Source organism: Emydura macquarii, unplaced genomic scaffold (assembly GCF_026122565.2).
Source record: "Emydura macquarii macquarii isolate MOO-44397 ecotype Brisbane River unplaced genomic scaffold, CSIRO-AGI_Emac_v2 contig_1947, whole genome shotgun sequence".
In the NCBI taxonomy this organism is placed as follows: domain Eukaryota; kingdom Metazoa; phylum Chordata; order Testudines; family Chelidae; genus Emydura; species Emydura macquarii.
This window is the reverse complement of record NW_027132084.1, coordinates 1,182,017-1,457,552: the sequence shown is the minus strand read 5'-3', so window position 1 is coordinate 1,457,552 and position 275,536 is coordinate 1,182,017. Positions and strand designations below refer to the sequence as shown.

The following is a 275,536-nucleotide window of genomic DNA, read 5'->3' as shown; positions in this document are numbered from 1 at the left end:
TGGGAGGGCAGGGGTGTGAGGGCTATAAGTCCCCACAAACATACCTTACCCCCCTTTGCTCAGGGGTTAGGCTGATCAGCGATCCACGGTCATTTCCTGAGGACGAGGAGGCTAATGGCAACAGAAGAGCTGGGCTGTTGTGAGGACGTTCCCTGTAGCTCAGACTTGGAGAGGTTGTCACTCTGGCCTGCTCTCCCCTGGAGCTCCCAAAGGCATGGGACTCAAGTCAGCTGCCTGTGGGGCAGTGTTCCTCTGCACCCCGGCTTGCCATGGGGCTCTGGCTTCCTGGCTGCAGTCTCGCCCAAAGAAAAGAGACAATAGCGCAGCTGGGAGAAATGGAAGGTGCAATTCCCCCCCACACGCCAAGCAGAAAAGTAGACCTGCTGCCCCTGGGTTGTGCCACCTGGAACCTGCATTTCATTGAAATCCATTTAGTGACTGGGGCTTTCCAGTGTCAGCAGCTACCGAGGGAGAAGGGACATGAATGTAGCTGGTAAAATAGGGGTTGAATCCTAAAGATAGTTAGGACTGGTCAGCAGAAGGGGGCAGGGAATCAGGGCTCCTGTGCGCTGGTCCAGAATCTTGACACTTAATCCAGGATCTTAAGCCAGTCACTTAACCGTTCTGTGCCTCAGTTTCCCTGTCTGTAAATGGAGACAACCGTCACACCTCCCCCAGGGGAACACTGCAGAGTGCTGAGGTCCTGGGAGAGCTGGCACTGATCTGCACGCTCGCTGAAATCGATGAGAACATTTCTATTGATTTCAGTGGCGGCAGGACGAAGGGCAAATAAAGGCAGCGCGTTTTTGGCTGCCACAAATCTATATGCTGCTGCTGGCTGGCTGTCCGAACAGGCTTTGTGTGACCTGGCCTCATCTCCCATCCCTGCAAGCAGCCAGCCTGCCTGTCTGTGGGTGGTCAGGACAGCGCATGCATAACACTCTGTATGTATCCCGAGGAAACACTCTGTGTGCAAGAGAGCTGTGTTGTGCAGAATGAGCAGTTCCAGTGTGCTGAGATCTCCAGGGTCAGGCAGTGCCAGTGGCCGGGGGGGAGGGAGGTAACGCGTGGCTTGCTCAGAACCAAGGCATTCGAAGTATTCAGACGCTTGGCCAGAAGTAGGAACGTGTACCTAGATGGGCCACCTCACCACAGTGCTTCTTGGTATCTGGGTGTGTTATGGGTCTGCGCTTCAGAGCCCAAAGGTACTTCAAGAATACAGCAATACAGCATTGCAGGAGGTGCACAATAGCTATTCTTATAAATCAGCTGGGATGGTTGAGTGGTTACGGCACAGCAGGGGTACTCAAGGGGCCCTGGGTTTTATTCCTGGCTCTGTCACAGACTTCCTGTGTGTCCTTGGGCAAGTCACTTACTCCTCAATCCCCATCTGCACCCTGGGGATAATACTACTGCTTTTAACTGACTTGTCTACATAGGGCTGGTGTACACTGCAAAAAAAAAAAAACCCACGGCAGCCAGTCTCCGAGCCTGCTTCAGCTGACTCCGGCTCCTGGGGTTCATGCCACATGGCAAGAAATAGCAACGTAGATGTCCCCTCTCGGGCTGGAGCCCAGGCTTTCAAACCCAGCGAGGGGGAAGGGTCTCAGAGCTTGGCTCCAGCCCAAGTGGGAACATCTACACTTCTATTTTAGCCCCATAGCACAAGCCCAGGACAGTTGACCCAGGCTCTGAGTTTGCTGCCGCAGATTTTGTCTTGGGTTCTTCTGCAGTGTAGACGTACCCTTCGAGCCTAAGCTCTTTGAGGCAGGGATGGTCTCTTGCTATAGATCTGTACAGCACTGAGCATGCTGAGCCATTTCTAACACAAATCAGCAGCCCTCCCCCCACCCATTTTGGGGCACCCAAAACTATGATTAACGAGGCGACATTTTCATACCAAGCCCATTTTTTCAGGGGTGGTTCAACTTTCTGGGGAGAAACATTATCTTTTCCGCTGGGTGAGGAAGAACTTATGGACATAAGCTGGGCAAGGATCTCCTGGGTCATCAAGTCCAGCCCCTACTAGCACAGGCTACCCTATCGTATAACCCCATTCGTTAACATATCAAGCTCCGTCTACAAACTAGTTAGGTTGTTCCCCTTCTCCTCCCTTCCCCTCCTCCCCCCCCCCCCCCCCCTCCAACCGGCCTGCTTCTGTGAGGCTGATTCAGAATCTCTCTCCTCTGATGATTAGAAATCTTCTAATTTCCAGTCAACATTTATTCATGGCTGATAGTAGCTGAAAATCAGTACAGAAAATCCCCCATCGTTGTGAAGCGCTATTCCCCTGTCATTGCTGGCAGTTGGAAGGAAGCAATAGTGTCCTGTTAAATCTCCAGCATTAATCTACAAGCCTCTTGAATAAATAGAAATCTGAAAGGTTAAGAAAACCGTCATTTTTTTTCCAAGGGAGGTTAACTTTTTATGAAGAGCAGCCTAGAAAAATGTTCTCTAGCCTCAATGTTAACGTCTTATTTCAGGCCAGCATCGCTGCTAATGCTATGAGCAGATAAACGAAGCAATTCTTTTGGTGTGTATTATTCCATATAGGGACAGATCCTGCCACCTTCGGTCGAGAAGTATAATTCTGTACATTGAAATCAAGGCTGGGGCCTGCTGTGTTTGTGCCAGGGTCCCTAGGAAACAAATCTAACCAGAGTGAACGCCTTTAGCATGCTTAACAGTGTTGAGAATCACCACGTGTTTGTGAGTGCAGAGTCATAGTTGTTGATTTCCTCTTAAGCAAAGTAAGCGGTCATGGGATAAGATGGAAGGTGCTCTCCTGTATCAGTAACTGCTTGAAAGATAGGAAACAAAGGGTAAAAGTAAATGCACATTGGAAAGCATAATCCCAGCTATAGATATAAAATGAGAGGGTCTAAATTAGCTGTTACCACTTAAGAAAGAGATCTTGGAGTCTGGGGATAGTTCTCTAAAAACATCCACTCAGCATTTTTGACAGCCACTGCACACTAACAGAATGCTGGGAATCATTAGGAAAGGGATAGATAATAAGACAGAAAATATCATAATGTCACTATGTAAATCCATGGTAGGCCCACAACTGGAATACTGCATGCAGATATGGATACCCCATCTAAAAAAAAATAGGTTTAAAGTGGAAAAGGTACAGAAAAAGACCACAAAATGATTGTAGGTATGGAACAACTTCCATATGAGGAGAGGTTAATAAGACTGGAACTTTTCAGCTTGGAAAAGAGACGACTGAAATGACAGAGTCTATAAAATCATGACTAGTGTGGAGAAAGTAAATAAGACAGTGTTATTTACTCCGTCTCATAACACAAGAACGAGGGGTCACCAAATGAAGTTAACAGGCAGCAGGTTTAAAACAAATAAAAGAAGTATTGCTTCACACAATGCACAGTCAACCTGTGGACCTCTTTGCCAGAGGATGTTGTGAAGGCCAAGACTATATTATGGTTCAAAAAAGAACTAGAAACATTCCTGGAGGATAGGTCCATCAGTGGCTATTAACCGGGATGGGCAAGGATGCAAAACCATGCTCTGAAGTGTCCCTAGCCTCTGTTTGCCAGAAACTGGGAATAGGTGACAGGGGATGGATCCGTTGATGATTATGTGGTCTGTTCATTCCCTCTGAAGCCCCTGGCACTGGCCACTGTTGGAAGACAGGATCCTGGGCTAGAGGGACCATTGGTCTGACCCAGTGTAGTTGTTCTTATTTATGTTCGGAAAGGGGCCGTGTTTCAGCAGCAATCCTGTCACAGTCTCATGCCAGCTTCACACCAGTGTAACTGCACTCTAGCCCTGCCCTCTCCCATCCACAACACTTCTCTGTGCCGTGGGCGTTGGGAGTGGCAATGGGCTCAGCTGGCATTGGAGTGGCACTCAGTCAGAGCCAAGGTTCCAGCCGATTTTTAATAGCGGAAGCCAGACGGCAAGTGTATTGCATGCTGTCTTCCTGAGAGCCTTCGGGGTGAACTAGCAGTGGCCTCTCATCAGTTCTGTTTTCCCTTCCACGTCTCCGCTGCTCACTGCCATGACTCGGTCTGTGACAATGTTGGTCTCAAATGGGGCCAGAGGGACAGCCTGTGTCAGCCAACAATGCGCTGCAAAAGCTGCCTCCAGGGGGTAAAATACGTCCTCTCTGATGCTCTCTTCAGCCGTAGTCTGTTAACACGGAGCCAGATGACCCTGGTGCGCCCACCAAACGGCAGCAGGGATGGGAGCAAAACGAAGATGCTGTTTTAATTTGGTTTTTTTGAAATGTGGTTTGTACCGTTGCCCCTTTCGCTGAGCTGCACCAGCCGTTCAGTCCTTGTAGCAGGTCAGTTTCCTATTGGAGAGGAAATTGGTGGTACACGGTCAAGGTATTTCCTAGTGTAATGTGTTTGTTTACAACATGTGCCCAAGTCCCGCTTGCCTGGAATAGAAGTGGACACACACCCATGGGAAATCAATTCCATTTAGCAGAAACCTCACTGACAGCATCACTGTCCTGTCACCCAGAAGTAATACGAGGGTATTGAGACAGATAGGGCAAATTTCTGCACTATCCCTGAAAAACCTTGTTGCGTTGTTTCACTATCTTTGGAGTCCATGGTATTACAAATGCAAAGTTTGTGTGTTATTGTGGGATTGTATTAATGTCTCTCCAGGGGAGACATGGCCAGTGTAAACCCTGGGAAGTGTGATGAGCTCAGAAAGACTATACTGAACGAGGAGACGAACAATGGTAAGTGGCACTCTCTAGGGAAAGATGAACACAAATGTATCCCCCTCTAGCTATGCAAAAACCCAGTCTTAGGAGTGGGCCCTTTGTCACCCGTTTCATGAGGACAAAGGCCTGAGGTGTACAACGGAAAGAATGAACTATTCATGGGGGTGCTTGCGCTGAGCAAAAGCAGTTATGAACACGTAACCATGGAAAATCCCCAGGGTGGGATTTGAAGGACTGGCACTTATTAGGGCCATTGTTGGAGGTGGGGTGATTTCTGGTAAGCGTATTAACCGGCTTATAGGGTCATTTAATGTTTGCTCTGTAATGCTTTCCCCTTAAGAATAAATGTGCTTGCTTAGAGAGAGCTGTGTGCTGACTTATCACTGTGGGCAATTACGCCGTGCAAAGCACAGTCACTGGCTGTTCAGGTCATCTGCCTTGCTGGGAATTACATCGTGTGTGCAGGGAATGGTGCAGGCTTGAAACAACCCCAGGTCAGCAGGGCGTGAGAGGCAGGTCTCTGCCCAAGAGAGGGGATGGCTAAGGCGCTGGGATCCTATAGTGAGGATACTTGATGGACCATGGAGGGGAAATACAGATGCAGGAGCCCTGAACTGTGACAGGTATGTCAACCCTCTCATCCAAAACTGCCCAATCAGGACTGCCTGGCTGCGCCTGGTGAAATTCCCCTTCCTTTTGTGCAGCGGTTTGGCCATGCCAGGAACCTCTCAGAGGTCTCACTGCCCATCCAGACGAAGGAGCGTGTTTTAACCCATGCAATCCCCTGAACAGCTGGCAGGGTGCAGCCACTCTGAGGGATAGCGCCCTCTGCATTTCTGTGCAGAGCTTCACGCTCAGTGCTTGCATTCCTGAGGATGCTCACAACTCAGGACATCAGCACCTTTGGCCAGGGCTGTATTTCTGTGCACTGCAATCTTTTACTGAACACAGTGAACTGATGAAAACAACTTCTTTTCCCCTGACCCCTGCTTGCTGTAGAATTAAACTTCTGTGCTCCTTTTATTTCAAAGTGGGAAAATCCTGTCAATCTGCAAACACCCCCAAATGCAACCCTGCTGGTCCTGGCTGCGTTTTCTGCTCCTCTGTGGTAGCGGCCAGCTCCTTTCCTGGGCAGTCCCAGTCACCTGACGATTTCTCCTGGCTAGAGTAAGCTGGCAGAAATATTTCCCTCCTTGGCAAGTCAATAGAGGGTGCTCCTGGGCTGAATCCTGCCAACAGCAACCAAATACACACATCTCTGTGTGTCCCTCGGCTTTTCACATTCACGTTAACTCCGTACCGTTCCCAGTCACTAGTCGCTCATCACACCTGCTGCACGCGTCTGTGGGCCTTAATGGACTATAATAAAGTAACCAATGGAGATGAGCCACTTAAAAGAAATAATAACATTTGCATTTGTTTGAAAGCTGATGTTATGCTTTACGCTGACCAAATGCAGATCTTGGGGCTTTTTTTAGGATCTCAGCCTCGCACGAACATGCACACAACAATTCAGATCGATCGATCTAGTTTTTTATAAGGTTATCCATCACCACGTGGATAGTGTTATCAATAAAGTTATCACAGTAGCAGAGACCTTTACAGATTTTAACACCTGCCCAGAGCTTTGGAATGATTTGTACATTAGCGGTTAGGCGGAGAAGGATGAGCTTGTGGTTAAAGCACTGGCCAGGAATTCCAGAGATCTGGGCTCTGTCTGGTCTCATCTGCAAGCTCTCTTGTGTCTTTGGGCAGGCCGGTCAGCCTTTCTGTGTCTCAGAGCCTTGCCTTCTGCTGGTATCCCTTTCTCCTGCCTTTTGTCTGCTTTGTCTATTTGGATCACAGGCTTCCCAGGGCAAGGACTGCCTCTCCGTGTGTTTACACAAGGCACCGGACAATGGGGCTGCAGTTTCACTTGGGATCTCTAGGCACTCTTGTACTACAAATAATAACAATTAGTACAGTCACTGACTCATTCATGGCCCTGGCTTTCCTTAAAGGGCTTGGACCTTGGCTGAGTTTGGTCTGCTGCGCAAAGAAAAGGGGCCCCGCTGTCACTTCTGACAGCTGGATTCCACCACTGGCTATTTCTGGGGTTAAAACTGTTTAAATCAAATTAATGGCTTTACAAATTCACTTTCCAAACAGAACTCACAGCCTGAAGAATGAACCCAGCACAGCTGAAGTAGTAGACTGGGGCTCAGGTGTGTTTAGACAGGAGTGGGCGCAGCGTAAACTTTCCAGATGTAATACAAGTGTTCTTCCAAAGCCGGGAGGGAGGCAGCGTTTGCCCGGTCTCTACAGCTCCTGCACTGCCGGAGGGTGGCTGTTTACCACTGCCCGGCAAAGGGCAGAACGCAGTAAGAAAAGGAGCGGTGTGATTTCTTTTTTCCTTGGCACCACCTCATTTTGCAGCAGCTGCTGAAGAAAAATTCCCGAGGGTAAAGGCTGCAGTAAAAAGGATTAATGAAGGCTGCTAATGCAGCTAGGATTTTAATACAGCACAGCCAGGATTGTCCCTTAGCCCAAAAAGTCCTGGAAGAGGTTCATACCCCTGATTTTTAGCTGGGACATGGCCCTGATTCGAGTTACAAGAAGGATTTGTAAAGCAGTCCAGATACTTGCGGTTGCTGGGAGAGCAGGCAGGAATCAGCAGGGTGAATCGGGGCAACAGAAGTTTGTGTGATGATGCTTTCAGGAGCCAGAGATAGGAGCAGAATGCCATGGTCTCCAGCACTCTTTGTGTACCAAAGTCCTGATGTACTAAATAACTTCAGCACAGACATTTTTCTGTATGTCTCAGGAATCCTGGGTTATAGGAATCTACAACCACGCGTGCGTGCGTGTGTGCGTGCGTGTGTGTGTGTGAGAGAAAGAGAGAGAGAGACACTCACCTCACCTGTTGGTTCATGATGGGCTGGCTCCTGTCTGACCTTAGGGAAGCCAGCAACCCATCTCCCCAGCTCCTGTTTAATCAGGTATGCCGCTAGTGCACACACTGAGGTCTACGCACAGGATCCAGAAATGCTGACCTCAGTCACAGAGCCATCAAGCTGAGCTCTGAATTGTCCCAAGGGTCCTCCAAGACCATCCCAGAATTCAGAGCTGGGATGTATGATCTCTCTCAGCCCGCACCAGGACTGACTAAAGGCGTGATGGTGCTCTCATTGACACTAGTATAAAGTGGGAGTAACGTCACTGTAGTTAGTGGACTAACACCAGAGGAGAGGAATCAGGTGCTAAGCAATCCCCTGATTGAATGAGGAAGCCCAGCTGAGGAGGAACAGCTGGACTGGGACTATAAAGGCAGGAAATTGGCAGCAGAGGGGGCTGGTGGGAAAGTCTGCAGTCACTCCCTGTGAGAAGGGAGGTGCGTTTGGGCTGGCAAACCTGGGGAGCCAGGAAGGTAGGACAAGGCTCAGGGAAAGGCAGTCATCTCTAAGAGGAAACAAACCTTGATTGCTGGCTACAGAGTCCCTGAGCCAGACTCCAGAACAGAGGGTGGGCTTGGGTTCTCCTGCCAGCCCCTGAGGGAGTGACACTACGAGGCAGTGAAAGGGAAACCTGCCAAAGCCTGTTTGTGGTAAGAGACGTTCCAACCCCAGAAGGGGAAACCATTTGGTAACCTGGCCGGAGGGCCAAGTCACAAACAGGCAGCAGCAGCTTGTGGAGTGTGAGAGGGGCCGCAGACCCAGCAAGAGAGGCAGAGAGACGGCATGTGACCACAGGAAGAGGTGTTGACCTTCTGAGCTATTCCCCCAGTGGACCAAGAGGAGGTGCCATCCCTGCGGTGAGTGGAGCGCCCCGGTCACTAGCACTAACCTAGGTTTTGGGAGACCTGGGTTCAGTTCCTTGCCCTAGTGAAGCTTCACTAGACATTCAGCCTCGCTGTGCCTCAGTCTCCTGGCTGTGAAATGGGAACGTTAGCACATCCCTGTCTCACAAGGGTGTTGTGAGGATAAATGCTACTATGCTGGGGCTTGGGTTGAAGCAGGAAGGTGTCACAGTCACCCTCACTTAGGATAAGTTCAGAAACAATCAAATTCCTTCATGGAACCAGATAACTCAAACAATAGAAGTCACCACCCACAACACAGGCCATGCACGGCTGGTCAGAAACTGCCCTCTCTGTGGGCAGAGGGGTTTCCCCGAGTATTGTCTGATGGAGGGGTGTGTGTGAGAGAGAGTGAGAGTGAGTGAGTGAGTGACACATCGGCCAGAAACATCACAGAAGTAGAAAAGAAGCACCAGATGCAGAAGAACTGGTAGCGTGACCCTGCGGGAAAGTGAAGGGAGTGAGCTTTTTGGGAAAAGGTCTGGCTGGAAAAGTGGCTTGGAATTGCGAACAAAGGAACTCTCCTGCTGTTTGATTCCTGATGTGTTCAGGGAAACAGGACTTGGTACAGCCTTTGTAAATAAACAGGACTGCATCAAAGAAATACCTGACCTCAGCATCAATTTCTCCTCTTGACAAAACCAACCTGAATTTTGGCTGTGCACTTCTCATAAGAAATAACAATACATTCCAGATTGTGATATGCTCAGACACTATGGTAATGGGGCCATATATGTACCTATGTTAGGTATGAGGTAGACGGTGCAATGGGATGATTTTCCTTTGTGATTTCAAAACAAACAGTTCCTTCTTGGTGCCTCAGTAGCTTGCTACACTGTGATTCAAACACCAAAAAATGTTATGAGGCTCAGATAGACATCAGGAACAAAGGCATTTGCATCACAGCAGAAAGGTCAGATAACAGTGAAAGACAATGGGAGTCTGGCACCAGACGAACATGAATGCAGCCCGGGGGGGGCGAACGGAGTGAATTCTCACTGTCTTTAAATGTCTCCCCCTCCAACTCCCCCGATGGAGACGATCAGTCAGTGAGAGCCATCCACGCCCTGGGAAGAAGACGCACGAGTGTCTCAATCCAAGCAAGCTCCAGGTCTCAGGTATGATCAATGCCTCGTGATTCAGAGCATGGATTCCCAGCCTCTTTTGGTCTATGACCTACAAAACTGATGAAGAAATTCTCCTCTGCCCAGCCATCTCACAGTGTGGGGTTTAGGTCACAGGCTGATTTCTCAGCCATTTCGTGGGTGACAGGTCAAATAGAGGTGGGGGGCTGGTGTGGAGCAGGGGGCCGATGGGCTGAGTGATTGGGCTCCTTGCTGTCCTTTGCCCCACCCACTTGCTGCTTGACTCTGAAGCAGGGGGACACGTTATTCCAAGGGACCGCAAAGCCCACCCCATGTGCTGTTTCTCCTGCCCCAGAACTGAACCCACTGTGGCTTAGGGAGGGCGAGGCGCTGCTCTGGGATTTACATCTTTAGGCATCTACACAAGTGCTCTGAGCACCCACAAGTGCCACTGACGTGCTCCGGGGTGGTGAGTGCTCTGCACCGCTAAACGTCCAGTCGCTCAGACTAAATGCAGATGCCAACTCTCAGCACCCAGGTTGTAAGCATGGGCCTTCATCTCCTTGTGTTTGGGTTATAATAATACATCGCCCCGCTCTCTCTCCTCCTGGCTTAGTTCATCAGTGGCTGCAAAGCATTTCTGAGAGCTGGAAAAGAGCCACGAAATCACAGATAACGATGGGGCTTAAATCCAAATGCATTTACTTTGAATCAGGCGTCTGCCAATCACTTGACCCCCCTTCAGAACCTATCAAACCGAACACCGACTAACTGAGACAGATCCACCTCTTATAGGCACAGCCTCGGCTGAAAACGAGGCTGTGTCCAAACGGCGAGGAGTCGGATTAACTAACGTGGCGTTAAAACACACTTTTGCAAGTCCATGTAAACCTGAATCTTCTTGTTTATCATGGTGTCTGCTGGAAAGCGGAATGCCCTACTGTGAACACCGGTTTAATGCTGACCAGATGAACTGATGCTGATTTCAACCCGTCTCTATCTGCATTGCCTGTAAAGCTGCGTCTATGAACATATCTCCTCAACATCGTGTTCTTACATGTCCTCGCTGTCTCTGAAGCCTAGCCCTCTATCGCCCTGCTTCTCCACTGCCTTGCCTAGGCCTTTGGGTACAGTGTGTTACCCAGTCAGAGTAGGTGTGGTTTTAAACCCAGCTTGCATATGTATAAATGACTGCACAAGGTGCAAATCAGGCCTGAGACCTCAATAGGAAATCTAGAGTGTGCAGGACTGATCCCGTAAGCCTTCTGCACGTGGAATTCCCGCTGGCGTTCAGCATTCTGGCTCAGGCCCTGTGCTGATAAGCTGTGGAAATAGCATATATGGCTACACAGATTTAAAGGTTCTCCACACATTTCATCACCCTCGAATGGAACTGGCCATGTTCATTTCTCTCTCTCTCTCTTTTTTCCCCCCAAAGCAATGACCGTAGTTTCCCAGACAGCTGGGGAAAGAAATTCTAAAATGTGCCATACCGTCAAACTCGTGACACGTTTCTGAAGGTTAAATTTATCCACAGCATCTCTTTCAGTGAGAGAATATGTACGTTAACAGCCCATCACACTGCTGCCCAGAAAAGGGTGGGGGAAGGGGTGTGTAAACTGTGGGAAATTTGACTGTGAATTTCTTCTCTTTACTGAGCTGATGTCTGACTCTTAAGTTCACTTCCTTGTTTCTCTGGCTCACATACATTGTAGATACAAATATGTCAAGAGTCTTATACGCTGATTGATGACGGGGGACCCTTTACAATATTCTTCCGAAAGTGCGTTAGGTGCTTTACAGAGCAAGGGGGCAAAATCCTTTCATGGGAGTTTTGCCAGTGACTTCAATGGTGCCAGGGAATAATGTATCTCGGTGATGGCCTATTCAAGCCGGAGGGAGTTGTCACCCTGCCCTAGCCAACTGATGATGTAATGCAAGGTTTGGTTGTCTAGTCTTGCACCATCCCAAGGGGTTCGATGGAAAACCATCAGAGACAACTATAGACAAGGGAAACCACTTGGAAATAAAAAAGGAACATTCCAACAGACAAGGAAAGAGCCTGCCTATGAGTGAATACAAAAGACTGTTTCAGAATAATAACAGGAGGTGAGAAAAGCACTCAGTATCCTTTCACTGAGGAGACATCTGGGGAAACAGGGATGCTCTTATACAAGATTGCATCCTAGCTCCAGCAAAGCCAGCCAGCTCTGCAACAGACTGAACTTCGGGGGGGGGAAACCCTACTTTATTAGCTAGGAAAGGGAACTATCCTTAAGTGTAGACCCAAGTTCAAGTCTGATGATTTTGGCTGGAATTGTAGCCAGTTGTTTCCACCACTCTCTCTTCTTTTTAGTTATCTCTCCATTCTTTCTTAAATAAACCTACTTTGGTTTTATTATAAGTGCTCACAAGTGCTATGTGTTATATAGGAGCAGTGATCTAAAGTAAAACTGGGATCCATGGCTCCTTTGGGGGCAGAGGACCTGAGGTTTCGATGAGTAGCCAGTGTCAGGGGCTGGATATCAGAGGGGAATGATTCAAGGGGACTTGGGAATTGAGGTGTACCTTTTGTTAACCAGCAAGGTGAAGACAGGGCTGGCATAGCCCCAAGGAGAGAGCTGGAGTGGCTGAAAGGCTGGTGGTGTTAGGCAGCTAACACCAGTGAGCACAAGCCAAACCCCCTCACACTCAAGGCAGGGGATAACAAGGAGACTCGCTATCCTGGGTACCCCAAGAGCAGTCACCCGCTCCCATTCAGCTCTGGTAATATCGTACCCCTACCTTGTACAGACGTAAGAGGCACTGAAGGGGCAGGACAGAATGCAGCCAATTACCACGAATATACAAAGAATAAGGACTGATCATTCTTAGGGTTTGTCCTTTGCTACTTCTTTATTGAAACACGGTGCCAGGGTGGCCGCTGGGGGGTTCTTTGCTTCATCCCCAAGACAGGGAGAGCATGGGCAGCAGCAGTGCAGGCTCCCGTCCCCTCCCAGCCAGCATGAATCACTGCTCTGAAAGGGCTCATCCCAGAGAAGATGCAGCGGGCTGGTGGGGAAATGGAAGTGCATTGTTCCCCTCCTTTGCACCTCATCATTCAACTCCTCTTTGTGCCATCTCTTGGGGCTGAGGATGCCAGCACTGCACCTTGTGGCTACGCCGAGATGGAAGCCGCTGTACCTCAAAGAGCCAAGAAGAGCTTCCCTGCTGGACCCTGGGACTCTGAGAACTGCTCCCTGCAGCTCTTTCTCTGCCATGATTCACTGCTCTTCTATATATGGGAAGCTTCCATTTCCTGTACTGGGAAAAGCAAAAGGTTAACGGGCTTTTTTCTATGCTTAACCCTCATGCACGCTCATGCTCGCTCCCACTCATGCACATCTGCACACACTCGAGCAAGGACGCTTGCTTGAATGCACACTCACATGGGCACACTGTGTCACATGTCTCTCGCTCTCTCTGCTCTCATTTCCAAATACACACATTGTCCTACACACACTTGCGCGTAGATACACATGGCCACAAAACACACACTCAGCAACAAACACACCCCGCCCCCGTTAAAATATTTCACAGTATGTCGCAGCAGCAGCTTAAATTTCTTCCTCTTGACTTCATGGTCAATTTCTTCGTTTGTCTCCCTTTATTTCCATGGAAGATGCCTTTGCATGCTGAGAAATGTCTGGTTAACTTTTCCTTTCCTTTCCAGCAGTAGAGAGCGCCCTGCTTCCTTTCTGTGCAGAGGACATTTTGCCTACTGCAATTGAAGGTATTGGAGCACATCACAGCCAGACCCACCTTCTCCCCACACTATTACCGAGGACAAACAGCCATTTCCTGCGTGTGGTGTACTGAAAACTGTGTTAAAATTACAAGCTATCCCTTTAAGTTTTAGGGGGTTTCCTAGTCCTGCTTGCAGGGTAGGGGGCTCTGAGGGTAGCCTGCAATCTGGGTCCTCGGCAATCAGTCTGCAAAAGAGCCAGTCTGCTGCCAAGTGGGCGGAGTCGGGCTTCTTGCTGCCTTAGAGAGCAGCCTGCTTTGTTTCTCTCTGGTTTTGGCGGGTGCATGTTAGTGTTCTAGATTCTAAGAAAGAAGTAATGTTACCTCGCACCCTTCCAGGCAGAGGATTTCTATTTCGTTTCTAACTCTCTGTGTGTAAGCCAGGAACATAATAGTGGGTGACTCCATTTAGCTCTTGTTGATCTCTTTCCACAATCCACTCTGGAAGCAAGAGCTTTCTTCTCTGCAGCTCCTGCTATTAAGAATGGCCTCCCTGCAACTATCCAGCTAACTGACCCCCCATCTGATTTTAAAATCTCACCTGATAATAAATATTTGCTCCTTTGTCTTTAACTCTGACTTTCCCTCGCCCTTGGCTGTTCTGGATTATTCATCTTCTGTAACTGTGGTGTTTAATTTGGATAAGGAAACCTGCTATATACAGTAAAGCTGCAGTGAAGTCAGTTTTTTTTCTATGCTTTGTGTCTCTGAGATTTGTTTTTTCCCCATCTTCTGGCACATAAAACTTGGGGGCTTGGGGCTATTGTTTTGTTTCAAGCTTAGGAAAAAAGTTAAATACAGAAAGGAGAGAAACAGCAGAGTCACCCTCCAACTGGCCCATGCAGGAACTACCTCAGGCCCATGTTTTGTGCTAGAAGACTATGGTATGTAATAACAATGTGTCTTCCCAATAGCACCTTCTGTGCAAGGAGCTCAGTGCTTTACAAATACCAACAAATGAATCCGTTCGAGAGTTGGGAGGTTGATAAAATCCCCATTTTTCAAATGGGGAAACTGAGGCACATTCCAATTACGTGATAAGTCCAAGGTCACTCAGGAAGTCTTGGAGATGGGGAAGGAAACACAGATTTCCTTTTTCTAAGTCCTGTGTCTTAACCACAGGACCATCCTTCCACCCAGGGGGGAAGAGTGTGAATGAGAAGTATCCCCAGTGGCTGATTGAACCCCGAAGGGGAGCAGGGAATTATGAATGAGAGAGAGAACCAGTAGCGCTCTGGCTGGACAGGTTGCAAGGCTCTTGCCAAGGTTTCACCTTCCTTCTCTTGACTCGACGTGTATGGGAAGTATCCCGACAGGTGTCAAGACTTCCCAGCTTGCCCGAAACAATTTACATTACCCAGAATAAAAAAGTAAAACGCAGGGAGAAAGAAGGGTTGGAAAAAGCTGGCCTGGCAAGAGATTCAGGAAGAGGAAACAGGAAAACCGTCCGTTCCAAACACAGCGGCTGGGTGATGAACAACCAACAAAAAACCCCTGCAAGAAAGGAGGTTGACCTGCCATATTCAATTCAGCGCGTGACCTTCCGCCCCAGTTCCCAGCACAGGCACCTTGCACCACACAAAGGGCTTGAGACAGATTGCAAGGGAGATAGATAGTGGGTAGGAAAGGAGAACGTGCCTCTGCAACAAACCCAGCTGTTCCTTCCCCGAAACATCTCTTCTCGGACTGACCGACAAGCCTCGTTCAATGGGGCTGGCGTGTCAGTAACTCATGCTTCGTCTCACCCCTAATGCCTTCTCCTGTCTGTTCTGTGTCTGTGTGACAACCTATGTAAGCAGGAAACAGGATTAGGTGCAGCGTGATAGCCGTGTACGAGTCGGGGAGCTCTGGGCCCAATCCTGGCAGGGGATGAGCACCCTCGCCTTCCATTCAAGTCAACGGAAGTGCTCGGCTCATGGCAGGATCAGGCCGCTGAGGTGCAGTTAATAGACTCAATCGAAAGACGGGAAGATGAAGAACAGGCCAGGCTGACAGCAAAATTGACACTTGCGTTTTTCCGATCCCAGTGAGTGAAATTAGCCAAGATGCAAACACGTCGTTTTTAACCTTTTCTTCTCTGCTCAGCCGGAGAGCCGCCTTTCCCTTTCTGCCTCTCTCATGCCCCGCTGTGACTCTGGTAGGAGGCGTGAGATCTGTTCAAGGCAGAAAAGCCAGGCCCTGTGCATTCTGTCCCCCATTCAGCTTCCCCAGTCCCCTCCGCTCCCCTTGAATGGATCCCCCCTGTCAAGAACTCACCCCCTCTGAGGAGTCCCGGGACGGGAAGGAGGATGCTGATCCACCCTCCCCCGACACACACATTTCTGCATGGGATGGGGCGATATCCATGCATGGACAATCCCCTCTGAGCATGGATCTGGAGGACATGGTTGAGCCCCATGTAAGACCCTGGGGATTTGGTCCATTGCCATTAGCTCTGAAACTTGGGAATGGGCTTTATAGCCCAGTGACTGGTGGTGTATTGAAAGCTGTTAAAATGAGGAGCTATCACTTTACTTCTCAGAGGGTTTCCTGGACCTGCTGCATGCTAAAGGGGCTCTGTAGGGAAGCCTGTGATGGAGGTCATTCAACAGTCAGTCCACAAAGAGCCAGCTGACAGCAAGGGGGGGATTGCCCCACTGCCTTCGGGAGCAGCCTGCTTTGTCTCTCCCTGTTTTTGGTTCTTGTGTGTTAAGATTCGGGAATTTAAGAAATGGAGTAGTGTTACGTTGCAACGTTCCAGAAAGAGTAGTTTATGTGTTGATCTAGCGTCTCTTTGTGTTTGCCATGAACATAACATGACCCAAGCTATTTCATGACGCTCTTCTGCTCTTTATTTTCTAAGTCACCAGTGGGCCTGTCTGACAGTAAGACATAATGCAGATGAGTCTGGGGACCAGAGGATCTTTTGCTCTTCACATTTTAATAGATACATAGTCTCTCTTAACAGTTTTTTCAGATTTTTGAAAGGGACGGTAATCACTTCAAAAATGGTCACACTCCTCTGCGTATAGAAGCTAAAGTTACATAAATTGCCACCTGTGCTCCTTTTTCCACATCCCAAATTATTCCACAAAATATGGGTTAAAATTCAAAAACATCCTGGATTGCTCAGGGGCTTGTTAAAGGGCTAGCCTTTCACCTCCAGGCAACCAGTTCAAATCAAGCCTAGGCTGGTAGAGAATGAAAGCTGTTAGCACATGGCCATTCTGTGGCCTGTGAGATAGAAGTGTGGTAGCCCCAGTCTGGTTCCCAGTGGTCACATGACCAGATCCTCACGGCTGGCAGCATTGTGCGCAGACGCAGCTGGGAGAACAAGCTCTGAATGCGCTGTGGAGATTGAACTCTCTGGCACTGAGGGGCAGGGCAGGATCCAGACGCCATTGTGTTAGAGCACCCGCTATGCTGCCTCTGTAAGGTAAACACATGACAAACATTGTGCTCTGTTAATCCTTCTCTTTTTGCTAGCATTAATTCCCACTGCAGTTTTTAAATTACAAAATAGATTAACAACCAGGAAGAATGAAGGGGAAACCAGTCACTTTGGTTAAATAACCACCACTACCCAGGTCTCCAGTCCCCTTCTGATGTGTCCACTGGAGTGAGTGTTTTAAATGCCTAGTGATTTATGGGCACCTCAATTTTGGGGAGCCCAGCTTGAGATGCTGGAAAGGAGTGGGGGTTGCTCAGCGTTTTTGGAGAATCAGGCCCTGTTCAGGTGTTTCACCCGAAGATGGAGGCCCCCAAATCATCCGGCACATTTGAAAATCTTGGTGAATTGTCTGCTGCTCTCCTCTGAGTCGCTGTTGTTAAGGGAGTGTTCCTATTGCATCTGCGTTCACTCTTAGGCCAGTTCTGTTTGACTGGGCACTTAGTTGTGATTGACCCACATTGCACGTGCGACTGTCACAATGTGTAGCTGTGACCCAGGCACCCCAAGTTGGTAACAGACGGGGGTACACAGTTACGAGTCTGTACCCAGGGACTTGCCTACCCATGCCCAGACGGGCACGTTGCCTCTGTGATCGCCATCTTCACACTATTGCCCTGAAGAGGGCGGTGTGGTGTCCGCAGAAGCTAAGAACTTGCCAGTTGTCAGGGTTATTGCAGGGTGTATATAGGGAAAACATTTGAAGAGTTGTGTAACGTCGAATGGTGTGTTCCAAAGCTGCTGGAGGTGAAACTGGTCAGAGCGGACAGGGTGGTTCTCTGAGCTAACTCAGTCAAGAGTGAGAAGAGTTGACATCTTTCGGCCCGGCCCAGCCGAGTATTGACAGTCTAGACAAGGTGCAGGCGTGGGCTGTAAAAGCCCAAGAGAAAGACCTTAACTAGGGGGACAATGATGGGTGAACTGAAGTTACGGGAACGCCCTGGTTATGAAACGAGACAAAAGGTCTGGAACTGTAAAATAGGAGAAAGAAAGGTACAAGAGGCGCTCCGTTATGAAAGTGACAATGCCAGCGTGCGTGTCTCATTCGGTTCAATCAGTATAAATGCAGAGTACTCCTTTTAGGAAGGAACAATCTGTCGCGCACACACAAAGTGGGAAATGATGGCCTAGGAAGGAGGACTGCGGAAAAGGATCTGGGGATCATAGTGGACCAGAAGCTGAATATGAGTCAACAGTGTCACTGTTGCAAACATCATTCTGGGATATATTAGCAGGAGTGTTGTAAGCAAGACACAGGAGGTGGTTCTTCCACTCTACTCTGCACTGATTAGGCCTCAGCTGGAGTGTTGTGTCCAGTTCTGGGCGCCACATTTCAGGAAAGATGTGGAAAAATTGGAGAAAGTCCAGGGAAGAACAACAAAAACGATTAAAGGTCTAGAAAACATGGCCTGAGAGGGAAGATTGAAATAATTGGATTTGTGTAGTCTGTAGAAGAGAAGACTGAGGGGGGACATAACAGTTTTCAAGTACATAAAAGGTTGTTACAAGGAGGAGGGAGAAAAATTGTTCTCTTTAACCTCTGCGGATAGGACAAGAGGCAATGGTCTTAAATTGCAGCAAGGGTGGTTTAGGCTGGACATTAGGAAAAACTTCCTCACTGTCAGGGTAATTAAGCACTGGACCAAATTGCCTAGGGAGGCTGTGAGATCTCCATCGTTGGAGATTTTTAAAAGCAGGTTAGACAAACACCTGTCAGGGATGGTCTAGATAATGCTTGGCCCCGCCTTCAGTGCAGGGGACTGGAATTGAAGATCTCTCGTGGTCCCTTTCATAGAATCGTAGGACTGGTTCTATGATTCTACACTAGACAAGCGCTGGGCAGACTGACCATTGGGTGAGAAATACCTCGTTAGACAGGGAAGGAACTTGTTAATAAGTATAGGGATCAAATGGTGTTTTATATTTTTCTTTTATCTATAATCATGTTTCCTACCCTTATCCTGGCTTCTATTTGAATCTTTGTCTTAAGCTTTGGCAGATAGACGTCTATTTGGTTTTACTATAGACACGACTATGTGCTGTGTGTTAAGGAGTGTGTTGAACTGAGGTGATGCTAGTGAACTAGGGGCTCTGCTCCCACGGAGGCAGCAAATGTGTGTGTGATGCAGGTATCCAGAGGTCGAAGGACTGGGCACTAGAGCGTAATAAAGTGGGGTGTGCAAACAAATTGGAGGGGCCTGCACACCTGGGCCAGGGCAGAACTCTGGGCGCTAACGATGTCTGTACATTTAGACACAGGTTCTCTGTTCTCCCCCAGGGACTCCCTTAGGGAGCCGAAGGGCCAGGGTGTGCAAATTGCTAGCCTGCAGGGAGGAAGAGTGGGGCCTGGGAAGCCCAGAGTGGGGCGCTTGTGTTGTCAGCAGCAGTAGTTTTGGGCAAGTTCTCCCCAGTGAGCACAGGCAATTCCCAAGCAAGACATTTGGGGGCCGGAGTCATGCCTTTGTGCAACTCAAGTGAAGGCGGGGGAGTCGAGCTGACCCCGGCTTCCTCATTCAGCCACTGTTGGCCATCATATCTTTACACAACTCCATCAGCTCAGTGGAGATTAAGCACTCTCCTGCTTAGCCAGCTGGCCTTGAAGAAGCCAGCCCACCCTCCTGTCACCAACAGGGGATGTTGCCACTTGCTTCAAAGAAAGGTGCCGTAGACAAATAAGGAATAAGCTACCCACAGGGGAAATTTCCTCCTGACCCCAAGTAGCTGATTCATCCCTGAAGCTTGAGGTTTGCATTCCTGGCACATCTCTCCTGTTTTGTTTTGTTTTGTTTTGTCATTGCTGTTGTCTTTTTTTATCCTTCCTATTGTAACCCTGGATGTTCAAAGCCCCCATTTCTACTCCCTGTCCCCTCCATGGTCAATAATGCTCATGCTGATAGTACTATCGATGAGAACATTGCCTTGTTTCAGACAAGAGGGGATGTGACGAGTGAGGTTCAGCTAACCCGGCGTGTGCCAAAGTGGAAATCTCACAGTGAAGCCCAGTTTGATGGCATCCCCAGCTTAATTTAAAGACCAACGCCATCTAAATAAATTGGGATAAAACTGGCCACGCATCCAGACTTTTTTCCCTTCACCAAACTGTGCTGCCAATGCTTTTGAGAGTTGCCCATCGGTAGTCATAAATTATCCCCGCTGACTCTTCAAAGTGTGCTTTTTTTTTTTGCCTCTTGGGGCATGAGAATTCAATCTCTGGGCTCAGGGGACTAGCATCACGACTCTGTTTTAACCAAAATAAACTGCGCTGGCACAAATTCCCAGTTTTCAAGATGGGTCATTTTAAAATAAAGAGATGCTCTTTCCCCCCACCCCTCCTCTGGTCAGCCCGGGTCTTGTTGGGAAAGCACCGAGGCCTGGCACCTACAACGCCATTGTAACCCTAGAGTGTTTTTCTCTTTATTTCCTCAGGAGAGCCATTTATGTAGTCGATGGAGATTTATAGGTTGAAAGCAGCCGAGATTTTTTCCATGGCTTATAAGCGTAAGGATGAAGAGGGCTTGGGAGTTTGAAGTTGTAAAACAGGACTCGGCCCATGTGAGTGAAGAACACTGAGGGCTTTACATCAATATTATTTTTCCATTGGTGGGGGGGTGGGGGCCCTACCAACCCTCACAGCAGGAGGAATCCACTGTTTGGACTTTCAGAAACAACGCCGAAGCCCCAGCGCCCCGGTAATCTCTTGCTGAAAACATAAGTTTCAGTTAAAACTGCATTTACAAGTTGGACTCAGCCAAACACTTTATTCCTGTCAGACACTAAGAAGCCAAGAAAGATCAAAGTGGCTCATTTAAGCCTTTTGGAAACTCACCAAAAGGTTTTTCCCTCCACTGTAAAAAGCCCTGATTACAATAATTGCATTGCAACTCCCCTCTCTGTCCCTCCTGTTAGATGCAGCACGACTCTGCAAAGCTGCTACATTCCCATTGCCCGAGAGTTATGGGAAAAAGCCATCTTGGTCCTCTTAGGAATGCACCTTGTGTCTCTCCCTTGGTGCCGAACTGCCTTCGGAGATGTTGGTGGATGGCACGACCCTGCTGAAGACTAGGCAGCAGACTCTCCTAGACAGAGAACCTGCTAAGGGGGAAAAGTATTAAGGTTGTGCCATGTTCTTGCTTCTTTGTGATGGATGTAAGAGGCTGGAAAAGGTCTTATTCTGCCGGTTTTTTAACCTTTGCCATTCACATCTCGTCTCACCTGACAGATTCGATGTGCTGGTCTGCCCTAAATACAGAAACTCCCCACCATTGCGAACACCCATTGAGCAACACCTGACAATCTCACCTGGTACCCACATCAAGGGGAAAGTGCTGTTTCAGCTCCAATGGGGGCATATAGGGCCTGATCTTCCTCTCTCTGAAGGCAGCAGCCGAGCTCCCATTGTCTTCAACGTGGGCAGCAAGGGGCCTCAAGGATCACACTTCAGAAGTACCAAACCCAGGGGCAGCTGATGAGAAGGGAAAATACAGGACGGCGGATGAAAAAGGAGAGTAATTCAGAGGAAAGCTGTAACTCAGATGCCTAGTGCTCAGAATTCAGATGCAGGGACTTTTTGCTCCTGTGAGATGTCTGCATCCATGGGGCATGTATTCTTGTGGGGTGGGCCGGGGTTACTGGGCTACTTCCCAATGCTTGGAGCCAGCATCAGCATAAATCCAGTTGTGTTTTCTGAGTTCTTTCCTGTTCCTGGACAGGAGAAGCCACCTCTGGTCGGCCTCATCAGTCATTTTAATTTGCAAATGTGAAAGACCTCGACGCTGATGTCACGAGCACCTAAGAAAAATGACTGGAATTGCTCAGTCCAAGCTCGCAAGAGAGGAGCAGCGTTTAGCATGGCCACTCTTGGGCTTAATCTTTCTCAAGTACCTGGAACCCCACCTATTAATCAAAGTGCCTGACGCATACATATTCAGCGGGCTACGTGATGGCTGGAGTCAATGCCACCCCTTAAATATTTCCTGTTTAAAAAGGCCTTGTCGTTGAAGCCATGAGCTTTCCGGGAGGGAGCTCTTCCTCATCTACATGAGAGAGACTGTAGCTGCTTAATGTTTGTACAAGGCTGTTCAGATTAACCCAGGGCATCATGCGGGGAATTTATTCCAACCGGACTCACAGCAACCGATTCAGATTTCTCCTCCAGTGGAAACTGACTCTAAGTTCATATCCCATCAGATCTCACACTTCAGGGCACAAACAGATCACAGGGGGGGGGTCAAAAAATTTCCCCTCCACGGTAAAATAATATCTTTATACTGAAATAGCTCCTTTCCCACAGGATCTTTCAAAAGAGCTTTACCAGCTAGTAAGTAATCATTACTGTGTAGTTTATAATCTTTTGGGGGCCGCAGAGACATTGTCATCATACTTGTCTATAAAGCACCATGCGCATGAGTCGCACTGTACAAATAACAATGAATTAAAGATAATTCGTAACACAAAAATGCAGCCACCTCTAAGGTGGAATGTGGCAGCTGCTTAACAATGCACAGCAACACCACGCAAAAAGAAATGAAGAATAACATTGAGTTGAAGCTGCAGGGGGAATTTAGCAAGGCAGAATGTAATTGGCCAGCCTGGAATTTGTCTGGGGCATTGAGGCTAACACTAGTGAAAGGGGTCCTGAAGCCCATGATCACGGTAAGTGCTCCATTCTCCAGCTAATTTCAAACATCACGCTGCCTGGTAATACCTTGGGGGGACGGTGGCTCAATGGTGATTCAGAGCAAAGACGGGTGGGACTGGATCGCCATCTTCTCTTCCTGCGGTGCCTAGAGCAGAGCCTTCCACAGCTGGGTGCAGTAGGGAAAGCTCACACGCACCCTAAGGCACCCAGCACTTAACCAGACACTAGCAATACAGCAAAACTCCTATACAGAGAGCCGCACCCTCTTCTCCCTTTCTACAGCAGAGCCCCTGGAAACAGAGCTGGACGGTGGCCAGGCAGGGGGACAGGGCTGGAGTGCTCTCGAAATACCCTTCTCTGTAGCAGGTGCAGAGAGGGGCTGGCCCTGAGCTGTACTTTCACGTGCAACAAATTCCCAGCCCGCAATCTCTGTGTTAAAGCCATGACGAAGTCCGGAAGAGCAGCCTGGGCTGGGGGAGTGAGTACAGGGCAGGAGGCAGCAGATCCCTGCACTGTAATCCCAGTGCTGCCCCTCGTATGCTGTGTGACCGTGGACAAGTCAACTCCCCTCCCTCTGCCTTGGTTTCCCCTTTGGTAACACAGAGATCACACTGATTCACGTGCTGTGTGAGGATGAGTTACCTACAGTTTGATTCACCAGTAGCTTCTGTACTTAGAGCTCCCATTAGCAGAGCATCTGAAGCACCTCACTGTCTTTAATGTATTTATCCTCACAACAACCTTGTGAGATAGGGGTGTGGTATTGTCCCCACTTCACAGGTGGGAAACTGAGGCCATAGGGCTGTTTTAGTGCAGTGTAGACTGCCGGGCTCAGGCTGGAGCCCGGGCTCTAGGACCTTGTGAAGTGGGAGTGTATCTAGTGGCTGTGTAGACATACCCAGTGAGGCGAAGTGATTGGCCTAAAGTCACACACACAGTCTGTGGCAGAAAAGGGAATCGGTCCAGGTCTCCTGAGTCCTAAGACAGCAGCCTACCCCCTGGTGCAGTACTCCAGTTTTAGCTGGTGTCACATGACGTGAAGGCTTTTGGACATCAGCATCAAACTGGAATAACAGGGGCCAGGCCAGCTCTTGGCACATGTGTAAGTGCTGAGCGTGATTGCTTAAAATGAGAAAGGAAGCAATCAATCCATTTATGCAACTATCCTTGACCAAATGTGACCTGACTCACCCCCGCTGCCGTGTTGCAACTCGGTAGGTTACTGGCAACTTACCGGCTCCGCTGATATTACTCCCTGCAGGGCTGGCCATGTCAGGCTCACCTTATCCACTTAGCCCTTGCGGGAGCTCGCAGAAGCCCCGAGAAGTCTGAGTTGGTCCCTTTCTTCTCGGCTGCCACTGTTCTGAAGTGGTTCCAGCTGCTTTCGCAGCAGTTCTTCATCAAGTGCTTGGTCGCTCACATTCCAGCCCAAAGACGATGTATTTCGGGGCCGATCAGCGAAAGCAGCCAAGCCCATTTACTTGATCCCTGTAAAATATTATGGCCTGGGTGGGGGGATGGACCACAATGCTGAGATGAAACATCTTGTTTTCAATTCGCATCCAGGCTGGGGCGGGGCCTTGAGAAAGATCCCAGAACGTGGCGGCCGCACAGTCTGAATGCGGAAATTTGTTTAAATCTCCGTACGCTGTGCCGGGCTCACCGGAGCTGACGACGGAGCCTGGGTGTAGCACAGCAGTGCAGCTTCCTGCCCCACCTCTGCACGAGGGATGCGCTTCACCCTTCCGTTTGCAATCCACTTTCCCAGTGGATGGGCTGGGTTGGCCTTGCTGCCCAGCTGTGGTCCCTCCTCCATCACGGACACCCTCTCTTACCCACATCTCCCGACTGCATGGGAGCTTATTCTGTGCCACGTTCCTAGCTCCCCATGGCACTGCTCTAGCTGCCCAGCCCTGCTCCGGGAAGGCCTCCGCCGCTGCTGCTGCTGCTGTTACTACCAGGAGTTAGCAATCTTCAGGGCTGTCATTTCGGCATCCTTTGGAGACACTGGATGCCCACCTGCTGGCTCCCCACCCTGCTCCAGCAGCTGGGAAGGGATGGATAATTCCCGCTCTGCAGGCTCCGAGTGTTTTTTTGACTCATCTCCTCTGCATCGGCATAGCTTTGTGCTGAATGGGCTTAGTTCCATCTTTAACGGCCGTCCCACGGTTTGGGAGCCATGCAGCCCGGTGCTCCAGGACCTAGGTTCCAAGGCCAGATGATCACAAAGGTCCCGTTGGGTCCTGGAGCACCGTGTTACCCCAATCCTCATTAGGGCACCACTCCTAGGCAAGCGCTGTCGGTGTTTCACCCGCTCTGGCTCTCGTACCTGGTAGGACCCGCTGCCTACCATCCCCTCACTCCTTCCACGGTAACCCAGAAACCCTTCCTCTGTCCCTGGAGAACTATGTCCCTCCTGAGCTGGAGGGGAAGGGGCAGCAGCCGATTCTCCCTTCACAGATTCATCACGTGCCCCCGGCTGACCGACTCCTCATTGCTCGGCTGAGTCAGGTAGAATGACGCCACTGGAGTCTACAGCGTGACTGCAGATTTACAGTGGTGTAGGTAACTGACCCCAATCTCTTGTTCTCTGTGTCGTCCCGTGCTCCAGCCCTGACCCGCCTCACCTCCCTTGTGATGCTGTATGAAATACGAGTGACCGTTTATAATATTATTAATACCAGTATGACAAAATTGCAACGAATCTTACAAGATATGCCATGTGAGGTATGTACGGTGCTACGGGGGACACCCCCAGGCAGACTAGCAGCAGCACTGTCCAGCCTGCTGGATGGTCCAGCTATACAATGACCCAGAGAGAGAGGAGCCAGGGGCTTACCCAGTGAGTCAGCAGGATATGTAGGGACATGCCTGTGCACAGGAGACTCCAAGTGCTTTTCCATGCCCTGGTGCTGTGTGGGCTTATGTTTGGGACAAGCCACATGGCAAAAGGTATAAAAGGCAGCTGCAACCTCTCCATTCTATCTCCATTCCTGCTTTTTATCTCTGGATCAACTTCTCTACAACTGATGCTTTGAAACAAAGGACTCACAGCTCCGTCCAAGTGCTGGATGTACACTAGAGGAAGTTTACAAGCCAGCAAACTCACCAGTGCTGCTGTGAACTTAGCATATGGACCTTAAAGTCATATGTATGTGTGTGTGTGTGTGTGTATCTGATTGCTTTGACCATTTAATATCTCTCTTCTTTTTCTTTCTTGTCTTTTATAATACACCTTTAGTTTTAGATACTAAAGAATTGGCTGGTAGTGTTGTATTTTGGGTAAGATCCAAACTAATATTGATCTGAGAAGGTGGCTGGCCCTTTGGGGATCGGAAGAACATTTTGCATAGTGAAATAGAGTTGTAAATAACTTATCACCGTGCTGGACCTATTTGCTGACTGGGAGCCAGAGACTGAAATGCAATAAAGGGGGCTGTGTGGCTTCTTTGGTAGGTTCCTTGATAACCAGTGTGGGGGATCAGGAGCAGAGTTCTGTGACTGGTTGCTGAATCTAACTTCAGTGTGAGCCACCAGTTTTGGGAGAATCTGCTCTCCTTTTCGCAGCTTGCCCTGCACTTGGCATTTTCAGTGTGAGCTCCCATGGGCACATCGGGTCACATCCTTCTCTTCCTCATCTTTGCTCTCCATCTTCCTCACTCTTGTGTATATACAAAACAGGCTGCTGCGATTTCAGCTTCCTTAAAAATCAACCTAAAATAGCCTTGGTAGCTTCTCTGTACAGCAAAGAGCCGAGCAGGCTCATTTTAGCTGAATGCATCATCTGCATTTATTTCCAGCCAGGGCCCTAACCGGACGGAAATCTGCCTTGCCATTAGAGAAGCTCAGGTAACGGCAGGCACTCTGCAGAGCATGCTAAGAAGTGGTTCAATCTAATCAGGATGTCGTGCATCCTTCCTCCCTTCCCGTCCACACACACACAGCTCCCAGACCTGAAGATAAACTTCTTTAGGAGCCCAAATGCCAGCTGCCTGTTTCTTAAGCCAGCTCGGTTGGTGAGGAGAGACACGATCTGATTTCACATCAGTCATTTACAGCGACCATACCAAAGAACCACTCTGCCCCGCTCAGAATGGTGCGTGAATGTTTTCCTGCCAGCTGCATCAGCGATATTGTGGACATCCAACTGTGGGGATTGTGTATGATTTCTGGAACTTCAAGAACCTACAACTGCACCTTTAAGACCTGGAACGTACTGGATGCCAATTTAAGATTGAAAGCAGTTGCAATGGTAATTTGAAGTTAAAGCCCGCATCTAAGAATGATGGGGGGCTGAATGTCGCTTGCAAATAACAATCCCCCTCATTCTGCCAACCCGGTGAGCGGGAAGGTGGCAATGCTCTGAGCCACTCTCGTTAAATTAAAAGACACAACTGACTGCCTGGATTGCAGGAGACATAAAAATGAGCACAGGGGAAATTAGTCTAAATGGGATGCGATTCTTACAGTAATGAAGACCTTGGCTGAACTAGGAAGTGGAGGAGAGCGCCTGGTACGTTCTTACGTTTTTTCCAGCCAGATTTCCAGACCAAAGAGATTGGGAATGACCTTGGGTAAGCCTCGCAACTTCTGGTCGCTTATCAGAACTGCAGTGAACCACCAAATGGTGGGATGTTTGCCCATCACTGATTGATATACTTTTGCCTTTGAGATATGCTATCAGCCAAAGATAATTAATTGCAACATCACACTCCAGTTAGGCAGCAGCTTGTGTAGATATCCGTGTATGTGGAAGCAAAGCAATACAGTGCAGAGGGTTTGGTTGGGTTGGTTGTTTTGTTTTTGTATCCAATATAATTTACAAAACAGTTTGCCCAGTGATCAATAGGAACGAGTCAACAGCAGGTCTGTAATCTCTTCCTGGAATAATAGGTGTCTGTTTCTAGTAAACTCCTACAGAACATGCTAGCCAAGTTACTGAACCACAGAGAAATGGTTTATAGAGTGTAAATTAACAAGCTATAAAAATATCAACAAAGTGGCTATGTGGTAGGCGATTTACTGCCTCCCTGTGAGTTCATAGATCTTTTTTACAGGCTGGGGGTGAAAATCAATGTTGATAGATGCTGAGAATCACTGAGGCGTTCTCAGCATCTTCCCTTCAGAGGGCTCCTTCCCTGTTGTTGGGATTATTAGGGCTTTGGTACAGATTGGCAAAGCATGTCCCATTGATGACCTGCCCCTTTACTGATGAAACAAGGCAGATGGTATGATGTGAATTCCCTCTCCTGCACTTTGGCTTTCCCCGTGCAGTGCATGCAGCATCTCTTTTAATCCAACTAGCTGCTGTAGGTGTTGGTATGGCTCACTGTGCAGAGTTAATAAAGAAAGGTCTTCCAGAGCATATTGACCAGAACCCTGCAGGGGAGGAGAAGGGGTGACTTTTTTATTGGGCATTGACTTTTAGTGGCATAACACCAGGGGCTTAATTCCCAGTTACACCCAGGCCACATCATATTTCAAAACCTTGGAGTGAATGTAAATCACATTTGCACCTACTCTGAGGCTCCTTTATACTCCCAGAGCAGTGAAAAGTGGCTTTAGAGTAACTGGGAATCAGGACCCAGTGGTGGATTTGACACCAGGTGTGCAGCACACTTTCTGTAACAGGTGTTGAAAATGCTTTGACTCTGGCTATGCTAGAAGGGATCCCCCTGCCCCCCCTAATGAGCCGAGGGAAGGTCAGGAGGGACCCATTGTCGACACCCATCGTGAGCAGCATCTTGTTCCCCAAGTGTAGGCGCACCCCAAAAGGTCTAAATTATACAAAGGTTAGTTTGGTTTCTCTGGAGAGCTACAGAATTTGCCCCTTTCCCCACTTTGATCATCAGGGGACCAATATGATGCAGCCATTTACACACCCGTATATCTGCTCAGGTGATGAAGACAATAATCTTCCTAGGATGGAACTGGCCTTTTTCATTGAGACAGGCTGGTTTAGTTGTAGATGGCCAGCTCTTCCTCACAATCACTAGTTTTCGCTTGACGACTCAGGCTGAGTCAGAAAAAGGGCATCGAGCAGTCTGAAGAGTGTGTGGTGGACATGAATACCCAGTTCGTGGGGAAGACAAGAGTGGTGGAAATAGTTTTGGTTCTGCTTTTTAGGTATGGTTTTAGGAGACTGTATTTTACCCAAAGAGACTGTACTGTGCTAGCCAAGGAAAAGCTGTTTCCTCTTATGCAAATACATGGAAAGTCTCATGATGACACCCATAACCAGGTCCCAACATGGCATAATACATTTAATGTCATTAAAGGCTCTGTCTAAGAGCCATGGAAGTCAACGGCAAATCTACCACTCACATCATTGGAGCCGGATTAAGCCTGGAAGATTAACTTCTCCTGTTGCATCATTCACATTGCCAGTTGCTACATTCCCACTCCTCAGCAAAGTGAGATTTACCTCGCCCCGTGCTCTGCCATGAAGCAATGGGTTCTTACCTCTCTCGGTTTGACTGAGTAAAGCCCCACCCACTCCTCTGAGGACTCCACCACTTCCCATAAACCAAGCACATGATTGTCTTTTCAAAGAATGCATCTCCTTCCCGCTGCAAAACCTGGGCGTTCACTCCACCCTGCGAGCTGGCTAGTTCGGTGAATGACAGCAAGATACCTTTTGATGAGTATAACCTCGGAGAAGCCTTGGATCTGGGTTAGTGGAAACATTTGGGAACTTGTTTTCCACTGTTTTAGTACTGTGCCAGGCTATGAGTACTGAGAGTTCTCAGCTTGGATCAAGAAAAGGAGAGAGGGTCGCGGAGACAAAGAAGTTTTGAGCAGAAAGGTCATGGAAGTAAACTAGTGACAAGCTCATGTTTACAAACTGCACTTGGGTTTGTTCCTCTCCAGCCCTTACTCATCTGAAGGGTCCTTGTTTACAGCCCCAGTTCAGGAAAGCACTTTAAATCCCATTAACTTCAAAGGGGTTACTCACATATTTCAGTTAAGCATGTGCTTAAGTGCCTTGTTGAACTGGGGCCCATGTGAGTTGGCCCATTGACTAATGGAGAGTAAGGGCTACTCAGCTGAGTAAGGATTGAAGGGCTGGGCAACTAGCCATTAAATCTGCTTGGTTTTGGTGCAGTACAAATGCCGTGGGATTTTTTTTAACATAGCATTAGTTTCAAGTTCATGTAAGCAAGGATAGTCCCAGGACAACTCATCAGGGCCAATTGCATTACACTTAATTTCCATCCATTATGAGATCTACAATCCATTGTTTACCTTACTGAAGGGTCCAGACTCGGATATTTAACAAACAAATACTTTCAAAAAGTGAAAGAAAAATTCCACGTGAGACAATAAAGAAATAAAGGGATGCGCAGTAATTGCGCCATGCAAGTGGTCTGGTAGTCTGTAGCAAAGCAGTGTTGCCTCCCTCGGAGCCCGACGCCGAGGGGCTGACCTACGCCACCTGGTGGGCAGGCCTGGGTATGGCACAACCCACCTGCTGGGAGCTCGGGGGCGGGACAGGAAGGGGAAGTATAAAAGCCAGACCCTGCAGCTCAGTCAGAGGAAAGCTGCTGGAGGGGAAAGATGTCTCCTGCCAGCTGCTGGAGTAGGAGCCCGGTGAGGAGGCCTGCTGCACCAAGGGCTCCCTGACCTGCTGGAGCCACTCGATCACCCCAACTGTTGGGGTCCTGGGCTGGGACGTGGTGGAGTCGGGAGGGCCCATATTTCCTCTTCCCCCCTTACCATCCCATCCCAGCCTTGAGGTGGTATCCTCACCCTGGTCTGTGAAGCCTTGCTGGTGCTTGACCCCTTTGCCTGCCCTGCCCCACCTGAGGGCTATAGACTGTTTACTGCCCCCCCCCCCGCCCCCCTTACACAAGGGCCTGGGCTCATAGCCTCCTGGAGGTACTGCCTAGTCACAGACCAGCCCCTAACGTGTCGGCTTTGCCTTGCTGTGCACCTAGACTGACGGGAGTCCCCTCCTTGCCCCACCTTTGTTTCCAGGGACTCTCCTTCGTGTGGATTGTGAAGTAGCATGGCCTCCCACCCAGGCTGCCACCAAGGGCCGACCCCAATCAGTTACAGAGACCATCTACTAGTCACCTTGTACGGCTGCGTGGATAGTGTCAAATGCCTTCACAAGCTGATTTGCTCACTGGGAGTCTTGTGGTGACTGTGATTCTTTAGCTACAGGGACCGCAGGTTACTCAAACTCTCTCTCTCTCATAGCATCTGGGCCACAAACAAATCACTTTTCAAATTTTTAACTTCAGGTTAAAGGCACTGAAATAGGAGCTGATCGCCTATTAGGATGATAGGAGAGGAAGGATGGTCTAGTGGTTAGAGCACTGAGTTGGGAGACCTTCCAGATGGGGAAATAGCACTTCTCTACCTCACAGGTGTGTTGTGAGGACAAATACATTAAAGATTTTGACGTGCTCAGATACTACAGTAATAGGGGGCCTTAATAGTATGTTGTTAATCTAGCTAGGTCTAAATGGTCTCACTCTCTCTCTGTCTAGGTCCATCCACCCCCATGGTATCTTAGTGCTTGATGACCCTATAAGCACAACTGCTGGAAAGGAAGATGATGTAAGTGAAAATTCTACTGCAGAGGATGTCGCGTTGGATGCTCAGGAAGAATCAGATGAAGATCACATCCCAGTGCCCTTCCTCAGAGGTGCCGTCACACCCGTGTAAGTGCAGAACTCCTAGGAAACTCACTGTTTGTATCTGATTTCACTGCCCCCGGGTGGTGCATGGCTCCGCTCTCTGATATTGAAGTTTGCTTGCCCATCTGAGGGCAAAGATCTGGGGTGAAGTGAAGATGGGCTGAGGATCTGAGAGGGACATGCTCTGCTCTTGCTCTTTCTTGTTATTTTTTCTTTAAGCTAAAGCCGTACTTGGGTGGAATGAAAGTGCCCCTTTTTTCTGCTTGTGTCTGGCGATCATAACCGAGATGACACTCCTTTCTTGATGGGGAGCTAGTGAGATTTACGACCGGATTCTGGCCTCTGACTCCCTCTGCTTTGTGTCTAGTGCAAGGCAGCTAGAAATCCAGCTTCACCCGCTATCTCGCAATTCCCCTGGCACAAGAAGAATTTCCAGGTAGCATAAAATAAAGCCAGTGTAGCCACATGACATCACTTCAGCTCCCAGCCCTCAGAGCATGGCGGGGTGCTTTGGGGGAAGGAAGGCATATCCCGAGTGCCACTGCAGTCCAGCTATACACAGCTGCCAGAATTGTCCCTTTGGACCGGGGGCAGCTGAACATAAGTCAAAGCAGCCTGATGGCAGGGACCCATCTGCTCCTCAGAACATCCTGGAATCTGGGGTCTGCAAGAATGCTGTGGCATTAGCTTCAAAGAGAGAGGGGGGCCCCAGATATTGTGTCAAGCACAGCTCAGCCGCACCTCAGAGTCTGCACTCTTTGATATCCTCCAGTTGGGAGTTCTCCCAGGACAAGCCTCTGGGCTCTGTAAAGCTGTCAAAGGCCTTCGGGAAGGGCAAGGACTCCTGCTGGGGAGCGGTGAGTTACCAAACATCTTACAGCCATCACACCACTTGGATGTTTTTTCTGATGTAACTGGTCGGACGTTGGAGCCTTAACTCCGCCCTGTGAGCTCAGGCGTTCGTCGGGGGCTCCACTTGCGTTGGAATCCTCTAAACCTTGCCGGAGGTCACAGAGCAGGGTGCTGCGGATCCATGTATAGAAACTTTGCGTAGAACTTAATCCTGTCCTTTGGCGTTAACCTTTTCGTGATGCATTCCATCCCTTTGTGTGCTGCGGCGTAAACCTCAAATATTCCCGTTTATTTTTCACTGCCAAAAATGCTATTACAGCAGCTTTAGATTTCAAAGACAGTTTTATTCCTGTTTTAGAGTGACCTTTGGATGAGTTGTTAGAGTTGGGGAAAAAAATAGATCTTTTTTTCTTTATTCAAGGCTCCTGACATGGAGCCTACGGTGGCTTAACAGCATTTCTAAGAACAAATATAGACCTTTCCAGGGTCTGCATTTCTGTGAGCCTGTCTTGCCGTAATGATGAGAAATCAGTGGTCCATAGCAACGACACCAGGAATTTTAGAAGCTTTATTATTATTGATACGGAGGGAGAGCAGAGATGGTAGTATGGGTCAGGATCTAGGCTGCTGGACTGGGACTCAATTCCTGGCTATGCCACTAACCTGCTGGGTCACCTTAGGGTTTCACTTCTCTGTCTGCCCAAATTCTTTGGGGCGCAGAAACTGTTTCTTACTGTGTGTTTGTGCAGCGCCTAGCACAGTGGGGCCCTGATCTCTTTTTGAGGCCCCTCAGTAGCAATGTAATACTAATAAGAAGACCTATTTATCTTAGGGTTTTGTACTAGTGCGCATCACCATAAGACTGCAGTGCCTTCCGAGCTAATTATAGTAGCATAGCAAAGTCCACGGTGGACTTCATGGAGTCATACGGGGGCCGGATGATGCTAGACACTTGACAGATACAGACCAAACCAGGTATCTGCTCCAGATACAATACAATAAAAGGGCCTTATTCCATGATCACATACTATTGAGCTTAACTGTTACTGTTTCAGTGCAGATACAGCCAGGAGTACGCACTTGTTAATTAAAGGTAGCCAATTGCTTGATTACACCCTTTCTCTGCTATTAAAAGTATTCAGGAGACCAAGCAGCCGCGATGAATCAGTTTCTGATTCAAAAACAAAGGAGCAGACCAAAGGAGACATACCTACCACTTGTCTGGGACGCGATCTCACAGCATTCATCTTACACAGTAGGTCCGCTTTAAAAACATGCATCTAAGACCACTTACGTTTCTAGCACAGTTGTTTACAAGTTGGAGCGTGTCAGGCAGCCGGGCCTGCAGCAGATCCAGGCTTCAGGCACCCTAACGAGCACAGCTAGCAGGCTGCCTGATTGGCCACACAACCGGCTTGATGGGAAGAGTTAGCAGATCTGCTCTTGAGCCCAGCCGCCGCTTCAGTTCAATGGCTTACATGTGGGTGTGATAGTTCCTGTGCTGGTGGCTGTAGCTGTGCTCCTACCTTGCCTCACTCCTGGTGCTGACCCTCGGCTCCAATTCCTGACTTCTGACTCCACCTCTGGCTTCTGACTCTGGTTCTGACCCTGGGCTTTGACTCCTAGCTACTGGTGCCTGCTACGACCAGCCACTGACAGAGAGCACTCTACACGACTCCCAAGATTCAACCCACCACGAGGAACCAGTTTCTTTTCTTGGTTGGTTTTGGTTTTTTTTTTTCTGTCCTGTCCTGTGCCTACCTTATCTTTGCCTTGGACACCACATTCCTGACCCAGTGGGCCGCAAAGGCATCCCCTAACTGTACCAGGCCGTACCATTCATCCATCTCGTCCCTGACAGATCTTTGTAATTGTCTGTACCACGAGCCAGTTTTAACTGTTGCAAAGTGTTGTGGGATAGCATGAATGGACAGCATTCTGGGGAAAGCATAACACAATTCACAGTTATAGAACAGAGCACAGTGACACAGCGTTCCTCTACGATATAAAATAATATATCGTTATGTGGCGTGGTGTATGCATAACATACACTGGCTAACACACACCCCACTCAGTGCAATGGCTGTACCTCCTGCCTGGGGGCATCCCTGCAGCTGGGATACAAACACCGTTGATGATGATAATTTCATGTATTATTTGTACTGTGGTAGTGCCTACGGGCTCCAGTTATGGTGCCAGAGGCCGTACAGTCATGTACCAACAAGACAAACCACGCCCCGAAGAGCTTGCAGTCTTCGTAACTATACCGTTGTAATGTCGTAGGGTCCATTTCACTTTCATCATAGGAGTTTTTAGTACCAGAGTACGTAAGGGCACGTCTACACTGGACACTAAGCCCAGGGTCTGACTCAGGTTTGAGCCCACGCCCCCTTTCCATGCACACACAAAGGAGTCTGACTCAGGTCGGCAAGCACTCAGTACCCAGGCCCTAGGACCCTGCTGAGCGGTGGAGTCGGTGCTCAAGTCCCACTGCGAGTCAGGTTCAAGCCCTGTCATGGACACTGTCCGAACCCCAGACCCAAGTCAGAAGGTCTGCATAGTGCCATGCGGATATGTTAACACGGCGGTGAGACTTGGGTCCAACAATTGCAAACCCAGCTTCACAATGCAGTGTGACTGCTCAGCACGGGCTTGGAAATACCAAGTCCACCGAATCAAGCTCGCATGCCACAGAGCTGGGCTTAGTGTGTAGGGCAGAGACATGCTCTTGGTGTTTGCGGCATCATACCTGAAAAGAAATCTAATGTTATGTTGGGGTATGATGTCATAAAACGTAGTTGAGTCCCTGAAAATGGTTTGTCCCAGCAGAGCAATCCGGACCTATTCACCAGCAGAACCAAGTCATAAATTCACCAATTTGAACAATTCACCCAGCTTTAATCATAATCCTTAGCTCTTGCACGGCACTTCCAGCGCCTGCCTGTAGCTTTCAAAGCTCTCCACAAATATTAATCCACTATACTGAGTGCATGCACCTTGTATGCACAGCTATTGTGTGTACACATACACGTCCTGTGCACACAATGTATGTGCATACCATATTGCAAAGTACACACAGAGTAATACAAACTCTCCTGTACCGCACAAACATATACATTATATGGCCAGCTATTCAGGGGTGGTATCTGCTGCTCCATTGACTTTAAAGGATCTGCTGTATGCCCAGCCCTTTGGAAGATCCAGATTCTTGTCTATTTCTTAAATAGAGACTTAGGATACTAGTTGTAGGTACCCATTTTTTAAAAAACTTGGCCTACATGTGCATGCCCATCTGTACTGCACACACACACGACCTGATTTTTCTACTGACAGGCATAGTCACTCACACTAGTGTGGGCAAATCAGGGCCAAATCAGCATGGGAGCATTTGCCACTCGTAGTAGTGTAGATAGGGAGCAGCTCCTCTGGGTGGAGGAACACCAGTGTAGAACTAGTGTCAGAGTAGAATCAGGCTTTGAATGACCGTACATAAAAGTCTGCAAAGCTCTATATGCAGTGTACATATGTGTCCAATACACGCACACTTTGATGTTACACTTGCCCACACACCATCCCACAGCTGCCTGGCTCTCTCGTAAAGAGAGTTATAAAACTATTCTTCTTACTCCTCTTTCTGGTTCCCCCTCCACCCTAAGATGGCCTGTTACCAAAATGAGCCGGGGATGCTAGAAAAAGGCGGTGACGTCAATGTAAAAGTAAACCAAAGAGGTCTGGTTCCTGTATTACCCTGCAGGGCTCAGCGCTGGAGAGTAACTGCACTGTCATTCGATTCAAGAATCTGGGCGCAGGCTTCAAGACCCGCAGCTGAGCTTTCTCATTCAAGCCGTGTAAGTAAGTACTCTGCTCTGCTCAGCCCTGACCTCGCTGAGCAGACCGTCCGTTTGATGCTCCCTCAGGGAGTTTTATCAGTTGCAGTTTAGAAATGAAGCCTGTTAGGTACTGGCTGTGCAGTGGTTTATACACGTGTCGGAGAGCATTTAACTCATTCAAAAAACCTTACTAACAAGTCTAGTGTGTCCTGAGCTGGTTTGTTACCTGTACAGTAGAGGCAACAGAACACAAGTAGAAACTTAACTACAGTAAGTCTCAGTCGTTGGTTGCTTTCTAGAAAGCAGGGTCATTCTGGAGTTTAATTGTCGAGTATCTGGTTCAAAACTGAAAATGTCATTCTTCAGATTAGAAAGGAAAAACACAGTGTTTTCCAGGCCGTTCAATTATGTCAGAAATGATTCGTATATAGAAATAACCTTGCACAAATGCGTTATCTATATCTCTCTGCTGTGTGTGTGTGTGTGAATACTTACACACAAGCACAGGTGTATATACAAACATGCTGTGGATAGATATGTCTGTTAGTATTTGATATAAAATATCTGTATCTATATAGCTGTATTTGCTAGACGATACCTGTAGATCTTGTGCATGCGTGCGTGTGTGTATATATAAATACAAAACTAGGAGTAATGGGTTTAAATGAAGAAAATGAAAACTGAGTCGGAAATATATCGGGATGAACTTCCTAATGATGGAAGCAGGTAGCATGTGAGAAAGTCTCCCCATGGCAATGATAGAAGTCCCATCACTTGAGACATTCAGAAGCGGAGTGGTGACAGCACTGGGAAATATGCTATCGGGACCAACCCCGATCTAGCTGTGGGATGGGCTGAACGGCGTCCGAGGTTTCTGCCTTGTCTATGATTTGGCTTTTCTGTATCAGTATACACACAATTTACATACAGTATAATTAGTGGGTGGGTGTGTTTAATTGAAAACTGAGTTCTCTTTTGACTTACTTCACACAACAGTGTTAGCAGTGCAAGCCGTCTTTTCTTTAAACATTTCTTAAAGGCAGCCGCCAATTGCTTTTTCTTAGCTACAATCTGGTATCTTCCTGAAGCTATAGCTGCATTCGTAAAGCCACAAAGCATACTGCATCAGAAAGACAGAAGGCAGGATGGCAGTGCGTGTACAAGACGTTTTATCCCTAATTACTGGCAGAGTCCCAGTTGAAAACCCCAGGTGCCAACACCCCTGGTGTCTGGATTTAGATCTAAAGTTTGTGCCTTCAGCTCATCGATAATAAATACACAGCTGTGCAGGACGAGAAGGTGGCCGTGGGGCCACACTTGGCATAAGCGAGTGGAAGATTTGGCAATATACCAGTAAACTTTTTCAGGGAGAATGTTTTAAACTTCTTCTGACAGAAAAGAAACCTCTCAGCCGATGCAGGTGAAAAATCACAACCAGAGCAAGATCCCCATCGTCCCCACCCTCCGTGACCCCCAGAAAGGACACATGGCTGTGTCTTGGCAAACCGTTAACACCCACTACCACCAACTGAGTAGATTCCACAGACTCAACCAGCTTATGCTTCGGTCCATTTCTGCCACGTGACCACCTGCATCTGAGCTGGAAATCCAGGCACTCACGTGGCATAAAATAACCCTTCCATAAGCTCATCATACACATCCTTAGCCATGTTCTAATGGAGTCAAAAGCACCCAGAAAGCCTTTACCTTCGGAGGGGGCAAGCGAAGGCAGAGGGATGAGTCCTCTCATAGCTACCGTCCGCAGCACGCTCTCCTTGTCTTGAGGCTGATTTCCAAGCCAAACTCCACCTGGGTCAGACCAGCGATAATACCCGCGATGTGATTGCAGCCCCCCCATACACCTAAAAAAGGGATGGGGCAACAACGCTGCTCCCCACGGCGCACACTTCAGCACCATTGTTCTCGCAAATCCTATTGCAGTCAACGGAGGGTGTGGGGACAGGTCGGGTGTGCTGATCACCACAGCAGCTACGGTTAACGTTCAGCAGCCGTATCCTCTGTCCAGAGGGAAGAGTAAGCACCGTGGCCCACGTCTGCAGAAGTGCACAGTGATTCTGAGCGCTTCAATTTTTGGGTGCCCGGATTTCCAGAGGGTGGAAAGGCACTCAGCACGTCCTGAAAACCTCAAAGGCAACTCAAGTCGTGTGCCCAAAATCTCCAGGCCCCTTTGACATTTTAGGCCAGCGATTCTGCATTGTATTAGCTCTCTTACAAAGCTGTCAATGATGCACTGTTTCTATGTTGCTTGCTCCATGGAGTATTATGAGGGGTTGTTATAAATGCCCAGGTTTTTTTTTTAACCAGTCACTGCGCAGTTCTCCTTGTGTGTGAACATCCTGTGACATTTCAAGTGTGGATTTTGCAGACCTTTCTTACAAATCTCCATTGCTCCTCAAAAGGCCCCTTTGCAAATATTTTAAAGACCTTCCCTCCCTCCCCCTCCTTCCCTGTTTCTGTATATGTTAGTTTTCCTGGTAAGTTTTAGCTGCAGCTCTTTATCATTTCCAGCAGGACCACTACTAATCAGCCAGTGGTTCAGGGATTCCTGGCCACACAGTAAATCCTATTGGCTATCCTCGTAGGGAGGGGAGGAACTTCTAAGCCAGTTGGTCATAGAGCATGCAGGCAAAAGCTGGATGGGGTCTGACAAGGTCCAGAAATGGAAGAAATTGGGCTGAGGTCAGGGGCCAGAGAGAGAAGAAGAGAGATCATAGGCCAGAAGTGGCTAGGTTTAGCTGGGCAGTGACGTCAATGGACATGGTGTCACCAGACTAGGTGGTGCCACTGAGGTACACAATATCTATTTGTTCCATCTCCTATCTGTGCATCAGTCTCAATGTGATGTTTACTGTGGTCCATGTACCACTAGCGTACGAATGCTGCCAAGATTAATTCTTTTTTATTCGCTGTTTGTTTATTTAGAACTATAAAAGCCTCTTTACGTGCCCACGCCATCAATTAGAAATACGTGATTAAAGGCCTGCTCCTCCCACGTTGGCAGATATTTGGAATGGGGATAATAAAATAAAGCCTAAAGGCTTCAACCCTCAGCCCGCCTCATCCCCCAAAGACGGGGGACAAGGTGGGCTTGGTTAAAAAACCTGCGCTCTGGCAGCACAAAGCAGGAGTGCGTTCCAAAGCCAAATCCTCCTCCCAGAGCATGCCCAAAAAGGAGCTCCCATCCATGTGTGCGTCGATGTTGTTAGCCTCTGTATTGCACACGCTTAGCGGGGCAGAGAACGGGAGTTGAAGTGATACACTGAGTGAACGATCTTGATCGATAAATGTTTTTGCTTGGGGCGTGGTCACCAGGCGTGAAAGGATGCTTTGGTCTGCCGACTTACGTTGCTGAGCGTTGATCTTACGGGCGAATGAAACGTTTTAAGAGTCGCGTGGGTTGTTTGCTGAAAACCTCCATTTTATCCAACAGCAAATAGCAACGGAACCAAACCGGCCTTAAAGTCTAAGGCTGTTTCTCCTGTGTAGTCAATAGTTAGCCAGGCCCTGAACCCACAATGAGTCCTGTGGAGCTGTACCCCCACAGCCCACTGCATTCCCTAGCCCACGAATAAGCATCATTAGAAGGAGCCGCCTAGTAGGGGTTGGTGTGGCTCTGGGAGCCGTGAATGGGGTGTGAGGGCGTTTATATGGCATCTTTCATTCAGAGAGAGCTCAAAGTGCATCACAAAACTAAACTCAAGGCACTACCACGATGCACTAAAGCAGGTAAGCTGCGTGCAGCAGGAGGGGAAATTGTGGCCAAAGATACCAGGGCAAACAGCTTCTCATATGAAAAGTGTGACGGATCTCTAATGGCTATGCACAGGAGACAGGATCTTTGTATTTACAGTGTTCTGTGAAAGAACCCCTCCCCTTCCCCAATTCACTTTGGACTTTCATCTTCCTGGGATTCAGTCCTGCGGCTCTCGGCAACCTACAAAGCCCAGCCCTGCTGTTCTGAGCACTACGGCTGTGCCATCCCCTACACCGGGGAGTCCTTTGCCTCTAGATGGCCTATTTGAATCCAGCTAGGGACAGCGACGCCTGTAAGTTATGATGTGCTGGCAGCGGATTGGTGGCCTAAGAGAATCAAGGAGTTCTCAGTGCAGACCCTGCAGCATGAGAGTTCCCATCACAGCTGGACTCACTGAGCCCTTTGTTCACTATCTCAACAGTGAGGCTAAGACGATCAGGCTTCAGCGGTTCAGCTTTCGCCTCATCCAAAGGGTCCTTCTAGGTCTGGCTAGATTCCTAAAAGCAGACTGCTGGGTGGGGAGGAACTGGTGCTCTCGCTGTCCAGGCTGTACCTGTTCTGTTGATATACAGAGAACATCAGTGTCCCAGAGATGTCAGTCCGGCACTTTCCCTTGTCAGTCGTACTGCATGAACCTGCCACATCACAAGTATCGGAGATAAATCCAGGCTGCTAAGCTTCATTACACAGACTCCGGTGCTCAATCATGCCTGTAAATCACAGCTGTAGTTGGGAGACAAAGTCGCACAGCAGATGTGCTTTGAAAAATGAAGCACCCTGTTTTGCAGGTGTCTGACTCAAGGATCTGAGCTCCTTTTACCAAATATAAAAACAAAGGTCTCATGGCTGCGTACATGTGACAGATACAGCATGGGGGCTCGTGTGAGCTGTAGAAAACATCTTAGATGCTGAGGAAGGTGTCACTACGTTGGTTTATAATACAATACTACTTGGCATCTGCCAGCAGTCTGCACATATAGATGAGAAGTGGTATTAGCTGCATTTTACAGATGAGGAAACTGAGGCACGGAGAGACAAAATGACGAGCTCAAGGTCACACAGTGAGTCAGTGGCAGAGCTGAGAATTAGAACCCATTCCAACTGACTCCTCTACTCCTGTCCCCGAGCCACCAAACCCACTGCCTTCCTGATTTATCACTTACTGCCTTGACACACAGCTGGGCTGGGGGGGGAGGGGGGCCGGGGGGAAAGGAGTTTAAGTGATACACTGAGTGAATGAACCAATTTTCAGGTTTGGAAGATCTGACCTCAAACGCTGGCTTAGGTCACAGGCACATGAGAAGCTGATTGTCCCATCCTATCCTCCATTAATACTTAATTGTCCCTCAGGCCAACCCGATTGCCAGCCTCTCCTCGGAGTGACTCAGGATGGAAATAGTAGGTGTTGCTGGAGTGACCTACGGCTCACTAGCCGAGATGCAAGAGGAAGCTGCACAGTCCCTGGCTACGTCCTGGCTGGTTTTTACTGCTGCTATCAGTCCCTCACTTTCACGAGCACTAAATGTATTCAGAAAATGTCAGCAACTAATGTCCCAGCCCTAAATCCCCTTGCTATGGTTACACGCAGGCAGTTCACCTAAGAATAGGCATGATCATTTTAAAAGCATGGATTTATTAAATACACTTGGGATGGTTTAGTCACTGGTCCTTGCCCAAGAGAGCTTAACAGTAGATCATGATATACAATAGTGGGAATGATCTATAACTGGCTGTGATGAGATGGCAATTTTAAAACATGTAGCCTGCCATTTATTTGTCCTGGAAAATGAAAGGAGACAAGGAGAAGCACCATCTATTTTAACAATCCTTGAATGATCGGAAAGATTTTTGTAAAAGAGTAACCACATTTGTCCGAAGAAGCAACTTGTGAATCTGAGGGCATGGTGTACGTTGCATTACGGTAAAAGGAGTGAATTGCAGCTGCGACATTGCTTAGGTAAAAAGGGAGCAATCCATGCTGGGACCTGTGATTTCTGCAGGCTGTACAGCTGGAATACTGATGAAAGGGGACACACTTGGCTTTATAGGCACAAAATATTTGGGCCCTGGGCCAGACTTGACCTGGAAACTGAAAAGATCCATTTCTTTGTCTTTCCTGCTTATACTGTCTCAAATTTTACTGCAGTGGAAGCCATCACATCACTGTAAAGAGAACGTGCACCAAAAGCTGAAGTCATGCCATGGGATAATTCAGTGCTGCTTCCTTTCGGTTTCAGACAGAAATATAAACCCTATTCATGATTAAGTCATATCAAGTTTGGATGCTTCAAATATATGTGTGTATATGTATATGATGGAGGTGTGCGTGTGTGAGTACAGACAGGAAATAGGTATGCTAAAACTGCTGTATCTTCAAAGCAAGTGCAAATTGTAAACTGGTCCCTCCTACAGCCATCTGGCTGACTCGGTTTTGTAACCAGTTTGTTGGTCTAGTGGTTCCTAGGACCACTCGGCCTCCAGTTAAAGCCAACAGCCACCAATGGAATCCAACAGAGGAAGGCCAGCTGATTATTCTAATGAAGGGGACTAGTATTTCCGCTAGGGATGTCCAACATGATAGTGTTCCAGACTTAGATGAGCAAGGAACAGGATCTGGTTTGGGTTGACCAACGAAGATCTACTGTCTCAGTGCAAACAAGAAGACATGGCCACTATAATTATGAAAAGACGCTGGCGATGGATAGGTCATGTGCTACGAAGAGAGGACGGATCCATTATCAAAATTGCACTCCACTGGAAACCAGACGGGAAGAGAAAGAGAGGAAGACCAAAGACAACCTGGCGCCGAACGGTAGAACAAGAATTAAAAGACCACCACCACACCTGGGGAACAATAGGCGCTCTGGCCCGCGACCGGCAGAAGTGGAAGGACTTTGTTGCTGCCCTATGCGCCACTGGCGTCATGGGCAGTAAGTAAGTAAGTAACGTGTCCTGAGCCCTGGCAGAGGCCAAGATGAAGTAACAAAACGTAATGTAACAAAGGGTAATAAACAAATGTAACAATGTAATGAGATAAAGCTTCAGAAGTGAATCAAGATTTTACAACACTGGCAGTTTGTACGTAAGTCCCAGCCAAGGAACTCGTCTCATGTCTATAAATGAGGGTTGGTTGAGGGGCCTGAGTCTTCTAAGGGGATGAATTATGCATGACCTTATGATTTAGTTCTGGCCCTCCCACAAATATTGCCTTTAGCTGCCTGCTCTGCAGTGAGTTCAAGGCCTCCTTGGCACTCTGCAGTCTGGAGTTACTCTCTACTGCTGCATCCATGAGGGGAAAAAAATTCCCTTGGACTTTTGGTTAACTACAGTTACCTTTGAGATAGCAGAATGCAGCAGGGTCACTCCATCCAGCCAATCCCTAGGAAACAGGAAAGACAAAGCTGGAATAATAATAATAATAATTAATTAACTAATAATGTGTTATTTTAGAGAGAAATCTTTCTGAAGAAGTAACAATTTAAGGTGCAATTGATTTCAGATGTCTGGAAATTCAGGGGGCAGTCACATTTAAGGAAAGCAAGATACTGTCATCTTATAAACAAAAACCATCAAGCTTATTATCAGGGCCTTTGAATTCTGCAGCACTGTTTTTTAGATTTTAAAGGAAACTGTATATTTTGAAGTTTTTAACAGATTTATTTTTTAATTCCAATTTTTTGATAAAGTGCCCTTAAATCTATTTCCTAATTCCACACCTCCCCCCAGAAACCCTTTAAAAATAGTGTTTCTGTACCTCTGATGTTTATAAGGGTTTTTTCAGCCAGGGGAAACTGAGGCACTAGTCCTGCAATAAGCTAGGTGCAGAGGTCCACTCACCCAGAGCTCACTGTAGGATCAGGGCCTGGCTGACTGAAGAAACCAATTACTACACAGGAATCAAACTATCCTGGAGAACTGTCAGTGCAAAGGAAACAAACCAGACAATTAATAGAGAGGGAGAAAAATCAATTATTTTACTAACTTCTTTCATTTACTGCGATCTTACAAATCACTTGTGGAGATGGCAGCCAAAGACTTTTAGAGAGAAGTATTGATTTTTGAAGATGACAGTGGCCCTGTATTTTATTTACCTGGTTACAGGCTTTTCCCCTAGTATTTATTGTCATTGTTCACTCCAATCATACCTAAAGACCCACTGAGACTGGAATCCCGCTGTCCTTTGCCCACCCCCAGGAAGAGACAGTCCCTGCCATGAAGATCTTACAGTCTAAATAGACAAGACAAAGGGTTTGGAAAAGGAAGCATTCGCATCCCTGTTTTATAGATAAGGAGCTATCTGATTTACAGAAGGCCCCCCAGGCATTTTGAAGCAGAGCCAGGAACTTGAAACCGCCCCTCATCGGAGGGCTAACTCAGTGATTTAACCACAAAGCCATTCATCCACTCTCAGAGCCTGACTTCAGTGGGGACTTCTCACATCCATAAACGTTTTGCTGACTCAGGACCTCAGGCTGCTGTCCTGTGACTGACTGTACAGTCACACACACGAGCTGCACGATCAGGACCTAGGGACGTATTTGATTACCTCACAAGTGTTTGTGAGTTTATATTGACAACACCCCATCACGCCAAGGAAGCGTCCACCACATGACCCAGTCCTATGGCAGGTGCAATCCAGCTCTGCACTGGGCATTTGAAAGTGCTGGAGCTCTTTTTTTCCTCCTTTTTCTTTCAGTCCATCCAACCACAGAGACAGTGAATGCGTCCTGTGGAAATCTAAGCCACACTCAAATCTCCTGGAGCCAGTTCTGCATGGCTAGTTTAATGCTGCCTACCACAGTTAAACAGAGATGGGCCCAAACCAAGCCCCTAGATCCAAACAGCCCTGCTCTTATGGAAGGTGTCTGAAATCCAAACCCTGCTCCTGGCTGAGGTTTGTAGTTCAAGCCTATCTCTGCATTTGCACCACAGCCCCATCCTGTAAACATCTTTGCTTCAGGCAGGACATTTGTCCCTGGAGCCAAGGGCAGGAGGTCAGGGCTAGTCCTTCGGTGACTGGTCCCCAGTGACGCAGGAGGCCCCTTCAGCTCAGTTGCACCCTTGTGTGGGTGCTCAGGAGGTATAGGGAACAAATGGGGTCAGGAAGGCCGGGCTTTGCATCCCAGGTCACAGGATTCAGCTGAATCCCAGGCTGTGTTTCTGCTTACATTAACCTAGTTGATTTTCTTGCTATTCACTGGAAGGAAGGGCCTTGCTGACCGAGACTGCGTTTTCCTGCAGAGTCATTTCAGCAGTCTCCAGTGCCCGCAGCTCATCTGCAGACCCCACAATTCGCCAGGTTTTCCCACTCTCCCAGTAGACTGTGCGCGCACAGCTCCAGCCACTTCTCCTTCCCACTGACTCCAGCTGAGCTCATTACCCTGCCGTGAGCTGACCTGCCAAAGAGCTGGGAGCTGGGCAGCAGCTGAATTCACGAGTGCATCTGTTATGCAAGAGTGATTGGTTCCCCCACATCCTCCTGTTCCAAATACAAATGTCCCTCTGCGTATCAGTGACAAACAAACCCAGCAGGAAATCCTTTGCTGGGAATGAAAGAAAGACCCATGTGATACTGCAACACTGGATGTAGCATTCTTGGCATTTAGCGTCTTAAACGTTAAAAAAGAAACAGCTTCTGGGTAGAGCAACGGTGTAGAGCTATAACATGGAGTGGTGTCTGAGGAGGGACCTGTGTTGAGTCCTGCACCGGGGCAGTGCACGCCCATCAGAGCAGGGGAGATGCACTCTCACTGAGATGGCCTGGCCAGAGCTCCCTTTGGAGCTCCCAGAAAGTGGTCAATCAGGAATGTGTTAGACTAAGAATAGAATCCTGATTGTCTGCGTCACTCAAAGCTGGAATGGACAGACTGTGCTGTAGGGAAGAATCCCAAATTGGTCCCCAAGTATGGTTTAAAAGGGCTTTTAGGTCTGTTCCGTCTTCAGCTTCTGTGACGCGTCAGCCAGAAGTCGTGGTGTCCTTGGGAGAGAACTAAAGAGGTGGCTGGAGAACAGGAAGGTCATTGCAACAAAAAGTCAGCTTTAATTCTATGGGGATAACAAGCACCTGTTCCCTCATGGTCCATTCAAAACCTTGCTAATCTGAGCTCTTAGAATGTGAGGAAATACCAGAGCCCGTTCATGCAGGCAGGGGTGCAGCTTTCATAGGAGAAGGAAAGAAAGAAAGTAAGTAAAGAGGTTGCTCACTGTGTAGGAGCCTTGGCTATCACCGATTTGGGAACTATTCATCTCCTCCTCCTCCTCATCAAATAAAATGACTACTTCCTGCGGGCGGCCTTCTGAAGAAGCTGAGTCTTTGGAAAGCCTGACCCCTTGCTCTCCGACTGTCTTTGGATACGCCTCCGGTGCGCACCTGGGGCACAGCCACTAACTCACTGGGCCCCTCGCAGCCATTTTGGGATGCCCCATGCAATGGAGGGTGAAGGTCTTTGGTTAAAGCCGGCTGGTGCTGCAAGAGGGTTGCCTGGAATGACCTGTGATTTTGTGATACTCTTTGCAGTGCTGGAGGGTCCCGCGAGCGGCAGCATGCTGCTCTCTGCTTGTGAACGTTTTACTGGATAATAGCGGCTGAGCGCTGAGCACCCTGTAGCTGGATTTTCAAGGGAGGCCGGATAACACGATGGCTCGCAATAACCTTTCTAGTTCATGCTGAGAGAAGGGCAGTCAAATCTTTTGCTTCTTAAAAAGGCTAGGCTGGTGGTGAGCTGAGTCCTGCTTCATTTTAATGTTATCTCCTCCTCCATCTTCCCCACAACCCCCGTTTGTCTGCTCCATTTTGTTATAGACCCGGGTGGCGAGCTTGCGGGGACAGAATCTGTCTTTTCCCGGTGTTTTCGTACAGCACCTAGCACAATGGAACCCTGATCCGGGACTGGGGATCCTTAGGCAACACTGCAATACAAATAACAATGGTTGATGATAATGCTGCAGAGCAGGGGGTCGGGAAGGAACGTTTTCTCAGTGTACAGCAAGGCCGCCTGGATTATTGCGTAGGAGAAGGAGGCGAGAGTTTCCGTCTTCTGAACTGTCCGGTATCAGGCACCGACTGGAGGCAAGATGCTCATTGGTCTGATCTGGGATGGCAAATCCAAAGAGGCAAATACCATCATTGGCAAGGAGCCTGAAGCAGATATTTAATATCTGGTTTGACAAAGCCCTGGCTGGGATGATTTAGTTGGGGTCGGTCCTGCTTTGAGCAGGGGGTTGGACTAGATACTTCCTGAGGTCCCTTCCATCCCTCATCTTCTATGATCAGGATCCAGAATCTGAACACCCCAAATCTGAGGATGTTTGGCTCTGGCCTGTAGGTCCAGCCCAGGATAGAGCTACGGGACACGTGTAAAATCTGGGTCTGACTTTGGAATGGGAACCTGTCCCCACCCCGAGAGCTGGTGGGACTGGCTCCAGGGTTTTAATCTTGAGTCAGCGCCAAGCAGAGGTGAGCGCGAGCCTGCCACAATCGTGTGTGATCTAGCCAAAGAGCCGCTTCCGGTGGTGGCCACCTCAGCACAGCAACCTCTGGATGCTCCGTCGCGGTTCAGCTTGTAGAGCAACATAGCGAGCAGGCCAAATTCTCACCTCGAGTATACAGCCCTGCAAGTCCATTGGTATCCGTGGGACTGTAGAGGTGGCACTAAGGGCAGAGTTCGATTTAGCAAGTCCTGCCTCTGTTGGAGCCACCGTCACTGATTGGTTATGTCTGTTCTGACAGCTGGTCACCAGCTGCCGTATAAGCCATTGTACTTTCTGTTGCCCTTTAGGTTTATGGCCGTCATTCAAATCAAGCGCAGGAGTCTGGGAAGCAGAGTTTGATTTCCTGTTAGGCGGTGGCAGTGGTGGACTGAAATTAAGTTGGGTTCACTCCTACTTCAGGGGCCCCAAAATATCCCATGCAGCATCTCCCTTCCAGGCTCACCGCACCGGTAAACCTGGATGTGCCAGTCCTCCCCAGGATGGACTCTACTGGCCATTGAAACCGCCCCATGGAATTGCAGATGTGCCTGTCCGAACAATGAATTTTAGCCTTTTCACTCAGCTGCTCTCATTCTGGGTTACGTCATCCCTACTGTGATGCTCCTGGAAACAGAGGTGCAGGAGGGGTAAATCTGGCTCTTCTCCACTCTTGCGTTAGGCTCCCCCTCAGACAACTGGGCTCAGTTCCCCAGGAGCATGAACCTCTAAACAAGGTGCAGGAGAGCCAGCCTGAATGCGATGAGAACCATTCAGAATCCTCACCCAGGACACGAACAGGGCCAGTGTCAGAGCCAGGATTGCTGCCTGCCAGTCCCCTCCGATACCCATCACAACAAAATAAATGTGAGCAGCTCCCTCAGAGTCGGGGAACCTGAGCTTCATGCATCAGCTTGACTCATGTCCCCCTGCTCTTTGCTGGAGGTCGGTATGTTAGGCTAACTGTGCTGGGACCAGAGGGTATATTCTATAGGAAATCAGCCGGTCACCTGATGGACTCTCGCCCCTTCCCGATTGCACTCAGTCCCTAGGATTAGAACTGCAGCCAGTGTTTTGTTCAGTGCCCTTTTGAAAATGTTCCCACACTCCTGTCCAAGGATCGTTCTCCAATCAGAGAGCCCTTCTCCGCTGCTGCTGCTGCTGCTACTGCTGGAGTGTGCGGAAATAAATACATTTCCTTCGTCAACACTGATGTAAACATGATGGGACCAAAACACTTGACAAAACATTTCCATTATCGCTGCAGGTTCCTCCTCCATGTTTCACAAGGAAGGAAATTCTTATAAGTTGTAGGCAATGGAAGAAAATGACCCTGGTTTTTTTTTTTTCCCCCATTTGATGAATTTGAACAAAGAGCAATACTTTGCAGTTTTCATCTGCAGATCTCAGAGCACTTTGCAAAGGCAGGAAAATATCATTATTCCCATGTTCCAGATGGCACTGGTCAGGGTGGAGCAGCATTACAGTGACTTGTCCACAGTCCTCCAGCAAATCAGCGTCAGGGTTCACAACAATAACTAAAGCCATTCCTCCCAATTCTCTGTCCTGTTCCAGACTCACTGCACTGCACTACCACCCCTGTTGCTCAAGAAAACCAAGGGCATGCTATATATAAGGATCAGTGATCGAGGAACTGCAATCTAGTGGTGGTTCCATGCAGACAGGCACTCCTGTTTTCCTGTGCAGGTTTGTGAAATTAGGCTGGGAACCTGCTGAGAAATAGGTTCCCTTGTGTGTTTTTTTGGTACTTTCAGTCCTCGGTTGGACGATGAGAACAATCCTTTCCCATTTGGCACTCCACTTTCTTCCTGGGGTGGGGAAGAGCTGTGAGGCCCATAGTGAAGCACGATGGGGATGTGGGAAAATGTTAAGTGAACATTAGGGAAACTTAGAAAAGGGCTGGACTGGTACTAAAATGAGTGAAGGCTCAATGTGTTTGGGAGGGGGGGATCTCGCTTTTTGCATGTCACTAATAGAGAAGTTGCTTCTATACTCACCAGTGACATCCCCACTGTTTGGTTACAGCCAATTATTATTGCCAGGAAAACCCCACTGACTATTTCAGTTTAAACCACAAGCCTAATTCTACCACTGCCGGAGAGCCTTTCACCAGTGCCAAGGTTTCTCTTGATATAAACTCCTTCCTGAATCCTAAAAACCCCACGAAGCCCAGATCCAACTGTGCCAAAAGCCCAGGAAATGTTCAGATCCAGGATTTTCGTTTGGCTTACTATAGAAAAGGGAGACAGAGCCACAAATCTGTGATCCAGATCCAAACACCTCCTAAGTTCGGGGGGGAGAGGGGGTTGATCTAGGGATTTGGTCAGGGGCCATCTTTAATGACAATACAATCTTTCATTATGTGATCATGCAGTGCAGTGCTGAGCACTGGGACATTTTATACTGCTAATAAAATATAATGTTAAAGAAGTTCACTAATTGTATACTCCTATTCCAGTGAGAGTGTGTAATTAAGATAATGACACTTTTCATCTGCTGATCTCATAGCCCTTTATTATACAAAGATAAGCAGCATTATCCCTATTTTACAGATGGGGAAACTGAGGCACAAAGCAGCTAAGTGACTCTAGAACCCAGGTCTTCTGCCTTCCAGGCCAGTGCCCTATCCTGATTACCACACCATCTCCAATATGTTGATTTAGCTTTAAACAGTACCTTTTCCCACCTAAGACATTTGAATACACTATATTGTACTATATATACATCATTGAATTTGCATCTGAGCATGAGGAATTCCAGCCCACAAGCCTGGGTTTTTTTGTTTGTTTTTGTTTTTTGAGAAAATGATAAATGACTGAAAATAGGGCTCTAACGCCCTGATTCTGCCTTGAGTTGTACCCGTGCCGCTCTGCAGTCAGTGGGAGCTGTGCCTGGGCCAGCCTCTGGCTCATAGACCAGATAGGCCATTTCCACTTTAACTGAAGCGTCTGTCTAGGCCTGCAGAGATGCATGGGAAGCCTGCCTCCTGACACATCATGGTCTGCACAATCGCGTGGACAACTTGAAACTTTGCAACGTTGCCACTGTGAACGCAACTCTAAATTCAGCAAAGAGGGAGTGTATGTGACAGCGGTGGACGCACAGAGCTCTCTTTATACCACGTGGTAGGGAACGGGAGCACAGCTCCTGTGTGGCATACAAAGTCAGCATGGGGACAAAGCAGGGAGCCACCCAGTCACTGAGTGGGTGAATAGACCATCAATATCAATAGAACCCCCTGGGAGAAAACTCTCTCGTTATCCCTGATCATGACTTTGGAATAGCAGAGATCCCTCAAAGAATCCCTCCCAGGTTTAACTTGAGATTTATTCTCTAAAGTAAGAGTATGTGTGGAAGGTTACATTCCCATTACTGCCTGTACAGAGGAGACTGAAGTATTTGCTTTGTTTCCATGGGTTCACCCTTTCTCTATTGTACTCTTCATTCTATTGCATGCCAGTATGGAAGATGGAGCCCTGCTAGGGCAGATGGTGGGGGAGCGTGATGTGAGTTCTTGCATCAGTCCATCGATTAGCTGAGAAGAGATGCCCTTGCAACACTGCTTGCTTTCAAAGTCATTGGGATTTCGCAGAATGCAAGTGACATGTGTGTCCAGAAGGAAGGTTGTGCTACAGGTCAGGAGGAGAACACAAGCTGGACTGGAAGGCACCCACAGTCAGGGAGAATGTTCCACAAATAGCGGGAGAGAACCTGTCCCTGATTATGGGGAAAACCAAAAATAGAAAATTAAAAAATAACATAGAACCACAGAAAATTCAGCCTGAGGCTTCCTGGGAAAGATCCAAGGATGAAAACATTCCAGAAAATAGGGTCAACCTTCTCTTATATACACTGCTCCAATGAGACATTGATGTGCTGAGTTTACCATCTATTTATGGTCCTGGTCTATTGACTCAAAGTTCAATCTCCCTTGAACGGTCCTGTGACATGCTGATTGGCTGCGTCCCAGCTTTCCCCTGTTTGTTTTATTGTGTGTTTACACTTATCCACATGGTGTTAAAATATTGCGTGCAGCTATTTATACTAAAATTCGGCAGCCAGTGCATAAAATGGCTTCATAATTAATCATATTTGCCACCACATTTACCCTTACTATACGGTGTTAATTTTCATGACAGAGTCAGTTCCTTCCTCTGCAATGGTGGAGGAAATCTCCAATAGGGGATGAAATCCTGTTCTGTAGGTATGGTATTAGAGGGGGCGCCATACACACTCCCTGCTGCTGAGCTTAATCTCCCTACCGCAACCTGCACTCCAGCATAACAAGGGGAGCAAGGGGGGCAGCTGCAAGCTATGTACATGCTCCCTCCTTTGTCAACATTCCCTAGCTTTGTGCAGAGGATGTATTATAGCTAAAGGCTCCAGAGATAATCCCGGCAATTACAGGATGGGAAGCCTAACTTCAGTACCAGGCAAACTGGCTGAAACTATAGTAAAAAACAGAATTATCGGACACATAGATGAACACGATTTGTTGGAGAAAAGTCAACAAGGTTTTTGTAAAGGGAAATCATGCCTCACCAATCTACTAGAATTCTTTGAGGGGGTCAACAAGCATGTGGACAAGGGTGATCCATTACATAAAGTGTACTTAGATTTCAGAAAGCCTTTGACAAGGTCCCTCACCAAAGACTCTTAAGCAAAGTAAGCGGTCATGGGATAAGAGGGGAAGGTTCTCTCCTGGATCAGTAACTGGTTGAAAGATAGGAAACAAAGGGTAAATAAATGGTCAGTTTTCAGAATGGACAAAGATTAATAGTGGTGTCTCCCAGGGGTCTTTACTGGGACCAGTACTGTTCAACATATTCATAAATGATCTGGAAAAAGGGGTCAACAGTGAGGTGGCAATATTTGCAGATGATAAAAATCTACTCAAGATAGTTAAGTCCAAAGCAGACTGCAAAGAGTTACAAAAGGATCTTACAAAAGTGGGTGACTGGGCAACAAAATGGCAGATGAAATTCAATGTTGATAAATGCAAAGTGATGCACATTGGAAAACATAATCCCAACTATACATACAAAATGAGGGGCTCTAAGTTAGCTTGGAGTCATTGTGGACAGTTCTCTGAGAATATCCACTGAATGTGCAGTGGATGTCAAAAAAGCTAACAGAATGTTAGGAATCATTAGGAAAGGGATAGATAATAAGACAGAAAATGTCATTGCCTTTTTATAAATCCATAGTACTCCCACATCTTGACTACTGCATGTAGATCTGGGCGCCCCATCTCAGAAAACATATATTGGAATTAGAAAAGGTAGCGAAAAGGCAACTAAAATGATGATTTCCAGAGGGGTAGCCGTGTTAGTCTGTATACAGCAAAAACAATGAGAGTTCTGTAGCACTTTAAAGAAATTAACAAATTTAATTTCTACAGGCATAAACTTTCGTGGGCTGTAACCCACTTCATCAGATGTAAGGAATAGAAATCACATAGGCATATATATATATATATATATATATATATATATATAAGGGAAGTAACAACAATGGGGGAGGTGGATGAAAGCAAGGTCCATTCAGTAGAGTGCTTGAGGCCTATTCACAACCATTGATTAGGACGTGAGAATGTGTGATCAGAGGCAATTACTTCTTGTAATGAGAGAACCATTCCAAGTCCCGATTCAGATCCAGTTTGATTGTGTCAAGTTTGCAGATGATTTCAAGCTCAGTAGTTTCTCTTTGAAGTCTGTTTTTGAAGTTTTTTTGTAAGAGTATAGCAACTTTCAGGTCAGCGACAGAGTGCCCTGGGAGATTGAAGTGTTCTCCGACTAGTTTATGGATGTTATTATTTTTAATGTCTGATTTGTGTCCATTTATTCTTTTGCATAGTGATAGTCCAGTTTGGCCAATGTACATGGCAGAGGGGCATTGCTGGCACATGATGGCATATATCACATTAGTAGATGTGCAGGTGAATGAGCCCCTTATGGTGTGACTGATGTGGTTAGGACCAGTGATGCTGTCACTAGAGTCGATGTGTGGGTAGAACTGGCAACGGGGTTTGTTGCAGGGATAGGTTCCTGGACTGGCCTTCTCGTAGGGTGTATGGTTACTGGTGAGTATTTGCTTCAGGTTGGGGGGCTGTCTGACGAAGTGGGTTACAGCCCACGAAAGCTTATGCCTGCAGAAATTAAATTTGTTAGTCTTTAAAGTGCTACAGAACTCTCATTTTTTTAAAAATGATTATGGGTATGGAACAGCTTCAGTATAAGGCGAGATTGATAAAACTGGGTCTTTTAAGTTTGGAAAAGAGATGACTGATGGGGGATATGGTAGAGATCTATAAAATCATGACTGGTGTGGAGAAAGTAAATAAGGCAGTGTTATTTACTCCTTTTCATAACACAAGAATTAGGGGTCACCAAATGAAATTAATAGGCAACAGGTTTAAAATGAACAAAATGAAGTATTTCTTCACACAACACACTGTCAACCTGTGGAATTCCTTGCCAGAGGATGTTGTGAAGGCCAAGACTATAACAGGGTTAAAAAAAAGAACTAGATAAGTTGCTGGAGGATAGGTCCATCAGTGGCTATTCACCGGGATGGGCAAGGACGCAAAACCATGCTCTGAAGTGTCCCTAGCCTCTGTTTGCCAGAAACTGGGAATAGGTGACAGGGGATGGATCCGTTGATGATTATGTGGTCTGTTCATTCCCTCTGAAGCCCCTGGCATTGGCCACTGTCAGAAGAACAGGATACTGGGCTAGATGGACCATTGGTCTGATCCAGTATGGCCATTCTTATATTCTTATGCGGTAGTGGCCATGAAGTGACCCCAGACACCCTCTGCAGCCATTGCTGTGGGAGTCTTGTCTTGCACTGGCCCTGTTTCAGGAAGAAGCTCTTAGTTACTATGAGCAATAAAATATGTTGGATGGTTTGTTTTGGTGAGTTCTCTATGGAAAAGGCACCCTCTTGTCCACTTCATTCAGTGTCAGAGAAGACATTATTTATTGCCCCGTCCATTGAGAACTGGGTTCGCTTATTTAGCCAGTTCTGACCAATGCTCAGAACGGATAATAATAATCCTTCTACCAAATCACTGCTACTGGAACTAATTCTGGGATAAAACTTCTAACTGCTTTGCAGCCAGTCTTCAATAGGTCCCAATATACTGATTCGCCTTTCAGTGTTTGACTCACAGCTGGTTAGCTAAGAGTATGGAATCATGATAAACCTACTCTTTGATGTAATGCCTCTCTTTCAAATATCTCAACTGACTTAATGAACAGTAATTAAATTCGTCATGCAGAAGTGTAAACTGAGGTGCAGAGATGTTAAGCAGCTTGTCTAAATTCATACATTTGGGAACGGAACCCAGGAGTCCTGGCTTTCTACTGGTCCAGATAACTGTCTAAACGTCTGTCAGAATCATCATTCCAATGAGTCGGACTTTGCAAATCGAAGGCTTTGATTTAGGTTTCTTCTTTCCAAGCCGTGGCAAGCAAGTTATCAGGTCGAGCTACATCAGTGGCAGGGCTTTCAGGGTGCTAGCAGATGACAGAGATTAGTTCAGAAATTATTCATTGTTTGTAAGGTGGTAGCACCCAAAATCTGCAAGACACAGCAGTCCCTGTCTAGGCAACTTGCTCTGTCATTGCTTCCCTAATATGTCCTCCTCCTACCATGCCCAGCCCATGGAAGAGATTCAGGCTCCGTACGAGAGTTAGGGAGGAATAAAGCAGTCTGTCAGATTACTGACGGTGACAAAAGAGGGTCTGCAGGGGTGACACAGCATCTCACCTATCCTCTGAATTCACTGGTGGAGGAGGAAGATCTTGATAAAAGCAATGAGACTAGGCAAAGTCCATTTAAAACTTGACTTACACCCTGAAACAAACAAAATGTCTCCATCTAATCCTGGTTTGTACCAAGCAGAGGAAGGTACATTTTGCCTCTGTCATGCAGGGGTGGCTCACGGGCTTCCAGTGTCTTTTGAGCCAGCCAGCGCTTATCTCCCCATGGAGGTAGGAAAGCTGACCCATGGATGCAGAGATTTGTTGAGCAGAGATGCTTAGACGTTAGTGCCATGGGGGAAGGTCTCAAGTCCTCTCTGACATTTCTAACACTTCATACATTTCAGACAGACCTGGGCGAGGAGCCAGATGCTTGCGAAGAACTTCTGAAGACCAGAAGTGGAATTTTTTTGTTAGTATATTTTTTCCTCTTGGTTCCAATGCTATATTTAGGGAGCAGAGAGAGAGAGATTAAGCATTTCTTCAGCTTCTGTAGTCACTCCAGTTGCTCTGCTCCTCATAACCGATGTGTCCTTTTGGGATAATGTTCAGTTCCACCGGCGAATTTTCTTAACCAGGGCACCCGTAAGGGTGGAAGAGGAAATCAGGTCAGAGGTAAGTCTGCCGGCCACTGCTGAGGCAGCACATAATAATTATTGCTCTCATGAACAATGGGCAGTTACTAGCCAGGGTGAATGACTGTAGTATCAGTTAGGGTTTGGAGTGAGTGTATCGACACTGCTTGGTCCTCCCTAGGGACTGAACTCAGCTGTTCAGTGCTATGAGTTTGAGAGTCCAATAGCAGGAAGCTGTAGCAAACTCATGTCATCCATGAGGGGCACATGTAATGCATCCTAAACCGTGGGATGTTTATGTTCTCCTGGTCTTGATTTTCCCATTGCAGTAACTCTGGTTTCAGTAGAGTCACTCATCTCCTGTGAAGGGGGAATGCGTGCTGGCTGGGCTCAGTTCCTGACTGTTTTGTGTGACTTTGTGCACATCCCTTGAACTTCTCTGTAGTTGAGTGTTTTTTAATGATATAACCATATTTACCTATTTCACAGAGTTTTACATAATTCACGGTGAGAATTATTTAAGGTTTACCAATTGTTTTGCACTGCTCATGTGAAAGGCATTACATCGCCAGTAACATCTGTGACTTCTTTGGGTCTATATTTTGTTGTTAAAGTTGTCTTATACAGATTACAAAGTAGGAAGGCCATGATACTCTGTGTACTGTCTCTTCACATGTGTCACAAGAAGCTAGGTTGGCCGATGGCTAGGGAATGCGGCAGGTCTAAACTCTACAGTGCAGTGGGAAGTGAGAGAATCTTTAAGAAAAATTCTGTAGTCCTGCTTTTAATAAAGTTCCTACGTCACTATTAGCAGAAACACTTTAGCATTGTCACATGACATGCCTTTTTGATATGGCTGCTACTAGTGGGAAGTTTTGGGTAAAGTACTCAATCAGTTGCTCATTTCAAACCTTTTCCTTAGCTAAGATTAAACTTCCAAAGCCCTTACAGTGGTTTGGAACTGCAATGAGCATTGCACGTGTCTAGTGCTAAAATCCTAAGAAACAAGAAATTCGTCAAAAAGGGTTGAGACTCAGACATTTGAGAATTCAACCAAGCAAAAGTTTATTTCCCATGGAACCTTTACTATCTATCTACCGAGAGATAAATAGGCAGACAGTTCAGTCCAGCAGAAAGGGCAGTTGTTTGGGAGTCATGAAATATGCAGTCTCTTCCCAGTTGTGCTACTAGCCTGTGGTGTGAGCTTGGGAAAGTCACCTCACTGCTCTGTGCCTCAGTTTCCCCATCAGTAGCAAGAGAATAATGGCAGTTGTATCCTTTTATAAAGCCCCTGGAAATCAAGCTGTTCTCTCTACTGGAAATGACTAAAATACAGGGAACATATGTGGAGCAGTCATAAGTTGGATGACATGCTGATGGAGTGATTCTCATAGACCTGCCTTTCTTTGTCACGCAATCCTGGGCGATGTAGTTAAGGACCTAAACATAGCTCACTTTTGAAAGGCTCTGCCATTCATATCCCCAGCCAGTTCTGGGGGAAATTAAAGAGCAGAGCTTCAACTCAATAGACAAATGGCTCAGAGGTCTTTCAAATAAAAGAACCTTCTCTTTCCAAAAGGCACTGAACAGATTTTTTCAATTAAACCTTTTGTGACATCTTTTGCCACTTATGGGGCTTACTACATAATACAAATAGCTATATATTAATTCTCACTACAGGAATATATTTCTATCCCACACGCTGGTCATAATATTCCTTATTTCAGGGCTCTGTAGTTTGTTCTGATTGTACATGGATCCCAGAATACTAGGCGCCTTGGAAATACCTGTGCTAAAGAGATGAAGGACAGCATGAAATAAGACGCATTTCTCTTATATGTTTGCCCTGTAGCCTGCTCACTAATCCATCTCTACCAGGCGTACTTTTAGCATTCAAAAATCTCTGAGCTTCTTTCTGAAAGTTGCCCCGTTTGTAAATAAAAAAGAACTTGTTACAAAAATGCCTGTCTTCTTCACAGACATGGACTTTCCTCCCAGTTACACTGATCCCCGAACTGGGACTGACAGATCTGAGTCCAGTATTGATGAGGTCTGAATTCCCACACAAAATCAGATCTAGAGACAAATGTTGTGTCCACTGGAGATATGTCGTTCCAATGCTTCCCAGTGACAGCTGGCATTTGTTTCTACCTCTGGCAGATTGTGAGATATTGGATCATCAAAATCATTAATGGGAGAGCTTAACAGATCATTTGTAAAGATGTGAAAATGTATTGCTTCATTTTTGTCATTCCCAGGCCAGTCTCTGGTAACTAAGGCTTTACAGGAAAAAGGCTATGCAAAATACCATGACATCAACAAGATGTTTGAAAAGACTAAACATTTCAGGAGTAACTTTTCTCTAAAATGTGGCAGAAACAAGTCAGTGGTGGCATGAAGACTTTACTGGCACTTATACAGGTGACCCGTATAATGTAAACATTTCTGAGTCATGATAAGAATAACCTTGTAATAATACCAACCATTGTGTGTGTATATTTAGTGATAGGCAAGTGAGATATTTCTATATATATAGGGGTGCTTCTTCTCTCACTTCTACTGGTGTAAATCAGGAGTAACTGCTGAAGTCAGCGGAGTTACACCACTGCAAAATATACCATCAGGGTTACCAACACCTTGGGAATGGATGTTGTTTGTAACTCTGATGTGCTGGTGACTCTGATATGGTTTTTTCAAAAGTTTACCCCTGAACATTGACTTAATACAGCTTTGACACATTACTATGCAGAAGAAAAATGCTGCTTTCCCTTTATTTGTTCAGTAGTTTACATTTAACACAGCACTGTGCTGTATTTGCTCCGCCCTCCCCCCCGTTGCTACCTGATTGCATTCTTCCGGTTCCAAATGAGGCGTGTGGTTAACCAGGCAGTTCGTACCGCTGATGTTCATAACTCTGAAGTTGTACTGTAGTAAAATATAAGCCCTTAAATATTTCCTAGTATGTGAATTTGAATTTTCACGAGCTTCATTTCATATTTTCCATGCTTGACCTATGAAAGGGCCAGAGGAGTGCAGCCCTTTCCAGGTTTTAATTCGATAGTCTCCAGAGTGTCTCGCATTGCTGATGTATCACTCAGCATTAACCATAGCATCGGATTCTAGCCTGCATTCAGAGAGAAGGCATCTGTGCCAAACTGAATGCCCTGATTGCACTTTAAAAATAATAATTCTGAAAAAGAATTGAATTCACCTTCTTGTAATTGACAAAAATCCTTAAGGTCTTTGGCATGACACTAATAGGATATTAGCATATATAATCGTTGGAGCATAGGTACAGTTTTCTGAGGGGACGATCCTGCAATCTAATCTGTGCAGGGAGACCCCTGCGCCCATGTGGATCACATGACAGGATTCTGGCCCTACACTGCAAGCTGTTAGAAGCAGGGACTGTGTCTACCTGCATGCATGTGTAATCCACTGCTCAGTGTGTTGGAGGACCCACATTGCGCTGATCTACAGAGGATGTGAGTTGTTAACTCCACAAGCTGTAGAAACTTGGCTCTTTAGCTCATGTTGTAGTAACTTATGCCTTTCAGCTCTGCAGGTCTGCCGTTCAATCCCCAATGGTATGTCAGCTGAGATACTGGCTATCACACATGGTTTGCACCTAGCACTGTGGGGGTACCACCACACTATAAATAATAATTCAAGATCTGTGAGTACTTCCATTCTTACCCCTTTTTCAGTCACTTTCCAACTTCCGACCCTTTCACCGATCAGAACGAAACTCTCAGGGTCTGGCTTCTTCCTGAAGGTTATTTAAGTTTGAGTAAAATACTTCCCTGTTTAAAAAAAAAACAACCTTGCAACTTTTTTGAACAGCTCAGTGCCAAAGTAACTAGGATGCTTGGCAACTGGATAAAGTTGAATTTGGCATGGAAATAGCCTTAACTGAAAAGAAATTCACTGAGTGTTCTGGTAAAAAAAAAAAAAAATTGGGTTTGATTTGATTAAGTTATGAGGGCTTGAAAATTCCCCTCTGTGCAGAAGTAGTAGTCAGGGTCTGATTGTTTTAAAAGAATTGAAACAATTTTTTTTTCAACCAGCATTCTAGGTGACAAAACACCTCTGGCTACAGTTAATGTGATGTGCGTACCCTTAACTGCAACGTCCTTGCTTTTCAGGGGTTTGTTCTGCACGCTTACGCTCTTGTAAGACAGCATTTTCTATTAGAGATGTTAATAAACTGAGTATGTGTGAAAAATGCTGAATTGACACTCCTGAATACTGAAATTCTCTAGCCACAGAACGGACGCTAGGCTTGATAAAGGCAACTTTCCCCCATTCTGCCCCAGCCAGAGTGCTTCATCTTTGATCTGATGGGGGCCATTCTAGGGGTAATTATGGTCAGTCAGGGACAGATTTTAAAAGAGATTTTAGGCACCTAAAGATGCAGCCTGGCAAGATTTTTTGGAAGCATCTGGGTGCCAAACCTCCCTTGGTTTCAATAGGAGTTAAGCAATTTTGTAAATCCCACTGTCTATCTGCATCTCTAGGTGCCTAAGTGAGAGTTCTGTGGCACCTTAAAGACGAACACATTTATTTGGGCCTGAGCTTTCGTGGGCAGAAACCCACTTCGGCTGAGGAATGATTCATGCCTGTGACGAAGCAGGTTTTGCATCTGACAAAGTGGGTTTCTGCCCGTGAAAGCTTATGCCCAAATACATTTGTTCGTCTTTAAGATGCCGTAGACCTTTTGTTGTTTTGCTGAAAACAGACTAAAATGGCTACCCCTCTGGAACTCACCTAGGTGCCTAAATACCTTTGGCCACTCTGGTGCATTCAGACCTTAGTTTCTGCTGAGAATGCCAATGAGGGTGCCAATTAGTGATGGTTCTTTTAAGATGGGGTCACTAGTTCCCTAGAGAAACCAGCACATTCCACAAAGCCTGTGATTAGATGGTAAGGAGCTCCCCCCTTTCTTCCCCCCCAACTTGTTTAGCTAATTTCCTTTCTTTGTAACACTTGAGTGCTGCCTGAGGCCGGGATATTCTGCTGGCAGTATGTAGCATAATCATCCCCTCCAAGCTGCCTGAGATACATATGGCATAAAAGCTGCTGCTCCCAGGGCAAAGCCATCCTCTGTGCAAAAAATACCATATTTGGCCACTTTGAGCCATAGTTGAGCAAGAACTTGCCAGCACACGCGGCTCAGGCAATTTAAATCGAAAGAGAGCGGGTTTAACCCTTCGTTTATAAATAAAATGATAAATCACCAGAGGAAATTTAAACACGGGGAGGCTGAAAAACTAAACACACTCTGAAGCCATTCCCAGAAAGCTGGGTAACATTGTAAGGCAGGCAGTGGGCGGGGGTGGAAATTCGCCCAGCGGTTCGAATTCAGGACTGTAAAATGGGGAAAAGCCAAAGCATGGACTTTGACTGTTTATTTGAATTGCACTCTGGCTTGTTTGTTAATGTTCTTTTCAGTCTTGGCTTTTGCACCGTATGGCCCTCTTCTTCCCTCCCTCTGTGCCGCCCTGCTGACATCCTGTCTGGATGTGCTGCTAAATAACCCTTTACCAGTGCAGGTGCTGCTACAAGGGTTAATTCCCCCTATCTCCTGTCTTCTGCATCCTACTTCGCATCAGAGACCCTGATCTAAAGGCCAAGGTAGTCAGTGAAAAGATTGCCCTGGACTTTGCTAGGCGTTGGATCGGGCCCCTGAAGTGGAGGCTGAAGTTGGCGTTTGCTTCTGAAACAAAACTAAAAATGCAACGAATTAAAACCTGGTGGTCGACTCTGCCCTGCTGGGAGCAGCCCAACAGTCCCTGTGCTGAGCGATCCATGAGAAATAAGCAAACATAGTGCCAAGAATCAAGACAACTGGGAAAGAGATTTTAGGGTCCGGTCCAGCAAAGCATCCATCCGTTTCCTATCTGGCACAAATCCTGATGGAATCAGCCCACGTCATGGGGCAATGAAAAAGAATTGCAAAAAGAGTCACTCCTCTGTCACTGAATGAGGAACTTTATCCGAATAAGAAAAACAATATCAACCCTCACCCTTCTTTTTCTCCCTTTCTCAACCCCTCTCTCGCTGAGCTGCCTGCTACAGATTTAAAGAAACAGTACTCAGAGCCTCACAATCTGAAGTGCTGAATCTGGCCTTTGATAATGAGCTATGATGTAGTGGTGTAGATAACTGAACAGTTAGGCAGCTGTCAGATGTTAGATGATTATTAGGTCTGCACAAATGGATAGGAATTTTTGGGAGAAGAAGCTTTTTCATGATGTTTTGGTGCTTCCCCTATGTTGTCACCATCATACACAAATTAAAAGAATGGGATAAAAAGAGAAATAGACCTGAGCAGCAAAGTTCTGACACAGCTCCAAGCCTTCCCAACGTTTCAGGGGGGATTGTGTCAGAGAGGTAATATGGGCCAGTGAACCGGATGCCGGATTTGGAATAAGGAGACATTGGGAAATCTTGGTTCTGCCACTGACTTTCTCTTTAACCTTCAGCAAGTCACTTTAGGCCAGATTTTTAAAGGTATTTAAAAGGCAATGCCTAACTGATTTAGGCGCTTAAGTCTCATTTTCAAAAGGGATGTAGGCACTTAGGAGCCAAAACCATTGGCAATCAAGGGAATTTAGTCTCCTAGGTGCTAAGTCACTTGTGAAACATTAGACTTCGGCTCCTAAATCATGTTTCTGATTCTGTCTGGGCAGCGAGATAAACATGCTTGTTGTATAATTTAGAAAAGAATAAACCTTTTTGCACTGGGGAACTGTAGCTTGGGTCCAAATCTGAACCACCTCAAAGTCCCTGGAGTTTCAGATCCAATAGCCTACGTGATGCTCATCTCTCGTTAATACTGTTATTCACTGAGTGGCAACAGTGTGCTTGGCGGAGTTCAAAATATAAAAAGACATGGACTCTGCCACAAGGAGATCAGCACCTAAATCAGACACAAACAAAATAATTTGGATCTATGTAATTCATTGGCTGCCCCACTGGAGTTCAGTGCAGGGTTGAGTGCTTTGGTCAGCGTTGAAAAACTGAAGCCGTTCTGGCTTCCATGCCTGCTAGAAATGCCCTGAGAAATGCAGCTGAATAAACTAACTGTGCAAGAGTCAGGACGTGTTTGTACTTATCCACAAGCATCTTTAGGGTCACAGGTGCACATTGGCCAGCGTTTGTACAGGTTTCAGGTTGCTATCACCTAACTATAAATGTGGTTGATGGCTACCATGAACTAAACACATGGGCCCAAGCCCTATAATTTTGACCTGCACCTGGATTTTGAATAGTTCAGTGTCTGGTGTTCAGATGTTTTGGGAGGGAAATGGGTGGGGCAGTTGTTTGGTTAAATGGAAAGATAGAACAAATGGCCATTTGATTTTAAATATTCCCCCAAATTCAAGGATATTTGGAGCCAGTATTTTAATCTGGATCCACCTCCAAATAGTAGATGACAGGCAAGGAAAAAATCTGATCACATGACCAAGGGCTGCTAACAATTCAGAGTTGGTTGTCCAGATTCCCAGACTCTGCTCTCACTGCCTGAAGTAAATTACAGTGAAATAGTTTGGGAGCTGTGATTGTCTAAAAGTGTCTCTCTCTCCAGCATTCTGCTCTCTCTGATTTGGAACACTGTCAGTGTTCCTCATTTTTATTCTCGTTTGTATTGTATCTCAGTGTTTCTCAACCCTTTAAGTAGCAAGTACCCCCTAACTTCTGAAAATTTTAATAAGTACCCCAACACGCAATTTTCCACTCTGAGAAATACACAAATACTGCTGGACGACTGTATTTCTCGTAAAGCAGGAGAGTTCTGAGTTCTGCAGTGCTGTGTGGCTGTGGCAGATCACAAAACCCCCTGCAGTTTCTCCCCTCCTTCCTCCTCCCTTTCCTCCATATCGGAGCAAAGGTCAACGCCAGTCAATCACTATGGCCTGATGGCAGGGTCAGGTGGTGTTCTCCTCACACAGGCGGGAACTTGTGAGGTCTGAGCAGGCACTAGCAGCCCACCAGAGTGGATAGCAGCGCTCCCCATGGCCATCGCTAGGGGGGTGTGGGCCTGGGGCAAATCACACTGTGTGGGCCCCGCTTAAGATTTTTATACTGGTGAAATCTGGGGCTGTCATAGTTCTCAATTTCACAGTTCAGCTAGAGCCGTGAAATCGACAAGTAAGCCACAGGGCAGAGCCCGGCTCCAGGACTGGGCAAGCTGCTGGGCTCTCCGCTTGGCTTTCTGGGCACTGGGCTTTGAACCGGGGAGGGGAGCTGCCACCTGGGCAAATTGCAGGTGGCTGCCACCTGCTCCGAGCTGGGGTGGAGGAGGCTTCCGCGCACGCTGGGACCCGGGGATGTGGGCAGGCGGCAGGCAGCTGCTGCCCATCTTCAAGCCAGGGCACGGGAGGCTGTCTCTCGGCTCAGAGCCGGGGCGCGGGTGGCAGCCATCCAGCTGTGAGCCCAGCTCAGAGGCTGCTGGAGGCTGTCGCCAGGCTCCTACCTGGAGCTGGGATGGGGTGAGACGCGAGCAGCTGCCACCCAAGCCTGGCGTTTCAAGAAGCCAGCGGCTGCTGCCCAGCTGCCCAGGACTGGGGCGGCTGCCATCTACCTCCCAGCCTGGAGGTGGGACCGGGTGGGAAGCCGGTGACTGCCGCTTACCTCCCCCAGGGGCCAGCAGCTGCTGCCTGCCTCCCAGCTGGGACCGGGCAGGAAGCGGGTGGCTCCCACCTGGCTTATCCAGAAGTTGGCGTCTGCCGCCCGCCTCCCTTCACTGGGTTTTTTGCCGTGTGCCCCCTGCCTGTGTCTTGCGTACCCCCAGGGGTACGCGTACCACAGGTTGAGAAACTATGTTGTATCTGACTCTTACTTGGGACCTGGACCAACACCAGTGGAGTGTTTCTTTGACATTCATGGTCTTTGGATAAAGCCTTTGTTCTCATATGTTTAGTTGTGTCCTTACTTTAATATGAATAAAAATGCCATTGCCACCACCAGTCTGAGCTTGTGAATTGGAAGTGAGACTGTGTCCTCCTGTATTTCCCACTCAAATGGAAACTCTGCTATGTACGCTGGGCAGAACTGCATTTTTATATATATATATATCATTTCAACAGATAATATATAGATGTTCATTTGTAAGCATTGGTTTTTTAAAGATTTTTATTGATTTAAATTTTTACAGAGGCAGGAAACTACGGGGGCAGGGGGGCAGACCAGGGAGCAAACTCTTGGATGTCCTTAGCGGGGCGGGGGGCAGAGAAAGGGAATTCTGTTTCATGGAGCATTTTGATAGTTCAGAGTTGGATTTGTTGAGATTTGGAACAAAAAAGCCAACGATTTTGAAATTCTCCATGACAGACAATGGAGCCTGGGGGACTGCCCCCGAACTGTGAACCTTGAGACCCCTGGAATGCCCAGCTCCAGGGCCATGCACCTGGTGGGCTATCTTAGATCCACAGACCCTGGAACCCCTGGCTCAGAGGCCATCTGCTCGGTGGGCTACCCCAGAGCCAAAACCCTGTGAGCCCTGGGACCATCCACCTGCTGCGCTGACCCAGATCTGCAGACCCTGGAAGCTTTGCGCTGCCCAGCTCAGGGGCCATCCACCTGGTAGGCTGACCCAGAGCCATAGACCCTGGGATCCCTGATTCCACTGCCATCTGTGGCTATAGAGTAACCCACCAGGCAGACGCTGGAAGAAGCTCTGGAATTCTAGGCTGTCCCAGAACCACAATCCAGGAAGTTTGGGAGCCAGTTCTCCCAGGACTTCCAGCTTCCCAGCTCCCGATCAGACCAGCTGTGAGCTCTGCTCTATGGCAGCCCACCAGGTGAGCTGCAGAAAAGCAACGAACTGGGGAACCAAGGTTCCCAGCTCCCCACCAACCCACCAGATAGGCTGCCAAAAAGCCAGGAGCCTGGGATCCCCTCTGCAAAGCATTTCCATTGCAGCTAATCAGCATTCCCAGATGGATACTCGTTCCGCTGGCGAATTTCCAACCCGCGCTGCCTGTCAGGTTGCATTTTGCAGGGCTAACTATTAATAGGAGCTTCTTGAGGGCAAAGCGACGCTCATCCTGTTTCCATGCATGTCTCAGGAGCAGCAGAGCAGTTGAGCACACGTAGAGTCCCTTCAAATGCTCCTACACCCACTTAGAAGAGCACCGCCCTTCCTAGAAACCTTCCTATGCTTTCTGCAGGCTACCCAGGACGTTTCCCCTTCTCCAACAGGAACCCCAGGGGTATTTAGTGCTCTGTGAATTCTGGAAAATGTGTTTACAGCTAAGTTTCTTGTATTACTAAGTTTACTCTTTGATCTCGTATGCTTTCAGCTCACATGCCAGAGCTTCCAGTATTATCCTCTGCTGATTCAGGCTGGTGCTCGGGGGGGTTTTAACCGCCAGGTCCCAACAGGCTGGTCTGAGGTATTCCAGATGTTTTTCAAGCCATTTATTTCCATCGGCCAAGTCTCCGTGTGCATAGTTTTTATGTCAATATGTTTAAACTAGTGGGTAAGTCGGGAATGATTTGCAAATTAAACCGTTGGGCCCTGGCAGCAGCAGCAGCTCGGTTTGAAATCGCCAGGCTGATGCTGCGAAGTCGGCAGGGCTCTAGAAGCTGCTCCGCAGCCTGCTGGGTCATGGCTGGGACATGGAGCCGTTCCTTGCTTTTAGGGCGAAGATAACGGCCTGCGAACGATCGGACGGTAACTCTGGCACCCAGATCCGCTATCGCCCCACCTGAGGCACAGATCAGAGCGCTAGCAGACATATGCCGAGTGACCGCTCCCAGCCCAGCTCCCACGGCATTACTGGTGTGGCTGACGTCAGCTTGGCCCACTGCCCTCGCTTGTGGCTGGCAGCTCACCTCTATTGCTCTGCTCAGGCCCTTCTCCTCCTACCACCAGCAAAGCTCACTTCTCTGCTCCTGCTCAACCCTGAGATGACCCGACCCCAGGACAGGACAGAGCTTTACGCAGACACAGTGACCCTGCCCCCATGGCTCTGTGCTGTGGAACCATCACTGCTCCGTGGCCTCAAACTCCCCCACCACCACCACCACCACCATTTGGAGTGGTGATGGAAGGAAGTGAGGCAGGGGCAGCGGCAGTGATCTGGGGTCCTTTCTCATGGCTGGCTGGGCTGGGCATGCTGCACTTTTCTCCTCCTGCCACACACAATCCTCCCTGGGGGCAGTGTTGGCAGAGCCCCTGCTACTTCCAGGTGTAGTGAGCGGCCCACTGAGATCCATGGAAGAGTTCACACCTCTCCGAGCAACAGTCACAGGCTCTTTGTACACTCAGGAAGATGTTGCTATCACTTCCAGGTGTAGTTAAAACCCCATTGAAATTCACAGGACAGTTTACACCTTTCAGAGCAAGTGTTGCAGGCTCTTTGCACACTCAGGCAGATGCTGCTGTCTTGGTTATGCCCACGTCATGTTTTCAATCTTTTCTTCACAACCTTGAGGGCTAGAAGCTTACACCAGGCCTGGCGTGACCCAGACTGCCCCAAGGCCCACCTGCTGTGCTTGGCTGGTACTTTTAATGACTCGTTATTATTTCTTTATGTATCTGTATAGTAATAGTGCTAGGTGCCCCTGTCATTGACCACATTGTCTTAGTCTCTGGACAAAGACAGAACAAACGGACTCCCTGCTCAAAAGAACTTATGCAATCCAAGCATGAGACAAGAGACATGAGGTGGATACAGACAGACGGATAGTGGGAGCACAAGGAAACCATCAGACGCTACCGCTCAGCTTGACAGGCGGTGCTGTCAGCACACCAGCTGCCTAATTCTTGCCCAGATAGCATTGCTACACATCCCAAGCTTCTGAGCAATAGGTTTTTCCCCAGCCTGCTAGGTGAAGGTTTTTAACTGAGAATGAATAGTTTGGAGAGCAGCTTTCCACCATGTTCAGCTCGTCTCTGTGCCCTGTGGCATCAATCACACCACCCGGCTGCAAGGAACGCACTCAGCCTGTTCTGCTCTGCCAACCACTTACCCTCTGTTCACCCTTCCAGCAATAAGTGAAGCAATCGATCTGTGTCTTTTCTGCTTAAAACCTGAACAGGTGTGTGCGTGCCGAGAGGTGTGTCTGCACTTGGAGCAGGGGGTGTGATTGCACTAGCTCTCAGGCTGCTAGAAACAGAACGTAGCCACAGCGGCACGAGTAGCAGGAGGGGCTCGTTGCCCCGAGTACATGCCTAGGGTCTTTGACAGGCACGTATTTGGGTTGGCCAGCTATACCCCCCAGATCCGAGTGTAGACATGCCCAAAGTTAGTTTTGCATATTGCTGTATCTCTTGTCCAGCCTCAGATTTTTCCCTTCCTGATGTTTGTTATCCCATCTTGTTGGGTCGTATCTAAAAGATGGAGTGTAAATTCTTCAGGGCCGGGGCTGCGTCTTGCAGTGCCTTCTCTGAAGCCCCTGCCACGCTTTTAGCTACTATAAAAGGATAGTGGTAACAGAAACTGGTTTTCCCCTGGAAGTTGCCGGTAACGTGCTCACTCAGCATGACCCTGCTGAGCTTGTGAGAAGGCATGTGATCACAGACCGAAAGGGTCTGGCTGCAGGCCACTGGGGAAATTCAGTTATTCATAGATTCCCAAGCCAGAAGGGACCATTGCAATCATCCAGTCTGACCTCCTGTATGGCACAGGCTACAGGATTTCCCCCAAATCGTTCCTAGAAACACACCCAGTTCCTAGAAACACACCCAGAAACAAAAAGTTCCTAGAAACTCGATTTTAAAATGGCCAGTGATGGAGAATTCACCAGAACCCTTGGTAAATGCCTTCAAACTGCCTCGTAATGAGACTACAGTGTTTTGTGCTGTGAACCCCGGAACACGCCTGTAAATGTCTCTTTGCTGTTGCTTCCTTCCTCCAGGTCCCCAGAGCACCGAGGATGCACGCCTCCTCCACCCAAGTACTGGCCCTTAACCCTGTCAACGCCACTAGTCCACCCAACTCTAGCAGCCCAGATGAGGACAACTTGCTCTACAAGTTCATCCATATGGATCAAGAACTGTACCAAGACTTTTACAGCCTGTGGATAGCCCTGATGGTGGTCAACGCCATCATTTTCCTGGTGGGCGTTGTGCTGAACAGCTTAGCTCTCTACGTGTTCTGCTTCCGCACCAAGACGAAAACCACCTCTGTCATCTACACCATTAACCTGATCGTTACTGACCTACTGGTGGGCTTCTCCTTGCCCACCCGAATCATCATGTACTACACCGCAGGGGACTGTCTGAAATGCTCCTTTGTTCACATCTTTGGCTACTTCGTCAACATGTACTGCAGCATTCTCTTCTTGACATGCATCTGCATCGACCGGTACCTGGCCATCGTGCAGGTGGAAGCTTCACGCAAGTGGAGAAACCCCAGCTGTGCCAAGGGCATCTGTGTCTTCATCTGGGTCTTTGCAACTGTGGTGACCTTCTCCATCCTGACCATGGCGATAACCTTCGCTCCCTGCTGCCTCGCCAAGATCTTTGCCCTGATGGTCTGCGAGTATTTCTTCCCGCTCATCATCATCACCTTCTTCACCACAAGGATCATGTGTGCACTCTCCAAGCCCAGCCTCATGCACCAGAGCCGGGAGAGGCGAATGAGGGCCGTTCAGCTCCTCATCACCGTCCTCATCATCTTCATGATCTGCTTCACCCCTTTCCATGTGCGCCAGGTGGCCATTTCCATCAACCCAGACGTGCCCCGTGACATCAGCTTAATTGTCTACCACGTGACCGTGACTCTGAGTAGCCTCAACAGCTGCATGGACCCCATCGTCTACTGCTTTGTCACCAACAACTTCCAGTCAACCATGAAAAATATCTTCAGGAAGTCAGAGCCTGAGCAAACAAGTGGGGACATCATTAGCATGAACAAGAGTTCCAAGTGCTCAGGAACAAATGCAATTATTGCCTTCTCAAACACAATAGCCAGCCCTTTGAGCTTACCTTCACCAAACAATACACAGATCTAACCAGCCCCTAGAGGGGCAGGCTACAGTGAGTCAGTGAGGAATATGGCTAGGCTGTCTGGTACTATCGCCCTTGACCTCTTGTTTTCTAATATGAACTTTGGAACGACTGTGTCAGAATTAATTCCTCAAACACGTTATGCTCTGTCTGGAAAGAGGGACTCTCAGTGCCGTTAGTACCAATACAAAAGAAAGTCCATTCACTACAGGAATGCTCTGCTTGCATTTTAATACAGATGTTTTACTAGCAGCAATCCATTACTGGTGTGGTCTTCCTTCACTGTGTCACACTGTAATGTGACACTAAGCTACCAAGCTGTAGGAAGGCTTAGAAGGTCATAAACACTCTTCTTGTCTGTGAAAGCCTCCCAGCCTTGGATTGTGCTTAAGAATATTGTGGAGTAACAGGGATGCTGCTTAGCTTCCAACATTGCTAGAGACAGCAAAGATTTAAGACACTGAGCAGGCTTGTTGGTTTCAGGTGACTGAACTGAAGCGGGACAAAACAAATCTAGCCCACTCGTCCCTAGCAGCTATTCAGATGTTTCTGAAACACATCTGAACTTCCTCAGAGAAGACACTTGAAAGCAAAACAGTATTTCTCCCCCACCCCCGATATTCCAGCGATAGGGAGAGGATTTGTATGACTTTATATAATATATAAACATACAAGGATTTTTATTGTTTGGTTGTTTTTAATGTGTTCAGCTTATTTCATTGGATCACCAGTTTTCTTATTTTTCAGACAGGTGTGGAAAGAAGTTGTCCAAATGTATGTGATTTCTTGGAAACTCTGGTTTCCCCACATTTGCTCCCTCTTTCAGCAAATCAGTGATGAAAAGCAGAACTGAAATGTGAAGATGTGTCAGCCTTGTTTGAGTTTACTTTATGATGCAGCACTAAATAAGGGTTTGCTGTACCAATGGTCCAACTAATCTGTATCCTGCTTTTCCTTTAAGGCTTCAGAGGAAAGGGGGGGAAAAAACCCATAACAAACCCCACAACCCCATAAACCATCTAGGTTGAACTCCATCTCAGGGCAGAGCCCTAGGCATGATTTAAAACCTATGCTTAGGATTTAAATAATGTTGAGGACCCTCTGCACGGGGATGAACTTCACCTCTTTAGAATTCTGTCATGCTGATCCTGGGAAGGGACAAATTCCTTCCTGATCTCCTGCAGCAATCAATTGACACCCGGGAGCAGGCAGGTAGGTTTACACCCTTCTTGGAGCATGAATGACCTTTTCCATTGTGCAATATCATCAAACGAGTCGACGCGTTGTAAAAATCCCTCCGCAATGTTTCACTTACAACATTAGCCCAAATGACCGTCCTGATTTCACAGTGCTATTATCAACACTTGGAAGCCGGATGGCTGCCGTCTAGTTTGTATTCTGTATTGCAACATTAAAAAAGCATAAGCATGAAAAAATATCCCACAGAAACAGCAAGACCTGCAGCATGGAGGAAAACGACCCTTGCTGTGATTGTCCTCCTAGTGGAAATGCCACTTGAAATATTTTCTGCTGGTTCCAGCTGGCTAACTGGGTTTGAAGAACAGAGCAATGGATCTATTGGTTACTGGGACCAATGGTCCTCCAATTTAAACCAGTGGAAACCAATTGAGACCAGTTAAAGGATTCCAGTGGAATCTACTGGCATTTCCACTGACAAGCTCTGAGCCCAAGAGCCAGAAAAGGTGAGATGTGTGTCAAAATTTACAAATTAGGGTGAAATCCTGCTCTTGCTACAGGGAGCCCAGCGAAGGAACGGGGCAGTTGAGTGGTGCATGGAGCTGGCAAACTTTGTGCTGCTTTATGCATCCCCTGGGGAGAAGTCAGGGATTTCCCACTCCTGCCCATCACTCCAATAGCCTCCCCCACCTTCTACCCTCTCCAGCCCCGTGTCACACTGTGTGCTCCCCACACACTCCTCCCCTCACCCAGCTGCCACTGCCACCTCCTCCCGGGGCGCAGCAGAGCATGGCAGGGAAGCTGCCTCGCTGCAGGAAACCTACACCACAGCAATCCCTACAGCTGCAAGGAGGAACTGCAACTTTCCGCCGGGGGGATGAATGCCGGAGCTCTCTGCTGGGTTGGATGAAGGTGTGCGCTGGCTGCCAGATGCGTGCATGCCCTACTAGAGGTGTGATATTTGGCAGCCCTGGGGGCTGTCCATTCAATTGTTCCAGAGCACTCCTGCTGGCATGGGACAGGGCGGGCACAGAGCTGTGCACACTGCCACTCCTGTCCAAAGGACCATTGTGTCAACCTGTGCTAACACACACTGCAATCTACAGACCCCGGGCTAGGCAGCTGCGGAAACCTAACCACGCCCCCAAACTGGCAGACTACACCCCATTGGGGAGTGGAAAACCACCAGCCAGGCCCCACCCTTAAAAGGTTCTTCAGCATTAGGTGGGGCCTCCTCCCCCGCTGTTACACTGATGCTCTAGGGATGCAGGACCACCTACACCAACTCCACAATGCACGTGCACAACACAGATCTTGCTCTTCGGCATCTAATCCTCTGCTTGAACAAGATGCCCACGTGCAAACAGAAAATGGTGCCCGAGGAAAGCATGCACATGAAAAGTGGGTAATTGTGCACGTTCAGCTCTCATACGCAAACAGTGCCCATGCAAGCGGTGGCTTGGACTGAGGTAAACACCTCTTTTGTACATGCAAAATGTGTGTATTTCTTCTGTCAGGCTGGCCTGGACTTTATTTCCTGCATCATGGTTTGGCCTCTTCCAACATTCCTTCCAGTGCACATATTTTGCAGACGTCTATGTTTGAAAATGTAGGGCTGGCTCCTTCAAGCCTTCTGCACGCAATTCTTCTGGTGAAGTCGCTGGGAGCTATGCACGTGGACAGCTTACTGGGTCAGGATCTAAGCCCGCAAGGTACAAATAATATTAGTCGGAATGTCGGGAAATTCCGCATAACCAAGCCTTGAATTTTAAAGCATAAGAAATTCTCTAAAGGTCATTAAAAGCTCAACAGAAAGAGCGTTGTGAAAAGGCCATGCATTTCAGTGTGGCTGTAGTGTCCATTTTTCTTTGGTTCCTGGGTTGTTGTTTTTTTTGAATGTCTCTAGAATCTCTTAAAGCCAAATACTGTCGGTGAAATCTCCTCCTCCTCTGGTTGTTGATGGCTAACAAAGAGGATCTCTGCAAAATGTCATGTGTATTTATATCTGATGTAAACAATTTCTATTGCAAGAAGCTCTGTGTTAAGTGTAACGGTAGCCGCTAGTCAGTGGGTGTTGACTTCTGCCGTGTGGCAGAGGTGTATAGCCTTCTGTAACCTCGACATATGTCAGGTGACGCAGGTCAGGAAATAAAGTTGTCTTTTACAACCATGCCTGTGCGTGCCAGCTTTATTGCATGAAGGACATTCGCAATTTCAAAGTGGAGTTGTCCTTATTGCTGTAGTAATAATGGGGGAGCACTGGGCATGGACCAGGACGCCACATTTATAGATACATGTTTCGATTTGGGGAGCTGCAGATTTACAGCATTTAGGAATGAGCAGAGTTTAACTTGATTGCAAACACACTCGAACTGACAGAGTTAAAATGCTTCAGTTGAATGCCAGCGGGACACCCCCGGCATGAGAACCCTTGACTCCAAACACCAGTTCCCCCAACACACCACTTTCCTTTCAGATGTTTAACAAGCTCCATGTGTGCGTTTAAATCCTGCCCATTCAAAGAGGAAATGGAACAATGGTCCATTCCCTGTAGTCAAAGCATATTTCTTCCTTCCTGTTTATTTCTTTGGCCTCTACCGTCCCTCAGATGTGTGAGGAGTTTATGCACATAAGTCCCATTAGCACATAAAGGCAGATCTGGGTCTGATTTTCAGATGGGATGGACTTCAATGGGAATGGGGGGCACTCATATATACCCTCTCTACTGGAGCATGCACTAATATATTATTAGTAGCATCATTTGCATATTATGGTAGTGCCCCGAGGCTTCGCTCAGGATCACTTCGCTGGGCTCTGTACAGAGAGGTGGACACAGTCCTGGGCATGATGAGCTCACAATCAAAGATGAGAAGGGTGCTCAGTTGCACTACTAAATATTGACCTGCCCATCATATGCTAGCCGGTTTCTTTAGGCTTTCCTTTAGGTGTCATGGCAGCAATGAATCTGGAGAAGGCATTTGAAGGAGGGGAGAGGAGTGGCTTCAGATAGTCCACTCCATTTATAAGGGGAGATGGGGAAGGAAGCACAGAGGAGGCAGACTAATGGAGGATGGAGACTGGCCTCGCTGGGAGAGCAGAGGGGAGAGTTTCAGTGCAATAAGAGATGAGGGCAGACAATGAGAGTGGGGCAGAGCTGTGAGGGCCATGACGGAGACGACAAGACATCTGCAGTGGAAAGGGGCAATGTAGCAAAAGGAGCAGTGACTGGGGAAGGAGGAAAGGTGTCAGGGAAGAACTCATCAGGGAGCAGCTCGTTTCCCCCATTTGTGGGTGTGGGCCCTGAAACCAGAGCTCTAGGAGAAGAGTAGGTGACATAGACCGAGAAGACTCGTTCTAGAGCGGAAAAACCCAGGAAGCAGATCATGGGAAGTCTGCCTGGGCTGCTCTGGGGAGGGAAAGGCAAGGCTGACACTCAGTGCATGATGGGAAGAGGCTGGGCCTTTTAAATGCAGACTCCACACCCTCTCAGGCATTTGACTGATAATGCCCGTGGAAAGCAGAGCCACTGTGAGAGCACGTAGGGGCGTGGAGAGACCCAACGACAGAGACAACCTTTGGACTTAAACTGCTGCTTTGATGAGGACCTTGTTGACGGGGCATCCTGATGTGCGGTGGGGCTCCAGAGGAAGAATTAAAAGTGGGGTGCAGTAGGGTGGGGCGAATGTAACGAGGCTCAGAAAGATGGGTGTGGAAGATGACCTTAGCAGCTGCATTTGGTATGGGCAGAGAGGGCATCAGGCAGGCTGGAGAGGAAGAGGTTGCAATAACCAAGATGTGTAAGGAATGCGTGTGCGTTCAACACCACATACAATTACTAGATAAGTAAGACCAATTCCTATGGAGCCAGGGTGAGGACCCCGCTCTTGCAGTTCCAGTTATAAAGACCCAGCCATGCCAACTCTTGGGATTTTATCAAGACTCTGAGGCTGTTTGGTGCTTTTCAGTAAATCCCCAGCTCCTAAAGTTACTTAAATATGGGAGAATCGCAGCTTTTTGGAAGTTTTTTTTTAAATGTACGTTGTAACTCTGGTGGTTGCAGAGAAAAGCTTCAAAATATGACCCCAGTGTGAACTAAAGGCTCACGCTGTGTCTACACTTCAACCGCTACAGCTGTGCCACGGTAGCACTCCAGTGTAGACACTCACTACAGTGATCGGAGGGGTTCTCCTTCGGTGTAGTTAAGCACCTCCCTAACAAGGGGTAGCTAATTCTTCCGTCAACCTAGTGCTGTCTACACCAGGGTTAGGGTCTACACCTCAGCACTGTAGCTGAATTGACCTAACTTTTTAGTGTAGACCTGGCCTCAGAAACCAGAAGGCGAATAAAAAGCATCCATAGCGTATTCTGGTTTTTTTTAATCCGATGATTTTGGGAGGCCTGACTTGTAGTTTTTCAGTGTTTGGAGTTAATAACACTGCAGAGCTTTACCACATGAACCCCAGGAGAGCATCCATAGCTGCTAGTACTAATAGATCATAAGAATGAGCAGACCAATGTTCCATTTAGCCCAGTTGCCTGTCTTTGACAGTGCTGGTACCAGATGCTTCAGAGGGAGTGAACAGAACAGGACACTTTGTTGACTGATCCTCCCCTTGTTTTCTAGTCCCATCTTCTAGTAGTAAGAAGTTTAGGGACATCCATAGCATGGGGTTGCATCTCTGACCATCTTGGCTAACCCCATTGATGGACCTCTCCTACATAAACTTATCTAGCTCTTTTTTTAACCAGTTTATACTTTTGGCCTTCACAACATCCCCTGGCAACAAGTTCCACAGGTTGACTGTGCATTGTACTTCCTCATATTTACTTTAAACCTGCTGTTTATTAATTTCCTTGGGAGACGCCTGGTTCATGTGTTATGTGAAGGGGTAAATAACACTTCCCTATTCACTTTCTCTACAGCATTCATGATTTTATAGACATTCATCATATCCCCTGTTAGTCATCTCTTCTCTAAACTGAACAGTCCCAGCCTTTTTAATCTCTCCTTTTATGGAAACTGTTCCATATCCCTGATCACTTTTGTTGCCCTCCTCTGAGCTTTTCCCAGTTCCAAAATATCTTTTCTTTTCTTTTTTTTTTTGAGATGGGGTGACCAGAACTGCACTCAATATTCAATGTGTGGGCAAGGAGTCCTGCCTCTGCTCAAGCCCACAAACAGCGCAGAGACATTTTGCTGGTCAAACAGTGCAGTTTATTTACAATGTTCGTTTCCACCACTAATACACTACATAGCCTCATCCCTACAGTCCTAGGGTGCCCTCAGCTCCTGAGGGAAGCACAGTCTCTTGCTTTTGGCATCCCTCATTTCCTACGTCCTTCCCGGGCCTTTTGTATCATCTGCCTAACGGTCTAATTAGCCTCTTAGTTCTGCTCAGCTCATCAGTTCGGCAGACCTTTTCTGAACGAGGCCTGCTCTGGAGTAATAAATTGGAGTTGCAGTGATCAGAATGCTGGCTCTGCACACCATTGATTTACATAGTGGCATTATGGTATTTTCTCTCATTTATTATCTATCCCTTTCCTAATGGTTCCCCACATTCTGTTAGCTTTTTTGACTGTCACTGCACATTAAGTGGACGTTTCCAGAGGACTCTCCAAAATAACTCCAAGATCTCTTTCTTGAATAATAACAGCTAATTTAGACCCCAGCATTTCGTATGTGTAGTTGAGATTGTTCTCCAATGTGCATTACTTTGCATTTATCAACATTGAATTCATCTGCCATTTTGTTGCCCAGTATAGCTGGGAGGTGTGGCTTCCCTCAGAGATTGACAGCGAGGGAGGGCCAACCACCCCCTGGTGGGCGAAACCCGGAAGTCCACCCTCTACCAGACTGGAAGCAGAGAGGTGGGACAGGAAGGGGAAGTATAACGGGCGGGCCCTCTAGCTCAATTGCGGGAGAGCAGCTGGAGGAGATGGACACCTCCCCCTGGTGCTAGGACCTGAGCATGACCGCTAACCTGCAGAGCAGGAGTCAGGGCTTCCTACTGACTGGAGCTCCAAGGACATTCCAGAGCTACCCGGGCCCTGCAAGCCAGAGGAACTATCTGACCCCTGCAACCTGGAGGAGCTGCCTGAAGGCCTGCTGGGGCTGCCCCTCGTGTTCTACCCTGAGAAGGTGGACTACGACCTGGACCACAGGTACACGGGCACAGGGGTGGAGGAAGTAGCCCAGGAACAGCCGACCTCAGTCCGGCCTGGGATGACTGCCCCTCGGCCTGTGAAGTCTCAATAGGCTATAGTCAGCTTACTTTGCCTGCCCTGCTCTGCCTGAGGGCCAGGGCCATAGACTGCTCACTCACCCCACCTCAGGGTTGAGGCCCAGGGCTTTGGGATTGCCTAGCTAGGTGGAGGAGGCCTATGAACCACTAATTTTCCCCTCTAGCCAAAGCCTTCCCGCAGGACGTAGCAGCCGAGAGGTGTGGCCTCCCTCAGAGATTGATAGTGAGGGAGGGCCACCACCCCCTGCCCACGCCTGTGATCACCTACACGTGGTGGGGAATGCAGGCGCACCTCGCCCCTTGACGAAGAGGGGGCTGCCCGCGGGTTCGACCCACCCTCAGCTAGTCACAGTGGATCTCAATAAGCTGATGCAGTGGTGGGCCGAAACCTACCAACAACAACCCCACTTCAGCAGCCGCAACAACTGCTACAGACCCTGGGGACACAACAGCAGCAGCTGATCCGGGAACTGGGGGCGCAACAGCAGGAACAACATAGACAGTGCGTCCAGCAGCTGACCGCCCTGCTGCCCAGTCCCAGCGGCCCAGCCGCCAGTGGGCCATGGTCCCAGTTGGCCCCCCAGTGCCGCTTCGCCTCACCAAACTGGGGCCTGAAGACGACCCAGAAGTGTTTCTGATCACCTTCGAACGCGTCAACTTGGCCATGGGCTGGGCCCCAGCGCAGTGGACCACCTTACTGGCCCCCTACTTAATGGGGACTCCCCAGGCAGCCTATCGCACCCTCCCCAACAAGGAGGCCAGCAATTATAGGGCCGTGAAGGTGGCCATCCTAGAAGCCCTGGACCTTAGTCCTGAAACCTTCTGGCGTTGGTTTCGGGGAAGGCGTACCCCCCCGGCACAGTGCCCAGGCATTGAAGGATGCTTGACAGTGCTGCTACAGCCCGAACAATGCTCCGCCATGGACCTAGCCCACCAGATCGTCACCGAACAGTTCCTACATATCCTGCCACCTTGGGGGAGGACCTGGGTCATGCGCCACTACCCCGCCATGCTGAGTGAAGCCATATGCCTCATGGAAGACTTCTTAGCAGCCAAGACCCCAACGTCACTGGGGACCCCTATGGCGATCCGGAATCCTCCAGGCCCCACCGATGGAGTCCCGCCAAGCCTGGCCCGCCCGCCAGGAGCATCCACCACCGGCCTCCTGCCCCACTGACCCCAACAGCCCATGAAGCACCCCTGGGCATGGTTGAGAGAGGAGACAAGCACCGCAGGATTCCTCAGACCATCCCACGAAACCAGAGCCCAGGCTGCCCCTCCTGAGGTTGGGCCCTGTTTCGCCTATGGTCAGCTCAGCCACCTGCAATGGCAATGCCCAGCCATGGACTGCTCATTTGGCCTGGTGTGTACAGGAGAAGGGTGAGCCCGGCAGCACCTGACCACCAAAGTGGCGATCTCTGCGGGGCTGTCCGACCAGCAAGTGGAGGCATTAGTGAACTCTGAATGCGGGCAGGTGCTGGTACACTGGGAGCTTGTACCAATGGGTGGATGGATCCTAGGATGGGTCCACCTCCAATGCTCCATGGGGACATCAGGACATACCCCACCTGTCCTGTCCCGTTGACAATTGAGGGGGTGACCCGGGTGATATCCATGGACCTAGCCATTAGTCTGCCCTACCCTGCTATCCTCATCTGGGATTGGCCAGAGTTCCCACAAGTCCTGTAGGCCATCACTGAGAGCTCCCAACACAGGCAGTCCTTATGGAGCTCACCGGCAGCTCACCCTCCACACAGGAGGACCAGGCAGCCACCGAGGACACCGCACCTGGCCACTCTGATGGAGACGGCCTTCCCCCAGGTATACCAGGGGACTTTTGCCAAGACCAACGGGAAAACCCCACTCTGAGTCGGCCTTACGAGCAGCCCGCCTTCATGGATGGGGTGGCAACTGGCCCACGGGGATCAATCAATGGCCACGCTTCAAACTCAGGAATGACTGCTTGTACCACATCGAACAGAACCCCCAGACAAGGGAACCCTGGTCTCAGTTGGTGGTACTCCAAGCCCATCAATGAGCTGTTCTGAAACTGGCCCATGACATTCTGTCTGCCGGACACCTGGGGCTGGAGAAGACCCTGGCCTGGGTCCTGACTCATTTTAACTGGCCAGGGGTGCAGCAGGAGGTGAAGGATTGCACGTCTTGCCCGGAGTGCCAACTGACGGCTCCCCCTGGAGTGCCAAGAGCCCCCCTGAACCCTCTGGACCCTCTCCCGGTGGTCAGGATGCCCTTTGAGAGGATTGCAATGGACCTGGTGGCCCCCCTCGCCAAGAGCACGGCTGGATTCAGATACATTCTGGTGCTAATGGACTTCGGTCTCAGCTTCATTGTCCGAAGGAACGCCTCGACTGTGGGACTGGGCACGGTCCTCTCTCAGAATCTCGATGGGGAAGAACAACCAGTCCTTTACATCAGCCATAAACTATTCCCGAGGGAACAGAATTACTCAGTGATCGAGAAAGAGGCGCTGGCCGTCAAATGGGCAGTGGAGGCCCCTCGCTATTACTGCCTCGGTGGCCCCTTTGTAGTGGTAACTGGCCACGCACCCCTAAAGTGGCTCCAGCAAATGAAGGACACCAGTGCCTGGCTGATGTACTGGTACCTGACTTTACAACCTTTTGCCTTTACTGTGCAGCATTGGGCAGGTTGGGAGCACGCAAACACGGACGTGCTGTCATGGATGGGGGAAAGGGACTTGACTAGCCCCAGAGAAAGGGAGCTGTGCTTGAGGGGGTTGGGGGTGTAGTTGGGAGATGTGGCCTCCCTCAGAGATTTACAGTGAGGGAGGGCCAACCACCCCCTAGTGGGCAAAACCCGGAAGTCCAGCCCTCTTACCCTCCCCCACCCACCAGACCGGAAGCAGAGAGGTGGGACAGGAAGGGGAAGTATAAAGGGCGGGCCTTCCAGCTCAGTTAGAGGAGAGCGACTGGAGGAGAAGGACATCTCTCCCCGGTGCTGGGATCTGAGCCTGACTGATGCCCTGCGGAGGAGCTGCCAGGGCTGGCTGGAGCTCCAAGGACATGCCAGAGCTACCTGGGCCCTCGAGCTAGAGGAGCAACCTGGACCCTGTGATGTGGAGGAGATGCCAAAGCTACCTGCTCCCGGAAAGCCAGAGGCGCTACCTGGACCCTGCGACCTGGAGGAGCTGCCCAATACCAGCGATGCTGAGGACCTGCTGGGACTGCCCCTTGTGTTCTACCCCGAGGACGTGGACTACGACTTGGACCACAGGTACACGGGCACAGGGGTGGAGGAAGTAGCCCAGGGATAGCCAACCTCAGTCCAGTTGCACCCAAGCCTGAGCAGTAATCAGCGAGTTTTGGCTGGAGCCCTGCTGACCCAGACCCTGGCATCCCAGCCACTGATAGGGCCCTGGGCTGGGATGCAGTGAAGTTGGCTACCCACACCCTGGGATGGCCGCCCCTTGGCCTGCGAAGCCACAATAGGCTGTATCCAGCTTACTTTGCCTGCCCTGCCCGAGGGCCAGGGCCATAGACTGCTCACTCGCCCAGCCTGAGAGTTGAGGCCCAGGGCTTTTGAATTGCCCAGCTAGGTGGGGGAGGCCCACGAACTGCTAATTTTCCCCTCTAGCCAGGAGATTGACAGTGAGAGAGGGCCACTGCCCCTCAGCCGCGCCTGTGATCTCCTACACCCAGTCACCCAGTTTTGTGAGATCCATTAGTAACTTTTCACAGTCAGCATTGGACCAAACTATCTTAAGTAATTTAGCATCATCTGCAAACTTTGCCATCTCACTGTTTATCCCTTTTTCCAGATCACTTATAAATATGTTGAACAGCACTGGTGCCAGTAGAGACCCCTGGGGGACACCATTATTTATCTCTCTCCATTCTGAAAACTGAGCATTTATTCCTACCCTTTGTTTCCTATCTTTAACCAGTGGAGAGGACTTTCCCTCTGATCCCATGACAGCTTACTTCGCTAAAGATCAAATCAGCAACAATGACTCTATGCTCACAAATACTCACAAGCGAGGGGTGACTCTAAACACTGATAAGCATGCTTACTTTGCTTAAGAGCTTTTGGTGTGACCTTGTCAGAAGCTTTCTGAAAGACCAAGTACACTATATGTACTGGATTACCCTTGTCCACATGTTTGCTTACACTCTCAAAGAATTCTAATAGATTGGTGAGGCATGATTTCCTGTCACAAAAGCCATGTTGGCCCAGGGAATGGAAAGCAGTTTCGCTAAAGCAACATAGTGGCACGTGGCTGCTATTCTTAGGGTCCTTGGCCTGGGACCTGGAGTAGTGGGTGGGCCTGGGACCTGGAGTAGTGGGTGGGCCTGGGTCCCCTCCAAAGGCCACTGGGGAAGTGGCCTACAATTGGACAGAGATAAACCCCTAGAAGGGGAACCAAACTGTTAATAGGTCCAGCTGGAAACTGGGGCCAGAACAGATCAGAGAGGGCAAAACCATGGCTTTAGGGAGGAAGCCCTGGGGGTACAGCTCGAAACCGAGGCTGGGACTGTTTAAAGACTGCAGACACACCCAACCAGAAGGGGTGCTTGCAAGAGGTGGGTGCCACGCTGTTGTATTCCCCCTTTGTATGGCCTCCCAAGGCTAGTAAAGTATCTAAGCCCTGATTCAGTAAAACAGCCCTCTGCAAGACAGCACTTAAGCATGTGCTTAATTTAAGTCTCATGGGGTTTTACTTAACTTTAAGCATATGTTTAAGTGCTGCCCTGAAGCAGAGCCTGGCGAGTGTCTTCATCTCCCTTAGCCTTTTCTTCATTCTCATTCAGCATGGCCACTGATGAGAAGTACTGTTCAACATGAACTGAGGGCCACCCTTCCCAAGCAGCAAAGCGCACAGATGAAATCCGGCTCCGAGAAATCCAGAGTTGGTCTGACATTGACTTCGATGACAGCTCACCAGGCTGCTAGAGATGGGCTCAGATAGGCATCCCTATTTCAGTCTCCATTACTCCTTTTGGAGATGCCTTAAAAAGCACAAGCATGGAGAAAGGGAAGGGCAGAGTGCTGTCTATCACCCATCAAAACACTGGACCGGAGGAATGCAAAGGTAAATATTTGCCATTGCTGTTTAGATTATGCTCCATTAATAGCAGGAAATTAAACAACTGGCAGCCAATTTTGGTCTCCTGCTTTCTTCATTGTCTTGACAATCTAAGGCCAGTTTGGCGACAGCCCAGTAGAAAATGTAACACATTTAAGACATCAAGGGGAGATGAAACAAAGGGATCAAGTGAGGGATCCATTTTCCATCTCAGACTCTTCATTATGTCCTTCTGTTTCAATCCAAATTGAATGAAGAAACTAGTGTCTCTACCTGCTGCCCCCAAACGCACCACCAACTGAGGCTAACACATCTGACTTGGAGTTCTCATAAGAGATCTCAGTTTTCCTGCTAAAGCTTCCAGCTTTCCCTTAGCGTGGTGTGTTCTGGCCTCAAAAGACTATTAACCTGTTGCCTTTCATCGCGTCACCCCAGAGGAATTTGCCAGTGGGGTGGATTTCAATCATCTTTTAAAAATCTTTGATGAAAACCAAACAAAAAGATACCAAGGATGAGTTGTCTCAGTACAAGTATCTGGATAACTAGCTAATCACTGAAAGACAATAATGACTGTAATCAAGAACTGAATATGTCTGTGTTTTGGCGGGAGGAGGGCATGCTAAAGAAGGGTTAGGTCCTACCGTGGATTATGAGTGGGAATGTGTATAGTAACAATTGATATTTATACAGCACCACAGAAATATATAATGCTTCACAAATCTCTGGTCCTGTGAGCAGGCGATATTTCCACCCTCTCGGTTGAAAGGATATTCACAGTGGAAATGGTCCGAACTTATCTCCTTGTTGGGGTTTGCCTTTGTTAATTTAAATAGTAACAACAAAACTATATCAAGCTGCCTGAGCTTTCACCCCAAGCTTGGCTGTGTCTAGGGTTTTCCTTGGAGGACTTCTCTGTCCCTACCCCTTGTTCCCTCTGTCACCGACACTCCAACCCCTCTTGCATTCCTAGAATGAAACTAATTGGACACATCTGAGATAACCTGACACATCTGCAAAAATATCCCTGCAAGGTTCAAGCACCTGACATCAAAATGATTCAACAGAAAAGTCCAAAGATATATACTGGATTCAGTGCTGGAGAAGTATTAGTTTGCCTCAGACTGTTAAACAAATCCTTGACCACTTAAAGTTATTAAAAGATCTCGTGGCATTTGAAGGCTCCTCTGTCCTTTCTTTGCTATTGTGTAATATTGCTGGTTTGATCTTAGATGCTTACAATCTTTACCACCCCCTTATGAGGTAAGGAAGTGCTATTATGGACAACTGAGACTCAGAGAGACTAAGTATCTTATTGCCTCATTGTTTCCTTGGACTCCCAAATCTGTTGGTCTGTATCCATCTGTTGTCTCTTGTTTTATACTTAGATTGTAAGTTTTTTGGGGCAGGGACTATATTTGTTCTGTGTCTCTGCAGCACCTAGGACAATGAGGTCCTGGTCAATGACTGGGGCTCCTAGGTGCTACGATAATACAAATAATGAAGTGACTTGCCCAAGGTCATGTAGGAAGCCTGTAGCAGAGCAGGGAGTTATGCACATGTCGCAAGCTAGCACCTCTAACCATTGGACCATCCTGCCTTCAATCCCAGAGGTAGCTACATTTCCCTGGTGAACGAATGATCTATACGCATACATTCTGTAAAGTGCTTCAGAGATGAGTCTAAACCAAATCCCTCTGAATCTTGTGATAACTCAGAAGCTGACCTGAATCCAAACTTTCTGGGTCAGGCCCTTCTCTGATTGATATTATTCAGAGTCTGGAATGCCATCCTGCCCGCATTGCTCTGAAAATATCACCATGCATCCAGTGTGCCGATTCAGATGAACTTCACACTGGAGCTGTCCAGTCACAACATGTGTAGCGGGAATCTGTTGATAGGTTCTTGACAGAAATTATGTCCTGTTTATCTGGCAACTTTCCTTAATGCCTACTACACAACCAGGAAGCCCTTAGTCTTTTAACCTCTTGGCCTGCTGTTATATACAGAGGACCCTGCAGTATAAATTTGGTAACCATGTTTCATCCCATGATAAACACTGCGTAAAGCAAACAAATCCATATTGTCATAATGAAAGCAAACTATTGGATGTTGAAGGTGGTACTTAGCTATACAATCTAAATGTCTGTACTAGTGCTACTGCTCTATCTGGGAATCATCAGCTTAGCCATACAAATCACATATAACTGAGAAGCATCACCTTAATATATTAACCCCTACAACTTTAAAACAAGGCATGCAGGTTTGTCTTTCTCATAGATTTTTAAGGCCAAAAGACCATTATGATCATCTAGTCTGACCTCCTGCATAACCCAGGCTGTAGAATCTCACCCGGTGTTTCCTGCATCCAGCCCATAACTCCTGGTTGAGTGACAGCATCTCTCAGAGGAAGACAGCCAGTCTTGAGTTAGAGACTTGAGGCGACTAGAGAGTTTGTTATATCCCTTGGTAAGTTGTTGCAATGGTTCACTAACCTCCCTGCTAAACAAATGTGCATCTTATTTCCAGTTTGAATTTTGTCTTGTTTCAAACTCCAGCCATGGGATTGTGGGCCTTTGTCTGCTAGATTAAAAAGCCTCCTACTATCAGATACCTTCCTGCTGTGAGTACTTGTAAACCATAATCTTCACCATCCCTTTAATAAGCTAAATACATCGAATTTAAGTCTCTCACTCTAAGGCAGGTTTTCCAGACCTCGAATCATTCTTGTGGCTCTTTTCTGACCCCTCCTCAATTTTTCAACATCCCTTCTTGAAGTGTAGACACTAGAACCGGCCCAGTGTTCCAGTGATGGTAGTCCCAGCGCTGTATGCCTCTGTTTATACAGCCAAGGATTGTGTTTGCTTTCTTAGCCAGACACTGCGCTGGGACTCATGTTCAGTCTGTTTATGTCCCATGATCCTAGGAATACTTTTCAGAGTCCCTGCTTTCCAGGATACAGTCCCCATCCCGCCAGCGTAACCGACACGCTTTGTCCCTAGATATCTGGTGTTGCATTTTGCTTTATTAGAAAGCTTGTTGCGTGTTTGTGCCCAGCTCTTCTTGTTAACATCAGTCGATGTTAACCCTGGAGCCAAGGCCCTCCATTGCCCTTTGAACAATGTTTGGCACAGGGGGAGCGGACAAGATTCCTTTCTGTCTCTGACTGCTCTCATTCTTTAAAGTGACACTCTAGTATCCTTGTTGCCCTGTAGATCAACGTTACACAGATTAAAAATGATCTGGGCCTGTAATATATCGGGGGTAGGGAACATCTGCAGATTGAGTCAGGGAGTTTCCAGTCTCTGCATAGAGCCTCTAGTCAGTGAATCGCAAAGGTTGTCTCTAATTATTAGGCACTCAATTACCATGGTAGATGGGCAATACCGGAGTCTTCTGATTCCCTTCAGACCTCAGAGGAAGCTTTTGCTGTCCTGTCCTCCCAGTTCCGCTTTGCTTTGCAATGGCAGAAGACTGCTGCACTGCTTGGCAAAGTCCATATGTTGCATGGAGATTGGACTCTTCCTGCTCTGCGAAAGTGAGAGGGGGGTGATTTGGGAGTGAGCTGCCCATCCAATCACCTTGGCAAAACTGAGCAGCAGCAGCTGGGAGGCAGGGAATAGAGACCTGCCACACACAAGTCTGTGTTTAGGACCAATAGGCAGGGGGGCTGCTTTTCCCCTAGGCACAAAACTGAAAAATCAATGGGATCAGTTCGGAAGGGTTCTCTGCCAGAGATCATTATCTTCAGGGGCGTGGCTGGCTCCTGGCGAAAGAGGCTATGAGACAGAAATCTGAGGAGGATCATGCAGTGACTCTGTGCCCAGCAGGCATGCAGGAGATACACGCGGACATGTCAAAGGACAAATTGGAGATGGGCAGGGATGGAGACTGTCCCTGCCTGTTGGGCATGCTTTGGTGCCACTAAAGTATAATGGGAAATCAGGTAAGCCAGCCAGGTGCAGGTGGCCACAAGCAGGGAACAAATCAAATCACTGCTGGGAAGCCTTGATCTGTTTGTGGGTTGTTGAACTCCCTGCTTCATGGAGAAAATTGTAGGTTAGGTGCTGTTGCGTCTAGGGCATGAAGTGAATGGGAGTCTTTCCACTGAGGGCGTGGCAGCAGGTCCATACTGGACTCTCTATGTCCCTCTGAAATTCCGGTGTTGTGTGAACATCGGCCCTTCAAAGGGAAGCCGCTGCCACATCCTCCTGCCATGCAATGAGCTCCTAAATGGCCGCACTTAGAGCAAAGAAGTGAAAAATGTGTCTAGCCACCAGGATCACTTGTAATCGGAACCAAAGGGGCAACTGCACAGGGGCCTTATTCATGGGCTCGCAATGGCCAGAGAGGAGGGATCTGACAACCACACGCCACTGTCTGAGGGCTGCAAACACCAAAGAGGGAGAGGGGAGATGTGATTCCCAGCGTGTGTGGATGTCCACACACTACTGCTGATGGCTCACTTTAGCATGCTAGTTCAAGGTGGCTGCTTGTGAATTTGAGCTGTGTGACGGGGTGTACCTGGTCCTTCGATGCCCCCCGCTGGCGGCCTTGCTGTCCTACCACACCTCGCCCAAGGAAAGGAGCAGTGAAGGTGGGTCCTCCAGGTCTGCCTAGATGGGCTGCAGGGAAGCAGCCAATCAGAGCACAGTAGGCCCAGTTAAAAGGAGCTGCAGGGCCTGACCAGATCAGTTGCTGCCCAAGTGAAGGGCTGGACTTAGAGTTTCCAGGGAGAAAGCCTTGGGGGCACTGTGCTACACTAGGGCAGGAACAGACTTAAAGTGAGCCCAGAAAGGGCTGAGGACTGAGCCCAGAGACAGAGCTAAAGACAGTAACAAGGACACATGGGCAGGCCCTGTTGGACCTTTTTACCCTGGAAGGGGTTCCTTCATGTGTTTAGGCTGTGTGTGATTCGGCCAGAGGGCTGAGCCCCTGAAGACTTGCCTAATGAGGGCAATAGCCGTAGGGGGGCGCCATGAGCAGAGAGAGTGCACGTCTGCACCCAGCTGACAGGAGGCGCTCACAAGAGGGGAGTGCACCCCTGTCATAAGCTGGGTCTCAGAAAGAACTTCCCAGCCGTGGGATCTTTTAGTATGGGGAATAGTCTCCCAAAGGAAAAGTGGAAACTTCCTCATTGGAAACCCTTAATTCTCGGATGAAGGAACCACTGGAGAACATTAGAGGGCAATCCTTTGGTTGCGGAGGGTGGGCAGGATGAGTCAGTTTGAGTTTCTCTCTCTGCACAAAGAAAACTTGCACATCAGCGTATCTAGGGAAGAGGGCTACTTGTAAGTTTCTCTACGGAAACTGAGGAGTAATAACAATAATACCTAGCTCTTATGCAGTACTTTTCATCAGTAGATCTCAAAGCATTTTCCTACAGGTAAGGAAACGGAGGTGCATAGAGGGGAAGTGACTTGCTCAAGGTCACCAGCAGGACTGGAACTAGAACCCAAGTTTCCTGACTCCCCGTCTAGTGCATCAACCACTCGGCCACACTTCTGTAGGGCTTCAGCATGCGGTACTGGATCAGTGAGGCAGCAGCTGATATGTTTTGCTCTGCATACCAGATATTTTTTTTCAGCACCCCATGCCCAGTTCAAGGGCTGCCTGTGTTGACCTCTGGTTCTTTTCTTGTGGGTCACCAATGCCAGGCTGAGTTACACAATTTCTCATATGTGGTGCTGCCTCTTGATGTTGTCAAAGGGTAGTCAAATCATTCCTCAGCAGCGTCATCTCCAACTCCTTCTTTTAAATGCCCCTGTGTGACTCCTGAAATGACGCTATTCACGGTTTCTGAATTGGCGTTCTTTTGCTACCATTCCCACAAAACAATCTGGGCTTAAAAATTAGCCTGGAGCAGTAACACAACTCTAAACAGTGTTAAAATCATTTAAACAGTTTACAGAAAGGGAGAAGCAAAGTAGTACAAAGTACAAACTGATCTCTGCCCTCTAAAGCATCACAGCCCGCAACTGTACCCATTACAGCCCAATCAACTGTGGGCAACTCTGTGCTGCCCGGGAGCTCAAACGACTCTGCACCTCCACTTCCCCATGGCCAGACTGGTTGGAAGTTGTTCCGTGCCGTTTACAATGGGTATCACTGAGTGGACACGGAGTTTTGCCTGGGCCCAGCGCAACTTGGTCATTCAGAAAGAGGGCTGGGGCCTGGTCTATCCGTTGCAAACTCCTGACGTACTGGTAAGCTTGCTGTTGCTTGGGAACCAAGGCAATAGGCCATGGAGAACTGATGGCAATAGGGTTGCTCTAGATTTACACAGGTACAACAGAGATCAGAATATGCACTGATCCTGGATTTACCCTGATGTAATTGAGACCACATGGTCCCAGTCTCTACTCCCTTGCATTGTGGGTAACCACGTAACACCGATGCACAGAGAGCGGCAAACCCACAACTCTATGCTTACACCAGTGGTGATGTTTTACACCCGCTTGGCACACGATCTGCCCAGGGGTGGATGACTGTGAGGAAAAGGCTGGCCCAGAGGGCAAGCACTCGCATGGGACCAGGAGAGCCAGGGTCGGTGCTCCATGCCATCACAGATGTCTGGTGTGTCCTTGGCTAAATCACGTAGGTACTCGGTGCATCTGTTCCTCATCTGCAAAATCAGGACCAACTACTTGCAGGGGATTGAGAATTGTCGTGTGCTCAGGTCCTATGGTAATGGGGGGCAGCACTTCAGATCCCCAGTGGGAGGAAGATACATGATGTAACTGAAGGAAGGAGCTGACACTCTCTAGCTTTACCCTCCTGTAATTTAGATCAGAATCAGGCCCCTCCATGCTTAAGGGAAGGAGCACAGATATGCCACGCCAGGCCATGCCATCTGGCAGGGCAGCCCCTATCTAGGTAACATCCCAAAGCGTTCCACGAGGTGTCAGCGGAGCTTCACCGCTTTCTTCATAAGGCAACTGGTGTTACGGCGTTAAGCCATCTGGGCACACACGGTGTTTTAAAAAGCTGATCACAAGCAAAGCACAAGCGTTCGCTGCCTTAAAAGAAAAACAAATCACAGCCTAGCCAGCGCCTTCAGGGAGGCAATTTCCCTTACCTCCCTCGCCAGGTGCAATTTTTCTCCCACGAGCAGCGGAGGGTAAATATGTTTTTAACGCTCGCCTAGGGAACCCTCTCCACCCAACCAGGGGTGCATAAAATCACAGGGAATGCTGCCCGGGAGGCTTTCAGAGCAAACAGAGAAGATGACACTTGTACAAAGAAAGCATAAATATTTCTATCAGTTGTTTTTAGATTTAGGGGCCCACTCCTGCAAGGTGCTGAGCTCCCCACCCCCACCCCTTGAGTGCAGGTGGGAGCTGAGGAGGCTCAGCACCCTGTGGAATTCGGCCCTTGCTGTTTTATGGTATCCCATTTACATGCGCTAGCAGCCTCTGTTTGCAGAGCTCCACAGCTGCTTCACATTGAACCCGAGCGAAGCTTTGTCTACACAGCTTGTCAGCCCAGACACATTTCTTCCCCAGATATCGGTGCAATTGGCAGGACTGCGTGAGTCAGAAATAGCTCAAACAACTGTCGTTTTATGGCTTGGCTCTCACAGGCAGTCAAAACTAAGCTAAATTTGGTTATTTATGCTTCTAGTGCATTAGCATGTCACCTCTACGACCTAGGCCCGACTTCCCCATGCCGTGAATGGGTCCAGTTCCAAAGAGCACAGCGACATTCAGCTTGCACCAGGTCTGGATTGGGACCCACACTTCAAATCATGCTTTGGGTCACAAGAAGGAAAAGTGCATAGCCCTGTATTTCCTCAGACTCCCCTACAGCGTCTCATGATTGGCAACCGATGCTCAGAGGCCTAGCTCTGGAAAAGTAGTGGATACTACAGATCCGCACTATGGTGCATTGGCAGACCTGGGTTGAGTCCCGCGGGGTGTGTCGCTAGATAACTGGCATGGTTTTGTTTTCAGTGTAACTTATCTTCCCACTTCTAAGAGGGAATTTCTTAGTCAAAAACTTATGGGGTGGGCTTGACCATCCTAGCAACCAGCCAACCCACCCTTCTCTTTCCCCAGCACCAGTTACTGCAGTTCAGATCACCACCTAAGTACATTAGCTGGATGTTTCTGCTAAAATGATTGTCGTTTCAATAGCTAACACCATTGACTTTTAAATGTTCAAGGTCAGGCTTCTGAGATGCCTCCCCTTGAGGTGTTTTCTCTCAACTCTATTGCTTCAGGTCTTCTGCAGCCTCAGGCAGCCACAATAATATCAGTGACATTGGGCAGGTGTTCTTCGTACCCATGATAGCTGGAAACCGTGTCTCTAAAGCTCAGGATCTGCTGAACTACTCTGCAACAAGGGCTGATTTCTGTGACGGCAGGCTGCATCTGGAGCTGCCTATAACTTTTCAAGCCATGGTCCAAGTGACCATATGGTCGGGGAAGGCAGCGTTTACCCGGAAACAAAAAACAGCCTAGCTCTTTCACTCGGAACGGGGGAAGTTAGACAAAACTTGGGAGAATGAATTAGAAGTTTGAGGAAAAGAAGAGACAAGGGTTCATTTAAGGAGCTGGGTCTGGCTTCTCCTGTCCCATCTCCCACTGTGCTCTGCTCCCCAGCGCAGACCTGCCATGCAGCACGATGGGAGCACCTCAGCTTCTCCATGTCCCCTACACTCTGCTCCTGTGTCCCCCACGCCCCCTTTTATTCTGCCTATTACCAGTCCTGTTCCAGAGGCAGAAGGACCTGATTCTCCACTCCCTTGTGCCATGGGTACTCATTTAGGGCTGGATTCTGGTACCCTTACTCATGTTGAGTAGGGCCTTACTTCAGGACTAGCGCCATTGGCTTCCGAGGGGTTACTTGGTGAGCTGAATCAGGGCATAAGACTCTGGCCCTAAGACATGGGCCAAACGGGTGAAAACTAGGTGTAAACTTCAACCACATCTGAAGGGTCGCCCTTTTATCCCCATTTTGCACTCCTGGGCCCAGATCCTCTTCAGGCCAGAATCAACTCACCTCCTGATTCTACACAGGTCCCTGCTCGAGTCAGCATAGTTGCCTTGGTTTCCCCGCGCAGAAGTGAAAGGGGAATCAGGCTGGGGGAGGGCACAGCTCAGGAGGGCAGCTGCAAAGTTGGCGTTTGTGCTTCCCTCTGCTCTGGGCCAGCCCACGCTCTGGCTCAACGTAGAGCGGTCAGAAGTTACACCAAGTGCCATCAGCCCAATAGGCCAAGATGGCAGCCAGAGATTGGCCAGGCATAGGCCAAGTCCCGGCCGTGCCCTGCTTCTCACGGCTACGCTGCCAATGCCAGTCGCCAGAGGGGAGGTTACCATAGACGCTGTCGTGACAGCTCTCAGCTGTCCCCCTACTCTGGGCTGCTCCTCCTGCAGCTGATGGTGCTACCTTTATGGTGCGGCGCAAAGCCACCAGGATGCAGCTAAGGACCTGGGCCAGTCTGCAGAGATTTAAATGACTAACACAAAGCTCAAGGCCAGGGAGAACGTGATCACTGTATCTGACTAGCCAGCATCCCTCTTTTGCAGCAATCCTCATTCCAGCATCTCTTCCCTTCCCTGGGTAACGGGATGCCCAAAAGATGGAATGCCCGTCAGTATTGCTTACACACATGAGCAGAGTGTAGGGCAGTTTTATAAACACGGCGAACGTTTCTCGGTTTCTTTTCATTTAAACACTTGCAGTTAACTAAACACTGAGAGCGTTTAAATCCAGCAGTAAATCACCCATTTTACACCGTATCAGCCCATGGTAATTTGTTCCAGCTGTTGGCACTTTTTATTTCAAAAGACATTAGGGAAACATTTGGTGGATTTTCTTAAAGAGGGATTGCTGCCCCAGCGTAGCCGCTGCATTGAACCAGTGCAGAGAATGAGGATATAACTGAGATTTGTGTTGTCTCCTCCTAAGGCTGGAGAGTATAAAACACTGTAGAGAGATTTCAGCCTACGCTAAAGACCAAAGAGAAAGCTTTTAGGCAAAATTTTAATGAGACAGGAAATAGCTCAGTGGCTTGGAGAAAAGGGAGGCGAGGTAGGTTTCAGTCAGGCATGTTGCTCTCCCATCTACACTGGATATGTGTCCCTGCCCTCTGCTGGACAGAATCCGGAGTGCCCAATTTTGTGTCATAGGACAAGCTGGTCAGAAAATTTCAGCTAAAACCAAGTTTTGCTTGTGGAGTGGGGGGAACAGTCTCAAGCTTTCAAATGTTTTATTTCTGACTAGGTCTGCTCATATTGATGCTAATTCTCGCCGTCAGTGTAAGTATTAGTGTCCTGTGCTTTCGGAGCAAGAGGTTCTGAGTTCTAGCCCTGCTGTGGGATGGATGTTATACTGTATTATAAGCCAGGGAGATTTTTAATAAAGAGAGCCACAGCCTTTGGGGTGTGCTGCTAACAACCAACCATGCTTTATTTTCATTTGCATGTCCATCTCTGTCAGGGGTTCTGGCTAACATACTACAAAAGGTCATTTCTTGTACAAAGTATAATCAGAACTACCCCTAGATGGCATTCAAATAAACAAACATGTGCCTACTACTACATTACACCAATGGGGGAAGAGATGGAGACTAGGCCAAGGCATGTATATTTAACAATGAAGGGAATTAACCGTTGGAATAACTTCCTAGGTGGTGGTAGATTCTCCATCACGTGAAGTCTTGAAATCACTCAATATCTTTGTATGCAGTATTGGTGTAGCTGTGTTGGTCCCAAGATATTAGAGAGTCACGGTGAATGAATAGTCCCTTGAAATATATGTTAACTACTTATGCTAAACAATCTGTTCCACTTTGTATTTAGCTGTGACATTCTGAGTACCTTTTCCAGACCTGAAAAGAGCTCTTTGTAAACTCGAAAGCTTCTCTTTCTCACCAAGAGACGTTGATCCAATAAGATATGTTATCTCACCTACCCTGGATATCTTTGTAACAGATATTCTCCAGCAAACCCACGAGATCTGAGTGTGGCGCAGGAATCACTAGATGAACTTCTCTGGTCCGTGTTCTGCAGGAGATCAGACTAGCTGATCATAATATCCTCTTCTGGCCTTAGAATCTATTCATCTTCTAATGACCCAGCCTGGGCTCAGGACCTCTAACCACAGGGGCACGGAGCCGAGTCACCATCTCACCAAGACTCAGACTCCCTTGGTGTGATGCTGACAAGGCTTCATGGAAACCAATGGCCCCAGCCCCATGTGACTCTTTTTTAGAAACTCTAAAAGATTCTTCCTGCTCTGAGCTGCTCAGCCAGCTGAAGGAGTAAGGTGACACTTGGCAGGTTCCTGGCTTTGGGAGATGATAATTCCTCAGCCCATCACACCCTTCTTCAGTGCTTTGCTCAGCGCACCCACTCTGCAGCTATGGTTGCCCGGCTCATTGGCACCGGCTCCACGCTCGTTTCCCTGTCCCAGCTCCCAGTGTTTGCTTACTTCATTGAAAGGCTTGTCGCCCACTCTGCATGCTGTGACGCACCAGTCAGTCGGAGATGGCTGGTAGCATGCACGAGGCTGTGGAGCCCCTGGCCCTTGTGGGGGGGGGAAGGGGAGGGTCCCATGCACACTCACCGATTCCCCGGAAAGAACACCGGATTCCTTTGCTAAGGCTGCCAGAAATAAATGCTGCAATTACCCTGGGCATGATTGCTTTAATCCAGGGGCATCCAAACTACGGCCCGCGGGCCAACTGCGGCCCGCGATCCATTTTTAATTGGCCCGCAGCAAATTCCAAAAATATACCAGAATATGGCCCGCACATGAAACCTGGCGGTATTGCACTTCTTGGTTTTAATTCTAGGTGGAGCTACTGAGTTGATCAAGGCAGTTCCTCTACAAAACAAAATTAAGGAAAGAAAAATTTTGCCACAGCGCACTGAAAATGACAACGCCAAAGAAACGCAAGATAGCAAGTGAGTGTAGAAAATTTCAGACACGGTGGGAAAATGAATACTTCTTTATGGAAGTCAAGGGGAAGTGTGTGTGTTTGATTTGTAATGAGAGTGTCGCAGTGATGAAGGAGTACAATGTAAGACGACACTACGAAACCAAACATCAGACCTACATGTCCTACACTGGTGTGGAACGAGAACAGAAGGTTAAGCAGATGACAACCATCTTGCTAGCTCAACAACAGTATTTTTCCTGTGCCAAAAAACTCAAGAAAATGCCACAATAGCCAGCTATGAGGTGGCTCAACTCATTGCCCAGCATAGGAAGGCTTTTTCAGATGGTGAATTCATAAAACAGTGCCTCACTAAAGTCGCAGGAATAATGTGCCCAGAAAAAAGTCAAGAATTCGACAGCGTTAGTTTATCAAGAAACACAGTTGTGCGGCGAATCGAAGACTTGTCAGCCAACATAAAACATCAACTGTCAGACAAACCGTGTGCTTTTGATTTCTACTCCCTTGCATGTGATGAGAGCACAGACGCCACAGATACCGCACAGTTAGTAATTTTTTTGCGGGGAGTTGACAATAACTTTTGCGTTACGGAGGAGCTGCTTGATCTCAGCAGTCTAAATACCACAACAACGGGTAAAGACATTTTTGAAGCTGTGTCAAATGCAATTGACAAGATAGGACTTAAATGGGACAAGTTGTGTGGAGTTACAACGGATGGAGCTCCAGCTATGACAGGCGAGCGCAAAGGAATGGCCTCTATGGTGTGTGCCAAGGTGCAGGAGAGCGGAGGTGAGGCAGTTAAAATGCACTGTATCATCCACCAAGAAGCACTCTGTGCCAAGACAGTACAGTTTAGCGATGTGATGAACACTGTTGTGAAAACGGTAAACATAATTCGAGTACGAGCACTCTACCACAGAGAATTTCAAACTTTCTTAACTGACGTTGATGCTGAATATGGGGACCTGCTCTACCATTCAGAAGTGCGCTGGCTAAGTCGCGGCTCCGTGCTTCGGCGGTTTTATTCTCTGAGATCAGAGATCGACCAGTTTTTGAAAGAAAAGGACCGACCTCTTCACGAGCTGAGTGACCCTCTATGGTTGGCAGACCTGGCGTTTTTAGTTGATCTCACTGAACACCTCAACACACTCAACAAAAACCTACAAGGCAAAGACCAACTCGTACCGCAGCTTCACGCACACATGAAAGCATTCTGTGTGAAGCTTCGACTGTTTGAGGCACAGTTGCGCACCTTCAATGTCGCGCACTTCCCCACATTGTCCGAAATCAGATCTGCGTTTCCAAAGGCCGATCTCACTGATAAAAAGGGGAAATATGTGTCTGTGATCACATCTCTCATGACAGAATTTTCTCAGCGCTTCCAAGATTTTTCTACCATTGAGAACGATATCAAGCTGTTCGCGACTCCCTTCATGATAAATGCAGAAGAAGTGGAAGAGAGTCTGCAATTAGAACTTATAGAAATGCAGTGTGATGATTCTCTGAAGAATCAACATCAGCTTCTCTCCTTACCTGACTTCTACTGGAGCTTGGAAGAAGCCAAGTTTCCTCTGATGAGACGCCACGCAAAAAGAATGATGAGTCTGTTCGGCTCAACATACATATGTGAACAAACATTTTCTCTGATGACGCTGAACAAAAGCAGATTGAGAACCAAAATGACCAACGACCATCTCTGTGACGTCCTTCGCATCTCAACCACAAAACTGACTCCGGACCTGCCAGCAATCCTGCAGGCCAAAGCGCAACTTCATTGTTCCCACTGAGCGCAACCGTGTTCCCCTGAGTTCAAAATATATTACACGTTCCATGTGTTATTAAGCCCTATTACTTAATAAATGTAATCATTTTATGTTGATAGCATTTTTAAAACAAATATTAGTTGATCTGTTGACAATCCAAACTTATTTGCATAACAAGCTTGAAATATAGTATATAATTTATTTTATATCCCCACCCCCTCCAGGTCTGTCAAGAAGGACCACCATCCAGAAGCAATCAGAGGCAGCTGTTTTGAGAATGAACTGCCAACCTTTTTGTTCTAAAAAAAAAATCCCATTCATGAAAAGCAGTGTTATAGGCTGATTGATTTAGTTTACTTACTTAAATAAACCAGGTGAGGCAATACGTACTTCATCTCGAGTGAGTGGCCCGGCTGTTTGTGTATTTTATCGCATATGGCCCTTGGTGAAAAAAGTTTGGACACCCCTGCTTTAATCCAAACAACAGTTCCCAACCCAGCCCCTAGGGGCATTACAGTCCATTCCAGGGGCATGAAGGTAGCAGAGTCCCAGGGTAGCCCCACCGCACTATCCTCCCATCTGCAACCCCGTGTCTTCCTGCTGGTGGCTACTCCTGGTCCCCTGCCAGCAACAAGCATGTCTCTGTCCAGCTTTCTGGCCCTCCAGCCCGCCCAGGCTGGCTGTTATCCAGCCTGCCGGCCCTACTCTCTCACTGGCTCCGGTTCCCTCCAGAGCTTGGTCCTGTCTGAGCGCTGGTTGTGCTTCCCTTTCCTGTAGGCTGGGCGTTATGGAGTTCTCCGCAGTGTCCAAGGCTGAGCCAGGCTGCCATACCCATCTGCCCCCTGGCGACCCTCATTCAACTGCCAGTGTCGCCTTCGGAGCAGGAACGGGGGCTCACTTTCCTCTTGCCATCAGTCTGCCAGGCTCCTCCATGCCCCGTGCATCCCTTGGACTAGTTTCTGCCCCCCACCCGCAGGCCCTTCAGCGTGGCGATGCATGGGGAGGGGGGGCTCTCTCCCCGCTCGCCAGCCCTCTATATTGGGCAGAGTTGGATCTTCTCTCCCAATCAGGCTCCCTCAGGGCTGACCTGCCCTTCTAGGAATGCCGAGGCCATCTCACGCAGCCGCGCCTCTGTGCCCTCCAAGGCAGAGGTTGGGGGGAGCAGGGCGGTGGGTGGTTTTTACCTGCGGGGCGGATGCTGCCTCTTTGAGGATGGCGTTAGGTTCCGTTTGCTGCTTCGGGGAGGCCCAGCGTGAGCTCCACTAAACCCTTAGAAGAGTAAATGTTGTCCTGGGATACAAAACAAGCCAAAGAGGCTGAATTTCTGCTTCAAGTGCAAAACCCAACTCAGCCTGAACTATGGAGCCATGACTAGCCCCTCAATAATTACCTGTACGAAGTAGAGTCCAGAGGCCTTCAGCCCGCTGAGATCGGGGCCCCAATGTGCTAGGCGCTGTACGTGGACATAATAAGAGACAGTCCCAGTCCTGAAGAGCTCACAGTCTGAACAAAGAGACCAAGGAAGGATTGTTCCCCATTTTACAGATGGAAAACTGAGACACAGAGCAAGTAAGGCCCAGCTGCTCAAAGGTATCTAGGCTTGTAACACCCAATGATTTCAATGGAAACTAGGAGTCTAAATACCTTTGAGAATTGGGGCCAAAGTGACTTGCAACATGCAACCCAGGAAATCTGGGGCAGAGCAAGAAATTGAAGCCAAGTCTGCAGTGTCCTAGACTAGTCGTGTTAACCACTGGACCATCCTTCCTCCTAGAGCATCTCGCTTCTAGGCTAGTTCCTTATCCATACAGCATGCTGATTCCTGGGCTGGTTTTGTTTCTAAGAGCACTTATTACATCTCACTTTGAGGAAAGACAAACAACTCCTCTCCTCCACCTGTTGCTTAGGGAGTTCGGTCTAGTGGTTGGAGTAGAGGTGTGGCCATGAGGGTGCCTGAATTCTATTGCCAGCTCCTCCCCTGTGACTCATGGTGTGACTGGTCCAAGTCCCTTCCCCAAACACCCTACCTGGCCTCCCTTTCCATTCTGTGTAATGACATTCCCCACACACAGGAGCCTATTGGCCTAATTCAGCAGTGTGTGTGAGCTGCTTTGAAACCCCTAGCCGGACCGTGCCAGCGACGTGCATGCTGTTTATTATTGCGGTAGGAAACGTTAGAGCGGAGCGTTTTTGAACCGGCTGAAAAAGAAGGCAGACAGACTCGCGGGTGGACAGACTCACTTACTTATCTTTCAACATGTAACGAGCCCCCAGCCTGAGATGCTTCGACTAAATCGCCTTCCAGGAGGTTTGATATGCCAGAGAAATTTGACTGGAGTTCAATCTCGTCTGCATGTATTAAATACAATCCAAGTGACGGGTCTCATATATTGCACATGGGAAAGGGCTCGGTTTGTCCTTTTCGGAATGGGATTGAATTAGATATAGTCGAGGTAGCTAAGATACAGGGCCAAATTCAGCCCTGGTATAAATGGGTAGAGCTTCCGCTGGTGTCAGCGGGAGCTGATCTGTTTAGGCCAGGCCCAGATTTGACATATAGGATAGTCCCATCGACTGGAACAGAGCTACACTTATATGCACCAGCTGAAGAGCTGGGCCCTGGGTTTTTTTTTTAACACTGCTGGGAAGCCCATCGTGGACTGAGAGGCTCCCAATTCCTCTACAAAATAGCTAGGCTTGTGTCTTTAACATCTGTTCCACAGGCAGCCCCCTCTTGGGCTGCTGGGTGAGTTTTCTGCCACCCACTGTTGTATGGCGGCAGAAACACCTGCTGCAGTTGTTGTGATCTTCATCCCAGAGCAAAGCAGCTGTCAAAAAGGACACTAATAAAAGGAAGATCCTAGATTGTGTCTGCTACGCCTGGGGCAAGACTAATGACAAGCACCTGGAAAAGGGGGTTTGCAAGCTTCCCTGGGTAGTTCTAGATTTTCTTGCAGCAATTTTTGTATCTAATTCTTAACCAACTGCTTAAAGAGGACAAGTTGGAGAGAGTCCAGCGGAAGGCAACAAAAATGATTAGGGGGCTGGAGCACAAGACTTATGAGGAGAGGCTGAGGGAACTAGGCTTGTTTAGTCTGCAGGAAAGAAGAATGAGGGGGGATTTGATAGCAGCCTTTCACTACCTGAAAGGGGGTTCCAGGGAGGATGGAGCTAGGCTGTTCTCAGTGGTGGCAGATTACAGAACTAGGAGCAATGGTCTCAAGTTGCAGTGGGGGAGGTCTAGGTTGGATATTAGAAAAAAAGTTTTTCCCTAGGAGGGTGGTGAAGCACTGGAATGGGTTACCTAGGGAGGTGGTGGAATCTCCATCCTTAGAGGTTTTTAAGCTGCAGCTTGACACAGCCCTGGCTGGGATGATTTAGCTGAGGTTGTTCCTGCTTTGAGCAGGGGGTTGGACTAGATGACCACCTGGGGTCCCTTCCAATTCTAATCTTCTATGATTCTATGCTCTTTTAGTTTATATTTAAAAAATTAGAAAAGAGTCAGTCAATGAATGAGTTAACCATTTACTCTGCATAGTCTTGGGCATCTCAGCACTGGAAAGCTTTCAACAAGCTGAAGGGTACGAAAAATAATTACTCAGTGTTAGAAGACGTGTGGTTTGGAGGCTAAAGCACATAACTAGGTGCCTGGTGAATTGATTTCTGTTCCCAGCCCTGCCACAGATGTGTAGTGTAACCTTGTGTGAGTTACTTAATGCCTCAAAGCTGCAGTTTCCCCAGCTGCAAGATGGTAATAAGACCTGCTTCACAGAGGTGACGTGAGGCTTAAGTGATTTATAAGCATTTAAGATCCTTGGACAGAATTAAATGTGTTAAGTATTGTAATGAGCTGGTTAGTGTGTATGTGCACCACTGCCCTCTAATGGACAGAGTCAGAATTGTTCAAACTTGTGCCATAGCCCCCTCCGCCCGCACCCCCCAACTGCCAATAGCTATGTGTGCTTCTCCGGTTGCTAAAACGTTGCAGCAAACTCTGCTTTTGGTAAGGAAGAGCTGAGTTCTAACCCTGCTGCTTCCATGAGGTCCCAAGCAGCTGTCGACTGCATCTTACCAACACCAGTGAAATCCTTAGTGGATACATTTTTTTTTCTTTAAGTATTCTATATAAAAATCATTGCAATCCTTCGAACCCCGAGAGAGTAGAGAGGGACCATGGCAGGAACAAATTGGGTCTCATTCCATGCCAGGATCCCAATTTATCCCGCTTCCCAACAGACACAATCCCTCTCTCACAAGTGGGTCTATAAAAACCTACCAATGAGCCAGTCCGTGGCGACGTAAGGCTAGGAATTAGCCAGTTTCCTAGAATCCTGAAAGCCAGGACTGAGTTATTAAGGGAGATTAAAGGAATTAACGGTTACATCTATTAGACGGTAAAATAGCCTTCCAGTGGAAGGCCCCAAAATTCAAGTCATTCAAAACTGCGTTGGCTAAAGGCCCTGGTGACTAGGCTGCATGTCGGCCTAATGACAATGAAATTCAAATTGGACCAGTCTGCTGTGTTGGTGGAGCCATGCTGGTCCGACAGTATTAGAGAGACAAGGTGGGTGAGATCATATCTTTTACTGGACCAACTTCGGAAGGAGACTCTGTGTAAGCCCGAAAGCTTGTTTCTCTCACCAGCAGCGGCTGGTCCAATAACAGATATGACCTCACCCGCCTTGGCTCCCTAAACCGGCACAGTGCAGGCAGCTGAAGCTTTCCGGGAACCACTCCGGCTTGCTGCATGCGTAACTTCCTCCCTGAGCTCGCTAGAGGGAGCTCACGCAAAAGGCCGCACGCAGCCGGTTCCCAGAGCTTCAGCTCAGATTGCAGCAACCCTCAGCAGTAAACTTAGTCACTGCGACACCCATTCACTTAAACACCCTCTTCCCCAGAGCGGTACCACTGAGCGTGACCCACACAATTCCAGCACTGGTGCATCGGCAAGCCACAAGGATTGCATTATTCAGTTTCTTGCGCTCGCCTCGTATTACAGCAAAGCCACCAGCGTGGGGCGCGACCTGTGCCAGCCGGTGTTCTCAGGGGCTGTGTGGTTACACACAGGTTATTGCTGCGTAGTGCACTGGGGAATGAGAGTTCTGGTATAACTAAGATAATGGCCCAGGTCCTCCGCCCAGTCTCTGCCCTCGGAGCGGCTCTCCAGCGGCAGAAAGGGGAGGGAAAATGCCCTGAAACAGCCAGCTGGGTGCTGCGAAGCCAACATAGCTGGCATCATCCCGCACACTCCTGACCCGCTCCAAGCACAGGGACTGGCGGAACAGGAGTGCTCTAGCCAAGCTCTTTGCACACTCGGGCCGGTGGAATGACCTCTGGGGAGCTGCCAGCAGTGGGCCTAACTTAGAGCAACTCTGAGGCTGCCCCAACTGACTCCTGCGTGCCCCCAGCATTGGACGGGGGGACAAGGGTGGCAGGACGTCCTCTCTGCAACCCTCCTCACATCCTGCATCGAGCACAGTTCAGCCAGAGCCACAGATCTGCCCCAGCACGTCCGTCTGTCACAAGGACTGAAGAATTGTCCACTAGCTCCCAAAATTAGCCAGAGGCCCTGTGGGCACAATAAAAGGTAGCATGCCATGTCTGTACTGAGCCGGTGGGCACAGGGGCCAAGGATGCTGCCTTCGAGCTCTCCAGGACCTCCTGCTCACCTGAACCTTTCCGATAAATGTGCACCAGGAAAATGGCCTGTGGGGAGGATGCCAATTCATCTAGATAAGTCTGTGCTTCGGTGACATAGGCTCAGACCCTCGAAGGTATCTAGGTGCCTAACTCCCTAAATAACTTTGAGGGTCTGGCCCTAATTCCCATGGGAGTTAGGCACCTAAATGCCTCTGAGGGTCTGGGGCCGTAGTCACTCGTTCTGGTTCTACAATTTCGGTGCAATGGAGCTTCCTTGCTTTGAGATGCTATTGCAAAGACTAACCCATTGTGCTTCGCCTGACACTCGGCCTAGACTTTGCCTTTGTAAATCTTGGCCAATTATTGCTCGGTCCACCCCCTTGTTCGAGCTTAAATAGTTCCTCCCCAACCTTGATGTTTTTGCCCTCCAAATGCTGGCAGACTCTGATTATGTCCACCCCCTTCGTCAGAACTTAGCCAAGCTATGTAGTGTCAGCTCTTCGCATTCGTCCTCTTGGGTGTCATCACTGCTGCTCGTCCCTGAACTCGGCCCAGTTTGTCAGAATCTGGTTGGTAACCTCTACAGCTTGGGAGTTAGGAGATTAGGAGCCTGAGAGCAGGCTAGCCCCTAATTGCCTACTGCAGGGTTCCTTGCACCTTCTTCTGAAGCATCTGGTGCTGGCCAATGGCCAGCTGCTCTGATCCAGTCTGGCAATTCCTATGTTCCTATTCCTGTACCGCAACTGAGTACATTATTACCAAGGTGACCTCACCAGAGCAGCATGGACTGTTACCTTTCTGCTGTATGGCGTGATGCCACCACGTAGGCAGCTCTGCATTGCACAGGATTTTCTTTTCATAGAGGCATAGACTCATAGAAGAGGAGGGTTGGAAGGGACCTCAGGAGGTCATCTAGCCATACCCCCCTTTTGCTGCTGCACTGCAGCAATGAACACCAAGTATCTCAAACATGTTTCATTAGTGCTGTTGCATATCATGTTCCATCTTCACTAGCAAACCTTAAAAAATGAGCGTTCTTAGTATCCCCTCCCCATCTTCACCCCCCAATTCTCAGACAAAAAGGCCCAGATCCTCAAAGGTAATTAGGATCCTAAATTCCATCGAAAAGCAATGTGCTTCAGTACAGCCAGTGTCTGGGTGCTTAGTAGCCTCAATTGCTGCTCACCAGAGACAGAGCCGCCCCTGATGTGAGCATCATCATCATCACGGCAAATCCCAAGCGGATGTGGCCTCTTTGCAAATCATGTGCCACCTGGATTGATCTCTGGAGAGGTGTTTGAAGTGAACTGGTTGTATATTGAGTTTGTGTCCACCCCTGGCAATCTTTTCACACCACCAAAGCGTCTGACACTCACGTGATCTTTGCTGCATTCCTTGGTACACACCTATTAGAATGAGTTGGTCTTCCAACACAAGGTAGACATGTCAGCCCCAAAATATGCTATCAGATCAATAGCAAACAGATGCTCACTCACTCAGATGCCAATACTCTGATGGCCTTCAGTTCAGCAAGGGAACAACATAGACATCATTTGTCTTCAAATATTTCTGGTCTCTCCCTGTCTCTATTCCTGGTTACACAAAGACATCATCTCCTCCCACTCCTTGGAGCACAGTTTGCTGCGAGGACCTGGGGCCTCTATCTCCTGGGAGACTTCTGTGGCATTCCTTTTCTAATCCTTTTGAACCCTAACAATTTGACAGGTCAGGCAAACCTAACAGGTTTTGCCACCAGCTGGCTGAGCGGAGCTGGGCTTGAGTGCATGCTGGCTCAGCCCTCTTTAATTAGCACCTGAAAGGGCAAAAGATGCTCAGAGAGAGCCTGTTGGAGCCTGTGAAATATACAACCCGACCAGCAGTTCAGCCAGAGAACTGACAGTAATCTTGTAGCATTCCCTCTTGTTCACATTCACGTGTACTGGGCACGTAGCCCGTCTGTGAATTATCCCTCTTGGGGCAAATTGCCACAAATCCTCCCCCAAGGATGAGCTTTTGAAACTGGACTGTAATGACTTTCTGCTGCCTCACCCCAGAGAAAGCAACAGCAGCTGCGTAACACATTTCCAAATGGAGCAGCGTGAGCAAATGGCTCCACGGCGATTCATGCAAACCTAAAACAGGACAAACCCACGGGCCCTCGGACATAACTGGCCTCAGTCTACAGGATTTGGGGATTTATTTATTTTTTTGTCACGGTGTGTCTGCAGCCTGTTTTGTTTCTGATCCATTTCAGAAGGACAAGTCAATTACAACTCAAAGTGTGGGCTGAGATAGCATGTTGGAAACTATAGGATAACAGTAGCTGGGCGATTTCAGCAGCCCCCTTGTTCCTTTAGAATTAAACAAAACTGTTCAGACACGCTTAGTAACCAGAGGATGACTGTTACTGCCGTGAATGGGATCTAGGCTTCCAGTCTTGAAGAGAAGGCTTCGTGGTCTAGTGAACTAACCATGATCTGGGGCACAGACTCTCCTGAATTCTAATCCCAGCTCTAACACCGACCCCTGCACCCGGTGACCTTGGGCAAACAAGCCGAGTTAGGGAAATAGACACAATAGGATAATATTTGCATACCTTGTTGTGGAGGTTAATTCGTTCAGGGTTTGGCAATCCATGGATGGCAGGATTAATTGGCTAATGTTCGAGCGGTGCCATCAAGGTGCTAAGCAGAGCTGGTCCCCAGCATGTCTATTATGCAAATTTAGACTCCTTCTAAGCATCCTTAATCTCACCTGCAATTACCAGTATGTAACCTACTAACCCCTCTGACACATCACCCTGCATTCGGCACACTGCCACCAGTTTACACTGGGTTAGGCACAGTCATGCCGTGGTGCTGGAAGAAAGGAGTGTAATAAAAGCAGCAGGATGCTGCCAGGATGTTAGAGTAGGACACAGCCTACTCAAATTGACACCCTCCTCTGGTCCCTTGCCATGTCAGTTACACCCAAGCATAGACAGAAGTGGCGGGGTGAGGGCGTCCCTTTATAAAAGAGTGCTCTCTCACCCCGTGGTTGGGGAAGATAAAAGAAAACTCCATCTTACAGCCCAGAAGATGAACCTCAGCCAAAGGTTGTTTTCGTTCCCCCTCTAGCCCAAGCCATGGTTGTTTAAGCTGCACGAGTGTCCAAGGCTGTCACTACTGCATCTTGTGCTCTTTACACACCAGTTAACCCTGTGACGAAACCAGACTAGCACAGCTGGGTGTCAAATAACTGGGTTCAGTAGCCAGCACAAACATATAATGCCTACCTGTACACATACCGCTGCACTAACCTCTGCCTGGCAGCTTTCAAAGCGGAGAACACCGTGGGCACCCGTAGAGGACGCAAACTATTTAAGAATGAAAGAAACGGCCATCCTGGGTCAGACTAATCGTCTGTTTAGCCCAGTAGCCTTCATTTAAACAGAAAGCACCCAGTTACTATGCGGTCACAGACTAAGATCTGGGCATTTAGACAAGACTTCCCTATGTTTGTAAAGTCAGATGCATCTTTATTCTCCAAAGGCTCAAGGTTAATCTACATTCTTGTAAAAGTTTTGTCTTCATCAGAGAGTTTGTTGCACTACACCTAGCTCGTGGTGTTATTTCCGAGAAGCCTTTGTGTGTTCTCTGACTTCCACGCGTATGTCTCATTAGCAAGCGTTATTCCCTCCATGAATCTCTCCTTATATAGCAATACGCTGTTAGTATGACTCGGTGGTGATAGCTCAGTTGACGTTCTGGTTCTGGGATGCAGTTCAAGTGCGCCCGAGGCAATAACTGATCAGTGAAATCAGTGTGATGGCCTCTGCTAAGTTAACTTCAAAGTAGCGCTCGGAAATGCCAGCTCCACCTAAACATAATGTGGCATGGCTGCCGGCTCTGATTTAGGGCCGAGCATAGAACGTGAATAGTATTTCACCTTTGGAGAGCTTTTGCCCCTCCGCTTATGACTGATTGAGAACACACTGCAGTTCCATAGATCAGTGGCTCTCAACCTTCCAGACCACTGTACCCCTTTCAGGAGTCTGATTTGTCTTGTGCACCCCCAAGTTTCACCTCACTTAAAAACTACTTGCTTACAAAAATCAGACATAAAAACACAAAAGTGCCACAGCACACTAGTACTGAAAAACTGCTGACGTTCTCCTTTTTACCATGTAGTTATAAAATAAATCAATCGGAATATAAATATTGTACTTACATTTCAGCGTATGGTATATAGAGCAGTATAAACAAGTCATTGTCTATGAAATCTTAGTTTGTGCCGACTTCACTAGTGCTTTTTATGTAGCCTGCTGTAAAACTAGGCATATGAGTTGATGGGCCCCCCTGGAAAACCTCTGTGTATCCCCAGGGGAACACGAACCCCTGGTTGAGAACCACTGCCATAGATACCTGGGAAAGACCAACACACAGGAAACAATTCCTGTTCTGTGCTGCAGAGGAAGGAAAGCCATCTGAACTGCACTGGTCAATGGTGTGAGATCAGGGAGCCCCCCAGTGACAATATGGCTGTCAACAGCTAAAGGAGCTCTCTCTTTAGCTCCATTGGTAGAGGCCTGTGTTTCTGCTGCTGAAGTTTCCGGGTTCAACGCCAGCATGACTACTGTGGTACCTGTATGCATGTGGCCATGGTTTGTTACATAGGCATGGCTGCTACTAATGTTCCCTGGAGAAAATCCCTTCCTGTCTCCAGACCTGGCAACCAGGTCATCTTTGTGGCTGCCGCCTGGCTAGTAGAAGAAGCTTTACTCTTTTTTCTCTCAAACCATTAAACACCCTAGCTACCGCGATCCACAAATCATCTTGATAAAGCTTAATTTTATCAGCAAAGGAAAACCACGACTCTAATGTGATGTCCCGTGACGGGGTGTGTTTTGTGTGTGAGCACTCAACATTGGTTAACCTCCTGCTTGTTGTGTGTGCGGCAAACGGCTGTGATCACAACAAACAGTGCATGCTGGTGGAAGCAACTAAGCAGGAATTGGTTTTCCCGTTTCTCCGTGTCCTTTTAGGCTGGCTTCGCTATGCCAATAAACGTAAGATACTGCTTCTCATTATGAAGTTTTGCAGACATCTGCACACAGCAGGGTTGTGCTGACACCTCCACAGAAACACTGAGAAATGATGAGACCAGTAAAAGCAACATGAGGTGGAGATCCTTGTGCTTTATGGCCAGCAAGGTTCAGCGGGGTGATTTGAATGCAGAATCAAAACCCACAAGGCACATTAGGCTAAGTGACACTAGCCTCAGTGACCTTCTTTAGAGGCATAACTCCTCTACCCTGCCACGTGAATTGGGCAAGTGTGAGATAGCGCTCCCTTAAAAGGGATACTGGGCAAATGTTTCAGAGGGATGGGATGTAGAGCAGAAGGATGGCCTTGAGGTCATGGTCCATGAGCAGTTCTATTTATTCATAGCCCTGTTTCAAACATCCTCCAGGCTTTTGGCTCAGTGGGCTCTCCTTCTTGCTCGTGGGGGTGGTAATACCTGTCACGCTGGCTGGATTGGGCAGGAGGGGAGGGGACATTTAGTTTATTGTTTGATGTCGGTGTGTCAAAATCACAGTAATTCATGGGAGATATGCCATGTGAGGTACTGTTGGAAAGTCTCTAATGTGCTAAGTAAGATGATGGTGTTTGTGTTCATGTGTTATCTGTGTAATGGAAGTTATGGATATGTTTGATAAATCAGTATTTCAGATTGTGCTGTCTGGATAACACCTCAGACAGGATTTCTGCAGAACAATAACCTGCTTAATGGCCCATTGAGACATTCACAGGTGCAAGGGGCCCAGGGTGAGAAGCCATTGATATACCTGATGAGTCACCAGGACTTGCTCATGTGACTCTGGACTCCATTTTGGTTCCTGTGAAATTCCACAAGCAGCATGGCAAAGGCCAGAGGACATAAAAGGCAGAGGCCCAGAATCCATTTTGTCTTCAATCCTGTTCAGCTTCAGCCACCTATCTACCTCTGGATCAAGTCATCTGCAACTGAAGCTGTGACACAAAGGACTGGGACCCATCCAGGTACTGGATATATACCAGAGGGACTATACAAGCCTGCAAACTCCACAATTCTACTGGAAACCTGGTATATATGGACTTTCAAATCATTTGTATGTATCTGATTGCTTTAATCCTTTAACATTTCTCTTACAGTTTGTTCCTTTCTTTTTATAATAAACCTTTAGTTTTAGTTACTAAAGGATTGGCTGGCAGCGTGGTATTTTGGGTAAGATCCAAACTGATATTGATCTGGTATCGTGGCTGACCCTTGGGGTCAGGAGAAACCTTTTTGGTAAAGAGCATAGAGTTCTAAATAACTGATCTCTTTACTGGGCCTAGTGGCTGATTGGGAGCCAGAGACTGAAATGCAGTAAAGGGGGCTGGGTATATTTGTGTATTGGCTTCTTGATAACCAGTGTGGGGAGTCAGAAGCGCTGTTTGTGGCTGATTGGGAAGCCTGACTTCAGTGTCACCCACCAGCGTTGGGAGAATCTGCTCTCCTTTTGCAGCCTGCCCTGACCTTGGCATTTTCAGGTGGCTACCCTAGGCACAGAAGGGTCACAATACCTACTTCCCAGCATCTTTTGATACTTTACTCACAGCTGTTTCTAAAATATTTTGGGGTCTTTGGATAAAAGGCACTAGCAAAATGCAAAGGATTTTTATTTACCTGATCGTTAAATACAGTCGATGACCAGCACTTCCCTGCTCACACTATGAAAGAGCAGAATGGGATTTTCAAAAGCACCTAGGGGAGTTAGATGCCCAGCTCCCATTAAAGATAACTGGGGCTTCGGCACCTAACTCCCTTCATCCCTTCTTTAAACCTTCCCTCGCCATTAATAGGAAATGTCTATCACAAACCCTTCACCAGTGTGCCATGGCTCTGTGGTCTCAGGAGTTAGAATATGGCCCGGGCTAGTAGACCAAAATGTTGACCAACTTCAATTATTTGCCCAGATAAAACATTAATGATAAGACTTTTAATTTTTAAAAATAGGAATGATGACATATCTGACAAAATCGTATCAACGATGGGCTGGTTTCAACCACTTTCTAATCACTAATCAATGCACAATGTTCCTCTGGAATTATAGGCACATGTAGTTTGGAATTTTCTCTCCTGCCTGTTGGTAACTCCACCATCTAAACTGTCTCACAAGGTCGCACAAGGTTGTATGTTTTCTGTCTTCTTTCCCCCTCCTCTTCCCCATTTATACCATCATCAGTTCCTGACACTTCTTCCTCTATAACAACTTCCAAATCCATCCCAGCTGCTAAACCTGGGGCTATGTTCTAGACATCTCTGGTTTTACATGTTGTTATATAACACTTATACTGTGGTAGCTCTGATAAACCTCAACCAAGTCAGGTCCCATTGTCCTCGGTGCTCAACGAACACATAGCAAATGACAGTCCCCTGCCCCAAAGAGGATACAGTCTACAAGACAAGACATAGCAGATGGATAAAACAAATAGGCAGGGTCAGAGGGGAAGACAGGGTAACAGTCGGTGCTAAAACACCCTATTATTTCTATCTGTGTGTACAATTCTAAACCATGTCATAGCAACAACCTGCCTAGCCACTTTCAGATAGCCATCATTCACCAAAAGAGGTGACTTTTAAGGACAGCCCTGAAGGAGGAGGATTAACTAGTATAAACTGCTTCTCTAGACTCATCCACTCACGCATCACTCTCCTCAAGCCAGTCAAACATGCTGTAGCTAAAATCTTCCCAGCCCATAACTCTGAGCAGTAGGGACTCAGTTCGGAAAGGATACCTGTTCCAAAAATGCGAAGCACAAATTTCTCCATACAAGTCAAGCAAAGGCATCTAGGAGGTCATCATTTTGGGTTGTCAAAATAAAGATATTCAGAATCCTTCTTAAGCATCTCCACCTGACCATGCTCAGCGTCATCATCTTGGATGGTATCTATTTGTCTCATAATTATTGGTCTCTACCATGTATCATGAGAAGAAAACAATTGTGCATATTGGATAAGCACCTACATCGCTGTCCTGTAGTCTCCCTACTTCAGGAGGTTATCTTAATGGCAACCAGTCCTCATTTGTTCAGCTACCCTGGATCAAGATGCTTTCTTGGGACATTACTTAGCGACGTCACTTGGATCTGTGCATGCTAGCAATTTATTAGCCAAGTTTTCCATGTGTAAAACTGGAATGATAATACCTAGATGAAGCTTAATCAGCCAGTGTTTGTAAAGCAGTCGGAGATCCTCATATGAAAGGTGGTATATTTCATTTAGACCATGAGCTCTCTTGGCTCACTCCTTCGGCTGCGGTATATTGGCCTACTTCCACCAAAGTCAGTGAAGCTATGGTGATTTAAAACTGACAAGGATCCAGCCCTTTTGGGTCTTGTACATATTGTCCATGCCTAACAAATGATATCCAGTAATAACAATAACTGCAGAAGGTTGTTATCCTACCTGCATGCTTGTGCAGCTAGATAGTATTATTCTTATTGGATATCAGTTGTTAAGCTCTGACAATATGTACAAGAATATTCCTATATTTCACTATTTCACATAATAACTATATGATTTACTTAGTGCTTTTTTGCCATAAAATAAACTTTAAAGTCCCCTCCCATCCAATGACAAATGTTGTAGGATTAAATCTTTAGTCCCATAAATTATACTGAGGTCAACAGACACAGCAAACAAAGCGTTCGTTTTGCCAAGGAGTAACATGAAAAACTGTCATGGCAACTCACCATCCCTAGCAGACGAGCTGTCTCCAAGTCTCCCCAGTTACATCCTTGGAGTTATAATTCACATCCTGCACGTAACAATGGTAAGGTCAATAGGAACAAATACAATGAGAGCAGTTCTTGGTGTGCTGCAGTGACCAAAAATAACATCCCGATTGCCCAGAAAAGCATGGAAAATATTGCACTGCATTTCAAATGAGCTCTGGATTATGGATGACTTCCTTTCCTTAGGTTTAAGGGAGTATCTCTTGCCCACCAGTACTGCTCTACCAGGAATAGATTACCAAAAAATACCCTGGAGGCATGCTTCAGTCCTGTTTTGCACTCTACAAAAATAACATTCTCCAGCTTATGATCCCTTCTCTAGGACACAGTTTCTCAACCTGTGGTACGTGTATCCCTGGGGGCACGTGAGACACCGGCAGGGGGTACACAGTGAAAAACCCAGTGAAGGGAGGCGGGCAGCAGCTGCTGACTTCTAGGGAAGCCAGGCGGTAGCTGCCTGCCTCCCGCCCGGTCCCAGCTCCCAGGTGGGAGCCTGGGGGCAGCCTCCTGCGCCCTGCGAGCTGGGCTCACACCTGGGTGGCTGCCACCCGCACCTCAGCTCTGAGCCGAGAGACAGCCTCCCGCACCCTGGCTTGAAAATGGGCAGCAGCTTCCTGCCGCCTGCCCACATCCCCGGGTCCCAGCCTGCATGGAAGCCTCCTCTACCCCAGCTCGGGGCAGGTGGCAGTTGCCCACCTCCCGGGCTGGCAGCCAGGTGGCAGCCGCCTGCAACTTACCCAGGTGGCAGCTCCCCTCCCCGGCTCAAAGCCCGGTGCCCAGAAAGCCAGGCGGAGAGCCCAGCGGCTTACCCAGTCCTGGAGCCAGGCTCTACCCGCAGGTTTACTTGTCAATTTCATGGCTCTAGCTGAACTGAGAAATTGACAACTATGACCGCCCCAGATTTTACCAGTATAAAAATCTTAAGAGGGGCCCACACAGTGTGATTTGCCCCAGGCCCACACCCCCCTAGGACAGCCATGGGGAGCACTTCTATCCACACTGGTGGGCCGCTAGTGCCTGCTCAGACCTCACACGTTCCCGCCTGTCTGAGGAGAACACCACCTGACCCTGCCCTCAGGCCATAGTGATTGACTGGGGTTGACCTTTGCTCCAATATGGAGGAAGGGGAGGAGGAAGGAGGGGAGAAACCGCAGGGGGTTTTGTGATCTGCCACAGCCACACAGCACTGCAGAACTCAGAACTCACCTGCTTTACGAGAAATACAGTCGTCCAACGGTAAAGGGGAAGAAGATTGTATTTCTCAGAGTGGAAATTGAGTGTTGGGTACGTATTAAAATTTTCAGAAGTTAGGGGTACTTGCTACTTAAAAGGTTGAGAAACACTGACCTAGGAGGTCAAGAGCTGTCCCTCCCCATGGATTAATTTCTGCTTTAATTTGATAACTCTTGCTTCCCTTTCTTTTTTCTTTCCACCATCCTCAGATTAAGCCTCAGATTAAATTAGCTGTTGCTTCTTTAAGATAAACATAGGCAAACTCATAAAGCCGAAGGGGTTGTTTTCTGCTTATTTTCACATTCGTGGAGTGAGAAGATGTTACATTAGTTTTAGTTCTTACAAGATTGTACCACGTGGCACAGATACTAATCAACTCAATCTCTAGCAGGTGCTCTGATGGGTGCTGTCTAAGGACCCGAACAGAAGAGGGATATCCCGTCCTGACATCCTTCAGAGGACTTCGGCAACTGGAAAACTGGACTAACACAGGGAGCTGAAAGCTGAGCTCACCCACTGTTGAGCAGGCGTGGAGACAGCTTTGTCTACACTGCAGATTTGCCCCCAATTCCAGCAAGTGGTAGCTACCCCCCGTATGCAGCTACCATTTCATAAATCAGACATGTGGAACAGGAAAGCCACCATTTGGTTTCAGCAGGCTTTCCTTGTTTGTGCTTAGAGTTTATCCTTGTTCTGCTATGTCAGGCGCTACCCGTCAACTGCCGGAATCAGGGCAAATCCCCAACATAGACAAGACCAGAGACAAGACAACCCTGGGACAAAAAGGTCACAGGCAGTGATCAACGGCTCAGTGTCTAGTTGGCAGCTGGTAACAAGTGGAGTTCCCCAGGGGTCAGTCCTGGGGCCGGTTTTGTTCGACATCTACTTTAATGATCTGGATGATGGGGTGGATTGCACCCTCAGCTAATTCGCAGATGACACTAAGCTGGGGGGAGTGGTAGACATGCTGAAGGGTAGGGATAGGATTCAGAGGGACCTAGACAAATTGGAGCATTGGGCCAAAAGAAATCTGATGAAGTTCAACAAGGACAAGTGCAGAGTCCTGCACTTAGGACGGAAGAATCCCATGAACTGCTACAGACTGGGGACCGACAGGCTAAGCAGCAGTTCAGCAGAAAAGGGTCACAGTGGACAAGAAGCTGGCTTTGAGTCAACAGTGTGCCCTTATTGCCAAGAAGGCTAACAGCATATTGGGCTGCATTAGTAGGAGTATTGCCAGCAGATCGAGGGAAGTGATTATTCCCCTCTATTCAGCACTGGTGAGGCCACATCTGGAGTATTGTGTACAGTTTTGGGGGCCCCCACTAAAGAAAGGATGTGGATAAATTGGAAAGAGTCCAGCAGAGGGCAACAAAAATGATTAGGGGGCTGGAGCACATGACTTATGGGGAGAGGCTGAGGGAACTGGGCTTATTTAGTCTGCAGAAGAGAAGAATGAGGGGGGATTTGATAGCAGCCTTTAACTACCTGAAGGGGGTCCAAAGAGGAGGGAGAAGTGGTGGCAGATGACAGAACTGGAAGCAATGGTTTCAAGTTGCAGTGGGGGAGGTCTAGGTTGGATATTAGGAAAAAGTTTTTCACTAGGAAAGTGGTGAAGCACTGGAATGGGTTACCTGGGGAGTTGGTGGAGTCTCCATCCTTAGCCGTTTTAAAGGCCTGTCTTAACAAAGCCCTGGCTGGGATGATTTAGGTGGGGTTGGTCCTGCTTTGGGCAGGGGTTGGACTAGATGACCTCCTCAGGTTCCTTCCAACCCTAATATTCTATGATTCTATGATTCCCTGGGCTTGGAGAGCTGCAGTCTGCACTGATGTAATGATCTCAGTCCTGCAAAACTGGGGGCTCGGCCTGTCTCAAGCACTCTGGACCCTAAGCTGAACAGCCTGTCTCCTGGGAACCTTCGACCAATTCAAGCTGCGCTGAGGGGTGAGTCCCCAACTCTCTCTCTCTTCTCTGGTTAAGCCCACTTTTCCCCTCAGACCTAATTTGATCTCTCGTTCTCTCTCTCGCTCTCTCTCACTCCAGGTGTAACTTTCTAAACCTGACTCTTATAATCAGACTTGGGCTAGATTTCCCCAATACCCCCATTTGAAACCGTGTCATATTGTAACTGGTTTGTTTATTGGTCTCGCCTTGTGTGGCTATTACTCTATATACCTGGCAATAAAATAACTTTTGTAATCAAGCTGGTTGCCAGACTCTCTCCAAACTTCGTTTGCTCCTTCGTGTTCTCGGCTTCCCTATCTTGCTCTGCAGCAACGCTTCTTTTACCTAAGCCAAAGATCCCTGTAACGCCCAAAAATCCTGTGGGGTTTGCTCATCAAGGGGGTTACTACCAGAATCATTATACAGGGAAAGTGGGGATAGGGACATGCTGAACCTGTGGCATATAAGGGTGGCAGCTTGGCAGTGCTGTTAAACCCAGCCTGCTAAGTCCAGGGACATATAAGGGGTCAGCTTGAGAGCGCTGATAGACCCAGTCCGCACAGACGCACTCTGTTAATCCGTGAACGTCTGTGTGTATGTGGGTGTTTATCTGTGTCTGGGCCTGGAGGACCCCAGCCCTGGGAAACAGGTCCTGCAGGGTAGCTCCAGTGGGAGGGGACTCGCGGAAGGGAGAAGTAAAGCTCCATATGAAAACACAAGTGACACAAGCAATATATGAATAGAATTACAAACCCCTCCCCCCACACCAGGAAAGTAACCCTAATAAATGCGCATACTCCTAAGGTGACGGGCAAATCTGGTAACATACCTTCAGTGGACATGGAGAGCAATTGATCACCATCCCCTGGCCTTTAACTTACTTGAAGACTGTTATCAGGTCCCCTCCCCGCCCCCAGTCTTCTTTTCTCAAGACTAAAGATGCTCAGTTTTTCTAAACTTGTCTCAGAGGTCAGGTTTTCTAAACCTTTTATCATTTCTGTCGCTCCCCTTTGGAATCTCCAATTTGTCCACATCTTTCTTCAAGTCTGGCCCCCAGCACTGGACACATCACTTCAGCTGAGGCCTCCCCAGTGCCAAGGAGAGCGGGACAACGACTGCCCACGTTTTACGCACGACACCCTTGTTAATACAGCCCAGATGATATTAGACTTTTTTGCAACTGCATCACACTGTTGATTCATATTCAGTTTGGGATCCATTATAACCCCCAGATCCTTTTCCACAATACTACCACCTAGCCAGTTATTCCCTAGTTGGTACTGCTGAAGAGTTATTGATAGCAAACAGCTTCTCCCTACTGTCCTTGGCTCGTGTTACAGGCATCAAGGCAGAGCGAGGAACATGAACCAAAGGGCTGACAAATGAGCAGAAATTACCACTGCATCTTTAGATTGAACAAGACTTCTGTGGCCCATATACAATAGGAATACAGGATTCCCAGCCAGTGTAAATGGATGTGGGCCCCACTGGTTTCAGTGGAGGTATGATGATGTACAGCAGCTATGTCGCTGGCTCAGAAACTGCACTTACTCCAGACAAACGCTCTTGGCCTGAAAGGCAGACGCTATCTGATTGCGGTGTTTTGACTTTATATTTGGTGCTGAGCCTTCATTGCTTTCACATTCTGGAGTGCCGCAGCTGTGTCATTGTTTGTGCTCTTTAATTACAAGCTAATGACACTATATGTTGAGCAAACAAACACTGGTCTCCAGGAACGGCTTCTAAAGGATGCAAAGCATGACGGGTTTGTCTCTAAAAGGTGAGTGGCCAGTGTTTACGCCTACTGCACTAAGAAGTTACAAACTGTGCAGGGTGCTCAGTGCAGCTTCAAATGGGAAATCAAAAATCCCCAGAGGCTGTCTCAGAAAGAGACTGCAGAGGCTTCTCCAAGCTGTGGAGTTTGAGTTCAGCTGGGAGGTTGAACCTCTTGGCCCAGATTTGATAAAACTCAGAGCCCAAAAGTAGGCCCCTAAAGAGACTAGGCTTTGGCAGAGATTAGCATGGGATAAAAGCCATAGCTAGCTAGATGCGACCCAAGGAGGCTGGATTTCAGGCCTAATGACTATGAAGCATTTAGAATCATAGAAGATTAGAGTTGGAAGGGACCTCAGGAGGTCATCTAGTCCAACCCCCTGCTCAAAGCAGGACCAACCTCAGCTCATGTGCTAATATTTCTGTCTGTTTTTTCCACAAGTCAAATGTAAGTCTCAATCTCTTTAGCCCAGCTATTTTTATGAGCAAAGCTCTGTGCAATAGGGAAAATAACCCAATCTATTTCTGTTAGAAGTTATGTCAAGCAGCAGGACAAGATGATCTGTGTAGGCAGGAATTTTTAGCTAGGATCCCATAGGGCTCCAGAGCCGTGTTCTTTTTCAAACCTGATTAATTCTGCATCACTCGGACAAATTTCATCTACCATTTTTCTGAGCCCCACAGTGTATTCCCTGGGCCACAGCGGCTGCTGCTTGCTATTTCTGGGATGATAACATCTGACTGGCATAACATAGCAGCGGAGGAAATTTCACCAACGATTCAAAGGCAATTTTATGCACAGCTAAGGGAGCGCAACAGGAGATCCTCGCCAATGCAAATGAATGAAGCACTCGCCTACAAAGGAATCATTTGTGATTTCTGTGGGTTTTGCATACTTCCAGTTCTACAGGTGCTTCATTCCATAGCAGCATTTTTCAGCTACAAACACAGAAGTGATGACACGTATGTCAGTGTGGGCAACGTGGCCTTCCTGTGTGAATGCCAAGAGAATGCACCTTAGGGCTGCAACAGACTCTTAATGACAGGAGGAAAAATGCTGGTATAAAGGACCCCACACATACATAGATCATGGGCTATTAGCAGGGATTGAACTTTGACCTACCACCACTAGAGCTAAAAAATTAAGGCCCACATCTTCAAAGGTATTTAGGCTCCTAATTTCCACTGATTTCAGTGATAGTTAGGAGCCTGAATACCTTTGAGGATCTGGGCCTAACTCCATTAGTTGGTAGCAGTAGTAGGCTTTTATCCTCTTATGTTGATCCACCACTGAATGGGGGTAACACACACTGAATCAGTAGGATACACAGCTACAGAGCTTCAGCCAAGTAAAAAGCACAGGTACCTACTCGGGTGCCAGTCAGCATTTGGCAGTCACATTGGAGTAAATCCACAGTTACTACACTGAAGTCAAATCTATTCATTTTGTTTCCCCTTTAAAACAAAATGCCATCTCATAACCAAGGAGGTAGGCGGCCCAACTGGCAAACAAACTTATGCTAAGTGCACGGACTGGGAACGTTGACATTTTGTTCTTGGGAAATCTGTTGTTCACACGGGTGGTATAGCGCATAGTTCACCTTGTGCAATTTGAAAAGAGTTGTGTGCGTGAAATCACTGATGGCCATTTGAAGAATATCCCCAATGTAAGCAGGGGATTAGTGACCAGGAGACGCCAAGCTGCCAGGTGTTCATTTTAAAACCCAAAGGAGGGGTGTTGAGGTTATGTATGCCACACAGCAATGAAAGAGTCAACTGGAGACAGAGAAATTAGTGTTCCGGGTTGCACCTGGAGGTTGGGCCAGGCCCAACGGAAGACAAAGCCCACCTGGGGGAGGAGGTGGGTTGTGAGCATAAAGGGAGAAAACCCAAAGTGGGAGGAGTCTGCAGAGAGAACGTGGAAAAACTGTGTAGTCTGCCCTCTGGTTGCTACGGCGTGGGGCAAAGGCCTAGGTGAGGCCGATGTGCAGCAAGCAACAAGGAGGGGCTGTGGGAGAGGACCTGAAGGAAGGCCAAGGTGGGGAGATGTTCTGGGAGGCAGTGAGGAAGCTGAGGGAGCAGAACGTAGCTGCTCACCATTGGGTGCCTGGACAGGAACCTGGAGGAGAGGGATAGCCTGGCTTCTTCTGCCAGCCACTGGGAGAAGTGGACTGGAGCACCTGGGCAGAAGGTGAGAAGAACTACTAAGTCTGGAACTGGTCTTTCAGGGAGAAAGCTGTGGGGGGCATCACGCCACCCAAGAGCAGGAAGACGACCCTGCAGAGCCGAGGTAGGGGGAAAGAGTCTGGAGCAGTGAGACTGGGTCAGGGCAAAGACGTATGTTTGCCTGAATTTAGTTTATTTGACTCTTTGTGTACCCAGGGAGGGGTGTGTGATTGGATGCACCTGACCTTGGTGGTGCCCTACAGGAGGCCCTATGATTCTATAATGCCCCACCCCAGAAACAGTGATGTGGGAGGAATGGAGCAGTGAATGTGGGTCCTCCAGGTCTGCCTAGAGAGGCCTCTCTGGAGCAGCCATCTTGGAAACTACAGAGACCTGGGCTAGAATGGCTAGCAACAACCAATCAGAGCCTTGCAGGCTCAGATAAAAAGAGGCAGGGCCTTAGCAGGGCAGTTGCTGGCTGAGCCTAGAGGGGCAGGGTCAAGTGATCTTCTCTGGCCAAAGAGGCCTGAGGACTAGCCAGAGTTTGTTCCTGGCTGCACGGGCATAGCTGGGTTTGTAGTGAGAAAGGTGCCTGACAGCTTTGGCCCTGAGCTAAGGATGAAGATAAAAGAGCCCAGTGAGAAGAAGCCCAGGGAATGCAACTGCAATTAATCCAATCAAGTGGTATGTGGCTGCTGTGTATAGGCCCCTGGGCTGAAACCTGCAGTAGTGGGTGGGCCCAGGCTCCCTCATGTGCAAAGGGGGGAACAAGCCTAACCTAAGCCCCAAGAAGGGGACAGGGCTTGTTTGGAAGCCTAAGCAAAGGGTTGAAATTAATAGGCCTACAGCTTGGGCAGAAGCCCCTGGGGTGGGCAGATAGAAGGGGTACATAAGAAAAAAAGAATGGTCATACTGGGTCAGACCAATGGTCCATTAGCCCAGTATCCTGTCTTCCGACAGTGGCCCATGCCAGGGGCTTCAGAGGGATCAAACCGAACAGGTAATTATCAAGTGATCCATACAGTCACCCATTCCCAGCTTTTGGCAAACAGCAATCCCTGCCCATCTGGTTAATAGCCATTGATGGACCTATCCTCAAGGAACTTATCTAGTTCTTTTTTTGAACCCCCGTTATAGTTTTGGCCTTTCACAACATCCTTTGGCAAGGAGTTCCACAGGATGACTGTGCATTATGTGAAGAAATACTTCCTTTTGTTCATTTTAAACCTGCTGCCTATTAATTTCATTTGGTGACCCCCAGTTCTTCTGTTATGACAAGGAGTAAATAACACTTTCTTATTCACTTTCTCCACCCCAGTCATGGTTTTCTAGACCTCTATCATTTCTCCTGTAAGTCATCTCTTTTCCAAGCTAAAAAGTCCCAGTTTTATCGATCTCTCCTCATGGCAGCTTTTCCATACCCTAATCATTTTTGTTGCCCTTTCTGCTCTTTTCCAGTTCCAGTTTTTTTTTTTTGTTTGTTTGTTTGTTTTTTGAGATAGGGTGACTAGATCTGCCTCCAATATTCAAGAAGTATAAGCCATGGATTTATAAAAAGACAATATGATATTTTCTGTCTTATTATCTATCCCTTTCCTAATGGTTCTGAACATTATTAGGTTTTTCAAGTGCCATTGCACATTGAGTGGATGTTTTCAGAGAATTATTCATAATGACTCCAAGATCTTTCTTGAGTGGTAACAGCTAACTTACACACCATCATTTTATATATGTAGTTGGGATTACATTCTGCAATGTTCATTACTTTGCATTTATCAACATTTAATTTCATCTGTCATTTTGTTGCCCAGTCACCCAGTTTTGAGAGATCCCTTTGTAACTCCTCAGTCTGTTTTGGACTTAACTATCTTGAGTAATTGTGTGTCATCTGCAAATTTTGCCACCTCAGTATTGATCCCTTTTTTCACATCAATATATTGAACAGTACTGGTCCCAGTACAGACCATTGGGGGACACCACTATTTACCTCTCTCCATTCTGAAAACTGACCATTTATTCCAGCCCTTTGTTTCCTATCTTTTAACTAGTTACTGATCCAGGAGAGGACATTCCCTCTAATCCCATAACAGCTTACTTTGCTTAGGAGCCTTTGGTGACGGACTTTGTCACAGGCTTTCTGAAAATCTAAGTACACTATATCTACTGTTCATCCTTGTCCACGTGCTTGTTGACCCCCTCAAAGAATTCTAGTAGATTGGTGAGGCATGATTTCCCTTTACAAAAACCATGTTGACTCTTCCCCAACAAATTGTGTTCATCTGTGTCTGATAATTCGGTTCTTTACTGTAGATGCAACCAATTTACCTAGTACTAAAGTTAGGCTTACTGGCCTGTAATTGCCAGGATCACCTCTGGAGCTTTTTTTTTTTTTTTTAAATTGGTGTCATATTAGCTATCCTCCACTCATCTGGTAGATAAGCTGATTTAAATGATAGGTTACATACCACAGTTAGTAATTTTCCTATTTCACATTTGAGTTCCTTCAACTCTTGAATGAATACCATCTGGTCCTCGTGACTTATTACTGTTTAATTTATTAGTTTGTTCCAAAACCTCCTGTAGTGACACCTCAGTCTGGGACAGCTCCTCAGATTTGTCACCTAGAAAGAATGGCTCAAGGTTAGGGATCTCTCTCACATCCTCAGCCATGAAGACCAATGTAAAGAATTCATTTAGTTCCTCTGCTTTAGCCTTATCTTCCTTGAATGCTCCTTCAACATTGCGATCATCCAGTGGCCCCACTGGTTGTTTAGCAGGATTCATGTTTCTGATGTCCTCACAAATTTTTTTGCTGTTACTTTTTGGGTCTTTGGCTGGCTGTTTTCAAATTCTTTTTTGATCTTCCTAATTACATTTTTACATATCATTTGCCAGAGTTTATACTCAAATCCTATTGAGGAAAATAGGAGTAACTTCCACTTTTTAAAGGATGCCTTTTTGCCTCTAACAGCTTTTTACTTGTTTTGGTCCTCTTACTGTGTGTTTTAATTTGGGCTATACATTTAAATTGAGCCTCTATTATGATGTCTTTATAAATTTTCCATGCAGCTTGCAGGGATTTTTGTTCTGTACATTTCTGTTTAACGAACTTCCTCATTTTTTGATCTTCCTGACATTGAATTACCATTTGCTTTGATGTCATATCATTTTTTGCCACCTGGCCAGAGTTTATACTGCAGCACTGCAGCACCACACCTAGCCACCAGGAGGCTCTCAAAAGGTGAGCATCCCCCTTCACAGGATGGGGACAAAGCATGACCTGGCCTGAGGATTGTCACAAGAAAAAGGGCTGGAGCAGCCACCAGCAAGGGCACTGGGGAGGAGAGCCTGCAATGCCACACCCAGCCACAAGGGGGTGTGCCAGCAATAAGTGTGCTCTGCTGTAGTAGAAGAATCAGATTTAAGGAGGAAAAAAAGATCATGTCACTTCTGTGTGTTCCCCTCCTCCCCACTCCCCTTGGTCTAGACATTGTCCATTTCAGTCATAAACTGGCACGGATGGGGAGCTCTGTTGTCTGCCCATAAGATGTCCAGCACATTAGAGGTTGCAAGGTGACTTTTTTTTTCCCATTGATACTCGGTTTAATGTAGTCCATTGCTAGGCAAAGTCAAAAATCACTCTTGAACTATTATCCCCAGGGTTGAGCAAAATGTTGCTGGTAACAGAATTCATCAAGCAACTCTGTCCCTGTCACCCATGCTGTAAGGCTAGTATTATTTTCCCATGCTGTGAAATATGGATGAGTCTCCAGTTTCCTTTATTTCCAGAACAGCTGTGTAGAGAATGGACGTTCCATTTCATGAAGGACTTTGAAATTTGGCTTCACTTAGGGTGACCATATATCCTGATTTTTAGAGGGACAGTCCTGATACGTGGGGCTTTGTTTTATATAGGCCCCTATTACCCCCACCCCAGCCTGGTTTTTCATACTTGCTGTCTGGTCACCCTAGCTTCACTCCCAATCAGAGTGAAAACAGACATTTCTGAAATTCTCCATGAAGGAAACTTCTGGAGAACTTATTTTGGACCAATCAAAATGTGTTCTTTTTTGTTTCTACTCTTTTATTTTGAATTATCCTATATGAGCTAAAGGACAATATAATATAATACACAATTAAAAATGAAACAAGCTCATTTCAAAATGAAAAATCAGAACATTTCATTTAAAAAATGTTGAAATGGGATGTTGACATTGTCAGAAATTTCTTGTTTTTTTTCCAAAATGAAATTCCAGCAAAACTGACCCCATTTCTCAAAGTTTTTTGATTTTGATACACCTGCATATCCTGACAATATAATTCCCTCAGTTTCTCTAGCTAGCTGTAATTCTCAAATCTGGGCTTTAGCCCATAAGCCCTTTCTTTCACACTATATCATTCCCCCACTTCTTCCAGGCCAGTGGTTTTCAACCTTTCATTTGTGGACCCCTAAAAAGTTTCAAATGGAGTTGTGAACCTCTTGGGAAATCTTAGCCGTAGTGTGTGGACCCCTGCAGATCTGCAGCCCACAGGTTGAAAACCACTGTTCAAGGATTTGATTTGGAGGTCTGTTGCTTTTGTTTGGTCTGCGTGTACTTACCTTAACAAAGAAGGTTAAGGGGTGACTTGATTACAGTCTGTAAGTATCTACATGGGAACAAGTATTTAATAACAGGCTCTTCAATCTAGCAGAGGAAGGTATAACATGATCCAATGGCTGGGAGTTGAAGCTAGACATATTCACACTGGAAATAAGGCATACATTTTTAATGGTGAGAGTAATTAATCACTGCAGCTATTTACAAAGGGGCATGGTGGATTCTCCATCAATGACCATTTTTAATCACGATTGGTTGTTTTTCTAAACTATCTGCTCTCGGAATGACGGTGGGGAAGTGGTCTTGCCTGTATTACACGGGCGATAAGACTAGAGGATGACAATGGTGCCCTGGAATCTAGGAAAAACTGAAGCAGCTCCGCAGACAGATATGTATCGTCCCAGGCCCATCAGTGGGAGCAACTCAGAGGGGTGCCTACATTCTACCCAGCTCAGCTCACATGGACAGCCTGCCAGGAGCCCAGCTTGTGCACATGATCTGCGTACATCGGAACTGATGGCTGCCACCTTGGTTTGAATGTAGACTACAAGTCCCCTTGCTGATTGGACCTGCCTCTCCCTGCGGTGACCCACTAGATGCCTCCCACCAGCACAGCACTCTGCTGTTCATCATTAACCTTTGTTCATGCTCCTGTAGTCAGCACTCACTCCCTGCGCCAATGTTCGTGACCCAGCCAGGCTGAACTAAGTGTGAGAGACACAAATCAATCCCTCCTTATCTAGTTCTATGTCCATTCCCTGCTCATCTGCTGTGCCATAATGCTTCGTAGGGGGGATGAGCTTGCTGCTAGCAACTTGTATCCCATTCTGTCTGGTCCACCGAAAAAGCTGGGGTCCAGGGGTCGCAAGGTTATTGTGGGGGTTACGAGCTGTCAGACCCTGCGCATGCCATGCCTGTGACTGTCAGCCCCATGCATGGCTGACAGCCAGAGCCCTTCACTGCTGGGGGGCCGGAGACCAGCGGATGCTGGCTGGCTGCTCTGAAGGCAGCACCACCTCCAGCAGCAGCACAGAAGTAAGAGTGGCAGGGCATGGGGGGTGGGGTCATCACAGGCTGAAATATCTTCAAAGGGGATCCTGGGGGAGGTGGAAATTGGAGAGCCCCTGATAAATCCGAGAACAGCTCTGTGGCTTCAAAGGCAATAGTATTCTGCAGCGCCTTCTCCTCTCTGAATCCCAGAGAGCAGGAATTAGTTCTTAAGTTGGACACAAGCTTCGGGGCGTGATGTTGTGAGGGTTAGTGTGTTTAGTGCTGGTGAAAGATAGCAGATGAACAGCCACAGACCCTAATCAAGCCTCATCCCCATTCATCTGGCACCATGGTGGTGGCATGAAAGGCAACACGGCGAGCATGTGAAAACCAGCGTTTTAATTCTAAGATAGACATTGAGTATTTTTACTAGTGGTATTGAGGCAGCAGCTAGCTGAGATCAGAGCCCACTGTACTAGGTGCTGTGCAAACACACAGTAAGAGACGGTCCCTGCCCTCAACAGCTTACAGTCTAAATCAACAAGATCGAATAAGGGTGGGAAAAAGGACTTCTTATCCTCATGTCACAAAGGGGAAACTGACCCACTGAGATTAAGTGACATGCCCAAGGTGAAAGGTAGAGCTGGGAAGAGAACCCAGAACACATTTGTTTGCTCTCTATCCTCATGCCCCAGCCTGAAGGTCCAAAGCTCTCCCTCCAGTGCCCCATGCCTGGGAGAATGGGGTTTGAGGAGGGAGTGCGCTTGGTGCAGGGGAAGTGGGAAGCTGTTGTCTGTGCATTTCAGTGAAGGGTGGAGGGATGCTAATGGATTCTAAGGCACTCCAGGATCCCCATGTGGCATGGTGGGTGAGAGTGGCCATGTAGGATGTTGTTGTTCTATCAGTAGATAACGTAACAACTAATAACACTGAATGTCACATCTACTGCTTTGTACTGACCGTGTGTCAAAGCCACGAAATCCAACAAGTGGTTCCCAAAGTTGATGGGCGCTTTAGGGAAGTGTTTTAGGTTGTGTTCCATGGGCATAGTAACATGTATAATGCTGACACCTCCTACCTAGGTACTTTGTTTGAAATACCATTGCTTACGGGCTCAGATCTGTACTGCAAGCCTGACCAGGCCTGTCAGATGAAAAGCTTAGCAGAGCAGGATGGTCCGAGCCAGACAACACTGAACCCTACACCAGAAGAGCGAATGCATGCACCCAACGCACACCAGACCTGTAACCTTAGGGTTATCTTTGGGCCCACCCCATGCCACAACTTCGCACCAAGTTCAAAGCCAGTTACTGGCCAGGCTGGTGCTAAACATGGTTTGTGTCTACAAATCACACAGTTAAAGTTCAATTCGTAATCAAGACGGCTCCTGCCAGGCAATGGTATAGGGTAGCACAATGGCTGTCTTCCTTTAACTGGTTTGACACAGTGTGGATTCTGGGTGCCTAACTGAGTACGTGACCACGCTGGCTGGTCTCCCTCCTCCTAGCGCTCTGTGGGTGTGCTTCCAGAGGGTCCTGCAGGGATCAGTTCTAGACCCTTTGTTACTTAACATTTTTATCAATGACCTGGAAGGAAACTTAAAATCATCACTGATGAAGTTTGCAGATGACACCCAAATTGGGGGCATGGTAAATAGGAAGAGGATAAGTCACTAATACAGAACAATCTGGATCACTCGGTAAGCTGGGCGCAACCAAACAATACGCATTTTAATATGGCTAAATGTAAATGTATACATCTAGGAACAAAGAATGCAGGCCATGAATACAAAACGGGGGCCTCTCTCCTGGAAAGCAGTGACTCTGAAAAAGATCTCGGGGTCATGGTGGATAATCAGCTGAACTCAAGCTCCCAGTGTAACACTGTGTTCAAAAGAGCTAATGAAATCCTTGGATGCACAAACAGAGACATCTCGAGTAGGAACAGAGGTTATTTTACCTACGGATTTAGCACTGGTGAGGCTGCTGCTGGAATACTGTGTCCAGTTCTGGTGTCCACAATTCAAGAAGGATGTTGATAAATCAGAGAGGTTCAGAGAAGAACCATGAGAATGGTTGAAGATTAGAAAACATGACTTTATAGTCATACCTTCAAAGAGCTCAATCTCTTTAGCTTAACACAGAAAAGGCTAATAGATGACTTAACATAAGAACGGCCATACTTGGTCAGACCAATGGTCTATCTAGCCCAGTATCCTGTCTTCTGACAGTGGCCAGTGCCAGGTGCCTCAAAGAGAATGAACAGAACAGGGCAATTATCGGGTGATCCATTCCTTGTCATCCAGTCCCAGCTTCTAACAGTCAGCATTTTAGGGATACCCGGAGCATAGTTTTGTGTCTCTGACCATCTTGGTTAATGGCCACTGATGGACCCATCCTCCATGACCTTATCTAATTCTTCAATTATACTTTTGGCCATTCCCTGGCAACACGTTCCCCAGGTTGACTGTGCGTTGTGTGAAGAAGTACATCTTTATGTTTGCTTTAAACCTGCTGTCTGTTAATTTCATTGAGTGACCGCTGGTTCTTGTGTTATGTGAAGGGGTAAATAACACTTCCCTATTCATGTATTCGGTGGAGTTGTAGCCATGTTGATCCCAGGATATTAGAGACCTGGTGAGAGAGACAAGCTTTTGAGCTACACAAAGGTCTTCTTCAGGTCTGGGAAAGGTACTGAGTGTGTCACAGCTAAATACAAGATCGAACAGATGGAATACATGCTAATTATTTATGCTGAACTAAGGGACAATTCAAGGTGAAGCAGCCCATTAATACCATTGTAGTCACAGGACAAAAGGGGGGGTTAGTGGGTTACAAATCGTTGTAATAAGCCATAAATTCGCTGGTCCCTTAGGACTAAATCAAGAATAGCCTCTACTATTGTGGATTTCAGGACTAGCTTCCCCAAGAAGCAGCCGTTGATGATGTCTAGAAATTTTACCTCTGCATCCTGTCGTGAGGTGACATGTACCCAGTCAATATGGAAATAGTTGAAACCCCCCATTATCACTGACATTCCTATTTTTGTAGTCTCGCTAATCTTCCTGAACATTTCACAAACACTATCACCATCCTGGTCAGGTGGTCGGTAGTATTTTCTTATTGCTATACTCTTATTAATCAAGCATGGCATTTCTATCCATAGAGATTGTATGGTACAGTTTGATTTATTAAAGATTTTTACTATATTTAATCCTGTGCTTTCTTTCACATATAGTATCTTGATACAAACCACAGAGCTGAAATCACTGATAGCTAGGTTTAAGCATTAGACCTGTGTGGGGACGGTATCTCTGATGCAAGAGACGAGCCAGTAGGCATTAGCAGTGAGGATCCCCCGCTATCACCTGAAATCACTGAGAGCTGTGTTAATTGGTGGGACCTCAATACACTCGGTGCAGCTGGTGGGGTGGCCAGTGGCATGACATGGCAGCCAGCAAAGGGGAACAGTGAAGCAACTGGTGGAGTGAACAAGGTGCCTTCTCTCTCTCTTCTCCAGATGAACTCCACAGCTGCATCTCTGAACTCAGTCTTCTCTGCAAGGACAACTACTGTGAGTGGGTGCTGTGAAGGGAGGGGCTCATAAAAGGAACTTCTGGTGGCTGGACTTAAGAACCTGAGGGGAAAAAAAACTGCCCAATGTGCTCTGGGGTGGGTGTTTCGCTTGTGGTTGTTTTCCCAAATTAATGCCAGGTTACGTTCCCCTTTTACTAAAAGTTACTCTCCTACACTCAGTCTCTGTGCTTGCAGGAGGGGAAGTATTGCCTCTAGAGGTGCCCATGGGTGGTGTGTAATAGTCCCAGGTTACGGGGTGAGAGCTCAAGCCAGTTTTGTGTTGTATTGTTGAAAAGGAACTCCTAGATATTGAACCCGGCTCTTGTTACTGCCAGCTCCACCTGGCAGAAGGGTTACACAAGAAATTCCAAGTTAAACCTTTCTACTGAGCTGAGAGTTTTTCCTGCTCTTGGATTCTGCTGGCCTGTTTTGGGGGACACTGCTGATCTTCTATCCACAGTGAAGGAAAGTGTCATCTTGTGAAGTAATGTAGGGAAAATGAAGACGTAAGGCCTTGTATTTTCCCGAGAATAGGATCCCCAGGCTGGGTATCCCGGGTACTGAGAGAGCATGACTTAGACTTATGAGGAGAGGCTGAGGGAACTAGGCTTGTTTAGCCTGCAGAAGAGAAGAATGAGGGGGGATTTGATAGCAGCCTTTCACTACCTGAAAGGGGGTTCCAGGGAGGATGGAGCTAGGCTGTTCTCAGTGGTGGCAGTTGACAGAACAAGGAGCAACGGTCTCAAGTTGCAGTGGGGGAGGTCTAGGTTGGACATTAGGAAAAAGTTTTTCCCTAGGAGGGTGGTGAAGCACTGGAATGGATTACCTAGGGAGGTGGTGGAACCTCCACCTTTAGAGGTTTTTAAGCTGCGGTTTGACAAAGCCCTGGCTGGGATGATTTAGCTGAGGTTAGTCCTGCTTTGAGCAGGGGGTTGGACTAGATGACCTCCTGAGGTCCCTTCCGATTCTATGATTCTATGATCAAGGTTCCTACCCACTCTCCAAGAGGTACTGAGGCTTTGCCCTGGAAATCTCAAATAGATAAATGTGAATGTGTTGACAGTTCTTTTCAATGTTTGCCTTTCGCAAAGAGCCCTGTCACAGACACGAGCACAGTAACGACCACATAGACAAGTCCATTATCAATAGAGGGAGGCAGGGTGGAAGAAATCCTCATAAGGAAGTATTTTACCTTGAGATTAGCTTAGCAGAGCAGGAATTCAGAGATCTCTTCCCAGCTCTGCTGAGTCCCTTACTTGCTGTGCCTCAGTTTCCCCACCTGTAAAATAGGGATGAATAATAATAGCTAGCTACCTCACTGAGATGTTGGGAAAGGGATTCATTATTTGATGCTCTATTTTTGCAAATATTGGATGAAAGGTGATGGGTAAGTGCAGAATATTATATGTGGGTGCATGTACATACGTGTAACGAAAGCTGCTGAAGTGGGTGTGTGTGTTTGTGTGTGTCTGTCATACATCATACACTACATGCTCATCAAAGCATAAACCTTCACTTGTCTAGAACTGGAGTTCTCACTCTGGGAATCATAATCAGCTTTCAAGGAGCTGCAAAAACCCTCCTTCTTGTTAGCTAGTTGGTAGTCCCCACACTTATGAGATAGAGGACCTGAAACTATTGTCTATTATACCCTGGCCCAATGGTATGGGAAAGATTGAGAGCCACTGGGCTAGAGGTCTAAAAGAAGTCGGCATTCTATGGACTAGCACAGCTTCCACTTTAACAAAAGAAATAGACAAACATTTCTCTTTGTTGAATATTTCTGGATGACGGAGCAATTGCAGGGCTGAAAATGCACTGAACGTTTTGGGGCTGAGAGGAGAAAGAAGACAAGCAGAAGTTTTAGTTAGAAAAACACAATCCTAGGAAGATTCAAGCGCTGATCCCTTGGAATATAAAGTCTTAGACTGATTCTCCAGTGCCCAGCACCTTGAATAATCCTTTACACCTGTGCAAATTGAGTGTGATGTGGATGTCAAATGTGACTGTTTCAGCATGGTAGTATTTTACACCCACTGTGTACAGTATAAATAACTACACACAGTGCAGGGCAATAGAGATGCAGACCCAGACATTTTAATCAATAGGATTAATAGACTTAATCTCCAAGATAATTTAAAGATGGCCACCAGAGGGCGTGCAAATCGTTCGGTGACATTAGACAGACCTAAAAATTACCAGGAAACGTCTTTGAAAATTTGAGGGAGTAAGTGCTATAGAGTTCAAGCCAAGATTTTTTCACAGCAAGACCTCCCTACATTCAAACTGAAATAAAAATTACACCAGAGCTACCGTGTTTTGTTTCTTTTTGAAGGGGGAAGAAAGCAACAGCAGTAGGATTTTCCTATACTTGGGCTACAACCTTCTCCAAAATCTGTCAAAATGACTGTGACAGTAAAGTAGTTAAGCCTGTACAAAATGCATGTGCAGAATACAAGTTCAGTGTTTGGGATCGTGTGGGAAATCTCTGTGATTCTTTACGTGCTAAGAGGGTACGCTAGAGAGAGTCACATTCTGTTTCTAATTTGGCTTTTAGTTTGCGGCCCACCTGCCCTGACACTTAATAAGAACCTTAACCCTGTAACATTAATTCATCTCTCAACTTTTAAGGGACCCTTAACAGGACGAGTTAGCCTTTCCTTTTTCCTGTGTGATTTTAGCCCTATTTAAATCCTTTCAGTCAAGAAAGAGAATTTATGAAAACACATGCAGGTCCCTGATCAGTAACATAGTTTTGCCTGTTAATGATAGAAGTACACCCCTGCCCACCCACTGATTAATTACTGCAGGCTCTGATCTCATGATTAATCAAAGGCTTTTAATAAGTCAATATCTACTTTTACTAAGGTGGGGAAATAAAGGCAAATATTAAACCTGCCTTGAAAAGTTTTGAGGCAGGCCAATGCAATCCAATTGGGCAGTACATTTCTTACAGATGACAGTGCACTGATCCTGGCCTAATCCAATGTTTCATAAATGTCTTAAAAGATTAAAGCATCAGTTGCTGCTCAAATGCGAAGGGAGATTCACATCTCTGCAGTATAAACTCTGGCAGCGGTCTTGCATGAGATCCAGTGATACTGCTAAAACCGTCTTCCTCACAAGGGCAATTACATAATCATAGGGCTTCATCTATCAGAATCAACCCTTTTCATTAAATGAGATGCTCTGCAGTAAATGAACAAACATACATCAGATAGGAAGGCAGGGAAGAGAACAGAGATTGCATCGCCTATCTGGCCAGGAGAGGTGGACTTTAACCTTTCATGTAACTTCACTGCTCACTTGTTTCTGTTGTTTGCTTTTGGCTGAAGTTTTTGGTAGCATGTCACTTCACCTTGTGGTTTGCCCAAAATATAATAAGCTGGCCAATTACCTTTTGACATATTATTATATGCAATATAGTAGCACCCAGGATCCCAATGTGCAAGGCACTGTATACACACAGTCGGAAACAGTCCCTTTTTCTTATGTAGCTGAAAGATTGTGACCAGGGACTACCAGAGATCACTGGTAGGTGAATCATGACAAATGTCCTAAGATAGGTTCTTCACCTGCAGGGTCATGAAGAGGTGGCAGGGAGTCACGACCACTCTGCCTTTCCTATATTGCTACATTGCAGGGATGGGCTAGTACAGAAATGGCTGAGGATCAATGTCCTAAAATAAGTCTGGTCAATGGGAGAAATCAACAAGAGATGAGCAATAGTCTCATTTCAGTAGCAACCCACTTGGCCACCATGAATGTGAGCACAGTCAGTGCCAGAAGGGATCCCGAGAACCCTGGACAAAACCCAGGTGAACATCCTGTGGAAAAGACTCTCACATTAGTAAGCGGTAGAGTAGATGTCCCAAAGGGCTTTCTATTTCCAACAGTTAGGCTTCTATCCTCCCCATCTTACTCCTTAGCACATGGTCCTGGAGGAGAAATAGCCGAGGAGGCAGCATTGCTCTGTGGTTAGTGAATAGCAGTGGGAGCCAGGCGTTAGCTGAAATTGTGTCCATGAGTTGTTGTGAGTTTGGACAAGTTGCTGGGTATATTTCCACAGCGTTTTGGACTGAGCCTCCCAGCCCAGGTCGCCAGGCTAGGACTCTAAAAATCGCTAACCAGAGCCACACTTTGAAGTTGCATCTCAGGATGGAGCTCGGGCTCTGGCATCCACCCACCCACCCCCTTCCCTACGCTTCAGAGCCCGAACTGCAACTTCCTAACTCTAGCGCTATTTTTAGAGCACTAGTATGAGCCCTCGCAGCTTGAATCTGTCGACCCAAGTTGGCAGGCTTGCTGCTGCTTGCTCCAAAACACTGTGTAGACGTATGTGTCTGTGTCCCCATTGTGAAATGAGATCATTTAACCATCTTTGTAAAGCCTTCTGCTATCCTCCGAGGGGAGGTGCTATGGAAAGCCATTGTATGGGTCATCGCAGTCCTGTCCCTACTGGCTATGAGGATGGAATGGACGGTTTCCTCTGAGACCAGCTGTTAGTGATGCTGCACAAATCAGCCACGCTAGGGTTGTGAAAGGGTGCTGTGGCCCTCCACGCTTCCCATTCCTCCCTCCCGCCTTTCCAAAACAAAGAGTTTCCCGTCCCTTATACAATCCCTTGCTCTTTACCAGTCTAGAGAGCAGAACTCCCAAGGTGCTGCTCGTGGCAAATCAGATTCCCAGCCCATCTGATGTCTGCCACTTCTCGCTGCTGTCTCACGAATTCAGAATAAACCATACAAGACACCGTCATGGGGATGCCCTGGGAATCTGCCACTATACATTGCAGCAGTAGTTCCCATTCATTTCAGTGATGCAGGAATCTACAGCGAAAAGCCCTGGTGATAGTTATCCTGCTGTCCATCCGTCCTTCTGTGCTAGGAAGATCTATACTGAGAATATGCCTAATGGTTCCTTTTACTGACTGCCAGATGTCTTGCTGCACGAAAGGCAACAACGCTCTGTTTTGTTTTGTGGAGGTTTTAATCAATCACAGAAAAATGGGTTTGTGGTGTGAACTAAAAGTTCGCCGTTCTACTCTGATTTTGTTGGTTACTTAGCTGTACTCAGATGAATAGAGTCCCTTGTCTCTGTTCTACCTCTGCCAAGCAAAACTGGTTAGGAGCAAAGCTAGAGGAAATAAACAACAAGTGATGCACTGCGGTTTTGGGGATAAATTTACCATTAAGTCATTAAGCAAATATTTTTTCTTGACCTCTAGCAGCAGTCCATGTCGATTTTTAATTACTCCCTTGCTCCCACAACCTCCTTTGGCAAGTGGGTCCATTGTCTATTTGAACTCGCTGTGGAAAAGGGCTTCCTCTTATTTATCTAGGAGCAAGAACACGGGGCTGTGAGCCAGGACTTCTGGGTTCTATTCCTAAGTCTGCCACCGACTTTCAGAGGGCCTCTGGAAAACTCACAAAGTGCTTTTTTGCCTTGAGCATCCATGGGCTTTGACAGCCAGAGCTGTATGACCGATTGGCTTCTGTAGTACTTTATCAGTGGCAGCGATCTATAGAATACTTGTCAATGAGGCAGAATAAAGCTTGCTTTATTGACATGCCATGCAGATTAGCTGATGTTTGCTCAGTGTGGCGTGGTCCTCGGAGGATAGGTGCTAAAGGGGTGCAAAGTCCTATCACTATCCCGTCCTCCTTACTGTACAAATTAACTTCTCTCTGCAGACTTGTTTTCTAGCCCTTCTAGCATTTCCATTGCTCTCCTTTGAATTCTCTCCGATTCATTGAGCACATTTGGCTACTAGCCAAAAATTCACTTTCCTGAACAAATCTTTGCAGGAATGTTGGCTAACATTGAAATAAAAGGGCTGTGAACAAAGTTTGAGAGATTCGACTTCGAAGTCACCAAAAAGTTCCCTGAGTTATTCTCCCAAAAGTGCATTTATCCCAATCTCTGACAGACTGAGGCCCACCAAATATGGTTTCTCCAGCACAGAAAGGAAGCCAGGTGGAAACTGATCATCTCTATTCACATGGGCTCTTACCATTTCTGGGCCCTGCAGTTCATGCCCCTGGAGTTTACCTTTCAGTTTAAGTTCATATAAACTGAAAATCTCCGTGGCTTCCATCTTGTCCCCAGCCAGCCTTGACTCTCAGCCCTGGGATTTGGATTTGTAAAGAAAGTTTCCTGCAACTCTAAGAATCATTTCACTCACTACACTCACGGGTTAAAGCAGGGAGAACAGTGCTTCCTTTGGCTTGGAGCCAGGGAATGTGTTGCAAAAGCAAAGGTCATGACAATGAAACATAGTTGTCACCATGCAAACTCTTAAACCATGTGATGCCCAAAATGAGTGTGCTTCATTTCCTAATATTCTTACTCCATGCCTACATGTATTGCCTCTATGTGCACATTACAATACATGTGGCTTTTGCATACACCATCGCATTGCATATTCATCACATTTCCATGTATTGACCCCTCTGTGTGTCCCACTCAGCTCCTTCCTTCGTTTATTTTATATAGTGGATTCTCCTCCCCAAATAAACCACCTCTTCATTGCTCCTTGTTAAAATTCTTTTTGTAGCACGTTGTTTAATTAGAACACACACCATTAAACTCAACATTCCCTATGCCAGATAACCACAGTAACTGTGGCATCTTCCTACGTTCCCACAGGGCTACAATCACTGGAGTGGCAAACGTTGAGTCTTTAATGAGATCCACAATGTGTGTGGGGAGAGAGAATGCAAAGCACAATAATGCAGACCTCCAAAATAAGTCATGTTACAGCTGTGAAAAGGTCCCCTCATTTCCAGCTGAGAAAGCTAACCGTTATCAACAATCTTTGGTTTAATGCAAGTCTTAAAATACATATACCTTTAAAAAGAATCCCTCCGTTTTTATTTGGAGAAATTTCACAAGGAAGTGGGCCCAAATCATTTAGCATTTTTAAACTTTATTCTTTTTAAAAAACTGAAGTACTCTGCTAAAAAAGATACTATATAAGAATTCCATTGACTTGCTAAGAACTAACTTAAGGTAGTGACACTAATGTTCATAACTGCTCTCGTGCGTTAGATCACAGTAGAATCCCTATTTTATGAACTAACTGGGAATTAAGGAATTCATAACATCAAAAAGTTCATAAAGTTGAACATTTAAAAATTGCAGCGGGTAAGGTGCTTAAAGTGATTTCCAATGCACTCATAGCATCAGAATGTGAAAGAATGCCAACTTCTTCTTCCTCAACATCACTTTCATGATGCTATTTTGGCATTTCCCTGTCCTCAGAAATGGTTTGAATAATTGGTTGTTCATAAGATTGGTGTTCATAAAAATGGAGATGCAGCTGTACAGGGCAAATGATCTGTACAGCGATCTGCATGGAACTCGGACGGATGAGCCCAGGTTTCAGGAGGGAAGAGTTTGAAGGAGGCACAAGCAGGTCAGTCAATCTATGCATGGCTTGCTGCTACTTCAGTTAGCATTCATCTCTGTGAATCTCTTATTAAAGAACCATGTTAGTTTTACAAGCATGGAGATTATTACCCAGCACGCAGGTCATGAAACTATCTGTATGCTGAAAAACTTGACCCTGAAGTCTTTGCTCGGGCAAAGTTACCATTGATATCACTGGGAGCCTGGCTGTGAGTAAGAACTTTTAGTGCTGGACTCCGAGGAGGAGATACGCAACGGGCCAAATGCCTCCAAATCTCGTGACGGTCACTAACACGCTTCCTTTTCCCTTTGAAACCATCATGAAGAAGAAACCCAGCTCATCGTTTCAGATGATTCACCAGTCACAACGGTGTGACGTGAACACACCAGATAAACGCGCCACGGATCGCGTGCTGGTTTAAGGAAGAAAATAATTTTAGAACTGCAGCCCAGCGCACAGATGAGTATTGTTAACTAGCGTCGGAGCTGTTTGCTGGGAAGCGGTTGCCATGGTGTCACAAAGTCTGAACATTCCTGAACTGATTAGGATTAAACATTGTTTGTTTCCCAAAGAGTAACTCGTTGGTGTTTCGTGGCTCCATCCGCACTCCGACTGGGCTTGCGCGGCAGGCAGAGAGCTCTCTGGAGATGTGGAGAAAGGAAATGTTGCGGGCAAGGCTGCTGTATTCAGTACGGAAAGTGATCGAGTTTGAGATCGAGCTCATTCCTGCTGAGCTTCTCAAGGAGGGACGAACAGGAACCCCAGATGAAAATAGGCAGTAGTTGTTAGGATGTAGGACATTCTAAAAACCAGACTCCCTTACATCATGACTGATCTCCACCTGGACAAATAAAATGGTCTGTTCTATCAACCTCCCTATTTACCTGCTGCTTTTGGCAGAGTGGATCATGTGCTGGCCTCTTTCTTTTTTCCCCTCTAATTACCTTATAGATTCAGAGATTTTTTAGAACAAGAAAGGACCACTGTTAGCAGTGACTCTGCAAAAGATTTGGGGGTTGTGGTGGATAATCAGCTGAACGTGATCTCCCACTGTAATGAGGTGGCCAAAAGAGCTAATGCAATCCTGGGATGCATAAACAGGGGAATCTTGAGTAGGAGTAGAGAGGTTATTTTACCTCTGTATTTGGCACTGGTGCGACCACTGCTGGAATCCTGTGTCCACTTCCAGCACCCACAATTCAAGAAGGATGTTGGAAGGTTGGAGATGGTTCAGTGATGAACCACAAGAACTATTAAAGGATTAGAAAACCTGCCTTATCATGACAGACTTAAAGAGGTGAATCTATCTAGCTTAACAAAGAGAATCCTAGAACTGGAAGAGACCTCAAGAGGTCTTCTAATCCAGTCTCCTGCACTCAAGACAGGACTAAGTGTTATCTAGACCATCCCTGACAGGTGTTTGTCTAACCTGCCCTTAAAAATCTCAAATGATGGAGATTCCACAACCTCCCTAGGCAATTTGGTCCAGTGATTAACTACTCAGACAGTGAGGAAGTTTTTCCTAATGTCCAACCTAAACCGCCCTTGCTGCAATTTAAGCCCATTGCTTTTTGTCTTATCCTCAGAGGTTAAGGAGAACAGTTTTTTCTCCCTCCTCCTTGTAACAACCTTTTATGTACTTGAAAACTGTTATGGCTATCCCATCTCCTCTCCCCCCAGTCTTCTCTTCTCCAGACTAAACAAACCAAATTTTTTCAATCTTCCCTCATAGGTCATGTTTTCTAGCCCTTTAATCATTTTTGTTGTTCTTCTCTGGACTTTCTCCAATTTGTCCACGTCTTTCCTGAAATGTGGTGCCCAGAACGGGACACAACACTCCAGCTGAGGCCTAATCAGTGCAGAGTAGAGTGGAAGAATTACTTCATGTGCCTTGCTTACAACACTCCTGCCAATACATCCCAGAATGAGGTTTGCTTTTTTTTCCAACAGTGTTAAGGTTAAGGGGTGACTTGATTAGAGTCTGTAAGACTCTACAAGAGGAATAGATATTTGATACTGAGTTCATCAGTCTAGCAGAGAAAGGTGTAAGATGATCCAATGGCTGGAAGCTGAAGCTAGATAAATTCAGACTGGAAATTGGGTGTGAATTTTTAACAGTGACAGCAAGTAACCGTTGGAACAACTTACCAAAGATTGTGGTGGATTCTCCATCACTACAATTTTTAAATCATGACTGGATTTTTCCCTGGAAGATCTGCTTTAGGAATTATTTTGGGGGAAGTTCCATGCCCTGTGTTATACAGGAGTCCAGTCTAGATGACCACAATGGTCCCTTCGGGCTTTGGAATCCATGAATCTATTCTGGCCTCTGTGTTATACAGAGGCCACAGAAGTTCAGCCCCAGGCCATACATATTCACCTCACTGAACGCCCTACTGTGGTTTTTTCTGTCCGTCTCCGAGGGTTCCAATCTGCTCAGATTTTGCTCGTGCGTTTTAGTTCTAGCCTGCAAGCTGACAGAGGTCTGTGCTGTTCAGGGCAAAATCTCTCTGCCTGTAAATGCAGTGTTGGGGCAGAGGTGAATACAGAGGAGCACCAAGCACTGAATTGCAACTCCCATAAGTCACTGCAATGGCATCTCCAAATCATCATTTTTTTGTTTTGTTTTGTTTTGGGGCAAAAACTTGGGAGATTTTATTCCTTTCTGTTTACTAAATTCCAGTTACACCTCTGCAAACTCACTGAAGGCAATGGGAGTGCATGGATGTCCCTGAGGGCTTCATCTGATGACTTTCTTCCAGGGGCTTGGCTGGCTGATTCTTGCTCACGTGCTGCTCAGGGTCTAACTGATCTCCATATGTGGGGCTGGGCTAGGCAGTGACCTTCGGGAGTTTTTCACCTTCCTTTGCAGCATGTGGGTGCAGGTCACAGGATTATCTCACAAGTATATTTCACTTAATCATTACCCTGCCAATGCAGGGGCCTTAGTGCATCTCCGTCCCTCCTAATCTCTGCCTGGGGCAGGTAATAATCTAGTCTCCTGCGGGCTGTAATATATTGGTCTCCTTTTGGGAGGTGGGTTTAGTGTATGGGTGGTGTTAGTGACCTGTGATATACAGGAGATCAGACTAGATGATCTGGTGGTCCCTTCTGGTCATAAACTGACTCTATGACTGTGGAGTTGTATAGATATTACTGACGACCTGTGTTGACTGGCAGAGTCTTGACTGCTGGTGACTGATGTGAGAAGAAAATAATCCAGTCTAACTCCAGGATCACTGGTTGAGTTTGCCGGGCTAGCAGCTTTAGATGTTAAGCTAAGCGCATTTGATTGGGAAAACACAGAGAGAGAAGAAACATAGGGCCCCGCAATTTCATCTTTACAGTCAGCTTCCCAAGTAAAACTGCACTTTCCGGCCAAACACAAAGCTTTGTGTTGGGGTAGGAGAAAGGATCCTGTGTGTATGTTATATAAGCAGCCATGCCTGTTTCAACTGGTATTCTCCCTCTTCAAGCACTTCACTAACTCAGCAGTCTCTGGGGCAGCTCAAAGTCCGCTTTCTGCAGAGGTAAGGACAGCGCTGTCATCTTCCGTTTTAAATTCACTGAACGTTTATTCAGGCTAGACACACAGATGCGGTAAGTGATACGCGGCAGAACCCAGATCATAATGGTATGATCAGCACTGACGTCTCAAGTGGCTCTCAGATAAGCGGAGAATGGGAACAAGCTGCAGTTCCATAGATTCAGATATATTTAAGGCCAGGAGGGGCCACTGTGATTGTCTAGCCTGACCTCCTGCATAACACAGGCCAGGAAACCTCATCCTAGAATTCCTGCATTAAACCCACAGCTTCTGTTTGAGCGGTAGCATGTCGTTTAGATGTCTAGTCTTGATTTAAAGACTTCAAGGGAAGGGGAATCCTCCATGCCCTGTAAGAAGTTGTTCCAATGGTTAATTACCCTCCCGGTTAAAAGCTTGCGCTTGATTTCTAAATGAGCCATAAGGGTATTTCGTGTCAAAACGATATTTTTCAAAACAACATTTTTCTTTTCATTCCACCGCCTCCCTAGGTAACCCATTCCAGTGCTTCACCACCCTCTTAGGGAAAAAGATTTTCCTAATGTCCAACCTAGGGGGAAAAAAAGTAACAGTGCCCCACATTTATTTTCACCCAGTGAAACATGTTAACCTGTTTTATTATTTGTCAACATTGTGGTTAGCACGGCACATGACACAAAACAAAGGCAGTTCTACCCCAGAGAGCTTACTCTTTAAGACTTTCCATTGGAGTTGGGTGCCGAACTCCTTTCAGCACTTTTGAAAAACCCTACCCTAAGTGACTTAAAGAAGATGAGACACAGTGGAAAATCCAGACCAAGTCAGTTATTGCTGCTTTTTTTTTTTTTTAAATGCCTTTCTTGTAAGCATCCTAGAAGAGATGAGCCTGTGGGAGACAGGGAGACAACTTGGCAAACTGGAACAGGGAGGATGTTCCATGCAGAGGAGGCGCAGCGGCATGGAAAAAGACTGAGTGATTGACTAACTGACAGACTGCTAGGGCCATGCTAGTCAGTGTGTGCTACAGTTCTAGAGTGAAGCATATAACTCAGCTAGCTGGCTGGTGCATACATCAACTCTAAAGAAATACCCAGAGGCATCCCATGTCCTCATGAAACCTTTACACCACCCTGCGTTTTAATTTAAAAAGGATTAGAGCAGCATGGTAGTGACATGATTAGTTACGGCGGAGGCCAGGAGGTGCTTTCATAATGTGCTGTGTCCTGTGGGTGGTGCTAAGTAGCAGTCGGTTGTTTGCTTGTAGCGCTAAATTTTCTAACACTATGGCAGGCGTAATCTAATGGTATCTAATAAACATTTTCATCTGCTTCTGCTATTGCAATGCTTCCTCTTTGTTAAAAGCTGCAGAGAAAAGAGAACCTATAACAGGCTTCGTAGCCCAAGAGAGGTATTTAAACAATACTGTGCTATCTAATGTCATTATCACAATAATTGTAACAAATCTGCCTGCCTGAGCATCTCTCCATTGCCTCTATGGTCCACGTGATAGGGACATGGAACTTCCTGTTGACAGCAAGGCTAAAACTCCGATCCTGTTGTCCAAAAGCACATGCCCTCCCACTTGAGCTGAGAGAGAATCTCCATGAATTGTTAGCCGCATGGGGGTCTATGATGCAGTTAAGCAGTTCTGATTCCATCCACTAGAGGGCAGCCCTACTTATAAACAGCCAGCTCATGACAGTAATGCACACGGCCAGGCGCTGAACGAGTACCTCTTCCCTGCCTGGAAGAATTAATCTAAAGGTCTGAATGAGCAGAGGGCAGAACAGAAACAGGTGTATAGTCATCCTAGGGGAACGGGTGCCGTTCCTCTGATGTAATTACCACTGTCTTTTAAGCGAGGTTCTTTCCTGCAGAACGACTCTGGTGCGATAGCAATGTGGCGTTCCAGCCTCATCTCGACTTTCCTGGGGCTCCGTTTGCCGGGAGAGAGGCGGGGGGGGGGGTGTCTGTAATCGCCAGCCTTGCAGACTCAGCCTGACAGTTACGCTGTGTCCCTTCTGGATCGTGCATCGCTAACCAGTGGATTTCTGGTGACTATTCTATGGGTGATGCGCGAGGCAGAGGCGTTCCCAGCTTGTTCCTCCAGAGCCGTGGTTGGCTCTGCCAGGAGAAGAGGAGGTGTAAAAACTAACTGCAGTCAGAAAAGGGTGAAATTCATCCTTGTGCAGAAAGCCAAGGCCAGGCTAATGCACACCCGAGTCCTACTTAACTCCTCCAAATAGGAAGAATTTTACCCGAAGATCTGATTCTGAACATGCACACAGACCAGACCGGCTGGCTAAGAAAGCGCCGTTGGTATGCAGTCGCTCAGAGCAGAGCCGTCCCTTTTAAGTTCCAGGTGGCCCTGCCCAAAGACCTCTGGGAGTCTGAACAAAGATCAACAACATGTGATTTAGAGTGACTAGGCAGCGGGCCTGGATAAACCCCACTCGGAGAGTGATGTTGAGGAGAAAGGGGAATTATAAAACCACAAAACAAACAACTGGCCAAAGAAACCAAGCCGCGTGCCTGGCTCCCAAGGATGCAGCTGCTGATGGAATGTGGTGTGTGTGGTAGGAGAGAGGATTCCTCAGTCGTCACAGGCTGCAGAGGAGAAGACACTGCCCCAGCCGCTCAGGACTACGACATGGAGCATGTTGAAATCAATTGCCGTAATAGGAAGAGTCCCGCAGGTGAAGAGGGCCTATATTTATGGCTTTAAATACTGAGGACCTGATCCTTAGCCCCCTGACTTCACCATTCTCCAGGAGTAACTCCACTGCTGAGTTACAAGAGTCGAAAAACCCACGTCCGGGAGATCTGAGTTGTGCCCTAATCACTGTTGTTATAATGTATTTGTATTGCAGGGCTGCCCACAGGCCCCAGTCATGGATCAGGGCCCCGCTGTGGTGGGCACTGTACTAACATACAACGAAGAGACGCTGCCTGCCTCGAATTTGTACCACCCACCCTTGTAGCACCATGTAACAAGCAGCCAGCGCAGCTAGCCCTAGACCCCTCTCTCATCAACAATCCTGCTTCCTAGAGGGCTGTGGGGTGTTTTGCTCTCAGACCCAGACCTAATCCCAACCTCAAACCATCCAGATGAAAGAGTGGCATTAATCTAAGGTAACATGCCTGCAGTCCTGGAAACCCCAGACGAATACCCCTTGGGCTTTTGACTATTTATTTTAAATCTTGCTTTCTGCCCACCCCCACTTTCCTGGAGGAGTTAAACGGGTCTCCCAAGAGCAGAGACACCCTATTCAGTTTTTCAGAGTGGCTCATGCCCCGGCACCCGTTTCTTTGGTCAGATGTTAGAGAGTTCAGACCAGTGGCTCCCAACCTGTGGCCCAGGGTACAAAAGTGGCCCACGGCTCCCCTCCTGCTGGCTTCAGAAAGGATCCAGGCGGAGCATGTTTCCACGGGGCTAAAAGCCTGGTGCAGGCTCCTGGCTGCAGCCAAGGGGATGGGAGATCAGCACTCCCCTCCTCCTGGCTGTAGCAGGAAGCGCAGCAAAGCGCTCTCTGCCTGGGTCCATAGGCACTGGGGTCCCTGCTGGAGCCAGAGGGAGGGAAGCACTGATCTCCCATCCCTCTGGCTACAGAAGGGAGCCACAGTCTAGGGACCCAGGTGAAGCACACAGGGCTACAGGGTGTGTGTGGTTTCCCTGCTGCAGCCAGGGAGAGGGAGATCAGCGGGAAGGCAGCCTTTCAGATGCGATCATTTGGTGGATCTGAGCACTCACTAGTGTTTCCTGATAAACCAACCCTCTTTTCCACATGAACTCAGGAATTTCTCTCCATCTGCTGCTCTACATTCTCATCCATCTACCTGCCAGTAAGAGACTGATTCATCTTGGTGTGCCTCCAGGCAACCCACCCAGCCTGCTGGTGAATTGATGGTCATATGACTTAGCAATTACACAGCATCTTAAATCTTCAAAGCTCTTTACAAATATTAGCTAATTAATCCATGCAACACCCTTCTGAGGCAGGTATGCGTTATCTCCATCTTGCAGACTGTTAAGAGACTCACCCAAGACAACACTGCAAGTCGGTGGCAGAGAAGGGACTAAAATCAGAGTTCTAAGGAGACTGATTGTTCCCCTTTACCGTAGTCGTCGGAGCCCATGTGGGATCCGTTGCATGGAGGATGTGTTTGGTACCATTGCTTCGCACAGCAGCACCTGGAGACAACCCCCATGTGAGATGCACAGAGCATGGGTTTGGAGGGGCTAGTCTGGAGTAGGAAGGGAGAAGTGGGGTCTAGGTTGGGATGAGGGGTAGTAGCATTATCCACTCAGATACCAGGGCAAATGCTGATAGGAATTTAAATGAAGTCCTAGCTGCACCGTTCCAAGGGAGCTCTGCTCTCAGGAAGGCAGGAGCAGAGTGTACAGGAGATTTTCATGGACCAGGAACAGGGCCAGGAACCACGTGATAGCAACAAATATGATGGTCAATATTACACTAGCAGCAATATTACATTAGTAGGCCTTTCTGCAGGCCTGTGCAGCCTGGGCATGACTAAGCCAGGAGGGGAGGGGAGCCTCTTGCTCAACCTTTGCCTGACCCTGCGCTCCCTCCCTGATGCTCTGGTGGATGTGCTAGGGTCTGTGTTTCAGGAAAAGACCAATAAGTTTATTTCTGCATGCCCTCTGGGAGATGTTTGTCTGGGCCTCAAAATATGCAGATTCTGTAGGAACACATCTAGTTAATTAAGTACTCTGGTGACCTTAGGTCTAGCTTTTGAAACTTTTTTTTTTCTCTTTCTTGACCTGTTATTGTCTAATAACAAGGGGTGGGGGAGACTTGGACTCTTTGGGGGTCTCTTCTTGGACACAGCTTCTGGATCCTCTAATGGCAGCTGGAAGATCAGGCCAATTGGAAAGCCAGCGCTGTTTCCACTCGAAAGCCACCCCAGACTTCGGTAACTATTAAGGGTTGGGGTGTTTTACTAACCTGTTGCGGGCGTGTGTAAGTGCTTGAGCCGAAGTAAAGTGTAGTTTTGTAGTAAGAGCACTGTTGTGTTACATTGTTTCTACCAGCCCATCTATCGGCTGGACGCCGTGTCTCCATTTGGCTTATTTCCTGACACCACCTCACACAAAGTAAAGTTACTATGAGCTTTGGGTTGGCAGAACCCCTGGTAGCAAGAAGATCCTAGATCTGGCATGGAGAGGCTCTATTCTGATGGCTTTGGTGTCACGTGGGGTTTAGAGACAGAACCACAGTCCATTCCCCAGGGGAACAACCCCACCCGCTCCCTTCAAACAGAACAATTCAGAGAACGCTCTGTGAGGGATCCCCCAGTGTCCCCTCCTACAAATATTTCCATGGGAGGGGGGATCTGCACCAAGATCATTGGTCAGGATAAGCTAGGAAGCTGCATAGTTATCGGGATGGAATATAGACTGCTGGCAGGTCTGATATAATATATAGCCCTGTAGAAAGACCCATGTATCCGTTTGAAACGCCTACTCTCAGAAGGCCTCCTTTCCTGGCTTTATGGTCTCTCCTGCATGTTTATTTCCTCCCTCCTTGGCTCAGCTGTGAGACCCACAGTTGTAAAACCAGAGACTGTGATTTGGTGTCATCTCACAAACTAAGCAGAGTGGGTCCTGGCCAAGAGCAGACCTATTCTTTAGGTATGTCTCTTCCCTCGGAGTTTATATGGGCTCAGGGCTCCAGCAGGCAAGAGGGGGCTCTGTGCTCCTGGAGGGGCTGTTTTCAGCTGGGATGTACAGCCAAGAAAATTATTCTGCACTTTCCCTCCTAAAGTCCAATAGGTTTCCTCATTCTTTGCAGGGGCAGTTATCACTTGAAAGCATAAAAATAATATAGAACCACATTTTCAATGATGGCATTGATTCTGGGGTGCCCAATCTGAGATACTTTTAAAGGGGCCAGACTTCAGAGACCAGGTAACGCAATCAGCACTTTCTGAAAACCAGGCCCTTCAAGTCAGGCACCCAAACATTACTCACTGGTGAAGACCAGCATCCTGATTTTCAGGGTGCTGATTGCCTGCAGCTCCCAGGCAGCTTAAGATGCGCCAAGCTACTGGCCACCCGGACGAGTTTCTCTGCCTGAAATGCGGTGGAAGCTATGTTGGAGGCGGAGAAATCGTTCTTAGTGCTCCAGCAATCCCGTCTTGCTTCAGCTGCCGCAGTTCTGCCGACCCGGAAGGGTGAAACCAGCATAGATGGTGTTCAGGAACCATTGCACTGAAGTAGAAAGAAAAAAGAATCTTCTTCTTCTTCTTCATTATTTGTATTGACATCCAGAGGCCTCCACCAGAATAAGGGCTCCATTGTGGTGGTCATGCTCATCATCTCAATTTCGAGGACAATGTCGACTGTCATAGTTTGCCAAACGGTCTTTGCCTGACTCCATTCACCAATTTGGGAAGAATAACATTTACCACACTGGCCACAGAGCCGTTTGCCAAGTTGTGTTGATTGTGCTGCATGTTATTGCCATGCCGGCGCTGTGCTTCCAGTGGCTAAACGCAACGCTTCTCAAAGTTGTGGACACCCACCCTTATAGCATGGCGCCATCCAATGCAATCAATCACCAGTTTCTGAGAGGTCGAGTCAAATGTTCATTTTGCACAGATTTTGCTTCAGGGTGCCTTTGAGGCATTTCATCTGCCCTCCACACTTATGATTGCTGGAGCTTAATTTGGAATATAATATTTGTTTTGAGAAAGGGGTGTGATGGGGCCCATTGATGCCCCCTGCTGGAGGACTTGCGGTCCTACCAAACCCCACCTCAGGACAAGGATCAGTGAAGGTGGGTCCTCCAGGCCTGCCTAGAAAGTCTGCAGGGAAGCAGCCAATCAGAGTTCAGCAGGCTCAGTTAAAAGGGGCGGCAGGGCCTGAGTAGGTCAGTCTCTGTCTGGGACCAGGAGGTGGGGAGAAGGATTGAAAGGCTGTGAAACTGCACAGGTAAAGAGCCTTGGGAGAGACCCTACTCAAACAGGGATAGGAATGTGAAACTCTCCAGGCAGAGAGGCCTGGGAGAGAAAACCCTGATTAAAAGGGGCACAGATTGTTACAAGCTCTCCAGTCAGAGGCCTGAGAGAGTATCCTAAGAAATCAGGTCAGAGACTGAGAAACTCTCCAGGCAAGAGAGCCTGCTCGAACAGAGAACAGACAGAGAACTCAAGAAGGTGATGGGACTGAGTGGGAAGCAGCCCAGGGAATGCAACAGCAGGAACTATTAAAGGGAAGCAGTATGTGGCTGCTGGTTATAGGGTCCCTGGGTTGGGACCTGGAGTAGTGGCCTGGGCTCCCTGCTGGCGGCTGGGGAAGTAGCCTGAGTCCCAAGAAGGGGATAAGGTACAAAAAAAACAAAGAAAGGGGCTAGAATTTAAACAGGCCCAGAGATGTGGTTGAAGACCCTGGAGAGGGCCAACCATTTGTTGGACTTTGTTACCCCAGAAGGGGTTCCTTCATGCGATTTGACTGTGTGTGACTTGGCCTGAGCCACTGAAGACTCGCCTGGCAAAGGCAACAGCCAACAAGGGGCACCAGGAGCAGAGAAAGGAAAGAGTGCAGGATCACACACAGCCAGCAGGAGGCACTCATGAGAAGTGAGTGCATGCAGGCACAAGGGATCTCAGGCACATGAATCACCTGGCCAGTCCATCTCAGTTGGGTGCAGATCCAATGTGCCTTGATGCGGATTGAACCAGCTTTTGCCAAGACTTCTGTGTTGGAAACCTGGTCCTGTCACTTGATGCCCAGCAGTCATCGTAGGTGTTGCAAATGGAAACTGTCAGGCTTTTTAATGTGCCATTGATAAAAGGTCCATGCTTCACACGCACAGAGCAATGTTGTGACGACAATCGCATTGTAGACTTGCTTTTTGTCTGCAGACAGATTCCATGTTGCTTCCAGATTTGGTGATGGAGGTGATTATAGGCAGCACTGGCTTTCTTAACTCTCGCATCCTTCATGGGTGATTGCCACTTCATTAGTCAACATGCTGCCAAGATAAGTAAACTGCCTGATAGTTTGGAGCATGGTAACTTCCAAGCTTATTGACCGGCCTTCATAAGATAATTGAGGAACTGGCTGGTACATACCTTGGTTTTCATTTGGCTGAAGGAGAGGCCAATGTAATGAGGCACCACAGCAAAGCAGTTTGTAAGATCTCATAGTGCTGCGTCAGAGTGCACCATCAAGACACAGTCATCAGCCTAGAGCAGTTTCTGGATCAACACTTCTGTCACCTTGTAGACAGGAAAGACTGAAGAGCTTACCAGTGTGGAAGTGTATAACGATGCCATTTGAAGAGCCACGAAGGGTTTCCTCTAGCATCACAGCAAAGAATAGACCAAAAATACTCCGAGCAAGGACACATCCTTGCTTTACTCCGTTCGTGATTGGAAATGTTTGGGGGTTTTTTTAAATCACCATCAGTGCTAACTCTTTCAGCCATGCCTTCATGGAGTTGCTGAATGACATTATTAAATTTGTCTGGACACCCAAATTTAGCAAGCAATTTCTGGAGGACAGTGCAATTCACCGTGTTGAATGTCTGGGTTAGATCAAGAAACATGATGTACAAAGGTTGACGCTGTTCACAACATTTTTCCTGTAATTGTCGAATGATGAAAATCATGTCAGGAATGCTCCATTGAGCACAAAAGTCACACTGTGACTTACACATAGGCACAAACACATAGCAAGGGACAATTTATGGCCCAAAGAGCTTGTAATCTAAATAGAGAAGACACACCAAGAGTGGGAGCTAGGGCTAATGCTGCCTATTTTAGAGATGGGGAACTGAGGCACAGAGAGATTAAGTGATTAGCCTAAGGTCACTCAGAGAGTCTGTGGCAGAGCTCAGAATTCATCTCCGATCCCTCAATTCTCAACGCAGTGCTTAGCCAGAAGAGACGAAAGATGGTTGTGGTTAAGCAAACGGACAGGCCATTTTGGAAGCTGTTTCCCTAACTTTTATTTCAATGAAACATTTTCAAATATTAAAAAACCTAGCAAAAATTAAACAAAACATCAGAAAAATTCCATTTCAAGGCAAACAAAATGTTTCTTCAACCTAAACTGAAATTTGTTTTTTTTTTCCAACTTTTTTGTTTCAATGAGAAATCTGAAAAAATTTCATTTTGGTTCAATCGTAAATGAAATGTTTTAATTTTATTTTTCGGGTTGCGCAGTTCAGTCAGCTCTAGAGTGGGACTCAGAGATCAGGGTTCAAGTCCAGCTCCACAACATTTCCTACGTCACCTAATCTCTCTGTGCCATTTTTTATCAAGTCACGGAGGGGATTAACTTTCCTAGCCACTGAGCTTGCACTATACAGCATGAAGAGAAAAGCCAGATCCTTGTTCCCAGCCACCCTGAGCACCTTAGAATCGCTACGAGATGAAACCTAAGGAAGAGATTAAATTTCGCTGCCTTAGTTTGTCTGTATTGCACCAACTCGTATGTGATGTATCTTCCTCCTTGCCTATTCTCCAGAGACCAAGAGACCCAGGCCCATGTGATGTTCCTTCCAGCATGCAGCAATATTGTTCCATTCCTTAGCCACCCTGAGGGGGTCATCAATGGGATGCAGTTGCCACATCTGGGTGCCCAAATAAGAACCCCTAGGGCAGGTAATGCTTTCTCTGCCTACCAATCACCCGGTGCTCCTAATGAAATGGCTACCCCTGATGACTGAGACAAGCCAGGCAACGCGGCTCTGTGAGCACTTTACAGAAAGGAGGCAGCAGTCAGAAGAAGGATATCTCCCAGGCCCAAGGGCTCAGCAAAGGCATCCCACGCAAGTGAGTTAATCAGAGCAACATCCTGCACAGGGCGGTGGAGTCCTAGCACCTCCATGCAAACCATGGAGCATCAACAGCAGCTAGGCACTGGCTTGAGTCAAGGAACATGCTTCCAGAGCCTGGCATCAGCACGCGGGTTGTAAAGGCATATCAGTCACCTCTTACGATGCCCTTCACATGTCCTCCATCCTAAGATGCCAGAGGACAGAGTTTCTGCTTCCTCTTGGGGATATACCATTCGCTTTACTTCTTAACAGACACTAAGAACACCATGGAAAGCAGAAGGAAATAGGCATCGCCGCCTCGTGAAATCTGTGTTAATTAAGACCACAGAAAATACTGAATTGTAGAATAGACTAACCTGTTGTTTAATACTTTGCCTTTTGGTCCTAAACCGTCCCATATATTAGCAGGCAATTTTTATCCTAATATGTGCTGATCTCATGCATCTTGGGAGAAGCACAGGGTGTTCTCATCCATGCTTATACCTGGCAAGCTGCATACAATGTGACAGTCAGAGAGAACTTCTGAGCAAGCTCTGCAGTGGCTGCTTCCTGGGTTCGGTGGTTTATTTCACAGGAAAGAGACTGGCTTTTTCACCTGGCATTCCTGAGAGAGATGAAGGGTAAGTCAGCAAATCAGCTTCATGCATTGCAAACAATCTTGACTTTCAGCCATGAGCATAGGAGAATTAGCTCAGTTCTGAGTCTGCTTTTAGCTGAGATGGAAACATCTGCAGGGGCCGTTTTTTCTCCTTCCCAGGGAAAAAAAAACGTGTAAGGAGAAAGCAGGCAAATGCTTTTAACACTCCGTAGCAAGTCAGGTTACAGGAAATCCAGCTATTCTGCCTGGCAGGGACTGTTGGATATTCTCAACGGAGAACATTCTTGATTATATTTTATAACACCTACCAAAGACACTGGCTAGCAATAGTGAATGAATTAGATGAGAGAGCATGTGATTTGTCTGCATAAAACATAGCAATGAGAGATGCATCATCTGATTACATATGTTCTGGAGATCCTACACACACAACGGGAAGGATTGTTTACAACGATATGTAGGTTTGTTTGTCTTTTTTTTTTTTTTTTCCCCTTCAATTTACCTACTAAATACTAAATACTTTGAGATGTCAGCTGGCAAGCCAGGCTCTGGATACCCTCTGCCACACATGCATGCAACTTTCAGCAAGGTGGAAAAAATCGCTGATCCTTTTACAAGAGGTTAAAACCCCATCATAGTTAAGCCATTTGAAGGGATGCATCCTGCTGCCAGAGTGAGTGCTCTGTTCCTATGAATGCTAGTGGAAGTGGCATGTATACCTCAGGGGGAGAAAGCACCCCTAGATGATAAACACCCTTGTTGGACTATCCTGTATTGTTTGTTTGTGTGGGCTGGAATGTAAATAAGGCATTTTGTTGCTCTGCTGCATACAGTGGGTGCTATTAAAATCTGCACATCTCCCATCCTCTGGGGCTAAGGATGCTACAGTATTTCCCAGGCTAAATATCATGAATCCTGCAGATTATGGTGCAGCACAAGATGTCCAGTTTTTTAAATGTCTGTTGATCTGAATAGATACGGCAGTCGGGTGGATGCAATTGCATCTCATTTTGGTCCAGTTGGATTAGGGTTAGGATATTTGCTGTGGTTAGCTAGGGATGGCAGGGTAAGATTCAAAATACTAGATGATGCTGAATGTTGCCCTTAAACTATATAATTCTCCCAAAGCATGGGAACATAAATCTGTATGACTTACTTTGTAAAATACTTAGGAGGAGGGAGACCTCTTTTTAAAGGGCTAGTCCTATTTTGTTAAACAAAGACTTACACACACCCCTTTGTATACAGCCTAAATACTACAGTGATGGGTGCTTCAGAAATATTTAGGGACAGGGTAGGCTATTGTCTGAACACCATGCATAGATGAAAGATCTCATCTATGCAAGTCTGCTTCCTCTTAGAGAAAATGTATATTCAGTGGAGTTTTCTTGGGGGGAGTACAGAAGATATTGAGTCTCCATTTGCAGCCAGTCTAGCAACGCATTTTTCATGATGGCTTCAGTAAAGCTATGCTGACAACATACAGGGCCACATTTTGAAAGCACAGTCCCGTCTGGTTCTAGTTCTGATTTTTTTTCAGCACCGTCAGTGTTTTATGCCTGTCATAAAAGTGACTGGACCCTGTTCCAAAGAGTCCAATACCCTTACCCAGCTGTGCAGGGAGGCCTACCAAAGGGAATATCCAGACTGGTATCCTAAGCGATGCTGAAAGTGCAGAAGGATATGAAAGCAGGCCAGATCAGAGATGAAGGCAGGTGCTAGATGATACAGAGCCATGTATGCAAGGACAAGAAGTTTGACGCTGATGTGCAGCGCAATGGGTAGCCAGAGAAGTGACTTGGAATGAGGTGATGTGGTGGAGGGGCCAGACAGGAAAGATGATTTTGGTAACAGCATTTTGGATGGATGGGAGATGGGAAAGGACAATTAGGGTCAGCGAGGCTCTAGAGAAAATGATTAGGGAGCCCAGGCGTGACTTTGCTATCAGGCTTGGGAAGTAAGAGGTAGGTTTTTGTTTAATGTCGTGGAGGATTTGGCCATGTCTGGATGTGTGGGGATGAGTGGGATATTACGCTTCCAGACACACATGTGTACATGTTATCCCCATGTTAGCGAATCAATTGGTGCTTAGAACTGGAAAGTAAACACTTGCAGACCAGTGCGTGTCCTAATATGGTGTGTTCACAAGAGGGGATCCTCGCATACTTCTCATTTGTCCATTATCATTGAAAGCCCAAGGAGATTGTCTTATCTGTCCTCTGTCATTTAGGGGACAAAATCATAAGAAGCTTACTGTAAATACAGTAGCACAAGAAACTTAAAACCAGTTTTCCTTGGATCTCCTGAGTAATTTTAATCTCCTCCAAATTCCTGGTGACTGATTAGTCAACTATTGTAACATAAAATTACTCTAGCATTCTAACTGCATCTCTAGTGAAACAGTAACACTATTCTTCTGTACTTCTATTTAGATTCCTTTTCATTTGATTTTTCTTGCTAAATTTATGAGCTGGATTAATTTTTATTACAGTGATGGACAAAGAACCCTTTGTACTAAACACACACACATTTTTATATAGCTATTAAACCTAACTTTATAAAACCTAGATGAGTGAATACTATAGGCTTTTGATAGTAGTGATTCTGATATTTCTAATCTAGAAGATTGTAGGAATACTATGTAGGGTAAGGCTGTTATTCTCGAAAACTTTTGAGCCTGGATGGGAGGAGAACAACAACTTTTCACGTGCAGGAAGGCAGTTGCAGATCACAAGCTCGCTGTTAACTTGTTCCGGGATTTTTTGTTTCGTTTTGTTGGCTTTTACCTGGGGGCTTCATTTGAAATGGATGAGGGCACTGCAAAAAAAAAAAAAAATCAGGGTTTGAAAATATGGACCCATCAAACGTTGTGATGGTTTGGCAAGCAGTGGATGAAGTGGGAGGCTGCTAGATAACGATCTTACATTCCTATAGTGCCTTTCATCAAGGAGATTCTTCAAGCACTTAACAGATTCACAAATTAGATGGACAGGAATCATTTCACCCACCACTAAAATGCAGCACTTCAGGGTGGGGAGGGAGGAACAGATGTGCTGCATGCTGCGCGGCATGGAGGCTGGTGTGAGACTTTAGCCCTGAACACCAGGAAAACCTCTCCTCCCCTCCACCACTATTATTTTATGTAGGAATAAGAGTATTCATGTAGCACCTAGAGGCCTCAGCTGAGATCAGAGCCCCATTGTCCTGTGCAGACATGTAACAGGAGACATTCCCTGCCCTGGAAAGTTTGCAATCTAACGAGATAAAACAGTCCAAGGGTGGGAGATTGGAAGTATCATTGTTCCCATTTTACAGGTAGAGAACTGAGCCATGCTGGTTTAGGCCCAGATCCTCAAAGGTATTTAGCTACCGATTCCTGGGAATTAGGCCCCTAAATACCTTTGAGGATGTGGGCCGCAGTGACTTGCCTAAGGTCACACTGGAAGTCTGCAGCAGAGCTGAGAATAGAATCCAGATCTCCTGACTCCCATTCCAGTACCTTTCCCGCAAGAACACCCTTTCTCCGCCCACCCACAACCAGTGTGGATGACACTCCATGTCTCTTCTTCATAAGAGTTGATGCTACCAGAACTTGAACCTCTAGTTTTCTGAGCATCCAGACATTCAAAACATGGCACTTAGACCGCAAGCCGCCCAGATGATATGAATTACCTGGTTATCAACAGGACACTCCGCGTACAACTTGAATGGAGGGGATGGTGCAATGCTGGACTGAGGTAGGGTGAGTTCTCCACTCCACAAGGGGGCAGAGACTGACTATAAAGGAAGGCTCTAGTAGGCTTTAGGACATTGCAGTAGCTGGGGCATGTATTGCATAGGAAACAAACAAGTTCCCACCAGTTGTACGTGTACCATGTGCTCAACCGCGAAGATCTGAAAACACTGATCTGAATTCCAGCCAGAGACTATTTTATGAGAGTGAGCTTTCCTTGAGCAATTTCTCCAGTACTTCCCACACAAACAGGTTTCCCTTGAACACCACACCAGGAATGCTTGCCATCTCACGCCAGATGTTTGACTGACTGATTTTATTCTCTTCTATTTTATTGTTAAGGGGGAGGCGGGAGGGCTTTCCTTTACCATGTGGCTTCCTCATCTCAGCCTAACGCAACTGCTGTTTGGCTATGATTCTGTGACTCATTTCCTATAGCAGGGCTGTTCTGGACCCAAAACCCAGAGCCCAAACAGGGTGGGACCCAAAGGCCGGGTTCTGACCATGTTTGACATGAGTGATTCAAATGAAGTCCACAGAGATCCCACTGGTCGAAGGGAAATCACAGTCCAACACCTGGTCTTTAAACTTGCACTTTGCTGACACGACTTGTTCTTCCTTTGACATCACTCCCCTTACTGCAAGGGTCACTGCGGGTTGGCAGGGCGTGGGAGCTGGCCTTCTGGCAGGAGTGGTCATCAGTCTTCATGCAGTAGCCAGCACTGCAGCAACATTTTTCTTGGCTAGACATCTTCCCGATCAGTATCGATCAGCAGAAGGTACTAAAATAGCAATATGAGGCTAAGGGTCATACAGTGCCCACGAGCCATGCACACAACTTCCGTTCTTGTCAATGGGGATTGCGTGTGCAAACTGAGGGCAGCCTATGGCTGTGGTAGTTGTTGGAAGAAAGGGTGGTTGGTTGTTACATCTGTCTTCATTTCCCTGTCTGTAAAATGGGAACATTTGTCTACCTCACAAGGGGTAGGTAAGGATAAATGTCTGAAGTGCTTTGAAGAATAGGGCTAAGAACTTACGGTGAGAACACAGTCACTCCAGCAATGCCAGATGTCTGAGCACATGGCATGTACTGTCTTACGAAGACATATTAAGCACGGAAAGCTTTTAGGAACCTAACTGCACACAGTGCTTTCTGAGTAATTGTTGACGATGGATACATGTCAGTTTTGGCTAATGAAGTAGATGCAATGGTTTAAATTCTTTTTGTTCATGTTTCATAAGAGGAAAGTGCTAGCTAGATTTTAACAGTAGAGCATCCCCTGCAGGGGAGTCCTTTCCCTTTGAGTGCAGTTTGAAATCACAGGGGCCCAGACACTCCTGTTTGCTGTTTATGGAGGCTGCAAAGAAGACTCTTACCCTCCCAGGACCTGCATAGCAGCCTCTCACTCCTATGCAAAATGTCTTTAGCTGCATGGAAACATTTGGGCTCGGACAAGATATCCACATTACAAATTGCATGGAAATTGGAAACACTCTTAAACAAAGAGGTCAAATTTTCAGCTGCCCCGCTTTGCCGATGACTCTTTCTTTAATGTTCATGTTTAAGGAGCCTTCTATTTATTGATATAATGGCTCCATCCCATGTCACTTCCCCTGTTCTCATCACTGACAGTTTGTTCTGATCTGCAGAGCAGAGGACTGGTATTTTGGGTGATTTATTTACAGGGGAGCTCAAGGCAACTGCCCTTGAGTTGTCTTACTTGCTAGAAACCTGACATTCACAATATCCTTGGATCTAATTCAATCACTTTGACGATTCCTTAAATTTAGAACCTACCAAAGGGGCAGTAGGCTGTTTTGTTTGAAGCTTACTTTGCCTGGCGTCCTTTACTATCTGAATTAGATCTTCAGTTTCTTTGGCCATGACTAAGTCTCTGGCATTTGGCCATTCCCAATTAATCTAAAAGCTTGAGACTGACTCTAAAATGTGTCTGTGAAGATGTAATTTTATTTACAGTGTGCAACACTTGATAATGCTCAAAAGTGGAATTTAAAGTGAAAACCATGAGAAGGGAAAACTTAACCCTATAGGGAAAATGTCCTAATAGTGAGGCCTTTCTAGATTGAGTATAGTCTTTGAAGAGAAATGATGGTTCATGCATAGCTGGCCTGGACAATATTTTTCCAGTACAATAATATGGAAAACAATTCTTCAATGCTGGGGACACACTACGTAGCCTAAGAGGTCTTTGTCATCTCTTATTTCAGGCTTGGGTTCAGCAAGGGATTTAAGCATGTGAGCATCTCTCATTGCTGAGATTGGACCCTCAGTTTTTTGTGGATCTCCTGAGGAGTTGAGTGAACATACAATATCTAATTCTTTTCAAATCACAACCTGAGCAGGTTTCGTGGTCACTTTCCATCTCTAACTTCTAGAGGGGTGGATAGTCTTTTCCTTGCCCGGCAGGATTGGTCCCTGCACTACATCACTAGCAGTTTATCCAGTCTTGTTCTAAATGTCCCAAGCAATGGAGTTTCCATCTTTTCCCTTAGGAAGATGTATTAGGCTTCCCGATAGGAGACTATGCTATGCTCTTTTTCCCCATTTGCAAACTAACCATTTTTAGAAAGCAGTAACTTTTGAGCACCAGACTGCTGCTGGCATTAGACAGGTTTATCATGCAGATAAATATGCAGTCCCTTTTTCTAGGATCCTGTGCTCCCTCCAGCCCCGTGGAGTACAACTGTGCACGCAAGGTCCTTATTTGGAGCGATGCCATAGCGAGAGGTAGTGACAAGAAATGTGGCTTTCCCCACTCCATGCACCCACCCAGCATAACTGCAGCCATCCTTCCTATGCAGAAAAATGTGGCAAAAACAGGGACTGACTGGGCAGCCAATTTGCATGTTGTCCCACACAACCCAGGGCAGTATAAAGTCTGTGAAGACAAATCCAGATTAGCTAATGCTGCGTAGATTCAGGTGCCTGCGTTTTTATTTTATGTTTTTCAGTTCAACAGTTGAAAGCTGCCTTTTATTTAGAAGCAATTCATACCACTGTGGCAGCAGCTCTCCCTCTGTGATCGCAGCTCCCAGTGTGTGCTCTGTACCTGGCCACAACTAATTCTGATCCCAGCAGGTCTGAGTGTGGAAACAACTTCTGCACAGAGGCTTGATGTCCCCAATCACTGGTAAGAGCAGTGCTGTCGAGTATGGAGGCAGTGCAGCATCAAACCCTGCTTGGGGCCCATCATTTAATTGACCTTGTTTTTAGCATGCAAGTGTCCCACTCCCCAGCAGCTATGGAGACAAGCCAGGTAGTTTTGGGCTGTGGTTGAAATAGATTGAAACAGGATGGGGCATTCTCACTGCACCTGGGGATGGAGGGTTTGCCCATGCTAGAGAGAGAAGAGCAGGAGCTCCCTTCTGCTTTTAGCAGAAGAGAGGGAGCTGCATTTCCCCATCCCCTTCCCCTGGGACAAACAGGGACAGCGAGAGAAGCCCAGGAATCCTCAGACCAGCTATGAGGAGCAATAATATGCTATGCTCATAGCCAGCTCTCAGCATGCGTGGGGCCCTAATGTCCGAACTCCTACCTTGGACTCCTAGAACCAATGTTTGAGTAGCTGTTGCTGGGTATTACTGTGCTAATAGGTGTAGGATTTTTCTCTTACTTCAACTAACTTTTAACTAAAACAAAACCAACCTCGTCGTCTTGAGTTTTCTCTTCTTCCAAAACTTGGCGCTGAGCTGAGCGCACCCCACTTCCTTGTTCTCTAAGTCATTTTTAGGCCATTCTGCATCACATGCTTTTAGAAAGAGGAAAAAGTGCTTGATTGCCATTTCTTCCAACTGGGATTATGTTTTCCAGTGTGCATTACTTTGCATTTATCAACTTTGAATTTCATCTGCCATTTTGTTGCCCAGTCACCCACTTGTGTGAGATCCCTTTGTAACTCTTAGTTACGTCTAAAGCAGACTGTAATCTTGATTGATTTTGTATGCTCTGCAAATTTTGCCACCTCACTGTTTACCCCTTTTTCCAGATCATTTATGAATATGTTGAACAGCACTGGTTCCTGGGGGACAACACTATTTACGTCTCTCCTTTCTGAAAACTGACCATGTATTCCTATCCCTTATTTCCCATCTTTCAACCAGGAGACGATCTTCCCTCTTATCCCAAGACAGCTTAATTTGCTTTAAGAGCTTTTGGTGAGGGACCTTGTCACAGGCTTTCTGAAAATCTAAGTACACTATATCCACCGGCTCACTCTTGTTGACTCCCCTCAAACAGTTCTAGTTGATTGGTGAAGCATGATTTCCCTTTACAAAAACCGGTTGACTCTTCGCCAAGAAATTGTGTTCATCTATCTGTCTGATAATTCTGTTCTTTACTATAGCTTCAACCAATGTACCTGGTACTGAAGTTAGGTTTACCAGCCTGTAATTGCCAGGATCACCTCTTGAGCCTTTTTAAAAAATTGGCATCACATTAGCTGTCCTCCAGTCATCTGGTACAGAAGCTGACTTAAATGATAGGTTCCATAACACAGTTACAGAGGGGTAGCCGTGTTAGTCTGTATATAGCAAAAACAACAAGAGACCTGTAACACTTTAAAGACTAACAAATTTATTTCTGCAGGCATAAGCTTTCGTGGGCTGCAACCCACTTCGTCAGATGAAAGGAATAAGCTTTTTTCACTGTCACTGCCACTGAACACTGAGAGAAAAAGCATGAGTTAACATGGATACCTTCAGTACAGTGAGCTAATCTAGGGCAGCTTCTGTTACACCTACAAGTTTGCAAGCTCTCAGACCGATGCACTTGGCTCTTAAAAAAAGAAGGCACAATCCAAAGTAATCACTTTGGATTTCAAATATTAATTACAAAAGTCCTATCTATTTACCTACCTTGCTCTTTTCTAATGCAGCCCATCACCTTACTATCTAGGTATCACTAGCTATCCCTTCTCCACTGGAGTGTTTTACTTCCCTTTATAAGAAGGTAGAAGCAGGCAAGCCATGGCACGGTTAAAAATAATATCAAGCCCCAATCATTTTTTCCCTCTATGAAATCAGAGCCAGATCTGAACTAGAGGCTTGGCTAAGCCGCACACCTCTCTCTTTTATTGTATGGGAACAGGATCTAGGCCACAGGAATATGCATTGGTAAATGCAGAGATGCTCCTTTCTTGAGTTGTGTGAAAGCATAAGGCAAGGGGGTGTCTAGAGCCGGATCAGGGAGTAGCTGATTTGGAGGGCTGGAGGAGAGAAACTGGTATCTCTGGAGCCAGCAATACAGACCTTGTGCTGGGCCTGCCCTGCTATACAGTTAGGTACCAGAACACCATTCCTGACCACTCCAACAGCTCTGCTGGCCCAGCAATCATCTGGGGCTTCCTTGATTGATAGAGGGACTCAACAAAGACATCAGCTCCACTGGAGGGAAGCCATAGCATTTTAAAAAGTCTGGAACATTTTACAACTTCCAAGATTTTTAAGGATTTTTTATTAGGCTGGTTTTTGCCTTCTGTGCTTTCTGCTTGCTGATGCCTACCAGGGATTCCCTGCTTTCCTGTATCAAATATGGGGAAACCCAAGGGAAAGCAGGCAGAGGATCTATGGATGGTTTAAGACAGGCCACGTAGTAAACTCCACCAGCTGAATGTTTGGTTCCTTCACTTCCAGGACTGGCTGCAGCACATTGTAATCTGTGGAGCTGATCTAAGTTAATTTTCAAACTCTGCTGCAGTGAAAGTGGTGAGGTAGCTGCCCTGGCCTCTTGCAAACTAGGGAGGAAATTAACTGTTTATGAAACGCCCTGGAGTCAGAAGAATTTTCAAAGGTGTTAAAACTTGTTGTTTCACCCAGGAATCAGTTTATACATAAAATAAGAGAGAAAATCAAGCCCCTATAGTAAGAAGCATTGCAAAGTCTTTATAACCATATTATAGGCAAAGCTGGTAGCACCACTTCGAGTTCACGTTGCCCAACACTTCCCTTTGTAAAGCCCTCAACCTTTAACCACTCAGATGGAAACTTTCCATGCTGATCGTTTGCGGCAGGATGAACTGTTCCCGAAAGTTTCAACCAACATGATTCAGCCATTTCCAAGAGGGCAATGAATTTTGCCCATTTAAAATAAAAACAAAGACAAACTTATAGCCATTTTCTTGAGACACGCGAGTGGTGCTTTGCAGCAAGGACTTGAAATTTGGCAAGCAGAGTCCCAGTGTCAGGGATATCCCTACCGCTGTTCCTTTGTGGGGGGGGGGCACCCAAATTTGGCCAAGTTATGAGCCTTGGAAAAATCTCAGTTCACACATGTTCAGTAGAAACGTGTGTAGATTTTGGAAGTGAAACTCTCCAAAGATTCTGTCCACACTGAGCATGCTCTAGCCCAAGACTGCAGGGTTTCCCCTACAATTGGTGCTGTGGGCCAATGTGGCATGGGGCACCAGGGAGCTGTCTGTCTTGTGCTCTCAGTATCTCACTGCTGGTACCTAGGCAGCATGGAGGAGAAGGCAGCTCAACTGGAATGCAGGGGGGACAAACACCAGAGCTGGGGCAGCAGAAGGGATACACTGGGACAAGGTTCGTAGAGGTGGGAGAGCCTGGGACTGGGAACTGATGGGAGGACGAGAGAGACTAGGACTGATTGGGTAAAGAGACTGGAATAAAAAGCCTATGGGGAAAGACTGGGACTGGGAGTGGTAAAGCAGGAGGGAGTCTAATAGACAGGGACAAGGAAGCAGAGGAGAAGAGGATTCAGCACTGGGACAGAAACAGGCTGGGAAGAGGGACAAGAGCAAAACGGGTCATGCAAGTGCAGAATTGGGCATTCAGGCCTTTGCTAGACCACTGGTATTTTGTAAACCCCACAGCAATATGAGGCTATGTTCTCCCTGGCTGCACTGTTCCTCTCCCTGTTTCTAAAGCCTTGTTTACACTAGGATCTCTTGGACACCTGGGGCTAGGTTTTCAAAAGAGTTCAGCACTCAGCAACCCCCACTGAGACAAAGAGAGCTGCTGGGTACTGAGCCTTTTTGAAAACCTGTCCCCAATTCCCTGTGGGTGCTGCTGTATTGGTAGAAGCTGAAGTGTAGGCAAGACCTCAGCTGAGCACAGGCATTTTATCATACTGTTGTGCAACCTGGCCAATAGTTCTCTGAAATAGTATGACCCCAGACACACTTAAGATTCATCTACACTGCATTTTAAAACCCGTGGCAGCGAGTCTCAGACTGACAGATGGGTCGACAGACTCGGGGTTGTGGGGCTCATGCTATAGCACTAAAACCAGCTGTGGGGGAGTGAGACTCACTAAGGGAACATGTGCAAAGCTGTTTTTAATATCATAGTGTGAGCCTGACTCTGTCATCCCGGGCTCTAAGACTTGCTGCCGTGCATTTCAAAAGGTGGTATAGATGTTCCCTTTGTGAGCCCCACTCTTTCCTTTCTCCTACTGAATACAAAAATAGTTGGGTCTTTCTACATATATTTGATCAAAAACATGACTAAGCAGGGAAAATGCTTGTTGGGAAAGACTTTTTCCCTTTACATGTGCAGGGGTTCCTTGATGCAAATGTGTGGAATTATACCTGTATTGTGAGACTCAAATGTTGCCATGGTAACATGTTTATCGAACAGTTACATAAAGATGTGAAAATCCATATAACTTTCCGGCTAGTGAGACTGAGATGCCTGGGGACAGAACTGAATGTACTGCCAGCCCAACGCTTCACCACATTCAAAACACGTTTATTTCCATTTTTGTGCACAAGAGAATTTCATATTTTTGCATTAGAATTGTCTCCCTTTGGTTGTGCCAGCCAAAAACAGTGCTGAATCAACCATCAGAGATTTTTAACTCATTCTCACTCAGCAATAACTTAAATTTGTGATGATGAAAAGCCTGTGTGACAGTCAGTGGTATGCTCATATAGTGTGGAGTCTGGTGACATCTGAAAATGGATAGGCAAAGCAGACATATAAATATGCTGTGAGTCATTTTCTAAGGTAAAGACTGTGCTATAACTGTCTCTAAAGAAGCCTACCCAGAATAGGTTTCACTGCCCACAAATAAGTCATACTGTTCTTAAACCTTTTTTTTTTTTTTTTTGCATGGACTAATTCTATAATGAGCCATTGACACCTTCTGCCTTAAAATATATGTGATCATCTAGTTTGACCTCCTGCATAACCAGGCCACAGAACGTCATGCAGTAATTCCTGCATCAAGCCTAATAGCTTGTGGTTGAACTTTCTTTTTCTCTAGCAATAGGGACTCGGAAGAGGAGGCGATGTTTACAGAGGCAGTACAAGAAGCGATCTGAGGAGGAGAGGAGACAACATGGTTGAATGCAGAAGCTGCGGGATATACATCATCCTTGAGAGTGTATCTGACAGAAGCTACTTGTGCATGAAATGTTGCCTGACAGAGCTCATGGCAGAGAAGATCCAAAGATCAGAGATGCAGCTGGAGATGAGGCTAGAATTAAATGGGGATTTGAGGGTATAATTCAGAAGAGAAAAAAGGAGGTGGTACAGACAACTCAAGGTTTGCAGACATCTGCTGAACCAAAGGACCTGGAGGGTAGACTGACAGAAAAGGAAGATCCGTGGAAGAACATGAACAGAAGGAGAAGACAGAGGATGAAACTGGCTAGGGGTGGTGAAATCGAGCTGAGTAACGGGTTTGCTACACTGGGGAATGAAGAGAAGAAACATGTAGAAGATGGAGTGGTGAGAGGAAAAAAAGAAGGGAAGACAGTTCATGCAGAAGAAAGGATGATATTGGAGGTAGCCAGGCACTGACACTGGAGCCCATGGGAAAAGGAGGATAATATAGAGGGGACTATGACAGAGAACAGAAGACCAATTCATATCAACACTAGGAAGAGAGAAGTCTATGTGAACAGGAACTCCACACTTAAAAGAATCAACAGGCCTGTCACCAGACCAGATCCAGAGAACAGCAGAGTGTGCTGTCTGCCAAGAGAAAGGATATGAGATGTGGATGAGGGGGTATTAACCTTCTGGGATCAAGGCTGGCATGACTGATAAGGGCTTTAAAATAGGAGATGTGGGGGAAAGGTTGGGAGAGACTCCTGATATCTCTGTGCCTGGCTTCAATAAAGAAGAGGAGGAAAGTCAGCTAAATGAAGATATAGTAAGGGATAGTGGTACAAAATACAAGTAAGTACAAATATTGATTGGAGTAGCAGTCAGGTAGGTGTTACAGCTAGTGAAAGGACTATCCCTAATCTGGCTAGAAAACTGGGTATGGTCTGAGGGAAACAACTGAGAAGCTTGTACACAAATGCAAGGAGTCTGGGCAATAAAAGGGAAGAACTGAAACTATTGGTGCAGGAGGTCAAACCAGACACTTTAGGGATTACAGAAACATACTGGAGTAGCATTCATGGCTAGAATACAAGTATTGGAGGGAATCTGCTGTTTGAGAGATAGAAATAAAGGTAAATGTGGTGGGGTAGCATTGTACATCCATGAGGTAGTAAACTGTAAAAAAAAATATGAAGTGATAGTATGGTTAAAACAGAATAAGTTAGGGTCACTATGGGGAAGGATTGTAAAAAATTGGGGTAGTGCTAGGTGTCCCCTATAGACTTCCCAGCACCAGCTCAGATATGGATACCCTTTAAATCCTACTAGGAATGGTGTCAGAATGGGAGATTTTAACTTCCCAGATACAGACCGGAGAATGAATGCTAGTAATACTGGTAAGGCCCAGTTATTCCCGTATGTGCTAGATGATGACAGTTTTTCTTCATCAAATCATCACTGAACCAACAAGAAGTGATGCAACTTTTAGACTTTTTTTTGTATTAAGTAGTGAGATTGTAGAAGAACTGGTCATAGGAAATAACCTTGGATCGAGTGACCATGTTGATTCAGTTTAAATTAAATGGAAAGAGAATCAACACTAGGTAATCAGCTATGGTTTATGATTTTACAAGGGCAGTCTTTGGGAAATTAAAGGTATTAGTTAAAGATATCGGTCCTGGGGCCGGTTTTATTCAACATCTTCATCAATGATCTGGAGGATGGGGTAGATTGCACCCTCAGCAAGTTCGCAGATGACACTAAGCTAAGGGGAGTGGTAGATACCCTGGAAAGTAGGGATAGGATACAGAAGGACCTAAACAAACTGGAGGATTGGGACAAAAGAAATCTGATGAGGTTCAGCAAGGACAAGTGCAGAGTCCTGCACCTAGGACGGAAGAATCCCATGCACAGCTACAGACTGGGGACCGACTAGCTAGGCAGCAGTTCTGCAGAAAAGGACCTGGGGGTAACAGTGGATAAGAAGATGGATATGAGTCAGCAGTGTGCCCTGGTTGCCAAGAAGGCTAATAGCATATTGGTCTGCATTAGTAGGAGCATTGCCAGCAGATCACGGGAAGTGATCATTCCCCTCTATTCGGCATTGGTGAGGCTGCATTTGGAGTATTGTGTCCAGTTTTGGGCCCCCCACTACAAGGATGTGGAGAAGTTAGAGAGAGTCCAGCGGCAAAAATGATTAGGGGGCTGGAGCACAAGACTTATGAGAAGAGGCTGAGGGAACTAGGTTTGTTTAGTCTGCAAAAGAGAAGAATGAGGGGGGGATTTGATAGCTTTTAACTACCTGAAAGGGGGTTCCAGGGAGGATGGAGCTAGGCTTTTTTCAATGGTAGTAGATGACAGAACAAGAGCGATGGTCTCTAATTGCAGTGGGGGAGGTCTATGTTCGATATTAGGAAAAAGTTTTTCATTAGGAGGGTGGTGAAGCACTGGAATGGGTTACCTAAGGAGCTGATGGAATCTCCATCTTTAGAGGTTTTTAAGCTGCGGCTTGACAAAACCCTCGCTGGGATTATTTAGCTGAGGTTAGTCCTGCTCTGAGCAGGGGGTTGGACTAGATGACCTCCTGAGGTCCCTTCCACCTCTATGATTCTAAGTCAACTGGATTGTAGAGCTCAAGGACTTAAATGTGGAGGAGGCTTGTAATTTCTTTAAATCAACTATTCAAAACTATCTGCAATTTGTATCCCAAGCAAGAGGAAAAAACTTGTAGGGAAAGGCTCAAGACCCAAATGGATGAATAATCACCTCAAAAATGTTGTTAGGCATAAACAGGGAGCCTATAAGGAACAGAAAAGGGGATTGATAAGCAGAAAAAGCTACATCTTCAAGGTTAGGAAATGTAAGAATAAACTGAGAATTGCTAAAACTCAAGCTGAATTAGCTCTTGCCAAGGAAATTAAAATAAAATGTCTTTTAGTTATATAAATAAAAAAAAAGAATAAGGAAGAATGAGGTTGAGCAGTGTGGATAGGGAGGAGATTAAAGATAATATAGATATGGCCCAAAAACTAAATGAATACTTTGCCTCGGTTTTCAATGAGGATGATAATGTGGACCATTGGTATGATGGCAGGCTGGCTGATAGAAATTAGGGTATAGAAATGGAAATTACCACATCTGAGATGGACCACAAATTTAAAGAGTTTAATGCACTCAAATCGGTGGGACCAACTAATTTCTATCCTAGAATACAGAAAAAAACAGTCGCATGAGATTGTTAGTTTGGTAGCAAGGATTTTTAATAAATCATCTATTTGGGGGCATTACTGAATAATTAGAGAACAGCTAATGTTATACCTGTATTTAAGAAAGGGGCGGAAAAATAGTCTGGGCAATTACAGACTTGCTAGTCTGACCTCCATAATATGCAAGGCTTTAGCACCAATTGTGAAGGAAAGAATATTAAATTCATGGAGAAAATAAGAAAAGGGGATGTAATGCAACCTGGGTTTACCAAAGATAGATTGTGTCACTTACCTGATTAGCTTCTTTGAGAAAATAACTGATATATTTAGGTAAGGGAAATCTGTAGATCTAATATATTTGGACTTCGGTAAAGCACATGACACAGCATCCTATGGAAAATTATTAATTAAGAAAATTGGGGATCAGTACAAGAACTGAAAGTAGATAAGCAACTAGCTAAAGGGGAGAAGGCCATAGGTTGTGCTGAAAAGTGAACTATCAGACTGGAGAAAGGTTATTAGTGCAGTTCCTCAAGGATCTCTCTTGGGACAGTTGTATTAATTTAGATGGAATAAATGGGCCAAAGGTGTTAACATGACCCAGTCACTATCCAACATTAAACAGTGTTAAACAAGATTCAGGGTTTAGTATACAGAGTCCTCAGTCTGCTTAGCACCATGGCAAACACACCATTAAAATAACTTGTACCTTTCATTAAAGATACAGAAAAGAAGGAAAAACAGTTTAAACATTTGAAATGTAAAGTATTAAGTAAGGCTTCCATTTTAACTTCTTGTTCCCTTTCCTTTTAGCTGGAGAGAGCTTTTAGAAAGAAAAAAAGCCCTGTTTGACAGTTTCTTAGACGGATCAAAGATGGTAATAACTGTCCTTTGGGGGAAAAGAGAAGAAGTTAGTTGAAATGGGCTGGAGCTGTTACTGCTGTTGTTAAAAGTCCGAACTCATTTCATTCCAGGTGGGATTCAGCTAGACCCAGCAGAGATAGCAATGTTATCTGGGTCCCTCTCTCTGTCGGGATCTGGTCAGAACATCTCTTAGGATTAGGACAAAGAAGATCTCAGGTCCCAGGAGACTTGGGGTGGCAGCTATGATGGTGAAGCTTGCTTCAGTAGCCTCCATCTCTTCTTTGATCTTCTCCCCCCAAAGTCTTTCTTTAAGGACCCACAAAGGGAGTGATGGGTGGAATAACTCATCCCCTTCTGATTTTGTCCATCAATTAGACCTAATATTTGACACCCCAATTTTGGTTCATTAATTTCTGGTTCCACATCTTCTGTTTTTACCAAGCATGATTTCAAGCTAGTCCTTGAATTATATCAACGTGGGCCTTTTTTTTTTTTACATGACTAATTTCTCTGTCTGGTTCTCTTGCACCTGTTTAATATAAATTATTGAAAGCACTTAACCTATTTTCCATCAACATTTCTGACTATAGGTTATTATAGCATCTTATAAGCTTTTTATAATTGACCTCATGATTAGGGTAAACTTGTAGGCCCAATAATCATAACATGATCAATCTTATTCAATATTTTTATTAATGATGTTGGCACAAAAAGTAGGAGTTGTGCTAGTGAAATTTGTTGATGATACAAAGTTGGGAGGCATTGTCAATGCAGAAGCAGATTGGAATATTATACAGGAAGATCTGGATGATCTTGAAGACTGGAGTGACAGAAATGGGATGAAATTCAGTAGCACAAAGTGTAAGGTCATGCACTTACAGTCTAATAATAAAAATTTCTGCTACAAGCTGGGGGCTCATGAGTTGGAAGTGACAAGGGGCATGGACTTGGGTGCGTGGGTCAATCAGAGGGTGACTGTGAGTGACCAATGTGATGCGGCTCTGAAAAAGCAAATGCGATCCTAGTGAGGCATCTCCAATAGACAAAAAGAAGTATTAATGCCATTGTATAAGGCACTGGCAAGACCTCATTTGGGATACTGCGTGCAGTTCTGGCCACTCTTTAACAGGTGCAGAAAAGAGCTACTCGGATGGTCGGGGACTGGAGGCACTGTCTTATGAAAGAAGACGGGAAGAACTCGGCTTGCTTAGCCTAGCAGAAAGAAGGCTGAGAAGGGGATATGACTAGTCTCTATAACTATGTCAGGGAGGTAAATATCAGGGAGAGTGAAGAGCTATTTAAGCTAAAAGACAGTGTTGGCACAAGCGCAAATGAGTATAAACTGGCCAGGAACAAATTCAGGCTGGAAACTAGGAGGTTTCTAACCATCAGAGGGGTGGTGTTCTGGAACAGCTTCCCAATAGGAGTTGTGGGGGCAACCAATGTAATTAGTTTTAAAAGAGAGCTGGAAACATGTATGTGAGATTGTATGACACAGTTGCTTGTGATAAAGGGGGCAGGGCTCAGAAGGCGTGAGGGTCCTTTCCAGCTTAAGTTTTATGTTCCTGAATGCTCATGTTTAGGGCTTGAGCTTGTCACCTGCAGGGGTCAGGAATGGATTTTTCCCCTCACAGTATTCTGGGTTTTGTTCGGTTTATTTGTTCAAGGGGGTTTTGTTTTGGTCTCCTTCCTCTCAAGCATCGGGGTGGCCATGACTGTAGATGGCTCTTTGGGCGGGTGGACTGGCGCTTTAAGGTGACACTGAGCATTTTCTCTCTCACTTGCTTGGCTGGCTGGTTTTTGCTCACATGTTGCTCAGGGTCTAACTGATCTTCATGCATGGGATCGAAGGAATTTCCCCTCACATCAGATTGGCAGTGACCTTGGAGGAGGATTGCCTAGCCAGGATTATCCGATGTATTTTACTTAATCATTTCCCTCCTATTGTGGGGGCCACAGGTATTGGTGCACCTTGGTCCCTCTTAATTTCTGCCTGTGGCACACAATAGTCTAGTCTCCTGTGGGCTGAAACACTTTGGCCTAATTTCAGTTGTTGAGGTAAGCGTGAGGGTGCTGGATAATGTTGGTGGCCTGTGATATACAGGAGGTCAGACTATAGGATCTGGTAGTCCCTTCTAGCCTTACACTCTGTGGAGGGGAAAAACCCACGAGAGCATAGCTCTTAGAAAGACACCCAATCTTGAATAAAAGATTTCAAGTGATGACTTCCCTTAGTAAGTTGTTACAATGGTTAATTGCCTTTTACCCCTTATTTCCAGTTTGAACTTCTCTGTCTTCAAAGTCTAGTCACTGGACCTTTTTATGCTTTGTCTAGTAGGTTAAAGAGTGCTCTAGTATTAAATACCTTCTCTCTGTGTAGGTATTTATAGACTGTGAACAACTCACCTCTTAACCTTCTCTTCAGTAAGTTAAACATCTTTAGCTCAGTAAGTCTCTTATTGTAAGATGCATTTTCCAGACCATGAATCGTTCTTTTAGCTCTTCTTTGAACCTGCTCCAGTTTTTCAGTATCCTTCACACAAAGTGTGGACATGAGAACTGGATATCATTCCAGTAGCAGTTTCACCACAGCTGTATACAAAGATCTACATACACACACTTACTCTCCTCTGTGATCTTGAGCAAGACCCTTAACTTCTCTGCTTCATTTCCTCCACCTGGGGCATGGATATATAGTAGATATGGTTGACATTTTTTGCTGAAAAAATGGCGCTTCAACAAAAAAATTTTTTTAAATTTAGGTCAAAATAGTCCCACTTTTCTCTGAAATCACAAACCCATAATTGTTCAATACAAATTTTTGGAGGTGTTTTAATTAAAAACACAAAAAAACAAACCCTGAAATTTTCACAGGAAATTTTTTTCAAAATGCAAAATTTCTCTCAAACAAATTTGTTGTTTTTCAAACACCTGTAATATGTGTATGTGTGCACACATGTACACACAGAAACTTACCTTGCATGACTGTTGAAGATAAAATTGATGATTGTTGTATAACTTTAGCAACATGAAAAGCAGTGTTTAACTGCTAAATATTATTATTAAAATACAAATTATTCTATGCTGTTCTTTGCGCAGAATGCTTGAGAAAATAGAACAGGCCCTACAAAATGGAGAAGTTGGATAAGGCAAAGCTGACAGTTGAATCTTTGAGGCAGACTCCTTGTTCTTGTTATTACATTTTCCCTTTGTAGTCCTTTGAATTCTCTAACTGGAGCACTGTGGAAATGCTAACCGATGTGTTAGAGGGAGCATCATAGCCTCTCTATTTTTATTGCTGAGTTAATATTGGGGGTGGGAAATCTCACACATACACAAATCTCCAGAAGAGCTGGCAGGACCATTTTCTGTTTCTTAAAGAAACGACATGTTAACACCTGTATATTAAATATTTTAAAACCTTCCCAGATCTGACCACTTGAAAAGCAAGGGGATGGGCAGGATAATAAAATGTTTTGAAAGCAGGTTCTGTATCCAACTAGAGGAGAGCATGTTCTCTTAATCTGTATTTAGCTGAGCACTAATATATTTATCTATGCTTATTTCTGGCCAAGTGTGGGTCTCATCTCATTGGAGACTCTGACTCATGGAGCGACAGAATAAGATTCATCCTTCCAAAACTGATTTTTTTTAAATGTTTTTTGGTGATGCAAAAATAACTGGTTTACCGAGTTTGTGTTTTGCCTTTTAATGTTTCATCCTGTATGCTTTATGCCCGAGGACTGCTGTCCTGCTTGCTACTGTGATCCTATCAGATATCACAAGCTATGCATAGTCACTTGTGTGAGGCCAAGGAAGAGAAGGATCCTGCTTGTCTGTGTTCTGTCCAGATGTTCATGTCTGTGTGGTTGTTTTGCTCGGGCTGGAGAGCATGCACATCACAGTGGACGTGCAAAATATAAAGGAGCCAAGCCTCTAACAAAAGAGATTTTCACAAGTACAGCAGAATGCACCTCCCTGGCCCTAGTTTATCCTGTTGTCAAATGTCACATTTCTTTTCCAGACTCCTGAGGTGCTGGAGCTTTTCCAATAAAAGTGGTTAGACAACTTTAACACGGGCAAAGCTGCCGCTCTTTCCTTCTGAAAAATGGCTGCACTGTTTTCGCTGTAACTTTCCAAAACAAGTATTCAATCAACCTGAGGCAACAGCAGTCATGGAAAAGTTCAGTCTGAACGGTTAACATTTGGCCGAGTGGTAAGTAATTGGAAATGTGAGGATATAAAGGAAAGTGCTTGGCAAATGCTGTGGGACTGAAGGTGCTATATAAATGTCAGATTATTTTTATTAAGAGAGCTATCCTTTCTGAAATATTAATTGTATTTTGTGTTATTCCTTGAAAATGCAATAAATATCCCTCTTTTTTTCAACGTCAGTCAGCTGAATACAGATAAACTGTAATACATCCTAAGAACACCCTAGGATTTTGTATAGAAAGTTAACTGAAAGGAAACTTGCTATTTCCTGTATCATCCTTCCAAGGATCTTGAAAGAGTTCATAAAAACCACTTCAGCTGACTTTTTTCCTGGATAGCGGAAGGAAAGGAAACTGTGAACAAGCACAAACATTCAATTCCAAGAGACAAGAGAGACACATATAGGTCATTAAAAAGTAAGCAAAGCCAATGAATGAAATGTGAAAAACCTCACCTAATTCTAGTCCAAAAATAATGCAAGTCTCCCTATTCTACAGCATAACAATACTCTGCACTTATATAGCATCTTTCATCCCAGGATCTCCACGCTTTCTAAAAAGATTAAATCCCATAAAGTGCCTGTGAGGTAGATGGTGATATATTTGTTTGGGAAAATGAGACACACAGGTTAAGTGACTTGACAAAGTTCACACAGTAAGCCAATGGCAGAGTTTGGAATAGGTATGGATCACCTGACTGTCTTTTGCTCCAGCCACTTAACAGCACTTCCTCTCATTAACAGCACAGTTGTCAAGGATCTGTCAGACTAGTCTCCACTGTAAACTTTTTATTAGAATTAGATCTGAGACAAACCAACAGATCTCAGCACCTGTAAACTTTCCTGAACTTAGATCTGGAATTCACAAATGGCTTTGAGTTTTATAATGGAGCAAATCAAACCTGCAATCCAAACACATTCCCTCCCCCGCCCAAATTTTGGGGATGATTGGAATCTGGATACAAATTCTGCAGCTTAAACTCATCTCTATTTTTAGTTGTATGAGTCAGCACACTAACCTTTTACCGCTGGAGAGTGACGTTCAAACACCAATTTGAAGTGAAAATTGGTTTGATCATCTCTTTGTTCCCACTTCTGCAAACAGCACACTTCCACCACAAAATGCAGTCATCCCTATCAGAAGACCCAGGATGTGAACACCAGTGTGATTGCAGATCAATACTCTCAGAAAAACTGGTCACAGAGCTCTGGGGCTAAGTAGTCGACACAGGTAATTCCCAGGACTATCTGCTACTGAGAAGAAACCTCTAAAGCTTTAACTCAGATAAGTACCCAAAAGCTTGACTACTCCAAACACCTTTGGTCAAGAAATCAGACTGGGAATCTAATCTTGTGAGGAACATCTCTTGTCAGCTGGACAACCCCACAAAAATTCACAAATGCCAACACCATACATATCCTCCTGGTTAAGCGTCTCAGCAATGACGCCAAAAACTAAATGAGCTATGGAGACTGACCTACCCTTTCTCCAGTTCGGGTATGAATCATGATGGGAGAGGCTAGTGCTGTACCTGTTTACGTTGCTACATAAAAGGATGTCAACTGGAAAATTTTCAAGACCACTTGAGGAAAATATCTATTGAGAAAATATCTTTTCTGGCAGGATTTTGTGATTTCTGCTTCTGAGCTGACCAAAACCAGTAACTGAAAAAGAGAGGGAAGAAAGTGCACAAAACTTTCTTCAACCATAAAAAACAAAGACGTGAGTGTTCCTTCAAGTAAATTCCTGCGTCATTGGAGCTAATTTTTGCATTACTGAAACACACTGTAATTTTCAGGGAGAAAAACGTTTAAACCTCTTAAAAACAATACATCTGTTGTTGACTCTGCAGTGATGGTGCTTCCAGCACCTCTCCAGGGAACTTATTAAACTTCCCAAAGAATCTGATCGGTAAGAACTTTCTCTAGTCTAAGCTTTCCCTGCCTTTTTTGAGGCTAGTACTGTCTTACCAGCTTCTGAGACTGCAAATAATTCCCTTTCTTCGTTAACATTTGTTACCTTTTGATCTTCTTCTGTCCTCCCGCGTTGCTACTTTTCTCTGGAGCTGGGAGAGCAGTCAGCTGTGTGTATGGGAAGCTTTCACAGTCTGAGCTCAGAATAGTGCTAGAAGCTTCTTGCTTTCCTAAGCATCAGACTGCACCCAAAGAAAATAATATAAAAGCCTCAAAGTATCTTGAAACCAAACCATGGAAAGGGGCCATAATTTCCAGTATGAAGTGCTCCTGAATGCAATCCTTTTAGCTTTAATTTTTCTGGTTCATTATCTATGGGTCACAAAATCAGAATTATGAAGATTTTTGATATTATAAAGGGAATATTGGATCACTAAGGGCCTGATTTTCAAAATTGTGCATATGCAGTTGGTGCTATTTTGCGTCGTAGATTGCATATCTAAATGAGTAACTGGCCTGCCTGTGTGTATATGGCAATACCCATATACATATGCAATTGCAATAACTGCATAAACTGTTGCGTGCACATACAGCTATGACAGGCAGGCATTATCGATCTGTTGCACTAGAAAACTGCATCATAACTAATTGAACTAGTGGGACTGCACAGGTGTTAATAGAAAAGGTGTCACTACTAATCATCCTGTTTGTGTCTGCACTTCTGCATTGTTTACTCATAATGCGTTAGTACAGTGTTGGAGTGCACTGCCCTTTGAATCAGTTCCTGCCCCAGCAGTTTCTGGTACAGCTCTTCGAAGCAATGGCTTGTGGGATAGTTGGAACGGCCTGGTGGGAGTACAATAAAATGGTTGGAGACTGCCATGGTTCCCTGGGAAGTGCAGCTATCTCTGCAATATTCCCAAACTGGAGGTCGGATTGGATGGCTAAAGCTTTACTTTTGCTCAGAGAAAGAATGTTGGGCTTGCTTGAACTCCTGATAATTACTTGCCAGACATTTCAAGCAGCAGAGGTGTTCTGCCAATATCTGAAGACAGCCAGAGACTAAGGCCAGCAGGGCATGGACTTCATGTTGTACCTCAGTGAGAGGGGCTCCATCCTTCTCTCCCCACAGCCTAGTCAGTTACAAGAAGAAGAATTGTATCAGCAGCACTCAGTTGTTTGATCACAATCACAGCCACACACTGGCAGGACAGAGCTTTCTGGAAACTTGGGTTGCCTACGTTGTTAGACATATATAGGTTTCAGAGGTGAGACAGGAGCCAAGAATTTCACAAATGGAAGCTCCAGGGCTGCAAAACTTGGCCAAACCTATGACTCTAACATCACTTTATGATCTTAATCGCCGGGTTCTTTAAATACTAATTTTTCATCCTCTTGCCAATAAATGTCAATCCAGCTTTCTTTTCAGTTACTCAGATGAGGGTCACTCGTCTACTTGGGAGTGTAAAAAAAACACCTGAAATTTGTCAACACAATAGCTTCCACCATTTCTATGGTAACCCACAAGCTTTATACTGCAGCATTTGACTTTGTGTCTCCCGGTGCTGAGTGAGAGAAGCAGTGAGGAGACGTATAGAAGCTCTTAGCTGGATATTCTGTGTCTCTGCACACATGCAGAGAACAGGGCAGCGCAACTCCACTAGAAAGACCCAGAAACTTTCAGAACAGGGTGTGGCAGTTCCCTGATATGCTTAGTAGCTGTTTCTGAGGCTGTATAGGAAGTTTTCATTGTGAGCAACCCCCCTGGCGGGTCACATACTAGTCACGTTCTGAGAGCCAAGTCAGTCAGAGCACAAGGTGGAAAGGTTATAAAGACAGGAATGACAAAAACACCTGTGGATTCAGTAGCTGATATTTACCCAGGACCAAGAGATGTGTGTATGGTGAGGGCTAGAATACAGGTCAGTGCTATTCCAACTTTATTAGGAAAGCCTTACATTAGGATAATATTTGGTCCACCCAGTGTGTTTTATTATGGGCCTACAGGGAGAGCTGGGGTGAGCTTTTGTTATACCTAGAGACTACATGACCCATGTAATTTACATTGCTCTATCAGCTAACTGCTTTAGACTGGGATTCTATCTCCATTAAAGAGAGCAAATGGGGCAGCACTTAGTGAGGGGAGGGTTTGTGAATTCTTGCCTGACTTAGCTGGGCGTATGAGGAGAAGATGGTGCCTTATAGAGCAAGAGCTTTAAAACTAGGAAATGGATATTTTATATGCTGATCCCAGTCCTTTTACCACTCTGTAGACTTGTGTCACCAGCAACTAGGAGGACCAGTCAGCTATTAACCCTAGGGCTGGAAAGCTGCTGACTGGAGAATTCCAGACTGTTAGCTGACAGGATCCTGAAGTGTTTGAAAGAACTAAGCTGCTGCCATTTCTCAAGCTCTGAGGAGTCCAGATGACCCACATTACATACTATGGTCACCCGATAAAGAGTGAGAAATCCCCCCAGACAGAAGCTCAGAGGTGATGTGTTTTGACGGGTGTGTGCTGAAGTGTAGGTGATGTTTGGCTGAAACCTTATGGCTGAATGTTTGTAATAGAAACCAAAGGGGCAAAGTCTGTATAATGAACTCTAGTACATTTACTATCTAATAATGTGATGCTTCCCAGGGGTGCCCACCAGGTCTGTGAGGCATCTCGCTACAACCTGTCCTTAGTGTGTGGAAGCCTTGGCTATGCCTTCTAGTGGTCAGCTCCCAGCTCCACCAGCCAGCGGCAACACAAGCTCTCCTTTCTCAGCCTAAGCATGCTCCATTGTCTCTCTGCAGGTTAGTGATGTGAACACTCCAACCCGCAAGCTCTCTAAGTGTCCGAACCCGGGCCTGCTGGCCACCCGCAGTATTCACAGATAAGCTGTTCCCAAAGGTACAGTGCACCTCCACTTACCAGCTGCTCCTCAGAACACAGCTCTGCTTAATACACAGCACTTGGATTTGTTTATAGCGAAAACAAGAATAATTGTATTTAACAAAGAACAGAGATTCAGGTAATAGCATGTAGAGAGAAGTATTGGAAACAACTGGTTACAAGAAAAATAAAATCACAATGTGCTGTCTAGAACCTAGCCTTGCTTAACTGGTTACTGTCTTCTCTTAATAGAGCAGAGGTCCCCTAAGGGGGCACGGAGAAACGTTAGCAGGGCCCATGGCTCTGGCCTCAGTTTCAAGCCCCGCCCCCCAGCCTCAGCTGCCGGTCACTGTTCCCCGCTCTGCGCCAGCAGCTGCAATCCCTGGCCTTGGCCCCAAGCTCCTGGCCATTGTTCCCGACTCGGCCCCCAGCCGCCGCAGTCCCGTTCCCAGCCTCGGCCCCTGACCAAGGCCCTGCTCGCAGCCACAGCTGGAGGTGAGGGGAGGGGGCACAACCGAAAAAGTTTGGGGACCACTGCAATGGAGCAAAAGATCACCCAAAATCCTTCCAGTGTATTACAGCCAGGCTTGGCTGTGATATTCCGTTCATGCGACAAGACGCACTGTCTTCTTGCCTCCTCAGTGGAAAGATCCTGGGTGTTTCTCTTCACCTCCAGTTATAGTTCTAACATTCAGTTGTCTTTGTTTGCAAACAGGACACCTCCTGCTATTTGGGTTTTTTTGTTTTTTGTTTTTTATCCTGTAGTGTAGAGAATCTCCCCTGTAGCTTTTGCAAACTTTTGATTAGCATTTTGCTCAGCCTGTAAATAGGCAGCCATTGTAAAGCACATAATACTCAATTTACATATAGCCAGACCGATAGATAAAACCGCTCTTGCCTGAAAGGGATTTGTTTAACACCTTCTGGTGACCAGTCCCAACTCATAGACCTTAAGAACACAATGTTCAGTATATATACATAACACCTTACATGTTAGCTGTGCGTACATCTTGCAATGATTATGATGACCAGTGTGACACAGGCTTTCAGTAATGATTTTACATTAAAATTCTTTGGCAAAGTAGTACACAGATACCAGACCCAAGAGATCCTAGTAACCCCTATGCATCCCAGTACCCTCTGCTTGTTGGCACCAAAAAGACCCTGGGTCTTTTGGTGAAAAGTTATTCATAGGATTCCAAAGACTGTTTCCAATATTGATACTACTTACAATGTGCTTTGCATGCATTAACTGTTTGTTTCCTTAAGAAAGTGAATGGCGCTCACTCTTTGAAATTGACTGGGGACTATTACCATCCATTTTATGAGGGTTTTACATACAACAGCCTTGAGGTTTAACTCTGTGTAATTTTTTATGAAACATGCTGAAAACACAGAACTCTGGCCTATCCTTAGGCAAAGAGTTAAGCTGGGGTGCTGGAGGAAGAGGAGCGTGTAGCAGTTATACAGCATATTGCCTGAGCATCCCAATCCCTCATTCCTCCCTGGTACACTATCATCAGTGGAGCAGTGCTGGTGGTGATTTATAGCTATGATCCCTAGCTGAGATGCAGCCTCAGACTACATCAAGCACTGTTTTCCAGGCCTTGTCTAAAACTAGAGAATATTATACCTGTTTTCCAGCTGCAGGATTTCATGACTGTGCTAAAAATGTCTGAGACCTGTCTGTGTTAGCTCCTACAATGTTGCTAGCACTGATGCAGCTGCACCACTGATGGAAAACAGAGCGTTTTCCACTGTAGACACCTATAGCCACTGTAGACTTGGCACTGCTTAGGTAAGGGGGTACAGATCAGATAAGGTTTGATGCATGGTAGTAATGCAACTTGTCAGAGCAAAGAATAAAGCACTCCTCCAAGAAAGACACTAGAGAAAATCTAAATGATCAAAATAGTTATGTCTAATAATACTATGTGTAGTTTCAACTCTTTTGTGGCTGATTAGGTTACAAAATAACCAGCTAGAGTGAGCAGGGCCAAATATTGCTATCATCCAGTTGAAAAACATTTTGGTTTCTAATCAGATAAAAATCTCCTTTAGCCTATCGTGGTAATAATACATTTTTCTTTCCATGCATCATGGGCCAGGCAAACCTGCTATATGACCTAGTTTGTCTATAGAAGAGTTTAATCCATGCTTAAGCGGAGTTGTTTTGTTTTGACAGCATAGTATAGAAGGATCCAAGACAGCACACAATTAAGAGTTCAGTAACTCTTGGGATGATATAGCAGAGGTTAGTCCTGCTTTGAGCAGGGGGTTGGACTAGATGACCTCCTGAGGTCCCTTCCAACTCTAATATTCTATGATTCTATGATTCTATGAAACTCTTATGAAAACTCTAGTTTTCGGGTATGCCAAGGACTGCCACTCAGGGCAGGGCTGAGTGAATAATGGAGTTTTTGGTCTGGGGTCTGAACCAAAATATTAAATATAGATATATGGTTCAATTCAAACTTAAATACATTTTTGTGACATTTTTCATTGAATTGAAACACTCAGAAACACTTCATTTTGAATAGCCTGAAATGTTCTCAGTTGATGGAGAGCAAAAAATGTTTTCAAGTATTTCATTTCAGTTTGGCAGTTTTGGGTGTTTTTCACCCCCCTCCTTTTTTTTATTGGACAAATTTGAAATTAAAATGCTATTTTGAATCAAACAATTGAAACAAAATGGTTCAGCTCTTGAAAACATTTTTCAACTGGAACTATTTGTCTAATTTGACCTGAATTCAACAAATAATTTCAGGTTCTGAAAAATGCATTTTTCACTGAAAAATCAATTAGTTAAAAAAATTTCACTCAGCTCTACTCAGGAGTCCATTTGGAAATAATGTTAATATTCAGAGTTCTGGGAGCCCGATTGTCTTCTCACCAGTATAAATTGGGTGCAAAGCCAGTGAAGTTGCACCAATTTAAAACTGCTATGAATGAGATCAGTGCTAGCACCCTCGTATTTAGACACCCTGTAATAGGTTAGGCTTAAAATTTAGATTTTTCAGTGTTTAACAAAACCCAATATAAATAGAATGTTTTTATTTCCATGTTGCTTTCAGTAAACTTTAAAGATCAGAGATTAAGTACTTTTGTTCAGTACTGCAAATGCAAACACAGTAACCAAGACCTAATACCTGACAACCAGGAAGTGAAACCAACTAATCTAATTGCATTGTACAAGCTGAGAGAAATACAAGTAAACAAACAGCATGAATGGAGGGGAAAGTAGACTTTTAGAAATTTTGATCTCTCTTGACAACATTCTTTTAAGAGAAGAATGATTACTGACCATTTACTTCAGTTCTCGTACTGCATCTGTTAGTATTTTAATCGCTCTTAGCTACCATTATGTTCCTTTCAGACCTGTCACACACATTCCTTGTTAACTGTAAACTACATATTAGCTTAATTCTTTGAAGTTTTTTAGTGAAGTTAATCATACACTGTGGCTGTAATTTAAAAGGGCAGGATAATTTTATGACGGCTAATAAAATTTTTAGCAGTATGAACCAAGAAAATAATGATAGGCAAATCTCATTCTTCAGGGCATAAGCTGATCTAGACAGCTCATGGGTGGTGGCAGCAGCAGCAGCAGCATATGTCTGTTACAATAACATCACTTCATGGCCTATGTTAGCAGTTGGCAGACCTGACGAGTTGGAGCTAACGATTTTGCCCCTTTGCCTTTGGTGATTCTTGAGGGTGTGGGAGGAATCCTTTATAAATTCCATCTCCAGAATCTGGCCCCTAAGGAGAAAAGAGAGAGAGAAAGACACTCACTCGCTCTCATACTCTCCTGTTGTACAGGGTCCTGTTATGACTTGTGTGTGTCTAAACAAAACATCTTTTGTTGGTTTACCTGAGACTACATCATTTCTCAATTAAGCAAAATCTAGAATTTTGCTTAATGCTCTTTAAAGGGCTATGGGCTTTTTTACACAGATAGCCATTAGATTCAGTAGCAATTAAAGTACTAACCTAATGACTGCATATTGGCCGCAAAAACATTAGAGTAAAAAACCATTTTCCATCTCCAGCACAGGATGGTGTTCCCTCCATTAATAAGAATCTGAAGCTTTTTACAAGAGATTTCTGTGAAAGGGCCAGATTTTCAAAAGTAGCCATTAATTGTGGGTGTTTCCATTTTCCGGGTGCCCCACTTGAGACACCTGAAGTGGAGTTGTAGGTGCTCAGCACTTCTTAAAATCAAGCTCCAGTTGTTTTAAAAATGAAGGCACCTAAATTACAAGCCACTTTGAAAAGTGATCCCCTTCAGAAGACAATCCTTTTAAAAACCGCCATGATGCTTTCCTCCCAAGTTTGCCAGACAAAACAATCCATGTGATTTAGCTCATTCTGTTGATTCATTACCTTTTTAAAAGTCATGGTTTTTAAGGGACTGAGCAATGAAGGCAGATAAGGTTAAGATAACCTAGGAATGCCAGCATCTCATGCAAGAGATTCACACCAGCTCTAAACACTGGAGAATAATTATCCAATCCACTACCTCGTGATAATGTTAAAACATTTCATTAATTCCTAACTAATTGTCTCCTCCCTTCTGCCCCTTTCGTCATACAACATTTATTTGTTTTGGGGTGGGGTTCATAAGCAACCTTGCAAAACCCTTTCCCGCACAAGCCTAGGGCAAGTGATTTATTTTGATGTGCAAGTAAAAGTCCATTAGGCTTTTAGTTTCATGGAAAAGGATAGGCAAGTAGGTGTTGGGTCATGCCAATTTTGCAAGTTACAGTGAAAGTACCCATGCAGTGGAACATGGTAACTGATGGCTGTTTGATAACAAACCTACATTCAATTTAATCAAAGTATCCCTGAATAAGGAAGAGACAGCTGTTCCATTTTGTGTGTATAAATGGAGGACATTCCATAGACAGCTGACAAGTCCCCTGGACCAGGAGGCTAGAGATCTTCTGGTTTCTGATGTGCATACAGACTTGCTGTTTTCCCACAGCGTGTGATCCATGAAACGCAAAAAAGCACTGTAGTTCTTTTTGTCAGAGATGAATATGTCTCCTGCCCTTTGCCTGACTGCAGCTCTCTGAACTTGTTTACACTTAGTTTGATTTCAAGATGGCAATCACTGAGCAAGAGGTGATTTAACCAATTAGATTCCAAGTTTGTGCCACAGTGCTGCTAGGATCAAATTTTGCCCCTCCCAGTTCCCTTCATGCACGGGCATGTGGAAGATCCCATCCCTCCCAAACTCATTCCATTGCTTGATGGGGAGAGGAGAGGAATTTCAAAAGGCTGTGCAGGGAGCGTGCCTCCCCTGTGCATCTAGGAATGCAACTCCATTGCAGCTCACTGTGCAAAAGCTGTTTTGGGGCAGGAAAGGTAAGCAGTGGAATCAATGCATTTGCTGTTGCACAGATCAGTGTGCCATGGACCGCACAGAACAGGGTTACAAGAGCTGCAGAGGTTATTCTAGTCATGAGGCTGGAGTAACAACCATAGACTGGATCCTTGGCTGCACTATAGGTTGAGGGAAGGGAGGATTTTTTACTTCTTCCACAGAGAGACCCCAGCACCAGCTCAGTTACTAGAGGCTACAAATTTGGGGCTGGACGGTGTGTGTGTCTGTCTGTGTATTATTTTTAACGTCATTCTTCATAACACTATGGATGCTTGAAATTAAAATGTTTTCTTTATGGAGGTGTTCTTCCTGGCATTTGCTTATCCACTGGTCACAAAATACATGAGGTGGTGTAGTGGATATATTGCCTGAGTGTGACTAATACCTCAGGAGTAGGTGGAGAATCACACTTGGCCTCAGCAATGGTTATGCAACCTCAACAGGGAAAGAACGTTTCTCTATCTTATATATATATCTAAGGCATCTGTCTCCTTGGTAACTAGGTGCCAGAACCTCTTAAGAGCCTAATCTGCAATAAATCAAAAAGGAAAAATAAATGTGTTCCAGTGAGGCTTGCTAATGAATTTCAAGAGGGGTACCCATGAACGCAGCCTGAACTTGATCCCTTCATTTGTGTTAGGGTCTCATCCAGCTTCCACTGAAGTCAATGGTTAGTCTTTCTTTAACCTCCAACCCAAGGGCCTAAGGTCCAATGGAAGCTGGAACCTAAGTCCTTATGTCTCTTTAACATGATACATTTGGATACTCTAATACCAGTGCTTATTGCTTTTTCTGTAGTGTCACATTTGCTGTCTCATTAAAACATGAACACTTCCTGTTGTAATAAAATGGATACTTTTATTATTTAGGACAATAGTTTATATATAGTCTATAATTTGCATGGTGACTTTGCCTCTCCTGTGATTTTTCTCATTAGAGATAAATAGAATTGTTTTGCTCACTTTACAAAAAAAAAAAAAAAAAAAAAAGTAATTTGGATTTTTCTAAACTATGGCAATTGGTGCTATAAAACTATTAGGATGAATAGATTCAGATAGTCTTGATTAAAGTATACTTGATTTTGTGGTTTGTGAATGGTTGATGATGCTTTTTTAATACCTTTATGAATTAATGTGAGATATTAAAATTCTTATATACCGTTTTGAGAGAAAGTTGTATGACAAAATATCTGGTTTCTTTAGATTTTGTAGTTATGGTGTTTTTGTTACAGAGGCAGAATGAAGGTGGTTTGGATGCTAGTCACTGCAAAAAACATGTATTTAGTAGTATGTATATCTGTAATTGTTTGATTTTACTTCTGCAGTTTTCAATTAAAAAAAAACTGGCATGTTCAATGGTCTATCTATTCTTGAATGCACTGAGCAATCTTCACAGTAACTTAACACACATTTTGATTTGGAATATATATAAACAGTATGTATAGTAATAGGAAAAATAATACAACGGTGCAACATTCTGTAAAATAAGCAAATACCATATACAGTATATTTTGCACATCCCTGGTTTAATTTATTAAAGACAATTAAATTTCATGCTAATCTGCCCAAAGCTGTAAGTATACTGTTCGGATCTAGGAAATATGGCTAAGTGTGAATAAAAATATGTTTGGGAAAATAGAGAAAATATTTGTGTAGGTATCCACATTACAGTATATATGCATGATGCAGCAGTTATGGTTGCTGTCAGAACCTGAGCTTCTGAATTTCCTGAGGGTTTTTGAGCAGCCTACAGTGAGTTTTATATAATTTAGTTAACATTTGTACAGCAATGTTTTCAACCCATTAAAATATGATCCTGCTGAAAAATGGGTAAGTGGGTTTTTCTGAGTCACTGAGGCAGGTATGTCACCTGGATATAAAGAAGTGAGGACTGGAAATGGCTTTGTAGGGTATTGATGGAGCAGCCATAAGCTAGGAACCCTAAGAGCAGCAAATTCTGGGGAGAAGGTTTGGGTTGAGCTTTAAGGTATTGTTGTTTTCTCTGTTAGTAAAGCCAAACAGCGGGAAGGAAGTGAATTTGGACTTACACTGTGTGGACTGTATTTGTAGATCAGCAGGTTGGTAAAGGTGCATGCTCACCAAGTCTTTAAAGGATGATGTTATAAATGCTAAATATACAATATGTAAGAATAATTTATGGTTACTCTTCAGGTGGTATTATTTTAACATAAAACGTTAAATGTGGAAGGCTTATATTTAACTTGCGTCTCACAGTATTTTTCCTTCTCCAAACAGCTAAATCGTGTCCCCTTTCCCATAAATACTGGATATCTTTTTAAAAGATATGCCATAGCTAAAACAGAAGTTATGAGCTTGAGGCCAATTTCTGGGTGAGGTTCAGTGGCCTGCTATGCAGTAGGTAAGTCTAGATAATCACAATTGTCCTTTCTGGCCTTGAAATCTGTCTGTCACTTACCCCAAATCCTATGATTCTCCTGATCATACCAGGGTCTGAAAACTGCTGCCACAAAGGTAGCCGTCTCTATGGTCTTATTCCTGTGTGATATCTGTTAAGGCAACCCCTTCCGTGGCAACACTGCCCTGTGCCGATGCTGCACTGAGGCCGATGAGTTTATTCACCAAGAGGTGGCAATGCTGCCACTCAATCTGACTTCGGCTTCTGGGCCCTTGTTTTTCAACAGCTTCTAGTGATGAGCTTGTTATAAATAGCTCCTGTCATTGCTAAGCTGGGCCCTTGCGGGCATGATGTGCCTGGGACACCCTTCTCCCCATGCTACCTCAGGGACATGGCCTGTCCCCCCAAATGGCCATTCATGGCGTGTTTAAGCTGACTCCCCCCCCCCAGTCCTCGTGGCCAGGTAGGGACCCCCTTACTGTTGCCCAAGGTGGGACCCCCCCACCCCACTTTTCCTTATTGGTGTCTCTCCTTCCTGCTTCACCTCCCCTTTACTGTTGCCCAGGCTGGGCCTCCTCCTTTCCCCCTCCCCTGGGTGATGCCCAGGCTGGGACTCCCCTTCCTTTTCGAGCTACCCGGCCCCTCCCCCCGGCTTGGGGTATCCAGGTTACCCTAACAACCCTCCCCCCCAGGGACCTAGTCTGCTGGGCCTCCCCCCCTCACTGAGGCCCACGCGCACACCCCCGCCTCGCCGGCGGGGCAGCCAATGGGGCCTGCAGCGTGTCCCTCGCGGGGCGCCCCCTCCCCCCTCATTGGCTGCGCGCCCGCTGCCCCATGGTTGGCCCCGCCCCTCTCTGCATATTAATGAGCCCGGAGGAGGCGGGGCGGAAGCGGAAGCGTTGCAGGGAGACGGTTTCCGAGGAGCCCGGTATAAAGCGGCCGCTGCTGCCCGCGCCCGTCTGCTCTGCCCGTGCCGGCCTGACCAGACCCGTGCTGACCCGCCCGCGGGGAGCAGCCGGGCCCCAGCCGCCCCCGCCCTGACCGACTCACCTGCCGGAGCCAGCCACCCCCTCCCTCCGCGGCCACAGGGGCCAGGTACCGGGCAGAGGGGGAGAGCCGGCGGCAGGTAAAGGAGGGGTAACGGGCAGATGAGGGACAGGCACGGGGGCGGCGACTGGGTGAGGGCCGGGGGACGGGAGCGGGACAGGTGGGGCGGCTGGGTGAGGGGCCGGGGGACGGGAGCGGGACAGGTGGAGTGGGGGGTGAGGGGCTGGGGAACAGGACCGGGACAGGTGGGTGAGGGACGGGACGGGAGCGGGACAGGTGGGGAGTGGGGCGGCTGGGTGAGGGGTCGGGGGAGGAGGACAGGACCGGGACAGGTGGGGGATGAGGGGCCCAAAGCTGCGGCAGGAGGGAGCTGACTAGATGACCAGGAGCCAGAGGAGACACGAACAGTCGATAGGAGGGCCCCAGTGCCGATTTTGGCGGCTGTGGGAGATTGGTAGATGAGTTGCTGTGCATGTTTCTGAGGGAGTGGATGGATTTGTCCTTGAGCAGCCAGGCTAGCAGAACCTGGAGTTGGTCTCTTTTTCCAGTTATGTGTTTGCATGCTTGAACTATAACCAGATTTGATCCTTTTATTTTCATGAGAGCAGGTTTCCACTTACCCTCCACCAGCCTGGTGATAGGTTAAAGGGAAACGCTAATTGCTGGATCCAGTAAAAGGTTACAGTTACTAGAATATTTCCCTTCACTTCCAGTACCTGGTGATATTTAGTAGGTTGAAATTTGAACCGAATTACATTAGTCTGTTGAAGACATTTGTCCAAAAAAAAAAAAAATAGTTCTTAAGGTGGCTAATGAGGAGTGTGGTGGTTTTAGGAGAAGCTATTTAATGGCAGGTGAAGAATGCATTACTGACCTTGAGATTGCCCCCAGAAGAAGCAGAGTCTGCTCTTTGTTGCAATAGAAACAATGCAATAAGTCCTGTAACTTTCTGTTATCTGGTGGGAGAATGCCTCCACTAGTGTCTTTAATTAGTGGGTGGAGCATACGAAGACTTGGCTGTGACTCAAGTCTGGAGACAGAGGGGGGGAAGTCTAGCGTTGTTGCTAGTGCCTAGTAGGAGAGGGCAAAAAAGAAGCTTAGCAAAGATATATTTCAAGTTGTCTGTCTTAATAAGTTGGTCGGTACTGAACAGTTGGCTTCTGCCCATGAAGAAGAGGTGTGCCCAGCTCAGAAGTGGACCTGAAATGAAGTGGATTATAGGGAGCAGGGTAGAAAAACAATCTACAGTTGCAGATATACATTAGAAGTACTAGTGGCTGAAGAGAGCTCACTGTTACAAGTGCATATGGTCACAGTAACTTGCCTAAATGTTATCTGCACTACATTCACTGCCTGGCTTAGATAGTGCTGCTAAATATTTAATATCTGCTGTGTTGTAGCCATGTTGGTCCCAGGATATGAGAAACAAAGTGGGTGAAGTAGTATAGTGAAGGAGATCGTGTGTTTTTTCAAAACAAATGCTTGTACTAAAAACAAGCAGACCTTATCTTTTGTAGGTACTGCTCGCTCCCCTGTAAGTACTTCACTGTGCAGATAATAAGGACACTGAAGATGCTAAAGAGCTCATGCTACAGCTTAAAGTGATCCTTTTCCTCACATTTAGATCAGGTATTTTATTTAAGAAATCTTTGATCTCAAAAGAAAAAGGTAAATATCCACCAGCTCTTCTTCAGGTCACCTCTGTGTAGCTCAGAAGCTTGTCCCTCTCACAACAGAAGTTGGTCCAATAACCTGTTTAATGATTGCTTTGGATCAAATGTGCTGGTGGATATTTACCTTTTTCCTTTGAGATCAACGATTTCTTAAATAAAATACCTGATCTAAATGTGAGGAAAAGGATCACTTTAAGCTGTAGCATGAGCGCTGTACCATCTTCGGTGTTCTTATTATCTGCACAGTGAAGTACTTGCAGAGGAGCAAGTAGTACCTACAAAAGATAAGGCCTGCTTGTTTTTAGTACAATAATTAAAACAAACCAAAACACCATCTCCTGGAGTCTGTTTTAAATTGTGCTGGTAAGACTGGAATGTTTTGAGACTACTTGTTTAGATTTCTGTTAAAATTGTCTTCATTATTAAATGTATTTAACAATAAAAGCTACCTTTTTATGGAAAAAAATCATACTATTGGTTTTAGTCTTGAGATTGATTCATCAACCTTCACAACAGGGACCTGCCTTGTTTAGGCTTAGAGCACATCCAGGGCTCTTTACATTAAGTAGGTTGCCAAAAGACAAATGAGAGAATTAATATGAAAATTACTATAAAGGTAGTGTCAGCTGTTGCTTTAGAAATAATACATTGGAACCCTCAAATCCATAGCTTTAATCTACAGTGTTAGAAAAAATCTTATTAAAAACTAAGTTAAGTATTCAAGGGAGAGCTCATTACAATAATGAGCAATTGCATGACCTGATGGATAGTCACATTAATGTAGTAATTGATATTTAATAGTTAGGTACTTGGATTATTGGAGGTGGATCTACATTCAAGTCAGTTCAGGCATCCTTGAATAAGGAAGAGGCTGCAATTTTTCTTGTGTACATATATAGATGGAAGACAGTATGTAGACAAATGAGAGGCCTCGGGTCAGGCAAAAGAGCTTGCTGTTTTGTGTACAACCTTTTCCTGAGTTGTGTGAAGTGTATGCTAATTTCTGTTAAACTCCTGAAGAGCAGAGAACACTTTGTATGTCTGCAGTTGTTTACATTTGTTTAAACACATTGAACTCTTATGATATGACCTATATCTGCAAATTGTTTTAATTTATTTAGTAAATGACTCTTCAGTTCTCACTAGTTGTAATTAAATATTTTAATGGCTTATTCTCTTTTGAAGCTGAAACCTGTTTTCCTTAGCAGTTGGCTGACTTATAACCGAATAGAACATCTTGTATAAATCTACGTTTTTGTTGTGCATTGCTTTAACTTGATAGAAAATCTAACACATGAAACAGACTTGAAGGCTAAATATGCAGGTATAGCATATTTTAAAGACTGTTTGCCTTGTGTTATAGCACCATAAATGATTGAAACAGCAATAATTTTGAATCCAAGTCTTTGTAGCTTCTGATCTTTGGTTTTATTTCATATCTTAGATAACGAAAATAAACTACTCAATTTCACTTCCACCTCCTAGTTCTTATGTATAAACACAATGATGCAACACTTGGGTTTCGAACAGTGAAAAAGAACACTTGTTTCCCTTTGGAATCTATATAGATTATGGTGACATTGTTATTGCTCTTGTGTTTTGTATGGCTAGAAAAAACTGTTCCAAAATGCAAGCATACTGGCATACAAATTTAGGTTTTTAAAGAAGAATATTGCATATGACAATGTTTTGTGTGCTCCTCTGTATTTTGTTTATAAGTTTATTCCAAAAGGCAAATGTCATGTACCCAAGTCTTGGAGCGGGAGTTGTTTGTAGTGTTGCTGTTGAGTGTTTGCTGTGACTTTAATAATAATAATAATTAAAAAAAACCCCACAACCAACTACTCTTCTTTGTGCGCTTGCCCCCAGACAATTGAAATCACATGAACTTTGCAAAGAGACTAGACTAAAAAGCTTGAACATGGATCTAGTAACAATAGCAGTATCCTCAAGACTATCTTACTGGTTGTGACCTTGGAAGATATAAAGTTACCATTGGGTAGACTTGACAATCTTAAATCTTTTTTCCAAGTGTTTGCAAGTCTAACTTCCAACTGTCATTAAATATAAACTACAGTGTTTCTTACTGAAAATGCATATGGATCAGATGACACTCCAAAAGGTAAAAGTTGTATGTTTGATGCTAGGGTTCTTCTGAAATTGACTGTAAATAGATGCTTCCAAAAAGTTCTGATACCTAATTGTACATTGAAGGTTAATGCAAATCTATAAAAATTCATTAGCAAGTAATGGATGGAGACATCTCAAGTTTCCACTTCCTCAATGTCCAAGATCCCATAACTCTAGTAAGACTTACTGAATTAATTATTGCAGGGTTTTTAATATCTATTTAGTCATTTTCTCTATTTCAACTTAGAACATTTGTATTGTACTCAAAACACTCTGCCATTCACAAACTCACATCACTATGTGAATTAGATGGCCCTTTTTAAAATCAGAGGTATGAATGAATGCCTCTGAGCAGTGCAAAAACTAGTCTTTCACATTCCCGAAAAGCACTTGAGCTTTTAGTTTAGAGATGGTGACTGATTCTGTACTAGCATGCATCTTGTATAGTCACACTGATGTGAACTGCAACCATTCAGAGTAGTTAACTTCACAACCATTTGTCTTCTGTGATCACTGAGGCAGAGGCACCTAGAAACCTTCCGCCTGCAATATGCTTGCAAGTTGCCTTGTTTCAGAGGTAGAGAGACTAACAGTTTAATTGGGGAAGGAAGGGGATGGGTAATTAGTCTGAACATGCCTGACTGCAGCAGAGTTTTTCCTTTCCTATGCTGTACTTGTGGCCTTATTGGAAGAAACGTCTCTACTCTTTGGTCATAACACTCCTAAAATCCAGGCCAGTGAAACTATTCCAAATGATAAGCAGTTTGATTAATCCATACGACTGTCTTGGTCACAGTCCAGTGTGCCTTGCTGTGTGAAATGGTCACTTATTTTGGTTTGACAATATTCCTTTGGAGTTCTCCATTCTTCAGTAACCCAGTGTATTCTGTAAGCCCTTACATATTGCAACTGAAAATCCACTCCACTCTCAAGCATACAAGTGCAATTTAGGCAAATGTGAAATTTATTCAGTGGAGATTGTGCACATGTAACTTGAGTGACCATGTCAATGAAACATTGGCAGGTGCTTCTTGGTATAACAATCCATTGTGCGCGTATGAAGTATGTGATTTTGTTTGTGGGGTTGTTCTTTGGACTCCTGTCAAATAAAACTCTTTACTGGACTAGTGAATTACATCTCTGACTAAGGCTAGGGCTACACTACCACTTCAATATAACTAATGTCACTCAAGGGGGTGAATAAGCCACTGCCCTGAGCAATGCAAGTCATAATGCCTTAAACATGTGTGGACACTGCTATGTTGGTGGGAGAGTGTCTCCTGCTGACAAAGTACTGCTTCTTATGGAGGTGGCATAGAGCGTCTTCACCAGATGTGCTACAACAGTGCAGCTGTGCAAATGTAGCACTTCTAGTGTAGACTAGCCCTAAGAAACTATGCTTTTCAGTTTTCCAGTTTGTCACAGCCTGTTGAGGCACCATAGCTGTCATTTTGTAAAGAGCTTTGAAATTTTTCACTAAAACACATCTTCAAATAACCGCTTCTGCTCAAACTCTTCAGTCAGATTGACAGCAAATATGCCAAATTTTAATCTGAAAGCTAAATTTGATAGTTGACCCTTTTAGGATGAAAACACTTAATTAACCTAAAATAAACATTGCTGTGCACTCTGCCTATAATTAAACATGGCTCTAAGCAGTATATCTTTGCACTATAGCTTCAGAGACTTTAAAAATCCAACTTGGCCAGGTGTTACAGCTGGTCCTCTTCACTTTAGAACTTGTAATAGTTACCTACACATCTCTAGGTTCAGGCTGTACTGATAGAATTGCACTGTGGTTAGTAATGTGCTCAAAGACCACCCAGAAACTTCAGCTGATGAAGGATGCATTTTCCTACTTCCTGTATGGAATGGATTTCTGAGTACCAATGCTAATGGTCGAATCTCTGCAGTAGCATTCTGTTTCCAGATGTTGGTCGGTCTCTGAAATCATGAACTGTCTGGGACTTACGGAGGAACTACTTTTAATGTACACTGCAATATACAGGTGTATAACACTTGCAGGACTAGCATCAGAGATTTGTCATCTGAGGATCTCTGCAACTGGCTCCATTGGTGGGTTGCCAGTTTGGCAAGCTTCAGGGCAAAGTTTAAGGCTCTGCAGTTTAACAAGGATTTGGATTAGCTTAATATGAAGTTTGTTTTGGTTGTGGGTTGGTCCTTTATGTTAACAGTCTGCTAGGGAATGGTACTCAATCATGGTAATGGCAGTCTTAGTGCCACTAACTTAAGGGTGACATAAGTAGCTTAAACCAATGTTTCTCAATTGGGGTTCCGCGGGCAGCTGTTTGCCGCGCCACCGAAAAAGGGAAGATGTCTCGGATTTTCTGGCGGAGGGTATCCAGTGTAAGTGTAATTTAAGTGAGAAATGCTGACCTTTGCTTATTTTTACATTTGAAGACTGCTAAGAGTTTGGGGGGTTCCGCAATTATTTATGGAGTTCAAAAGGGTTCTGTGGCCAAATTTAATTGAGAAACACTGGCTTAAACTATACTTACTGACTTGTGCACTGGAGATAAGTGATAAAATTAAATACCACTTAAAGCAAAGATTGGTATTCACTTTCCTGGACCATATCAACTTGTCTTGTCAATGGGCACTGGCCATTAAACACTGCAGTGCCAGTTGCATAAATGCTATGAATTAAGGCAAATAGCTGAGTTCATATCCTTTACTAGCCTCAGCTGCACACTAACACTTTTTTAATGTTGTGGTAGAGCCTAGAGGCCAACCAAGTTGGAGCCCCATTGTGCTAGATGTTGTATGAACATTGGAAAATGATAGTCCCTGCCCAAATAGCTTGCAATCTAAAAGATGTAACAGTAGATGAGAGAAACAAGTGAGTCGAGGTGTAATTTTTGGGGGAGGAGCACGGTGGGAAAACAGGTAACAAAAGTAATGAGATGTGCAGTTGTTAGCCAAGAAGGAGCAGAATGAAAGACCTTATCTGTTCAAATAAATAGTCGTAGTGAGTTTTTATACACTTTCATAAATTCAGCTTTTTTAAATGCTAATTGTGTGTTTGGTAAAAATATGTTAAAAGATTTTACATTGCTGAGAGACTGACTGGAGTTCTTAGCTGGGTTTTCTTCCTTAACTCAGTTTCCTCATTTTGTTTTAAATGAGAGCTCTGTTTTTGTAGCTGAATATGAAACCAATGTTTTGCTGACCCTGCATATTCTTTCTCTTCAGTTGGCCAGCCTGGGTTACTTCTGCATGCAGTACTAGCTCACTTATTTTGAGAAGCTCAAAAACAAATCCATTATCACCCTTGAGTGCCAAATAAATGATCTAGTTGGGGGCTGAACCCAAAGTGCTGTTTGTTTTTACAAGACATTACTGCTGTGCTCACACTTGAGTTGTTTTTTGTCCTTGAATAGGTGATCAGACTGTCTGGACTATATCCAGAAAGCAGTGGTTGGGTCACTTGATGTCTTACTACAGAACAGTAAAACAGACTTCTGTGCCAGTTAACTTCCTATTCCTTGTAACAGTATTTTATGCACAAGCAGAGTTCTTTGTGGAAAATACTTCATCTTTAAGACTATTCAACACTTGCTTTTTTTCATTAGTAAGTTACAGAACATATTAAGAGTCTCAGTGCTGGATCTTCATTTTCAGACCATGATGGACTTCATAGGTTCCCAGGCCGGAAGGGACCATTCTGATTTAGTCTGACTTGTATAACACGAGCCATAGGACTTACCCCAAAATAATTCCTAGAGCACATCTTAGAAAAAACATCCAATCTTGACTTTAAAATCAGTGGTGGAGATTCAATACAACCTTTGGCAAGTTGTTCCAATAATTAGTCTCATAATTAAAAATGTTTCCAGTCAGCATTTGTTTAGCTTCAACTTCCAGACATTGGGTTATTAGATCTTTCCCTGATAGATTGAAGAGCCCATTATTAAATATTTGTTCCCCATGTAGGTATTCAGATCATCAAATGACTTCCTAACCTTCTTTTTGTTAGTGAGGGGTGCAAGCTATTTAGTTTATCACTATAAGTTTTTCTAATCCTTTAATAGTTCTTATGGCTCTTCTATGAATCCTCCATTTCATAGAATCCTAGTTTTAGGACTGGAAGGGACCGAACTAGGTCATCTAGTGCAGTACCCTGCCCTTCAGGTAGGACTAAGTAATAAGTAGACCATTCTTGACAGATGCTTGTCTAACCTGTTCTTAACTTCCAATGATGGAGATTCCACAACCTTCCTAGGTAACTTGTTCTAGTGCTTAACTGCTCTGATAGGAAGTCTTTCCTAATGTCCAACCTAAATTTCTGTTGCTCAAAGTTAAGCCCGTTGCTTTTTGTCTTCTAAGAGGTTAAGGAAAACAGTCTTTCCTCTTCCTTGCAAAAAAAACTTCTTATGTACTTGAAAACTGTTATGTCCACCTTCAGTCTTTTTCTCTTTAGACTAAGAAACCCAATTTTTTTCCATCTTTCCTCATAGGTCAGATTTTCTAGATCTTTAATCACTTTTGTTATCAACATCCTTCTTGAATTATGGACACCAGAATTGGGCATAGCATTCCAGAAGTTGTTGCACCAGTGCTAAATACAGAAGTAAAGTAATCTCTCTACTTCTTATTAATATTCCCTTTAATAATCACATTAGCTATTCTTGCACCTCAGGTTCAGCTGATTAGCTATCACAACCCCCAGATCTTTATCAGAGTCGTTGCTTCCCAGGTTAGAGTCCCCCATCCTGTAAGTATGGCCTGCATTCTTTGTTCCTAGATGTATACATGTTGCCATATTAAAATAGTTTGCTTGTGCCCGGTTAATCAAGCCATCCAGATTGCTCTGTACTAGTGACATGTCCTCTTCATTATTTACCACTCCACATTTTTAATAGTGACATGGAAGACAAAAAATTGTCGTCAAATCTGCAGATGAAAAATGGGAAGTGGCATAGGGCCAAGAACTGATCCCTGCAAGATTGCACTGGAAACTCACCCTTCAGATTCCCCATTTACAATTACATTGACACCCATCAGTTCTTCAGTTTAAATCAATTTTGTGTGGCATGTTAATTTTAAAGCATTCTAGTTTTAATCAAAACGTCATCTGGTACCAAGTCAAATGCCTTACAGAAGTCTAAGTATCGACACTATTACATTCCTCAACCAAACTTGTAATCTCTACAAAAGATATAGAGTTTATCTAACTTGATTTTCCATAAACCCATGTTGACTGGCATTAATTATGTTACTCTTCTTTAATTCTTTATTCTAGTCTCTCTCAGCCTAACATAGATTCAAGGCAAGATAATGGAGTGACTGACACAAGACCCAGGTCATCCTGTTTGTGTTCTCCAATATTGGCCCATTAGTTTTCTTCCAGTCTTCTGGAACTTACTTAGTGTTCAAAGACTTACTGAAAATCTGCATTAATGGTCCAGTGAGCACCTTATCCAGCTCCCTTTGGGTTCAAGTTACCCAGACGTGCTGATTTTAAAGATGTCTAACTTTGTGTAACTTCTGTTTAACGTCCTCCAGAAATGCTAGTGGAATGGAAGGAGTTATCATGATATATTTGTCTTTCCAGATGTAGAACAAATTTATTTAACACTTCTGCCTTTTCTGCATTGTCTAACATTTTCATCTAGCAATGGCTCAATACCATTGTTAGGATTCTTTTAATTCCTAATGGACTCTGGCCATTGTTTCCGTTATGAATTTTCTACGATACCTAGCTTCTGATTTGTACTCATTACTATTTTTACTTTTTTCCATTTATATAGATAGCTACCTTAATTTCCTTCGAAACCTGGTTATTGTTTTAACCAATATGGCCTTCTTCCTCGATTTGTGAGTGAGATTTTTTTTTAGGCAGCTAGTAAAGTGTTCTTAGACAGTTCCAAATTATCATTCACTTTTCTGCTTTAAATTCTTCCTCCTAGCTGATTTGACTCATAATTGTTTTCAGCTCTGTAAAATTTGGTGTCTTAAAAGGGCTGGGATATGTATTACTAGTATGGATTTTATCATTTGCATGAACACTTGTATCTGAGTTACCATTTAACTTTTAGTTCTGTCATCAGTTGCTTTTCCTTAAGATGAGGTCTAATAAAACTTCCCCGTGTTGTTGGATGCAACACATCTTGAGTTAGTAAATTTGTCTTCTAGAATATTTAGAAGTTCAAAGGATGGATTAAAACTGGCAGCAGGAGACCTTCGACACATTACTCAAATTGAAGTCCCCCGGGATCACACAGCTTTTTTCCCCTACACATTATAGAGAAGGAGCTGGCTATTTAGCTCCCTTGTATTTGGTGCCTTGTATTAGATTGGATAGCAGACACCATCTTGTGCTTCGTCTATTAAAACATTGATCCATAATCATTCAAGATCACTTTCACGTGGGATCCAGCAACTTGGAAACAGGTAATGCCATTTTTGACTACCACTTTCCCTCCCCTTTTTGCCCACCTTATCCTTCCTAATAGATTTATGAACATTAACTTTTAACTCTCCAACCACAGGCATCATCCCACAGGGCTTCAGTAATACCATTTACATCATATTTATGCCAACTCCTCTTGTTTATCCAAGTTTCTAACATTGGTGTATGGGTAGTTAAAGAATTTCTTCCTGGCCTTTGGTTCCTTGACTAATCTTGTTTTCAACATTTCAGTTTTGTGCTGAATATTCATATCTTCCCTCTATTTATTCTCTGCTTTTTGTTTAGCCAGCCTGTCCCTGAGAAGATTGGTCCGCCTTCTACTGAGGTGGAGTCCATCCAAATTATACAGCCCCATCTCTCCATAGAAGGTAGACTTCCACAGAACCCTCCAACCTACACCACTTACTTGCTAGCTGTTGACTTCCAGAACAATCTGCTTCTGTCTTCCTTTGCTTGAGACGGGATATCAGAAGACTGCTTGGATGTTCTTCAGCATGCTTCTGGGTTTCCCTGAAATCTATCTACATGGTATCCTATGATGCAGTGTCATTAATGCTGATATGAACTATACTAGGGGATAACTTCCCATGGATTTCACAAATCTTGGCACTAGGCAGGTAGCACACTGTCCTGTAGTCTCCCTGTCCTTTCGAGAATGTTATTTCAGACAGTTTGTATAAATGTACTAATTCAGTGTAATATTGCTCCCTATTTGAGGGGAGAAGAGGATTTGTGTGAATATATCCGCCTGTGCAGATGGTCACCTGGGATGGTCCCAGAGGAGTGATTCAGCAGTCTAAGCTGTTGCTGTTTTGAGTCCCAAGAGTCTAAAACTAAGAAATGGGTGGGTGGGGGAACCCTCAGTGCTCACATCAAACTGAAGAGCATGCGCTCTTCTCAAGGGAGCATCCTATCCCACACAACTTGCCTTAAAATAGAATCATGTCCTGGAAAATGCAGGAAAATACTCTGAGGTGAAATAGTGATTTACTACTCTGATCACTGCTTTGACCCACCACTGACAGCTATATTTTAGGAAACTGTTTCTACTTTTATGCTCTTGACTGCACCTCAGGTGACTCAGGGCTTGTCTACGCTTCTTCAGCACTTAGTGAAGACGCTGCTGTCTCCAGGGTTTTGTGGAACATTGGTCTACCTTCTATGGGGAGATGGGGCTGTAGAATGCCAAAGAGGCAATAACTATGTTGGTGAGAAGCCATCCTGTCAACATAGTGCTGCCTACATGTAGGGATTAAGTTGGTATAACAGTAATTCAGGGGGTGTAGATTTTCCACTCCCCTGACCAATGTGGTTATAACATAAGTTGATAGTGTAGAAGAGTGGTTCTCAACCTTATTTGATCGTGCCCCCCCCCCCTTCTTTGTGGCTGTAATAGTTTGTGCCTCCCACCACACAAGTGCATATGCTGATTTAAAAGAAATCAATATGCAACCCTCTAAATATTAAAAATAGTAAGGCATTAATTCAAACAGCCAACAATCCATTGTAAAACTGATTGGTCGATGCTCACAGTTAAATGTGCACACCGTGTCATAGTAAAGAATTAACATACAGATGGCAACAACATTGTAGAATGCTATGCAAGCTTAACAGAAATCTGTCAACATGCACATTGCCATCTGAGGACCTGATATGTCTGGATGAATCAGCATTGCTGGTTGTTCATCGCTGTGGGTAAAATGTGTGCAGTAAGCTTTTTTCCTTAAGGCTTCTCATACCTCCAGAATACCTTCTGTGCATCCTGGGAGGGCCCATTCCCCAGTTTGAGAACCTCTGGTGTAAACTAAGCCTTAGCATCCTAGAGTCAGTGTAATGCAAGAATATCAAAGCATTTCTTCTAGATTCCAAACATGGCTGTCTTTGTTTGGTAGCATTGCAAGTGTTGTAACATGTTTTGTTTTTTGATGGGAGGGGACAGATGTCATTTTCAAGGTAGTAAGTAAGGGGCAGCCAACCTGGGGATAGAACAAAAGTTAACCTCTTTTCAGCAGCCTAAAGGGATGAAAGTGTGTGGTCTGAGTCACTACTTCTAGTCCGACAGTTCCCAAATGGGGGGGTGAGGCCCCCTTGGGGAGGGTGCCAAAGATTACAGGGGGTCCATGAAGCTTCAGTAATATAGGTCATGTAGCCCCCCACGTTTTGTGCTGAGCACAAGCCCTCCCCAAACTCCATGCCAGCTGGAGCAAAGGAGCAGTCTCAAGCTCCATTCCCGGTGAAGTAGAGGAGCAGCCTCCCCCACCCCCCGCAGCCCTGCACCAGCTGGGTGCCTGTTCAAAGAAGAGCAGCCCTGTGCCAGTGAGGGCCTGGAGCAGCCCCTGCCAACCTGCCAGAGCCCACCTCCATCCATGAGGGATGGGAAGAGGTGGGGTCACATGAGGCATGGGCAATGTCAGCTGTGCTGGGGAAGTCTTAGCTTCTTACTCAGCTAAAACTAACTTATTTAGTGGCTGTTTATGGAGTTGTTTATGGCTGGGGAGGGTGGAGTGTTTTACCAAGTGTTGACTAGGGGGCTTTCTCTGAAAGGTTGGGAACCACTGTTCTAGTCCTTGAATTTATGGAAAGGTCTTCTGCTACTTGGATGCTTTCAGTCTGCAGAACAAAAGTCCAAGGAAGAGTCCATATCTGTCTGTCCTCCTTTCTCTTAAGAACTGACTGAGGAACCTTGCTCCTTCCATGAAAACAAAGGAAAGATTTTTTTTTCTTTCCTTGGTTAAAAAGTAAATTCACTGAAACATAAACTAAATTCACTCTTGTAGTCTACTCTAAAGTAAAAGGTATTGGGGAGAAAGGTAATTGTTTTGTCTCTGACAAGCCAATGTAAACATGGCAGTGTTGGCTTATCTTTCTGAATATGTCTTCAAGGAACATTTGCCGCCTCCAAGAGAACGTTGTTCAAATGTTACAGTACCATAGTGATGTACTAAGAAGCACTTTCTTTAAGAAAGTGGCATGAACATCAAATGTTGCTGTTCACTATTGGGGAAAGTAGTGTCCTTGTGGATAAATTAGACAAAAACTTGTCTAACATGAACAGTTCTACATGCACTTATTCCAGTACCACTCAAAGAGTAATTGGGGGCAAAATAAAGCAAGCCAAAATGATTAAAATGCCGCTACTCCCCAGCTGGGTTAGTCATGGGGCATTGGGTGTTCTACAGCTCTCTTGTAGACCCTCTTTCATAGAAACTGGATATAAATTTTTGCCTTGGTTCCTGTAGCTAGTTGCCTGGATATTAGGAATCTTAGACTGACAGTGTGAATGTGCTTCAGATGTCATCTGTCCTAAGAATGTAAAAGTTGGCAGTCCAAAAATAAATGAATCCAGCCTCTATTTGCAGCATGAGTCATGTCATGAGAATCTTCAATTTAATTTGGTTTAGTGCTGTAGTGAGTGTCTGTGCTAAAGTGCTACAACTGCAGTGTTTTTCTCCTGGAGCATTGTTCATGCACCTCTTCTCCAACCACTATCACTCCTCCTTTTTTGCTTTCTTGGTAAATTTAAAAACAAGAACCTTGGCCTGAGCTTAGCCTCCGGTCCAACCTTCCTAGTTTTTTGGCCCAAAGACAATCCTCTTTATCCTGATCGGAGACACAGGTCAGCGGGACTAGCATTAACTACCCTGAATCTTAACTGGGTGTCTCAGCCCCAGACCCTACAATCTTTCATCAAAAGAGACCCACTTTCCTGTACAGAGTCTTAAAGCACACTTGTATTATGGTAGCACCTGGGGCCTGATCTTCAAATGAGTTTCCTGTTGTGTTAGCCAATCAATAAAGCAGTCCTCTGCCCTAGACAGTAGTCTAGACTAAATGAGTGGAATTGAAGAGACGCTAACAGCTGCAGTTTTCTTAATGTCTGATGCCATGAGGAAGCATGGGTACAGTTTCAAAAGCTGGGTCTTTGAGTGGTTCAGAAGGTGATTCAGAATATAAATGCAGAATATTCAATTAAAAATAAAAGCAGTCACAAAATGCTATGGAGGTTCGTGACCAGCAGTAGAACGATGTAGAAAAATATGGATGGGCATAGAGTGTAAAACTCCTAAATTTGTGGTGTACCGTCAAAGATTTCAATTATGGCACAAAAGCCTTGGCCTTGCAGTGTTTGCACCACATATAGTGCAGCATTTGATTAGTGCATGAGAACAAGAAACCAAACTTGTCATTGTCCAAGCTGAAAAGTATTCAAGTAAATGAAACAGCAGACCATGGTCTAATACCATCTTATACAGTCAGGTGTTAAAGGAACTTGTGACTTTTTAAACTGAATGTCCATTTTACAATGGAGGGCTGGACATTTTAGAATTTCCATTAGGTAATGGTATTCTAATACACCTGTCTTCAATATATTAAAATAATCCATATGTCTTGGTTTCCATCTTGTGCTGCCTCAGACCAAGAGGGTGAACTTGCCTCCAAATTTTGTAGTCACCCAGGAAAAGTAATGCTTGTAGTGCTAGGCCCTAGACCTCCATCTTTTTGTAAGGTGGAGTGCTTCACTGCTGTCTTTCGCTTTTGCTCCAACAGGAGTTGAAGTTTTTTTGCACTCACTGGACACGGTTTGCCATTTTAGGATCTATTCAACCAGCATATGTTTGTAACAACACAGGACAGCCTTTTTGAAACATGCCAGCATTTGTCAATTGGCATACAATATTTTAGGGTTCTTTGCTTAGATGGAAAAGTGAAGCTTACATGTATGTCCATGTCAACAATATAACCTATCTCTGTCCAAAACAGTCAAGATTCCCTCTTTCCACCTGCACAGGGCAGCAAAGTTTTTATTCCAATGTCCTGACACCTCAATTCTGTTTCAGGTTCTAGGCATCAATCTGTCTGCTTCCATCCACTTGCAGTCACTAAGTTAACGTCCTGTTCGTCTTCCATTGTATCGCTAAGGTAATTCCTTCCATAGCTCATTTATACCAGCCTAGATATACCTGTGTGACCGGGAGCAGGGGGGAGGGGAGTAGTCATGCATGTTTTCCATAAACACAGAAATTGCCCATGTTCTCAGCATATGCTATTTCACAGCTATTGAATCATAGAAGATTAGGGTTGGAAGGGACCTTACTTGTGTTTTCTTAGCATGAAACCAGTCATAACAAAATTGCAATATCTTGAAATATGTATGTTTACTTATCATATTACTCATAGTCTGGAAGGGTTTGAAGGTTATCAAGACAACTGCACCATTCACTTCATTTCCCACTTTAAAATCTGCAGCTTTAGCAATCTTCACTTCCTGACTAGCTACACTGCCAAACAAATGTTTATCCTGTAAAATATCTTAATCTACAGTTTGGGCTTAATTCAGAACATTTTGTTTCTTTTGAATGAATGTCATTGTTTCATTGATTAAACTGAGGCATTATTTGCAGCAATAGCTGCATTGTGTTCTGAACTCCCAACCTTTCATTCAGCTTTTTTTGTCAGCAGATCAATTGTTTAGGTTGTCCTTCTAAAGACTTTTATCCATGTGAGGTTTCTAAATCATGATTTGTTGGCAGGAGCTTGGAGTAGAGTGAGAATGAGGCCTGGTGACCAAGCAGATGTAGTTTATTAAATATCTACAGTGTAATGTACTTGGTTAGCAGGTGTATATGTATGTACACATTGGCAAAGTACTCTGACATGAAAAACAACTCATTTTAACTTACTAGTTGAGTGACTAACTTGAATTTTTACATAGAAGCTAGAGTATTTAAACTACATAAAATTGGAGGTGGAAGAACCAGTTACTTTTGACCTTCACAACAGCCCCCTGGCAACGAATTCCATAGGTAAACTGTTGTGTGAAGTAGTTCCTTGTATTGGTTTTTAAACCTGCTGCCAGTTAATTTCATTGGGTGACCCTGGGTTCTTGCGTTATGTGAAAGGGAAGTGTTTACCCCATTCACTTCACACCATTCATAATTTTATATGCTTCTATCATATCCCCCTTAGTCATCTTTTTTTCTAAAGGCAATTCTAGATTACAAAATTAACATGACTTAAGTTACATTGACATACAGCCACCACAGTAATTAAATCCATTTCTCATGTCCTTGGTCCGCTCCTTCTGTTGGCAGTGCATGTCCTCACCAGGAGCGTTTCCATGGATTTTTTTTTAAGCTGACATTGTGGGGGCACTGACAAAGTTTTGTATGTGTAGTTGGGATTGTTTTCCAATGTGTGTTACTTTGCATTTATCAACATTGACTTTCATCTGCCATTTTATTGCCCAGTCACCTAATTTAGTGAGATCCTTTTGTAACTGTGTAGTCCATTTTGAACTTAACCGTCTTGAGTAATTGTCTGCAAACATTGCCACCACACAGTGTACCATCTTTTCCAGATTATTTATGAATGCTGAATAGCACCAGTGCCAGTACAGATTCCTGGGGGACCCCATTATTTACGGCTTTCCATAGGAAACAAAAGGGTAGGCATAAAAAGGTCAGTTTTCACTATCTTTTGACCAGTTATTGCACAATGAGAGGGCCTTCTCTTATCCCATGACTGCTTACTTTGCTTAAGAGCCTTCGGTGAGATCTTGTCAAAGGTTTTCTGAAAGTCCAAGTACACTATATCCACTGGATCACCCTTGTCCACATGCTTGTTGATACCTTCACAGACGTCTAATACACTGAAGCATGATTCCCCTTTACAAAAGCTGTGACTCTTCCCAACATATTGTGTTCATCTGTGTCACTGCCTGATGATTCTGTTCTTTACTATAGTGTCAACCAATTTGAGTGGTACTGAAGGTAGGTCTTACTGACCTATAATTGCCAGGTTCATCTCTGGAGCCTTCTTTAGAAATCAGCATTGTTAATTATCCACCAGTCATCTGGTACAGAGGTTGAATTAAGCAATAGGTTACGTGCTCCAGTTAGTAGTTCTGCTATTTCGTATTTGAGTTCCTTTAGAACTCTGGGGTGAACGCTATCTGGTCCTGGTGTCAAGCTGTTCCAAAAACCTTCTCTTCCAGCACTGTTCTATCAAAACTTTATCATAAAGCTTCCTACTTCTGGAATTCAGCACAAACAATCTAGTAAGGATAAATAAGAGCTTGTGTGGCAAACAGATCAAATGTCTGTTTTGCAGATCAACAAAATAAGGATACTGTCTTTCTTCATTGACAATCTCAAAATCACTACAAATTAGTTCGCTATCAAATTTTTGGTTTTGAAGATTGCTCTGAACTGGACATGGCTAGAGAATTTTTGGACTCCAATCCTATCTGCTTGGTGAATCTGTTAAAGGAAAAAGCAGCAAAATTCAAATTTTGTTTTATGCAAAATTTCATCTTGGCACCCTTGGTTAAAGTTACCTTTTAAAAGTGGATCCAGAGGGCAAGGACTAAAATTGCAGTACGGCTTCAAGAGTTGTTCTGGAAACAAGGAGGGTTGATTAGTTCTAGTGATAAAGTAAACATCAAAATGTTTTCCCAAAAAGAGGAATTAACACACAGTGGTATTAATATGGAGTTAAGGTTTATGAACTCAGTTCTTCAAGTTAATGAATTTGGGATTTCCCTACATATTTAGCTAATGTTTTCTCCAAAACTTCTTCCAAATGTTTTCTTCCAACTTTCTCCAAAACACCCCAGGTTATTAGCCTTTTTTTGCTACTGCATCACCATTCAGTTTGTGATCCACTCTAACCTCTGGAGCCTTTTCAATACTATTACCACCTAGCTAGTTATTCCCCCTTCTTTTTTAGTAATGCAGTCCTAGGATGCCTCAGGCATGATATTTCCAGTAGATAGGGAAGTGTCATGGCCACTATACAAGGCATCTGGAATACGGTGTGCAATTCTGGTCTCCCATGTTTAAGTGAATAATTAAAACAGCTCTTTTCTACACCTGTTACGATGTCTAGAGAAATGGAAAACCTATTTTATGAAAGTGCTTGGCTTGTTTAGCCTAACCAAACAAATGCTGAGGAGATATGATTGCTCTCTGTAAATACATCAGAGGGATAAATACTAGAGAGGGAGAGGAGTTATTTAAGGTAAGCACCAAGATTGACACAAGAACAAATGAAGATTAAATTGACTACCAACAAATTTAGGCTTGAAATTTAGACTTTCTAACCATCAGAGGTGTAAAGTTCTAGAACAGCCTTCTGAGGGGAATGGTGGGGCAAAAAAATTCAACTGGCTTCAAGATTGAGCTTGGTAAATTTATGGAGGGGATGGTTTGAGATTGTGTACAATGGCATGTGGCTCATCTGCAACTGCTAGTAGCAGGTAGAGCACTAGATGGGGAGAGCTGAGTTATCTGGTGGTCGCCTTCTTCTGCAGAATGGGGCACAGGTCATTTGTTTACTAGAGTAAATGGTGGATTCTCTAACTTTGAAGTCTGATTTGAGTAGTTCAGTAACTCAGCTAGAGGTTACGAGTCTATTACAGGAGTGAGTATGTGAGATTCTATGGCCTGCAGTGTGCAAGAGGTCAGACTAAATGATCATGACCCCCTTCTGGCCTGAGTCTGATTCCTCCCCACCCCTTCCTAAGTGAAGTACTTTGCACTTGTATTTATTGAATTTTATCGGGTTAACTGCATACAAATTCTCTAACTTATCGTGGTCCTCTTGAATTCTAACCCTGTCCTCCAAAGGGTTTGTAACCCCTCCCAGTTTGGTGTCTTTCTCAGATTTATAAGCATACTTTCTACTCCATTATCCAAGTTGTGGTACTCGGTGTGTTGGTTACCGATGTTTATCAGTGTAGGCTGCGTGCGTGTGTCCCTGTGTAGATGCTGTCCCAGCTCTGGCCAGGAAACTGAGACGGCTTTCACGATTGAATGAGTCGACACAACCACAGATTAGCTGAGTAATGAAGGCGCCCAAGCGAGGTTTATTGCGTGCGGCACAATGAGAAATGACTTAGAGTATTTCTGGGTCAGTTTCATATTGGCGGCGTTACAATGGTCTCGGCCCAACGGCGGGACTTTCCGTTATCCCCTAGACCGGACACTGGTATTCCCTCTGACATTCTCTTTTATACACTGTTACATACACTTTCGGTCTGCCCCCTTTCACGTAGGTAGTTGCCACCCTCCTGACGTAGTCTAATACCACCTTTTTCCGTTGATTGGCTGATTTGGGCACCGCCACTCCATGTATTATTTTTACCCATAAAAGTGTCATTTCAGAGAGTTAGTATCTTGGTACCTCTTATACCTACTACATATTTTAATAATATTTTGGCAGTCTTACAACCTTGCAGAATCAGCACTTTCCTATACCAGTCTCAGTTAACTTGAGTGACCCCTTATACTTCTGTTCACTCGGTTTTTTCCATTTAGGCCTTAGCCTGTTTTACAGGCCTTAAGCTCTCACTTCTTACTACACAAGTCACTAATGAAAATATGGACTAGTGCCAGACCCAGGCCTGATCTCTCCATGACCTCACTAGATATACCCTCCCACTTTGACAGCAAACAGTCAGTAATTACTAAGTATGGTCTTTCAATCAGTTGTGCACCCCCTTGACAGTAATTTCGTCTAGACCACATTTCCTTGGTTTGATTGAAAACATCATATGGCATTCTTCAAAAGCTTACTAAAATCAATATATCTTATCTACTGCTTCCTTTTATCCACTATCCCAGTAACTCTGTCAAAGAAGGAAATCAGGTTTTGGTATGACTTGTCCTTTACTAATCCATGCTGGCTGTTCCTTATAACCCTTTTATCCTCTAGTTGCTTACAAATTGTTTGGTTAACTTGTTCCAATATCTATAGTTAGAGCACATTAGCATCCAGGCTTACCTCCATTCACGTGCCTAACAATCAGATTCTCAAATACCCAGATACCAACTCACTGTTTCAAACATACAGCCTAATAAAGTTGTTTGGAGGAAAGCTGAAGGTTTTGACTGTTGGATAGGGACCAGCTGGACTGCCTTATATGGATAGATAAGAAGGGTGACTTAAGATGCTTATTTCTACCATTAGCTGAATGTTGGTTAAAACTACTTGCCATGAAATAACAAGTAGCTGACTGACGCTGACATCGTTATGTTGTGGAGTCCGTGTCTTATAAAAATGGACTGAGTGGTTCACATCTCTAGCTATTGTTTTGGGTGTTTACAGACTTGGGCAGCCATTTCTATACTTGCTTGGTCTCGGGTTGCATTGGTAAGGCTTTAACTCGTAGCAGGGATAGACATTTTAATCTTTTTTTTTTTTTTAAACAAAAACTGGTTGTGCAGACTGAGTCCAGAACGTTGGAGTACATGGGGCATTGCTTGTAGTGTGCAAACACTTTTCCTCTCTGCATTCTTACTTAAACTGAATGGCAGCTGTAAAATATGCCTAGAGCAGTGTTTCTCAAATAGTGTTCAGGGTTCCGTGGGCTGAGTTGAAGGGTTCCGCGAAAAAGCGGAACCACGCCGCCCAACTGAACGGAAATAGCACGCCACCGAAAAGGGAAAGATTTCCTGGACTTGTCGGCGGAGGGTATGGCATGGCCGCGCAAGGGTGCCGGGGCGAAATATAATTGAGAAACACTGGCCTAGAGGATTCTCCATGTGAAAGTGCATTAGATATTTTGTGTAGTTTTAAATCCTTTGTAAATTAATGTCTGTATAGAAATAAAATTGAAAGCCAGAAACTTGGAAATATGTACTCAGACCAGATTGTATCATATACAAACTAGATCTGAGATTGCCTTTTATTCAATGTTCTTAACCAAGTCATATTCAGGAGCTCTGAACTTGTTAACACAAACTTGTGTTGAATTCTAGTCTGTTCAGTGGCATTATAAAACTTTCTATAATGAACAAAAATTGCAGCATCCTCTTTCTTACTGAAAGAGCATGAGCACAGAGTGAGTTCCTTCAAACTTCTTCTGTGAATGCATGCTTCTGAATGTGAATATTTTTAATGGAAGGAAGGCTAGTCCTCAAGTCAATCTTCTCTCTGGAGTTGTTTAATATTTTTAACCAAGATCTAATCTAAATCAGTTTAGTGTAAAACTTAATTGTGGGTGTACTACTACATGCCACAGTAAGCAAATGATGACTATTGTGACAAATAGTTCAGGAACTCTTCTCTAAAACTGGGTTGGCATGGATGGCGAAGCCTTTCCAAGGATAAAGGTAGCATGGGATTAATGATGTCAAAGTGAGGAAGAGACAAAAGGAGTATCCTCAAAGGAAGAGTAAGTGAGTTAGGATCTAGGTTAGAGCTGCACATGCACTCAATCTCCAGTGTTCTGCATGAATGTTAAAATCAAGAGCTTGGACTTGATGAAGATTCGAGAAGAGGCTGGTGCGTTTGGTGCTCTAAGCAGATGCTCAAGCTTTAACCCTTAAGTAAATGAGACTTTCTTGGCTTATTGATGCATGGTCCATCCCTGAAGTTTGAGGTGATGAAAAATGACTAATAGGCTTATGTGAAGCAACTGGTAAGAATACAGTACTGTATAGCTCTTATTGACAAGAGTTCTGAAGGATCGTATTCCTTACAATGCAGTGAAAAGGACAGTATCCCTAACTTCTAAATAGAAAGCAATTTTCCAATCAATACCTACTATTACTACCACAGTTTATTCTTTCCTATGGATGCTTTGGTCCACAGTCAAGCCATGACAACCAATGAAGCAAGCTTATTTTGCTTTTGCTACTTCATTAAGTTTTTAATTGGAATAGAATTCTTAAGAGAAATAAAAAGGAATAGAAGGCCTTGTCTAAACTAGTGACTTCAGTTGACCAAAGTCAGCTTTTTGTACCAAAGCAGTGGTGGTGTGCACACTGCAATTTCCCCCTCTCCCCACTGACCCAGCTCCCCTGATTGTGACCAAATAAAACCACCTCCGATGAGTGATAGAGCTTTTTGTGACACAGCATCAGTGTAGACATAGCACTTGGTTATGTGATGGTAAATGGCCTCCAGTGAGTCCCACAATGCCCATCCTGACCACCCTGGCCATTATTTTGAATTCCGCTGTCATGCAACCATCTGCCCCTCTTCTTTTAAAATCCCAGGAATTTTTGAAATTCCACTTCCTGCTTGGTCAGTGTGGAGAGCTCACATCTCATCTTCCCAGCTGCCCATGGTAGCTCCATGGACCAAACACTCTCCCGCTTGGCGCACACCAGAGCTTCTGGATCTGATCAGCATTTGGGGAGAGGAGGCTGTGCAGTCCCAGCTCTGCTCCAGCTGAAGGAACTATGCTCAAATTTCTCGTTTAATGACTGAGAATGGCTATGAACTGAACATGCTGCAGTGCCGTGTGACAATCAAGGAGCTGCAGTGGGGCACCTAAAGGCTAAGGAGTCAAACGGTTGCTCTGGTGCAGAGTTAGACCTGCTGCTTCTATAAGGAGCTGGAAGCCATCCTCAGCAGTGACTCCACCTCCAAGAGACCTGTGGTTACCTCTGCGAGCCCCGGGGCAGCAGACATTGGACTCAACCCTGATTGAAGTCTTGGATGAGGAGGTAGAGTTGGAGGACGGTGCAGAGTAGGAGCCTGGGTCATTGACTGACATGGGGAGCCAGGACCTCTTCTTGACCCCCGGTGGTTCAAGCCAGTCCCAGCCCTACAGCTCCAGAGTGCAGGATACAGGAGAAGAGAGCTCGTGTAAATGATTTTTTTGAGCTGATGTTGCTCCCATTACATGAGATACAGCTGTCCTTTGTTTTGTTGCATGATACAGCTGGTTGAAGGGATAGAAAAGCACAAGAGTAGCTGTGTTTGCATGTGCTTCCCATTCCCCTGTTGAGCTAGGCAGTGCGGCAGAAAAGTGTTAATGCATACTGAGATTTCACAGGAATCCTCCAGAGAGATCTGGGAAACTTTCCTGGAGGTACTCACCAATTCTCTGCTGGAGATTCCTTGGCAGAGCTGCTTTTGCTCCTTCCCCATTGCTAAGTGATGCAGGAAAGTTTCCTACAATCATTTTTGTGCAGGGACCAAAGCAGCACACAGACAAGCAGCATAGGGACGTGGTTTGAAGCTGCTTGCATGGAGATGAACTCTAGCATTCCTGATTACACTCAGGAGTGAAATTGGTTTCTATGGCACCACCTGTGGAAAATGTTGGCACAATTTGAAATTTTGTCCCTATCTACCTCCTTCAGTACCCCAAATGACCACCCAGAACCTTTCCCCAGCTTGAGTGCCCTTCTCCCCCCTGGCCCCCCCCCCCCCAAAAAAAAAAGAAAAGAAAATCCCACCTGCTCACCACAGACACACCTCACCAGGCCCTGATTAATCAAACTGTGTTTTGCCAGGGGACAGTGAGGTTTATTTTACAGTAATGCATCAGTTATTGCACTCGTAATAATGCCTCTGTTCATTGTTTGTTGTGCTTCTAACATGTGCCCTTGACGGGAACCCCCCCATATGCACCTGCAGCTTATAAGAAAACAATGGAAAAGCAAAGAGGAGATGTTCCAATAACTCCTCCAGTTCTCTGAGGCGGGGGAGAGGAAGGGGCCATGGAGACAGTGTCTGAAAATCATAAAATTGATAGGCAAGAGGGGAGGGAAAACCAGCAGCAAGTGCTAGCAGGTCATGAGTGCAAGATCAAAGCCATGGAGGAGCAAATGGATCTGCTAAAGACTCTCATAATGCTGCAGACTGAATTGATGCATGCTCTTCCCACCACCCCCCTTTGCAGACCCTACAGAACTGATTTCCGTGCCTGTCCCGAACTCCACCCACACATGCCTACCAACTCCACAGCCCATCTCAGTACTCCGTTCACTCCACCCCTTCAGACAGCTTCCAGACGATAGCTGGGTGTAAGTCCAGCTATCATAGCTCTCACTGCTTTCTCCCCTCCAGCCCAGTTTTCATGTATGCTGTGAATAATTGTTTAATTTATAATTTCTGTGAATAAGCAATCTTTGTCTCCATGAACCATAGCAGTAAAGGGTAGGCTGGGTCTCCCAGGATCACTATGGGCATCTCAACATCCCCCATTGGAATCTTTTGATCTGGGAAGAAAGTCTCCCTGCTTGCAGCTTTCTGTACAGGCAAGTATTCCTGAATATGTGTGCATCGTGCACCTTCCCTGACCAGCCCATGTTGATGTGGAGAAAGTATATCTAGTACATTAATGCACAGAAATGCACGGGCATGCTATTGTGCTGAGCTCTGCCAGAGTGGATGTGTCTTTGGTTTAATGTTACGGTGGTCTAATGGTCTTACACTAACTCCTGGTAGAAACAGTTGTAACTTTTGCAGTGGCTGCAAAAACCAACTTAACTAGAAGATGTAAGGCTGGATTTACTTACTCACTTTGCTTCTGCTTTGGAGAATGTAATTAGAGAGTTGGTGTTTCCATGGTAGTGTCACCTTCATTCTGACTTGAGTTATGCTAATTATTCATCTTGCAGCATTTTAGAACACCACTTCACTATTTAAAAATACACTCTACCCTAATCCTGCCAATAACTACTCTTAGGGAAAACTTCAAGGACAAAGTGACTTCTGTATCTTGCCTGACAACAGGCAAGGGAAAATGTTCAATTCAGTTCAGGTACTGTAGCTTTTTTATATTTGTCTTAAATATAGAATGGTCTAGTCAAAATTTTTGCTGTTTTCCTGTCTTCACTTCAAGACCTTAGATCATCCCCAGTATGATTTCTTGTGCCTTAAATATGATAAAACTTGTAATAAATTACTACTGATTGTGTCTGCATTACATAGCGCCTTAACAGGCTTCTGGTCCAGGATTAGGGCTCTTGTGCTGGGTGCTGTACAAACACGGAACAAAAAGATGGTTCCTGCCCCCGAACAAATCCTTCCCATTTAACTTTATTTCCCTGCTTCATTGACCCACACCAAATTCCTTCTGGAAGGAGAGGTGGGAAGGTTAAAGTATTGCCTCCCAATGTGACCCTTACATACTACTTTATAAATATGTATGCCAAAATACTTATACAGGAAATACTTCAGCCACCAGTGAAATTCAGATACATCTGTGGTGAAAGTGTACAGCTGCAAAGCAATAATGTAAGTTAGGGCAAAGAATGAAGAGGGAGAAATAACATTGTGTATTTCAAGTTTACTTCAATTGACAAATTTGAGTGGTGGAAGAAAATAAAAACTTTGACCTGCTGCTCCCAGTTTGAGCTTCTGACAAAAGAAAAGGAATAATGCAGCAACAGCAATATTTACGCCCACATTTTGTCTGTATGTGTACATATGTTAAACAGGCTTCTTGCATGTGTAAGCTATAAAAGTATGCATATATTGTATTATGTATGGTTGTCTGAATGCACACTCAGTTCCAATTACATTTTATTGCCACCTATTTGGCAGTTGCTGTGCAAGTCCTCCAATTTGATGTTTATCACAGGAAAGTAGTGCTGTCACTGACATGAATGCGAGGATGACTCTTCTTCCTGAACAGGCTTGCCGAAATAAAACTCCATCCAGAAGTATGGACTCACTTTTTCATAGAAATGAGCTTTTCCATCATCTGTCAAAATGTCTCCTCCCATTCTTTCTCTGGCTTATGACGACGACTGAATTTTACAATGCGCAAAATCCTTATGCGCATGTCTCTTCCTCTGATTATAGTATTCATGGTTTTTGCACTTCAGCTGACGTGTCGGGCTAAGGAATCTTGCAAACATTTCTCCAGTGTAAACTTAAGTTAATGAATTCCTAAAGAATAAAAACACTTACAATCCATATCCTCAGCAATATTTTGTGTTACAAGTACTGAGTAAGGTGTAAAGTTACAGCACCCTCTAGACACATCCATTGTTTAAATAAGTATCTTTGTGCTGTACGAGACCATGTAGCAAGGCAGACCTACCAAGGATTTCAGAAGCTGCATTGTGGGGAGAGGATTTGCCTTCGACTTTCAGCTTCTTGTGAGTCCTTAGTAGGGGGCTTGAATGAAGGGGTTATGGTTCTCACTAGGACATTTTCTATACATAAGGGGCAAAATAGAAGACATGAGTGAGATGGGTCGAAGTGGGTGGTAAGGCTGACTGCTAATGGAGCAAATGAAGTATAGGGAATAATAAGTAGGTCCTAGATGGAGGTCCACACTAAGCTGTGCAGGGCACCAAGACGATATTGCAGACAAGTGGCGGCTAGCAGAGCAATTCAAAGATGGGACTGATGTAGCCTGGAAGGGAAGGATCACTGTGGTGGTGGTGATTTTTGGTTAGATTGGTGTGGATATTGAGAGGCTAGATGATAGGAGGTTGCAGTAATCCAAGGCAGGAGGTTACTTGTGCATACCCTTGTTATCTAGCTATCAGGCCATCACAAACTTTAAAAAAAGTACAAGCATCCTGGATGTGTGGTAAATGTTGATCTTGCAAGCCTAAGAGATTAATAGAATGGGGGACATCTAAAAAGTAAGAGATAATGGGACACTAAAGGGGGAGGAGAGAGTAAATAGCCCTATCCTGGCTCTGATGTCTGAGGAGCAAGAGATTTCAAAACATGAGATTGAATAAAAAGTATGGGACCAGAGTGAACAAAGTTGTAATGAGGCAGCATAAACACTATCGACCTCAGTTGAGCAGATGAGGTTGTCTAGAGACTGAGAAAATGAATAAAAAACAAAAATCCCGTGCGTCTCCTGCCACAGAAGAGGAACTCTTAAAGGAGACTTGGAAATTGCTGTTGGGAGAGGTAGAACTATGATAGGACCAGAAGAACCTCAAGGTGTCCAAGCTAACATCATGCAAAGAGGTGGAGTTCCTATGCTGCAGAAGTCTGCCTTCTGTTAGCATATGCTGCATCTATATGACGGGCGATGCTGGCAAAGGCTCAGTGGTGTAAGATGTAGCAAAAAATAACTTTTGTGCAGAATCCACTTCTGGTGGAGTAAAACGTCTCTTGAGAAAAGCTGTTTCAGATAACTGCATCGTTTCTGAGGAATAGCACTGCAAAGGTACATTATCTTCTGTAATACTTGAAACTGTTTCTGACAGAAAACATCCTGTGTTAGGGCAGTCTGTTGCACACTTTCAAAGACTGCGCTGCCAGTTAGCGAACTTGCACATCAATTTAGGTACATAAGCCGACATCTTCTTTTATAGAAGTTATGGTTGAATTCTTTGGGTCAGCTGTAAGATCTTGGTCTGTACTTCTGAGAACTGGTTCTCCATAGCTTGTAAATAGACACTAGAACATGCATTTCATGCTGTTTGGCTAGCAAGGATGGAAGGTCTCTTGTGCAAGGTAGGCAATTTGTGAAGGGGTTTTTGTTCAGCAATAAACCAAAATAGTTTTAATCAGGGGTTTGCGATCGCTACTCTTTTTTTTTTTTTTTTTTTTTTTTTAATTTCAGCAGTGATTAAATAATATGGTCTAATCTGATATTAGTAATAGCCTGAGCCTTTAGGAGCTGTACTACCAAATCCATTGTATAGTGTCTTACTTTATGGAATCTCATTTTAAAAGGAGATGCCTTCCCAACATTGTTTCAGAACTGTCAAGGATGGTAAAGGAACCCAGTTCACTCCTGATGGGCTGTCTTGCAGAGGACAGTGAGGCAGTAGTGCTCCGTAGATGACACTTCTTTCCAGTGACACCACAGAAGCCTTCTATGCCTATTGTGTACAATTAAAACTCTCTCTGTCTGGGGAATGAAGAAATATATGGTTGGTCAGAAAATGGTCCAGCTAGTGAAACTGTTGTAAATAGCAGGCTGCCCTCGGTTACCAGCAGGATTTCCTTTGGTAAATCTACATAATATTGTTTGCATGAGGAATTATAAATGAACAGGGGCATCTTCCCTGCCTTTCACTAGCAGAATATGGTGAGGGAGACGACAATGGCAGCATGGCTCATAGGAAGGCTTCTGCTTTCCCACAACAGCACAGCCCGGAAACCATGGAAGATCTGATATTCCCCACTAAGTAGCCTAAGTTTCATATAGCTGGAACCTTGTGCTCTGGTGGAGAGGGGTTATATCTTTCTTTCCCAATGGAGGGGCAGTAGACTCCACAAGGTGACCCTGAGTTTCCTTCAGACCACCTTGATATTCTCTGGGATAAACCCCCAGGAGAACATGACACGAACTTTGGGCCAGCATGGCCACCTGGTAGTATTGCTCCACATTGTTTTGGAAGGGAACCCACTTTTCCCTGTTTTTTCACTCTGAGCCTTTGCTATCTGGGAAGTTGCAGAAGCAGCATGCCTTCCTCTTTGTAGTAGGAGTACATGACTTGAGTTATTCAGCAGCCACACCTCTGACGCTTTAAGGAGTAGGGTTGAGAAGCTCTTGTAGGAGTCATCCAAACTTGGTGACCTAAAGAATTGAGCGTGTGATGCAGAGAGCATAAAAAGTCACCCCTACACTAGTGGATGAAGACTCCTGGAGGCAGACATGTTCCCTTTTTTTGGTTGTGCGAGGGGAGGGAAAAAAGGTTCTGCGAACTGATATGCGTACACAAGTCATCCTGGCAAAAAGGGGCATCTTGTGTATTGAAGTACTGCTTTCATCAAGACTTGAAAACTAGCTTCTGAATGCATGTAAAATGATGTATTTTGCTCTTATCTTATTTCTTTGGACTCATTACTTAAACATTGTACATTGACTGCTATTTTGAAATTGGGTCAGTTGTGGTACTGCAGTATTTTTACGCACTGCAGTTTTCAGTGAAATCAAATTGATGCTGGAACACTCATTTTCCTTTAGACTGCATTTTTATTCAAGAAAAATATCAACTATTTGCTACAAATTACCTTGCGTAAAAATGTTCTTGACTTAGTGTCAAAGATTTAGGATTATCTAGTCTTTTTACACTCAAAACAGACCTTGACCATTTTTGGTCATCTGAGGACTACAGATTAAATGTTAGGATTTGATGTTTGTACATAGAATATTAAATGCAATTCTTATTGTACCCTGTTACCAGTGACTTTCATATCCCTTATTAACAAGTGGGACAGCATTTTAAGCTATTTTGTATCAGTGGTCAGATTGAACGTTACTGGATTTCTCTTAAATGGCAAAGCTGCACCACTAAATAGTCTCATTTCCTTTTTTCTGAGATTTTATGGGGCAGTGCCACTCGAATGAGACCTTTGGCAAGTGATGGTAGGAGAGAATGACCTCATTTTAAATAAACCCTAAACCAGCAATAACTCCTCCTCCCCCCCCCCCCCCCCAATACCGTGGGGAGTGGCTTTGGAAAAAATGAGAGCAAGCTAAAAGGTCTCTCCATTCATACTTAACTGGGGCAAGTAGTCTTGATAGGATAGGGGCTTCTGTTTTTTAAAGCTGACTTAATGACTAGTAAACAGGCAGTACTTGTGCCTGGGCTTTAAATCATCACAACACACTTGTAAGACTGACTTAGCCTCTGTCTCTAGACTGAATTCCATGCTCACACTGCTGAGAACAGTGGCAAAGCTCTCTTCACGCTGGCAGCACAGGAAATGGAGATTCAAATCTTCCCGGGGCTTGAGGGGAGGGGACTTTACCTGCTATTGTGACCAGAGAGCAGCACCGCGTGATCGGCCAGAGGTGAAAATGGGGCATAATGGGATACATTCCGGAGGTCAATTAATTCAAATAAAGCTCCATTACGTTCACAGTGACACAATTTGAATTTTTCGAATTAGGCGCTACGCCACTTGCAGAGGTGGTCTTATTAATTTGATTTTACAGGCTTCTAAATCTGAATTAACAGCGGCCTCAGTGTGAATGTGGGAGTAATTCGAATTAAGGGACTTTAAATCGACCTAATTTCAGTGTGAACCAGGTCTGAGAGGGTAAATTTTTTCTCTGACTGTAGTGGAAGTTGGGGATGCTACTAGACCGCACAGTAGTGTGGATAGGGGTTACCGCAAGGCTCTGTACTCACGCCAACCCTTTTTAATATTTGTATAAGTGAGATGCCTCCAACTAAATTACAGAAATTTGAATATGCAGATGATCTTGCCATGACAATCCAAGCACTAAACTTTCATGACCTTGAGACAGTACTTACTGAGGACCTCTGAAATATGGAACAATACTTATAGAAATAAAGGGTCAAACCAATCACTGGAAAAACAATAGTCAGGGCATTTGTTCTTGATAGGAGTACCAAAACCACACAGTCACTTTCTGTGGTAAAAATGTGCAGCATAGTTACACGCCATCATACCTTGGCGTGAAACTCAACTGCACTCACCTTCCATGAGCTCTTTGAGAGGATAGTTGCAAAGACAAACAAGAGCCAACAATTCAGAAACTAGGAGGTACAACCAGTGGGGGGGTCGTGAATTGGCATCAGTATTGCTAATATCTGCAATGGCACTTGTAGCTGGATATTATGCAGTGGTATGGAGCAGATGTAGTCCCAGGCTACTTGACATCCAGCTGAATACAGTGATGTGGTGAATCACTGGATCTTTTAAGTCTACTGAATACCATGGCTACCTGTTTTGTCTAACATTGGTCCCCTGCCAAACTGCTGAGACATTCCACAAAGCTCTGAATCCAGGAAAACAGATGTCTTCCTATCCAGCAAGACCTCAACACTCCTTCCCAACACTTTAAGTCCCATAAGCCTTTCTGGGAATACTCACTTAGCCTCATGCAATCAGGCTATGATCAGAAGGGGGCTTGGAAAGCAGATTGGGTTAAATAAGTCCTTTTAAAAATAAGTATCTTGTGCCGGGTGCCTCGCAGAAGGTTCCTGGGTTCACCTTCGCTGGACGTCTTGGTCAATTCTGAACTGAATCCAAACCAACCATGGTAGATGTGGACATTTTTAATGCACAAATAGAAAATTAAGGACTCCCCGGCATGCACATGTGGCTCCTCATGACAGACTATCAAACATATCATCTACTGCCCAATTTATAAATATGAAGGAGTCATATTGCAATAAACTGCCACTCCTGGTCTAGATCAGGTGAAATTATAGTTGCTGCTGTATACCATACAAAAAGGTAAATTTGTGCTGCTGTCAGCAAATCCTGGTGATTAACATTCAGGCGCTTTAGCAAATTTTCTAGAAAGTTTTTGTACAGTGAATTCTGCAAGATCTTGAAGGGTTAAACATGTCCCTTAAGGCTGTGAAAATGACTTCTTCTGCAGCTGTCTCAAATGTACCTGGAAGAATTTTGTGGAGAATTCCTACTCTTTCCAGGCCTGTGCAGGAGCAAAACAGTGGATGAAATATTGATTGAGGAAATGGGGAAACCCCAAACCTTCTTGAAGCAGACTTTCCTCCTTAATACTCTATTAATTTGAAATTTCTGTCCTCTAATGCATGCAGCTGTATGCTGTGGGGTCAAGAGAAGCAATGCATGTCCATTTTGTTCATTATGCAAGTTACTTTAGCTAAGATGAACTGTAATATCTGATACTGAGCTGATAGGGCCTCTGTTAAATGGAAAAGGAGACCCATCCTCCTGCAGGATAGTCTTCTGAATCCTATGATTACAAATGGATAAAACCCATGTGCCTGGATGAACTAGGAGGCTCAAGTGCATAACCTAGAAAATGCAAATATGTAGTATAATGCACTTTTTAGTTAATGACTGATTGGCATAGCTGCAGGTGGTGCTGAATTGGTGGGTGTGTATTTTTAAAGTTTCCTACAAAAAGATTTAATCTAACCTCACAATTCTCAGTTGAGGTTTAGGAGGAAAGGGAGACCTGATCAGTCTGGACCCAGTTGCTAGCACCACTATCGTAAGGGGAAAGCACTTGAATAAAGAGTATAGCATGTAATCCTTGTGCTCCTGACCCAGGGCCGCCTGTCTCTTGTGTAAAACACTATGCCTGCACATAGCAGTATGTTAACCTTTTTGAACTGCAATTTTTCATTGACTGGGCAGTAACTGCTCTCATTTCTCAGACTGGTTCATAGGCAACCAGGGTTCTGCAAAGTCCCCCTTCTCCCCCCGATCTCCCTCCCCAAGTGATCCATTGAATTATAATTTGTAGTTAAGGTTGAGTTGCATTTGCTGCTTATAGCAGGGATTCAGCCTCTGGAAGTGGATACAGTTTCAAATTTACACTACTTTTACTGAGTACTGATTTTTTTTTTTGAGAATTCACAAGTAAATCCATTAATTAGAATTCAAATTTATCCTTTTAAGTTAGCATGTCAGCATTTGCACCACAACCACAAGTAGGAGCTGCATGACCCCACTCTACTGTCTTCCATCAGTGTGGCATGCCACGCTGGGACCTCTTTGCAACCACCGCCAATCACAAGCTTCCCCTCTTCTGTTCCAGGGGGCGTTTCAAGGTGATGCATTTCTCCTACCCTGGACAGCCTAACTCCCCTACACATTTCCACCTGTCCCACTCCTCCCACAAGTTTTCTGCAAAGTGTGGTGGGACCATCCTCATCCTCCATAGCCCCCTTTGGCCCCATCAGTACTACCTCCTTCACCTCTCTGCATACTTTCTGATCCACCTTCCCCTCCCTGATTTCCTCACACAAGCACAGGCTTATTTCCAGCACCCCAACCCAGGCCCACTTCACCTTATAGCAGATATTTGGATGGAGCTCACACCTGGATAGGAAATGCTCTGTGCCCATGTGTGACATCCTTTCACATAGTAGGTGACAGTCCACCAGGGCCTGCTACTAGGTGAAATGGCAACACTTCACTGCATGGGTGTCCTGCTGCCACCACCACCCCCTGCATTTAATCAAAGATGGTGGGAATGGAGACAAATTTCTCCATCTTAGGCTCTCAGGCCTCACCCATTCCTCTATCTGGATCCTCCTGGCAGCACTCAGTGCCTACCTTCCCTCCTATGGATGGTGTTTCCCCCTTTAGCCACCCAATGACTGCAGCTTCCTTTGTGGCCTCCTCAACACCTTCCCATCAGTCTGGAAGCCTTACTTCTCATCCACAAGGACTGATATTGGTACAGATATTTGAAGATGTGTAAAGCCTATGTGTTCTCTGTGTAACTATTGATCCAAAATGCTACACGGGTGCAACGTAAGGAAGCTAAAATCGCTGTTGAAACTCTTACATTTAAGAATTGGGCACAATGCAAAATGCAACTTCCAAGTTGTACATGTGCTCCTTCCACTTCAGTGCCAGGGGATATCTTTTAAGGGGAGATAAGAAAATGGTGATTGTAACGGCACCGTGTGAAGCTGATTACCTAGAAACAGGTCAGTGCAGAGCTATGGAACTGTAATCTACTTAGGCACCAATCCAGAATCCAGGACTATGGCGTGCAGTTGAGCAGAACCCCTCCAAAGCAACAAAACAATGGCTTTCCAAAAGGTAGATTGCCAGGCCAACCTGATCTCCTTGTTGAGAAGTTAAGATTTTTTTAGACAAAGGGAATGCAGTGGATCTAACTTACCTAGATTTCAGTAAGGAATTTTTTGATACGGTTCCACATGGGAATTAGTTAAATTGGAAAAGATGGGAATAATAAAATCAAAAGGTGGATAAGGAACTGGTTAAAGGGGAGACAACGGGTCATGCTGAAAGATGAACTATCATGCTCGAGGGAGGCTAGTAGTGGAGTTTCTCAGGGATTGGTTTTAGGACTGACCTTATTTAACTTTTTTGTTTTTAATTACTGACCTTGGCACACAAAGTGGGATGATATAAAGTTCGGAGATATTGCTAATAGAGAGAGACCGGGATATCCTACAACAAGATCTCAATGACCTTGTAAACTGGAGCAATAAAAATAGGATGAAATCTAATAGTGGAAAGTGCAAGGTCATTCACTTAGGGACTAATAACAAGAATTTCTGCTATAAGATGGGGACGCATCAGTTGGAAGTGACCAAGGAAGAGAAGAACCTGGGCCTATTGGTTGATCACAGGATGGCTCTGAGCTGCCAATGTGATATGGCCGTGAAAAAAGCTAATGCGGTCCTGGATGCATTAGGCAAGGTATTTCCAGTAGAGATAGGGAGGTGTTAGTACCATTATACAAGGCATTGGTCAGAACTCATCTGGAATACTGTGTGCAGTTCTGGTCTCCCATGTTTGAGAGATGAATTCGACTGGAACAGGTGCAGAGAAGGGCTGTTAGGATGATCTACAGAATAGAAAACCTGCCTTATGAGAAGAGACTCACAGTTTGACTTGTATAGCCTAACAGAAGGCTGAAGGGAGATGATTGCTCTCTAAATATATCCAATGGATAAATACCAGGGAGGGAGAGGAATTATTTAAGTTCAGCACCAATGTGGACATAAGAACAAATGGATATAAACTGGCCATCAGGAAGTTTAGACTTGAAGTTAGATGAAGGTTTGTAGCCATCAGGGGAGTGAAATTCTGGAACAGTCTTCCAAGGGGAGCAGTGGGGTGGGGGGACCAAGAAACCTAGCTGGCTTCAAGACTGAGCTTGATAAGTTTATGAAGGGGGATGGTATGATGGGACAGCCTACTTTGGCAATTGACTGATCTTTGATTACTTAACAATAAATATGCCCAATGGCCTGTGAAGGGATATTAGATGGGGCAGGTTCTGAGTTACTACAGAGAATTCTTCCTGGGTGTCTGGCTGGTGAGTCTTGCCCACGTGCTCCGGGTTTAACTGATTGCCATAGTTGGGGTTGGGAAGGAATTTTCCCCCAGGGCAGATTGGCATAGGCCCTGGAGGGTGGTTTCGCCTTCCTCTGTAGTATGGTGCATGGGTCACTTGCTGGTGGATTCTCTGTACCTTGAAGTCTTTAAATCATTAACTCTTTAAATCAACTCTTTAAATGAATAACTCAGTCTTGGGTCAGGAGTCTATTACAGGAGTGGGTGGGTGAAGTTCTGTGGCCTGTGTTCTGCAGGAGGTCAGACTAGATGATTATAATGGTCCATTCTCACCTTAAAGCCTGACTCTGAACAAGAGGGAAAAGACCTCTTGGCCAAGCGTGTTAACAGCAAATATTGTGAGTTCCTTCTGCCTCGCATAAGAATACTGTGAGAGACATAAAGGATAAAGTAGAGGAATGGGTCCCATCCTAACAGCCATCTCCCAAAACAAGGAGTCAGATGGGAAGCAAGTCAGACTTCATTCTATGGGACACACTCATCTAGGCCATAATCTGTTGACCCCTGATACAGGGATCCACTAACTGCTTCTCTTGAAGGCTATACTGTCAAAACAAGGTATCAGTAGGATTACCATTGTGGGAACAGAACCGGAATGCCTGGCCTCAGAACATCGAAGTACTAGAGGTGTGGTGGGGGGCAGAGAGTATAACGATCCGGCCCACCAGTGGCATATGTGCATGCCAAGACTCTTCAAGGTGCTTCATCTCCCTTATGAAAAGCATCAGATTCCTTCTTTTCTAGACTGTTTTCATTGTAGCAATCATGTTTTGCCTTGCAGGATCTCTGCTCCTACTCCATTTGGATACCCCCCCCCCCTTTCCTTTTAGACAGTATGTCTCTGCCTAATGTACAAGCACCAAACCCTTTTGCAAGTTTACAGGCATGATGTAACAAGTGCTAAGGCCAATGAGTATTTTCAGTATATTAGGAGCAAAAGGAATCCTAAAAAGACATTGGTCCATTAATAAATGAAAATGGTAGAAGAGTGAGAAATCTAGATGAGATATTCATATCGTATGATACTTTCCATTCAGTTAATAATTTAGGATGTTGAACAGTAGCTATAAAGGCTAGATATTAAAGAAGCAGGTCTGGATAACTTGTATCCAAGAGTTTTTAAAAGATGGAAGAGGAGCTTGCTGAGCCAATAATGTTGTGGTTTTTTAGTAAGACTTGGAACACTGGAAGAAAGGTAATGAATGTTGCCCCTACTTAAAAAAGGTGAATGGGACAGCCCAGGTAACATAGGCCTGTCAGCCTGGCATCAGTCCTGAGTAAAACACGAACAGCTGATACATTGCTCCCACTTAATTCTTATTCAGTAGTGTACCACATCAAGTAAACAAGATCTAGTTTTCGTAAACCCATGTTGATTAACAATTCTTTTTTCAAGATCACAGGTTTGATTGAAGGTAATAGAGAAACCTCTGTAAGGCGCTTGACTTTACCACATGACACTTTGGTTTTTGTATCATTCTAGTTTTTTAAATCAGCATGGTACACGGAGACTGATCAGCCAGTTTTTAATCCTTTTAAATCTGTAACGGTAAACAGGGAACCATCAAGTAGGTGTGTTTCCAGTGGGGTCCTGTAGCCTAGAGCCAAGAATCAATTTCTGTTTAACATTTGTATCAATGGACAAAGAAAATACAAAATTGTCACTGTTAATGTTTGCAGATGACCCAACAATCAGGGAGTGGTAAATGAAGACAGGTCAGTGATGCACACTGAACTGGATTGCTTAGTAAACTGAGTGCAAACAAACAATATGTTCTCTAATACAGCTGAATGTAAATATATTCATCTAGAAACTAAGAATATAGGCTATGCTTACAGGATGGGAATTAGTGACAAAAGGACTCAGGGTCATGGCCAAGGGTGCTGGAACCTTTGTAGAAGTGGGGGGCCACTGGGTCTGAAGCCAGGGGGCCATACCTCCATTCTTAACATGGGTGGAGTTTGAGGGACTGTGGGCGGTGTTGCCCCCCAAAGCTGCAAGCCTCAGAAATGCGGAGGAGCACTGCAGGGGCTGCACTTCGTGGTGGGGGAGCTGATCACGGTGGCGCAGTGCCGGCATCACTCAGTGCCTGCCTGAGGCTTGCAGTTTCGAGGGACAATGCCGCCCCTGGTTTTCCCCTAAGCTGTCATGTTAAAAAGTTGGGGGGACATGGACCCCTGGCTCCAGCACTGTTGGTTACGGCAGATAATCAGCCGAACACGAGCTCCCAGCGCAAGGCTGTGACCCAAAGGGCTGTGGCAGGGCATCACCAAGCCTTCTGTGCTCGTCACTAAGAGCCTGGGGTTCAGTAACCACTAGTGCAGTTTTATTTACAGAGGGGGAGTTCCCCTACCAGTCTAGTGACTCATGGGGTCTTCCTTGTGGGGTTCATCTATCCCCAACCCGCAGAAACTACATTGCATGGGGGGGTGGATGCCCCATAGCTCCTCCATCACCACCCCCAGGTCCTCATACCACTCGCATCCCCCGGGTGCGCCCTCTTTCCTTTTCCCACTTTGCTTTTGGGGTTGGGCCCCACTCTCCCCTGCACACCCAGGGTTTCAGGATCCCCACACACATCAAGCAGGGCCTGGATCACGTTTCCCAGGGGCCCCTTGCAGGGAGTTCCAGAGGGCCTTTTGCTTCTGTGACGAGTCCTTAGGGGGATATCTCCCCCATAACGCCTTCCCTATTCAAACTCTGTCTAGGACTTTCTGGTTCAGGGATCTCTAACCCCTTCCTCGGGGGATCTCCCTCTTTATCCACCATGGGCTTCCTCCCCTGATGCCCTTTCCCTTTGGGGAAGGGGCCACAGTCAGTGTCCATGACCACTGGATATGGCAGGCCCTCTACTGCCTGACCCGTTTCCAGGGAAACCTGCCCTAGACCTCCAAGGGGTACCTGGGCTACTGGGCAGTGCCTCGCGTCCCCCTGGAAGCACTCCAAGTTCATCTTGGCACCGGGAATCATCCATTGCGGCTTCACCAGCCCCCTCCTCAAGAGAGCAGGCTGAGGCAGTGTCCACTAGGCCCTGCTGGCTCTCCTCCGCACCATCACCAGAATGGTGGACAGTTTCCACCCCTTCTGCTCGCCATTGTGGGTCCACCCACAAAATTCTGCAAAGCCACACTCCATGTCTGGGCAGTCCCCCTTTTTATGTCCCAGTTGGACTGCCAACAGATGAGTGGTCTGGTTCCACTGGGCTCTCCTTGGCTATTCTTTTTCTCCAGACCCTTCCTGGAGACGGGTATGCTGGATTTTTCTCCTGATTTCCTTCTCATTTGGGTGTCCTTCCTTCCTGTGGAACTCTGCCTCTACATACTCCTCTGATAGTTTTACTGTGGCCTCTACCATACTTGTATGGGTGAAACAACACCAAATCCCTTATGGTTTCGGGGAAGTCATATAAAACTGTTCTAGGACAAATGCATCCATGTCTCCCCCACTGGCTAGGAATCAGGCCTCAGCTATCGGATAGCCCAGTCCATTAACTTTTGGGCAAACACCCAGGGCCACAAATTCCTCCGCCACCTTACTGCCAGGAATTTTTGGCGGTACTTCTCAGCGGACAGCCCCACCCAATCCAGGATGGCTGCCTTTACCGCTTTATAGCTCCTGGCATGTTCTTCACTCATAGACATATAAGCTACTTGGGCTTCACCAGATAGGTAGGAAGCCAGTTGCAGGGGCCAGGTTGCCCTATCCCATCCTGCCCCCGTGGCCCCACTCAGAGGTGCCTAGGAATGCATCGGGGTCATCTGACACAGTCCCGAGACCAATGCCCGAATGCCATTTTCCCTATCACCCCCGTGGGACGCATCATCCTCTGTAGGAGCTGCTGTTTTATGGTGGTTTGCTCTCATATATAATCCTGCTGCTCAGCTTGCCAGCTAAGCAATACCTATCTCTCCAGCTGGTGGGATTGCTGGAAGCTATGCATAGCTTTTTGTACCTCCTCCTGTTTCACCAGCCATTGCAAGGTCTCCATCTCTGGGCCACCAAACTCTGGCTTACAATCCCAGACAAGCCTCTGTGTATGGCAGAGTATCACCAAGCTTCCTGCTTCTACTTCTTCTGTGTTCAAAGTCACTCAGACCCCCTGGGATTCAGTCTGACTTTTTTTTTTTTCCCTCCAACAGTAGTTCACCCCTTCCCTCCACCCAAAGAATTAAACCCGTCAAGTGTAATGGGCCTAGTTCAGGGAAATGAAGGAAGTTCTTAATATCATGATTGCTGCAGAGGCCATTCATTCTTCCCTCCCCCGACATAACTTTAGAACTGTTGTGCTGCTCTTCCACTTGTATTCTAATGACCCTGTTCTTCTGTTATTAAATATTTGGATTTGGAAATCGGGGTGGGGGAGGAACTCGCAAGCAGACCGGTGAGCTTAAAAGTTTTTTGGGAAAGTTGCTGGGTTAACTATAGCATCAAATTAGATCTCAGAGAATATTTGGAGATGACCCCATTGTTCCCATGGCTAAACTTGTATCTTTTTGGAGATCCTCTCCCTTGCAACTACGTATATTTGTTTATATTCTCTAGGTATCTGTTGCTATACAGGATTCTTTTTGAGTTTCCCTATCTTAACCTTAAGTGTTTCTTTTAAAATATTGGTAGAGAGAGGAATTAGCACCTGAACAGTCCTAATAATTGTATCCACAGCATTGATCTATAGTACTATTCATGCTTAACAAATATATGGTAATCATGTTTTGATTAGCTGAGGCTTACTGCATTAGCAAAGTCACATGTTTTGGCATCCCTTACTCTTAAATTTCAAACAGGACAATAGAGGAAGTTGTTGACTTCAACAATTGCATTTCGCTTCTCCCCTTGTTTGCAAATCATAACAACATTGCCATTTTAATGTTCAGAAACATCCAGCAGCATATCCCAAAAGCACAACACATCTCTGGCTAAGGGGACTAGGCATGCAGTTTGTCAAACGTGTCACTTTATACAGTAAGTTACTTTGGGTGCCTCTGGACAAGAGGGGTTATTTTAAACATTTTATCAAACTTCTACAGAATTTCAGCATCGCATTTAAGCAATCAATTTTAAACTAAATAGACTATAGTCAGTTCACTTGTACTTCATTGAAACAGTCTAAGTTTAAATACTCAGAATTGTGGAAGGAAGTCAGGATTATCGCTGCACTTTTCCTCTTAAATGGAGTGAAACAATAGATATTCTGACTTCCTTTTACAAAAGGGCACTAGGCTATCAAATATCCTTACTTGTGTAATGTTTGTAGATCATATCTTTAAAATACTCAGTTTGAATAATTTACTTAGCTTCTTATTTAACTTGGCTAATGAAAATATACTCCATTTCACTCTGCTGCATTATTCTTTGCCAATGTTGGACTGTAAATAAGCAAATAATTCAATTGGGAAAAATTATTTTTTGTAATGCTTTTTAAGGAATGCAATTTACATTTTCAGATTAAGCTGAAGTCTAACCTTTTTAGAAGCCAGCTGTACAAAGCATTGATTGAGAGAGTGTCCTGCCTAACAAGAAGGAAAGGACAGTTCCTCAGCAGACTATAGCTGAAACTGCAAAGCCTAGTTACTTAAGGCGATTCCACTTTTTTTAAACTCCGAAGGATGAATATTAATCCTACCCATCGAAATGATTAACGTTCTCTGAGAATATTTGTAGAACGATCCATTTCTGCATCCCATCTTTGGTTTTGCTTAGAGAACAAATGTTTAAAAAATGTTCAATATTAGAATTTTCTGGGGGAAAAAATGGTAACCTTAGTTAAGCTCCCCTAAATCAACCAATTTGGGATTGCTATGTTGCACTCTATCTTTATTGACAGCTTCACAAATGCAGAAGTGTAATGTTTGGCAATGTCTAGCTAAATAAGCATAATACATACTATGAAGCATGAGGGTTCATACACAATTAAGTATCTCAAGCAATTGCCTAATTTGAGCATTTTACATTTCCCTAGCATCCAGTACTAGCCACTGGAGAAAATCGAGGGCTTGGATGGACCTTGAGTCTGATCCAATATAACTATTCCTCTTTTCTGCCACTTCCCTCAACGTCCAGTTATTTTTCCTACTGCTTATAGACCTTAACCATCTCGATAGCGGTCTTTAACTACCTGAAAGGGGGTTCCAGGGAGGATGGGGCTAGGCTGTTCTCGGTGGTGGCAGATGACAGAACAAGGAGCAACGGTCTCAAGTTGCAGGGCGGGAGGTCTAGGTTGGACATTAGGAAAAAATTTTTCACTAGGAGGGTGGTGAAGCACTGGAATGGGTTGCCTAGGGAGGTGGTGGAATCTCCATCTTTAGAGGTTTTTAAGCTGAGGCTTGACAAAGCCCTGGCTGGGATGATATAGCTGAGGTTAGTCCTGCTTTGAGCAGGGGGTTGAACTAGATGACCTCCTGAGGTCCCTTCCAACTCTAATATTCTATGATTCTATGATAGTCCTTCATCGGGGGTGACCCTGCTCAACACAAAAGATTAGGTGGTAAATGCTTGTCCTGAAAGTTGTGAGAGAAAAAACTGTTCCTAAAAAACGACTCACTTTTTTAGAAAACCTTGACACTAATCAAGTATGATAGATAAGATTATCCTTCTGGAAGTGTCTAACTTTTCTGTGAGAATTTGTGAAGATTTAGCATAGATTAATTTGCAGTAGAATATACATGTTATAAAATAATGCTCAGATAATGTTGAAACATTAACTAAACTTTTTTTTTTTAATAGTTGTCACTGTCTCTTTATTTGGCTAAAGGTCAAGGTAAAATACTAGTATGCATAGAAATCTAGGGTTGGAGAAGAGCTATAATGTAAGCAATTCATCCTTCTGAATACACATCCTACGACTTCAGAATTGTTCTTGTCTTGTTTTTTACCCAGCCTCAGCATTAAGAAGCACTGTACAATCTCTAGATAAACAGATACATCTAGTAGAATTGTGCACTACTTTTTCTTGCCATATCAAGCTGAAATACTATGGAAGGGGTAGTCAATAGATGGACCATGGGCCAAATCTGGACTGGCAATGCTCATGGATGGACCCTGAAATCTTTTTATTTACTTACGATCATTATTTGGTTTTTTTTCCTCTGGAATCTGGACCTTGACTCTACTTTGACCAAGAAATTAGGACCTTGACAAAAAATAGACTATCCTTGCATTACAGTGATGGGTGTGATACAAAAATCACTAATCATAGAATATTAGAGTTGGAAGGGACCTCAGGAGGTCATCTAGTCCAACCCCCTGCTCAAAGCAGGACTAACCTCAGCTATATCATCCCAGCCAGGGCTTTGTCAAGCCTCATCTTAAAAACATCTAAAGATGGAGATTCCACCACCTCTCTAGGTAACCCATTCCAGTGCTTCACCACCCTCCTAGTGAAAAACTTTTTCCTAATGTCCAACCTAGACCTCCCACCCTGCAACTTGAGACCGTTGCTCCTTGTTCTGTCATCTGCCACCTCCAAGAACAGCCTAGCCCCATCCTCCCTGGAACCCCCTTTCAGGTAGTTAAAGGCTGCTATCAAATCTCCCCTCATTCTTCTCTTTTGCAGATTAAACAAGCCCAGTTCCCTCAGCCTCTCCTCATAAGTCCTGTGCTCCAGCCAACTAATCATTTTTGTTGCCTTCCGCTGCGCACTCTCCAACTTGTCCACATCCTTTTTGTAGTGGGGGGCCCAAAACTGGACACAATATTCGAAATGCAGCCTCACCAATGCCAAATAGAGGGGAATAATCACTTCCCGTGACCTGCTGGCAATGCCCTTCCTAATGCAGCCCAATATGCTATTAGCCTTCTTGACAACCAGGGCACACTGCTGACTCACATCCAGCTTTTTATCCACTGTTACCCCCAGGTCCTTTTCTGCAGAACTGCTGCCTAGCTCGTCGGTCCCCAGTCTATAGCTGTGCATGGGATTCTTCCTTCCTAAGTGGAGGACTCTGCACTTTTCTTTGTTGAAAGCTTGGTGAGTTTGGATCGCAGGGTGAAGGAATAGTCTAGTTTTTCTGAATCAGATGTCTTACAAAGTTAGCATAATGTGCTAATTACGTCCTCCTTTACATTTAAGATGCCACATGGCTTGTCGGTCACATGATAGTTTTACATGGGGACCTTCACTGCCATCTATTTATTACTCCTCTACTTGAGGAAGCCAGCTGTTTTATTGCCTTGACTGCTTTAATGATAGGTAAAATGTAAACCAAACTCATCGCTTCTAAAAGCATAACTGATATTTAACATTATTGAACAGAACTGGAACAAAGGAATTCTAACATTGAAAGTCAGCCTGCTACTTATTGGTATAATAAAGAATAGATTGCTTTATTAAATGGAAGCTTCATGAAATGTAAGATCTTGGAGCCCCAGACGCTAGTAAAAGGATGTTCATAATATTAAAAATGGGCACACATGCTCTCTTTCAGATAACTGTTTCTGAAGAGATACCGTTATAGTAACTCTTCTCAATTAAGTTTTTATGATTCTAACAACTTGCTACTTTTTACTGTTTACTAGCCCCAAAGGCAAGAACTTCTTTGGTATTCCTGTTTTCTGATTTCCACATGCCATTTGTGTGAGGGTGGGGGAGAACGAAATGCAAAGGAATTACTTAATCTCTCTCTCCTTACAATCTTAATAGTCAGTTAAATGAAACCAGTGATTCTCTAAGACCTTATTGTAACATGGAATCTTTGTAAACAATGGGTTCTTCCTTACAAAATTCCCCACTGGTCCTATAAATAAGTATTAACCTATTGTCCTGGTGAAGTTTTTTTGTATTTTTTCTTTGTAACCCCAAAGTTAATTTGGAGGGAGAGGAGGAAGCAGGATTATTATAAAATAAACTAGTTGGGTTTATACTTCTCAAGTCTCGCAAAAGACCTAACTCAGACAGTGTGATAGTCCCTTCCCAAGTGTTTTTCTAATATTGTGGTGCTAGATTAGCAGTTGAAGTTGAATTGCACCAGTGAGGGAAAAGGCCAATGTAATCCATAACCATCTAGCAGGTAGTGTTGGGTTTTTAGTCATCCTTTCTTGTCCCAATGGCTAAAACCTGTCCATGCCCTGGTCACTTGTCTTGATTACTGTAATTGCTTTCTCTGCGGCCTCTGACTCTGATACCCAGATTGTCTGTCTGTTAACATTTTCTTACCTTGCTCATCAATCAAGCCTGTCACTTCACTCTTTGACTCTGACTCCCCCTTGCCATCCACATCAAGTTTAATCATCTTCTCAACCTCACCATCATGGTCTTGTTCAAATGTATCCTGGCCTAACTCTCTGATCTCATCTTCCCCTTTCACTCTGCCAATCATACCTGCCCCCATCCTCATGTCCTTCTGCCATTTGCATGTTCATGCTGCCCCTATGCATGGTAACACATTGTAATCTGATAAACTAAGCACCACTCTTGTTTCATTTAGATACCTCCTAAATATTTTCTACTTCAGAGAATCCTATGAACACTATAAAGGTATGTCTACACTGTAAAGAAAAACCCACGGTGCAGAGACTGAACCCAGGTCAATTGATTTGGTTTCACAGGGCTTAAAATAGCTGTTTAGATGTTTGTGCTTGGGCTGGAGCCCAGGCTTTGAAACCCAGTGAAGGGGGAGTGTCTTGGAGCCCCACTAGCCCAAGTCAATTGACCTGGGCTGCGAGATTCAGTACGATGGGTTTTTTGTAGTGTAGACATCAAAACCAGTCAAATGCCTCTTCCAACTCAATGTTGTTATTTAACAGTAAAATGAGGGAAAGACGAGGGAAAACTATCCCAAATCTGCACTGTCTTTCATCACTATCTGATCTGTATCTTAGACTGTAAATTCCTTGGGGGTAGAGAATGTCTTTATTTGTTTCCTCTATAGTGCCAAATAACACTCTTGGTATTTTAACAAATACCGGTGTTTGACACTAATAAGTCAGGCTGCTGAGTGACGCATCCTAAAATGCATTTCAAACTCTTTAGGAAAGTAGTGTTTTAAATTGATATTTGGCTGTACTTAAAAGGTAGTGGTCTTTTTATTCCAGCATCTGTTATGAATTTGCAGCCATTTTTTTGTTCATAAAAATATACTGTAGGTTTTGGGCACCTTTTCATCATAATTGCATTTATCATAAATACGCAAATACAAATAACACAGGCAGTTATCCTCTTGAATAGTCAACAAGCGCACATATCGAACACTAAAACAATACTAACAAAATTACACCCCTTCCTGACCTCAGCCCACCACTTACCCTCCCACACAAAGGAAGTAATGTATATAGACTCAACAGGTTCTGGCAGAACAAGGGAGGAAACAAATTTCAAAATGGAGGGCACTTTGAATATTTCCAACCAGTAGCTCGCTTTGCTTTTTAATTCAGGGCTCCAAGTTGAGCGGGGGTGGGGGGGGGGGGGTGATCTCTCAGGTAACCCTATTCCAAATCATTAGGGTTCTATAGGTTAAACACTTGGCACTCATAAAGCACTGGTGTTCTCAGCGTGATAAGCGAGCGTTGCATTCTAGCACTGGTTTAATTTCTCCACCTGATCAAGATTTAGCCACATATGGAGCACATTGTTTTAGTTAAGGTTTGTTACCAAATTATTACATTTAAGAGCTGTACAGTTTAATAGTTTAGAAGAAAATAACTTTGTGGGTTTTATAATGCAGTTTAATATGTCAGACTAATCTCTCAATGTGTTAACTGCCTTGCTCTATCCATAGTTGGCTTAGAATCCAGATAAACTTGTTAACCTTTGTGCCATGAAAAAATACTTACTATGAAGGTTCATTGCCTTCTTTTATCTGGAGATAACATGTACTGTTTAAGGCAATACAAATAGCCCTGTAGTTTTATAGTGCTTTAAAACAGTGGCAGACAATATGCTGGAGCAGCAGAACCAAAAGACTGATTAAAGGAAAAATATCAAACAGGATGAAACTCAGGGTCCTATGCATCTCTTGAACTCAGTGTTAAGAATGCATAAAATCTTCTGTAGGGACCTTTGTACTGGAGTGACAATTCAGCCACAGTGTGTGGAGAAAAGACACTTTAATATATTGCAACCCTGATCTTCTATTGAAGAGTTACAACTCAAAATTCGATAGCTCAATCTGGTTTAAAAAATTACTATGGTAATCTTTATGGTTTTTTCTTAAATCAGACCCCTTCTCCGAATTATGCTTTCGGAAGATGTTTGCTCAAGTGGGAAACCTAAAGGAATAGATTAGCTACAGTCCATGATCTAGAGTTGATGGAAAAACAGAAACAGAATGTGACTTGGTTATGGGTCAAGAGATTGCTCATTGAGAAAGGTAACTTACAAAATAACATTGTGGACCTGAAGAAGGGCTCCCTGGAGCTTAAAAACTTTTCTCTCACCAATGGAAGTTGGTCCACCACAAACTACGTCATGCAGATTCTGAGTAGAACCAAATCCATTTTGTGCTCTGGTCAGATTTGCATACAAGTCTATCTTTCTGAAACAAACATGGAAGTTAATATGTCAACTATTCTAACTCCTTGAAAATTACCTACACTTATTGCAAAATGCTTAAACGTCTCACTAAAGGTATAGAGTTCTGGCTATTCTGCTTAGGGCTTCCTGTAGCTCAGTGGCTTCTCTGCACTGCTGTCTAGGAGACATGAGAAGTCCTTGTCTCACTTTCTGCACAGAACCTAGCCTAGGAATACTGTGCAGGCCAGAGTGCATTGCATCATTCCACTATGATCAACTTTAGAATCAGTAGTATAGACAGGCTTTGAAGGATAGGGGCTGTGATTGGATGTCTTGGTATTGTGAGGGGAAGAGAGAAGTACTGGGGACATGACAGATTCCAAAACTAAATATTAAATATCCAACTTCAAACGTTTCTCCCCCGCTGAGTGACGACTTTACACTTCTGCTTAAATTTGTTACAGGAAAGACTGATAACCAAGTTTTTCCTATCCGAATGCTCCTCACTTTTTTTACTCTTGGGTATTCAGGTTTTTAAAGTAAACCATTGAAATCAACTTCTACTGACCTGTACATCATATTATGTATTCTAAGGATTGTGGTGACTTGGAAGAAACGATGGGATAATGTTATCACTGTGTGCTTAATGTACATGACGATTGTGGATAGCTCAAGTATCTAAAGCATATCTAAAGCAAGTCCATTGACTCCTCAAAGGGCCATTTTAGGTGTTTCAGGAAGTGGTATTGGTGAGTTTAGGTGGTGGTGGTCTAATGTGTCAGCACTGCAACTGCGCCCTGGAGAGTGGTGTTGGGAGTATCATGTGACATCTCTTAAATGGAACCTAAAGTTTGAGTTCCCTAAAGAACTTGTGAATTACTGAGTCTTTTGTTCCTGGTACTCTGGCTAAAGCCTAAATACAGTAATTACACTTTGCCTAGATTTTTCTCCTGCAATTCAATTTAAATAACCTTCACCTTATGCCCTAACTGTACTGTAACACTGCAGTTTAAACAGCTGCTGCATTTTAATGGGGTGTGGTGTGAAGTTTAACTGTTTAAAGTGCTTTGGGATAAAAAGCCCTTTATTGGGCAGGGATGCTGATAGTTAAGAAAAGTTTATTTACTGTATATATTCAAAAAACGGATGGCAGCTTGAAATCCGTTGCTTGGATATCTAATGGCTTGCATTTTATTGTTCTTTATTGCAGATTAATCAGCCACTCGATGGGGATTACCAGTGGAGCACCTTTTTGTGTCGCCTTTCCACCTGTGTGTAGCAAGAATAACAACTTCAGCACCTCGTCAATAATAATTATGAAACTGGTATTAACTGAATGGCAATTATGGATTTTTAACTCTAATTCACAGTAAACTAGCAAGCCATATGTTGAAATTCTTCCTAAATAGCTTCCTGTTCTTTGTTTCATACCTACATGAGAAGTTGTTGTAAAATACCTGTACAAGATCTGTACAAGAGGAATATAAGCATTACTTGCATGAGAAACACAACAGAAGCTGAAAGAGAAGACCTCTTAGATATGATAGTATTATTTATAGAGATATAATAAATATATATTTTTATGGTAATGAAAATGGCCCCCCAGAATGCTGACTCAGAATCTATGCAAGTTCAAGAGCTACCTGTGACAGAGCTTCAGAAACCAGCAAACAAAGAGAATGCAAGTAGGGAGGAGACGATTAGCGAGGGATCCATAAACCGGATACCAGTACGCCTGTGGGTGATGCATGGTGCAGTAATGTTTGGCAGGGAATTCTGTTACGCCATGGAGACAGCATTAGTAACCCCAGTATTGTTACAAATTGGTAAGTACATTTTTTTCATATGTTTAATATACTGTTTTAAACATAAAGCCATTACTTGTTAATGTTCTTTTGGCTAATTCTGTAGGAAGAAATGATACAGCTAGAGCAGTGGGCTGCTAATTGGAACACTTGAGTTCTATGCTTGCCTCTGCTACTGTCTCATTGTGAGACCTTGTGCAAAATGTTAAATGCCTTGAACTTGCATTTACCATCTATATAATGGGTTATGCTTGTTGTTTCAGAGGGTTACCTCTTACAGATATCTGAGGAAAAAGCGCCAAGTATTTTGATATTCTAAGTTGACAGGTTTTATATATTTGTACTATGTATTTTCAAATGTGTGAAGTTTTTTCCCCAAGTATTTTTAAAAGAAATGACATCAGAATATACTCAACTATCCATTTTAACATATTGGACAAGTATTGTCAGCTCACTTCGGGTACAATTTTGTTTTCAGTAGTTTTGATACAAAAACTTGGAAATGTAATCAGGTTACCATGCCCAAGAAAATATTGAGACTATTGTATGGATTGGCTTTGATACTAATCATTGATCTATGTAATATCCTATGTTCTTCTACTTTGAGTGAGTTGCTAGTGAGCTTTTTTAATCTTATGTGAAAATCAGTAACGCTCTTGCTTTGGCTCTTTAAACATATAATAGCCAGTTCAACCTCACATATAACATTCAAAAAGTTAAACTCTTTCAATTTGCTGAAAACTCTCAAATGAAGGTGGAATGGATCCGTAGTCTGCATGAAGCTGTGTAGCTCTGAAGTAATGCTCAATGGCTAATGTTTACTACACAAGTTTTCTATTTGCTCAGGTAAAGTTGCTGATCTAAACTATTGGCATGCTTTAAAACTAGGTTGTAATTAGCAGCCAACTTGTTGATCTTTTAATTGGGTCATGGTTATTGGTACAGGATGTCCATAAGATCACTTGTTACTGACCAATGAGAAGTCCTAAATGGACAGAACAACTTTGGGCATCCTTGCTGCAGTCCAAAGTGCCTTGTATATAGAAGAAAAATGAGAATTAAAATGAACATAGACAACTCTGCATCTTGCATATTAAGGAAGTGCTTGTGCCAGTTTCCCAAACAATTGCTGGTCTTGTTAAAGGACAGGACTCTACAACCAAAGGTAGGGGCAAGGCATTAATTATTTTAGAATAAACACTTCAGTATCACATGCTGGAATTGAGTAACCATGTTACCCTCTTCCTTGTTTCCTGAACCTATCTACTCCCTGTTGTCTGCTTCCTGACTCTGCATCACATCACAAGCTTTTTGGGATATAGTCAGGCCTTTCTATGTCCTATCTGAAACATCTAGTACTTATGCCTGCTCTCAACAGTAAACAATTGTCTCTGAGGCTGAAGAAGAACTAAGGCTTTGTCTATGTGCACAGGAAGGGGGAGGGTTTAGCATGCATTCAGTTCACACCTGCTGTTTGGTGTACTACACAGAAGCCGTACTAATAGCATCCACTCAGGATGGCTCTACCCTCTTTCAATTCATATCATTGTGTACATGCAGTAGGGGCTTGTTGCATACTAAGCGCATGACAGTCTGGGAAGGTATTCCATGATCCTTTACTTTGTTGCTGAGCATTGTGCATTCTGGGATTTTTCTCCTCTATTGTGGGAAGTATAGCAGAAACCTGTGGAATTCTGGGATGTGAGGTAAAGTTTAAAAAAAAAAAAAAATCCATGATTCCATTCTCTCAATCACATCCTTCCTTTTTTCCTGGGTTGGCTAGTAAAATTTTTTAATTGTTGTGGTTGCAAGCACAGTGATGCAGCCAACAAATACATAGAGGGCTTTATTTGACCTCTTTAAGCTGAGTAGCTTCAGTCTAGACTTTGCCTGCTGTATCACCAAGCAGATGGTGTAGCAGCAGCAGTGGCTTCTCCAGCAGTTTCAGCGAGGAGGATGAGACCAAGCAACTGCTACAACAGAGCTCTTCCTGGAGCAACTTCACGCAGTGCTGTTTCTGGGCTTGGGAAGCCCGGCATCAATTGACAGGAAAGGCTCATTCTGCATAGCTGGCATGACCAAGTAGCGGTGAGCGGATTTCAGGATGGTGAAAGCGACCTTTTGGAGATCTGTGCTGAAGCAGCCCTAGAGCTGCAGCAGCAGCATGCCATACCTGTTGAAGTGGGTCACTGCTGCCGTCTGGATGCTAGCCATTCACAAATGTTACTGGTCCATAGCCAATTAATTCAGCATAAGGGAGATAAACTGCTGGGGCTGTTGTGTTCGATGCCATACATAGGGTACTGCTGCACTAAATTTTTTATAAAGCATAGTAATGCTCAGGAGATGGGGGTCCCAAATGGTATTGGAGTCAATCAATTGCCACATGTGCCCCCTGCATCATGTCTGCTTATAAAATGGGTATTTCTCTACGGTGCTTAATGACCCGGTTGATCACCATGTTAGGTTTACAAACATAAATGCAGCATCTAGACAAACCCTAAGGTTCTCTACCATTCTTTACAAATGTGGTGGTTCATGATCAGCTCTCTTCCAGAGTTTAACCCATATGATATGAATATGCCTTCAGTTGAAACAGTTCCTACAGTATATCTACCACGCCACTGAAATTATTTGAAAGGCATAAAATAGGGTTTGCAGTTTTGATGCTGCTTTGCTGTAACTTACTTTTTTGATTTTTTTAAAAACTAGAAAGTAATTGGTCCATAATACCAGACAAAAATGAGAAACTGTTAACATGCATGACCTTTTGTTACCAACACTTTTCAAATCTTTAGAAAATGGCCACATTATGCATATATTTCCCTAATAGACATAAATGGTTTGTTGGGTTTGCTAATTCAAGTATTCACCATTTTCTTCATATTCACCACTTTCTTAAAAGATAAAATTTGTATGCCTATGAAATCAGGAAAACTCCAAAGGCCTTTTCATGGCAAGAAAATTATCTTGTAATTTGTTTAATTATTTTTAATGTGACAAATTTGTAACATTGCAATTGAGTAGTGACATTTCAGCAATGGCTCTAAAAGTTGAAATTTCAGTCATTTGCAACTGTAACATAGACTTTATAATTAATATGGTAAATGGTCCACCAAGCCTTTATTGTATTTCAAAGGCTTTTCCCCAAGCTACTGAGTATTCTATGAATAGTTAATAAGCAGAGAACTGATTGGACCATTTCTGTTGTTGACACTCTCCCTCTTTCTAAAGCAGCATAAATTATTAAATGTATTACTCTTCCTTTTAGAAAAGGAAACAAGTGAATTCTTAAGGTTGAAGTGAACAGTTTTAACTATTCTATGTAAGAATGTTTCCCTATAGAAAGACAAATGTCACTCTAGTCCGTCCTTCTCTAATGTGGTGAATAAGGGGGTACCCATTTCAGGTGACACTGCCCAGTGGGTCTTTGATATTTCAAGTTTTGATATTCATGCTCTAACTTTTTATGTATCTCCTGTTCAAGTGGCTGTCTGACATTATATTGTCATGGGGGAGGAAATGGCCACTTATTGTAAACATTAGCCATTTTCACATTAAATATTCACGTTTTTGTGTTTCAGACTTACCTCTGAACATTTTTTTTTCTCAGGCAGTGAAATGAAGCAATAGTATTTCAGGAAACTAAATGCAGTGCTTTGATTCTAATAGAGGCTGAACCAAATCAAGCAGAATACAATAGGTTATTTTTGTCTCAAATGTCTCGTGTACCGTGGAAAGCACTGCACTTATTTCAGTTTTTTTACATGTAGAACAGCCTTTTTGTCTTCTGGTCTGCTTTTGTCAATTTAAGTATAATGAGAGTATGCTAATAGCATGCTGAGTACTTCGTAAACCTACAGATCTGTGATTCCCTACTCAAAGGATCTTACAGCCCAGGCACAGGCAAAACTATTGAAATGAAAAAGATGCATGGGGCAGTAATACAAGCTCATTGTTGGAGAAATTCAAATCTAATTGTGAAACAGTGATCAAATGTCTGTCTGTTTTTTCTCCTGCCTTACTATTTCGTTATGAAGTTCTTGGGCCTGAGCCAAAGCCCATTGAAATAAAGGGGCATCTTTTTATATTCCCTTTAGTGTGCTTTGGATAATAGATGCACAAACTTCAGAAAGATGTTGTCAAGTCATGGCTCTGGCCTTCTCCCCACCCCTCCAGTCCATCTGCTGCTCATGATAACCTGGGCTCCTTAACTTTATTTTCAAATATAAATAATGAATTAGGCTTTTATTACTGTCCTGAGTAAAAATTCTTCATGTAAAATAGAGATTTGGGAGCTAAGGAGAAAAAATGAAAGCTCTTTGGTTTCCTTCTCTTTAGTTCTTTCACTATTTGGGGGGGGGGTTGTTCAGAATAGAAAAACTTCTTTGAATAAAAGATCTAAATAGACTTATAGGCATTAACTTTCTCAATAGGCCAAGACCCTAAAGGGTATGGCAGTTTATTCCACTAATACATCTCAGGTGGTGGTAAGTATCATACTATAAACTGTGCATCTGAGGCAACTGTTAATAGCACTGTGAAACATTCACACGCATCACTTTTTTAGTTGACTAATTCATGCCCTCTGAAGTGTCAATTTTAATGTTGCTATGCATACTGCCAAGGATCAAATTAATTGTGTTCTTACTGTGAATCTAATTTTTATCATAACTTGACAAAATCAATAGCTGGGACATGATCTGTGATTTCTTATTTTCTTAGGGAGGGGTCTGTGTAATGTTAAAAGCATCAGATTCCCTCTCTGAAAGTACTTTTTTCAACCAAGGATTCCAAAGAGGTATACAAATAGAATTCTTTGGGATTTCAGATCCTGCAGACTTATGTAGACAATAGACTTGCATCTACTTTACCTGCCTATCAAGCAAAGTGCCAGTGCCACTAAGTTTGGGATCCTTGATGTGGCTTTCCCACAGCCACCACGCTCATACAGAAAATAGCTTCACAAAGTGCTGCGTTTTCATAATTACTTTTTGAGCCTGAGCTTCAGAGTCACCAGTCATAGATGGCCAGACTTTCAGCTGAAGGTAATGGGAGGACTTGAGCTGGCTTCATGTTCCTGAAGCCTGTCTAACTCAAATCTTCTTTCCCCTTATGCTGCTTTTCCTGGTGAGGGTCTCTGCAGCAGCACAGAGAGTAGGGAGAACCAGGCCACCTTTTCCTCTGCAACAGCCCCTCCTGGGGGATTCCCAGGCATTCCCAAGCCAGTCAAGGGAATACAGTCTCTCTAGTGTGTCCTGGGTTGGCCACTGGGAACTTCTCCCAGTGGGATGTGCTCTGTAGAGTTCTAAAGGAAGCCTACCACGGGACATCCTTATCAGGTGCCCAAACCACCTCAGATGACTCCTGCTACTCCTCGGGATTGAGAGCTTTACTTTGAGCCTCTCCCGAGCAGCCGAGCCCCTCACCCTATCTTGGAAAATAAGCCCAGCCACTCTGCAGAGAAACCTCACTTCCACCACTTGAACCCTTGATCGTGTCCTTTTCGGTCATTATTATCCAAAGTTCATGACTGTAGGTGAGGATGGGAATGTAGATTGACCTGTAAACTGAGAGCTTCATACGAAAACTCAGCTCATGGTTTCATCACCACAGATCGGTACAGGGCCCATATCGCTGCTGTCGCCGCACCAAACCGCTGGTCAGTCTCATCCTTCTGCTTACTATCACTCATGAACAAGACCCCTAGATACTTAAACTCTTCATTATAAAGTCAGCTGCTTCCCTTTCACCTGTAGAGAACAGTCCACTCTCTTTCCTGAAAGAACTAATCTTCAAAATATATTTTTTTAAAGGGAGGCTGAATTTCAAGCAGTGCAGGGGATGTGGGCATATTTTCCATTACAATTAAAGTTTTCTAAATCCTCTAGACTGATTTGAAAATCTTAATCAGGAGACAGGTGAATTATTTTCCTTGTTCTAACTTTTTAATACAGTTGCACATGACAATACACTCTCTAATACAAGGGTTGAAGAATCTAGTTGAGCTAAATTTCATGGTCTGTACAAGAAGCCTGGACAAATCTAGGACACAGAGTATTAGAGTTGGAAGGGACCTCAGAGGTCATCTAGTCCAACCCCCTGCTCAAAGCAGGACTAACCTCAGCTAAATCATCCCAGCCAGGACTTTGTTAAGCCACAGCTTAAAAACTTCTAAAGATAGAGATTCCACCACCTCCCTAGGTAAGGTAAAGTCATGTCATATACAGATCTTAAGAGCAAACTTCTAAAGCTTGTCTATTCCATTCACACTTCTATGCTATATGCAATTAGTTAGGTATTAAGAAGCTAACTTAAGAAAAATTATTGCCCAGCTCCTGTTGCTTCATCTCTTTTTTTTGTGGGTGAAGAGGAAAATTTTCAAGCAAGTTTCATTTTGAGTGGTGATTTCTGCTCTTCTGTCACTGTTAGTATGGAACCATATCTTCCGTTTATAATTTCTTACTGAATTCTTCCCCTCTCCCCCACCTCCTATGTAGTCCCTGAGCCATTTTGGGAGCTTCAGAACTGTGACACTATGGTAGAGACTGAGAAATGGAAAATGCCTGCCTAGTCTGTATGTAAGACCCAGACCAGCAGTGGGAGGCTGGGTCAGAGGAGTAGTTTCAGAAGTAGATACCCCATAAACATGCGAGGGAGACTCCTTGCAGGCCTAGACAGCCTACCCATGCCCAGATGTGCACTGGTCCGATACGGTGCGTTTGTGGGAGGGTATTAGCTGTGAGCTTGGAGCATCAAAAAGAGACAGGCTCTGGGTGGTTTTCTGCAGGATAGAGAGCTCCATTTTTCCACTGCCACATGGCTGAGCCAATCAAAAGTGCCTAGCTCACAGGGGATAAGAGGTGTTGAAAGCACTGGGCAGGGAGAGAAGCCAGTCCCTGACCCATGCAATTACCCACCACAAGCAGTGTCCAGCAGAGAGAGAGAGACCCCAGACTCTGTATCCAGAGGAAGGGAATCAACTTCTAATCTCACCTGTTAAGCCTCCCATTCCTCAGAAGCGAAGGGAAGAGCTAGAGCAATCCTGGTCCACCCATCAGATCTGCCCCTTTCAGTGTGATGTAGTGTGCACACCAATCATGTGAGAGCTGCAACTGAACTCTGGGGTTGCACCTATTTAGTCTGCGTATTGTGGAAGGTTTGGGGTAATACTTAATTACTAGAAGGTATGGAAAAATAGAAAGATCTGTGGGGTTTTTTTATGGGAATACTTTATGTATATCTGCATGAAATCTTTTGCTCTGCTGCTTGGAATTAAAACAGGAGGCTAATAGGGGGAAGCAAACAAGAAAGGCAACCATGGCGGAGCTACAACATCTCTAGGAACAATGCCAAGGGTCTTTAAGAGAACAATGAGTAAGTTATTAATTGGAACTTGCCTACTTGCCTGTTTCCAGTTTAACAGGCATATTTTTCCAAGGCCAGAGTCTAATATCAAATGCTAAATAGTTTAAAAACCCCTGCCTGGGGAGGTGGGAGGATGGAGTGAAAAGGTAGCAGCTGGTTGGAAGGGGGAGGGGAGAGAACTGCAGGAGGGTGGTCTCTGTTGCAGCCCAGAGATGGAGATAGCTGGGCTACGTGGAGTTTACCAGAACATGCAATGAAAGGATAAAGTTTAGGTGAGATCAGCTGCATGTAAACTTGTTGTGTTTAATCTTTCTTCTTTTTATGTACCTTTGGATAACTAAACAATGTTTGGAGAAACTGTTTTGGGGACACTTTAGTGAACTGGTCTCGGGCTCCTAGAGGGCTGTTTTCTTGCACACGCTTAATAGGTTTGGGAAAATGGGACTGAAAGCCAGCGATCCAGTTTCTGAAACTAACAGCATGGCTGCTGCCAAAACACCAGATCCCCACTTTTCCAGTTTGTTTAATGTTTAAAAGCTTGCTTAGAGAAGAATTGTCAAGGTTGACTTCATCTGCATTTCCTTTGACTCTGTTCTGTGTCCTTTTAACTGTCCGGTTTATCTTATACCAGCAGCTCTTAGTGACACACTTTTTTGGGATTTCTTTTAATCATGCCCTTCTGCCCAAGCACCTTACTTCCAGGACATCCTGTGAGGCAAGTACCTGAGACATTCTAAGCCCTGATTGGTCTGACTTAAAACAAGGTTTAGTGAGAATCCTATTAAAAGAAAAGACTGACTTGCATCACTCAGCTTAATTTTTCAGAGTAGAAGATCAGCTAACTAGGTAGTTTAGACTTAGTTACAATAAGATAGTTTACACTCCTAGAAAACAATTTTTCTCTTTCAGTCTTCGAGATACTCCTTCATCTCTGGGTCCCAGGATCTCTACCTCAAGTCTTTGGTCAGTTACAACCTGAGACTCTCCATCTCAGTGCTTAAGCTTATGTTAGTTTTTTAATGTCTATAGTATTGCCCATGCTGCGAAAGTCCTTTCCAGACATACACAAAGGGGTAAAGTTTGCATCAGCATTTGTACAAAGATCTATTTGATTAGATGCGCTGCCTTAAGGACTTAGTCTGTTTTCTGTATAATTTTTATTGTCCCCCTGTCTTGCTAACAATCTCACCTGCCTTGTTAAGCCCTGGAAAATCTCCCTAACTTTCATTCTAAATCTAGGATTGCAAACGTCACTTTGATCTTAGATGCCCCATTAAATTTGATGTATGACATTTATTCCCTTTGCTCAATACACACACACCACCCCCCACCCATGAAATATCAATCATTTGACAGACTAAACCTGTTGTAAGGGCAGAGGCTCAAATGGTAACCTACATGTTTCTGAAAATCCTAGAATATTAGAGTTGGAAGGAACCTCAGGAGGTCATCTAGTCCAACCCGCTGCTCAAAGCAGGACTAACCTCAATGCAAAAACAACTGTCTAAATAACTTCTAATGTATTGTCTGGTGCTCTTTATTTCTTCACAAATGTGATCTGTGTACCCTTCTAATAAAGGAAAAAAATGTTTCTTTAAGGAAATTTTCAGTTTTAGACTCCAGAAAATTATGTAAATTGCAAGACCACTTGTGTCCTTTTAGTTGTAAAATGAACACATTTAATCTTGCTCTTCCAACAGCATTTTTTTCATGGGCTGATCCTCTTCTGAGCCAGCCCAGTATAATATAACATTTTACTTCCACTTAGTAACTGGAAATGCAGAAACCAGTTTCCCCCCCTCTTGTTATAAATATAATTAGTACTCTAAAATAACAGCAACTCTAGGCTTTAAGATGAACAGTACAAAATGCCTTTGCTATGCAGAAATCAGATTGTTTATGATGGGCAAAAGTTAGTTATGCTGGATAGGTTCGCTCTGTTTCCTGATTTGGAAAGTCAGGCATAGTGGCTTACTAAGCCAGACGTTTCTTGGCAAGGAAGACTAATAACAGGCATACCAGCTCTGTCTTACATGGGTCACATGGTGAGATTTAAATATAATTACAATTATATCCATCTGTAGATTAGACATAGTTTAAGAATATTCCATTTAAAGTGCTTCATCTGTTTCAAATAGATTTTTTTGTTTTGCATTGCACTGTCGTGCCAGTGGTGCATAACTGAATTGTACTAGGTCCAGTAGATCATTTAGTTGTCTTGATTACCGCAGTGCTTATTTTTTGTTTTAAGTCCATCCAGTAGCTGAACAGTTAACTGTAGTGACCAAAGAAATCTTAAATTGCAGAGTCAGTTTATCCTTTCTCCTCCTCCCTCCCTCCCACCCCCACTCCCCGACAGAATCAGCACACTTTGTAAAAGACCATTTTAACAAATTTTTCTGCAATTCTGTTGTCACAAAGCCGGGAATGTATGTCCCAATGCCAAGGCCTTTACAACACGAAGATATGCTTAGCTTGCTTGACTTACACTGATGTTCAAAAATTGGGAACCGATGGTAACATGACTGTCCATCTGAAACTAGACTGCGATGCCCTGCTACTGTTCAGAATAAAACATCAATGCCAAAAACCATCTTTGTTCAATGACAAGCAGTGTACAACAAACACACCTGCTAACAGCCCCAGTTTGGCTGAGGTTTAATGCGCTTTTAAACCTGCGGTACTTCTTGCTGCACTTGTACATTTCGGAAACTAGCTCCCTCCTGATTCCCTTACTTGGGTGAATAGGCTTACTAAAATGAGACTAGTGCAAGTAAGTGTTACTCAGTGAAGGGTGGCGGAATTAGGAATTTATGCCTTTTATCCCATTGTAGATCTTAATTATGGGCAGAACGGCCAGAAAGATTAATTTCAAATTGGATGTTACCTTAGTGAAGAAATATATAACTTACCTTTTTTTAAAAAAAAAAAAAAAAAGGTTAACTTTCTCCACTGACCACCAAAAACAGGTGAATGGGAGAACTGACCTTTTTTTTCTAGTAAGTTATGCTACTTGTGAAATGTTTTGTTTTTTAAAGCCTCTTAATTCAAAATATACATAGTTGAAGTTCCTTTTAAAATCCTAGATTATAACAAATCAGTACTTAATACAAAAACAATTAAACCATTTACACTTTTTTAGAAAGACCATTCTTGGAATACGTTTCAGTTAGCTTAGTGTTGCTCTATCTGAACCTGTCACATCCCCCTTCAAACTTTTCCACAACAAAAAAAACAAAACAAAAAACAAAAAAAAAAACCAAACAAAAAAACTGTCTTACAAGACCTTTACTGTTAGGTTTGAGCTCTACCTCTAACTTTTGTCGACAAAACTGTCCTGGTGTACACACTACACTGACCCTTTTGTCGACAATATAAAACTACTTTGACGAGAGGCATAGAGCTATTTTCACCCAACTTCTATCGCAAAAGCGCTAGTGTAGGCACTGCTGTATGTTTGCTGTGGTAAATGGCCTCTGGAAATGTCACACAATTCCAATCCTGACCTCTCTGGACATCTGTTTGCACTCTGCTGCTCTGCAGCCACCTGTCCCTCCTCTTGGAAAGTCGTGAGCAGTTTTGAAATTGTTGTTCCTCTTCCTGCTTGGTCGGTATGGAGAGCTTGCAGCTCCACACAGCAAATGGTTTCCCACTTGGAGCATACCAGAGCTGCTGGACCTGATCAGCATTTGGGGAGAATCAGCCTGCATGGCTGCACGTCCCAGCTCCACTCTAGGCAAAGTAACTTTGATACCGATGGCCAGATTTCTTGTGCCATGACAGAGAAGGGCTATGAGTGGGACATCCTGCAGTGCCGAGCTAAAATCAAGGAGCTGCGGCAGAGCTACCAGAAGGCCAAGGAGGCAGTCACTCTGGTGTGGAGCCAATGAGCTGCTGCTTCTACAAAGAGCTGGAAGCCATCCTCAGGGGTGACCCCACATCCACCCCCAAGATGCCTGTAGACACCTCTGCGGCCACCAGACTCAACCCCAGTGAGGTAATCGATGGAGGATGACCTGGATTTGGGCAGCAGTTCGGTTGCAGAGGTTGGGAGTCAGGAGCTGTTCTCGACCCCAGAAAGCTACAGCCAGCCCCAGCTCTGGAGCTCACACGCCCTGGACGCAGGAGTAGGGAACTCTGGTAAGTGATTGGAAGCTGATATTTGTGTACAGGAGCCATGGGGAGTCATTAGCTTGGCTAAAACATACAGGTAGTTGAGAGAGAGAGATGCAAAGGCGTAGCAGTTTGCATGTGCTTTCCCACTCCCTTGCTCACCTAGGCACTATGACTGAGACGCACATTAATGCATGCTGAGGTTTCGTGGGTATCCACTGGTGTGGTCTCTAGGAAACTTTCTTGGAGGTACTCCCTGCTTCTCTGCCTCAGATTCCTTGGCAGAGCAGCTGTGTTTCTGCCCCCGTTGTAGGTCACTTTCCCATGCCAGTTGGCAATCACTTGAGTGAGAACCAAAGCAGTGCACCGTCGTGCAGCATAGGGATTCGGTTTGAAGCAACTGGCGGGGAGGAGAGGCATCCTTGCTGACTCTAGGGAGCAAGTTATCGACTTCTATGACCCCTGCTTATGGAGACTGGTGGCAGAATTTGAAATTTTGTTTTCCCTATGCACCTGTCCTCATGCCCAAAGCGAACACCCAGCCACCCACAACGTCAGCCTACTTGAATGGTCTTGTCCCTCCATCCCACCCTACCCCCAAACTCACCATTTCTAGGCTGATCAAGGAGCTGTACTCTGTGCACGTGGACAGTGAGAATGAGGTGTGTTTCATAGTGATTCATGTATACTGATAAGGCACTTACAATAATGCAGATGTTACCTTTGCACCCAAGGCCCCTACATTAGCCAACTGCCTCCGGCTGATAAGGAAACAACCCGAGAGAAGCAAGGAGGAGATGTTCCAGGAACTCCTCCTGTCCTCTGAGGCAGTGTTTCTCAACCTTCTAGGTAGCAAGTACCCCCAACTCCTGAAAATTTTAATAAGTATCCCAACACTCAGTTTTCCACTCTGAGAAATACAGAAATACCGCTGGACGACTGTGTTTCTCATAAAGCAGCAGAGTTCTAAGTTCTGCAATGCTGTGTGGCTGTGGCAGATCACAAAACCCCCTGCTGTTTCTTCCCTCCTTCCTCCTCCCCTTCCTCCATATTGGAGCAAAGGTCAACATCAGCCACTCACTATGTCCTGATGGTGGGGTCACGTGGTGTTCTCCTCACATAGGTGGGAACTTGTGGGCTGCTTGTGCCTGCTCATACCTCACAAGAGTGGATAATAGTGCTCCTTATGGCTGTCCCTAGGGGAGTTCGGGCTTGGGGCAAATCACACTGTGGGCCAGCTGGGCCCCCACCCCCCCCACTTGCTACTTGCTTCCCTTCACTGGGTTTTTCGCCAGGTATGCCCTGCCTGTGGGGGTACGCGTACCACATGTTCAGAAACTGTCTCCAAGCCCTCCTCTTTTGGATGCCTCAGAGCATAATTAATGTCAGCATCTCAAAAGATGGAGAGACAGGAACGGAAGGGGAACCAAAAATGAATTTTTGCGGTGCATGACTGCATTGATCAAGTCCATGGAGGAGCAGAAACAGCTCCTAAAAACAATAGTATCATTGCAGACACAGTTAATGCAAGCTCGCTGCCACCGCCCCCCTCCCACCTTCAGCAGCAACAGAATTTCTTTCCCTGCACTCCCTCAACTCCTCTAATACATGCCTTCCAAACTCAGAGTGTCTCGCTACCCCCTTCATTCCACCCTTTCAGACAGCTATGGGAACAGCTGGACTTACGTGCAACTGTCATAGCTGGCACTGCCCCCATCCCTTCTCTCCCCCCCAGCTACTTTTGCCACTTCAGGCTTTTTTGTTTGTGTTTAATAAAAATCAGTTCTGAGAACAATATCCACTCTTTATTTCTGTGTTGCACATGACATTTTCACCTACCCCTGATGCAATGTCTCAGTGCTGTTTCAAAAAACACACCTTATGCGTCCTGAGAATGGGTCCTTAATGCCTCCCTTATGCATATGGTCCCCTGTTGCGTGTCTCTAATATCTCTGTCATCTGGCTGCTCATATGCAGATGGAAGGCATTCCACCTCTGCAGTCCACCCAGGGGCAAACTTTTCACCCTTAGCTTCATATAAATTATGGAGCACACAGCAGGCGGCAATAACCACAGGAATGTTGTCCTCATTTAAGTCCAACCTGCCATAAAGGCATCTCTGGCGTGCTTTTAACCTGCCAAACGCACCTTCAACAATCATTCAACACCTGCTCAGCCTGTTATTGAAATGCTCCTTGCTGCTCTCCAGATTGCCTGTGTAAGGCTTCATGAGCCATGGCATTAGTGGGTATGCTGGGTCTCCAAGTATCATGGGCATCTCAACATCCGCAATTGGAATCTTTTGGTCTGGGGAAAAAAGTGCCTACTTGTAGCTTTCGGTACAGCCCAGTGTTCCTGAAGATACAAGCATCATGCACCTTTCCTGACCAACCCTTGTTGATATCCGTGATATCAGTGATCCACAAGCCCCTGCAGTACCATAGAGAAGTACCCATTTCTATTGATATACGCTGTCGTGAGATAGTCTGGGGCCAAAACTGGGATGCATGCCATCTATTGCCCTGTCACAGTTAGGGAATCCCATTGCTGCAAATCCTTCTACTATTTCATGCACATAGCCCAGCATGTCAGTCTTTTGCAGCACAATGTGATTAATGGCCCTGCACACTTGTGATAACACAGCCACAATGGTGGACTTGACAACTCCAAACTGATTAGCAACCAACCGGTAGCAGTCTGGAGTTGCCAGCTTCCACATGGTGATCACCATGTGCTTCACTGAGAGGGCATGTCTCTTTCTGGTGTCCTTGCGCCGCAGGGCAGGACCAGCCTGGACAGAGTTCCACAAAGGTGGCTTTGTGCATTCGAAAGTTCTGTAGGCCCTGCTCATCGTCCCAGACCTGCATAATGATGTGATCCCACCAGTCAGTGCTTGTCTTATGTGCCCAGAAGCGCCGGTTCACCATGTGCAGATGTTCCTTGAATGACAGCAATAATGCGGTGCTGTTTGTCTGCATGTCACTCAGCAGGTCAGGGTCCTTGGATTCCTGTTCCGACTCGGCGCTCATGATATACTGCATGATCAGCCGTGATGTTTTCAGAATGCTGAAAGTAGCCATGGAAAGTAGCGTGGGATCCATCTTTTTGGATTCAAGTGGCGGGCGTGCAGGAAATGGCAGGGAGCTGTTAGAAAAATGGCACAATTTGCAGCAATGTAATGACTGCAAGTACAGAAATGTAATGCACCATGGGGCATTGAGCCAGCACTCATGTTGCTTGGCGCTCCTCTTCCCCATCCCACAATTCATAGTAGCAGAAGGTGCCAAGTTGCACGGTGGGATAGCTGCCCCCGATGCACTGCTCTTACTGTCGATGGATAGAGAATGGATACAGAACTGGCTAGAGCATAGGGCTCAACGAGTAGTGATCAATGGCTCCATGTCAAGCTGGCAACCGGTCACAAGCGGAGTTCCCCAGGGGTCGGTCCTGGGGCTGGTTTTGTTCAACATCTTTATTAATGATCTGGAGGATGGGGTAGATTGCACCCTCAGCAAGTTTGCGGACGACACTAAGCTGGGGGAGTGGTAGATACCCTGGAAGGTAGGGATAGGATACAGAGTGACCTAAACAAACTGGAGGATTGGGCCAAAAGAAATCTAATGAGGTTCAACAAGGAGAAGTGCAGAGTCCTCCACTTAGGAAGGAAGAATCCCATGCACAGCTATAGACTGGGGACCGACGAGCTGGGCAGCAGCTCTGCAGAAAAGGACCTGGGGTTTACAGTGGATAAAAAGTTGGATATGAGTCAGCAGTGTGCCCTGGTTGTCAAGAAGGCTAATGGCATATTGGGCTGCATTAGGAGGGGCATTGCCAGCAGGTCACGGGAAGTGATTATTCCCCTCTATTCGGCATTGGTGAGGCCGCATTTAGAATATTGTGTCCAGGTTTGGGCCCCCTACTACAAAAAGGATGTGGACAAGTTGGAGAGAGTGCAGCGGAGGGCAACCAAAATGATTAGGGGGCTGGAGCACAGGACTTATGAGGAGAGGCTGAGGGAACTGGGCTTGTTTAGTCTGCAAAAGAGAAGAGTGAGGGGGGATTTGATAGCAGCCTTTAACTACCTGAAAGGGGGTTCCAGAGAGGATGGGGCTAGGCTGTTCTCGGTGGTGGCAGATGACAGAACAAGGAGCAACGGTCTCAGTTGCAGGGCGGGAGGTCTAGGTTGGACATTAGGAAAAAGTTTTTTACTAGGAGGGTGGTGAAGCACTGGAATGGGTTACCTAGGGAGGTGGTGGAATCTCCATCCTTAGAGGTTTTTAAGCTGAGGCTTGACAAAGCCCTGGTTGGGATGATATAGCTGAGGTTAGTCCTGCTTTGAGCAGGGGGTTGGACTAGATGACCTCCTGAGGTCCCTTCCAACTCTAATATTCTATGATTCTATAATACTACAAGAAGTGTGGACGGACGCGTTTTGGCGATAAAATGAGTGCTGTATGGACAGGCTGGAGTGCTCTAATTATAGCGCTTTTTTAATCACTGATATAACTATCATTGACACAGCTTTCTAGTGTAGACGAGGCCTTACTTTGCTTTAATGTGGGTTCTACTTCCAAGGGCAGGCAGACAGCCAAGGACTGTGGCAGAATATGCTTGATAGCTTGAAAGGGAGAACTGTTTGCAAAAGACAGCAAAACAAAAACTATTTATCAGTTGAATTTAAATGCTACACATGATAGCCCTTTTACCACCATTAGTGCATATAGCAGTCCATTCACAGTACATTTCAATTAACCAATGTACTGTAGTGCTTTCCTGGAGTGATGGTGTAAGGGGTAAACCATGCATCCAAACTAAAACCAACAGTTCATTTGCCTAAGATAATAGGAAAAGCAGCAATAGAATTTTTGTATCCCTTGATGTAGCTATATGGGGCATTAAGTGCAATAAAGGCAACTCATAGAAAGATGTACTTTCTTTTTAGGGGCTTATTATTTTAGAACTTCCTCTTTTTTTTTTTTTTTTTTTTTTTTTTTTTCAAATCCACTTTGAATAGTGGGTTAAAAGGATTGATACACCTAGAATGTCTACATCTGCAAAAATAAATTTAAATACCAAATTTCTGAGTGTGTGTTCTTTGTTTTGGTTTTGTTTGGTGCCTTCTTTAGTCAGTAGAGCATCCTGGTAGTACAATTAGGACAGAAAATCATTGGGCCAATATCCATGTGTTTATCCCTATTCTAAATAACCTAGTAGTCCTAAGGCTTTTAGAAAAGACAAGTTGATTCTGCAGCGTGATGACCATTGACAGTGAAATTTTCATAAATGTATATTACAAGTAGCAATGACAATTTGGTAGGTTACTTTTTTAAAATAAAAAGCAGAAGGCCTTTCAAAATTGAATAGGTTGAATGGTCTAAGGGTTTGAATCCATGGAGAATCAACTCAGCCTTTAACCCTTAGTTCTAGGGTCACTCTTTGACACCACCTTTTTCCCTAGCTTGATGCATTCTAGTTGACAAATGGTATTTTGGGTGTAAAGGGTGTAGGAGATGTCTATAATATAGATATTGTGTGTTTGCTCTGTGGGGACTCAGTTTCAGCAGGAGTTACTTGCATCTCTGCAGGAAGCCGGACAATGGTTTCAGATGGCTCCATTTACTGATACTTATTAGGACAATGCAGGTGTCCTCCCCTTGAATTTACCTCTGACCATGTGGAGAAGTATTCAGTGCAGTGTAATTGTAGCCATGTCAGTCCTAGGATATTAGAGAGACAAGGTGGGTGAGGTCTTTTATTGGACTAGCATCTGTTGTTCAGAGTGAAAAGCCTTTGAGCCACATATGGTGGTTGGTAACCCCAGGGTGAGATCCCAGTTGATAATTTCAGGAGGCCATCAGGTGTTAAAATGAAGCAAAGATCTCTGGAGTAATTAAAAATGTGATACACTTGAAGCACAAGGGGGAAGAGACAAGGACTGTGGGGGAAGTAGACTGAACCCAATCTTAGAAGTGGGGGTGCCTAGGAGAAGCTAGGCTTAGACTATACCCACCTTTACTTAATCATAGATATCTGTTTAAATTCCCGCCCCCTTTTTTGGTGTGCTTTGTTCCTGCTATAGAAATTAAACAGTACTTTGTTTTAAAAGGCTGGCTTGGGTTACTCTGTTCTCCTACTGGTCACAGTTCCCACAAGGAAGACTTTCAGGCTGTTGAACCTATTTGAGCCTGCTGAGCAACACAGCTGGTACATAAGGGGCTATAGCTCCTAAGACTTGATCTAAGTTGGACAATTCTGGGATCCCAGGCGAAGGGCCCTGACATCTGAAGGGGTTTTACTTAGTGAAACTGGAAACCGCGTCAAAGGTGCAGCTAACCCCGAACTGAAACACTGAGGTTCTCTCTTTCGCTGTTTTCATATCAAACTTGCTCATCTTGCAAATGAAAACATACTTTCTAGCTGCCAGCTTTTCAGATTTGTTCTGGGCTCTGAGTCCAGCTGGGCTTGGGTTCTTCCTTCTCATGTGTCTCACCAATAACAAAAATGCTAAACGAGGCCCTTAGTTACACTTGTGCAACTCGTAATGGCTTTAGTAATACCTGTGCAGTGCCAGGCCTTCACTGAGATTGCACAAGTGTGACCAATTAATTTTTATTTTTTCTTAGGTATCAGATTCTATCTCATTCCCTCTTAGCTGTGTTGGCTCTAAAATAAGCAGTACTCTAAATACAGAGGGGAAAGATCTTCAGTAAGAAGGTCAGAGAGAGAAGTTGGATGAGGTAATATCTTTTGTTGGGCCAACTGCTGTTGGTTAGAGAGACAAGTTTTCAAGCTTACCCAGAGCTAGAGACTACCTCACTCACCTTGTCTGTCTCTAATGTCCTGGGACCAACATGACTACAACAACACTGCATTCAATAAAAAGGTGGCATTTTACAGTCGCTCTTCAACCAGGATTCCAAATATGATTTTCAACTCCCCAAGAAGTGTGTGGGGGATGTTTGTCTAATGGGTATGGTATGTCACTCCTTCAAAGACTGGCTGCTATGTGATCGGGCATTTATGTATGCTGGATGCCTGGTCTGACCAATGTATACGCCCTGAGGGTGAAAATAAAATCTGGTCTCTTTTAGTTTCCTTGTAAATATTAAGTAATAAAAGGAATAAATGACATGCCTACCTGTGCCTTTACTAAACTCCTGCTATAGGCTCCACTCAGGCCAGGTCTACGTTACAAATTTTATATCAGTATAAATACATAGGTATATAACTAACTCCCTGTGTAGACAGCACTGTTCTGACAGGACAGCTTCTCCCATCAACATAGCTACCACCTCTCACAGAGGTGGCTTAACTATGCCAACAGGAGAAGCTCTCCCATGGGCATAGTAGTGTCTTCAATAAAGCGCTGCAGCAGCTGCAGCTTGTTTGTTTGGTTTTTTTGTTTTTTGGGGGGGTTTTTAAGTGTAGACCTACCCTCAGTTTGCTTCCTCTCCCTCTTCATCCTTGGTTTATGTATATCGTTTGGTCAGTGTATCCAAGACTAAGTGCAGGCCAGGTAACTTGCTTGGCAGGCAGTAAATAGTTGAATGTCATGTTGACATTTGAAACGTATTTGTCCTATCCCCCCCAAAACAGTCAGATTTGTCCTGTCTTTGTGCATGGGTCTGTCAGATGAGATCTGAAAAAAGAGGGGTCATAATTGCCCGGCAAAGAGAGAGGTCTTCATAGGACTGTTTTTAACTCTAATGTGCTTGGCCAAAACATCCCCTTCACTCTACACTCACTTCCTATTGTGCTGGGTGGTTGCCTTCCATTTGAACAGTGGCTGCATTAGTATTGGTATTTTTTGTGTGGTTCACAAATTTGGTTATCCTTTTAGAAAGGAAGACACTGTAAATGTGAGAGAATGTTATATCTAATTAAAAAATGAATGCTTCATGTAACTGAGGATCTCAGGTGTTACCTGCTCATTCTTTAAGGAAAACCATTCTGAATCCACTTGGAGAGGCTTTGGCAAACGTAAAACTTTCAAGCATGTCCTAAATGATCTGCACTAGTTTCCACTGAGCAATCATTGGCTTTCATTCATCACTGATAATCTAATATGACCTCTCAGGTAAATTTAGTGTTTCTAGTTGCATACAGTTTAAAGTCCTTACTACTGAAAGGGTAGTTATATTGAAGAGATGACTTCGCTTTAAAATTTTCTCCAATGAAAAGTGTATAATCCTATTGAGGGACAATAATATGTTAATCAGTGCAACAAAAAAGATCTGTTGTAAATAAAAGACTTCATATTATGGACTGTAAGCTTTTACATTATAAATATGGTTTTCATGTGTTCTAGCTTATTAAATTATATCCTTAACTGAAACGCTCCTGTTTCTATATGTGAAATTGTGACAAGAAACGCTAGTGAGCTTTGGGTAAACTGGAATGCTGCATATCTGCAGGCAACACATGTCACTGTAATTGATATCTAATCTTGCAGTGAGACAGAACAGCTAAGTACTGCAGTGTTACATAACACATGTGGCGTATAAGTGGGGCATCATGCACAGTTTATGCATTTTAATTACATCCCTTACAAGAGAGAGGCATAGATTACAGTGCAGGAAAGGAGTGTACTGACTGCTGCATTCACATAAGCATATATGCACCTGAGCAGTTGTAAACCAATGTGCACTGTATACTCCTTGTGCTTCTGTATATGACCTTTAGGTCCTTGTGTATATGCCTGTTGCTGACACGTTCAGAAAAGTTGCAGTCTCCTGTGCCTTCTAGGGCTAATTAGACCTAGGTTATGAACTTCATCTTGGGTTTGTATAGGTGTAACTTGTATGTCATGGAGCATGCAACCTACACCTCTTGGAGGGAGGGAGGTCTGTCTGCTTTCAGGGATCTTTTGTTTTAAGTGTATCCGGAGTTAATCTTCTTTAGATCCTCCTGCTGCTCTTGCTGGAAGCTCTAAAGGAACTTGTCAATCACTCTGGGTTAACAAGCTAGAAGGTAGAATTACATTTAATTTCTCACCTGTTTCAGCTCATTATACACCAGAGTACAAACTGATTATTACTGTCATAGCTACCGATTTCAGAGCCTTTGCTCATGATGGGGAAAGGAGGAACTCTTGCTTAAAACGGTTTACTTTCAGAGCCAGAAGAGATGGGTTGTGCACAACTTATTCGGAGAACCTCAATGAAATAGTTTTACCAGTGGGCATGGGGACTCGATAACCTCTTGCAGTGTGGTTTCTTCTTGCCCATAGTTTAGGATGGGTTAGCTCGTGTGGTGTGGGAAAGGCGTGCTTGCTGATGAGTGGTCATGTACAGGGTTCAGTTTCTGGTTTCATTTAATCTAGCACCCTTCACTGGACATAAATTAACTTGTTTTAAAGATCAGTAATACCCAGAGTATTGAACATGTGTTTGGCAAGGATATAATTGTTGGTAACTTGAAAAACATAGAAACTGGTTAAGCATTTGTGCTCTTTTATGTTCTAATGAGCTAAAATAGCAATTAATACCTTTTGGAATATACTGCATTTCCATAATCAGGATCTTTGCTCCTCCTCCTCATGCTTTGCCTTCAGCAGCAGAAATGATTGCTAATAATATAGTAGTCTTAGGTAGCCAGTAACTTTATATAAATACAAAACCAGAAAATGGAAATCATCCATAGAAATATCAACTTAAAAATTATCACCCTTTTGTCTGAAGTATTTACCTATTGCTATAACACCTAGACATAAGAACTTCAATAAGAAAATAAGAGATTCCTCCAGTTTTTAGTTTTACTTTGTCATTGGACAGCACTTCATATGTAGTTTCACTGTTACCCTATAGTCAGTAACTCAAAACACCAATATTCATCTAAATGAGATCCTTTTGTACTTTTCTGTCTCCCCTTTAGTGGCTTTTGACCTCCCATCCCATTTATTCTAGTTTCCCTCCTATGTCACTTCCCCCCTCAATCTTTGCCAATGTTTTCTTGTCTAGAAGTACTGTTTCAGAATGTATCATATCAAGGAAACAACACAAAATAGCTGTTATTGTCAAACTATTGTCAGAATATGCAAGTGCACATTACTCCCACTATTGCCAAATATTAGAAAAGAGGCGGGAAAGGGAGGGAGAGAGCAGGAGGTTGAACTAGTTACTGGACTGAGCAAACAAAAAACATGGCAACAGCATGAAGGATGCATTTTTTCAGATGCATTGTTAAGCTATTGGGGCTACTAGTCAGGATGTTCTGTGCTTAAAAGTATCTACAGGGCAATAATACTTCTGTATTTGAACTGCTGAAGTGGGTATATTAAGAGCTTTATATTTTATTGCCAGTTTAGTTGTCCAAGCATCTTATTTCAGAGAGAAGACTTTCATTATTTTCTATTTTAAAACTCTGGAGCACAGCTCAATGTGTATCCCATACTCAAGCAACAAATGGAATCCAGTAAAACCTGTTGGTAACGATAAAAACAGACAATCAGTTTGTCCTTCAAGTTCCTTGAAACTGTTGCCAACTTAAAAATGCGTTACTCGCTCAAATCCAACTTTGAAGGAACCTGAACCCTGACAATTTTCCAGCATCTCTAAAGAAGTTAGCTTACAATGGAAATTTTTTTTTCTTCCTTGTTCGTTCCTCTTGTATTCAGACAAAAGCTTTTGTCGAACATTATTTTATTTATACTTATTGTGGCAGCATAAAAAATGTGGTAAATGCATTTCAAATACACTGGAAGACGCAGATTGTCCCAGTACGCTCTGCCATGATGTGTATATGCTAGCATTCCATTCCGGCCTTATGAAAAGACCAAAACAGAGGAATGTTTTTCCTGAATGCAACAAACACAATCATTACACAATCAGTATAGTTCTGAATAATTGTGCGTGCATGTGTGTGTACCATATAGAGCACAAGCAAGAGAATAAGATAAAAGGTATATTAGACTGAGGTTGGCTGGTGCTTTGAGCACGGTACTGCAGTACAATACACAGATGGACATGAACTTAAAATTATACTGATGGAAATACTGCTCTCTCAAATTTTTAGACAAAAAGGGGAGCAGTGATGAAAACAAGAAAGAAGGGGGAATGGTGAAGGCCCAGTAATTCCTTATGCAGTGCCCATCTCCATGATATCTGAACACCTTCCAGTTTTCCAAGGAAAATAACTTCGTAACCTTTTTATGTGTTTGTTTGAAGGGAGGCTCCATGTCAAGAGGAAGTGATTTTCACCCGCTAGGGTCCACCAGCAGCCTCAGGTGCTGTGATCCATAAGGGGTCAATGGTATCAGAGCTCATCCCATCAAGCCAAGGTCTGAGGTCTCAAATATAGGCAAAATAAGGGATTTTGACTTCATATTGGAGTTCCAGTTCTTAATCTGCCATTTTCTGTGCTACCAATGTAATGCATACAAGGTGGAAAGTAACATGACCACAGTTCCTCAAGCTAACCAGCAAACTTGTTTCTGCTTTCTGAGCTGACTTTACTAACACAGCTGTTAGGTATTCCTATTTTAGCTAGGACTGGCCTAGAATTTTCAAGGCTTCCCTGGCCAGTGTCCCATGACCTCTTGTTGTAGTATAACCTTCTTGCCAGTAGGGATCTCTGAGTAGAACGGGTAGTAGGCTGGCTAGAGAATGCTGTGCCCTCTGCCTGGCTCCAAGCCAGTCCACTTGCTGCTAGTAGTGATGTCGCTTTTACAGACCAAAGGGATTCTGAGATTTGGAGCAGCCTCCTGCATTGAGGGGAGAATCAATAGTGGGACACAGCAGTGGAGCAACACAGAATGAATCGGATAGATGGGGACTGTCATTAGGTGTGGGGGAATTAAGAGAACAGAGAATCAACTGAGAAGAAAAGAGAGAATCATTCATGGGGAGGATGGGAATCCAGGGGTGAATAGTGGGAAAGACCACCTCTGTAGTTGCCAGTACAGGTAGGAACCGTCCTGTATCCCTCCACTGAGCACATCCAGCGTAGCAGACCACAGGAGATGACTGCTCCCAGGTGAGGGAAACCTGGAAGGTAGTTCAGAGTCTATTTTGAACCCTAAACCTTCTGAGATTGTCCCATCTGCTTTCCAGGAATGTTACAAGTAGGTTTAGTACGAGGAGTAGAGAAGTATAGTCCATTTAATGTTTCTGATAAAGGTTCATAGTGAAAATAATGCTCACTGGGTTGAGCATTCAATCTTTTGGCAACCTCTGTAGTCCACTGTCTTTGGGGAAAAACTGAATGAGTGGCAACTTTGTATTGGGCAATATTTGTAATGCTAAGGTAAGGAATATAAAACCCTTTTTTATTTAAAGTAGTCGCATCGTTCTCTCCAAAGCCCCATTCTTTATACAAACTGTCTGAAATAGGAAGAAACTAATGAAGTGGACACTGCTCTGTAAAACCCTCTTCCAGTGAAAAGCTGTGCAGACCATAGGGCTTTTTATACCTTGAGACACTCTTGAAAAATATTTTTGCAGTTAGGTTAGGACAAATATTTATTTATTGAGCTTGTCCCGGTACTGTTTGTTGTTACAATCACAAAAACAAGGTCTGTAAGAACTGCCATGGAAAACGTAACTAAAGGATGGTTGCCAATATTGAGCAAAATTCAGTATTTAATTAAAGGACAATAGTGCAGAGTGCATAGTATTTGCAAAACACAATGGCTTTTTGTTAGTACACATATACTTGGTGATGGTTATTTCTCTTTGGTTGTTTTTTGGTTATTCAAGAATACAAGCAAATCTCTAGGTGATAATTTCTGATGGGTGAAAATAGAAGCTAAATTCTTATTCCCATGTCAGATCTTTTGTTTTACTTACAAGGAACTATTTTTTTCCCAACAGAACTTTATCAAAAAGGTTTTGAATAGAAACTGCTGCATGTGATTTAGTCTTTCTTCCGTGTAACTTGTGACCTCATACAGCCCTCAGACTAGTGGTGACACAGTAAGCATTTCCTGTGAACCATGAGCAGTGCAGGTCTCACTATTGTTGGGTTTTTTTTTGTCTGGGGGAAAAAACAAAAACTTATTTACTACATGCCAGTGTCCTGTTTGTTTATAGCTTGCTGGGAAATGCCATGTTGCAAGGGTCTCAGTGGCAGTGGTAGCTGCTAACAGAAATGAAATGGTTTTGTTTTCACTGATTTGTGTAGGATTTCTAATCTTCTCCACACTAGTTAATTTAAGGGGGCAGTGCTAGAGCTTGTTTATCCAAGGTGTTTTTTCCCCCTCAGTATTTGTGTTTTCACTGACAGCTAAGTAGCAGTCCTTAAATTACCCTTTTTTTTTCCCCCAAAGAGATCAACAGAAAAATCAAAAACCATTTCAAGTATTACCCACCTCTGTGCATGATTAACATTCACAAAGCATAACGTTTGCGTCCTGTTACCTGACAGAACAAACACAAATTCCAGGCAAAAAGAGTATAATAATGGAAAAGCACCAGACAGCTCCTGTGATTGGTAACAAGATGCAGGTACTTTCACCTCTAGGTTCCCCAGTTCAAGTTCAGTTCAGTTCAAGCCTTGTTTGACGAAAAATGCTTACCATCTGATAGCTCTTTTGGCCCCATTATAAAATCAATCATGAGCTTATTACAGTCCAGTTCCCAGCTGAATATAGCAATTGACAGAAATTGTCATCTTCACAAGACACAGCTGAAAAGACCAGGGACTGGATGGAAATAGATGAACTAATCTCTTTTACAATGTGCTACTCATTCCAAGTCCAGTCAAAACATCTGTCTCTGTGTACCTGTTCAGAGCAGAGAGGAGTAGAATCCACAGGGCTAATAGTCTGATACCTCAGTGTCTTTCACTTCAGTGAAATTCACTTTTTAAAACACCATGTGGCTGCCTTTTTTACCACTAGATTATGATTATGACTATTCCCCAGCACAACACAATAGGGGATTCGTCAGTACAAAAAACTTCAAGAAGGTACTCCGTGTTCTCTCCCTTATCGTTGGACATGTTCAACATGCCATCTTCCTCACCCTATTTAAATCCTGCATGTAACCTCCATATTATTTTTAGCGCGCTAGCATGAGCACTGCCAAACACCAGCTCAGGCTGGGAGGCTTACTCCCAGTGTAGACATACTCTTGATGTCTGGAGAGGCCACATGTACGTTTCTCTGTCACCTTCCCAGCAAGATTCTCAGTAGCGTGCTGTTGCAAACTTCTAACCTGCAAACAGCATGGTGAGTGCAAGATTCACATGTGGCAGCTGAACTGTAATGGCAGAGAGTGGTGGTGTTGGCACTGCAAGGTGATTAGTAGTGAGGTAAGGTGCAGATGCAGCCTATACTCAGATGTCAAAGGTTTCCCTTCTTCCTACCACTAAATAAATGTAAAAAGTTCAAATCTGTGTTGAAGCAATTTAAAGTTACTTCTGACCAATTCAAGTTCAGGTGCATTGGAAGCTCTGAGAAAAACCAGAGTTGTGGGGTTTGGTTTTTTTTTTTGTTTTTTTTTTTTTTCTCTTGTCTGTGGCTCAAGTTTTGCTCAGGCCTCTAATTTTCTAAAGAAAAATATTCTGGCTGCTAAAAGTAGTTTGCTGAAAATTTTCAAAGTTGGACATCTAAAACCATATTTACTTCAGTTGTCTAAATGGCCTATTTTCCACGCAGAAGTACTGAGCACCTTCATACCCTTCTGAAACTGGTGTAAATGTAGATTCGCTGCACCCGATATATGGATTTAGAAGCAGCCCAGCTTTTGGCCACTAGGACAGTAAACTTCCATCACAGCGATTTGTCCTAGCCTGACTTTTGCCTGTTACATGCTTTACATAATGTCCAGAAACAAGCTGACTTTGCAAGTATTAAACTGAAAGAAGTAACACTAGCAATAAAATCACTTTTAAAAAAAAGATCGTGACACTTGTGCAACAGTTCACTGACCTTCCTTTGCAATTCATTAACCTTGCTTCGAAGTGTGCAAGTTAAGTTCCCTTTTTAGAATGTAGAGAAGTGCAAATTTTATTGCAGCAGAAGGAAAACATTTGAAAGTGGGTTTTAATTTTGTACCCGAGTGATCTGTTCAAATCAGATTAGACTGGTATACAAGCTAGTGTTATCAAGTTCTTTTCTCTTAACGTGTGCTTTGCTTTAAAGGATGGAATACCAGAGAAAAGTCTCTGAATTTTATGTACTATACCTACCTAGACCTACAGATCCAGGTGTACATTTCTTTCATTTCAAATAGGTTGATATTGTCAATGCAAGTAATTGAAACCTTGCTAACTTTGGATGTCTCGGGTTGTGTTTATTTAGTGAAGCTCTTTATGGTTAGCATGCAAAACCTTCTCTGTGGCTTAAATAGATCTATTGACATCTGAGCTCAACTCAGAAAGGTCCCAAAATAAATATTACCCAGGTCTGCAGCTCAAAATTTAAACTCTTCCCAACATTCACAAGTTCAAAAGTATTATGGTATTTGACGTGTTTCATTCATGGTGACCTCTGCACAGACCAGTTATGTTAATGAAACTGTAATTACTGGATGTCTTTTTAAAGTAGTACTTGTTATAACAAGCTTACATCACATGGCATGAACCACTGATGCAAGGTTAACATGATGAAAGAGGATTTCTAGGGAGTAAAACAGTGCTGGGTGTTTCCAGACTGCCCTGTTCCTTGTCTCCTTGTGTCTTGCAGGTATGTTGGTGGGTGCAAAAAATCATCCAACCCTAAGTGACTTAACCTGTCTGGCTTCGAGCTTTGTATGTTTTGTGCTGAAGGAATTTCCTCCTCCCTAGCATTGGTTCTGCATTAAACTAGTCCCAGCCTGTGAAATAATTCAGGCATGCATAAGTGTCAACATCTTATATTGTCTGGTTTGGTACATGTTAAACTACCAGGGCCTGATTCTGCTCTCATAGTGGAGTAAACTATTGAAGCCAAAAGAATTAACACTGGTATTAAACCAGTGTGCAAGCAGAGTCTAGCCCCCAGGCAGGACTGTGTCCTAAACCCTATTCCTGTGCGAGTGCACCCCTTCTGGCTGACTTTGTGCTTGTGCATCGCTCCACCAGTAATAGTTTCAGCAAGGGGAGCTGGCTGGTGTAGATGCAAGCAAGGGCTGTAGTCCCAGAGCAGAGATTGAGAAAGAGCCCAGGTCGGAGCAGTTCACTTCTAATTTCTCCCTGGAAGCTGTGAGGTAGATTTAATTTCTCCTGGAAGATCTTGATGCTCCCTTCTAGGTATAGCTTCACACCCTTGGCCAATATACAAGGCATCAACAGTCTGTCAGAAAAGCTAAGCAAGAGCCAGCAAGGGCAGCCTGAGCCTGCTGTGAACGCTGGGTCCCACAGCTACACCTATTTGTAGTTCCCATGGCATGTCTCTGAGCTTTGTCTCCCGGACCGTTGGTAGTTATCTCTCATACCTACCACAGAAAGAAAGCACAACTGCAAGCTAACTTAAGCCATGATAATCCATTTGAGTAGTATCTACATCAAGGAGAGACTAGACCCTTAGTGGAGGCCATTGGAGGTGGGTCTCTGCCAGTCACTTAAACAGGAAGCTGCTGGTCTTCAGCATCGACCCAGAAAAAGCTGTTCTCCAAGAATGCCGTCTCCCTCCACTGGGGAAAAAGCTTCTGTATGCCTTTCCGCTGCTAGCAGAGGTCCTGACAAAAGAGTGAGGTCTGAGGATCCTAATAGCCCACTATTGGACCAAGCAGCTATGGCTGTGAACATTTACAGCTGGTGCAAGCTGATCCCATCACACAGAGGTTCTTGGCTTCAGATCATCACTCAGCCTTTAAGATGAAATCCTTCTTTAGTGGCTTGTGAACAAGAATTAGACTCTACCTATAATGTATTTACTGTACCACTAAACTTGATTTCCCAAGATTGCTGGAAACCGTGGTCTCATAGAACAAGTTGTCATGTTAGTCAAGATTTGATGGTACTTTAAATAGCATTGACATTAGACTTTCCTGAACTACTGCATGGGTTATTCTGAACAAGGATTGCCATAATCCCATTTGATAACTAATGCCCACAGGATGGAAACGTGAAGTGCAGGTTGATCTCAATGGTAAAGATCAAACATTAGTCGTGATCACTACCTATGGTTTTAAATTATGAATATATTTCTTTAGGATCAGAATATTGGCATTTTTAGGCTCTGTGCTACATAGACAATAAACAATGGACTGTTTTGCATATATTGCTTTGCTGTAAACGGTGTCAAAAGAGTACTGCATTCAAGAGGGGAAACACTTTTGAACATACTCTTATTGAATGTAACCATTGTTCTGAAGCACTCCAGCCATCCATAGGCTACAGTAGTGTTTCCCAACTGGTGTGCTGCAGTACATTGGTGGGCCACAGAATTTTTGGAAAAACTACTTGAGTTCTGAATTGGCTCATCAATATTCATAAGTTCACTTGGAGACTGGTGGTGTGCCTCAAAATGATTAAAGGTATCAAGATGTGCCACGGCAGGGAAAAGTTTGGGAACCACTGGGCTACCCAACCTCAGTCTGGTTAGCAGGCTTTTTTTCTTTTGTGGCTTTTTTTTGGTCTCCTTCCTTCTGTTCACTTCTCTTTCTCCAGATGTTATTTATCGCTTGCACCAGCTTTTTCCAAGGTAAATCCATTTCACTTCCCCCCAGTCCTGTGCACAGTACTCTTTTAAATTTTCAAAAAAACTAACCCTTTTGGTTTTAGAGAGGAGCAACCTACATATCCACTGTGAAGGCTAGCAAATAATTGCTTTTTATCCATTGTTCAATTTTATCATGAGTAAATATTTTGCCATGCTTATAATTTTGTACCAAACAATGAGTAGGGCACTGGTTTCATTTTAAGACTTCAGCATATGTATAAGTCCAATTTTCAAAAATGGAAAGCACAGGGAATATATACTGCTTGGTGAAGATTCTGTGGGAAACAGAATGCTTATATGGCAGTAAAACTGTCCATAGCTCTCCTAAAGCTTTAACCTTTTTAGCCCTGCATGCTGCTTTTCTTAGACTTGCATCAATTAGGTATCATAATAGTTTTGCAAGCAGGGGAAATACCAGATGCAGTGGCCTCCAGGTAGTTCTCCAAGAATGTCCAAAGGTTCATTGCTGTTTTATGTCCATGTACAAATAAAGTCTGAAAATCATACTTTGCAGTCCTACACAGCAGACACCTCTATTTTGTTCTCCCAACAGTGTCATCTCCCATTTATGCAAAATCAGTGCATTCAGTGGTCCCAAACCTTTTATCCGGATGCTCCCCACCCCCTATATCCCTGTTCTCAGGGCCCGGCGCCGAGGCCATGCTGCATGACCAGAGGCTTGGCGCTGCGGCAGGACCCGAAACAGAGCTTGGGGCAGAGCGGGGCTGGGTGGTGCTCCTGCCTCCCCTCCCTTCTCCAGGGGCTGGCCCTGGGCCTGACTGTCCCCCCTTCCCCTGAACATTCCTCCGTGCCCCCTTGGGGGAGCCCTCCCCACCGTTTGAAGACCTCTGCTTGAGTAACAAACTCCTAAATAATACTGCTCATTTTATAACCTTTATTTCAGCAGTTTGGATATAGTAATTGTAACCTTCATGCTGCATGTGGTTTTATATTGAAAATATAACTGGTCTGTTAACTCCTGTGAGTTCTCTGCCAGTTAAAGATAAAATGCCTTAATTTTAGGGACTCTAAGCCAGTTGTGTATTCAGAAGAGGGACTAGAGAGAAATGTATTGTTGTTCGTGCATTATATAACCTGTGAACCCTCTTTGTCTGTCTTTATTTTAGGTCTTCCTGAGCAATACTACAGCCTCACTTGGTTCCTTAGCCCCATCCTGGGCCTGATTTTCACTCCACTCATAGGTTCGGCTAGTGACCGCTGTACGCTGAGCTGGGGTCGTCGGCGGCCTTTTATTCTTGCTCTCTGCATTGGTGTCCTCTTTGGCGTTGCACTTTTCCTGAATGGCTCTGTTATAGGTAAATAATGGGGAATCACCTGCATTCCTCTTTTATCCTACAATCTTGGATCTAAAATATTTAGATAATCAACTGCATATCAACTCAATTTCTTAACTTATATAATGTTTTGTACTAAATTAATATATAGTTTTATGAGATTTCGAACATGTGAACTATCCCAAATATTATATTTTCCTTTCTTTCAAAAGTTACAGTGCTGTGCCAAATGCTAGAGTAGATGTATTGCAAGCCTAGCTGATACTGTTATTACCTCGTCATTAATACAGTGGTTGCCAGCATAATGTTCGCAGGCGCTGAGATGAATTCGGCCCGTTCTTGACATGGGAAAACTGTAGCAACCTGTTCACAGGGAAATGTTTCCTGTTGTGATCCATTTTCCCTTTAATGCATATCTGGCAGCACATCCTGTTTCCAGCATTATTTCAAAAATTATCTTTTCACTTTTTCTTGTTCTTTTCTTAGTGCTGGTATTGAAAAAGTCCAGAACACAGTTAATATTTGTTTATCAGAAGCTGTATGTGGGAAAATAATTTTTCCCGAGTCCCCATCAAAGCTGTTAAAAATAAATTGTTTGCTTAGAACATAGTATGCTACAAGATTTAATCTAGCATCTGAGAATCTTTGTGAAATCAGTATGCGACTGGCAGCAGCAAGTAAATTTGGGCAAACATTTACATCACCTTTGGATTGATACAATAGCAAGGAACAAGCCACAACTCTTTTGCTCATATTTGTGTGGGTGAGACAGCTCTGTTTTTAACAGAAGTGTCTTTATTTCAGGAAGTGAACTGAACATTTGACTCTAGGTCAGCATTTCCCAATCCTGACTGACACACCATGTGATGTTTTTAACGTCCTATAGTTTGTCCAGGATAAAAATTCTTCCTTTTAATGAACAAATAATGTCTACTTATTAGACATCAGCAACTTCCATTGCTTTGCTTTACCAGTTTTCTTAAACTTATTTCCTGCAAGAAAATGTGAATGCTTCAAGGAATGCGTAATATATGATGCGGTTGCTGCTTTGTCCACAAGTTGTTTCTGCTCCTCTTATTCCTCCTCCTCCTGCAGACTTGTACAAGACATCTGACTGCAGGCTCCTAATAGATTTAACTAGATAGAGAGGAAGCACTTTCTGATTTAAGGTACCTGTGCATGTTAGTTTGGCAAACGTAGCTGATACATTAAGCTAAAACTTCTACTTGGCAGCATTTCATCATCTTGTGATAAATTTTTACTAACTCTAAGTCTGTGTTCTCAAAATTTGAGAACAGTTCTTTTTTTTAAAAGTAACTATTACCCTTTTGTCACTGTTGGCAGACTGCCGCAGTGTTGGCTAGGAACCGAGATACATTTCATAGCATCATACTCTGTTCCATAGGATTCTTTTTGAAACACAGAAGCAGTGGGCAGTATTGTTTGAGTGGCCGTTGCACATTCCCACTTCTAGAATGCATCAGCAGTAGAGCTTACACCGGTGAGGCTCTGTATCAAAAGGTGCAATCTGCAACATTGAATGGGGAAAAAATTAAAGTAGTACAACTGCGTTTATAACCAGTATTTTGACCAGTTATGTAATTTTGTGGGTGCTGATCTCTCTACCTCAGCTGCCTTTCACAAAAACTACCTTGGAGGATATGTATGAGAAATTAAAAATAGTAAGTGATCCTTTGAGGTGCTTAAAACGGATAAAGCCTTGAGAAACAAATGTTATGCTCATAAATGTAAAAACACATCTTCTGTCCCAGACCATGCAAATCGTGCCTACTGAATAAAATGGCCATTTTATTCAGTAAAGGAATGTTTCTAGTAAGTGTGTTGATTGCTTTTCTCTTAAGGAGGTTAACCTTGCTTTTGAGTAGTTTGCCCCTTTTGGATGGAATGCTTAAAGATTTCTTTTCTGTTTTTTCATAGGTCTGGCTATTGGAGATGTCCCAGACAAGCAGCCAATTGGCATAGTTCTCACAGTGCTTGGGGTAGTGGTATTGGATTTTTGTGCTGATGCAACAGAGGGGCCAATTCGGGCCTATTTACTGGATGTGGTGGACAGTGAAGAACAAGACATGGCACTCAACATCCATGCCTTTTCAGCTGGTATGCAATTCACTTATGTCTCTCCTGCCATTTTTGTATCTGCATGAAGTCGACAAGTCATTACCAAGTTGACTTTCACTGCAAGATTAGATGTAGATGTTCACTGAACATGCTCCTCATGTCTGTACTGCATCGTGGCCATCCTCCCACTAATCTGGGCGGTTGACACTCTATATGGAGAAAATGTCTAAGTGAACCTTGGCTGTGGCAAAATAATACTTGCAACTGGTGATAGGTTAGGGTGTCTATCGTAAGATTATTTGTATTACCAAAGCATTTAGAGGAGACCCAGTCAAGATCAGGGCCCTGGATCTACACCAGTGCAACTGAAAAGAAAACTGGTTTTGGTGTATGTTTCAAATGTATGGTAATGTACCAAGTTGATACTGTAACTTTCCTCAGAGATTTTAATATTAAAACTCTGTTTTTCCTATAGTTGTAAGTGAATCACATCATTAGAAATATGTGGGTTTAGGATAATTTTGAAATGATGTACTCTGGCAATTGTATCAACTTGTCATCACATGATAAAAAGCACAATACTAAGAACATTGGACTAACCGATCGCATATGGTCTTAGAATAGGAGTTTTGTCTAAAGCTGTAGTCTTAAAAAATGAGTTTTCAATTAAATCCATTTTGTGAGAATTTGCATGACAGAGAGGTAGAAGCTTCTTATTTCTTTAACCTCTTCCCATTGCAAGACAGAGTTCACTCCAGGCTGGAAATATATTTTAAATTGAAGCTGGGAAATCCAGATTTCCAGTGCACCACCATTTAAAATAATTCCTGGCAGTCCCAAAAATATTCTGCCTGTAATCAGAGACTCGTACTTCCCACGAAACAAGAAATTTCCTAAACTTGGTGATGGAAACTTTTACATGTCTAACTTTCTGAATCTATGTATTTCTAAATCACCATTGGGTGCTTTAGGTGAGATGTATTTCAAGGGAGAATTCAGTTTGGGATCACACTGTGGAGGGTCAGACTGAATATGACATCTTTATTTTCATGCAGCAAAATTGTAACTGATTTCTCCCCCCTCCCTCCCTCACCCCCAGGTCTTGGAGGAGCAATCGGCTATATGCTAGGAGGGCTGGACTGGATGCAGACCTTCTTGGGTGATCTTTTTAAATCTCAAGAACAAGTACTTTTCTTTTTTGCAGCCATTATTTTCTCCATCTCTGTTGCGCTTCACCTTTTTAGCATTGAAGAAGAGCAGTATAACCCTCAACAAGACAGAATTGAAGATGAAGCAGATACACTTTCTAGTGTTAAGCTCAGTGGCAGCCTTCCACCCCTGAATCGACTGAATGTAATTAACGAGGAAGATCCCTATGTGACCTCTGTGTACCCAGAGGAGGTTCAGTCAGAGCAGGACCTCAATATGGAATTCCTTGAGGTGGGCATTGTAAGAAGTAAGAGCGATTCTGTTCTGCACATGCCTGATGCTACTCTGGAAATTGAATCAGAGCTGCTTTTTCTACATGACATTGAGCCCTCCATATTTCAGGACCCTTCATATCCAAACACTCCCCTCAGCACCAGCCAGGAACTTCTGAAGTGCAAATTTAATCGCCTGTCTGCTTTCCTCAGGGAAAATGAAAAAGAGGAGGACATGTTGCTTGATAATCACTTGAATGAAGCCAAAGTCCCAAATGGCAATGGCTCCCTACCAAAAGATTTCCTCAATGGACATGCTAGGATTGGCATGAAGCAGTCTAGTACTTCAAACTCCATGCGCAGGCGAAGGCACATGTTCTATCGTCAGCCATCTTACACCTTCTCCTACTATGGCAAAATAGGTTCTCACCGCTATCGTGTCCGACGGGCCAATGCCATTGTCCTGATAAAGTCCTCCCGCAGCATGAATGATATCTATGACATGCAGAAGAGGCAGCGGCAGAGATACAGACACAGGAATCAGAGTGGCACAACAAACTCTAGTGGAGACACTGAGAGTGAAGAAGGGGAAACTGAAACCACTGTCCGACTTCTGTGGCTGTCCATGCTAAAAATGCCCAACGAGCTCCTGAGGCTTTGCCTTTGTCACCTCTTAACCTGGTTTTCCATTATTGCTGAAGCTGTGTTTTATACTGATTTCATGGGACAGGTCATCTTTAAAGGGGATCCCAAGGTGAGTAAATAAGCTGTGTTGTCAATGCAGAATTGCTCGTAATTCTTCTGTTTCGATTATAGTCTGTTAAATCTTTGTTTCATGCAGGGTGCTTCTAATTCTACTGAACTGCATGCCTACAATGCTGGAGTTCAGATGGGCTGCAGGGGCTTGGTCATTTATGCTGCTACAGCTGCTGTTTGCTCAGGTAAGACAGACTGCACACACAACCAATGAAGTATTTCTCATGAATCATGTAACTGGGTTGCTGCTAAGGCCATATATTCAATATTTTTTCAAAGTACAAATATAATTTTTTCTAGAAGACCTTCTAATCAATTCTTGCGAGGTTGAGGGAGGGGTAGTAGGACACTTGCAAATGCATTTCAGATGTTCTAATGGGAGTCTTAAGTTTTGGCTCCTCAAGAGTCTGTATGGGAAAGTAGCTTATCTGAACGGATCCCTTCTGATCGTTTAAAACATGAAACCACCTCTGAGGACATTTGTGGCCATTGGCCAGCCATCAGAAAACTAAAACTATGCCTACCAAAAACATAAATCGTATGTAAAAATGTTTAAAGACTGTTTGGTATATTTATAATTTTGCTTTTAAAAACATTCTGAGACATGAATCTGTGTTAAACCTCTCTGACCGATAAACACCCTATACATTTTGGAGCTACAATTTGCCCTTGAAATACACTGTATTACAGTGTATTAGGCATACTTTGATTCTGCCTTTTGCACCCCCACACTTGGGTGCATATGCGCACGTGAATTACAATTTAATATCCTTGCCTGAATAAAGAGACAGCCCCATGTCCATCCAGATGTCTAATTCTAAAATGCAAAGGGAAGTGTGTTGGCTCTGGGGTTGGATTATTTAATTATCAAAAGTATTTAATTTAGTAAAGATCTCTGAGTTAGGAACTGAATCTGTCCTGTGCTCGAAAAAGCTAGACATGGGAAATTCCCTTTAATAGAAAATGTTCGTTAATGCCATTGATCACATATAGTGGTATCATGATCCGTTGAATTGGAATCCTGCAACACCTGAATTCTAGTCCAATTCTACCACAGGCTTGATGTGTGGCCTTGGGCAAGTCACTTAACCTGTGTCTGTTTCCCATCTTTTAGATGGGGATAACATGTTCCTACTTTCTGGGTAGGTGGTGAAGATTAATCAGTGCTTGTACAACACTCTGAACCTATTAAAAAGTGCCACATAATCCTTAAATATTATGTCTTACTGAGGGACTGTGAGTATTGTAAAACTTAATTCAATAGATTAGTATTGTATGTTTTGATTTTTTATTTTAATTCTCTGCAGCCTTACTACAAAAATACTTGGACAACTATGACCTTAGCATAAGGGTGATCTACATTCTGGGCACACTGGGTTTTGCGATTGGTACTGCAGTGATGGCTATGTTCCCCAATGTGTACGTCGCTATGATAATGATCAGCACCATGGGAATAGTCTCTATGAGTATATCCTACTGTCCTTATGCGCTTTTAGGACAATACCATGATATTAAACAGGTATGTGAAATATTTAATTACAGCAGTTCGCTTAAACCTCTATATTTAAGGTTGTGAGTGACACAACAGATTTGCCACATCCACTTGCTTGGGATATATGCTTTGTTGGGACATCTCCCAGAGAAAAGATTTAGCCTCTGATAGTGAACAGCAATGACAGCTACTTAATCAGGACACAACTATCATAAACTCTGCTCATTGAGGACACGTTAGCTTGGTGCCAACTTGCTAAGTGGTGTACAAGGGGTTAAATGCATATGAAATAGAGTACAGGCCTTTTAATTAAAAAAGAGTGGTCAAATAATGATTAAAAGGAAAAACTGATACAACGAATACAGTCACTGCACTCATATTCATTATCTTAAGTCTTAACAAACCTTTTTGTTCAAAGGACCGGTCTCCTTAACTGGGAGGATAGGCTGTCTACAGAGATGTCCCATTTAAGCACCATCTGCTATATTGCAGATATGTTAGAGGCTCTGATAATAGTCTAGAGATACAACCACAGGTATCATAAGTGCAAAGATTCTGCTGGAAATCAGTCAGGACAACAGAAGTGCAGTCACTTTCACTTCCGGATTCTTAGTTCTGCTGTGTTTGGGCTTCAAACTGCACGGGGTAACTTGCTGAAGTAGGGTGACTAGATGCCCCAGTTTTTTAGAAGGACAGTCTAATATTCAGGTCTTTTTCTTATTCAGGCACCTATTACCTCCCATCCCCAGCCTGATTTTTCACCCTTGCTATCTGGTCACGCTATGTTGGACACATCTGTTTTCACTGACATTATGTTTAAAATCATGGAAAAGTTTTTATTGGTCAATTCATTTTAAAAAAAACTTCATTTGGAGCCAACTTTAAGATGGCAGTGTCCTGTAAACTGGAGGGATCAATAGCATGTCTGGTGTAAAATAAGCAGTAACTATTGCTCCAAAAGAACGTGTTCCAGCTGGCTGGTCAGTTCTTAATAGGAGCAGTGCGGCTAGTATTTTTATTGTTTCCTGGTACCATTTACTCTTCAAGCAGAAGTGAAAGTGTTGCCTGTTAACCATTCAGTGCTTCCCACTCTCCTTCTTGGGTAGAGAAATGTGTCCAGGAGGGGATGTGGTTCAGGAAGTCTAGGAAGATTGCTCATGCTTAGATGCCTGACTTCTGATGTGCATTCCTTGTTTTTCAGTATATTCACCACAGCCCTGGAAATTCAAAGCGAGGATTTGGCATAGACTGTGCTATCCTGTCATGCCAAGTTTACATCTCCCAGATCCTGGTGGCTTCCGCACTTGGTGGAGTGGTGGATGTAGTAGGCACAGTCCAGGTTATTCCAATGGTGGCATCAGTAGGATCCTTCCTGGGCTTTTTGACAGCTACATTCTTGGTGATTTACCCTGACGTATCAGAGGACCCCAAGGAAGAACAGAAAGGTCTGAGTCCTCCAGAGACCACCGAAAGCAATGGTGTGAATGCTGAGAAACCAACTACTATAAAGCTCACGCACAAAGAGGCTGCCTCATCAGAAGTGGAAAGCGAGTCAACAGTTTGAACTGGTCATTATTATTTATACACATTCCAAGCAGTTCAGGTGCATGAATGAGGACGTTGTTAAGGAAAAAATTCTGACTCTTCAATAGTTACTTGTTGCTTAAATTGCAGCAAAAAATGGCTATTTCATGCAAAAACATAGATGAAAATCTGTAGTCCTAGAATAGGTTTGAACAGGTAGCTATTATGCTGATTGCTTTCTCTATAATTTAGAAATTGCCACTTGTGAACACTTTTAAAATTAAGAATACACTTAGATTTCAAACATATATCTGCAGGTACATTGTTTGTTCTTGCATGTTTTTAAAATGTCATGACAGATTCACAGTGTATACAATTAGCAGTTTAGAAAAATTAAGGTTGCTTGCAAATTTTAGACTGTAATTGAAAACAAAAGCTATTCTGACCATGGCCTTCATTAATATTTTTGTCTGAACATTTCAGATCTTGCTAGTGTGATAGGTGAATCAAATGCATAGACACCTTTATCTTTTTTCCGTAGTCACAATATTTGGTTTGACAGCTACAATTTTTTGACATTAGTTTGTATTTCATCCTATTTTAGGTGGTGCAAATACTACCAAGTATTTTTCTTTACAATTACTTAGGTTTAAAAAAGCAATTACTACAGTTTGAGAATGTGCTGTCAGTTTTTATTCAAACCGTTCAACAAATCCGTTCCCAAATACTGCTTCTTGCCAGAAACTGATTGTATCGGGTGTGTGGTTTAGCTGCAGAAGTAGCAGCGGCTGGGAAGGTGATCAGCACTTGTAGTGAGTGCAGAATTTAATGAGTGTCATTGGAACATGCTGTGACAATTTTATCAGGGAGCTTTGTGTGATGAGTTTACTGGGGTTGGTTTTTCTTTTGGCATTTAAAGCTGATCATCTCATTTTGATGAAGCTACCATGGAGAAGGGAATTTCATTCAGTTGGCTTCATGGAATGGATCTGAGGGGAAGGAGGTTGATTGCACTTTTTATGATCCTTTAACCTTCTGTCTGGGAATCACAATAGTGGTTAGTCACAGTGCCGGTGAACTGAAGGCCTACCTCTGTAACTTTATGCCATAGTCTGGTTTATATAAGAACCTGTCAGACATAGTTTTGGTCCTTAAAATCCAATCCAAGAGCATGTAATGCAGTTCCTGTCCCTGTAGAGGAGTTGTATGGTGGAGCTCTTTTGAGCTGCTGTCCTGATTCCTTCAGCCTGACCTCTTAACCCTCTTACATAGTACTGGATTCAGGACATAGCTGCAGTGCAGAGAAACTTCCTGTGAAGAGTGATAGGAAAGATACTATTTTAAATTTAAATGTTTAACTGAATTTTTAGCAATGCCCAAATCCATGGGTATAACTCAGAGATGCAGTAGTCTTTTAAAGTGTCTTTATAAACAAAACCAACAGACTTCCATTCCTTTTTTATAAGAAGAGTTTGTAACTCTATTTACTCATTTCCACATGTAGTCGAAGAGGCTACTGCCAGTTCACCGGTTAAACAGACAAATCCAGACCACTGTTGTCATATTATTTCTGCTGCCTCAAACTCATTAAATCGTCGCAGAACTTTAAAATGCATGTCTGAATCATGCTGCAATATAGTTGCTCAAAAGCAAAGTTATATATATTTCAAAATGAAAAGCCGTGTTTAATTACTTGAATTGTAAGTGTATTTAAGAGAAAATATATATATGTTCTGGTGTAGTTGAAGCAAACAGGTCGTCTTGCCAATGTCATCGATAAATTACTGATGGCATCATATGTTTTCTTTTTAGCTGAAGGATTTTAGGCAATACCCAATTGTCGCCCTCTGACCGGAGTGAATATGCTATTTTTAGACTTGAGTGCTATGAAATTCCACCGAGTATACAGAATTGCACAGGACTTTTTTTTACGTGTCTCAAGAAAAAGAAGTCTCTTTTTTTTCTCTAGATGAATATTTTTATTAAAACATTTGTGAATTTTGTGTTCAGACAGGAGAATAATACTACTGAAGCAGTGAAGACCTTATTGAAGAAATCAGTTGAGAAATATCTCTAACTGAACTTTTGGAGTGTTTTATCATCTCTATCTATTCTGGTAGTGTTCACATATAACAAATGCAGTGTTGCATTTTACCATAAAACTGGCATTCCTCTAAAATACAAACCTAATTAGACGCTTTTAAAGTTTGGTGTTAATATTTTATTTTTAAATACTCTAAGGATTCTGCCTTTTTATTAAATGGACAGAGTCAGTAGTTCTGACACATACAATCAAGATTTAAAGTCACCATTGCATGTGGGATTTGTCTGTCAGCTTAAAAATATGAATCTTATTTGAATACCAATCTGGACCTTTTTCCTCTTGACAGATATGTTTCACAGAATGTTGTTTAAATCAGCATTACTCCATATAGTGCCGCCAATGTGTAACACTGACATCAACTGCTGACCGTATAGCCTTGAAAAAAGTGGTTAGCTGCCTCTTGCTATTCAGCCAACAGAGGGATCCTAACACTTTGCTTTATGGAGCTGGGCACATGCACACTTACTTTTTCTTCTCTCTCCCACACTCTCTATAATAGGGAGGGGAAGTTTTGATTGTGGTTTGGAGCTCGTTTTCAGATCCAGAGGATTTCAATCAGGTCAGGTGAAATTTTGGGCTGGTCAGCCTTTACCAAGCTTTTTCCCTAAGAATTGGAGACTAGAATATCCATATTTTGTGGTGGGAAAGCCTTGTTCAGATTATCACATTAAAATAGAAAATAGTTGTACTACTTTGTAGCCTGCAATCCTACTGCGCCGCAGCAAAGTGAAGATCCTAGGGAAACAATTATTCAGTGGAAACATACTGTCTGCATCTTGCTGGCAATACTTCATGTTTGGGTAGCTCTGCCCAGACCTCCAAAGCTCTTCTCAAAGACTTGTAACCAAAGTAGCTCGTTCTGTAGCTTAGCCAATTTAAGAAGCCTAAAGAAGTTAAGATGCTTTTCTTCAGTTTTGGACTTGGAAAAGTTGTTTCCTAGTGATGTTTATCTGAGGTTTTTAATTCTAGAGCTCTTTGATTTCGAGAGATTCCCTTTCTAGCCCGGGGAGGTAACAGTCCTGTAGTTCTAAATGTATCCCATACCTTATCTTCAACTGCAAAGAGATTATTACTTTGATGGGCTCGACTAGTGTAACCTTAAAGTGTAATCACCTTATTTCTTATTGCAGAAATGAAGGGAGGAAAAAGCTGTTGGGGCTTTCTAACTTCCTGGTGACTATAAATACTATTTGGGTTTATCAATATTACTACTTAGTCCACTTCATTTTCTGTATGCCATCTCTTAAGATGCATACTGCAGCAGGTTTAAGTTTTGGTCGTTTAATTCTTTCTGTAGTTCTCTATACTATATAGTTTGTTATATCCTCTGATAAAAATCTGTGTGTTTCTTGATAACACTTGACAGCTTCAGGTTCACATTCTTACAAGGTTAAATAAGTTGAAGTGTCTCTGTGTGTGAGCCCTCAGTTTCCTAGGCAGCATGTCTGGCATTATGCTGTGTAAAGTTAGAGAGGCTTGAGCGTAACTATTTTGAAAGTTATAAAATTGAATTTGCTCCCTTGATTTCTCATAGTCTAATTGTATTTGAAGCAAGCTGCTCATTAAGAAGGATTTAAAAAACCAGTAATTTTTCTTAGGAATGTTTTCCTCCCATTACTCAAATTATTTGCATGGAGATGTATTACCTAAATAACCTTTTTAATCATTTTAAGCTGCTTTGTATTTGACCCATTCTCAGCCAACAGTCAGTTCAGGACAACTGTTCTGGAAAGGCATGTATCTTTCCTCACCAAGGAGTAAAAGAAGCAATTGGAAGAGAAACAATAAATCCAGTGCAAGTTACAGCTCTCTGAATCAGTTTGTGCTTTTTGGCCTATGGCACTTGGGCCTGTTTGTAACATACAGAACATTCCCCACCTCAGAAGTCTGACAAGCAGGGACTCTCTGATCTTAGTCTCCTGATACTGAGAAGCAGAATTTCCCCATCACTAGCCCCAGTTTTATGAGTGACTTTCACTATGGAAATTCTGACTGTCCAATTAAAGGATGAAACATGCTGAACGTTCCCCAGGAAGCTAATTTTTAAAAGGGCGTGGATACTAGAGCAAGGGATTCTCACTCTTCTCTTCCCTCCTCTAGTATGAATGCCTCCAACCCAGAAGATTTTCAGTAACTATATGGCAGAGGTGGCAGTTTGTCAAGTACATAGTTCAAATGTATCACTAGAATCCATATACCTGATCTGATTGTTGCTGATCTAAGACATGCTCCAAAGTCTGCTGAAGTCAATGGAAGGACTTTGGCTCCAGCAGACCTTAGATTGGGCTCTTAGTCCCCATTTGCAGCTCTCTGGATTAAGGCTAAACTTACAAATGTGAGAAAGAGGAAGTTAAATTGTATTGCTGGAGACAGCAGAAGCACAGATGGCTGGCTCCCTCCTTGAAACGTATTTTGATAGTCAAGATTATTTTTGGTCAACATTTCTGCATTTTTCCTAACTGCAATTTAATGTGGGCAAGTGGTTTGGTTGCTTGACATGCTGTGATTCAATACCTGGTTTTACCTGTAGTTCAGTCACTGAAAGTTTTAAATTATATTTTAGGTTGGGCCAAAATATCCTTGGTGGTGGTATGCTCTCTTTGACATTGTACTTAAGTAATGTTGTTTTTCACTTGAGTTCTTCCAGTTTTCCCCACTTCTTAGTCTGCTGCAGAAGAAGCTAAGCTATAAAATATATATATCCTGTTTAAGAAACACCTGCATGGAACTCCAAGCATCTGAAGTATCTGTTGTGTAAGAGCAATTGTTGGTTTTTATTTGCAGCGGTCTTTTCCGTGTTTTCTATTGATAGGCCAAATAAATGTAATGCACGCCAAATGTTGCACATAAATAGTATCGATAACTGTGTGTAAGAAATACCAAATTTTATTTTTCCTTAAGATGATTATTATGGCTACAGATAGTCCTTGAGCTTAAATCACCGTGCTGCAAGTTTGTAAATTTGCATTGAAAAGGGTTATTCTCCAAGAATAAGCTACCCAAAGTTTTTTGATTCACATGTTGCATCCAGAATAAGCATACTGCAAATGCATCTTCTACTAGCTCAAATGTTGAACTGTTTTTTATTTTAAAAGATTTTTCACTTTAGTGAGAGGAAATTGTATCAGAGAATAATGAAAGGACTGCATTCTCTTTTCATGATGTCACTAACATGTGACTTCAATCAGTCAGGGCAGAAAGGTACCACCATTGAGATGCTTGGGTTTGCTGCTGATTAAATTAAAAAGGATTTCCTGTAAGATTGATTTGAATTTCTAGACCTGAGCAACCCTCAGATTTGTCTTTTAAGCTTGCCTTTCCATGTGCAAACTGTTGCGTTGGACCCTAGGAAGACAAATAGCTTTGATTTGTTTGATGCACAGGAGACTGAAAACCTGTTGCATCATACAGCATCTCGATTAACCCACTGGCAGTTGGAGCTGTGCCTTCTGATGCCGGCAGTACACACAGACTTCTTGTAGTCTTGCTGTCAGTGTAACAACTGTAACCAAACAAATGTTTTCCCAGCAAATATTGGCACCCTAATACAAATACATGGGCCCGCCAGTGCAAACTTGCATAAGAAAGGACCCACTGCATGAGTTCACATTTGATGAACTCTGGCTCCTTTCATTTACATTTTAAAATCACATTTAAAGATCTAAGAATGTAGTTCTGCAACACTAGCCATTTAGCTTTATTGAGTTAATACCCAGCAGTGCCAGATTATTTCCAATTTGTACGTAGTAGAACAAATCCCAGATGGAATGAACTCTGAACAGATCGGTGATTCCTAATTTTTCTTTCTGATGTAACATGGACACTAAACCCTTTTGGTAGCCAAATGACTAGCTTATTGAAAATGCCTCATATTAATAGAAATCTGCATATAGGCACCTCATAATGAAAAAAAATATTTGGTTCCATTGTGAACTGGCCATATGACAACTACTTTTTTATCAACTTATTAAGTTGGGGCACTATAACAGCTCTTGCTGAGTTTAGCAATGTTTATAAGCGTGTGTTAAACACATAATGTTGTTTTTATGAGGAAAAAGGGATAAAGAAAAGCAATGTCACAGATGAATGTGTTTGCGTAGACGGCATACCGTTTTTATTTCTACACTGTTGAGCTTATTTTCTGTTTTTAAGGTAGAAATTTGTTGCATGAGAAACTTTTACTGTGTTCTGCACTTTCTGTTCTTTGTATAATCTCAATTTTTTTCATTTATGCATAGAAAATAAAAGGATTTAGAAATACTGTACTCCACATTGCATTGTGTTCCAATCTGTTGTTCTACAATTCAATCTTAATAAACAGTTAAGTAATACACAAACTCTGTGTTCCAGTGCGTGGTGTCTGAAGCCTAAGTTCAAGGGCCACTGCTGTCCTTGACAGTGCATGTCTGGTGTAGATCCTAGCCATGTGTTCTGGATAGGACACCTCACTAGTGAATGAGGTGTGACTTGGATTCAGGAGTGAGCCAAGTATTCTTGCCCTCTGACATTAACTTTCTGTCCTGTCGCTGGCAAGTCATTTAGCCATCCTTCTTCACGTTCCTCAACAGTCGAATGAAAATAATATTCATCTACCTGTCAAGGTTTGAGAGTCTTAATTAAATGTTTCTAAAACATTTGGTAAGTACAGAGTATTGTATATCAGTCCTCGGCAGTTCTCCAGAAATGGTTATACCCTTCACAAACTCTTGTGACATTCAGGCATGTTACAGCGAGGAATGTTAGAAGGTACAATCTGTTAGACACCAAACCCAGCCTGGAGAGTAGTAAACATACACAAACTCCGAATGGCTGGTCTTCCCCTTTTGGACTGAACCCTTCCTGCGTGTAATGAGAATCTGTCACTTGCTAAGTCATTAAAAACTTAAGTCTGTAGCTAGACCATTAAGGGGCACTTAAGATTGTTTATTATTTTATAGACCTGATATTGAAGATAATAAAATCCAAGTCCATGACACTAGCAGTACTGAATGCTTCCTTTGGGTCGTACTATTACCTTGATTTTGCATACTAGACTTTTTAGTCTGTATCTTCAATATCAGGTCTATAAAATAATAAAATCCAAGTCCGTGGCACTAGCAGTACTGAATGCTTCCTTTGGGTTGTACCATTACCTTGATTTTTGCATACCAGGCTTTTTAGTCTGAGCCTTGCATAATTACAAACCCCCATTTTGTCTCTGCAGGCCATGTGAACTAGCTGAAGTACCTTAGGGTGGAGAGACTGCCATTGGTCCCTTTGATCCATGTACTTCATAGGCTTCGTGCTCTGGACGCTGGTCCATTCAGGTGAAGAGGGAATGGTTCTGCATCCACAGTTTACCTAAGGTGGTCCAGCGTGATCCACCTATCACTAGGCAATAACTTTACCCATATTTCTCACCCACTCAGAATCCATGTTTCTGGGAGGCATGTTTGTTTTCTCCAGATTAAAAAACCAAACCGATTCAAAGCCCAGCTTTGGAACCAATGTTTAGGTCTGCCTTTGTCCAAAGAAAACGGTTCAAATTGACCATCAGCTTCGGTTTTACTGGTAAACTGGCAGGATTGAAGCCTGAAGAACTCTTGAAGGCTTTGGCAGACACCCCTGTAATCAGATTAACCCTACCAGCTGACGTTTGCAAATGTGCAACTTACAGTTCTCTAAATATTGCCTCACTTGTAACCTCCAATGCCATTTATCCATTGGAAGGCTTTTATTCTTGGAGTCCTTTCTCAGGGGGACAACTCAGAACTGGTATAAGCTGGTGCAATTTCATGGAAATGAACAGAGTTGCACCCTTTGTACCAGCTCAGCGTTTTGCTCATTTTGTCTAGATCGGGGTGGGGAACCTTTTTTATGTCAAGGGCCTGATGGTGGCCCTGGCGGCGGGGGAGAATTCAGCAGCGGGGGAGAATTTGGCGGCGGCGGGGTTCGGTGGGGGGCGGGGGCCAGTGCCCACCGCCGAAGTCTCCCCGCCGCCGAAAAGGGACAAACGGCGGCAGGGGTTTCGGTGGCAGGGTTATGTGTGTGTGTGGGGGGGGGCGAAAGAAACTGTGCCACTGCCAAATTCCCCCCTGCCGCCAGGTCCAGAACAAATGATTTAGCGGGCCTGATACGGCCTGCCGCGGGCTGGACCAAATCATTTTGTGGGCCGTATACGGCCCGTGGGCTGGACGTTCCCCATCCCTGGTCTAGATGAACACTGGATGCATCTCGGTCTTGTCCCTGTCCACCCACGTAATCTGTTTCCTAGCATAGGTTTTCGAGTCAGCTACTGTCTACATCTTAAACAGTACCGTGG

General features: G+C 44.8%; 2 protein-coding genes and 1 long non-coding RNA gene across 7 annotated transcripts; all 3 read left to right on the top strand.

Annotated features, from left to right (window-relative positions):
• The first annotated feature begins 8,119 nt into the window (after positions 1-8,119).
• LOC137159856 (uncharacterized) lies at positions 8,120-21,018 on the top strand. Its single transcript, XR_010921746.1, has 3 exons — positions 8,120-8,495; positions 20,262-20,387; positions 20,742-21,018. It is a non-coding gene; the product is annotated as an uncharacterized lncRNA (long non-coding RNA).
• Positions 21,019-35,626: 14,608 nt separating this feature from the next.
• On the top strand, positions 35,627-69,372 carry GPR20 (G protein-coupled receptor 20). Its single transcript, XM_067558317.1, has 2 exons — positions 35,627-35,818; positions 68,275-69,372. Exons 1-2 carry the CDS (start codon positions 35,627-35,629, stop codon positions 69,370-69,372), a joined length of 1,290 nt encoding a protein of 429 aa, XP_067414418.1.
• Positions 69,373-144,109: 74,737 nt separating this feature from the next.
• On the top strand, positions 144,110-273,500 carry SLC45A4 (solute carrier family 45 member 4). 5 transcript variants are annotated; one of them, XM_067558335.1, is made up of 9 exons: positions 144,110-144,146; positions 172,638-172,734; positions 228,905-229,520; positions 259,692-259,880; positions 261,798-261,977; positions 263,038-264,113; positions 264,201-264,300; positions 265,423-265,634; positions 266,809-273,500. In XM_067558335.1, exons 3-9 carry the CDS (start codon positions 229,277-229,279, stop codon positions 267,169-267,171), a joined length of 2,364 nt encoding a protein of 787 aa, XP_067414436.1. In that variant the 5' UTR covers positions 144,110-144,146; positions 172,638-172,734; positions 228,905-229,276; the 3' UTR covers positions 267,172-273,500. The 5 variants fall into 5 exon arrangements, with proteins under 5 accessions (XP_067414436.1, XP_067414431.1, XP_067414433.1 ...); XM_067558332.1 differs by lacking the exons at positions 144,110-144,146; positions 172,638-172,734 and adding exons at positions 196,218-196,684; positions 198,123-198,223; XM_067558330.1 differs by lacking the exons at positions 144,110-144,146; positions 172,638-172,734 and adding an exon at positions 181,392-181,607.
• Positions 273,501-275,536: the final 2,036 nt, after the last annotated feature.

Bases quoted from the DNA above. Each gene is read 5' to 3' on its own strand.
- GPR20 (XM_067558317.1), top strand. From the start codon at position 35,627: ATGGCCTGTTACCAAAATGAGCCGGGGATGCTAGAAAAAGGCGGTGAC. The intron at 35,819-68,274 runs GTAAGTAAGTAC...TCCTTCCTCCAG, and splicing joins AGCTTTCTCATTCAAGCCGT to GTCCCCAGAGCACCGAGGAT.
- SLC45A4 (XM_067558335.1), top strand. From the start codon at position 229,277: ATGGTAATGAAAATGGCCCCCCAGAATGCTGACTCAGAATCTATGCAA. The intron at 229,521-259,691 runs GTAAGTACATTT...TCTTTATTTTAG, and splicing joins CCCAGTATTGTTACAAATTG to GTCTTCCTGAGCAATACTAC. The intron at 261,978-263,037 runs GTATGCAATTCA...CCTCACCCCCAG, and splicing joins CATCCATGCCTTTTCAGCTG to GTCTTGGAGGAGCAATCGGC.